General features: G+C 30.3%; 19 protein-coding genes and 1 long non-coding RNA gene across 23 annotated transcripts; 8 read left to right on the top strand and 12 right to left on the bottom strand.

Annotated features, from left to right (window-relative positions):
- Positions 1–3,128: 3,128 nt before the first annotated feature.
- On the bottom strand, positions 3,129–112,808 carry LOC111032558 (rho GTPase-activating protein 7). The gene is made up of 20 exons (XM_022312936.1): positions 112,467–112,808; positions 95,102–95,241; positions 82,647–82,737; positions 75,895–76,129; positions 74,837–75,093; positions 74,305–74,599; positions 72,633–73,009; positions 71,891–71,933; positions 14,821–14,892; positions 14,575–14,717; positions 12,750–13,184; positions 10,065–10,268; positions 9,874–9,961; positions 9,731–9,800; positions 9,255–9,481; positions 8,777–9,088; positions 7,916–8,334; positions 6,700–6,851; positions 5,655–6,113; positions 3,129–4,274 (listed from the first exon to the last, which is right to left on the bottom strand). Exons 3-20 carry the CDS (start codon positions 82,716–82,718, stop codon positions 4,160–4,162), a joined length of 3,975 nt encoding a protein of 1,324 aa, XP_022168628.1. The 5' UTR covers positions 82,719–82,737; positions 95,102–95,241; positions 112,467–112,808; the 3' UTR covers positions 3,129–4,159.
- Positions 112,809–132,801: 19,993 nt separating this feature from the next.
- LOC111032527 lies at positions 132,802–135,675 on the top strand. The gene is made up of 3 exons (XR_002604314.1): positions 132,802–133,094; positions 133,174–133,273; positions 135,489–135,675. It is a non-coding gene; the product is annotated as an uncharacterized LOC111032527 (long non-coding RNA).
- A 17,253-nt stretch (positions 135,676–152,928) lies between these two features.
- LOC111032556 (isocitrate dehydrogenase [NADP] cytoplasmic-like) lies at positions 152,929–158,153 on the bottom strand. 2 transcript variants are annotated; one of them, XM_022312933.1, is made up of 11 exons: positions 157,788–158,153; positions 156,067–156,185; positions 155,863–156,007; positions 155,595–155,794; positions 155,142–155,276; positions 154,950–155,053; positions 154,730–154,887; positions 154,558–154,651; positions 154,202–154,312; positions 153,965–154,135; positions 152,929–153,747 (listed from the first exon to the last, which is right to left on the bottom strand). In XM_022312933.1, the coding sequence occupies exons 1-11, from the start codon at positions 157,855–157,857 to the stop codon at positions 153,708–153,710; spliced, it is 1,347 nt and encodes a 448-aa protein (XP_022168625.1). In that variant the 5' UTR covers positions 157,858–158,153; the 3' UTR covers positions 152,929–153,707. The 2 variants fall into 2 exon arrangements, with proteins under 2 accessions (XP_022168625.1, XP_022168626.1); XM_022312934.1 differs by having other exon boundaries at positions 152,929–153,224; positions 157,788–158,152.
- Positions 158,154–162,395: 4,242 nt separating this feature from the next.
- LOC111032557 (protocadherin Fat 4) lies at positions 162,396–209,595 on the bottom strand. Its single transcript, XM_022312935.1, has 18 exons — positions 209,271–209,595; positions 200,754–200,870; positions 171,553–171,639; positions 171,342–171,472; positions 171,156–171,221; positions 170,590–170,682; positions 170,359–170,466; positions 169,415–169,516; positions 169,186–169,311; positions 168,701–168,791; positions 168,508–168,617; positions 167,969–168,283; positions 166,346–166,545; positions 166,090–166,204; positions 165,876–166,030; positions 165,624–165,805; positions 164,960–165,252; positions 162,396–162,892 (listed from the first exon to the last, which is right to left on the bottom strand). The coding sequence occupies exons 2-18, from the start codon at positions 200,830–200,832 to the stop codon at positions 162,815–162,817; spliced, it is 2,331 nt and encodes a 776-aa protein (XP_022168627.1). The 5' UTR covers positions 200,833–200,870; positions 209,271–209,595; the 3' UTR covers positions 162,396–162,814.
- Positions 209,596–217,066: 7,471 nt separating this feature from the next.
- LOC111032553 (histone H1-like) lies at positions 217,067–217,854 on the top strand. The gene has a single exon (XM_022312930.1). The coding sequence runs from the start codon at positions 217,138–217,140 to the stop codon at positions 217,759–217,761; it is 624 nt and encodes a 207-aa protein (XP_022168622.1). The 5' UTR covers positions 217,067–217,137; the 3' UTR covers positions 217,762–217,854.
- A 4,130-nt stretch (positions 217,855–221,984) lies between these two features.
- Positions 221,985–222,444, bottom strand: LOC111032547 (histone H4). The gene has a single exon (XM_022312924.1). It carries the CDS (start codon positions 222,360–222,362, stop codon positions 222,051–222,053), a length of 312 nt encoding a protein of 103 aa, XP_022168616.1. The 5' UTR covers positions 222,363–222,444; the 3' UTR covers positions 221,985–222,050.
- Positions 222,445–222,619: 175 nt separating this feature from the next.
- On the top strand, positions 222,620–223,138 carry LOC111032542 (histone H3-like). Its single transcript, XM_022312918.1, has one exon. The coding sequence runs from the start codon at positions 222,678–222,680 to the stop codon at positions 223,086–223,088; it is 411 nt and encodes a 136-aa protein (XP_022168610.1). The 5' UTR covers positions 222,620–222,677; the 3' UTR covers positions 223,089–223,138.
- Positions 223,139–225,222: 2,084 nt separating this feature from the next.
- On the bottom strand, positions 225,223–225,719 carry LOC111032545 (histone H2A-like). The gene has a single exon (XM_022312922.1). It carries the CDS (start codon positions 225,656–225,658, stop codon positions 225,281–225,283), a length of 378 nt encoding a protein of 125 aa, XP_022168614.1. The 5' UTR covers positions 225,659–225,719; the 3' UTR covers positions 225,223–225,280.
- Positions 225,720–226,004: 285 nt separating this feature from the next.
- LOC111032544 (histone H2B-like) lies at positions 226,005–226,536 on the top strand. Its single transcript, XM_022312921.1, has one exon. The coding sequence runs from the start codon at positions 226,071–226,073 to the stop codon at positions 226,449–226,451; it is 381 nt and encodes a 126-aa protein (XP_022168613.1). The 5' UTR covers positions 226,005–226,070; the 3' UTR covers positions 226,452–226,536.
- A 294-nt stretch (positions 226,537–226,830) lies between these two features.
- Positions 226,831–231,806, top strand: LOC111032534 (synembryn). 2 transcript variants are annotated; one of them, XM_022312909.1, is made up of 12 exons: positions 226,831–227,122; positions 227,234–227,398; positions 227,485–227,624; positions 228,352–228,470; positions 228,678–228,876; positions 228,940–229,051; positions 229,119–229,297; positions 229,375–229,507; positions 229,572–229,809; positions 229,869–230,013; positions 230,072–230,191; positions 230,258–231,806. In XM_022312909.1, exons 2-12 carry the CDS (start codon positions 227,318–227,320, stop codon positions 230,397–230,399), a joined length of 1,608 nt encoding a protein of 535 aa, XP_022168601.1. In that variant the 5' UTR covers positions 226,831–227,122; positions 227,234–227,317; the 3' UTR covers positions 230,400–231,806. The 2 variants fall into 2 exon arrangements, with proteins under 2 accessions (XP_022168601.1, XP_022168602.1); XM_022312910.1 differs by having other exon boundaries at positions 226,837–226,921.
- Positions 231,807–232,254: 448 nt separating this feature from the next.
- Positions 232,255–235,057, bottom strand: LOC111032535 (mitochondrial dimethyladenosine transferase 1). Its single transcript, XM_022312911.1, has 5 exons — positions 234,481–235,057; positions 234,195–234,391; positions 233,983–234,140; positions 232,681–232,834; positions 232,255–232,616 (listed from the first exon to the last, which is right to left on the bottom strand). The coding sequence occupies exons 1-5, from the start codon at positions 234,754–234,756 to the stop codon at positions 232,355–232,357; spliced, it is 1,047 nt and encodes a 348-aa protein (XP_022168603.1). The 5' UTR covers positions 234,757–235,057; the 3' UTR covers positions 232,255–232,354.
- A 1,611-nt stretch (positions 235,058–236,668) lies between these two features.
- LOC111032548 (heat shock protein 75 kDa, mitochondrial-like) lies at positions 236,669–238,168 on the bottom strand. Its single transcript, XM_022312925.1, has 3 exons — positions 238,023–238,168; positions 237,896–237,968; positions 236,669–236,843 (listed from the first exon to the last, which is right to left on the bottom strand). The coding sequence occupies exons 1-3, from the start codon at positions 238,118–238,120 to the stop codon at positions 236,742–236,744; spliced, it is 273 nt and encodes a 90-aa protein (XP_022168617.1). The 5' UTR covers positions 238,121–238,168; the 3' UTR covers positions 236,669–236,741.
- Positions 238,169–238,173: 5 nt separating this feature from the next.
- LOC111032533 (heat shock protein 75 kDa, mitochondrial-like) lies at positions 238,174–241,115 on the bottom strand. Its single transcript, XM_022312907.1, has 13 exons — positions 240,832–241,115; positions 240,683–240,754; positions 240,510–240,583; positions 240,215–240,433; positions 239,978–240,141; positions 239,731–239,914; positions 239,508–239,670; positions 239,331–239,444; positions 239,141–239,210; positions 238,936–239,083; positions 238,589–238,716; positions 238,327–238,517; positions 238,174–238,254 (listed from the first exon to the last, which is right to left on the bottom strand). The coding sequence occupies exons 1-13, from the start codon at positions 240,950–240,952 to the stop codon at positions 238,220–238,222; spliced, it is 1,683 nt and encodes a 560-aa protein (XP_022168599.1). The 5' UTR covers positions 240,953–241,115; the 3' UTR covers positions 238,174–238,219.
- A 5,143-nt stretch (positions 241,116–246,258) lies between these two features.
- On the bottom strand, positions 246,259–254,861 carry LOC111032538 (alpha-crystallin B chain). 2 transcript variants are annotated; one of them, XM_022312914.1, is made up of 4 exons: positions 254,459–254,861; positions 254,185–254,211; positions 249,383–249,584; positions 246,259–246,886 (listed from the first exon to the last, which is right to left on the bottom strand). In XM_022312914.1, exons 1-4 carry the CDS (start codon positions 254,644–254,646, stop codon positions 246,692–246,694), a joined length of 612 nt encoding a protein of 203 aa, XP_022168606.1. In that variant the 5' UTR covers positions 254,647–254,861; the 3' UTR covers positions 246,259–246,691. The 2 variants fall into 2 exon arrangements, with proteins under 2 accessions (XP_022168606.1, XP_022168607.1); XM_022312915.1 differs by lacking the exon at positions 254,185–254,211 and having other exon boundaries at positions 246,659–246,886; positions 254,459–254,646.
- Positions 254,862–267,618: 12,757 nt separating this feature from the next.
- Positions 267,619–270,615, bottom strand: LOC111032536 (alpha-tocopherol transfer protein-like). Its single transcript, XM_022312912.1, has 6 exons — positions 270,445–270,615; positions 269,044–269,200; positions 268,723–268,975; positions 268,539–268,649; positions 268,317–268,425; positions 267,619–268,216 (listed from the first exon to the last, which is right to left on the bottom strand). Exons 1-6 carry the CDS (start codon positions 270,557–270,559, stop codon positions 268,065–268,067), a joined length of 897 nt encoding a protein of 298 aa, XP_022168604.1. The 5' UTR covers positions 270,560–270,615; the 3' UTR covers positions 267,619–268,064.
- Positions 270,616–275,693: 5,078 nt separating this feature from the next.
- Positions 275,694–276,789, top strand: LOC111032537 (histone H1-like). Its single transcript, XM_022312913.1, has one exon. It carries the CDS (start codon positions 275,789–275,791, stop codon positions 276,668–276,670), a length of 882 nt encoding a protein of 293 aa, XP_022168605.1. The 5' UTR covers positions 275,694–275,788; the 3' UTR covers positions 276,671–276,789.
- Positions 276,790–281,198: 4,409 nt separating this feature from the next.
- On the top strand, positions 281,199–281,928 carry LOC111032539 (histone H1A, sperm-like). The gene has a single exon (XM_022312916.1). The coding sequence runs from the start codon at positions 281,265–281,267 to the stop codon at positions 281,874–281,876; it is 612 nt and encodes a 203-aa protein (XP_022168608.1). The 5' UTR covers positions 281,199–281,264; the 3' UTR covers positions 281,877–281,928.
- Positions 281,929–283,052: 1,124 nt separating this feature from the next.
- On the bottom strand, positions 283,053–284,562 carry LOC111032541 (histone H1B, sperm-like). Its single transcript, XM_022312917.1, has one exon. It carries the CDS (start codon positions 283,715–283,717, stop codon positions 283,118–283,120), a length of 600 nt encoding a protein of 199 aa, XP_022168609.1. The 5' UTR covers positions 283,718–284,562; the 3' UTR covers positions 283,053–283,117.
- A 416-nt stretch (positions 284,563–284,978) lies between these two features.
- Positions 284,979–285,544, bottom strand: LOC111032546 (histone H4). The gene is made up of 2 exons (XM_022312923.1): positions 285,113–285,544; positions 284,979–285,072 (listed from the first exon to the last, which is right to left on the bottom strand). The coding sequence occupies exon 1, from the start codon at positions 285,453–285,455 to the stop codon at positions 285,144–285,146; it is 312 nt and encodes a 103-aa protein (XP_022168615.1). The 5' UTR covers positions 285,456–285,544; the 3' UTR covers positions 284,979–285,072; positions 285,113–285,143.
- A 149-nt stretch (positions 285,545–285,693) lies between these two features.
- LOC111032543 (histone H3) lies at positions 285,694–286,211 on the top strand. Its single transcript, XM_022312919.1, has one exon. It carries the CDS (start codon positions 285,770–285,772, stop codon positions 286,178–286,180), a length of 411 nt encoding a protein of 136 aa, XP_022168611.1. The 5' UTR covers positions 285,694–285,769; the 3' UTR covers positions 286,181–286,211.
- The last annotated feature ends 2,147 nt before the right edge of the window (positions 286,212–288,358 follow it).

Raw genomic sequence — 288,358 nt, 5'->3', positions numbered from 1 at the left:
CCGTTTTCCATGCCTAAAATTATGTATACTGCAAATGCGTGACTGCAGACTATAGTGCATATTATAATATTATATTTATAGTTAAGTAACCACGTACACTGCAGTTGAATCAACACATTTGTCAAAATGTTTATTATACACAATATTATAGTATCTGAAATTGAAAAATTTAAGTCGTTAAATGATTGTTGTTGTTGATAATATTATATTATTATGTTATTTGTTGTTTAGTTAGGTCATCTATTTATATTGTAGGGCGTCCTGTACACAACTATGCACGAGTGTCTCACGAGGATCTCGGAACACCTCAATATGTCTCTCCGTTGATTTTGAAAATTTCAATAATGACCGTCTGTGAGAAACTAAACGAAATTCTGTTCAAATCGTAAATTGCTTATAATTAGGGCTCGGATTTTAAAGCATAATAAATAACAAAAAAAGCACAAAATTGTTTTAAAAAAGCAAAAAATGAAGTATATTTATTTTTTAAAAAAGCAAAAAAAAGCATGACTAAAAATTAACATGAATTAGTTATAATTTTATAAAACTGAATAAAAAAAATTGAAAAATCAATTTAAATTAAAAAAAAAGAATTTACTACCATGTATTTGGCAAGATTTTCAAAAGTGAAACTGACTCTATTGTCTGACATGATGTTTTTATGCATAGAAAACGATCGCTCTACATCCACTGAAGTGATCGGCGCATACTTCATGCAAGAGGTTTCGTTTAAATCAAACCCATGATAATTAATTTCGTCTGATGAAACGCCACACAGTATAAAGTGCTAATGTCCAGTAATTGTTTCCAGCCTTTGTTTTTCAAAGAACACGATTTAGCTTATCAGAAATAGCAGTTGCAATATCTCCATGAGCTTCCACAGTTAGAATAACTGAAAAAAGCAATAAAAGCCAAAATAAATTCGTTTATTTAGAATCAGATTGTCGTGAAACGAATTTATGTATAAAAATTAGATTTCTATCTTAAATATATAAAAAGAAGCATTTCCTTTAAAATCCGATCCCTAATTATAATAATTATGTTTTGAAGTTTCGTTGCTACGAGCGATGTCCAGTTTTGTGGTAGGAATCAAAAAGCGTACCTATACCTATAATATTATTATCATGAATAACATTACATTATTCTTTCGGTATTTCGTAGCGATGGATGCTGAATAATATCACATTTATGGGTAGGTTAGGTTAGGCTATTTAGATAGGCAGGTACTTGAGTACATTTATCGTTTTCAAGAGTTGTATACATAGCACCCTTGTCCCTCGCATGGTTGTCCAAATTTGTTTAGGTAGATATATTGAATAGGTAGTTAGTACTTAGTAAAAAAAAACTCACAACGCATAAAAAAAAGATTTAAATCGAGTAGGCATCAGGTCATAAAAATGTAAAATTAAAAATAATGACAATCCAAAAATTGTGGAATGAACTCGCTGCGGTGCTAACGATTATTGTATATACGAGTATACCTATGTACCATTGTACCAACAATAATACCTCTATTATTATGGTTGTCTAAGAATAACCATTGAACTAAACTATTTGAATTTAAGAATATTATTTTGTATAGTGTGAAGGGTTTATTTGTATAAATCAATTATGAATAGATAGAATATTAGAATGTGTGTTACGAATTAATGTAAAAAGTACAGTTTTTTTTTCTTTGAGAACTATTCCATTCCGTGTTTAGTTTACATTTTTAGATATTTGATTCATATAAGTACCCATAACTGAAAATCCGGTAGTTATATTTGTTTTTGTATGAAATTAGGGTTTTCACTAGAAAAAAAACATCGATTCCCAAACATTGCGTCGGTCTGGGTAGTATGTTCATTTTGTTTATACACCTACGTCTTATTTCATTTTTTTAAATATGCGTTTTATACTATTATATAGTATTATAAGATAAAAAGTATATTTTAGTAGTGGTATTTGATTCAAGATTCGGAAAAAACTTGTACTCGGATAGAGTCCATTTTCCACCTGCAGATCGGCGCAATTGCGTATTTAGGGTTTTGCTGCAGCATCCACATTTTTTTTAATGCCCTCTTTCACAAACCAGTTTTTTCAGTGCCAATTTTTTTCTCTTATAAAAACTTACAACACATGTGATATGGAATTATGGTTATAGCACAGATTATATTAAACTTAATATAATCTGTGGCAATAGTATCATGTAGTACAAAAATCTATAGAGTGCTCAGTACCATTAGTGATAACAAAATATAATCAAAACAAATTTCAAAACATACATTTTTTTCTTATCTCTTTTTGAAATTGTGAACGTATTAAAAGTTAATACCTCTTAAGAAAAACATCGACAAGAGCCGCATAAATGCATAATGTTACTTATATGTCCACATATAATGTATTAAATCATGGTTAAACTCAATGTAGGTAAATATTTTTTAGATAAAGTCCAAATCGTCCAATGATAATTATTTATAATTTAATAAAATGTAATGTATCTAGAATTTTTTTTTGTTTGAGTTACACCAAACAATCAAAATCGATTTTGTCTAAGACTGACTGGCCTTGTGTGAACATTTCTGGGTTTCCTTAATTTGTTGTTTTTCCTCTTCGCTTTTGAAAACTACTGAGAATTTGAAAATCCAAGCATTACTTCACCTATTTATCGTGTATACACACAACAAAAATAAGTGGATTGTAGATATAACACATGGGTATGACAGCATGTTTTATTTTATAATATCTCTAAATCATAATTTAACACAAGAAAAAAATATATATTATAAGGTAACTATATTCTAACACTGAACAATAATAATAATATATTATACACGATAGTACGTCTTACATGACGAAAAGTAAATATATATTATAATATAATTAGTTTAAAAACGCATAATAATAATTTATATTTCAAAACATAAAATGCGCGACTTTTCTTTCGCAAAAATAATGTAAGAGGCACTTACATAATACAGTATACTTATTATTATAGCTATTAACAAACACAATGCACAGTAATAATAATAATAATAATAATAATAATAATAATAATAATAATAATTATAAAAAAGAAATAAAATGGTAAAATGTACATTTAAACGCTTAAAAATTAAGTAAAATGTCTGTTATAATATAATGTGATGTGTTTCTTTTTCTCTCGGTATAAATCAACAATAATAATATATTATTATGGTCCCGTTATCGACATTTGAATTAAATTTTAACCATGAAGAATATAGATATCAGCTCTGTTCTTCATGATTTCAACATTTTTATAACGGTGTTTGTCGTCCGTGATATCGCTTTTGGATTATACCTATACGGCTATATTGCAGAGTGTAATAGATAGTAATAATAAGACAAATCGCTTAGAATATCGAATATGGTATGAATATCGATTATTGCATAATATAATAATATTGTCGTTGTACAATATAAATCATAACATCATAGGAACTTTTTTAATTGGTACGCGAATTAATTTTTAAAAATACAATCGAAAACTATACCCTGTTTTGATTGCACCGGTTTGCTGCAAATGTATAGCGAGACCGCAAACAGTTTCACGTGAACGATAAAATAATAATAATATGATATACAATATGTACGTATTATAACGATAATAACGTATCACTGCGTCAATGTTTTTATTCGTAAGCAAAAATAATTCGCAATAATCACCTTTACGAATTCATATAAAAAAAACCGATACGAGTTTTGTGTTTTCTAGGAGGTCGGAAGAGGGGAGGTGCACGTGGATACGTACCCTGATCAGTCTACTGTTTTGTAACAACGCGGTCTGGTTTGTATTATAATAATATTGTGTACAGTTAAGCTTAAGAACATTCAAAATTAAATAATGATAATAATAAAAAAAAAATTTTACAATAATGTACAATGATACAAATATATAATATTTGAAAGCGTGCGAAACGCGACTCGTCGTACGATCGTATAACACTTAATTATATACAATATTGAATAATTATATTACATAGGTACCTCTATTAATAATTAATATAATTATTATTAACGGTATTATTTATTATGTATTGTTTGGACTCAGACGCGGAAATCGTTTACTGAAGGACGAGCAATAACAACGACAGTAATAATAACAACAAGAACAACAACAATATTAAAAAAACAAAACCAATAATAAACGGCTCCAGAGTCATACTTTGCTCTCGGGGCCGTCAGCAGAGTGTTCGAAAGATTTTCGAATCGCAGACAAATATTTTGAAGTGATGTGTCCGTATATCTTGTTGTACCACTCGCACGTCCTGCCCCTGAAAAATGCGAACAGCCTCGTTATATCATCATAATACTATTTTATTTATGTATGTTTCACGTAAATATACATTGGATCAGTAAACCCAAATTATTATTTGATAAACTGTAATATTGTATTATAGAACGCGATATACTAGTATACATTTTTTTATCATTATCAAATCAGCAAGAATTAATAATTGTTGTGCGTATATAGAAATTATTTTTGGAGTGGGCCGGTTAAAAAGAAATAACCTCTGCCTAACACTAATAAAACAAAATTATTGATTTTAATTAAATAATATTTACGTTATTTTTGTGTAATCATTTTTTTTTTTTTAGGAAAAAACAACACAATATGGTGAGAACAACTAAAATAATTTAAAATTGAAATATTGTGTGATACATACTTTAAATCAGTATGAGAAATATTTTATCTATTTATTTAAAAATATTTATAGATAATATTATAATATTATGTTAAAAACATAAAAATATATAATACTGCGTTGTAGGACATTTGAATATTTTAATACTGACATCAATACTGTTTCATGTATAATGAATAAAATATGCAAATACTTTTGCTTGCTATATGGGTAGAACAATGTCTGATAAGGAAAAAATTTAAAACCGTTGGTTCTAGAGTCTATGAAACGTTTCGTAGTTCACTGATAAAAAATAATAGACATACACAACACAGTTTTTTTTACTTATCATACACTGACAATTCACCAGAATATATTCCGTAATTTCAATATTTGCCTGAATTTTTTTCCTTAAGACACACTATCGACTTAAAGTTTGAGTCTCAAAAAGTATTTTCTAAAATTGAATTATTACAAAAATATAACTTGGATTCGATGTAGACTATATTTTATATGGAGTGTCACTTTATTATTCTATCACGCATCTATATATTTCAAGGTTAGAGTTTGAAATTTTTTTTTTAACACAGTTAAGGAAAGCAGCTGTCGATCGTTGGAATTTAAATGTGTAGTCGAAAATAGATTTATTCGATAGGTTTGACGTGACAGAATCGGTCGCCGTCTGCACAGGTTATTCTTATTTGAGATAGAGTTAGACGAACTGCACTTATCGCAATTTTGAAATGTATACAAATCGACCGCAATGAATTAAAATGATGTTTCTATTTCTCTCTAGAACTCAAATTAGGTAGGTATTTAAAATGTAATACTGTAAGAACTGTTTGGTTACAATAAGCCTCATACCTAACAAATTTGAGTTTATTCTCAGATTCCTTAAATCGAATTTATCGACTTCGAAGGACAATCCTACAATCTGCCGGTATCTCTAGATTATAGCTTCTACTAGAACAAGTCACTTATAAGAATATCCAGAATCGTAAAAACGGTTAAATCAAAGAGTACACTCACTTGGTGTCGACCCGAGACAAATGCAGTACTCTGGACCGGCCCGAACCGCACGGTTCGATCAGGTACCTGGAGGCGAGCACGATGCCACGGACCACGCCGGACACCGGTTGCTTGGCGTCCGGGTGTTCGACGGACGTCTCGACGACCGCGCAACCGCCCCGGTTGAGATCGGTCCGCCACGACCTGGCCACGCAATAGTCCTTGGCCGGATGTGGGGCCATCGCCGCGACCGTGTACTGGTACAGGTCGGCTCGCGCGTCCATCTTGGCCACCACCCTGGCTGACACCAGGTCCGCGTCCCACACGTGCCGCTCCCACAGGATCCGGGCGAGCACCTCGGTGGGTGGCGCCTCCACTTCCGTGCACACCCGCCACAGCCGCAACGGGTGTCCGTCGCCGACCTTCTTGTACGATATGTCGACGTTCTCAAAACTGCCCACGGCCATCCATCCCTTGTTCCTGAAAACACACATATCGCGTATATTATATATGTGATTGAGCCGAAGTTGTTAATTTTCAGATTTACATAATATTATGTTATTATCTGTGAGAGTGATTATAATATCTAACATATATTTATTCATCTATATAGCGCATTAAAAAAATCCAGTGTATGTGACGTTTTTGTGTGTCCGCGTAATTGATCCACAGCAAATCTATCACACTCATGGTCCTAATGTTTAGGGTACAATATAGAGGTAATTCCTTATGCCCGAGGACGACATGCATGCATGGTGCATCTCGAGACCAATTTGTAAAATTTTGCATTTTAGAGGAAGTCTCACACGGGTCTCAATAGGTTGGCTCATTGGATTGCGCAGAAAACGTTATAAAAAAAGTCTGCGATGGAAAATGTGAAAAAGTCGTATAATATAAGTATGTACTTTATGACTATTTACTATGACTGAATTTACCTATCTATCTTTATAGTCTCTAGAAATGTTTTTTTTCTTTTATTAACTATAGTTTTTGGTGATTACAATGTACAATTGAATATTAAACATATAATATACATTTACAAATACAACTTAGACTTCTTGCTTACTTGTCTTTAGCTTCTTTAAGCAACGCTGACGTACACACGTTCAGGTATCCTCTCCAGTCGTGACCCATTTCCGCACCGAGTTCTTCCAGGCTTATTGGTATGCTCTCGTCCATATAGCTGAAGTGACACTGACTCATGACGTCCTCTGACATCTGATTGGGGAACGAAAACCACAGATTTAATAAACAGTTATTAACTGAGCTCTAAATGTATGTGTGTAAGTGCGTGTGTGGGACATCGCCAGAACGAAACGTGTCGGTTACAGATGGATTGATTTTGTATCTAACTATAATACGTATAATTTATAATAAGAACGCTATATTTATTCTTATAGGTTTATAGGTTCGTGTTTGTCAATCACCGTACGAAAATGTACCTACGATCAACAATAGGCCAATAATCAATTTAGCAAGCACCGAATAATTATTACTAGGTTTATGATAGAATAGATTTTGAAGATGCGATATAATATAACATATACACATAGGTGAGATGAGATTTTGTCTAAATTCGGTTACTATATGGTTAGTTTAGGTTTGGTATTTGTGACGAGTCCTCGATCTCCTATAATAAGCCTAAGAAAGAAATCTCGTCATGTCCGTTGCATGCGTATTACTCATAAGTATTGTTGGTCGGTAAAATTGTATAATATAAATGCAGTGGCCGTCGCTGGGTAAAAAACTAGAGGGAGCAAAATAATTTGTTTATCAAAACCGAAACCATAACCTCATTGTTTGTTTTTACTCATTTTATGGTTTATGGTAGGTAATCCAGGTACATAGTTAAATAATATCAATAAATTAATTATAGCATGTGCCTACATAAGAGTTCATTAAAAATAGGTGCCATAACTTATTGGGAAAAAATAATGAGATGATGATTCTATAATCGTAGTTCAAGAAATAATATTACTGTGCTATTTTCGTAACTCATATAGCATGTGCCATAACATTCATAATACATCGATATAGGTATTAGCGACAAGTGAAACGTGAAATGAATATAATTTGAGGAAAAAAAATATTTTTATCTTATAAATCTACGTTGAATGTATTTGTTGCTCACTCTTTTTTTATTTAAGAATTCTACAGTTGGGCAGTTGGCATAATATTATCTTTGGAGGGGACAAACATTTCAGGGGGGCAAGTGCCCCCCTCGTTGCACACGACAATAAATTACGCCTTTGGGTGCATGAAGTATAATATATTATACGTACTGCGAACAGTTGACGGTAATGCTTGATGAGGAACAGCAAGCAGTCGTGCGCCGCCTTGTTCTGTCCCAGCTGCTTGGAATCGGGTAGACCGACCGCGGAAGCTGCCGACGACTGATGGTGGTTCCGGCGGGGGGACACAGATGACGAACGGTTGTGGGACGTGACCGGGCTAGACGGCGTTGACCCGCCGACGGAGCCGCCGTGTGGGTGCGACGACGACCAGCCGCCGGCGTTCCCGAGATGGAACAGCGACGGGGCCAAACACACGGCCAGGTTGCTGGCGGACATCTGGTTTACGTTGCTCCTGGACGACACCCGGCACAGGAAGTCGAGCAGTGCGAACAGGGCTTCGCGATGTTCGTCGGGCAACAGCAGCACCGTGTAATGGACAGCTTCTTTTTGCAAGTACACAGGAACGTCTGTTTACGGCATATTAAGTGATTACATATTTTAGTACGTGTAGTAGTATACCATGATATAGGTAGGTGAACTTCCTCAAAATCAACTCTTTAGTATTAAAATCAAAATTGTATCCTCATGATTCGAAAACATAAGAAATATTATCCCAAGATCTTCTACAGCACCAACATATTCAGACCGATATAATTTTAACCAATACTTAAGACTTAACTAACAAATCACATCCTAACAGCTTCAAGCTTTCTGGAGGGAGTCGGCTTGAAACAGAATACGGAAAACAAAACGAAGCATTGAATTTCCCAGCACTGGTTACTTTAAGATAACAGTTTTGGTCAGGTCTTTATAATAGTATTTAAAGTTTAGATGAGCTGAGTCGCATAAATTAATCATCATGTACATTGTATTAAATAGGTACTTACTACTAATACTCAATATACTCACGTTGAAAAATGGCGATGAAACTCTCGGACAGTTTGTTGGTAAGCAGCGCCTCCGGTAACTCACGGAAGTATTGCTTCACCATGTCGGCCACGTCGTAGGCTTGATGGTTTTCGAACTTCAAGTCTTCCGGGTCGGCTTCGGCCAGCTGCTTTAAGCGCTGTATTCGAGATTTGACTCCCGGCTTTCGGAACAACCCCACGTGGTCGAGAGCGTTGTCTTCGAGCCACCGAAAAGCAGTCTGGACGAACGGCGGCAGTGCCGAACCGTATTTTTGCACGTTGGCGATCAATGGAACACCGAAAACGGTTTTGTCTAAAACGAATAATAATCATTGAGAAAAATGATAATAAAAATAAAAATATGTTTTCTAAATAGGTAATAATAATAATATATTCGATTCGTATAGGTAAGGAATTTTATATTAAATTTGTTTCGTTTCATTGTGTGTTACCCCATCGCCTGTGTACGGTGTACGTACCTTTTGGATCGGGCATTTTGGTTTTGCGCATAAACTTGGGCAATTCCCAGTTCCATCCGGTCCGGTGTGTCGGACAATACCGTTCCATGATTGCGGTCAGCTTAAGAAGAGCCAACTTCCGTAACACCAACAGCTGACCAACCGTGAGTGACCCGACCATTTGTCCGGCCAAGGCATTGGGCCGATGTTTAGTCTTTTGAAAACTATGCCACCGAACAACTGAACCTCTGTAAATTATAAAATGTTAAAAAATACATAAATTGTAATAATGTTGAGCTAAAAAAGTTATCAGTTTTATTACTAGGAAATAAAACATTTTTCAAAATACTATACAGTATAATATTGTATTGTCTGCATATCAAAATTAACAACATAACGTGCGGATATTTGACGGAAATGTTACCAAAATTTTAATTCAAACTTTGTGATATCGTATTAAAAATATTCAGACGTAATAATTGTATATTATTATTTACTTTGATTTGGTGGTTAGTTCTTGATCGCTGTCTTGCACTGCGCTCGAAACCGAATCCACGCTGTCGTTGTCTAGAATACAATAAACGTAAACATTATTGAAGCGAACACAAAGCTTTAAATCATATGTGTATTCGGATTTTACATTTATTTTTGTACGTGCGGCTGTCTTGACTGCCGTTGGGAGATGAAAAGTCGTTGCTCCCGTCAAAGGCCATGAAATCCAGCAGTGGCTATTTGTACAGACGACAAAAATCGACGTGAGAATGCAATGCGATCGACAATGCGAATATATATTATAATATTGCTGCAGAATTAATAAACCGTCATTATTACCTTGGTATTATTGCTGTTGGCGTCCGTGTACTCATTTCTCCAAGACAGTTCGGAATCGGAATATGCCAGCGAGTCCAGTGACTCGGGTTTGGCCAAGAACCGTTTGGACTTTATGTGGTCGTCGGTTACCGGCGAATCTGGCGGTGTCACGTCCACGCAGTTGAGTTCCTTCATCCGTTGTTGCATCGAAGCCATGTCTATGATCTGCGTAAAAAATCGATAGACATTAAAACACGTCCAGAGACAAGGAATTTCGTGTGAATCAAAAACGTATTTTTTAGTAAGAGTACGACAAATCAGAATATTCCTAAAAAATTAAATGTACCGATGATAATGTACCTACCTAAAGTTCTCTCACGGTTAAGTCTTGGTATATATCTAATGTGCATAAGTATGTAGGGTTATACTATATTTTATTATATGAGTAATAATAATCTATGTAATCGTAAGTTAATAAAAATATATCAACCTGATCGAAAGTATGAGATGCGTAACTATTACAAGAAAACGAATTACATAATACATCTAGACAAAGATATTATTCACAGATAGGCTGCACGTGTATTATTGACATTGATATAATACATTTATTATAATATAGATAGTATTCAAACATAGATTGTATTATTTTTTTTTAACAACTCCTATGAGATTATTTAGCATCATATTATCGATTATTTAAATAGGATTTTTAGATTTTTATCTTAATAGTTTTCAAAATGAGAATTTTCTCTATTTTTATTTTTAGAATCTACGTAAAATGTTTTACAATGTAAATTATTTTTATACAAATATACTCGAACCGCTATAGCACCTATTGGTTATTGTAGGTACATTGTTAATCAATTGGCAAAAATCTGTGACAAAATGACATAATATGTGAATTATAATATTATTTTTGAAGTTGATATATTTTTTGACTACTCTACAAATAAATATAGGTAGAAAACTACGAATTACAAATACACCGCCGCCATAGTATTTTATACATTATTATGTATTCGAATTTCAAAATTGTTTCATCGTTTTCCTAATAAAACCATGGTATAAGCATGAGCATTATCATCGTAACAAATCGTATTTAAGTAATTAAGAGTTTAAGGCATTTAATAATATTATTTTTATAGCCGCATTGCGTTCGTTATAATTTAACGCGTTAGAGATTTAACTAATACGTATAGAAATACATTAAAATTAGAAATCTTGTGCTCAAGGACATCTGGTTTTTGGAAATAATCGGGGGACGAGGATTTAAACAAATCCATCGATTAATGACTATTTAATGAGGATATTATATATATTTTATTGTAGTAAAGACTAAACGTTACAATAATTTATTTGAAACAACAGTAATATATGTGTTTTGGAAACTCCAGAGTACATTAGATATTTTGTAAGTTATTCACATTTATGGTAATTATTCTCATTGGAATATTATTTTTTTTAAATCGACCGACGGACACTCGTGTAACAGTAACCTTTTATTACGGCTCTTCCGTCATATTGTTTTTTATAGATCCTGCTGTGCGTACATAAGTAAGTACAATATTTGGGAGAAATTCGTATTATAATTTATGGTTAAACATTGTTTACGACCTCAATATTTAACCTTTTATTTTTTGATAACCTTATTATATTATTTACTTGTTCTGTTTGGTTATTTTACGATTCTATTTATAAGAACAGATCCTAAAGCAGTTGTAACTTGTATTATGTATTTATGTTATTCCCATCGAGTTTATAATATATAAATGGTACAATCAGAATATTAATGTTCAAATCACTAACCAAAAAAAAAATCATAAATGTATTTATCTTTTGGTGGATTTTCCTGTAAATTTCCATGAAAGATAAAATTGGATATTATTTTAATTTTTCCAGGGTCAGTATCTAATTGTGTACTCATCATATATTGCCATGTTATTTCGTCTATATAATATTATTTGAAATCAAAATATTTTTCTATTATAGTTTTTTCATCGGTCATTTTTGAAAGTGTAGGTAGACAAGTCACGTGGCTTACCTTGCCAGTATTCAGTCCTCTGGTCCGAAATTTAAAGTTATTCGTGATTATTACATCGTGAAATTCAAAATAGTAAATACCTATAGGCTGTCATTCTAACGGGTCGACGTTGCTGCATTTTTTTAAAAGACTTTTAATCAGGTGTGACGATTATGGATTTCTAAAAACATTTTAATAAACTTAATAAACTTGTTTTTGTATATTTATTAATTATGTTAGGATTGTTTTAAAAACGAATAGTCGCTAGACCGTACACATGTACAAAAATAAAAAAAACATGGTAAAAATACGAAAATATTATAAAAAATATATTATAAAATATTTGAGTTAGGAATTCAAAAATCGATAAGGAATCATCATTATACAAAAAAAAAAAATCGTAAAAATACAGTTTTTGATTAAAAAACAGACAAACGTAAATTCGTCTGGACGACTTGTGTTCGCCAGCTCCGATGATGTTATCTGTAGTACTTATTCCGTATCTCGTATTACTAGTTATGTAATATTCAGTGCTTTGTCAAGTCATATTTCGTTTAACCCCCAAAAACCCACTCGATGACTTGACTTCATATTGACCACTCACACTGAACAATATATTTTGTACTGCAGCAACGTCATCATTTGCTTACATATAATATTATACAGAAGCTATTTGAACAAACCTGCGGTGAACCGATGACTACGCCATCACGGTTGCGCTGTTTCCGACGTCTAGTCTTCAGGCTCTCCACCCTGCGCAAGATGGCTTTGGCACTGTCCCTGATCCTCTCGCTGCCCGACCGCCGGAATCGAGAGATCAGTGCCACGTCCGACGCATCGGCCGCCACCGCTGCTGCAGCCGCCGCCTGCAGCTGCTCGGCCGACTGCAGTGGTGGCAATGGCATCGTGTTAAACTTGCCTCCACAACCCTGCTGAGATGGCTGGAGATCATGGTTGCCGGGATGATGGTGGTCGGCGGGCGACGACGGTTGCAGCTGCTGCTGAAGCATCACCGCCGCGTTGACGATGTCGTCCACCCGGGACCACCTCCTCGACTCCCTCTGGAACGTCCAGTTCTCGCTCAGTGCGCATTCCCCTTCGGAGTCTGAGTCGTCACCCTGCGAACACGTCGTCACACGTTGTAGTTCGTTATTACAATAATGTTACGTAATATGTCTATAGTTGACTAGTTGAGTACAAGATTGACCAATACCACTGGTTGTTTTAATCGAAGCGACAAGGGCCCCGTGTTTTCTCGTCCGTAAGCATAATGGTTACCTAACCATGGGTACTTATATTATTGGGGTATCAAAGCTTTATCATTGCATTATATCCATATCATATTGTAATGTATATTATCTAAAATGCACATATCATGCATTTAAATAAGCATCGATTATTGCACATACAATTTGAGGCTAGGAAATAGAAATGTATATAGGGGCGGTGCGGAAACACAGTGACGTTCACACCAAATTTGGCGCAAAATGCTAAGCTAAAATGGTTTTTACTATTTATATTGGCACCAAGCCGACCATAATCGCCATAGTAATGTGATGGTGCCAAAATGTGTTGCACATAAATCGACGCTCAGATTTTGCTGTAAAATTTAACGGGACAACAGTATTTTTTTTTAAAGAAAACTACAATGGAAACAAAGAATGTCCCCTGAGAAATATTGCGGTTGTATTAGTTGAAGAAAATAAATCAGCTATCTCGTAGTCCTTTCCAATATGCTTGATACTTATGGTGACCCACTATATACATCCTTTTTCTGCCACGGAGGGGACCCACAAACAGGATTTTGCTATCCTGATAAGTTGGAAAACACGGCGCCAAATACCTAGTATACGCCATATTGTAGTTTGTCCTCATCCTACGCATTATAGCCATTATTAGGTACGAATCAAAATATTATGTGTTCTCATCGATTATAATAAATGGTATACTTAGTATATAAGTGGGAACTCCAGGTTGGGAGGGATGACGTATTGACGTATGAGATAGTTACGGATTTGTGTAAAATCTAGGATGTTGCTTTTGGTCTTGTTAGAATTTGGCTGGAATGGTATGGTATATCAGGTCGTGCATTTTCATTTTTTGCTAACCGAGGGCTAAATATAATAAAATCATATTTTTTTTTTTAGAGACTTTCGTAGCTAAAATAAACATAACAATATATTAAACTACCGTGTGCAGTTGTGTTAAAATATGATCGTACACAGCAGCTGCAGTCTTTTTGTTTGATTATTTATGCGTTTCGTTTTGTTGTAAATAAATAGTAACACGTATACGTTTCGCGTGTTTTATCTCCACAGTCGACATAATATACAATCATTGATTAACTATACAATCAATGATATAATATTATCGCGTCAGTTTTAATTGAAACGACTACGTTAGCGTTTCTAATCGATCAAAACCCGCACACAATTGATACGCATACATTGAACCGATCAATAAAACAAAACAACAAAAAAACAATATGTATATAGGTAGTATACTCACTGCGTGTTTTGGCACAAAATCCAATTTCATGTTTGCGCAACGGTTCAAGGCTTGCAGTCTCCTGAACAACGACTGTAACGAGTCTAGGTCTAGAAACGGATGGTCTTTTTGTACGCCGTTCACGTCTATGGGAAACTGCAAATCTACGGGGAAGAAAAGAAAACGTAATGGAAAAATTCGGAAAATCTGATTTCCTAACCCGAGACTGATGTACCAAAGTAATAAAATAAGTAACATAATATTCACCTTCATACATTTGCGCGTACTGTGGAAATCCAGCGGCTCTCAGCCATTTACACGCTTCTTTTGCTTCTATTTCTGTAACAAAAACGACAAAACACCTTTTTAATACTGTTCGAACAGACGATTCCGGTAAAACGACGATGATGATGATGATAATAATAATAATAATAATAGTATCAAACACTACTCATATCATATAAATGATGACCAAAAATAATCTAATAATCTCCGTTACGAAATCATAAACTAACCCGTGGTGGCGAACGATCATCGCACATGAATATATTATGATTTACTGCAGGCATTATATTTATCACGTATACCTACCTACCAGAAATAATTATCGAAAACCGGACGACGCACTAGCGAACACGGTTTTAAAGTATCCGACTACGTCGACTAAAATAATATTATAATAATAATCATTAATCATAAATCATAATAAAATATAGTATTATAATATCGTACATTATCGGGCGGGCGCAAAGCAATGCGTAAACAGCATATTGTGCAGTAGGTAGACATTTTTATCGACTGGGTTTGTCGCATAGTTCGGGAAAATATGTTTACATGGCTAATGGCCATGAAACGGTTTCGTGTACACATGAATAATAAATAATAATAATAATAATAATAACTAAACGGTATATTATTATAAAAGTATATTGTGTTCATTCGGTTTACGCTTGTGTACGGTAATAAAATGATAATATTAAATTATTGCGCTCCTAATAATATTGTAAAATAAATAATAAGCGTTGCAAACAGCACCGGATTGGCGCGACGAATTTGGGTCAGGTGCTTCCGATACCGAACGCTGGCGAACGATGGATACCACATCGCGCGGGTTCGTCATTGTCGCCGATCGTCAAGGCCGACAGTCGATTCACCGCTCGCTACAGGTACCAAGGTATAAGTAGGTACCACGTGCAGAACCGTGTTACGTCTAGGTCGCCGGATTTTCGACGTGGTGCGGCCTATATAATTTTATAACAATAAAATATAGGTATGATCCGATCCACTACGAGTCGAGATTTATTCCGCGAGATTCCCGGTCCACTGCGTATCATTAATGTCGTTTTGATCATTACCATCTGCACATCAATTAATTATTATCGAAACACGAACTTCGCATAGATCTTGGCAACACGAGACGACCGCGAGGAGAGATATCTCAATTTTAATGTAGGGGATTCGTAACGGAGGTTTTTCTTGCCAAAATCATCTGTTTTCGTTCCGACGCGCTCGGGCGATAAAGATTTTCAAATCGGGTTTACAGTCCACGCCTCGTCTTCTTTAAATCGTACTAAACATTTGTCCTTACACGTACCTATCGACGTTTGACTTTCAAAATGCAATGCGTTTATAAATTTAATATTATATGCTACAGTGAATAATTCAGCAGATTAAATAAAAGGAAGAAGATAGTATTCAAATTAAATACTTCGAGACGTTCAAATCCGTTTCAATATCGAAATCGCATCATCGGATTTGCAGATATAATAAGTATGACGGAATGAAAATTTATACATTTTATTTAGTATTAAATATTAATATGCCTAAATATTGCCTATACAAGACTCCTTACAAACAGTGCGTTTCGAATCTCGTCATAATATAGAAACCATGCGTCAAATATAGCAATATAGCAACGATAATTTTTTATTTTTTTTTTAAATTGCTGCCATATTATTTTGATTTTTACAACTGTACGATGTATAATTGTGTGTAATATAACAGCGGACGTCATAGGATGTATAATATAAATTATAATACTATTAAAATGTTAAAAAAAATTTCATTTTGATATACATTTTAAAATTAATTTATTACGTTTCTCGAGATCGAATAAGACTCGTGATGGAGGTAGTGCATAACAATGAAATATAAAATATTATTATTATGGATTCAGAAGGGTTTCGGCGTGTCAGTTCAACACCGCCGATCGGAAACGTATTTTATTCTCATGATTGTGAACGGCAAAATCGCCCGGCCCACTTGACATAATAATATAATACTATATATAATAGGTCACGAATTAATATAATATAGTATTATTATTTATTATTATGCTATTCGACATAATAATATTATATGATTGTACAAATAAGTATAACGGCGTTTCAATTGAGACGTGCAAAAATTGTATTGTTGTTGTTGGGGTTTCTTATTTCTTCTATAGTCAGACGTTCTATAAAGTTATTATAATTGTATAAGAAGGCTATAAAACGGCATATTTTAGAATGTAATAATGATTATACTCGATATTTTGTAATTTGTTTTATAACTACCGAGGGGACTTGGATATAAGCGTAACTTATACCTATAGATATTTAGTCTTCGGTTTTTTTTTATAAATTACGATTTTTATGGTTTCAAATTTTCCTGAATGAAAATCAAAAAATTAATGATTTGAACATCAAAGACAATTATAATTCATACAGACTCGCTGCATAATTATAAATATTATCAAATTATATACAAACACGATGAAAATGACAAAATTTAATATTCTGTTTAAGTGTTTATAACCGTATATATTGTTTTTGACATCATACTCAATGTAAATACTAAAAGCATTAAGTATTTGCACATTTGTAATTATTCACTTAAATTACATATTTTATTGAAACAGAAAACGAATAGCAGCAGCCACGTGTCAACAGAGTAGTGTAGATACTGTTGGAATATTGAAGTAGAAAATATTAGGTATATTAAACGAGGTGATACGGCGGTACCTGTAATATTATTTAAACATGCATAATAATGTAGGTTAAGTGATGTGTAAAATACTAGTGCCAAATGTTTCCCATTCGAGTTGGAGTAAAAAATAAAATAGTAAAAATTTGTTATTTCCTTCTCGACTTCCATGAATTAAAAAATAAAAAAAATAAGAAAGAATTTCCCTATGTTATTGGTTTTCAATGACGTTTCCCATTTTGTCGATTTTTATTCGACGTTTTCAATATACCTCCAGAATCGTTTTCTGAAAATTGCATAAGTCCATATCACCGGGTATACATATATTTCAGGTACCTATAGTAACTTCAAAGATATAAGTGTATAACATAACATAATACTTCGAGTTTGAAATGTTCGAATGTTTCCGACGTTTCCGCAACCGCAGAGAACAGAAAAACGTCAATAATCGACGACATTTTAATACAGTCCGAACCGTAGCGTTCTGCTCACTTGCACGAGTAGCGAGAACATTTGATAGATTATTATTTCATGGAATACGTTCGTATTGTTTTCTCATATCGTTTCTTCGGCGATCTCGTGGCATTTTTTCCCACTCGTCGCAAGTCGTGTACAACTGCTGCAGCAGTTGGGCGCACAACCAGCCCCGTAAACGCATAATAAATATTATAATATGATAACAACAACAACAATAATACCAATAATAGTGAGTACGATTAAATATTGTGTTATATCACGACAATAATATGAGACAATCATTTTAGATTTTTACGAGACAATGTAGACACGACGGCCGACGACGACGAAGACTAAGCGAAGACGGAGACGCGAGGCGGGTGAAACCAAATTCGCGGGCTGCGGTAGACCACCGGCCGGTTTCGTAATATTCTCTCGGTCTGTCGGATATCATAGGTGCGGAGACTTCTATACGTGTACCGCCACGGGGGCTATAAAAAAATATGACACCACATATAGTAATAGTCTTACTCTATGTATATCATATTATTATGTCGCATAGTATACTGACCTAAAGACAATGATACTTACTGAGTATATATAGGTAGTAGGTACCTACGCGTATTGTGTCCGGCGAGGGACAGTTTTTTTATAGATATTTTATTTCGTAAATCGCCTATTCATCGCGCTTCACGTCCTTGTGCACACGAGTATACACGACATATGTATATCATTAAAACACAATAAATGATATTAGCGCTCGCCAATAACCGAGGAGACAAAGACGATAGTATTATATTTTTGTATCGATGTTGCACGACATTATTATTATTATAATACTAAACAATATCAAGGGTTCTCAATCTGGGGGAACTTCCTCCCTCCCCAAGGCACAAAGAACGTGACACAATTTCAGGAGAGGCTTTGACATTTTTATAATAGCACATTGATACCTATACTTTACCTCGATAGGTACACGACTTCAAAAGTTTAAGAGCCAATTTTCTCGGGGAGAGGCGCATAGGTATTTTTAGGTTACCGTGGCGAGCAGCACGATTTCCAATGACTTCAGTATTCAATAACTATAACAGTTCATTAAAACCTAGTTGAAAACAAGAAATCATTTCGTTTTCAAATTGTTGTCATCGCTGTCTGTAAGCCGGTCTCGGCGCACGATGAGGAAGGACCAGCCTGTAAAAGATTTCGTTGGATCGTATTCTTACATAATAAGTATCTTTTATATCAACTATCACGGCTCGTTGTTTCACGCACCCGTCATTGATCATCACGCAAGATTAATAACTGTACATTGCTTAATATATATGTATACCATTATACGGTATACACATAACACTTACTGTAATGAATGACACTCGGCTCCCGGACGAACTCAGCTGGCCCGCAGACAGGATATTTATTTTTAAAATTTATTTTTATGGTGGTTCAAAAAATGGCTTCATTAATTTTAATTTAATTTTTTAATTTTTCCTCTATACTTTCTTTGATTAAACACGTACATTGCATTTTGCTAGAACCCAAAAACTTTGTTAATTCCTAAAATGGCCCTCCGAAATCATTATAATAACATTGTCTATCTTCACATTACATATGGTATTACACACATTCTACCGTATGACTGGGTCCACGCAGAGTCTAATGTTTGTTTTGTTTCTGTTTGTAAAAACAATTTAGATTGTCCTGTCTGTGTAGGGAAATTTTAAGTTTGAGTTTTGTTTTGTTTTCTTGTCCCGTGTGGACCCGGAAGTGCACTTCAACTTTGTCCATCATCCTTCTCTCGTGCTAAACGTGTGCGAATATAGAACTGTGATGGATTTGGCCGTCTTCCGTTTCGGAGACCCAAGCGCAGAGGACTCGTGCATAATATTCTTCTCGTGTTTTGCTCTCGAGGTGAAAGTCCTCGCGAAACACAACATCATTATATTACATTGTACAAATAGCTACCACTCACATATTGTAATAATTATTATATTTGATATCATTATAATACGGAACCGTCATCGACGGGCGTATCTATATATAATGTTATGGACTCGCGTAGGCGAATATATTCACTTCCGGCGACGTCGTTGTAATTATAATAAACGAATTTTCGCGACGTCTATACGGTCTGCACTATAGTGCCTATATAGGTACTATCTATATTATGAGTTATACGGTATGCTTGAATACATTTCGCGAATTTCATGGCGAGCAGGTCGGTCGCGGAGACGATGATGCAGCGCAAGGTCGATTTAATTATATTAATTCGTTCTGCAAAGCGGCAGGGGCAGACGATTTTTCCAGTTCGAAATCGTATAAACGTTCACGTCGTCTTTGTACCCGGTTGAAACGAAGATACGTGCATCATAACACGTACACAAAACGCAATATAGTCTTCTACTCTTGAGGAGTATACTTCCCGACATATCTTGCAGATTGCATAGTCGCATACGTGATTTGTGGCGAGGCGGACTGGAGAGTGGAATATAACCATCTATATTGGTTTAAACTTAAAAAGTACATTTTTTTCCTGTATAGAAATCAATTCCGAATATGTTGCGATTTCTTCGAAAATGAGTGGTCAATTTGAATATATTCAACCTTTACAGGTAATGAAATTTCTAAACCACCACAATATGCGTTTCGTATTCGATCTAAAATAAAGAGTGGATGCACTTAGCTTTTCGTTTTCGAGCTTATTTCCGGAAACGGGTTAGCAGAAACAACTATAATATGACGATTTAATGATGATTATAATAATTGAATTTTGTTAAAACTGTACTTCGTGAATCGTGATATAATAATATAGCTATTCTGTCCCTATATAAAGCTGTCACATCAAAAAATATTAAATTATAATATATTGTATTATGCGTCAAACTATTACAAATCGACTTTATGGTTTCGCTTACACACCGGCCGTTCGTGCATAAAATGTTAATTGACCGTGTGCGGTTATCGTCGAGACGAGAAGGTTATGTAAATATTATTATAGTAAACTCATATAATTCCATCACCAAAATGTTATGTAATTACACTTAAAATACATTTATCGATCGAATTTTTACCTCTTATATTTGTATTATTTATGTAACTATAAATAGGATTATGGACTGTAGCTCTAACAGATGGGTATATAGGTCTGTGTTAGAAAACCACAGTTATAGTGTTGCCGGATATTACGACGGTAATTTGCAAAATTGGTTTTTTCTTTTTTTTTAAATGAGAGTTTAAGAATATAGTTGAACATAATCGATTATTATTGCCATATATCATAATATACCTATCGGTACTGTTACATAGATAACTGCGCATACGATAAGACTATAGTTGATCAACTTCCGGTACACAAAACGGTAATTTATTTGAATATTGAGTACGAGAAAGACACGTGTGTTGAAAAAAACGAAAGTGCGATATAAAACCGTAATTTGTCTTTCCGATGTAGCTCATTATTATTACGCCTTACGGACGGACACGTTTTATCTCCTCAATAATCTATAATAATTCACACGACATCGGTTTATATTATATATTTACGTGTGTGCATAATATGTTATTACTAATTATTATAATATTATGTTGTACCCATCGCAATCAATCAATTAATAATATCTTAAATATACAGTACTTATATAATAATAATATTACCTATATAGGTTTCATATCATACTCGTTATATATACATATTATTATTAATATGTTAATGAACTCGGAATAGGTACATAATAATATTATATATTAATATTATTATCATGACGATAAGTGTTCTAATGAAACGACTCTGAACTACACCCGAAAGCAGCGGCGTGTTGTACCCATTTAATATATTTTATATTTTTATTACAATATTAAACAACGAACGGACAATGAAAGTTTAACTTTTATTTTCAGACATTCGATTATTATGCAAACCTAGCTATTGTCTATACGAATAATATTACTCAACACGATGCGATGATATCGTTGAACAGATCATTCAAAATAATGTCATCGCGGTATTGTCTCACACGTGCGTGGTATAAATATTTAAATACGGTTGAATTTGAATGGTTCCCTATTATTATATTATATTATATTATATATCGGTAAGTTTGGTTTTAATTCGAATTAAACGGTTTCAACGATATCGTCTGAGAGAAAAAAAAACAATTATATAAAAATATAAACGACACTTATATGACGTAGGTATACCATATTATTATTATTATAAACATGTCAATTAGGAAAAAAGTCTTCTCGCGAGCGTCCGTATAATTTAAAATAGTTAAGACTCGTTATTGCGTCTGCGTACAGCTAAAATATCGAAAAAAAATCATCGTTCGTTCATCGACGAGTGTTAATTAAGACAAATCAATAAATAACAAACCATAATTGTGTGCGTGTGTTTTTTTATTGTATTATTCTATTCCTTAATTGCCGTGAATTGGTGTCTGCGCAGTAACATATAATAATATTGTATGCGACGCAGAGCGCAGACGACATATTATATTATAGTATCATCGTGTGTGTTTATCTGTATTATACTATGTGCGCTGTAGGTCGGACACAATTTTTTTATCTCTGGGTTTTCGAAAAAAATAAAACGTGTTTAGTGTGTTTTCTCGTATTTATATACCTATTCTCCGGAGCAAACATTTTCCAAAACTAGATTGAGCGTGTAAACCGGTGACGAGCGTTTGTCGATTACATATCAATATTATAATATCGATTCGATTTTGAATCCCTTAGGGTCTTTCGGGGATCGACAAAAACCAAAAACCGTTTAAAAACACAAATAGGCATAGGAGATGTATGCGGCCGCTCGGTGCATGCTAGAATATTACTTTATGTAGGTATGCATCACACGGTTATAAAGGTTACGCGGTAACGGGTATACGCTTATTACGTTATTGGTTTAGCGGCTCGTATAAATATAAATTGCAATGTAATTGAAATTCGCGAAACGAATGCGATCAACTAGAACTGCTATTGAGGACAATGGGTCGGTGACGGCCCATCATTGCGGTGGTCTGTACTTCAATTGTAAATGAGACGGAAAAATATTCTTTGAGATCTCGTATATAATGTAGTATTAAGTATATATATATATATATATATTTAGCTAATAATTTGCAGTGCACGGTCGTACGACAATAATAGTAATAATATGATATTACAACTGCGCGGCGACGATAGTTCCGAGATCAAAAATCATCAGTCATCGGTTTATTATGGTATGTGTTTATTTATTCCGAATAAATCAATACGCTGCAGCATATTATTGTGTACGAAAAGACAGTATAATAATATTGTGATTGTTTATAATAGAACGTCATTTATAATATGTTCGATGACGATAGGATTAATAATATCATTGTTGTATTTTGAGAATGTATAGTGAGGTTCAGTTTTAATAGTTTAGCTTTTATACTATAAAACAACAATCCCTTAAAAATATGCACTATGGCACTATGACCATTATGTAAACGTTAAATTAAAATTTAGCTCAATTTTTAAATGATTGGAGCTCTATATAAGGCACAGGCCGTCCAACAAAGGCTTGCTCAAGTTTAAAAATTGGTAAAATTATAAAAAAATATATTATATGAATAGGATTTAAAAACCTCTTGTATGCAGCCTATGACAGGTTCTATAGATATTATTGATAGGCATATAAATCAAAGTATTTCTATCTATTTTGGTTAGCCTATACTATTACTGTCTAAAATCTATGTGCGTAAAAACAAAAAAAATACCTGATCGTATACAATTTAAATGCACATAATAATGCTCATAAAGTCATAACTCTGCTCATTAATCTGTATGTATTAATAATATCGTTGTAGTATATATAAATAAATATATATCGTATGATTGTATACATAAAGTCAGTTATCTTTGGTCAATAATTAATATACAAACGCATATTTCAATATATTATAGTATTATATTTAACGAATCGATTTAAGGTATTATTCTACTATAATATTAACTCGATTTATACCAGCAGGCTTAACAGTCGACAGCAAAATATTACGTGACGCAATAATAATAATATAATATGGTTCGTTCACCCAGGGTTCAAAATGCAAATGAGCTTACACCGCACTGCGAAATTTTGCGCTTTGCTCGCACGTCGACCGAAACGCGAGCTCTCGCATATAATACCGCTTGAACGTACTGTATAAAACTATAAAACGTGAAAAAATGTCATTATTATTTATTATTATCCCTGTCTGCTACGCGTACGAAGTATATATAATTTTTTTTTTAAAAATGCCTTAATAACTATCATTTGATTTTCAGCGCCTGTTAATGCTGGGTTTAAGGCGTCAACGTTAAGGTCCGATATTAATATACTATAATAGACACCCTCGATCTGCAGCAGCAGGCACAAAACCCGAGAACTCTCACCAAGTCGTATCAGCGGATATAGATTCATGGGTACGTTTTAAATTATAGTTTTTACGCAAAAGATCAGTGACGGGCCTAGCTAATGGTTCCAAAATGGTCAACGTTGAGTTTTGACGCATTACTTAATTTTTGGTGATGATGGTGAGTGTGGTCATCACAATTTGTTTAATTTCAATAAAATTGTCTCATCCCCGACAACCTTCTCCGTAAGTGGGTAGATACGTACAAAATTATATAATCCAGTCATTGAAAATGAGAGTATATATAGATACACGGCAACCACTGAGCGCGTTTACCTGTTGCTCGAGGCGGCGGCGGAGTGCGATGACGGGAAACAAGCGGATACACGTCCGGCACTCGAGAGCCTCCGTGTATCGCACCGTCGTCGCTGTTGGCGTTTCTTACACATAATAATATTATACGTCTTACATATTATTATTCTGCATAAACATATTACGTCATCATAAATCATTATGCAAATATGAAATAGGCTTACGCCGCCCTGCACTGCACAGCCAAAACGGATGACTGCACGCTGCGGGCCTTAGGTATATGAGCGGAAGGTCGCGATAACGGTTTTCTATCTAAAAGCGATTGATGCACAGCAACTACGGCAGAGCGATATTTGAAAATAAAATTCTGTTACCAGAAAAAGAAAACAAGTCAGAAATAATAAACTCACTCTGCTGCGAGCGTGCTAGTAATTCCCGGTTTCTAAATGTAATTTAATAAAACGCAATACAAACTTTGCAATTCCATGAACAATTTAAAAATAATTTTGGTAACTTTAATATTTTGGTACAACCGTAACTATGTACCCACTGCAGTTACTACGGAATATAAATAAAATAAATAATATTTTAATATCAACAATCGTAACTATGTACCTATACTATGACGGGCGGGCGGACACGACGGGGATACAAGCTGCTGCAGGTGTTCTAAAGTTCAGAATCTAAACTTATTTTGTTTAGAAACTTGCAAGACTACCGCGATAAAATATGTAAATCCTACACATCACGTCGTTACAGGAATGTCGAAAAAACGACATTGACGACATATAATTTTGATATTTATAACATATACCTATTACAATAATAATATAACCATTATATAGGTACTGGCGGGATTATGATGAATGATGACTAGGATGTAATACCACAGTTGTCGTTGACTCGTCTTGCGCAATATGCGCATTGCACTGCAAGCGACATAATAATATCATAAAATATGTATTATTATTGAGGGTTATTATACAATACCAAAATACAGTTTGATGAACTCGGAAATTTGACCGTTGCAAGCAGTACGATTTTGTGAGAATATAATATTTATTTTCATAATGTAAAATGTGTACGATTCGACACGACGCTGTGTATATTTATGATAATATTATGTACACTGCAGTACACGGGTAGGACATTTATTTTCAGAGAACACTGAATAAACGCGTTATTCGGGTTTAACAGGGAAAAAAAAATTGTCCACCCGAGTACAACGCGTGAGTAAGCAACTCGCTGTAGGTCGGCCTGAAAACAATATTAATTTATAATAAAAAAACCACTCGTAAACAATTTTTTTCATTTTAATTCATATTGTTTTTTAACGATCGGAGCGAAATACGATTTACCGAACGCACAAAATTCTATTCGAGGCGGTGCGATGTATGCTGGCCGAAAAAAGTCGATAGCCGGCAAAAAAAGGGGAGAAAAAAAACACGCAATACGAAAATCAATACCGTTTTACGACGTGTGAACGTAACATAATATTTTACGATATTCGGACCTCGGAATGGACGATGAGTTCAAATCAACTCGTTCGTCAGTTCAAAGTTCAATGTGCGAATGCGGACGAAAAAGACGAATTTGGTAGGTATGTTGGTGTTAACCGCATTCGTTTGGTCGAATCGACTTCTTTTGAATGTACCTGGCTATATGGTGCCCTCCATGTATAATATAATGTTCCTGACAAACATCACACGCTCGCACGTCATGACGTGGTGATGCATCGATTTTTGTGATTTGGGAAAAAAAGTGTTTTGTTATAAATATTGTGTTTAAAGGGGGAAACTACAAAATTAGTATTATTACTATGTTAAAAAAAATCTAATCATTTACAATAGGTACTTTTTAGCTATCGCAATTGTACGTAGTGTTATGAAGGATTTTCGTTCCGATGTTGTACATAATTCTTTTCGATGTTTGAATATTTGCATACGCACTTTTACGAAGTCCAGATAAAAATGAAAAACATCGTACTCGCTCTCGCATATATTTTTAATTTTACAGTGGTAAAAATATCGATATGGGATGACCTGCGAAATTGACGATACTCACGCGTTATACGGTACTCCGCTTGTTCAATAACTTTTAAACGGTCCTGAAATAATAATCTACACATTTGAAAAAGCATGTGGGTACCAGTGTAAAGAAAAAAACTTTTCGCGATAAATTTCAAATTTTAAAACATAATATTCGATTTTATTGCAAACACATGCACCTAAACCATCCATATGCATGACTGCCGCGGTTATAATAAGCACGAGCACTATATTACTTCAAACACCGTCAGTATATAAATCACGAAAATCGTCCCATAAAACGAGTTCCATAAAAATCGCATAAACGTGTTGATGGACGCGTATTAACTCTAGAAAAAACAGTGCTTGTGGTCTTAATATTTTCTCTGTGCCGCAGCAATCGAGAACTGGCCAGTGACCGAGGCCTCCATATATATATTATATACAATGAGTACATCAGTTCAAACCGTTCGAATTCCCGCCACGAGTGTGCAGGATCGTTTCGCTTTCGTTGACAATAATTATTATTCGTCTACTTCGTGGTTTTTCATAACGACCGACCTTTGGTCCTCCCTTTTATATTTTAATGCGTGTGTGGGGGGGGTAAAAGTCGAAACGCCGGTATATCAGCGAAAAACGTGTGTTATTTTATATTTACCATAACGGCAGTTACCTCTCGTGACACAAACGTTTGTATTGAATAACGAAGCCATATATAGCCGGTTATACTCCTCAATAATGGTATAACAATAAAATCAAAATATTTAAAAATATGGTCCTCAATATCAGTGCCGAGACCTTTTTAAAAACTCCAACAATGAAAATTTTAATAAACTCGCAAATCATTAAAATAAAATACGGCGTGGAGTGCGTGATTGAAAAATCACCCTGTATAATATATAATATTTGATCGAGGTATTCGCGGTGTATATTTATAACACATCAGCCTCGCGTATATGACGTATATTAGAAATACGCTCCACAGCCGCGTTCGTTGATAGTCGCCCCCTTGAATATCCATTATATCCGTCACCCGAGAACATAATAATAATAATAATAATAATAATACAATTTTATTCATCGGTTAAATGAAAAGGAAAATATTCTACACGCGCGTCACAGTATAAAATCGTGTAGGTGTTAAGCGCGCTGTTCGTTACACATATATTTACGGACGATGATGACCGGCGTGTGTATAGTATGGGTACAATCATTATGGTCAAACGATTTATTTCGACGACAAAGTAGATGTAGAATAGAGGTGCATACCTACGTATTATACTGCGGCACAGGTATTTATTATATCGCATTAAAGGTAGGTGCTTTTTTTAATTCGATAATCGTGACAGTTCCTACATGTCTATATGTATTTCACAACATTACTGTATTTATCATACGCAATTATTGCTTTTGTGTCGAAGTATTAAAAGGAAAACAAATATAAAATATAGGACAGCCAAAAGTGGTCGGCATAACATAACGCTATGAGTATTTTTGCACATTGTTAAACCCAATACACGATATTAAAAAACGAATATTACATAGGTGTGTAACTTGAATCTTGAGATTTAACGTAGCCCATTTAATTTTTATTATTAATAATACTATATTAGTATGGGCGAAGTAATGCGTACACATTTTTAATTTCGATATTCAGTGGCCGAAGCTATAAGAAGAAAATATTATTCAAAATATAACAATACGTCGTTATTTAATAATATCCATATGCGTGTGATAATACCGCTGCGGTCTGTGTAATGAATAAATAATTATAAACTAAGTGAATACAAAACACGTTAGAAATCTATACAAGCCAGCTATATATAGTACCTATATATTATTATACCTACATAGGTATCATAATATCGTTTTTTTATCAAGATTGATTTTTTTTTTTAATTTCAATAACATACTGATTAGATCAAAACGGGACCCATCTGAAATTGAGGCAGCACAATAGCTGTCGCAGAATATACGCCTGCACTTGTTGCTTCTACAGGACTTGTACATCAAGCACGATTATGTGACCAGTATTATAAAGATGGAGCCGAATTTCAAACACGAGCTGCAAACGGCCCTTGGAAAACAAAAAACAACTTTCACCCGCGATCCGTGGGTATATATACGCACTAGAGGGCACATATGTACACGGTATTCTCAAAATCTCAATCACCTGCTAAAATAGATATATCTTTTGACACTGATCTGGAACAGTGCTTGCTGGTCTTCGCATCACGACCCCGCGGGGTAAATACAGTCGTACCTATATCGGAACCGGGACAACCCAAAGCCATACGTCTGTTTCTGATTTCATATCCTACACCACAGGTGTTTCTTTTGTACGCATATTTATGTGTTTCGGAAATTGTATTTATGCCTACACGGCAACAAGTGCGAATCGACCGATGGCGTCGCATAGATATAGCTCGACCAGGTAAAAGTTTTCGAATTTCATGATCATTTGGAAACTGCATCCGGACTGCTCGTGTAGTAATAAATAAACGAAAATATCAATACAATCAAATGCTACAATCGTATACCTATTAATACTACTGTTCGGATAACAATTTTAAAATTCTTTTACTCTTACTAAAACCGGTGTCTTCGGCCACGAGGGGTTTTTTTTTATCGTCGTGCAGCTTAGCATATTATACTATATCCGAGACGACTGCAGAGTTATCTGCGTATTATGGGTATTGTAGGGCTTCGCACGTGTCGGTCTTATTATGATCGACGTGCTCGCGAATTTCGGAGTGAAAGTGAAAATAAGATGATGCGATCGACGTATACCTATATACTATAATATATACCTATACCGACGTACGTATAAACACATGACGTGTGCACAAAAATAAATAAACAACCATACGTATGCACATAGGTGTATCATGAGGATGTGAAAAATGGAAAGTCGAAAAACACGGTTAATTATACTCATCGAAATCTATCTTCAGAACGTCATATTATTTGCGAATACGGTAATTCATATATTATTCTACCGGCGTCTATGTACGTTTTTGCCGAAAAAGACCGAGAACACGTGCGAATATTGGCTAACGTATTATAATATTTATTATATATATATACCTATATGGTGTGGGGCGGATGCCAGATATTATATAGAACGTGGACGCTATTAGTCATTACCGTAGGTCATATATATATTATTGTATTATAAACAATTTCTAGATTTCAAATGCGTATAAACATCGACGGTCAAACGGACATACTGTAGTATTATAATAATAAATACTATAAGCAAACTGTATAATATAATAATCTGCGATATCGACGAGAATCGAGTACGATCTGAGGCCTATTTATATTTAACTTGTGCAGCGGTATTCTACACACTCGCCAAGCTCTACATTGTAATCACCATTGATATTTTAGATGTTAATAAGAATATAAGATGCCAAGTATAAAATTGAACCATAAAGTAAATATATAGTATAGTAAATATACTATATACTTATATGCGACCATCTGAAGTACATACATAAAAAATCATATCACAATATTGAGGGAGAGCATATTTTCAAGTACCAAAATATTGTCCGCCCTTCTCTGAAGTCTACGCAATTGGGTACGACGTTATCGATCGCTTTCGAATTTTGAGTTTCCGCCGCATAAGATGCCGGATATCCTATCGTCTGACTTCGAGGGGCGGTGTGTAGCTTTTCTTCTAAAATGATTACCGTTCGATAGAGTTGGAGAGATCGACTCACCTCTATATTGTACTTAATAAACTTTCACGTTCCTTCTCATCGTCACTCCAGATCCTCTGTTCCTTTCAAAGTCCCTTATTTCTCTACTTACTATTTTTTTATTTCTCATTAACTTTCCTGCGTACCCAGGCGGAGTCTATATTATGTGTATCGCTAATAACCACCCTGTCCTTTTTCTTTTTTAATATAATTTCGTCGTTGATGCGGTTGAGCGCTTGTGTCTTGTGGCTTGTAGCATCTCGAGTGCTATTATAATACATATTTTTATCTTGTTTGGTAATTATCATTTTAATTTTGAACTTCGGCATGTTGTGCTTTTCGAAACAAAATAATATAGTATAACACGAGCCGGGAAGTAGTACAACATATATATTCTATTATAGGCTATAGAATATTATAGGGGAAGTATATACAAGAGGTATATACATATAATTTGAGAATTAAAACCACGATCTCCGATACTATTATTATAATCACATACAAGCGACCAGGCGACGGTTCTATTCGTTGTTATGGGTACATTATTATTCGTCGGCCGGTAAAACGATAATTACTACCGACGACCGTGGACCCGAAAAACGCGTGTGTCCCAAACCACCCACAAATATTTTTTGGTTTTCCTTTAACGCGAGTGCTCCATTGTATTTTACACACCGACACGCCCCATGGCCCTGTACGGTGTAATTAAATAACATTATGCGACGCTCATTTATTACCAGCTATATATATATATATATAATATAGATACTTCTAGGGATGTATTATATTAAATTATACCTACGTGGACACTCGGGCGACAATAATAATAATAATAATCGTTGCGAGCCGTTGTTCTTGGGTATTTCGCCTCACACGTGTTTAAGAGATTTTCCAGCCAGATCTCTGGTCCAGGACGACGACACCACGTCTTCTGTCTGCGCAGCGATAATAATAATATTACTGTCGTCCGGTGCAACGGCCGACACACGACGAGGTTTTCGCCGTATTGTTATATCGTACTATTATAATGAAGAAACAAATCAATTCGCGTGATATATAATATAATATTATTAATGTATAATAATAGTATAATCGACGAGCGATTAAAGAGGCGAGTCACGTGCATTATACGCGGCTCGATAATATTATGTATTGCGAACCCGAGCCGCAGCAGGCATTATATGTGACATTGGCCAGTCGACCAGTCGGTCGGTTAACCCACTTGACTGATTAATAACGGCAATAAACAATGGGAACGCTTAAAACGATTTTTTTTTTTTTCGTTTTGTGTACAAGTCTGTCTGTAAATAATGATATATATTATTGTAAACACTGCTACTGCTGCTATGTACGTATACTGCTGCGATCTGTGCGATTGAATAATAATAAGTGCAGTTAGTATGCAGTTGTGGGTAGGTACGCTGCACAGTAAATACCTACACCTACGCGTATGGCGTATTATGTCTCGCGACTGTTGCGGATACAAACTTGACGGTAAGAAGGGGAGGGGGGAGTCTCGACGAAAAAAATACGCTATCGATTTATTATTGCGTAGTTATTAATTATTATTAATAAAGGGTTATTTTTACTGAGTATACATTTTATCAAAATTAAAGAATTATGATATGGTGCCTATAAATAGTGTATAGGTACTAAATAATATATTAATCATAAATAATACGTTTTAATACAGTTACCATAATACTGTAGTATAGATAAAATTATGAATATTGATGAATAAAGCATAATCCTATTGATTTTATTTTTTTAAATTCATAATTTGGATTGTTATCCCGCATTCGGAACTCCCTTCATTTTTGATCAGCTACTGTTGCGGTTTTATATAATTTATATATATTTTTTTTATTCTTAATAATCTAGCCTTTCATATTTGAGGTATTGGCTTTGTGTACATTATAATATAGATAAGTATATCAAATTACATGATATTAAAAATTAATTTTTTTTTTATATTACTAATATTGTTATGGCGGTGGTCTCTTCGGAACTTACCATACCTCTCGTCTTTTTTCCCCGTTTTAGGTCGTTCTGGAGTTTTATTTGACTGTTGATTTTAATTTTGAGTTAAAAGGTATATAGCGGTCTTAAATGATTAACAAGATCTTCCTGGGGGTAGAGGGATCTTCAATTTTTGTTAAACATGACTTGACTGGCTTTTTTGGCATCTTCTTTGATTGATAATATTTTTGTTGTTTTGAATATAGGATATTAAAAATGTCAATTGGCCGAGTCAACTATACAGGAATTCGGTGTATATGGGTTATTGCGGATATTTTATACGGTTTTTATACTATTATATTCTATAAACCGTCCACGACAAGTACACAATAACACCGTACGAACTATTTTGTATACGGAGAAGAAGTGTTATCAAAAAAAAAAAACACACTGTTGCTGCTCGTCAACCGGAGGTCGCACGATGGTAAAAATATTATTATATATACGACGACGCCGGGTCACGCCGTCACGGGTATAATAATATAGTATAATCGACTTTGTTGCCGCAATTCTTATATTTTGTAATTTCTGCTACGATCGCGATTATAATATACCCGAAACATAATACAATATTAAATGATATAAAATTACGCCCAGAAAACGATAATGCTCAGTTGCGGCGATGTTGCGAATGTGGACGGCGGTAATTGGTTTTGGTTGCGCGTACAACGCTATATTATCGTGATCAGTGCTGCTGCCTGAGATAATGCGAAGTATAGTGAGTTTTTCTGAACGATTTATTTGTTTGCCACGTGTCAATTTCTGGTCACGAGTAAAAAGGCAACGAGTTTTCAATAAAAAAAATAAGTCGTGAATTTATTGACCAAGTCTCTTTTCATCACTTGCGCTGCCGCGTAACGCGGTTGCACCGATACTAAGCATATTATCACTATCATACATAATACGATATCGTTGTATGATATAATATACGACCACAAATTACATAAAATCAAAAGAGTGATTTATCAACGACATCAGAGACACGGTAGATTCGGTTTTTGATCCCACACACCTGTGTAACGAGTAGACAAGTAGTTTTTTATAATTTGGACGCGATTGTTGTTACACAATAACGCGCAGACGGTTTTTACTTTTTTTCTTCGAAGCAGGTGTCATCTATTCAAATTCTCACATATATATCGTATGTATAAAATATAATACAGGTCGACAAAAATAAAAAATAAACCCTTTTATGTTACTATATGTGTTAGACGCTCGTTTTATGACGCACTCGGAATGGAACGAGATCGACACTATTCGGTCGCTTTTGTTGAGACCGACGACTGCAATGAAACTTTCGATTTGTAACTTATTGTACAATATAGTTAGGATCGGATAAAATTAGATTGTTCAAATAATGATTTTGTTTATATTGTGTTTTTATTATGTATATTTTAAATGGTTTATAGACTACAGAGACAGCGAATCAGAAAAATCAGTTGTATACATATTAAAAACTATATATAGAGTACAATATATATATTAAGGTTATATGATGCCATCGAAACTTCAAAAATTCTTATTTTATAATGATTATAGCTTATTTTTATTCTCTCGGAACAAGACTCTATATAATAAGAGGATTTGGAGATGCGCACTATTCCGATGAACTATATTATAATATGCGCATTGTAGCTTTTTTATAATGTATACAAGGTGATTCTTTAAAGAGTAAACACTCATTTTCTAAGAAAGCACTAACGCTTTTGGAAGAGAAAAAATTTTTTCCTGAGAATTTCAACACATAAGAATTGAATTTCGAACGAGTGGGTAGTTAATTAGATTTAGCATCTTATAGGTACCTACTTATTTAAACTTTAAAGTCTTGGTGAGAGGAGCAGTGGATTGCAATTTTTAAGGATTTCACTTAACCACATCTGAGTGGTGTGCTCTTATAAACTTAGAAATTTAAATACCTACTTATAATAGTTATAAGCTTATAAACTAAGTTATAAACTTGTTCGACGCAGTTCTAAATTCGATTTGTAAACGTATATCGAAAATCTCAGAAAAATATTATGCTATGGAATATTAAACCAAAAATCTATGCAGCCATTAAAAAATGTAAAACATTTAAAAAAGGGTAAATTAAAATATTCTTAAAAATATTGTTTATCTAATAAATTCTAAGCATTTGAAAGTAGGAATAAATTTTGTAGAAATGTTACTTTTAAAACTGTAGACATGATGATTGCGTGTTTAGGATACGATACTGCTTATGAATACGAATAGTTTTCTTACGATGAAAATTACAGTTAATAAAATATAATAACAATAGTATAAAAAGTTATAAGGCGTAGACAAGAGTAAAAAAAAAAAAATAACAGAAAAATTCAGAAAACCAAAAATAAATGTAATATTTCATTTGGTATAGGGGGGAAAAGTCACACTATTAGAACGTGTTAAAATGTGTAATAATAACAATAATAATATATAAAGTACTGGTATAAGGATGAGATTAAAAAGCGACGGCGGCGCACCCGTTTGGATTTATGCCAGGGTATGACGCGCACAATAGAACTAATTTCCTGGAGACGGGCATATACATATTATTATTATTATTATTATTATACTACTGTACGCTTTATATATTATACAGCCTCTCAGCTGTGTGTAAAAGATAGATGTTAAAATATATAATACACCGCGCACCAGGAAAACGAAATGCGGTTGCATTATACGCGCACGTTGTTATTATGTTATACATCGCGGACGGAGAAAGTATAAAATATTATAAAATTATCTGCAGAGTTACCCCGAAAGATAACGTCTAAGCACGAGGTGGAAATTTAACTGTTATAAGTCGATGGAAAAATTATTATTGAAGTCGTGTAGGCTGCGAACACTATATACATCTTTGTCATATTATATTATCGAATGAGTGTGAGGCGATGATTGGGACGGTGTTATATGATATTATCATAATATATTACAAGAACCGAAATGACGCCTCTCGAGCGAGCTAATTGTAATTAATGGTACCGGCTATACACACATCGCACCTGTCTACCTATATTTTAACTGCTGATTATAATATTTAGGCATTTAGATATATGGTGAATATTGTGTTATTGTACGAGCGGTGTTATTATATCGTCGTCGCGTCCATAGGAGCTAAATTTTCAATGTTTCCAACGAAATTAGAATAATATTGCATAGCATTATTTTGAGTATTTTGGTCCGAGCTTTAGCTCCTATCAGAATTAGATAGTGGCGATAGTTTCGGTCGTCATTTATTTTTAACTAAATCGGAATAATATATGACACGCGTCATAAAGAATAAAATACAAAAACTTAAGGTATATACACGCGCATAATATAGAGTCTTATTGATAGGCACTTGACACTATTCGGCACTTATTGTCCGGAGTTTTGGAAAAAAAAAGCGACGGGTGGTCGAGATGTACGTGTCATTTATTTGATTTATGTATTCAAGTTTATAGACTAATATATTGCGGTTGTATGACGTAGGTGCAATATGATGTTTAGTCTATAATAATAATAATATGTATATGTACTATTAATACGATAAAAGTATAAACCAAACAGTTTTTCTTCGCCCGTAGTGAAAAACTCACCATACGCTACTACATACAGCAATGCAGTGTTTCCTAAAAGTAACGTTAAAATTTGATTTTTTTTTTTCGTGCCCATAAAAATCATAAAAACTATTTTCAAAAAATATATAAAAATGATCGGTCGATTATTAAAACCAATAACCGTAGAAATATGTCTTTCAATATATTTAATTGTGAGTCATAATATTATGCTCGTTTCGTCTGCGGTGCTATCGAAGCGTTTGCTTTTCCCGAATCCGAAAGTATCCGATTGTGATTGAGAAGTGGATACAAAATGTTTATGCCAACAACTTTTGTTTTTTAAATTTAGCAGTAGCTAATAATAATAATGTGCCACGAGGAAAGTAGTTTTGGGAACCACTGCGCTACTGTATAATATAATAATTATCAGACATAGATGCCTACTAAGAGATGTGAGATAAAATCGAATACAACCTAATAACATGGCTTTATGAAATACATTTCGATTGATGACGACAACAACTGTAATTAGGCAGGTACTATTGTTTTAACGTCGACAAACTTTCAATCGATCTGCACGAAGTAGTATCATTACATAGTTGTATTAATAATGATCAATTCGGATGCAATGGAGGTGAGTATACGTCAAACAAAAAAATATTTTGATAATATTTCACGGTATCACGAGCCGCGCAAGGCCATCCCGTATATTATAAATGATATCATGCCGACTTTATAATGCATGTTACACAGTGACTGTGTAGTACACCCGCCGATGATAACAAAACAAAATATAATAATTGGTGTTTTTGTCTTTACCTCGGTCTCATTATCGGCCCCAGTTGACGGCTGAAAGACCGTGATCTTTCCTACGACTTGGTAATTAAGCCCAACGAAACTAAAAACGCTAAAAAACATCTGATTAAAAGACCTTGGAATGACGGAGAAAACACAATAAATTAACGATTTAAAAAAAAAACCGCCAATAATACTAATAATAATAATATAGTAATGATGATTATGATGATAATCAAATCTGAATTATATAGTTTTCGCCTCACTGTTGTTGCAGTAAATTGAAATACACATATACATATTATTGTTATTATTATTATTACACATCTCTCGTAAAATAAACAAATTCCTATATACCTATACATATAAACATAATATTATTATGTTGTTGAGTCGTCGTGTCGATCTGCCGATTTCTAAAGCGAAAATCGAGTTGATGGATGAAAACATACGTATATACCTCTATTTATACGAAATGGACGTTTTCACTTTGATTGTATAGGGCGCGCGCATTGACAAAGTTCGGTATAATCCGGAGAAATAGTAAAATATGATTATTATTTTATGATTTGAAAATTCGCATTCTAATAAAAACTTAAGCCATATAATAATACCTGCAGCTATATAATGTCGACTATAATATCACTATATACGCGTAATATAATCGTATAGGTAGTAATATAATATAATATAATATATTTTATAATAGCGTAATGGGTAGGTACCTATGTGGGCGCGCGATAGAATCGAAAATTGTCGTAAACGATTCGAGAACTACTTACAATAATGTGCGCGTAACATTATAATAATATACGGCAAAATATATATAATATATTATTTGCTCTCGGAACGCATTGTTCGACAATACGAACACAACACCCATATGGAAACGTAAATACTTAATACGATAACGATGCAAATTTCCATAAACACGCGAGCGAACCGCTATAACGCTAAAAAAAAAAAAAACCGTAAAAAGCAAGTCATCGGAGAATGCGCCAGTTACAAATACATATATATATATAATACAGGTACACTGCAATCCGTAGGCTTCGTCGCATTATAATATCGTAATATTATTATAATAACGGAGACCGGTAAACATATTCGAATGATGGCCGCGGGAAACTATATCGAAGAGTCAGAAGAAAAAAAAAATTACACCGATTACGATTTCGACGATTTTAAATCGCCTGAACGAAAAGCGTCGTGTATGGCGTGTGTATGACCGGTTATGCGTTATATAATAAGTATAATTATTAGGGCTCTAACTTTGTTGCACTAAAAAGTGACTAAAACAGCTATTGCATATCGTTGTACTCAAAACGCTTAAAAAATAAAAAGTAAAAATTGCATTCGAAATCAAAAGTTTATTTTACACGGTTCAAATGGTTAAAATAAATTTTTTCGCTCTTACGTCGCGCGGTGTTGGAATTGTTGAGAAATGAGCTTTTCCTCAAGTATTACAGATAAGATCAAAAATGTATACCAGGTTCGTTTGCTTGTTAAATAATGAGAAGGTCACAACACTTACAGTTTGGCACTTAGCATCCCTAGACGTTAGGTGATTAATTCGAAATGAAATGCACGAAAATAGGTTTCTATGGTGAATAATGAATGTTTTTTTGGTGATCTCGTCGAGAAATTAATGTATGTAGGTACTATATGGTTAAGCATGGTATGACAAAAATATTGTACTTCAACTACACAATAATATGTCATAGGTAGCATAATTATTTGATACAATGTAGGCGCATAAGACAATTGCGAGAAATTGCATCAACAATTATGTTTTATAAGTCTTTAAACTGTTTATTTTTTACGAAACACACATTTTATAACTTATATGGCAATAATTCACGGAGTTCAGAAAAAAAAAATTACCAATACAATAAAGGATCGAGACCTAGTTGTGAATTTTGTTTCAGACTAGAACACGCAACTCCATATATATATATATATGTATAACGACGAGTTTGACGACAGCGACGGACAGGAGAATTCGAATAAAATCCTTGGCCCGTCCAGCAGCAGACTGTACGAACGCACGTGACATAATAATAATATAGGTAATAACAACGTGTTATTATTATACCGGACAATAAACACTGGTATAATATTGTAGGTAACCAGGTTTCTCGCGATCGAATATAATATACACGCACAAGCGGCCTATCGAATAGTATCGATATAATATGTATATAGGTAGGTTGTGTTACCTATATATACATAAATATCATTATTATAATATTATGTATGTGCAACACGGTACGCGGCGGCTCGAAATGATTTTCGGTTCGAGTGTGACCTAGTTATTCCGAGTATACAATTGCTTTTTCTCTTTGTTTTTTGTCTGACAATAATTACTTTTTATTTTACCACCGTCACCCCGCCGCGGGGGGGGAATAAGTGCCCGATAGGTCCAAGGCCGAACGGCATGAAAAACCGTTCGCCACCGCCGCCTCAAAAGCTCGGGGTCCCGACCTTTCGATTTATTCGTTATCGTCACAGCGCTATCTGTATTATGTACTGCAAGCGTATAATATAATAATAATATACACCTCTATAAAGCAGGTACCTGTTGTTGGCGCCCGCCCGAGATAACCCGAATACGGGGTACGATATTCGCGAAAAAAAAAACAATATCATTATCGTTCGACTTTCTCCGCGACAAAACCCAAACCGCATCGCCCGCACGCACAATATAATTATATTACCTACACTGTTATAATGCACAATACCGACATTTATTGGATTTCTGCGCGTTCGCACACTATACGTGTCTATGTTAAATTCAATTCGATTAGGTATTTAGGTGTTTTTCGTCAGGGAACTTGGTAATGATAATATTATTGTTGTACAACTATAATACGTATAAACCTTTTCGAACCTGCAGCGCATATTACAATAGGTGACCGACCACTGACCATTATATACTATTATCATAACGGACATAGTTGGCATAAACGAACGCTAATGACGGCGAGTGAGAAAAAAATCAGAACGAATGCTATGAGAGCAAATTACATCTAGCCTTCGTTAAGGATATTATGGGTAACTACATTAAACATATTTTCGTATTTTTTTTTTTTTATACTTAAAATGAATCTTATTTGTGTGCCTTTATTCTCGCGGACAAAACGGTTACATAATAATATACATAATTTACAGACTCCTTTCGCTGGCAATTATGGCATAATATATGTAGATATGCGTGTTATCCTCGAGGTTTTTCGAATAATTTCTAAACTCAACTTCTTGCATCTCGCGAGTTGGGGCCGTATACTACAGTTAGATCCCAATCTACGAGTCGAGTGTCCCTAAATAGGCCCAGCTCATCGGCGTTACATTGGTGTGCATATGGAGACATGAGTGAATCTGATTTTTCGGAACAATAATAGTGTCATTCATATTTACCTCTCCAGCTTGAGAACACTGCAGTATGTGAGTAAACAAAACGAATGTACCGACTACATATTGAGGGACAAGCTGCAATATCTCAAAAAATACAAAACAATTTAATTGGAATGTAACGTCATGTTGTATGCAATAGGTATATGCGTCGCTTAAAAAATTATTTTTCTAGACATTATGACGTCTGTGCGGGGTGATCGATCAAACGGAATGTTTTTCACTAGAATGATATTACACAATAATAATAGTATAATAGCTGTTGCGGGTCGTATCTACATATAAACATTTAGACGAGACAGATGAACTTAATTTTTTTCTCCTAATTCGACGATCTCTCTACTCAAGTCTAATTGACGTCTATCATACCACCGCATCGGGTCTGCAGAAGCGAAAGTGTATAATAAAATATATTATTGTTCGATACATCGTGGTTGCTCAAAGAACTTCGATTGTGCCCTAGCTATAGCGAGGCTATCCGGTCCACGTCTCCGACATAAGAATGAAAAAATAATAATATGCGATGAACCGTTTTGTAAGATTGCATTACCAGTGTAGAAAATAATATAATATACATCAATTGTGCTCATAAACGACGAATAAACGTCCTTGCGTATTATATATGTATACAATATACATATATACATTTATATTATGTACCTACGTATTAAGTATACCAACTACATACCACGCTACCATAGTCCGAGTGAAGTGACATTGCAGGTTACGCCAATCGCAAATTGGATTAATTTTTGAGTTGTGACTGCGCACAAACCCGTTTGTAATTATTTTATGCCAATACAAACATTTTGAATTAGTTCGTCTTTCAGCTGACGACCCCCACGATTCAATTATTTACTATTTAGTCTTTATGTAACTCGTGCGTAAGACTCGATATTATATATTTTATACTTTTACGGCAAAATGTAATTCAATTTATTTGATTTCAACTTGTTCACGATTCAAATAGGTACTAATAGTTATATTTTCGACTTCGACGAAACCCCGACCTACATTAACTTTTAAGGATTTCATTTAAAACAGACAATTACCTATTACTTACTGAACGTGTTAGATAAAATAAGTGAGTAACAGAAGCTTATTTTATTATGTAACATCATTGTTAACATGTAGGTGCTATCGTAGAAACGTACTGCAGAATGTCACCTTTCTCGTATACACCGCTGTAGTATGTATCGCACTACCTTCCGATCGACTTGTTTTCCGGTTGTTTAGGGTAGGTGTATATATGTGTATTATATGTACGCGAAAACAGGGAAAATCTAATTTCCTCGAGTATTCAACGGTTAAATTTAATTTGGTCGCGTCGATTGCCAAAAACTTTGTGTTTCAAACTTAAAGTTCAAAGATCGCGTTGGCTATGCACTTGGTACCTTCTGCAATACTTTCTCATCCAATAATCTCTTTACGATCAAAACGTGACGCTAAATGTATAGGTACAATAAAAAATATATTTACTATGAAGGTGGTACTATTACAGGTGGTATTATTTATATTATAATTTTGTGATAAAGATTCCTAAATAATATTATATATATCAAAATAATGCGAATTAAAAAAATTACCTTTACTATTTCTGAATAAAATCAGAATAATATTAATGATTATAGTTTTTCAAACTTATCCTAAATTGTATTGCTTCCGGATAACTCAACGTCGTAGATGATACGATACGTTTCGACGTATAGCAAAGAAAAAAACTTTTGCAGATGGTCAATGGAAGGAAAAAAATCTCTAAAACTATAATAGATAGTTATATAATAGATACCTATACCAATCGTAATATAAAGTATTTCGGATTTTCATATCATATATTTTGTGCACGCTTGGTCTTAACGAGAATCAAGTGACTGATGTTCGCATGATATACTACTTATATAAGAGAAAAACAAACAAAAAGAGCGTGAAAGCGAAATGGGGCATTTTCGTCCGTTTTGCACGAGACTTGACTTCTGAAAACCGAATTTTGACGACTCTGCAGACACGTCTTGATCACATAAATGTTATAGGTACCTATATACTATATAACATATTATACGTAGGTATTATAATATCGTCCTAAAATTATAATAAAACTGAGCTTATATATACAGTAAAAACACTAAAAACATATAAATATTATTATTGTATGGTACAACAATATTGTCGACCTTTGTGTGCACCTATACATATAATATGATAATGATATGACATCTACGTAATAACGGTAAACTTAGAGGGTGTTGGCAATGATGTGTGTGTGGGGGGAGGGTCATCGGGCATTGTCGAGTGTTGTGCCCCGACATAATATTATTATAGACCATGCGTAGATTGCACTCACGGACCCACACACACACACACACACACACACACACACACGCACGCACGCACGTATAAATACACGCACGCTCGAGTATACGTCATAATATGCGCACAATGGGCATCGGATAAATCTCTTGAATTTATTACGGGAAGATGTGCCGTACGACATTTTAACACCCACGGTTCACCCTGCCCCATTGTTTGTGTAAGTATATAAAGTACGCGTGGCGTTGTTTGTCGTGAGCACAATAATTTCATTATTGTCTTATTGTTTCTCCCGGGGGTCGCGATCCGTAGGTAACCCGACAGGAGCACACGGGATTTGCTGTAATATGTATACACACACGCGCACACTATCGTATACAATAATATGACGTCGACGGTGCAGTATACGTATATAATATATTGTACGAATGCCATCCACCGAGGTTTGCCCGACACACACACACATACACACTACCGATTTATATATACATATGCACACTTGTATACGGTTATATGCATTTGTACGTACGTCTACAAGAGTACCTATGTAGCAGCAACAGGTCCGCAGTCGCTATATAATATTAGATATATATACTTGACGAACGTCGCATAATATTAAAAACGATCGGGACTCGAATACTATAATGTGGCATTTTCCAATAATTATCATGAAACCATGATAAAAATTGCAGGCTATATAAATTTGTTTTATACATTAAGAGGTTTCCAAATATACAAAATTTTATAGGTGTTGCATATTTCTTCACATTTTAAGCGTTTTAGATCTTTATAGTACCACTTATTTTAGTTACCAAGCATAATTTGAGTTTAAAATCTGATTTATGATATGCGTTTTACATAAATCGTAGATTAATTTGGGGTTTTAAGTAGAAAAAATAGTTAACTGATAACAAAATTTCTTATATTTGTTTTTCAGTTAATTTTTAATAGTGTTGCTTTGGAGATTAATTCAATCTAACATACGGCTAATAACAAATAATAATTAACTATATAAAAACATCTTTTATAGTGCTATCAAATCCTGAACTCCGATGACGACGGTAATGAAAATAAAAATAGTATGTTTATATATACCTAGCCCGTCTACGCATATAGCAGGTACTGGGTTCCATGTCGACGACTCTTTTCCCGATTTAATTGTACACACTGGAAACACGGTTTTTGAATACATTAATTATTATTATTGTCACGACTCACGATTAAATAGGTAATATTATTATAATATTATATTATACGCACATTCTGTTGTTCAGCCGACGAAGACTCGAAAATCCAACGCGGCCGAAACGTATTTTAAAAGTCGCATTCGAAAACAGCTTGAAACAGCTGCTCGGGCGCACCCGTACATCGTTTTTTGCGTCGCTCGCTTGATGTACAGGTGTCAAAAAACGTGACGACGACCGCGATCGTCATTTATCAACATCGCGGAGTGGAGTTTGTCCCGTAGACAATAATGGATATCGTCACATTATAATAATATTAAAATACGTCGTGTACGGTGCTTACACGCGGTGCGCACCCGCGAACTGCGCCCTTTTCAAAGTTCAGATAGGAATTGTTTTTCGAACAGTTTGCATAACTATATTATAATATTATACGCACTATACGACCGCCTGCAGCTGCACCAGCGTTGGTGGTGTCTGTATGCGAGCGTACAATAAAGGTTATTAATCGAATACGTTATAAAACAGTTTGTTTTAAATCGAAGGGAACGGCGAAATATCATAAGAAGGATTAGGCGTTATATTAATAATATATTCTAACACAACCGTTGATCTCACAAAAAGACGATCCAGACGACTGCGCTGTGGTGAAATTCGCGCGAGCAATAATATACGCAGTGCGTCGTGATGACGTATACATGATTATTATTATTATGAAGCTGTACCTAATAATGATAATAATGTAATATATTATGCACTGTGCCACGCAGTGGAAGATCTATACACAATAATTTTCGAATCTTTTTTGGCTCTACACTCGTCTAAATCGATTCTATACATATATACATAGGTAATAATAATTAATAGTATAATACCTACCTAATACATCACTCCGAATACTTTACATTATACTATTTTAGCGATTACGTCACTGCGCAGTAAGACCGTTGCGTAGGCATAAATAACAATAATAACAATAATAATATATTCCACAATACTGTATAGCACTGTTACTGAAGTAGTAGCAGCAGTAGCAGCAGCTTGGAGACGTGTTAAGTACAAGACTACTTATTAGAACTGTTATATTCGCATTAATCCTACGCACTGTCGCGGACGTCTTAAATCGTTAATGTTGCACGCTGCAGGATCGATCATTCGCAGGCTCGTTTAACTCATAACCTATATAATATAATATTGCATATTATTTATGTTGTGCAGTTGTTGGTCGTACGAGCGAGTTCGGCTGCGAAGTGTGCAATGCCTCCGGTAAAGCTTTATACGAATTAAATCCATCCACATTATAATATTATATTATGGTGAAAAGATATTGTACGACGCGTTACATTTTACAGGTCTAAGCACGTATCGTGTTGTGCGTGTATGGATACGGATACGCGTATATTATTGTTCCTTAATAATTAGAATGTTAACCTTTAACCATTCAAATGATAATAATAATAATAATAATACGTATGTATTATTATTATCCCGAGACGTTGTTCGGAAGTTCACGTGTTCATTATTCCCGGTACGAATGCCCGAGGATGTTTTAAAAACGATACAGAACGAAACGGAAAAAGAAAAACGTGTCGTATAGTGCTCGCTCTCTCTCTCTCTCTCTCTCTCTCTCTCAGAAGTCATATATTTTGTATCAATTTACATTATTTACCATTATAATGCGTATAATATTATGATTCGATGATATTATGATATTATATATATCTATTATACAGAATAATATAGTATATCCGGTTTTTTTTTTCTTAATGACCGGCAATATTCAGAATTCAAATTACGTCACTATATATATCTATAACGTAAATAACGTTAATATATTAAACCTCCAACACCTGTGAAACTTGTGCCAATATCGTATATTATTATGGTTTTTTTTTTAACCTAGGAATGAAAGTATAAGTAGGTAATAGATATATGCAGGACGACTCGCGCCGTTTCTAGAAATAATTTCTACAAATTATATACTTCGTTTGTGCGTATACCTCTAACATTATTTATTTTCTAATATGTATAGGTAAGTATGATATATAGAGCTGAACGGAGGCAGACGTACCTACCTATATAATAGAACTGCAGGAGGGAGATTGATATTAGTTACGCGGTTTAGTCATTCAAATATACCTACAAAACGTATGGGTGCAGCATATTATATTAATATGTTAACGACTGCAAACTTTGAATCGTACGAAAAAGATTGGAATTATTTTTGCCGCGTCAGTGGGTACCATATTTTACAAGCGAATTTTTAACCGAAGGGCCGCGATGCACGATTTGTGTGCGTATTTAATGTCGTGGCTGATTTACGATAATATGATATATTATACTAAAAAACTATTGAAAAAAATATAAAAATTGAAATGAATTGAATTTATTCTGCAGTGGTGCTGATATTACGATGACGACAAACGGGCGGTGGCGATGATTTGGATGGTTCGACGCAAGTTCAGCGGTTCCCGGTTTAGTGCAGTAATCTATTTTCGAACTCGGGCGCAACACACTAATCCAAAAATAATCGCATCCAAAAAAAGGCGACTGATTATTTCGGGACGAAGCTTACGGGCTGAATAGGGAGTGAAAAGTGTAAAACGCACGGGCGGGCTCGCCCACGTCCGTCGGGGCATATTATTATTTTGTAATCGCCGCCGACCGATGGCCGACTGCTAATCCGATAAAATAGACATATTATTATAATGACGGCGACGATGATAGAATGCGCAGACTGCACGCGACGAGAGACTGATGCAGTAATAATATACACAATATGATTTATACAGACAAACGCGGACGACGACGACGACGAGGACTGTACTCTGCCAATAATATTATAACGAATAATAAAAAATATAGTAACGTACTACGAACGAAATTATAAGGTTTTTCTCGGACACGATAAAAACGTCCAAGTGTTATAATAATATATAATAATTATGAGTGATGTCTCTGGCCCTCTGGGTATATAACTATAATACGTGTATGCGTATGCAGCCTGATGCAGTGTTGAGCAAGCTTATAAGGTGATATCAATAATTAAAAATACATTTTACAATTAATAATTAATATCTAAGTCGATCAAAATGAATCGTAGAGAACGATTGAATTTTTAATTACAGAGTAGGTGCCTATATAATTAACTCCAGGAACTCGTTTTTTAAGGTTTTTCGAAATTCGATTTTATTTATTTTTACATTAATAACACGTCATTGCCTTAATCCACGTAACTCTTAAGTAGTGTTTCCAAAATAATTCAAATACTCAACAATTATTGTACATTATTATGTATTTGTTAAAATATATACCTATATCAATAATTGTTCAAAAATGCAGATGTCTTTATAAACTATAATCATCGGTTGACTCAAGTATTTTTGCCCAACACTGCGGGCTATAGTGGAGAACGCGTTAATGGAACTATAACCATTTAGACGGTCGTTTAGAACGCAGTATCTATCGATATATAGGATCACATTATTATTATTATTATTATTATTATTATTATTATTGTCATTATTATTACTATTATTATTATATTACATCGTATTTTTATCGCTTCCCGCCAAACCGTGGGCGGCAAAAGACAAACAGCGCGTGTGTAACACATTTTTACGCGCAGTGCTGTTAAACGATCGGTTCAATGTGGATATTATCATCATGTATATATTATTTTTTTTTTTTTTTAGGTTGGGTCAAGTATATCGTAGGCATAAAGCATATTATAATACATAATAGTACAATATAAATTGTTATGTACATAGTCACACTTGATACTACTTCTCTATGCACAGATATAGGTATACTATTATGTTATATATTTAAGTAAAATATCGTACGGAGAAGTATCGCGACCAAGAAAATATTAAGTCTCGAGGGTCAATATTAGATTAGGATTTAGGATCTACACATAGAGTTCCGCTAACGTATTTTTATTATTTTTAGGGGTATAATATACCTACTACATCTATACGAAACAGTAATAATGCAGGACTGCACGAAGTCTACCCCAAACATAAAATATATTATTATTATTATATAACATTGCAATAACGCCTGTTCGATTTATATAACTTATCTGAACTATATAATATCCTAAATTCTATCGGATCAACGAATAAACTAAAAACGTTGCTTTTTTTGTCTCATGATGAAAACCGTTGTTACTTTACCGAGAAACGAAAACTTTTAATTAATTTTGAAATGTTTGCAAAAGTTCTCATTCAAATTCTTTGACATTAATTTCGAAACTCGACAGAGAAAAAACGAAAACGTTGTACAAGAATAAAGTTTAATTAAATAAAAAAAAAACACGTCATCATAAAATAATAACTATGTATACATACCCGTGTAATATTCTGGACAATACTTGCGAATTCAAACGGAATAACAATTGTTCAAACGCACAAAAAAAAAAAAACGAAATTATGATAATCACTATAATAATATTATTATACACGACGCGTGTTTCTTTATGGGTACACGTTTACAACAACAAAAAAATCAATCAAAGTGTCCGACGCGTAGAAGATATTATTATTATCTATATTATGCTACTAATACAACCATCGATCACGACCTGCCGATAAGTTGTACGAGACCGTTCTTAGCCTGAATATTAACGCGATTGACGAGTGACCTGAACACATATTTTTGCATATCACAGAAGAAAAACCGTATAAGTGCGTCGTCATATTATAATATTTTTTTTATATTTTCGTTCGTCCGCTATACGGTAATTGTCCGTTTTTCCGATCGGACTTTTGGAGTGCAAAATCGCTGTTTGCCGTTGGATGGCGGATCGACAATCACCGACAGTTGTAGACCTGACCTTTTGGATCTCCGGGTAATGATCATAATATTTTATATTATATAAATAATATTATGTAGAATCCGGTAATGAAAGGTACCTATTTACGCGTCAGCTATATGCACGTCGTCCGGCAGATCATTACGAAGTTATTGTGTACGCCGCCGCCCAGGACGGATCCTTGGCTATTAAATAAAACATTTAAAACACTAATTATAATGGCATTAGCAGTCGTCGTGTTGTCGACATTATATTATATTATTATTATTGTAGCTGGTGTATTGGTTCGAGACGACGTTCAATCGTCGACGTGGAATTGTATTTATAATATATAATATTGGTACACTATACGGTATGCGATAGGTATACGTATCAGGTACATTATATACCTATAGCGACCGTGTATTAATTACAAGACCTTTACCGCCTGCACACAAGCAATAAACGATATTATGTACTATTATAATAATATTGTACGTCGTGTGTGTATATAGTGGCGAATCGGGTGTCCCGATCCGAACTCCGAAGTACCTATATAGGTATACATGGTTATAACCGCGTCTGGTCCGAAGGCTAACGCGACGACATAATAGGAGACAATTAGCGAGGGTATCTTATACACTGCCGTCGTCGGGTCACGCGACGTTTTAATTGCGCCGATTTATCGTGTTCCACGCGCGACGGACGTACAAGTCGCGAGCGCATATTTTATAATAACAACCTACTGACAACGCCGTGGGATTCGCCGAATTATGTTCGTCCTACGTATTTAATAATCATAATATTGGGACAATATAGGTACGGCTATACACCGGCTTTGTTTTTTATTTTCGATACGATGTGACAGTAGTTCCGAACGGAGACGCAGTGGTGGAGAGAGCCGCGGAAAACGAGAGTGGCACGAGCCGGCGAGTCAAGAGTGTGCAGCACCGAGCCGAAATCGGCGAAATCTTCGTACCATATGTTTACTCGGTTGACACGTGTCTTTGTCGATGGTCGGATGTCGATATTATAATATTTATATCGTGATAATTACTATTTACGCACGGCGGAACAATGCACAAACGACCGCGGCCGATTTCGTTCCCACGTGATGATTACAATAATATTATTGTTATTTCGTTCCTTTTTCGTCGTAAGACAAGACCCGCCGAATTTAATGCAGCGGAAGACGTTTGCATATAAACGCGTTTCCGCTACGTTTTTAATGTACGCGTTCCGACGAATTTCTCTTTCCCCAGCCCGGCTCGTCCCCGACGCGAAGTCGTCGTCAAGCCTCCGTATTATTTGTACGTTTTAAATAAATTAAACATCGAAATAATGAACACTCGCCGCCGTCATAACACAGATATTATACGAGTATATTATAAAATTATATTATGCCGCCGTGGGTGTTGCAGGCTCGGCCCTCGAGGACGGGTATGCCGCAGAAAGCAATTCGGAGACATTCAGTTTTGTGTCTGCAGTAATTATTACAAGTGTTTGAAAACTACGAGAGAAATTGTCAGTTTTAAAAACCAAAACCGAAACGTTTTCTCGTTGAACAACTAGGTATATTATGCCCACACCATATTACAAAATGGTTCAAGGATACGAGATTTTCAATAATTAAACTCGTACCTATATTGGCGTTTTTAGATTTCCACTCCACTCCAAATATGCCTCATTACATCATTATTTCGTATCATGCTAGTTCGTTCTGCCCATCCGGTCTGAAAATATCAAGTCCATATGTACTTGCATTAAACGTTGTTCATTTAAATCTTTTACGGTTATGTTTCGCGCACCTTCGTAATGATATACCTATTTTTATTTAACAGAATAGTAGGTACCTAATTACCTATGTATACGTTTGCATCGCGTGTCGCGTTCGGATGTGTACAGTTTTGGTAATGTCAATTTGTAAGTTTCGGATTTGATTAGGAGCAAAATTAATTACAACTAAGTAGCTTATTCCATTTTAGACTCGTGAATTATGTAGGTCGCGTATATATATAAACGAGTACATAACTGCGGACAAATTATACGTTTGCCGCATGCTATTTTCTCCTTTTCCGTTTAATCGCATAAATAATAAATCTGTTAAAAAACAAAAAGTTTTCCAACTCTTCAAAAATCTTTGAGTAGTTGCGTATGACAAATATAATATATTATTTACTGAATTTGAGATTATAATATTTTATACGTTCCAGAAGTAACCTGAAGACCACATGTCTGAAACTGATCACAATGTTATCCAAATCGTAAATATGTACGAATAATAATATAGTAGTTAAAATCCGAAATCAATTTCGTTTGGGTAGGTATGGTATCTACTTACTTCTGAAGCGATACGAGTCAAATATGACAATTTTATTATTACCGACAGCCCCTCAATCTCTGCAGAGCTCGAGTACAAAATTGAAAAATGTCTATAAGTACTTAGTCATAAGTTTATTACAACTCTGAGAAATGTCTGCTTCGTCGACCAGAGTCTGCTAGTATAAATGTATAATATTGCGGCGTTCTTAAAAAAATATATCAAACGATCGGAAGCGTATATTGATGATATAATAATATATAATAGTAATAATAATATGTTAGTTTTCGTCTGTATATTACATCGATTATGATATCATATTATACACGCGTCTTGAATGGGCCGCGTGATTTAAAAACGAAATTAATAAACTCGTTCCAGATTTTAATGGCTTAAAAACATATCTATGTATTACGTTCTACGCCGAGACACGACCGGACAAGACGTTTGAAGTGAATAGGTAGGTAATGGGTTATATTATAAATTATAATATTATTATTTTACATAATGTCATAATAATATATATATAAGTGCGATGGTTTTGGCGGCGCAGACGTTGTCCGTAAAACTATTTCGTACCTACTAAAAGTTTATATCATGCCGAGTTAATTATACGTGTCTTATACAAAATGTATATGATATTGACGATTTTCTTTTCATTTTCGAACGTCTATCGGTCATGAATATCACTCGAGTACTTATGCTGAACGGAAAATCTGCATGTAATGATTCTTTTTGCCCCGATCTTCGTGAATTATGGTTCTTGGAGGATGGTTTTTAAATTCGCTCTCAGTCTTACATTTATCGGCGTCGGAATCGTGTGGGATGTATTGTGGTTCGTAAACATATATTATATTGTGTGACGATGGCCTCGCGTGGATTTCGAAACCGACCCTGCAGCAGCAGAAACAGTGGAGATAGACTGCAATAATAATATTATAATTCCTCGTTCCAACAACAAAATTACAAGTATACGTTTGTGATTTTTGAGACGAAGTGGCGGCGGGCGCTAACAATGTAGGCATTATAATACTCCGTATGAACCGTTTCCATATATTACTTTGTAATATAATATTACAACATTATGGTTAATATAATTATGCGGTGTTGTATGAATTGTGAGGCATACACTGTGCAGAATATTATTATTAAATATGTATTTATGTATATACGGTAATCGCACCTCGCTGCTACGATCCCGTTCAAAAATGATAATGATAATGAGGGTGATGATGGATGGACGATAGAGCAACGAAGAACACAAAAAACGCGATTGGGGAGGCGATATATGAATGTAATAAGATCAAGTTTCAAGGTTTCGAGTTGTAGTCGACAATATAATTCGTAGAATGCTTCAACAAAATATTATGGCGTGAAATATTTATGAGCAAACGTTTACCCGGCTCATTGTTGTAATGGTACGATTGATTGATATTGGACATTGGTCATACGATCATATATTGATTATAATTTGATCCTTATTTGGTCGTTAACCGTATAGTCGTATAGAAAATATCTTAAAACAAATACAATGGAGTTTTTAAAGCTTTTCACTAATTATTGCGTAACCCAAAAAGGAAAATTAAACAGGTAGATATACTTAATTCTATAGCATAAATAATATAAATTATTAACATCGAATGGGTATCAAAAATCGAAAACCGTTATGAAAGTACTTAATTATTTGTTTTTTAATTTCAACCCGCACTACCTACAGTAACTTTAATACGTTTTCATGAAAAATCAATTATAATTATTATGATTATTATAGATAATATATAAATGTAATGCTATTATTTAAAACTTAAAGAATTTACTGTTTGACATTTTATACGATTATCGGTGCTTTTATGTTTTAATTTTAAATTAAAAAACGTTATTCCTCAGGTTATATTATGGCCTGAAACACGATAATGGAATCTCCATATTGTGTAATATTAGCTATACTGCACAATACACAATATAGTCAATGTTTCTGTGTATATGAAAAACAAAATTGAAGTATTCGATTTAAATAATATCCGATTTTAACACACACGCCTGACATACTTATTCATATTTTATGTATATATCTAATCGCGCACATAAAGTGAACTATTATAGCTGTTTAGTTTAAACGATGAAGGGGGAGGGGATATGAAAACCAATATACCTATATCGCTCGGAAGAACGACATATACCACGAATAAACGAAATAAAATACCATTTGCGTACTCCCGCCTCGAGCTTAAACCGTTTTTTGGTCATTATTAATATGCTCTTTCCTCTCCACACACGCAATTACGTTCGTATAATGCACTAATGCGGTTTCATTAAAATCTTTTCTCGTTTCGTTTCGTTTTGTCTCGGCACAACAATCATTTCATGCACAGCTCGGCGCAACACGTGAGCCCAAGACAGTGGTTGTCCGGAAATCGATATATTATTACACTACCTATATTGTTTGCAAGGCGATTGTTTGAAAATGTGACTGCTGCGCTGTACTATACTATATATATCATTACAATATATATTATGTAATGTGTATATGCACGTAATATATATATATAGGTATATGACCGAGGCAATAACAATAATTAATTGATTTAGTGATGCATTTCGAAAACTAATTTTTGCCAAACAAAGTGGAAATTTTAATTAAACCAAACGTAGACGGAAATATTTCTTTGAACTACTTTCGTGTGTATCTACTACGTCTATTATTATTGCGAGTTTCGTGTTCTTCTGTTTCATAAGTTTAATATACTCTGCGAAGCGGAAATGAAACATCCGTATAAATTATGTCTATGAAAAAAAAATAAAAAAAAATAATAAAAAAAATCCATGAAAGTGTGAGCTGTGGTCCATGAAAACATTTCCGGTTATGTATATCTGTATCTACGCGTGCATATAATATCAGCTGTATGCGTTTATATTTTTTGTTTATGGTTTATTTTTTATTATTTATATTACTATACGCACTTGCACTTCGTGACAAATATTAAATAAAAATGTAATACCTACATTTTATTGTATGAATATAAAGTACAAACGAAAACTATAAAAAGAATGTTGGCTTAAATTTGATTTTTCGTAACGTAAACTGTATATAAGGATCAAACAAATCGTGAAGACAGCGCTATAACAATATACATAAACCAATTAATTATTTTTGTCTAATCCAGACAAATGTTTGATTGCTTCGAGAGATTAAATTCGATATCGGTGAGTAATCACTTAATAGGTAACTAAATATATTACACAGATCGCACGTCATGTATTTTGTTTACGTTCAACTAAGATAAATATAATATGAAGTGATAGTAATTCATTTTTAGTATATTGAAAAGAACGTAGGTATATACGTATATATGTGCATATTAATCATATTCATAGGATTTCCTAATAAATTGTTACAAAATGTAAACTTCGACTCGGAGGTAAACAAAATATCGGCGAAAATATATTTTCTAAACACGCATATTATTTTATTTGTTAGAGTATAATACGAGACGTTGCCCGACGGTCGACACTATTTTCTAAACTCCATTCTATATTTTTGTAACCATATGGCCACATAAATTGCCTAAATTTGAACGAGACGTGTGACTTTAAAATATACTGTAAACGAACCCGACGGCCCGCAATATAATAATATATGTAATTCAAATTATTATATTATTCTAAGAAAAAAAAAAAACTTAAATCGCCGACACACCGCCTACAACAACTAACACCCATCCAAACCCGGGATATCTGCGTCGAGACGGCGCACAGCTGACGATAACGTTATAATATTTTGTCGTCAGCTATACGTGATATTATAATTATATAAATGAAATATAACTGTTACAAAAATAACGACTTACCCTCAGTCCGGAACAGAGGCGATCGCGAAACATATCGTGTTATAATATTATTGTCCAGATGAAATAAGTCTGTACTCTCGAAACACGTTGCGTGTTCTCGACGCGAAAATATCAAAAATAAAATAAAAAATAAAATCGAACGGAAACGATGACGCGCGGCAATTCGGACACTGATCGGCGACGGACTGGCACAACCGCACAAGTTCGTCGAACGAATCGAGTCGGTGTTGCGAGTCCTCCGCTTCTGACTAACCGGTGGGAGGTCTGCACGGCGCACATGTATACAACACACACACGGTGTGCGGCGGATGGAAGGGAGAGAGACTTACCGTACAGTTTTGCTCGTCGGTCGTCTGCGTCTTGTCAACGCTCGCGTATATACGTATGGTGTATACAAAATAATATACAGCGCGTTAGTAGTCCACGTTATATATTTATATTATTATTATTATTATTATTATTATAGCTGTGATCTGTCTGTATAGTGCACCTCGCTATCCGCAAGTTTATCTCCGTTTTGTTTGTCTAATGCAATCTTTAATCGGTCCCATAACGAACCCAGCGCGAGACCGCCGCCACCGCAGCTCACCCACTATACGGAAGATAATATAAACGTAATGGTTTTTCGCCCCGGCGTTATCCGAGTCGCCGAGTCGATAGATATCGTACGCTCGAATGCGACCTCACCCATAGCGAGTCAATATTATCTTTTATATATATATGTTTTTTTTTTCGAACTGGACAGAGATTAAAAGAGATATCTGTTTGAAATAAAAATTCAGATAAATCGACCGGAATCTCTTAATGCGCTCAGATAGTATTACGCGATATTATAGATCCTAATAGTCTCCTGATTTTAGTGATACAGAATACAGATTGCAGAACGATAACAGCTGCTAACCTCCGATTCCGAAGACGTTCGCGCACTTTAAACGGTATAGAATTCTATTATATAGGTTATGTAAACACGAAAAAACGATTTTTTTAATTTGAACTCCTATACATATTTGATAATAAAATAATATACTCTCAAATTACATTATACACATTGCAGCATATTATCGCAATAAATTGCAAATTAAGGAGCGCCTTGATATATCGGGTTATGATAACATTATTTTATTTCTCGAAACGTCCCCCGATAGACAAAATAAATAAAATTGTGCAATTTGTAAACAATTATTAAACGACTGCCGTTTGTAATAAAAACAACAATAATAATAATAATAACTAGCTTACGGTATTTGTTTGTCGAGTGCAAGTACATATATAGGTACAGGTAGGTAGACCTAAATATACGAGTGCCTGATACTAAATCGAATATTTTGTTACTTTAAATAAATAATATTTTAATATATTTTGATAGAATATCGTCGAATTTTCCCCCTTCCACCACCCACATAACCATTTCGTTTGAGAATCGAGTACGGAGATCGACACGTATTTTTGTGCTGTTTTACATGCGTAAGATATTTACACGGGTGGATGTGATAACATATTATATTGCTGTACATAATATTATTATGCCGGGGATTGCGTTGGGTTGATATAGAAGGAGCATTTTCGGGAAGAGAACACCGGCCGATCAGATTGTCGGTCGTTGGCAGTGGAATGCGTCCCGAATGTTATTGTATTGTGTAACAACCCCCTTTTATAATACACTACATTATATTATACATTGTGATGTGTGCGCGGCGGAGGGTGCGGGTCCTTGGCAAGGTCACGAGGACGGGTTCCCTGCTCGCCTGTTGTAAATCACAATGCACATTGCGTATTATAGTAACATAGTAGGTACATGAGTGTAAAACGGTTATTTAAAAAGACACGAGAAAACCGCATTCGAAATCATTGTTCACACGACTGACGCACCCAAAAAGAATGGAATCGGAACCCTTTTCTCTTACGACTGACATCCACAGTGTTACTATAGAGGTGATATATTCATATCATCACTGTATTCTGTAACCACCGTAAAATATTTTTCCAAAGGCGTTATAATATTGTTACGCAATATAATATGTAAGAACATCGAATACAATATAATAATATATATATGATTATTTAACCCTATGGCCGGTCTTATTGTGGTAGGTATAGACGAATCAGTTTAAAACTTATAGTTAACCGGTCGGCGATAGTTCGGTTAGATTTTAAAATTTTACTATACATATATAAAAATATTCTGAGTTTAATAAATAGGTCCTAGAATAACTAATACAATATGTGTTTTTATGTAAAACTATTAATAATACATTTACTATCACATCAACGTACTTAGACAATAAAGTATAAGAACTTAGAAATTACAATCGTTCAAATCTTGATTGAGGTGCACACATTGTAGCAAAATTTTCCAGCTTTACAATTTACATGATTTTTCATTAATAAAAAATAAGTATTATATGGCACAACCATACGGGAAATTTCTTAAAAGGTATAACATTTCAAGTATCTGAAATATGGCCTCTCTGGCTCTCTATAATAACCTATTTACAAGAAATTAAAAAAATTAAAATTCGAATAATTGAATTATTATAGGAAACAGGTCGGTTACTCCATTTGACACTACATATATATTATGTATATACTATAATTCGGTGTATATCCAGGTAATTTATTTTATAGGTACGTTTTTTCTCAAATTCAAGTTTTTGTAAAATCAATTCAATAGCACGGTATAAATAATATAAATTATACTTCTGTTGTCCCATATAAGTTTTACAGTAGAGTAATTCAATACGATACTATATCGCAATCGATTAATTTTACTTTTAAACGTCAAAATATTATTAGAGTATTGATGCCGATCCTGCAGAAATACCAGATGGGGCCGCTACTATTATAGTGTTGCGAGTGTAACGTCTACGCCAACGTACGTCATTTACGAAACTGTTTTAGAATTTCGACGGGTGTAACATTATACAAGTAAACGACGGTGTATATGCGATACGGTTGCAGGTTTTTGTCAACTCCATATATTTTACGACCAAAAAAAAAAAAAAGAAAATTTCACGTCGTGTCGTCGGGATATTGGTAAATGTTTACAAGGAACTGCGAAAATAAAATCTTATAATATAATAGCGAAGAGTTATAATAAGATTGGCTTCACGGTTTAGAAAGAAAATGAGGCCCCCGTCGTGGCTCATACTCGCTTACCTCCTATAATTTATGAATAGTTAAACCGATATAACCCTAGATTTTGATCATCGTCGTCGTTCACGATAATCGACAGATCTGTGTGATCTATTTGATCGTCGATCAGATCGATGTATAATATATCGACCTGCTCACAGCAGTGCACGTGGTGACCCAATCCACAGCGAATAATAAAAATAAAAACAAAACATTAAGGGCGCCTGTCACCTATGTATAATAATTATAATGCTTCGAAGACGATAATGTATTGTGTATATACATATACAGTTTATGCCCATAAACATTATTATAATGGTTACACGAAGCCGTAATAAATATAATTTAATATAAATACTCTCCGGTTACCTGCAACATAGTGCGGCACGTGCGTGTATTGTAATTATTATTTTTTTCTCTCCCCCGACGACCAGTCGGTGCCCGTTTGTTGCACACTTCGCGCACTACAACCACGACAGCGGTCGCATGTTATAATTGTAGCAGTATTCGCTGTGCAGTGAACGTGACACACGGTATACAGAGTGATCCACTTGACGTGCTTTACTCAATTATTGAAGTCTGATCATTGGTCGTCGTTACTCGATTTACAAAAAAAATCTTATGGAAAACATATGAATCCCGCAGCTACCACACACACTGTGCAATATTATGTGGTCTGAGGGGTTTACAATATAGGTAATAGGTATATATATTATTGAGTATAAGCACGGGCTAACATGTTAGTCTGTGCGTATAAGCAATATGCAAAAAAAAATCAATGTAATTAGTAAAATAGTATAATTTTCTGTTGATCGAGTAATGAATTGCTAATTTTGCAGAATTTACTTTTTTGAATAAAAATTGAAAATATTAAATGATGAACGAATTTTTATTTGTATTTGTTTTGAGTTCAAAGTTTTCAGAAAAAATATTGATAGACCCTTGCGTCAGCCAAGTTATTCCACTCTTATCCAATCTTTGAATACTCAATAATGGAAAAGAAATGTATCTTTTCGACGTTGACATTTCAAGAACAATTTTTGTTGGTGTATTTAACGAATCGCCATTTAAAAATACATGAAAAATCAATTTGGATTGCAAACATTTAGCGTTGTCAATTGTCTATCATAAAATAAAGTGCTATGTAGAAAAACATAGCTTGGCCGAAATTAAATAACAAATGTGAAGCGAAAACTAGTGTGGTTCATTTCTGCAGTTGAATGGACCATTCTGTACACAAATATAAGTATAATAATATATATTATATATTACACAGGCGACGAGTTTTAAAAATAAACGAGCAACAGGCCGATTTTAATTTTTCTTTTTATATAAACGTGCGTGGCATCGTTGCGTTTCGAACGGTTAATATTGTATTGTTATATAATTATAATTATTTTATTGTTCACAATGAAGAAGTGTGAAACTAAAAGAAAATAGCCATAATCAGGGTAAACCGACCCATTTACCGTGCTACGAACCGCGGTGACTGGAACAGGCGAAAAAAATGGCAAGCACGGAAGCGTTTCGCGAAAGTAGAAAAAAATCTTGAACAAAAAACCAGATGAAGATTGACAATGTTGAAGCGCTTTATTTATTGCATTTTTAATCATTATGTAGGTATCTACAGCTGTTATCACTAATTAGTAATTATCATTATACCGCCGATGATGCTTGACGAGTAACAATAACAATATTAATAATATTACCCATAGCTCATCGATTCCCGGAATTCAGATATTTATATATTTATATACTAGTCTCTTATAGTGTCTTATGAACAGTGTAAAATATTAAATGATAACTTATTATAGGTACATAAGCACTTTAAAATGTTATTTTTCACACCCCTCCCTCCCGAACCCTTTTAAATCAAATATTGGGTTGTGATAATTGATAGATTTTTACTATTATTGTACTGCAGAATTTATTAGATTATTTTCGTAACAATCCGCGGATGTAAATATTTATTTGAATTTAGTTTTATTTTTAAAATAATTAATATAAGATCTGTATCATTTGACACAACAACAATATACTAGGCTAAAATTAAACAAAAATATAATCTGTGAATAAAAAGTATAAAATAATGTATAAAAGAAACCATTGATAACATTTTCTAAACCTAACCTAAAAGTACACAATTAATGTATTCATTCTAGTAAAAGGTCACGACACCACTTCCTTTCAAATGTCTTATATGAGAGGACTATATATACCTATACCCGGTATTGTAAATTTGTAAAAGAAGCCCAAAATGTATTTTGGTTAGAGCTTTAGATATGATTTGTATGAGAATCTGTAAGGCGGTTGCGGTATTTATTTACTTATTTTTATATTTATTTATTCTTCAAAAAAAATGGGCCCCACGGAAGAACATGTCCGGGTACCTATATCTTATAAAAACATTTGGCTTCTTTGTTTATTGTTATAAGTTTTAAATTCGTATGTATTACATTTATAAATTCGTTTGATTCTGTTATTTTTATTTATTTTTTTCTTGTATTTTGTTTCTCTTTAAATAACAGTTGTGATACAATAACTTCTGTTAAAATGTCATTAAAAAAAATTTAGTATAAATGTATAATAAAATACACAGGAATGAGGATCGTTCATTAATTTCGCGAGTGCAATTATACGTTTAAAACTCTGAATATTATAGTTTGAGTAAATTTTTGTACACTAGAAGTTTTGTACTAACAATTGCGTAGACGACTGTATTTCAGAGGAAGTTTCTTAGTACTAATAATATATGACTGGTGCGCAAAAGCAAAATATTTTTAAAAACAATTTTACGATGGGCTTAACGTAGTATAGGAATAATAGCTATTACGACGACGACCACATGTGTAGGGTACTAGGGTCGTCGTTTACAGAAGAAACACGTCAGAAATCGATTTACGACATGTATAATACATTATATTATATTATTTACGTTTTATTGCTCACGCAAAAGACGTAACCCGAACCTATGTTATAATGGACCGCGGCGAGGTACATAGATACAAACGCGGCGCGGCGTTACTGTCATGTCCTGCCGAAGACGAAAACATTGCGCGCACGTCTTTCGTGGCGTCATCGGACGGGATATCTCATATCATATGCCTGTAATAATAATAATAATAATAAAAATATATACACGCGTCTTTATACCTGCCGCTGTGGTGCATAATATTATTATTATTATTTCAGCCCTCAGATCGGTATCTGCTGCACCAGCGGGTCTCCCGATGACCGGACTTGGCGCCAGTAACGTATCCAGAATGTAGCGATAACCGATAATAATACAGTGGAGGGGACCGTCCGCAGTAATATACCAAACGTTAGAGGTTGACAAACGCGGTGCTCGCCCTTTATTTTACAACTCCCCGGTGCGGGTGGATATTATTTTTTCGGCATCTCCGACCCAATATCATATAATATTTTATAATAATGATGAGCAAACAATGGAAATACCTATATACACCGTCGGGGGGTCGCATGCTGCATTGTCCCGGGTGGGTGGCTTGCGATCGTTTTTACTGAGGGAACGGTCATCTGATTTATATCATTATACTATATCGGAGAAGACGTCCATCGCGCTCATTCTAATACGCTGCACATTCGAATCACTGACCCACATTGTTGGGAGACGATTTTTTTTTAGATAAACGGTAGTAAGGATAATGGAATAATATGAAAAATAATAAATAGGTAGGTACACTGTCGATTTCGCAGTATCCATCGTCTATGCATTTGTTATTGTTTCGAGTGATGCAAGAAATGTATACTTTCTATATAGGTATAATGTATGTGCTGTAAACACGTTGCAATGTTATTATAATATTATAGCTCCATTGTGGTTTCTCCTTTTTTTTACAATTATAATTGCTGTGATTGTAATAATAAATTAATAACGTAGGTAGGTGGATAGGTACAATTAAATATATTAAGCACTTATGTAATACGATAGTTATAATATGTAGATTTTATGGAAAATATGATGAGACATGCTGAAGAAAAAAACACGATGCAGTAGGTACTCGAATAAAACGAATTATTATTATGTCATAGGTTTATATATGTATACATAATACATATATTGTATATAAAACCTCAGTGGTCTTGTTACGCAGTATAATACGCGAGATAAACAGTATTTTTATTCAATTAGGAAATCACAGATCTCGAATGTCTTCAAAGAATTTTAGAATAAAGCGCCGTTTATATCGTTCGAACAATAACAACTCGAATTCATATATTTTACGTACCCGAGGCTGGCTTATTTCAAAGTCTTAAGCCCTCGATATCGGATGACGTTTAATGACACATAGCCTTACCACATAGTCTTTTAAGATTAGCTTTAGCTGATATTCTATACTGACCGTAAGTATTATACTTCCCGTGATAATAATATTATAAACCGTAATATCATACATTAACACATGAGGATGGAAAATTGAGTGTGGTACACGGGTGTGCATGCTTTTAGTTTTTTTGCATACGATGTAATTAATACTGTACCTACAGCACCGATAATTTTTTCAAACAAGTCTCACACTGCCCTAAGTTTTTTGCACAGTTAAATCGACGTAAGTACCTATGTACATAAATAATATTTAGCGACGTCCAAAGAAACTAACAATTATTTGAAAATCGAACAAAACTCTACATAATTATTATATTCAGTATTCGAAACACGTAAAAAGTACCTGAAAAAAAGTCGGTCGAATAATAATACTGCAGCAGCGATGATTAGTGTGTTTGTGACTGTTGTTATTATTTTTGCGCAAATCATCCGAAATGACTCACTTAGATGATCAGGTTTTTTCCGAAACCGGTCCCCGTTCACGAATAACATATATTATTATGTATACTATTATAATATTATTAAAGTGTATAAGATCTTTACTATACCTGACACACTCTACGCGACGATTAATGCAGTATTATTCAAATGACCGCCGCCGGTGATATATATATTATTCACACCTATTTTCGCCTGCAGCTTACGCGATACGTGGCGATATTGTGCATAACATTTCGAGTCGAGTATATCACTGCTGCAGTTCTGAGTTTGCTTAGAATATTCTAATGCAACTTATAAGATAATAATATCAGTGTCTGTTGGCCGACTGTTCAAGTTGAAGTATATTGATTATAGGTATACATGGGTGTATTTAAAAACGAGAGCTTAAAAAATAATTTACATACACGTGGGTTCATAAATTATAATAATAATCTTATTTATTTTTTATTTATTTGAAATGCACAATCTGTTCAAATCAGCGCAATCACCATTAACCGTAAGCGATGACGGATGATGTCGTGAGATTTTAGACACAGGTACAATGTGAGTAAGAATATACCATTAGTGACACTACCTATATATATATATAAGCTTGCGTAAAATAATAATCCGACTAAATATTTAACAGTTTTACCGTATATTAATATGAAACAAAAAATAAAGAATATATTGTTACCCATAGCAAACAGCGACTCCAACACATTACCTACACAATACAAAGTATCTATTTGTATTGACGAGTTTAAAGTACACATCCACTACCTATACATTATTTGCTTAATTAATTGACGTATAAACGGCATCTTCGTTTTATTGGTTCTATTGAATGCTCGAATAATAAACACAACGAGAGGCGAGAATCCTTTCAATCAGTTTGTTTATATTACTTTGCGTGTATTTTAACATTAGAACGTAACCTAAAGAAATCTCACTAAAAGTGAAAAAATCATACTCAACAATGTTATAATGGCTACTACTACAGTAGCTATTATATACCTAGTTACATAATTATTATTTTAAATATAATGGATTACGACAACTTATAGAAACATTTCCTCAAAACACAGTTATTATACAGTAGGTATGACTACGTGTCATTACTACTTCGTCATCACTTATTGGTTATCACGATATTGCATAAGGAGGTGTTATTATTATTTTAGGAAATGAAAATAACGTTGTGTACTATGCCAATAGGCAATAATACACTGTGGAGAATATAGAAATCGTAGTATAGTAATACTCAACCATAATATAACATTTTAGGGTATTTTTCCGGAAATGTCACTACATATTGTATTAATTTCTAAAAAAGGTTTGTTTTTAATTAAAATAAAAATGAACATTGATAAACTGTTTTAATGCATTATTATTATGGTTTGTCTGGAATTTTTTGTTAATGATCATAATATAACATGATAATTATTTAATTCAAAAACTTTATTAAACCACCACATCGTGTTTATCATTCGTATTTTATTAATTCCGTCTTAATGAATATTTTATGAGCTCTATAATAATACTATGAACAAACACAGCGCTCATATATACATAGATATCGTACGTCATGTAACATAAACATGCAGAGTGATGTCCAAAGCCCCAAAGGGAATGATGTAAAACTTTTAGTTTAATATTCAAAATTTCCTTCTCGTTGCTTTTAAAATATATTATATAATATTATATTGGGTACGTGGAATTGTATATTTAGGGGAATTAGCATCGATTGAAACCGTATGTTGCATACTCAGTAGCTATATAATACTATGCCAAATTTTAAAACCTTTTTTATAGCTGTAGTCTTATTAACACAAACTGTCTAAATAACTGACGCTACAAGATATTTATCAATAGTCATTGCTATAGTTATTACGAAGTAATATTATGATCATAATGTACAATAATTACTACCTATACCTATTAAACTCTATAGGTATACCTACTATAATCAACACAATTTTGAATTAACCGGCTTTATCAGCAGTCACTTAAAGATTAGTATAACTTTTTTTTGGTATAACTTATGTGAAATTAAATGTGTATAAAATAGTTGCCAAAAAACATTATCTTTTGCGTATGGATTATATAGGTTGGACCGATGTCTATCAATTATTTAACTGGTTTTTTTTAAGATTTATGAATGACGTAGACAGCAAATGTACAATTGATTTAAATTTGTCGATTTTCCGAAAAAGACGTACACACAAATAAATGCACTCTGTATTACATACTTAATAATAAATAATAATTATGTAGTAATATCTTTCTACAATATGTAAGTATAGTGGTAGTATAATTAGTATATGTATAAAATAGTAAGATAATATGCAACTTGAAAATCTAACATTTACAAGAGTGAAACATAATTATATTATATACCTGAACAACACGGTGGATATTATAAACTATTTAAGTAAAAAAAAATTAAATACTATATCAGGACTGTGAGAATTGTATCCCCAGAACTCAAGTATTAATACGTGTATAGGTAGATAGGTATATTGGCACTCAGATATTGCATAGTAACGCGATATTTCATTAATTTATTCAGCTTTGATACACGTTATGGACTAATTCGTTCGCGTAATTAATATTTTTCATTTTTTTCTCTTGTATGTAATGAAAAAAATTTTGCATTTAAATGTCGGAGTGGGAGATAAAAGTACCCAGCAATGACTATACGAACTCGTCAATAATATTAACAATTATTTGCGATATAGCATAGTGCATTTAAAGAAAAAAAATCATGAAAACAAAATAAAATAAAGTAACAAAAACAAGTTTAGAGCAGCGTTTCCCAAACCATGGTCGCAACCCAATAGTGAGTCGTGAATTTTTTTTTTGGATGGATCGCGACTCGTGGTTACGATTACTGTTATTTTAGCCGTGAATTGGTATCTCTATATTGTATAGTAATAATGTGAAATCCAACTAGTATTGTAGAATGTATGATAGAATTTTTTTTAGCAGGAGGTCGCTACTCAATAAAGATTAAATGTATGGGTCGCTATAGCAAAAAGTTTGAGAAACACTGGTTTAGAGTATTGCTTATAAGGTAATAATATTTATCAGTCAATATATAGGTATGGTGATTGATATCAGTTTGGTGGTAATCACTCTCCACAGATCAACGTTCATACTTTTTTGTTTTATTATATTATGTGTGATTATGATGTAAATTAATGTATATAAAATATAAATGCATTTTGCTTGAGAAAAAAAAACAAATTCATTACTTATATTATGTATACGATGTCATGCGAAACCCGCAAAAATCACTGCATCGATTTTACACCAAAATTATATTATTAATATGTATTACTATAATACTATATTTTTGTGCATAAAACATTAACTGCAGATTTTTATCCCAGGTGGCCAGGTAGTTATAATACCATCGTTTTTGGCCTGAAACGATAAGGCAATTTCTGGTATTATAATAATTATTAATAATACTCCTATCCGTTGCTTGTGACTTTTCAAATTCAAAAACGAAATTTAATTATTAATTTAGTTTGCTTAAAGCTTTACTGTTAGATGCAAAACGGCATGAAAATCGGTTTGCAAATCTATAGCTGTATATATTATAGCCACAGTACCGTTCGGAATTCGTTCAAAAAAGTATAAATGGTTTTAATTATAATTAACGGTCTAGACGGAAATAAAACTACGATTATTAAGATAAAGAATAAATATGTATAGGTATGCCAGATTCCTACCTACAACGTATAGTATTCGATATTTTATGAAATGTGAAATGGGTTTGTACACCTAAAACTCAACCAATGATTCACAATCACAATCGTAGAATGTTGCATTGATTATTGAAGTTATTATGATACGCGAGAAAGTCGAAGAGACAGATAGCGAAATCAAATCTAATAATGCGGACTCAAAAGGCAAAAAGAAATAAACATTAATTATTAAATGTATTTATCTTAAAAACTGTATATTTTTTAATGACAGATAAATGGTGGTCATTCACAGTTTCACAATGCTATGCTCATGCATGTTGAAAACGACCAATTTTAAATACGGTATAATAAAAAATTAACCTGATAGATTGTTGAACTAAAAATAAGAAAAAGAAAATTTATTTTCGTTTTACTGTTTTTATCATATAATTATACATTTTTTTTTATTGGTCTTGAAATTATAAATTTCTGCTTCCTCATCTAAGGCCATTAACGGTTTTCCATTTTATTTTATTCAATTTCAACATTTTTTAGATAATGATGATATTCTACATTGATACCCTAAATAATTACATATTATTATTTTATATTTAATGTTTAAAGTTATATCATAAAATAAGCTTTTTTTATGTTTTTTATACGAATTTATAAATTGTAATAAGCCACACGATTTTAATTTTTTCATCCTATATTATATTGAGTTGTATAAAACGTATATGGTATTTACCTCCAAAAAGAAAATGCTAGTTTATTTTTATTATTTTCTAATGGTAATAGTAGGTAATAATATAATCAAGAGTAATATTTCAACCTTCGTGACACACTTTTTTTATACACATAGACATTATATTGAAATAATAACATAATTATAAAATCACAAAATCTAGTACACAAATTATTACTTTAAGTCAAGTCTGTTTTTCTATAGTCTTACACATAAAGATTGAGACCTGATTGACTAAAACTTATGTATAATAGTAAGAAATGGAATCTAAAAAGGTCAAATGGGTTTTTTATTACTTGAAACTTGAAAGTATTTTTAGCATTATAAAATTATTTACAAAGAGTTTTTATTTGTTAGATATAATAATTGCTGGACAAAGTTTTAAACAAATGTGTTTATACGTTTATTATAACAATTGTTATTAAATGCATACCTTATAAAGGTAAATACACACATATATATATAATATAATATATATATATCATCTTACACGATTAAAATGATTCAAGTTTTGTTTGATTTTGAGTAAACTAAGAGAATTTTCTGTTTAATTTTTGGTTCGCATACCTATTATTACTTTTAAGAATTTCAATTATTTTTAAAGTTATTTTAAAACAACAATGATAACAATTTGTGGAGATACAAGTTACAACTTCCAAGCACAAAAATATTATACATTTTAACATTTAAAATTAATTATATTATAATAACTTTATGGTCATTAAAGTGACATTTCAAAGTACATGTATACACAAAATAATCGAGTATAACAGCGTATGTTATAATCCATGAAATTAATTTTGAGTCAGGAAGGTACCTACCTATATGTATCGGGAGATTATAAAGAAGTTCGATGTACAAACAAGTATTTTAAATTATTTTGTTGCCATTAATATACATACTATAATACACACATGTGTATATATATATTATATATATTTATGGTATTTATACTATATAGTATAATTCAAATGACTGAACTCGGCTGTCGACGTTTGAATCATTCCGCTATTTCGATATAGTATTATAATATTGTAACCAGCCAACTGAAAAGGCGAGAGAAAATCAACAGCCCGTGGGGCAGCCGGAGAGAAATACTACATATTTTTAACAAGTCTATTGAAGCCGAATTTCTCACTGGAAATTGGAATATTATATACGTCGAACATAATTTGGAATAAATGCAAAGGAAAAATAATAATAAGCGTTATCGAGTTTGATACTTTGATCATATTATTAAAATCGGAGACTTATAATTTTTATTGTTTACGGACGCCGTCTGAGAATGATCGGCATTCGTGGTTGTGACATTTTATCATCCGCGTGCGGATTAAACACGTATAGTATACTATTACGTAAAATGTGTTCAAGCAAATAAATCTTTAAGAACTCGCATTATAATAATAATAATAATACAAACGGATTATTCTAATAACCACACGTTTCTCAGAAAAACGAATTGATTATAATATTAATATATCTCATACCTATATGGAGGACAATCGGTGGTCGAGTGACACAAGGCTGAGTATACGGCCCAGTGCAGGATAATAATAAATTATGATAGGTACGTATATCATACTATTCAAATATCGACATTTTCACCCATGATGAATATTATACTGAAGTATCGATTTATTATGTTTTAAAACTTTACGAGCACGGAACGGAAAAATGTACAATCCACCTACTTTTGATATTTGTATACAAAATATCTAACTATAAGCTTAGAAAAGTAACCCCGGATTACGAAGACAGCGGCTTCCCCAATTCTGCAGTCTTTTAGCAAAAATAATATCAAGTGGTGGTTTTGTAGAAATTTGACCTTCGATTTGATTGTAATTTATTTCATATAATGTTTAGTATCTACCTATACTATAGTTTTAATATATATTTTTATGCGGTGGTATAGGTACATACCATAAAATATATTAGTAATTGAAAAATATTAGCAATGAATTATTCAATGACGGTATAGTATAGTTTACAAACGTTATAAGGTACCATTATAAATTGATGTGCGAGCCAAATATGCCAATGCGATAAAATATAAAATCGTAGATGTCATTAAAAGCAGAATGATATTGTATTCATTTCCACTGTGGGTTGGGAGGGGACGGGTATTTTATATAAACCTAGTAGGGGGGGGGGGCCCAGTAATTTTACAGTATTATTTATAGCCGTGATGATGACTGACCTGCGATTTTCTTCTCCCTCATTTTGTTCCAAACAGTTTCTGAACGGCCAACCTTCCATCGCTTCTCGAACTTGACGCTCACGCTACGGAAAAACTTGAAACCGAACTTATCGCCGACGCCGGCCATAACATTCGGTGCTCGATCGCGTCCGGCACGCCACGCCGTTGCAGGTGGTCCGCGGACGGTTGTCGCTCAAACGTTTCTACATTATTATCTCTCTCAAGCGCGCCGCGACTCCTATCGCTGCACGCGCAGTCGTAACGCCCACCGCCGCCGCCGCCGCCGCCGCCGCGAAGGTTCAAAATTCGTTCACGCCGAATCCGACGGTAAAAAAAAAATATTACCCTCCACACCACCGGTGGGCACCTAGTTAGCCACTAGTTTAAATGTTGTCGCCGAAATCTATATATACTGAGTATACTATTATTAGTATTATTTATGTAATATCACCAAAACCACTGCTATCACTATTATAATACTATACCTATAACGTAGTTAACGTGACAGTTAATATTATACATACGACTGTATAACTATAAAAAAAAAATTGTGACTGCACCGTAATAGCGACAATCGCTAAAAAAAATGTACAGCGCACAGATGATTACGCCAAACGCTACTGAATATCATTATTATCTGTGTGTATAGTAGGTACCTACCATAATATATTATTGTCGTTTGCGCATACTTTGTTGGTCTAATCATCAGTTGAGTAAATACAGACATTTGGAATCTCTTATTCAAACAAATTCGTAAACGTACAATGAAATATTAAATTGTATAGGTATATCATCGATTGTTTTTTAATTTACCAGCGACACTATATATATAATACGTGTGTACAATCTCTCGTTTGAAATTATTTTACTGTGGACGTTTGCTGGCGTAGGGCTATACAATACATAGCCGTTATCAAACATATTAAATTATTATACAACAAAATATACCTTGACAATATATTATATTATCATACCCATATTTCCAGAAGGGGATCGCATACAGCACAGAGAACAAAAATAATCGTTGTACACTAATTTAGTAAACTCAAAGTATATTATATTGTTTGGATTTACTTTAAACGTTCTCTACGTATTTAACAAGTGTATACCTATACACGTATAAACCTATATAATTTATATAAACCATGTGTATTCATCCCAGAACACTCCTTTTTTACTCGAATATAATTAAAACTTATTTCGTATGAATTAATAAGATGGGTATTGTTTTCTCTCTGAAGCATTTTTGTATTCTATCGTACACCTTGTTAGTATATACGCCTAAACATTTTCATATGAATATTCAGTTTTACTCACAGATAAAGTTAACTTAAAATAATTTTTACATAAATAAACAATGCATTGGACATTTTAAGTATGAAAATAATAGTATAATGACGTATTATAGTTGATATTATGATTGATTATTGCGAAATTTTTAAAACGAATTGTTTATAATAATACACATATAACATAAAATAATGTTATATAAAAACGAAATTTTGAAATGATAATTCCTGAAAAAGGTACTTATAACTTTTAAATATTATTCAGAACGTAGCATGATTGACAAGAACGGAATTCAGCTTTTTTTTTAATACCTAATGATTATTTGACTTGACACTTTTGGAAAACAAAGCTATTTGTCTAACCTTTTTTGAACTTGGAAATGTATTACGTACCTAAACTATCCATATCTACATATTTGATTATGTTTTGTTTTATTTTAATCAAATATTTGTTTTTGTTATCGGTTTATTTTTCTTTTAGAAAAGAGTTCTTATTTGATTGTTGTTGTTTAATTTTTAACAATAAGCATTTTATTATAGATGTAGTACGATCTAAATAATGTGTACTTATTATTTAATAATTTTAATTTTTGATAAGACTATCTCATTATTATTTATTATAACAAAATAAACGGTATACCACGTGCACGATATCGAGTTAGTAAATCGAGTAAGAGTCTTATTATAATTTAAAGTTAAGCCTATGAATTGATATATTTAACAGTTGCTTATTATATAAGTTTGTCGGATCTCTGGTCATCTCCATAAAATATACTATTCATTATTATATTTACATAATACGTAGGTATTCCAAATAACAAATAATCATCAAATATCAACAATTGTGGTAGGTACTTTGCAACTTTTGCAGAATTAGACGAATGACATCAAATAACGAATACAAATAATGTTTTTAAAAAAGGCTTGATTAATTAAGTAAGTACCTACCTAAAGATTAAAGACTATCAGACTACAGGCTATATACATAGAGATCCGCGCGCTTACTAATTTTTTTACAATGATATAAAATAAAATATTATAATCTGTAGTGTGTACGCGTTATGCCTATAATACAAGAGTATTGACATCAAATTCCACCGGCCTAAAAACGTATACCTGTGCAAGAAAACTGATAAAATAGTACACATACCTGGACGGCAATAATGCAATAACAATATTATTAATGTGTCGTCTCACATAATGGCTATCGCGGTGGTAAGCATAGTAGGCACAAGGCAGGTATATATATTTATACAAATTATGCTGCTAATCGGCCAGCGTCACGTTACAACATAAGCCGTAGCCGTCTACGGATCGCGATAACAAATGTATCGAGGTGTTTAACCGTAGAGAAATTTTGACTTAGCGTCGTTGAGGAGCAACCCATATACAGCCACACAGTTTGTTACGATATCGCAGTTTTAAACATTTAACACAAACAAATAATAACAATAATAATAATAAAGCTTACCTGCTAAGTATCGTTCCGAGTGACATTTGGGATGTTTCCATTCCTAAACAACAAGCAAACACAACGCATGTTACAAATTTTTTCAAATTTTCTTTGTTTTATTAAATGTCGTGGGCGTTCAGTTAAAAGTCATGGAATATTGGTGGTTTTAGAGCACTGCAGAGGCTGCTCGTACACAATTATTTCATTATTTCACCATAATATTATATAACTATTTACATTATAATTTATAACACTCATAATATGATTTTAATAACAAGTAAATATTTTTTACAGTCTAGATAAATATTAGATTTGAGTTAAGTCATGATCGACACCCATTATCCAAGTAAATACCCCACAACAGGTGGTCAAATTTGAAACATAGGCAAAAACAAACTTTAATTTTATTACTTGATACAGGTATTTGTTTTTTTGTATATAATTGTATGTACATTTATTATAAAGACTAACCAATAGTTTTCAATTTGAATAATAAAATTTAGGGAAAACCAGCTGAAAAAATTGGTTGATAGCTGAATCCAAGTCCCTTTAAAAATGTTTACCATTGCCCGTTCCAAAATTCAAGCCCTGAAACTGACTCTGAAACCAAATACTTTTTTTACATTTTACAGTATTTTACTAGGTATATTCAATTGATTAGTTTGGTAATTATTGTATCGTATTTGACATGTTAAAGTAGAAAAAAAACACAAGTCATTTAACCGAACGCCCTGCACTCGCGAACAACCTTGAAAAATACCTCCGATCCGCCGGTATATTTGGTCCTGCTTGGCAGCGTCTGAGTGGATTTGATAAGATGTGGAGCAGACGAGCTTTTGCAGGCACTTGCCAATTCTTGGCTGACTTCTCCACCACCGGCGGCGCCGTCCAGCGAAACAGCTGTCGGGCTGGGCAACTCGTAAGAGGCGACGTTTTTCACCGGAAATTCTGATTCACTGGTCAAAGGCAACCGATTCGGTCGGGTCGCCGGACGATGATATTGGTCGCTTATATTATTTTCCTCTGGGGGTGGCACCCACACCGGTTGTTCGGTGTATTTGATGGTCGCCCGACGATCGGCGTGTCGTCTTTGCAGTCTCTCCCACGTTTCTTTCCTTCGGCATTTCTGGTTTCCCGCTGTAGGGGACGAATAAAAAACACTCGTTAATATTACGCATTATATATGTATTTATATCATATTATTTACGTCCCACATTCCCAACACGACAATATATTATAATATTGTAGAAATCAATACATAATCGTAGAATAGGAGTGTATTGACATTTGAAGATTGTCTGAAACTCTATGTGGGTAACCTATAGGTATATTATCATCGTACGACATCGGATGGGATGTATATAATATTTTAAACGTAAAACTAAATGGCACGGGCGATCAATGGTTGCTATTCGGCAAGGTTATGTCTTGTTATTGTTATATGCCTAAACCTATACCTAAAGTATATAATTTATAAATCACATACCACGATGAATCTTAGGTATTTTATGAATGTAATCAGTATAGCGCGTTAGCCATCAGAACGTTTTTCACACTATTTTAAATCAAATATTTTGTTGAAATTTGTCAACAATATTTAAATATATATTATAATAATAATGTATATTATGCGAATAGATTTGCATAAAAATGTACAGCCTATTAAAATATAGAAACAGGTATCATATTAAAAATAAAACGTTTTATTGAAAGTTAAATACTACATTATAAGTACTAAATAATTTAGAAGTTGAGATTTTTAACTCTTATTAAACAAAATAAATATTTGCCTGAACTGATTTTTGAAACTTATAGTTTAAATTCCACATAGTATGTTCAATGTGTAGGTCTGCAGGTCTACAAAATAAAAATAAACTACACTTTGATATCGAAATAGTTTTTAAAAGTAGTTGTTTTCAATATTTAAATGTTATGTAGGCACACGAATTTTCTCTGGAATAACAAACTCAACGGCAGGAAAATAATAAATATAAACATTGCCAACCACAGAAAAACATAGCTGACCTACTAGGTTCGAGTTATTTATAGTGTTTATCCAAATATAAAAATCGTTTGAATGAAAAATATATACACGACATAAATGTTCAACAAACAGTAAAACAAATTAATGTGAAAAATAAGTTCGATAAAACAAATGCCATCACGATGTTGATTTTTTAAAGAATTTACTGCAAAAGATCACACGATATTATATCATACAATCTTTCGGATAGGGAATGCGATTTAAAAAATATTCAATTTTTTACACATTGGTTTTACCGAATGACATATGTTTTTTAATATGATATTTACACGGTTGATCAAGTTTAAAAAAAAATAGGATTATTGTTTAGCGAAAGGGGAATATGTAATCGTCGATGATGTTTAATAATACGATAATATTGTTGCAACTTTTTGAAACAAATACTTACATTTCGAATACCGGTGGTGTGGTGGCGATGCAGTTCCAATACCGGACTCGGGTTCGTCGGACCGTCCTGGAGGGGTGACAGACGACTCAGTCGAAGATCCACAACTGATGTGGTGGTCGGTCACCGAATCGTCGGTCGAACTGCACGGTGTCACGGCTTCTTCTTCAGCCGAAGAACAGTTCCCCGTGTCCGAACGATCAGAGAACCACGTGAAGCTCGAAGACCTACTGCAAGTCGGTGAAGTCTGCGTGGCCACTTCCAGATGGGGACCTCCGTCGCTGTCTTGTCGTTCAAACTGTTGAGACATCGTACAGTACGTTATAATATTATAATAATATATTACAATAAATTACAGTGTTGTAAAAATTATGTAAAACTGTGTATTCATATAGTCATACAACTGTAAGAATAAAAAAAAATTGTATTCATGAGCAGGAAAAAGCTAGAGTATGAGAAACTCTAATATAGTCATTACACACACATATTATATGTATATATAATAGTCCTATTATACTAAATGGGCGCACAGTACCTGTTTCTGTTGTTGTGCGATGATCGTTTGAAATCGGTTAAGAGACGACCGGCGAACGGGCGCAGGTGGAGTGGTGTTGAGTACCTTGACTTTGAGCAGCACAGCTGACTTGTCTTCATAACAGTCTGGCAATTGTAGGCTACTTTGTTCCAAAGATCGAGAACGACACCGTTTTCGCTTGGTTGGCGACAGGCGGTAACGCATGTTGTCTGAAAAAACACCACTGCCGCAGTTATCACCGAAGTACACTTTTTCGTCTGAAATATACATAACATATTAATTGTACACTTAGGTTTATGAATAAGTAAAAATATACCAAGCTGTTTGAATAAAACCATATAACTATAAAATCATTAATTAATAAAACCAATAAAGTTCGGAAATAATAAATTATGATATAAGATAAACGCGCATAATAAAATACAGCTATATCTACACCTGTCACCTACTAGATATCGCGTGTCTCCAAAAATGAGGCACAATTTATAACTTAGTATGTAATTAGTTTATATATTACTCAGTAGTTAGTACTCTATAAGTAATATTATTGAATTCTATTAGTGGTACAAGAAACTAGGCTGCTGGATCATAAATTCTTATATCACTTAAAATTTTATAACTCTAATAATTTGCGCATGTGTAACAACTTCACTTTTTTGTTAACCCTGTTTTCGCGGACACACGGTACATAGTAGATGTACATACTTATACCCAAAATTTATCGTCAGAATAATATTTTACAAAAGCGGTAAATTCTATAATGTACTTTTATTTATCTAACAATAATACACATGCGAAGGTTTTTTTAGGAAGTCAAGCTACATTGAGCAATAAAAGTTCACGAAAAAAATGACGTCGTACCGACTTTCAATCGGCGTAGCCATGTATGAAAATAAATACGAATCCACATTTGGAGTAATCGCTATATTATTACCATCTGGTCAGTGATTATTTCAAGTATGATCGCGAACTCGTAAATCAGATGGTTATATTTAAGTACTATATAACATGTATAGCAAAATAAAAATAAATGATTATTTATTCAAAAGCACACTGACCTATTCCTTCAGCACATGCTTGGCAAACAATCCGTTCTGGTAATTGCAATTCTAGTATAACGTCATCGAACCGACCACCAAAGTCGTCCGTCAAGTAGTCGCCATTTTCTGCGCTGCAACGATCGTCTTTATTGGCGTCATTGCTGTTGCGGTTCGGCGGCCAGTTCGTCGTAAGTTTGCCCGGAGGTTCCACGGATTTCTTGGATAACTGGTTGAAGACTTCATCAAGCTCTTCCTGTGGAACGGAACATGGAGTTTTAAATAATGTGTAACACGTAAGATTAATTAATATTGTATTTTTCCTTAAAATAACCGACGAACTCACAATACAGACACGCTAGTGTGCCGGTCAAATCACGAGTGTCGTCTAAAATATTATGGTCCCAAGTCGTACATGACATATTATTATTATTATTCTAATCAGATACAGCACGTTCAGGAGTTCTCAAAATAAGTCACGCCCGGTCTGTTTCAGTTCACCGAGCTCATTTCGGTCGGGACGACGATTGCGGATGATGTCGGACGGTCGAGGAAGTTTTTAAGTTTTAAGTATAGGTACACTTACATAGGGACCTTCTAATAAACGTAAAATCGTTAACAACAACGGACAAATATAATACACATAGATACGTAGGCTATATTGGTTAGGTTATGTATAGGTACCTACCTAGTACATATTGTGATATGATTGTCGTGCGCGTTTGGTAACTACTGCCACGGTCCTATACATATTATATTATTATCGTTTCGCAGTGGGAAGTCGTATGACCATATCGGTAAGAGTTGGCGTGCGTATAGGCAGGTATATATATGCCGGTTACACGCCGAGGCCTACGTGCGTCCAGCGTGGAGGTAGGCACCAGCCACATATATACACGCATTGTGGGCATAAGTCCGGCCTTGTCTGTGCCGAACGTCATACGGCGGCGGTCGCGCGATTGACATATTTACCGGTTGTTTGTTCTTTTTATATTTTTTAATTCGCCCATCGCCGTGGAGTGCCCACTATCGCCGGGTTTTGGCTACCGCGGTCCGGCCGCCACCGCTCCAAAATATAGACACAGGCACTAGAGAAAATTGTATTCTACCATATACCGCCATAACAATAATAATATTGTGCCGTCATCTTTGGTAGAACAGTGTTTGAATATGAAATGCAAATTTCGGTAGGTCGGTACGAAATAAAAGTACCTACCTATAGCTTATAGGCCATAGCCTATAAGATCTATATTAAATGAGCACTTATTACTGGGTATAAAATACGCTAGATAGGTAATAATAATGACCATCGCGATGCTGATACTGTCGAAAAATTGGTTTGATGGAAAATATAATCTCAAAACACAGTAAATTAAACCTTAAACGAAAATTAATTGTAAAAACTTTTTTTTTGTATATGTCAATACCTAACCTAAATTATATAGTTTTGAAGTCAAAATTATGAGTAAATAAAATATGATAATATATATTATAGTTTTATATTTTATTATTTCTACTAATATGTACAAAAATTCGAGATAATAATATTATGTGCAAACAAATTCAACTTTCGATACATCGTTTTATGCTCAAATTAATACATTTTATGAAAAAAAATTGATCTATCATGTTAAAAATTCCATACAATACGCAAGCACCCACAACCGAAACATAAAAAAAACAATAATTACAAGTCTTACAATTAAATTACAAATTTATATTTAACTAATTTAAGTTTAAATATATTGTTTATAAAATAAAAATTATATAGGTTTTAACGACCTACCGTCAACTATCTGTACCTTCCTATTTTATTATACAGATAGACATATTATTTCTATATGTAATTAGCAACAACATCAGTCCATTAAATACCTACATGTTTTCATTTTCTATTAAAATAAATTGCGAAACGAGTTTCATTTAATTTGTTTTAAATTATGAAACCATCTGTTTTCAATTTAAATCTAGAATATTAACAATCCATAATTACAGATTTCCATACAACGAATATGGAGTTTTTATTTTGAGAAAATTACCAATATTATAATTTTAGACTACAAAAAAATAACAAAAAGTATACAGAAAAGTATTACACAATACAATTTTCATAAACATTATAGAAATATCATTGATCATCAAAACTTATGTTAGTAGTAACTATAGTAACTATTATTTTTTATGCGTCTACCAACAGTTTTCATGAAAATTGTAAAATGTATTGCAATAGAAAACTCTATTATTGCGAAATTCGGAATTTAAAGAATCCCCTTTAAGTCAGTACTTTAAAGTTCCCATTCGATGTATCATTTATTTGGAAATGTATAGCATATTATCATGCCCTTATACTGTATGAAAGATTACAAAATTGTTATTTTATTGCGATAAAAAATGTACAAATGTATGTTTAGTCATATCAAAGGAAACTTAGGGGAATCGAAATAAATTATAACAGCAGTCAGCGCGGTATGATATGTTATTATTAAAGCCATACACCTATTATATTATTTCTATAATCTATTGAATAAAAATCTGATAATATCGTTGTTATTTATTTTTATTATTTCGTTTTATTATGTGTTTCTTAACTATTTGTTCAATTATATCATTGAAATACTTAAGTATTACAATGTATTTTCAAGGACTTCGAGTGCATGCATAATTTATTACCATCTAATAACGTACTCAAATCAATCATATCAATCGAACAGTATTCAATGGACATATAACTTGTTCGATTTTATGATTACATTATTGTGTTGGATACTTGGAAACGTGTGATATTTTAATATGCCGTATGGAATCTGTATATATATGTGACAACTGACAAGGGTGGATTTAGGTGGTATTTTTCAACACATTCAAACTTCGGTTTGTAATTTTAATTTTAAAACGAAAATCAATTGAGCAGAAGTAGATAATATATTTTCTTTATCATATACCAAAATCGACACCTTGGTTCGTAGGTAATAATATTAAAATTTATTTTACGCAAAAAACATGAAGGAGATTCGATACAAACCTTTTTTAGGAGTTAAATATAGGCAATTTTCTAAGTGCTTGCGTGTATTTCGTGCATTTTGGAATTTGTTATTATCAGATTGTGTGAAATACTGAAATGTAGTGCAATAGAGATCGCCTCCTCTCCTACTCACATACACGCACATGTCAAGAATATGTAATAGGAGGGTAATATTTTCACTAAAACCATAAGTTTTTTGTCAAACGTACCGACATAGATGGTAATGCGATAAGAAAATATATTATTTAAATTTGTTAATCATTAAGTTAACTTTAAAAATTCAAATGGGTCGTCCCATTATTTTGATTTTTTCCAATTCTGTATAGTCTCTGTTTAAAAATTCTTAAGTTTTGAGATATTTCAATCAAAATGAAGGGGTTTTCACCCAAAAGATTAAAAAGAAATTCGTATCGTGACCTATTCTTTTCAATTAGCTCTACAATTTCAATCTAGGAGTGTCGTCAGTAGGCGACATAGCAAGCCTTTTTAGCTTTCTGTTACCTAAACAATCTTTTTTCATCATTACTTGAGCTTATTGAATAATATTTGTGTAAATTATTTAATTAAAAAAAAAATTAAGATGTAGATTAGAGTCAACATTATAAAAACCGAAATGATCGATCTCAAATAAACTTCTTTACAAATTAAAATATATTTACAGATATCTTACCATCGTTTCTAGTGGATAATACATAAGAAAAGTATTTAATCCCATCATTTAATTACGAACAAATCTAAAATTTAGAAACGATATCATGATCCGAATAATCATGGGTTTAATTTATAGAAGCTGTAATGATAAAGATCAAAATATTAAACCTACCGACAGACCGATCATATCCATAAGTAGATACCTATAAGCCCTGTTATGACTAAAATATTAAACTTAATTTTATAATACATATAAAATAAAGGAATAAAACATTACTGGAAGTCCAAAAATCTATAAATATTATGTGCCTACTAGTTAATAATAAATTATTATATTATTGTTGTGAAAAAAAAACTAATTCATATTTTCGTTCTTATTAATTCCTGCAGTGATTGTAGAAACAGAAATGTGACGTTTTTATTAAGTGTTCATGGAAATACATTTGAAAACTATAATTTGTTGAGAGCCTTAAGCATTTAAAAATCTGCAACAAAGTGCCATCTAGCGATCCCAATTGTTTTTATACTAAACCCGGTTTGTAAATACTTAATAAGTACAAAGATTTTGAACACAGACTTAGGTACAAGTATACCTAAATGTATTTTGTATTTGTCTTACGATTTCACTTTGAACACATTAAATATTTTTTCCCAACAACATTTTTAGTCCAAAATCAAAACATATTAAATTATGTAAAACCTCTGACAAATAATTTGTTGTTCCAAAATAAATGTTTTCATATGTTCACAAAGCAAATGAAAAAACAAAAATTCTATGCACAAGCTAAAATTCATTAGTGCAAAGAAAATACATTGAAATTGTCTATACGACGATTTTTGTTATGTACTTAACGAAGTGACGGCTTAACTATACAGTTATTCAAATTTAAAATAGAACAATACGTCAATATGTATTTTGTGGTGTATTCAATTATGTTTCGAGTACTAATAATAACATAATAATATATTATTAACAAAATAAATGCATTTTAAAGATGGTTTATAAAACGATTCTCACTAACGTCATGCGGCTAAACCACATGTCAATATGTTTAAACTAATGGCTAATGGGATTGGATGTTTTTTTACAGCATATATTAAGTAATAACATTAATCTGCTCGAGACAGATAGGTACCTATATTATATACATATTTTTTTGTATACCTGTATATTTTTCACGAGACGATTTTAATAAAATATGCCCGAGTAAATAACGAAAAAAAGTTGTACTCGGAGTTTGTATGAACAAGATATCTCACGAATACATTGTTTTAGTCCGGAATACATTATTTTATTATTTTAAAATGGTTTTCATCGACACACGACGATGGTTTTACACGTTTTACACGTTTTATATATTATTAATATTAAAACACTACTCATATGAAAAAAATAATAAACACACTAATAAAACATACCAACATAGACCAAACGAAGATTTTTCAATGACCGAAATATTTAAATTATTCATTAGTATAATAAAGGAAGTATTGTGTCACTCGTACAATTTTACAGTAATCTATTATTTATGAGGACAATATATCAATTTACTTATATAATAAATGATTATATAGCAAAACATGTTTACATTTTAGAACATAAAGTCATTGGTGTTTGATTATTCTGAAACTAATTAATAATAATAATACAATACTTCAATACACAATACCATTTAAATGCTACGCCTTGAGCTTACACAGTTGGCCACCACACTAACATGCGTTTATATTTAATTGCAATATTTAATTTTTTTATTATTACAAGGGGATTCAAGTAAAATAATAATAAATACTACGAAATGTAAATTTCTTATTTAATTTTATTCTCAATCAATTATTGTTAACTTTTTCTATTTAGAAAAAAATGTTTAAGTTATATATTGGTTCAAAAGTATATGGAATTTTGGAAAAACTTTTTACAGAAATATTAATTTTAAAAATTTAAATTAAATTAAAATCGAGTTAATGTAAAAATGGCTGTACTTAAAATAAATAATAAATTCTTATATCCAAAATAAATACACAATTATATTACAATCCGTGAGTAATATATAGACGTCCTACATGTGACTTTTTGAGTTTTGTAAAATGAAAAAAACAAATATGTAAATAATCACGGATCTCAAATTGGTTCGTAAGACAAATACGAAATTCCTCCTTCCATCATTGCTCCATCCAAAATACAGTTTTTAAAAGGTTCAATATCAAACACTGGCAATCACTTACATAAATTATTTAAAATACACGCAATTCTACATTATTAAACGTTAGTCACAAGTATAAATATATTATAATATTACACCTATATTTATAAAATATACCCAGCTACGTGTAATTTGAATATAATTACCATTTTTACATATTCACGATTATTCTAATTGTCTGTATCTTATGTGTCATTATTCATTACATATATAACAACTGATATTAAAAATAATATGTATTTGTATTTCAAGGTTATCTTTGAAAAGGAAAGGTGTAGGTATCCCGAAAAACTGCACGTATAATAATATGATGGCACTCCATATTTGTTACTAGGTATATTTTAAAAGAGCTAACGTTTAACTTTAACGCGAAAAACAAAATTGTAAGTCTGAACATAACGACATATAAAATTATGACTACAATAAAGTAATCTTTCATTCTTGTGTTACAGTTCGTCGTTAAAAAAAGTACTAACGAGTAACACGCACACATATATAGTATATACGATATGTGTTCCCGCACAATGTTTGTAGTTTTGGTCGTAGTGGGAACTGCAGTGGAAGTCCCACTATACTTATGTACTGCAGTGATCACTCCACTACACAAAAAAAAACCAATACAAACATCGGGAAACACATGGTATAATGATAATAATATCACATAAGTGACACATTAGCATTTAGTGGTATGATGGGAATGACTTATGTAACACGTGGAACAATTATTGTCAAATTTAACAAATATTAATGGTTTTAACTCAAAGTAGGTAATTTACACATGTCATATATGTCATAAATTATGAATGTTGTATACTTAATAAAACAAAAATAATTTATGTAAAGATGTACCTACCAAAATTTGAAAAAATAAAAAGGTTTCATTAAATAAAACTTACAGCCACTTTTTCTAAATAGTTTTCCATTTCCTGGTACGGATCAAATCGTTTGGTTGACTCGTCGGAAGCCATCGAACCAAAGTCTGCCGTCCTGTAATAATACACACAATACAATTAGAAAAAAGTTATAATGATTTTTCAACACTTAATAAAAACAATTTAATTTAATTTAAAATTAAACATAATTTCAAGTCGAACACATCAAAGTTTTTTTGTATTTTACATTCAGTAAAAACTTTAACGACATCTGATGTTAAATAATAGCTAATTAAACACGATTGTATGTTTAGTCAATGCTATTAGCAAATACTGATAATGGTGATACAGCGAGTATAGATTTCGTAAGGCTTTGTACAGAATTAAAGGTTTCATAAATCAAATAAAAATTTGCAATAATAAATATGATGTTACTTGTGTACCTAAAAGTCTAATGATATTTTCAAAATTAAACTAAACAGCTATAGGTACATTTTTTATAAGAGTGTATAAGACAGTTATTGCATTATTAAAGAAAAAATGAAATTAGTTTATAAATAACAATGTTTTATTGTCTTATAGGTACGTACGTCATCTAATCTAATATTACTATTTTAGTGATGCAAATATTGGATTAAATTAGTTGAATAACTACATCGTATATCTTATTATGATTTCACACCGATTTAATCGTATTCGTGACTTTTCAATTTTTCCTAAAATCGTAAAAATGAAATCCAAAAAACAATTAACTTTCTACATAGCACTTATTCGTCGTCGTCATCTACAAACATAATACGAGTATTATACATGTCAACTGTTTCAAACATAATGGTTACTTGACAGTAAATCTGTATGCTGGTATGGTCTGTAGTTTTTTTTTAAAATTGTTTGATGAGAAAATATTAACATCAAAAATGGTATGAATAATAACTCTTCTACAACTAAATAATTATAATAACTGTGTTTTTTTAGTTGTATCCTATGAATAATTAATATAATGACGTAAGCCTAAAAAACATTAGAACTGTCTACCGCAGTGTATACGTATTACAATAGAATATAGTATTATAATAATACCAAGCATTGTGATGCATAGCAATATAATAGAATAATGCATACAGAGGTAAGAACCAAGAATATAGTTTCGATGAACGCCGTCGTTCTAATTTAGTTATTTGACGTTTATGCAGAATAATTAGTCACATATGAGTCAAATCGAAAAACTCGCAAAAACTATCAAATACCGCAATGATAAAGTTTTTTTTTAAACAGTTTTTCGTGATACTTTTATAAACCCGAAATAATTCTGACACATATTTCTGCATGGGTGTATCATGTACAGCCGTATTATAGGTACTATATCATAATAATAATATGGTTTATTATAAATACAACAGTGTTGTCATCAGACCATTTAATAAACACCACATAAGGACAAAACGTACTTCTATAGTTTTTATTTAGCTCATCGCATTTATTTGGGTTATGGGTGGATATTATAATAGACATTGATATTTTTTTTATTCTCATGCAATGCAATTGTATACTGCAGCTATTAAAGTTGTTACAAGCTCGTGACATTTGAATAATAAACGATATATTAATAATGTCTATGTTTTCTGATGGCACGCAATAACAAAGCATTGTCATTAAGCCAAAATATTTCATGAAGGTATTTTGATCATAAATAATATGTTTCGCAAACATATTTTAAATCGTGACGATCGAGTCGATCAGTTATAATTGAGTCTATGTTATAATACTATGTACCTTTATTGGCTACATTATTGCATGTGAAAAATCGAAAACTAAAATCGTCATCTCGAAGCAATTGTTAATTGGCGTAATTGAATATTATATCCTTAAATTGTTTGTAGACGACCGAGTACGCATTACAGCGAAAACAAAATCACTTTTAGATTGTATATTTTTTATCACCTCTTAAAAGTCACAACCGTCAGTTTCCTATGACTACTTACCTATATACTTTATTATCTATATTCAATAGAAGCCACAGCCAGGGAAGATCCAGATATATTTTAGGTGATTATTTAAGCAGTAAACACTAAACACTCATTATTTTGAAAATTATTATCGTTTTTGAAAATCTTTGTTTACATAGTTTTAAGTCATTAAGAAAAGCAATTTTGAAATAAAATTAAATCGTTTCCTATATGTACGGTTATAATTTTTACGGTTTTTGAATAATAGAAATATTTTTATTTTCGTATTTTGTAGAATATTTCCTCGATAAGTTTGATGGATAAAAATCAAATTTTTAACGAGTACCTAGTTAATTAGTTGTTACTTATAAGTATTTTAGTTTAGACGACTGAGTAGAAGGCCAACATTTTGTGAGGTAGGTACTTACCTACATCTATTCCACTCCATGTATCATTTAAACTTTAAATACTTATAGTTTAACGAGTAGATAATTAGATAATTAATTAATACTAGTTGGAAATTCGATTTGTAAAAATGAAACTTCTCAGGAAAATATTCTACCTTGGAATATGAAATTAAAAAATGTACTTTGTCATTCAAAAGAGTGAAAACTTGAAAAAATTATAACGATAAGAATAGTAAAAAATGAAATTTATTTTAATACACTTTGTTGTACAATTATGAGGGTTTAAAGACACCTGATAAAATCTAAAAATATTGTAAATTAACATAAAAGAGAAGAAAAGAATACATCATTAGTGAAATGAATGCAGTTCATAACAATTTAGATTTAACTTTGGATATTTGTTGATTAAAACGCAATTTATGTCGGAGAACGTTTTATAATATGAGTGATTTTTTATATTCATCATAATATTGCGGGTAAGACATTATACAGTTATTATGACGAAGTCAACGAATTTTTTTTATGTTTCAAAACTACACTTATCTAATAAAGACTAACCCAACCTTAATCTATATTAAAACGAGGAGATATTTCATAAGACGCGTAAAACTAAAAGTATGCTAAAAATTTTAACAAACGATTTGTATTCAAAACACAACACGTTAATATTTATGCATATTATTTATTACACATCTCTATGCAAATTTGAAATGTGGATATGAATGCAATCGTTGGGTGAATTAGACAGAAATACCTAACTGTTTTTTTATATTTGTTTCAATACTGTTAATACATATATAATGTCCATGATGAAAAAAAATAAAGAGATGAAATGCACAATAACAACAAAAAAATTAATACACTTCGATAATTGAATATAAAGTTTAATAAAATATGAAATTTCCATAAAATTATTTAAAATTGAAAAAAGGCAATTAATATGTTAAAAAAACTGCTAATGATGGTAATCGAGTAATAAATCCAATTATCTGTTCTAAAACAATACTTTCAATTGAATCATAATAAAATACAGCCATAGCACATATAAATAGATGACATTTTATAATAGTGTTGGACTTTAATCGAGTTTAGACGTTATAATATGTACGTCCGCATCACGAAAAAAATGTCTACACAATTATTATTCCTTTTAAAATATCATTAAAAACGATATTTTAACGTTTATTTCACTTTTATACATGTATAAGGCTTTGGTGTTCTATGTGCATATATTTTACATAATATATAATGGCTTGACAATATTCCAATTCATATAGAGCGTTTATAAAAAGGCGTGAAAACGAAACAGTTTTTTTTACTCCCGGTTCTCATATATTGTAATCTTTTGCCAGGTGTTCTATTAGAAGGTTACAATAATAGACGCACGCGTTCAGGACTGCTCTTTCAACGTATAATTAAACTGTTATTTTTCATCCTCATAGCATTGTCTAGATAATATGAGATTTGAACGCTGCCGAAAAATATGATAGTAAAAATATGAAACCATTTTTTCTTTATTATTATTTATCATTATTATTATTATTTACATTACAATGAAGACGAGAGAAAAACATTCATATTTTTTTGTTCCGAATGCCCCGTGGATAAATCTTCGCTGTGCAAGGCGCGGAAATACTTTTCATTGTCGTCCGTTTATTCGGTTGTCGAATTACCGGCATACATTAACCGGATTCATGAGAACCAGCTAAATTGAATAATAACACGACGTACCTACCGCTATATATATATATATATATACAATAATATTGAAAATCGAACAATAAAGAAACAATTTTCTTCACTGTTCATTCTATTACATAATATATTATCATCTATGATGATACTTTTTGCACCGTAACTATTATTTAATACTCAAAATATGATAATCAAAATCAACCAATTTTGTATTAATATTACGTATCAAATATTTTTTTAATTACTATTGTAGTTCTTGGTATTACATTTATTTTATATGTTATCGGAAAGTAATATTTTTGACTAAAACTATAAATACATTTTTTTTTTACTGGCATTTATAATAATATTATGTTTGAATAGATTTAACATTGTGCGCTAATGATTTTTTATACAATTATAACTTATAAGCTGTACCATTTCAGAGCCGATAATTTTATAATAACTGTTGTTGTTTTTGAGTTCAATAAATCTGTTAGTTTAGGTAGACAAAACGGTATTATATACAACAGTTGTAGACAGTAAAAAAAAAATCGTGCAAAAATATCATTCCTGAATACAAATACATATTAAATAGGTTTACTAATTCATTATAATTGTTTTTTATAGTAACATAATATTGCCAGGAAAAAATATTTCCTATTTAGTTATTGTTCAATAAGTCATAATTTTTACAAGGTAAATAGAGATCTTGTAGAATTTATTTTTGCCGATCTTATATACAATACTCATTGTTGCTAAATTTAGAAAAATGTCAAGCTTCTATACCGGAACTGGCAAAAAAAAAAAAAGAAATCAAGTAGACAGAAATGTGACAGAAACGGCTACATTGGAATACGCCTCTCTAGTTATCTCCAGTCTGTCACCAGTACCAGCAGTACCTATTATAACTAAAATGATTTAAAGACTAACAGATTTTATTTCATTATTCAAATATATACATAGTATAAACATGCATGCGAGTACCAGTACAGACGCTTTAAGTATATTAAAATAATATTGGTTAAAACGTAATGATAACAATTATGTGTTTTGTATAATAATAATAACAAACTGACAACGAGTCAAGCGATAATAATTTAAGTATAGAGTGTAAAACCGATTTCTACTCCAAATCCGACGAGATGATTTAATTTCTTTTAATGCGTTCGCTGGCTCTCGGTCATCACCATGATGTCGAGAGGCGTTTGAAAAAAAAATGATATAAAAAACAAACCCTCGACAGACAACGTAGGTGTATCTGTATATATATATAACCATAAAGGTATGTGAGTCTTCACATGGGACGGAGGCATGTTTTCAGCCGACGGTAATAATTATTCCATTACGTGTTTACAAGGGTAATTATACATAATATGGGCTACACGCCGGTAGTGCAACACTACAGCCAACGGTAGAAGCAGATGAGCTCCGTTGACCCAAAATCTTTTTCGTCTATCCGCTGCCACGGCCCGAGGCGATCTACACACACTGCAGGTACAAATGGTACAATACATTACACGTGGTTCCCCTTGTTTATTCAAACAGACACCCAATTTTTTAAGAAAACCGGCATCTATATAATATTATATTTTCGTAAGAAACGGCCCAAGTTCAAGGACTCGGAATCTCAAGTGCGCATCAATTTTGAACCGTGACATGGATATAGTTGTTCACAGATTTCGATTAAGTTATTTGTCTCTGAATAATATTTATGAAAATACTAGTTCAATATATACTTCAATGAATATTATTCATAACTCATAAGCTTGACACCTGTTTAATATAATATGTAAATATGTTTCGTATCGGTAGCAGAGCCGAACTTAAGGGTCTCAAGGCCTCAAGGCAGCTTTTAAGGAAAGGCCCTTTTAAATATATATTAATAAAAACTGTTTTTAATTTGTATATATTCAACATACTAATAGATAAAACAAATGTTATAACAATATTGCTCGCACCGAAATAAAAATTTTTAGTGTTTACGGTTATACATTTATTTACGGGTTTCGGCTATAAATATAATCGAATAGAAAGAAACAATCACTGATAAACACCACGAAATGTATTTATTTATGTTTATATACGGTTCCATAAAACTAAAACACAATATAATAATATTAATTTCTTAATTACTTCCTCTCAATAATATTCTATATTATACACGAACTATTTTCCGTGTTAATCAATTTATGTATGTGATACCTTTTTTTTGTGTGTGTTTCCCTGAGGGCCCCAGGAAGACAAGGGCCCCTAGGCGGCTGCTTAGTTGGCCTAGGCGGAAGTTCGGCCCTGATCGGTAGTGGTTGGTACTTAGGCAGGGCGGGGGTCTAAGTCTAACCAAATATAAAACTAGCCACCCCCCAAGGCCCAAACTCATACTCACACCTTTACAGTACTTATTATGGATATGGAAACATTGAAAATTGTTTATAAAATAATAAAATAGATTGATTAATGATCCAGTTAGAGTTGTTTTATGGAACGTTAATGATTTTAATTTAAACGTCCATGTTAAGACCTTGAATTATTTTTTATATATTTAAATTATTTTTTTTCAGACGAAAATGTAAGTAAACATTTTGAACTCTCAATTCAAATATAAATACAATATGGTTAGTGGTTTTACAATTTTATCTACATCGTGTGTCGTACTCGTACAGTTTACATGCTATTTAATACCATGAATCACGGCTGTAGTGTAAGTTGTACCTACACTATTTCTATTATTAAAATAATATATTCAAGTTATCATAAAAAGAAAGCTTGTAAAAAAATAGATCCAGGGTCCAGCCTCTACAAATAACTTTAACATGTTCCAATTACATAAGTACAGATCTAACCGTTGATAATTTTGTTTGTTTTAGTCGAAAATATACAGCTACAGAAAAATTACATGTCATGTATTTTGTATTAATATTGTACATTTTAATCAATACAAATCGTCACATCCAAAGTACGATTTGTAAGCTGTTCTGTTGCTCACAACATTTAGGCATATCGTAAATTATGTTTTTTTCCGAAACACTGAAATTTGAATTTAAAAAAATATAAATCAATGGTATAATTTAAATAATGATGGACCTACACCAACGATAAAAGCGTTAAAACTATTTCTCACAAATTTAAAAAGGGGTTTATTACCTTGTTCAATTGTATACCCACAAACACAAGCAAACGGAAATGTAAAATGTTCAAAATTCACATATTACATAAAAAATATTATATACTATACTTATTGTAGAATTTTTCTTCGGTATCATGGATGACATGTGGATGATCGGTATTACATCATACATTCCTACCTTTATAAATATACCTTTACATTTATGTGAGTACTTTATTTGCCTCTATATTATGTTAATAACAACTCAACATAACAATGGACGTCCAAAAGCATGCCCAATAAACGACCCCCCGATGCATCATTTCTTTAATCCTTCTATATTATTGTCGGATTTACAATTCATTTGTTACATGAAATGGAATCCATGACTATTAATAACAGAACGAAAGAATGCATAAGGTACATAATATGACGGCCACATATAATACATATATGAAAGACAAGAAAAATTTGAATAACTTTAGGGTTCCCTATTTATATACATTTATATATATATACATTTACTTCACACCAAGTGAATCTGTAGTTTAACAACAGAATAGGTGAATATAATATCGTTATGTGAAACATGGAATGGGTTACAATAATAATGGGACGACATGATCTTTGCTCCTTGAAACGCATATGTAAAACGCGCTTAAATTCAAAACGTTCCAGTGACTTCACTCGTTGGCTAGTAATCATCAACAAATTTTGCAATATTGCAATATTCCAAGTAGATAAAACAACCTTGTGAATTTTTGTAGTCTCTGGTAGTCATGAATGTATTACTTGTTAAAAACGTACAAATAACTATTCTTATACATACATTGTTTTATTATAAATATTATATTCAAGGAATAGCTAATCTATGTGTTGGTACTGCCTGTATACTATTATGGTTTCACGCACATCGTTGAATCTAATAACCTATGTTACTAAATTTTGTTTGGGAAAAAAATAATTTTTAAACTTAGTTAAATCAAATTAATTATTATTTCATAAATAATTTAAGACTACTTTTATAATTATTATAATCCCTACCTACTAAACGCATATACTTTCTTAAAGAACTGCTATTTACTCAAAACCAGTTCAATATGAGAGTATTCAACTGAAAAATCATATACCTGTAGCTCATTGCGTTTAACATTCGACTAATGTTTTTCGAAGAAAATGAATTTGAAAATAATCTGGCTTATTGGTGTGTACGAAACCAATCATAATTTATGTTCTCTGAATATCAATCGGAAGATTAATAAATCCGACTCAGTAATAATATTGTAAAAAAGACAAACGATTTATCAAATCAAAGATAACCAATAGGCATACAAATATACGATGTATACAATAAAGATAATATACGTGTAGTTTTCGAGTGTAGTATTTGTGAGAATATACCGTCCAAAACACGTGGGAAACAATATTTTTCATTATATCTAACCTAAGTTAACCTTTCGGAAAGGTCTTCTATGAATATAATATCGTCGTGGCTATCACATTATCGGAAAACATTTTAAATAATAATAAATTATAAAATGGAATATAATATTATTATTATGTATATTATACTGTATACTATTAAATAACCACTAATAACTTTAGGGACAACTATACATCGGCAATACGGATTTGATGTATACAAACAAATCTTGCGAACTTATTCATTGCAAACAATTCATGAAAACCCAAAGAGCCAAGAGTACGAAATATTTAAATGTATACGAACTACCAAGTAAAGATAGTATAATAATACGATTTGAAAACAAATGACGTTATAATAATAATAATAAAAACGTGTCACGTAGTGAGCATAATTTTTTATTATTTACCAGATGTGGGGGCGATTTTTTTAACGAAATACGTCATATTAATAGTTAATACACGGGAGAAAACCAAACCAACACATGCACTAAGTATAACATGGGATGGATTCAATCGGAACAGAGGTGCATAGATCGAATATCGTAGTAGGTACACACAAAGTTATTACGAATCCAAAAATTGAAGAAATTCTATTACATTTAAGATAAACACTGCACGCAGTAGTAGAAAGCGGTCTTGATTGCATATCGACAAACAACAAATTGTACAACAATAATAATTATTATACTAATGACTTACACGACTATATAATATTCTAAATCGCTTGCATGCACGTAGCCGCTCGCGCGTTTGATATAAATACCAGTTCGAAGTGCACAACAAAATATAATAATTGATAAAATGTTACGAACGAAATTCTAGTCATTTTTTGAATGTAACGCTTAATCATAAATACATATATAACTGCTTTCAAAAATATGTACATGTACACCATGTACTTACGTGATATAGAACATCATAAAAGCAACAAGTATATTATATGTATAGGTATAATCTTCTTGAATATGCCTATACATACACATTTTGAAAATTAAATGTTAAATATTGTATGAATCTCCACAGCATGATTCTATCGTGGAAGGTTTATAGTTTTTAATTTTTAATTTATGTAAAACGATAATGGAAATCAGACAGCTGTATGGCAGCAGGGAAATTGATGGATGGATGAATGCGGTGAAATAAAACAAAAGGGATTTTTTTTTATGTCAACTCGATGTATAGGTAAATACATACGCCTTGAAGCAAAATTACTGGCCGTACAAAAGTGCAGCTGCATGTACCTACATAGTATGTAATAATCATTAATGTAATTTAGACAGATCACGATATAAATATTAAATAATAATTGTATTATTTTAGCCTAACCTATATCTTCTTCGATGTTGTATAGACCTCACTCACTATTGAGCCTCCGAGGCAAATGTCGGTGGGTATATACACAGGTAGTCCACATACCTTATAAAATCTACCATTATTGTGTTGAACATACATTCAATGCCCAGGAAAGTTAGTAAAATTATTGTTTAGTACTTTGTATATAATATGTAATAACAATATAGAACACCAATCAAACATTCAGAACAAAATTACGTTTATTGACTATAATTTATTGTATATACGTGCTACATCAGGATTAAAGTGTGCGTTTTCAAATGTCGTAGCACATAAACATAGGTAGGTTATCTAATCTCAGTAGAATTTACGTTGTAGATTCAATAGTTTTTAAGTTTTTTTCATTACAAGATGGTGTACGAAAAACGTCCTGACACACTAGTGTAGAATAAGTTTATTTTAAAACAAATTAAAATACGGTAAATAAAAACCGCGTTTAGTGTAGTTACTGTGAAACTAAATGTTTATATCAAGGCAAGACACATTTTTGTTTGTTACAAAACACGTATGCTTAAATTCAAAATGTGATGTTTTGATGTTTATCATGATACGTTGTACATTAATAACTATTATATCCCTTAATACAGATTAACTATGAAAATAGTTAATGACTTCTTACTCCTGGTATTTTTTACTCACTAAACTTACTATAAATCAGAATTATACCATTGATGATTATAATTTATAATATGTTCAAAGAGTTTTTGAAGTTTTACATAAATTAAATAGTTTATAATAATATAATATGTAACTATATTATCAAACAAATACATTTTCATTATAACAGTTTAAATGTGTACCAATGGATTATCTTAAACATTTTATAATGGAGTATTTAGTATAGTTACAAAAATAGAACAAAATAAATAATTTGATACCCATTACAATTGTATAAAGAAGATCTTTAAACTAAATAGCGAGGATAATGATCATTTTTATGAGGTATTATGGTGGTATTTTAAAAATACATTACCTTTTAGTTATATAACATTTATCTAGGTTTTAAAAATCACTAACCCATTCCCTATAAATATAATCCAGCTAGGATTGGTAACATATTACTATAATATTATGCTATTCGACATTAGATTTTAATTACTGTTGAGTTTGCTATAGGTATAAGATAAGTAAGATTTTTTCAACGTTCAGTCAAAAATAAGACAAGGTTATAGAAGTTACCAGTTCTAATCTAACAAAATGAGTAAATAATATCTTAAGATAAAGCATTTAAAAAATATTTGATGTTAAATATTATAATTTATAATATATGAATATAATATACCTCTAATAATTAAATTGTCTATATGATTCAAAAAATAAATTAAACGGTGTTATTTTCTATGAAATATCGATACATTTTATAAGTAAGTGACATATATTTTATAATATAATATCTTAAAAGATTTACGCAAACAATTAAAAACTATACAACATTTTTATTTAATTGTAAAAAAGAATTGCTTAAAAAATTACTGATAGGTTTCAGCTGGCTTAAAGCTTGTTAAAGAAGTATCAATATCTATGCCTAATCTACTATTTAGTCTTCGTGTTATAATAGTTTAATGTTCAATTTATACTATCACTATGTAAGAAAAACTTTGGGCATAAAAAAACCACTTGGACTATAAATACGAAGTGTTCGGCTTAAATAAACATTGTACATTATAGTATAATGTTAATAAATTAAGTTTTAATAGACATTTTTTTATAATAAAGTAGTACTTTTAGTATAGAGATAATACACAATGTCTCTGTAAATGAGCTCATTTAGGTTTAAATTATAATAATAATAATTCTAAGCGTCGTGTTTTTATCTTTAATCAGCAAGAAATGAAATATGTCAGACAAAACATGGACATTTAAAATATGTTTTGAAGAAAAAAAGATTAAATGAATTACACCGAAAATGCATGTTGAAAATTGACATAATTTATTCAAATGTATGAATAATGTTTGAAAATATTAAACTATAAGCTATGGCATGTCAAAACTCTAAATTACTTCGTTTACAGATTATTTGTAATTCATTTTTAAGGTTTTCTACACTTTAAAACCGGATATAACCTCGTGATCTGAATCATTGATAAACTATGAAATTTTCTATTACAATATTATTATGAATAATGTAAATTATTTATTGTTTTGCCGAATGTTTATTACAAAACGAAGAAAAAAGAAAGGAAACAAGACGAATGAGCGAGAAAAAATGAAGTAGGTACCTACCAAAATATCCGAAAACAAAGCATTGCATGAAATAATAAATTATTAGATATTTTCTGTACCTATGTTTAATACTGTACTTATCATTGGGATAGGTATTGATTTATTAAAATAATGAATAGATTCATCATTGGTTTATTTCCCGCACACAATATAGTAAATTATTTAATAATACACTCCAATATGGATATAATATGTTTCATTAAATAGAATTCATCAAATATTTTATAGGTACCAACCAAATACCTTGTAATATAAGTGAAGTAATTAATTTTAATGAGCTACTTATACAAGGGTAAAATAGGAAGAAAATGAAATAAAATTTTAAAAAATGTATTCAACACTTACCAAAATATTCACGATAATAAATCACTGTATAATTATTTTATGCTTTTCGTTCTGAACTCTTCGATTTATCACTCGAATGCAATTGATTTTGCAAGGCTGTCGAACGTGACAACATTCCGATAACGTCAATGATATTCGTACTAAAAAAAATACATACATATACATTTGTATTAATTATTATGAAAAAGGTAGATACTATTGCTTACAACTTAATATTTACAAATGTAATTATGTCGATTTCAAGTATTTACATTCTTTTATATAGAATACTTATAATACTAATCAAATAATTATTTAGGCGACAATTATTTTAACACACACATTTTTGAGGTACTGTATGCTATGATTAGGTATATGAAAATATTAATTTATTTTCCCTTATGTTAATCAATAATAATTTATGTTTACACTATAAACAACAGTCAACAGCTATACTTATACAAATCTTAAGAAACATACAAAAAATGATTTGGTGTTATATTATAGTAATTAACCTACAGGTAGCCCATTCATTAAAATATTTAGTTCAAATTATTTTAACCTTCATTAAATCAAGTACTAAGTAGGTATCACCTACTAATTCATTGGTGGATTTTTGTCATCTTTTTAACGAGATTATTTGTTTATCATTCCCTATCGTTTTAACAACCTGCAATAATCCACTTGTTGTTTCAATATTAACACAGTAGTAACATAAATTATTTTAATATCTATAACCATTAACCAATTTCAGTTTTGGTGAGGATGAATCCATCTTTATGTAATTACAAAGTTTTAGTAAAGATTACAAAAATATAAAAATCGACAAAAAAATATATACATATATAGGTATTTTAAATGTTTTTGTACAAACGAAAAGTATTTTTATTAGGTAATTATTTGTTTCCTATTACAACATTTTAATTATTTAAACTATTTTTTTCATTTTTTGAGGAAACATTATTTTGTTATGCTTATTAATTATACGAATTTTATAATTACAAAATATATAACGTAACTGTACGTTTTGTAAATAATATACCCTTTTTTTGATTGATATTAATTTGACTACTGTAGTAGGTTATATAATATAATAAATGTCTATAGTAGTAATACTATTGCTATTACTTTTTTTTTAATTTCAAGCCAATTAAAAACAACCATAGCTAATATTAAAGTATAAAAGTCATACGTAATCCTACAAATATAAAAATACACCACTGTAGATATCCCTATTAGCTATTTCTTGTGAATTCTTAATTGCCATGTATTATATTATTAAGGACGTGGCTCAAAATAAAGCAAAATTTAATAATCTACTCATCATATTGAAAACTAGTATTATTATTTGTATAAAAATTAACGTATGTCTTCACACTTGAGTAGGTAAAGCGGTTACTTAAACTATATTACTTATATGTTTGAAAACATGGTCAGGTGACTCAATTATAATTATACTCAATTTAATATTAAATTACACGAAATTATTAAAAATTATTAATTTAGACTATGATAAGTGATAGAGAGCTGAACACAGCAAAACAATTTTCGATTAAATTCGATTCAATGTTGCTTATAAGTTGTGAGATAAAACTTTTTATTGATACCCCGTGGTTGAATAATGTAACAGTAACACTGCAGTATAATTGTTTCCGGCGGTACATTAACTGTTGGAGTACAAATTAATACTTAGATTAGAATACATACAATATCAGGTACGACCAGGCAATATAATCTATAATAAATCATATACGAATAGTTAAATTATCGCAGCATCCGTGCGGTGGTTTGTTCCTCGTCTGACAGAGATAATCTTTTTACACTCCGACCAAGGATGGTAGTTTATAAAAGTGAATAATTTTTTTATAATTGATTTTTTTTTCAATTAACACGCTTACCAATAGGTACATAGAACTATTAACAAAGTAAACATGATTTTGTACATATGTTTAATGCTTGGACGTATCACATTTTTAAAATGTAAACACGCATTTTAATTTAAACGTTCTTGTCTATATATGGCTAGTTTGGTAATAAGTCATAACTATTTAATATTCATATTAAACCTAATACACTCGTATAATATAGGTACTTACTACTTATATGTGAATGTATAAGTGTAAATGTACTGCGTCTATTTCAAGGAAACTGTTGTGCTAACCGAAGTTTATATTATATATTAAGATTCACAAAGGCCTCCCTTAAAAAAGATTTGCGTTATTTTTTAATTGGTTCAAAACTTTAGAAAATCCACAGACCACTTGTGTCTATGACAGAACTAAAAAGTAATAATAATAAAAAAAAAAACGTATAAACGGTCAACGAAACTACAAAAAATATTTTCTTAACATCTCATCTGCAGCAGTTGTCGCGTGGCATGCACTAAGATATTGTGCTCCAACACGATTGTCAAGTACATTATTGTATATACTATATATTATGTTATATACATCTACAACCTATACTATACATAAATTATCACGCGATGCTTCATCTTTATGTGTTATATACATACATGTAATATATAACATATATATATTCAGAAGTCGTAAAACAACAATAATAATGCATGAGATCGCGTTGTCATCACCGCCGCTATACAGTCGCATGAGTCCTATATATGATGAATATTGTCAATGGTCAATGAACTTTTGGTCCACTCCGCCGCAAGCATTCTTTGTTAATTATTTATAATTATACCATTTTGGTTCCCATGTACTTTTCATAATTCATCATATACTCATATATAATATTATTAAGATGCCCTCCTCTACACTAATCAATTTTTATTTGTCGCATATCTACATACATCGCGGTATTGTGTATAAATATTATTATTATTATTATTATTATTATTATTATTACAATAATATGCACTATGTTACAACTTATATCTGTACATTATTACATTATATAATATTCAGGGTGATTTTGTAAATGTCATTTCCTCAGTTGATTTGTCGTATTCTTGAAAAAACTGCACAACAATTGCAAGCACCTACTTACAATTGCCTACATTTTGAGAACACAGAGTTTTCACAATTGTAGGAATATTTCAGATTTTTTAAATTTTAAATGAAAATTGACCTAGTATAATGTATAGTGTCTTATGTCAACAAATTATCCAGTATTCTCTCCTTTGTTTATATTTTTTTTTGACTTGTGACTTTATTTTGCTTCGAACAACTATACAATTATTATCATTATAGTACAAGGTGTCAAGGTCTTCTACATTACGTGAAAAAGTAATCGACAATGGTAGAACACCATTTGTACATAATATTCTACTGTATTTTTAGTCACTCTCGCATTATTTCCGCCATTATCTCTCCCACAAAAACAATAAACGAAAAAACTCGAGACTATCACCGAGCAAAGATTCTGCACGGCTGTGTATTCTTATTTTATAGACTCAGAAAAACAGAAGTATGTTTGTCAGTGTCGACAGATGATCGTACAGATGATACATCATTCAAGGCCATTTAAAGAAATAAAACATGTTTATATCGTGTATATTATAATTCGCAATTACATATTAACCATCATAATAATATTGTCGTCATAACAATTCGTGACGTCATATTAATAGGACTACAGGAGCTTAATTAAATACATACCTAATATTATTTTAGAAAAGTCTCTGAAAACAATATTGCAGTATTGACAAAAATTTAAAACAAAAAAATGGTTTTAGTAAGAAATTAAATGTCAGTGTTTTGATTTATACATCATGTACATTTAAATTTATTTGAAATTCATAAATTCGTTATTTTTCCAAAACCTTTCAAATTTTTATTTTGAAAAAAAAACCTATTGGTATCATTATATCATTGTACAAAGTACACACAAATAATAAGAATAAAATAGTGATTTTACTTCAACTAATTATATTTAAACTCATTAAAATATATACAAGTGTTAGCTATTATGTAATATAATACTTATATATGTACAAGTATAGGTATTACACTTTTACGCTAACAAATAATTTCCTCACCAACTTTTTTTAGTTACTAGGTTTATATTAATATATCAATTATTGTGCATCTGCAAGAAGTACCTTACAATACATGTGTACTTATAAAGTTATAAAATACTTGCCTATATATATTGTCATAATAATATAATCATTCTTGTCAATACGTCATCAATATATTTATGTTAAAAAAGAATTCGTTTTACCCGTAACTTCTAATTACTTAAGTAATTATGGAATTTATAAATATTAATGTGAAAAATAATAAATTATTTTCGCTTATACTCACAATATAATTATATGACTACATATAATAAAACATGAATCATCATTAGTATAATGGTATTGGCGTATTTCAAAATATAAAACATTTTAAAAAATCGGTCAGAATTGAACGGGGTAATAAGTATTTAATCGTATATTATAGTCATGTAAATGTGCGTGTGAGCGTGTGTGTGTATGTTATAATACTGTAATATGTAGTCAAGCGAGATTAGATTTAACTCGAAAGTTTAAGACTAAACTATATTATAGTAATATATATATATCTAAAGATTACAAAATGTGTGTTTACGTTACGATTATAACATTTATAACACGGTTTTCAAACAATAAATTAAACAGTGACATTAAGAATTTACCCTTATGTACCTGCATAAGTATTATACACTGCAAGTATATGTGCTTAGTTTGAGAGCACTTCCGTTCTTAGGTACGCATGCTACAATACATAATAATATACATATTAATATTTTATTATAGCATTGATTAGAGTAATAATATATAAGGTATTGCCGACGCCGCATCTGGACAACAAATGCAGAGTTTTTCAAATTTTTTTTTGTGGGTGGGTTATAGTTAATCGGATTCGATGTGCACCTCATACTTATACAAATAAAATATACCTATCGTACGATATCCGTCGATAATGCGTTTCGGGAACGCTCGTCTGACGATACTATCAATAGCGGCGGTGGACCAAACATATACCAATACAGACTTATATACACAAACGACAGTCCCATCCAATATACATTTTATGCGCCATTGTATTCTTCCGTGCGAGTGCTTCTCTCGCGGTATATTATGTAATGCACGAGAGTAGGTATATGATATTCGTGACACGAATACATCGTGTTTGCCACATAAACATATTATTATTATTATTATTATTATTATTATTATGAGAGAGCGTAAGGAACCACCCAAAAATCACTGCCACTGGTTTACAATAATAATATCATCTATTATATGTATATGATAAATAATATTATTTTATAGGCGTGTGTAATATTAGACCCGCATGAACGGTGCAGAAAAATGCACAGCGGGGTCTGGGCACAACGATTTACATTGTAAACGCTTCCGAAACACTCATTAAATTCAGTACACGGCGCGCGATGTCGTCTTAAATAGCATACCTAACACCGACGCTATTCATATACACGCCGTGTAGGTAAACAATATTTTCTACAGGACAACAATCCGAACGTTGAGGACAAATGAAAATCAAACATTAAAAGTGGCATAATAATAATATGTACACTCAATATACTTTTAAGTTTTAACGTTATCACAAGTAATATATAGTATACACTATACAGGTATATCAAGGTATTACCAATTTTCATTAACCATTAATAATAATTTGTAATTAATCTAATTTACCTGTTTATTTTCAAAAACTCGAAGATTACTCTATTAAATTTTTATTCTTTCGTAAAACTATATAATATAATACGTATGTATATAAAATTATAAAACAAAACAAATTATTTGTGCATAATCGCATTTAACGATCGCTGCATTACTACCTACACCGTTTCTTCTGTTATACACATATAACTGGACCCAATTTGTTGGCTTTATATTATTATTATGTGTATAATATAGCATACGTATGCTTCGATCGGCGTAAACTTGTTTTATTTACAATTTTTATTTCAAAGGAAAATACGACATCCGACAACCGTTCAGACGATATTCACGACGTATTATATATATATGATACATATTATATATATATATATATATAATAAGTCGGTCTATAATGACATGGTGCCTATACAATAATTGCATAAGTGTTGCAAATCGCTTGGTCACGTTTTATCTAGCTGGATGCATACTTCTTTTTCACCTTTTCAATACAATAAAAGAACGCAGCCACACCTTCCGCCAAACGAAAACAATATAACCTCTATTCCGTGTGACAGTTACATATATATGCTCTTTTTTCAATCTTTATATCTCGGACTTGTGATTAATGGGCAGATAAATTGTAGCTTTTATTGTGAGCTACAAACCATCTCAGATTTCATACGTTGGAATTTTTGTTACCAAAAAAAAAAATACATATATAATATGGTTTTTGGTTAAGAGGTCATGACACCCTAAACCGACCGATACCGACACATGAAACCGCAATCACAGTTCATTTAGCACGAAAAATATAAGCGTACTTTAATGTCGTAAAATAATTGGGAATTTTTTTATGTAACACACTGCAGATAATCATATACACCTAACTGATACAGTGATATACCTACAACGCATGTGAGTACATGCGTATATTATTATGCATTTATGCGTACCTATAGGATATACCTGTAGTGCCTACATAATATTATATTATAATATGTGTACATGATTCATTAAAAAATTCACTTCAATAAAATAAATAAATAAATGAAATAAATATATTTTTATCAATTTGATGTATAACTCTATATTGTACACTTATGAAATTTAATTTACAATCTACATTAGCTGTGTAAATTATAGTGATTAAGTACAAATGTATTAAATCACCTTGAGCAAAGAGTGCAAACAGGCTACTGCAGCAGTGGTTAGGAACATGTTTTTAATATGTAGGTAATCAGTAGAATCACTAATTATTTTATCGAGACGACAGGACGAAGCTAATACAACTAACAACATCGCACACTTATAATATATTATTATAAACACAATTTGTAAGATATTGTATTTTATTCAAAATATAGGTTCCTTAAAACCGAACAAAATATTAAACATCTTACAAGTTATAATATCTTGCGGTGCAGTTTAATACTGTGTTACCTAATTTACATGATGTGTTATAATGGGTATTGGAGGTATTGGGCACCTACATTTAGTTTTATGTCTTTGAACCAAACCGTTTGTTAGAACTATCTATGACACCATACATAAGGCACATTATAATAATAATATCATATAAATATACTATCTAAACTTAAAATCGACTGGATAAATCTAGATTTTAATGCGTATAGCATTGCATAGTTAAAGATATATAATTTTCAAACTATACTTATAACATAAGCTATAAAAATAACTAACGACCTACCTATTTAAAAGTTATATTACTATAATCATAAAAAAAGTATGCAATTGTTTAATAGTACATAATAAATTCGATATCAATTTTAACAAATGAAGCGTTCGTAAAAAATATGATAATATACAAGTTCATTTAACTATAAAGGTAATACTAAATAGTAAATTTAATTGACAACAACCTCTCAATGTAGAGCAATATAAGTATTAGTAATGGATTTTTTAGAATGCAATAATTTTATATACTATACATAATCCACCAAATTCGTTACAAATGAATTGGTTTCTAAATTTTAAACGAAATAATATTGTTTTATTTGAGCTTCAGTGCTTCACCATCCCTGATACAAAAGGAATCAACTTTAACTTAAGAGTAAAAGAATTTTTACAACAGTTATAACACTTTTGGTATATCTTGAAGTAGTATAGTTCATCACACCCAGTATTATTATTCGAAACATTCCTCAAATTATACCGTCCAAATAGAAGTCCGACGAGATGTCCGAGTGATGGTTACTTAGGGTGGTATACAGATATCAAACAAATTCCAATAATATTTCATGGAAGTAAACATATTATAATATATTGTACCGAACTGGTTTTATTTAACATTCATCTGATTTCCATAATCTTAATCGGATTCTATAGACGGCTACAGACGATGGACCACCAGCCATTCAACGCATAACGCAAATAGTTTCAAGTTTTCAACCAAAAACAATATTATTCACCGTCATTGCTTATGCGTTTTAAAAAAATGTATACAGATTTAGGTGCTCTTGTTAGTTTATTCATCTTTACACAATTACTTCAACGTTCAACATGACGCCCACTGTTGCAGGGTAAAAATAATAAAATGTTCCTGCATGACGTGTTGTCTCGGTCTTATACAAAGGGAGGAAATTTGAGATCAGGAGTTTCAATTTTGTGTGGTCAACTTTAATAAAGTAATGAATTGACCTATTTTAAAATTAAGAATACAAATCCAGCTGTGTTCTCTAGTCGATTTGATACAATATTCATATTTTTAGTGAGTTATGACCATTATTAAATTTTGATATTTTGCGTACTTGTAACTCACATAAAAATTAAAATATCATACAAGACCATCAATTGAACACAGATAATATTCTTGACTTAAAGTTTGGTTATAGGTCAATTCACCCTAATATTAAAGCCAACAGCATACCGTTATTACAGCTGAACAAAAAAAAATATTATATTTATATACATATATACAGGTATATATTGTACGTTTGTTGGATAGTGACAATAAATATTTGCGGGTGTCCCCTTAAGGTTGACTGCATATTTTACACATAAATAAAGATATTATGTTTCATCAAATAAAACTAGTTGAATACTGGATAAATAAAAAATAAAATTTTCCCATAATCACATAATTAGCATCAATTAAAAACTTTTCAAATTGTTTGTTTATAACGAACAATTTTATGATACAATAATATTTGTGTGTTTGAGTCAATTTTTTTCGATTTGACCAAAACTTAGGACAAATGATAGTCGTTGAGCGTTATGCATGATAATACAAAATGTATATTATAGTGAATGTACAACAAACACAGAATATTGTAGCCCACGACATTGTTATCAGTCAGTGTTATTATTATGAATATGAGGTTACGGGCCCTCAGTGGACTATATCTGAATAATGTCGTTCATATTATTATTATTTCGAACGAATCAGTTATTAGTTATGGCAATGTACAGATGAGTGATGATATTATAGTGATTATGGAAATCACGTGATAACGTTTAACTATTTAATATCGTTTATCAGTATTTATATTTTATTCTCGTGAAATCACATTATTGTTCCATAATCTAACAATTTTACGATTTATTTTAAATAGTTTTTTATATATTTTAACGACTAAAGAAACTTACTCAATAACACTAACCACACGTCTGCACGACTATAATAGGCAAAGGCACGTTTAGACTACCCAGTCAGAAATAAATAAAAATCATATGCAGTTATTTTTACTGGAAAATTATGGTTTTCATAAAATTGTATATTTTAATAGGTACATTAAATAATAAATATATCTGTAAAGGATATTCTTAATATTTACCAGGATTTGAGTACACTAACACCAAAACTAATAAAATGTATAATAGTTAATAATAAAATCAAAATATATTTTTTTTTAAAACCCACGTACATAATTTGGAATATCTCGATTCATGGTATTCGCCATTCGGTGCTACTTTATCAAAGCATATTTCATTGGATGATAATACACATTGTTTATTATATTCATATCGTACATGCACCGTAAAAATGCTAAAATGTTATATGAAATTTATTTGCAGTGATTTCTTCTTGCATCCCACAGAGTTTATACAAAAATCTAATATTATACGACAAATATAGTCACAATAATTAATTAGCTTCATATAGATGCGTTCGGAGTTGTAGCTATTCCTAAAATCTGTGTAGAAAATAGCTAGGTTACTGGTGTTCTACCCATGACCTATACCTTTATAGTCCGGCGACTTTCGTCGGAGGACTCAAATTATAGATGCTAAGTGAGACTATTTTGAAATTAATTTTGCCAACATTTCATCACACTCGCACTGCACAAGTGCACAACGCTATAATATAGGTAGGTACTAGGTAATAATAATGGTTATATACTAGGTACCATATTATATCCACACTTGGGGACGCCGAGCAAAAAAGATTCGATCGAAAACTTCCAGTGAACAGGAATCTATAATAACGTGATCAATAATTAACCGTTTTCGAGAGTGAGTGATGTGTATTTTATATAGTGTTTTGCTTTGCGGCGCTCGTTTTCAGTGGATTACGTATCAAGTAGCCGTCAAAGTAGGATGTAAAAAGTCACGTATAATATTATAATAAAATATAAATTACTCATCAATTTCCTGTAAGAATATATGTATTTTACAGTAAGTTGTATACGTCTCTACAACCGTTATTTAGAAATTAGAATTTATTGTATTTACGTGTTATGAAACGCTGAAATGGGTAGAATTTAAAAATCCAAGAAAAACGCTGTTAAAATAATCTCATAACACTCGCGGTATATAAGTATACATTTTAATGTAAGTAAAAATGTGAAATGTAAATCATAGGTGTATTAATGCTGGGCATTTTGGTATAGGTACCTAATTGGCAAGTGGGTATCATTACGTCATATTATCGATACAATATCATTTGGTTCACGGCACAGCGGCGCACTGTCTAGTGCTAATAATCATCATTTGCATTACATAATATTATGCATTTATACATGCTTAATTGTGAAGCCGGTTTTAATTATACAGCTTATAGGAGAACGGAAATTGATGTAGCAAACGTAAAATATAAAGAATACAATTATCGTTTGTAATAGCTCTATATATGCATACTGCATAGCATGTATAATACTATAAAAGCTGATGTTTAAAAAAAATCGTTCAATGTAATAATAACATGCTATATGTAATAGTTAAATTGATTTGGTCGGTCAGTTGGCATTTTTAGAATATAGCTGGTGCAGTCTGTATTGTGTTACCTCCCAAACAACGCCTCTGATGTTGCAGGCCATTGTTTCTTGCATTAATCTACTTAAGTGAAACTACCGCTAAACGAGTCTAAAGTCGATTAATTAAAAATATAATACAATTTTAATTAACATCGTTCAAAAAATTACGAATAATAAAATATACTGTACGTTATTTTTATAAACCGAACGTAATAACTTCACTCACATTCGTAAAAAACAGGTTATTAAATTTAATTTTAAAGCAACGTGAACATTTATATATGAATAGAATACAGCATAAGATAATAGTAACAGAATACATAATATAGTATAATGTAATACATTTATTTTTTAATTGCACAATCTATACGATTTTTTAGTTCAATAAAAATATAAATTTAAATCCTTATTATACTAATCCTTAGTATACAGTTTAGCAATTATAAAATATAGCCGATAGAGCTATACTGATTAAGATTTCCTAATATTGGTAGGTATATAATAATATAATAAATACATATTATAACAACAACCATAATTAAAATTTAAAAAGGCAAAAGTGAAAAGTAATTATTACAATGGTTTTTAAAAAAAAAATTTAATCAACACAATTCACAGCCGTATTATAAAACACGTGATACGTATTATGTTACTATTCATATTTTATGATATAATATATAATATAGTACGTTGTTTTAGACATAATTTTTTTCAAATAGACGACTCGATTTCACGGCCGACCGGGTTCGAAAAATTAAATAATCATTAAAAACGTTTTATCTGACATACGTACTATTGCACTGCCACGACCGACCCACCACCACTAGTGTTACACAGACATTAACATTTTGGCGGGACTTTTTCATTTTTTTTTTCAACGTACCTAAATAATAATATTCTTTAGACACATCTGCCGGCCGGCTGACTCCCACTCGCCGACAATGTCGCCGCCGCCACTAATACCGCCGATCGGCACAACAGACGACGGGCACGTGTGTTTCCTTGTTCATTTCTCTTCCATCAACTCTCCTCTCTGTCACTCTTCATCTTTCTCTTCCTTCCATAATAATATAATAGTATTATTATGCCATACGCGCGCGAGCACGTGTCCGACTGCACCGGGCCAACGCGAAGTGTATTGTGCCCGTGTATATTTTATTTTCGGTGATTGTAATTTGAATTTTGTATTTATGTACAATATATACCAACATAATGTTACACGAGCATAACCCTATTTCTAAAAACGACAACAGGAAACGAAGCTAACCGAGTTCTTATTATAGGTATAGGTATATAGGTACGTGCGCACCGAGAAATACATCATGTATGGTTGGGATAGAAATGATTACATTATTACCCGGTGTTTGAGTGTTTCATAAAGTGCTTATAATAATTATAATATTATGTAGGTACCTACAAGAATTCACAACGCAGTTTCCAACGTTTTCCAACTTCCGTTTCTGAAACACTCGATGCAATGGCTTGTAACGTTATTAAAGACGTGGATTCGCGATAGAGGAAAAAAACCGAATTTCCTGTTGTATGCTATTAAAAGCAAAAATAAACTACTATAAATAATTCCATTGCCTAAGATGAACGGGTTAACACTTTATAGGAGACTTATAACTGTTCCATATATATATACAACATAATATGAACGTATTGCCAATATTATTCAGCATACCTATACCATAGCTGGTTCAGCCAGTTTAAAAGTTTATTCCACATTTTATCGCGTAGTCATTTTATTGACATCGATAGCTACCAGTCTATAGAAAAAAACATATTTATTACATCATATAGTCAATACTATTTGTAATGGTAAAAATGTAAAATACTAAAATATTGTCACTTTATGCCACACAAAAAAAGTAGTACCTTTAATAGACAACTAATATAACTGTGTAAGTATAATTTAATTACTAATCTTCAGCAGTAAATACGTAACAGTAAAATAATTTTTAAATCCTACAGGTGAACAGTCACAACCATATTCTTAGTTGTGATATATTTAAAATATAGTTAAATATTAAGAGAATTCCAATCAAGATTATCGCTATATGTTTTATAATATGCGTGATGGAGCAAAGCGAAATTCCTTACCGTAAAACTAAAATATTATATACCTATTATAAATCACCTGAAAAAAGAATATTATCTATACGATTATCAAATGAAAATTTCGATATTTGAATAGTACATATTAAATTGAAACAATAACATTCTAAATTATTACAGGAATGGTGAAAACACTCCCATTTAGAACTCAGGAGACCTCAAAACCTTAACAAGCTCCCAAAACCTCAAACAAAAGTACAAAACCAGAGCAATATACGATTGTAATACATCTCAAAGCACATTTAGATTATAGATCATATGAGTAGTTAGTACATTTCTCCTAACTTTCTCCAACGGCCAACAGATTTATTAATTTATACTTAGGTGTACACAAATATTAGGGGACTGAAATTCTCTTGAAAATCTTGCCCATCTGAGGTTATTAGGGAAATATATATATTTTTTAAATCTCAACTTCATTTTTTTCAATGTCGATAAGTAGTGTATTCTGTAGAATTCTACATACAACAGTCACACAATAAGCAAACAAACGCATGAATAATATGAATTATTGTCTATTGAGAATAATGAACATGAAAAAGACGGGAAAGGAAAGATCCTCCCAATGGTAACAAGTTTATACAAAAACGTGTTAGGTTACTGTTGTGCACTTGTACAATGTAAAATATGACATATTAGTCGAAATTTTATAATTTTATGACTGACTTTTTTCAGTTGATTTTTCACAAAACATTGGCGGCGTCCCTACAAATTCTTCAAAAAAGAGACTTGACTGACCTTGGTGCAAACCTGGAGTATTGTTATTATAGAAAATTCTCAGTGATGCTAATGCAAGGAATGCATTCGTTTTACAATGTACCTGGTTTTTTTCTATAAAGCCTGTTGCCGGTATAAATACTCAAAAACGTTCGTGTAGCGCTCAATATAGCACCACAATTGGTTATCAGATATCAAGACGTATATGAATTACGAGTAAAGTATACTTATTAATTATTGAACGAGTAATTTTAGGTTTTATTAACAGTTTCTAGAAACGAACGGAATAAGTACAAGTGATGTATTAGACAGAAAGTGCAGTTTTAACCAATTTGTCTTTTTTTTTTATAGGTATTTACCACGAATACACAACACTAATTTTTATTAGGTCAAAGTGGGTTACTTTCGAAACCACGAATAGGTCATAGGTATAATATGATCTATATTCTATAATATACTATATTTATATATACCTCCCGACTATAGGAATCTAGGATGTAGGAGTACCTACGCCGAGTCCCGATGAAATAAAAATTCGAGAGGCATATAGGTACATGATATTATGATGATTCAGATTGTCTGTGTTGGCATAATAGCATGTACAATGTACCTGAAACTTTTTTTTTTAATTTTCAATAAATATACAGTCTATAAGGGCACTATAAGTTTATTAGAGACATGCGGAGTTAAGATGCATTATACGTCTATTAAAAAAACATAAATACATGCATAAGTAGACAAACTTCAAGAAAAGAAGCGACCCATTATGACTAGCACAAATATTAAAATCAAAATATAAAACCAGATTTTGTAGTTGTGCAATGTGCTATGTGCACCTATGATGTTGGACAAAGACATTGCGTAAATGTACGTCCACTTTGTAAATTAATTTTTTTAAATTGTTATGGTATTTACTAGATACACACGATTTTTGAATAATATCGCATTTCAGTGTTTCAAAGGTTAAGTTAAATACATAAATATATACATATTAAATCAATACATTATACGATATAATATATTATGTATTTTAAAATATAGGTATTTTTAATTAATCCGTTTATAAATTATTAATGTAATTTATTAATTTATTACGGTTTTGTAGACAGTTATCACATTATTATCGACTAAATTATAATATAAATATCTTCTTTTTAATAATAAAAATCAATAATACTTAAGACAACTAAAATTTGGTGACCTAAAAAAATTTCTACGAAATAAAAAAAGATAGTCGTAAAAATATAAAATGTCGACTAGATTGTTATTTTTTTGTGTCGCACTTAAAAAAACATAATATTTTCTAAACAATTTTTTGTATACCATTATCACGTAGGTACATCAACAAACATAGTAGCTGATTATTAGAGTTATAAGCGATTAAACGAATAGTATCTGCATTTAATTAAATATTATATAGACATTTCAGTATACATATAAGATATATGTCATGTAATCTGCAAGTACTTATATTTGTTTCTTTTTTATACATATCTATTCTCATTTTATTTAATATTATGAAGAGTCATAATAATATAAAATAATGTATAATAGTGTTAGTCCAATGCCCATAGTCGCCTCGGATTTTTGTTCTAATAAAAAAAATATATTACGAAGAATAAACACGAAAGGTTCCAATATTTTAAATTTTCTTAGTGGTCGAAATATAACCACAACCCAGCTTGAAACTCTCCGCAATAAAACGACAACAGCAGTTCAAGATTTATTTTGTTCGGGGGGACTGAAGATAATCTTTGACGCTGGGAAAATTGGGGTGGGACATGGCGGGCATTGGACAAGAGAAGACATTATACATAATATGGGCCATGTGTTTGGCATATTTGAATGAGAACAAAGAGAGACGCCAAAATATTACCACCAAAGGAGAGAATAAAAGAAACAGTCACACGTCGGTTAGGTCACTGTTGTGATTGGACCACTACAGGGGTGAAACGGCAATTGTATAATATACTATATAGGTATTATTAGGCTTAGTGGAGTATCACAGGTAAATAATACTATAATCCCACATTTTTCGTGTATTTGCCGGGTATACCTATAGACGACTAAAAACACTGTTTTATTATTTTTAACCCTTCAAAAATGTGGGTAAATATTTAATTTTTGGCCATCGTAAATAACCTTTGTCCTGATCACGGATTTATATCGTCTCTGTTGTGTTTATCTACGCTTTGGATTTAAAATGTTTTAAATAGGTATATATTTTTAAAACAAAAACCAAACAATAAAAGCCAAAGATTGAAATAGACAAAGTATAAGCTAAAATTTTGAATTCTAATACGTCTCCTCATTTCCATCAATTTTGTATTTTGAAAGACAACGGATGATTGCGAATATATCGTATTCTAAATGTACAACATTAAGCAAATGTTTTCTATTTTAATACAAAAAAGGCAGGTCCAATAAAACTTTTTTACGCGGAAATTAAAATTAAAATCTTTAAATTTATTACTAAGCGACAATCTAACTTTTAAAACATGTTGTGTTTCAATAAATGAATATAGAAATATTCCTTGTTGGACTATTTAGTTAAGATATATTATGTAATATTATAACAACTTGGTTTATAATTAAACTCCATAAAATAAATAAAATATACTTATTTTATACTTTCTCGAAGAATGCGTTTCTGAAAAATAAGATGAAACCAAACAACAAAATGATTTATTATGCAAATGACTTAGGCATGTTCAGGACAAAATCTCATTCATTAATTATAAACCTTATAATCCAGTTTGTTAACATCCTCAAAAAACCACGACGTAAAATAAAATTATAATATGTATACACGCGGTGCTATTAGTTTGTAAACACTAAACACTGCACGCAGTGAATAATATCTTGAAAGTGTATTAATATAATATTATTATGGACGGATTTCGTTTCATGTTTTTGACGACTAAGCCTAAAAATTTTTTTTCTTATAACAATTTTTTTTAAAGATAATAAAAATGTAATATCAATAAAAAACAGTTTGTAATACCTAAGTACCTACCTATCTCTGTACTGTACTTGGATGAAACATATAGGTACAACGTGTGGTGGAAGAAAATTATCTACCCATTGGTGGGAGGGGGGAAGAAGGAACATGATGTGTGGCATGCACACTCAGGCCATGTCAAATAATCCATTCGACTATATTCGAGGACATTGCAATGGGTATAATATATAATCGCAATAAAAAAAAAATAGTGCATATTATACCTATATGTGCGGGCATCGGCAGATTAAAAGTTATATTTTTTTAAATAACAATTTATATATGTTATATTATATACTGTTCATGCACTAAACTAGTATGTTACACCGATATTTACATATTCCACACGATTTAACGATGGTGATTATTATACGTACCTAGATATTTTATATATAGTTGAACCGTGACTTACAATTTTAAATTATCTTAACCCCAAACACGCATCATAACTGACTATTAAAATTCATAGGTAGGTACTTAATGTTATTGGTACGCTTAATATTGTTCACAAGATATAACACAATGATTTTTATTATGAATTATTCTGAATTGAATTCGAAAGATGCTGCGGGTAATCTTTATAAAAGTGCCCAACAGAATTTTTTGTTTTCTCGAAGAGTAAACCATAATATGCGGGCCGATGAGTACAACGAATGAAAGGGTTGATAATGATATTCTTTCCGAATAGCTTATAATTTTATACATTATATACTGTTGACTTACCGTTATCGTATCGTCCGAAGTGCTGTTCGTAGATATATCATGACGTTAAATGTATATGGGCAGACGAGTCGGGCGGAAATCTGCTACATACGCAAGTTTCGCACGTCACACTCGAGGAAAAACATTTTAAAGAACGTTAAAAAAAATCGTATACAACGACAACGAAAGTGTCAAACACGACGAACGGTATGTATAAAGTATGATAATATTATATAGTCGTAAACCCAAATAGTATGTAAAATAAATTATTACTTTACGCGAACCGTATAACACTCCGTGCCGCACGCACAACGGACAACTGACGAGCGTTTGGTATACCAACAGCCGGGCGAGTGGGAAACCAGTCTCGTGGTCGTGGTCGGCGGTACCTAATGTGTGTGTGTACACGCGCGCACAACGCTCACCGGTGATATCCCCACCTCTTACCACAACAGCGGTATATGCGGTGGCGTAGAGGCCAAGAAAAATTGGCGCGATCTCTGACTTCATCGCTGTGTAGAAGGTGCCACGATTTATATCTATCGCGTTATACCTGTATTAACAATAATAATTATTGATGTCGATGATAATACATATTATTATTATTATCGTGATAAATTTATTACATCCATCTGAATATTTTTTATTTTTTATTTACGAATATTTCGTACAAACGTATAATGAAGTATGTATATTTTTTTAATTCGACATCCTTAAATCAATGTGTGATACCTTAAAATGCTGTTGTTCATTTTTTTCTTCTCCCTCCCACCAGTTATGAAACGGCTTTAAAACGAGTAGTAAAAGTCAAAATTGTCGAAAAGTTCTAAGTACAGTATACATACATCCACTATATACTATTCACCAAATGTACTCACCCCTTTTTCGTCTTAGATAATACAGTTATTCAAAATATGATTTTTAGGATATAAATACCCCAGGACACTTGCGTACCTAGAACTAAAAATCTCAAAAATTTGAAAATTTGATCTTTCAGTATATTTTGAAATTTCAAAAATCATATTTTGGAATAACCGCATTATTGAAGACAAACAGGAAGAGAACTTGCAGGGGGAAATGGTTCGTATCCCTATATATAAATATGTATGTAAATATTATATTAAATATTTGATTACATGTCGTTTTCAAATATATCAACTTAGTAGGAGGGTGTAGGGATAAATAGTTCCGCCTATACGGGCAGGTCCGTTATTATATTATTTAATGTATTATTAACACATAGTAATATCATATTATGTCTAAAGACGATGTTATTTAAATCGATCGACGTATTAATTTTGTTGTCAAATTTGTAGATTTGAACAAATGGTTTTGAAATACATAGTCATTTGTAGTGTTCTTCTTTGAAATCGGAACATATTGTTTGGGAATGTTATAGGAATTTTAAAGGGTTATGTTGTAGCTCTGTGAAAATTCCGTAAAATGAATGCATTTATTATATTTACTTAAGTATAAAGTACTGTAGTTACTATACAACAAAATATAGTCAACAAAGCAATAAACGTTATGTGAATAAACAAATGTATTTGAGCATGCACAAGTACACATATAGGTACTTAAATGTATAAAAAGTACTTAAAATCATTTCTAAATAATATCCCGTATTCAAATATTTTTAAAATATACTTTCAAATACCAATAAAAGTTTGCATTGTAAATTCATAATATTGTTGTATATAGTGTCTATTTTAAGGTAAATAATATTTTAACTATATTTAGGGAGAAAACTGTGTTAACTCGGTTTGTTAATTGCTGCTAACACAGTATATCAGTTAACCTCAACAATATTTTTAAAATAACAATTTACGCTTAAAGCATAATTATATAGCAGCATCTTCTATACCACAGGTTAGGTTAGGAATAGAAGTCTGTCTAGTCACTCACTTAGCGACGACCATCGACCGTGTACCGTGTACCTAGATCAGACAGAAAATGATAAACTGTGTAATGAACACTGACTTTTTTTTTACCACGCACATATTAAGAAATGTCAATAACAAACATAACTGTTAATAGATAAATAAAATCCAGAACTACATAGCCTCCTGATTAACAAAATAATAAATAATTTTTAGTAAACTATTTATTATGTTTTTTTGAACAAAAAAAAAAACATGGTGATTGGTGACTTATATTATATAATATAAAAACTTAAAGTTAAATCAACAAAAAAAAATTATAGGTATTCGATAACACAATTATTTAATGCCGAAATTTGTACTCAACCTTTTTTATTGATTGTATGGGTTATCGCTCAATAATAATAAAATTATTCAAATTTCGACACTTCAATACTTTATTAGAATTTAACATAAGAATATAATGTTTAGGTAATTTTCAGTTAATGTTTCATGCTCTTATCCTAACAGCAATAGTAAATATTATTAATTTAAGCACAATTTTCATCTTACACATTTAGCCATACAGATATATTATCAAGCTTGACATATCATTTTTACTAAAAAATTTTACAATATTGTATGTGTTTACATTTTATTTTGTGTTTTAAATATAACCCACCATCCAGAGTTTTATGAAACACTGAAAAGAGAAAATAGACAAATTAATGTGATGATATGATTCACACTCAATAAATTGATTACATAGGCTAAAGATCAGCGTTTCATTCATATAATTAGATAATAACAAAATAACAGATGGTTTCTAGACTTAACGAAGCCATCGCAGCTTCACGTATATCAGATAAATATTAATAGTTCAAAAACATAATAATATATTACATTAATTAAATTTATCATATACTAAATCAATATTTACGTGTATATTTTCTTAAATATTTGTATATATGGTTATCAGGTAATCATAAATATTTATTCCTATATATTTTTAATCGAAGATAGCTGCAAAGATGCTGTTAAACTTAAACCTACATTGAAAATTAGTTAAAAATACTAATTATAATTGCTATTATTATTATTATTATTATTATTATTATTATTACTTTTTTTTGTAACCAACTATTCGTAGGTTCTATGCGTATATCCATCATGTACATATAATGATATAACATATTATTATAATGTAATAAGATATTTCTAACTTAACTTGCGGCTGTCTAGTGGAGAAGAGAGAAAATTAATCTTAATCAAATCTGTTAATCCTACAGCACGCAACTTTAAAAAATAAATAAATACAAACATACACCGATACATAACATGCTTTATCCTAAGCTTGATATATCGCATGACTTGGTCAGTTGAAAACAAAATATTAAATAACGAGTTGAAGATTGATATGTCAAAACGAAACGAGAATACAATAATATACAATTGTAATTAAATTTGGTTAACAATCGTACCTATGCCAACACCAAAGTCGATTATTATTCAATCAATCATTTTTCGAGTATAAAATCTGTGTAACTAAACTTCACTCGGACAAATTATTATTTTTTATTCTAGGGAAATTTTATTGGCTACAATAAACTTTAATAATATGCACTTACCATTACCTTTTTTTAAAACTCTTTCTAACCAACAACGACCATTTTAAGTACTATAATAGTTGAATCCCAATTATAAATACCAAAACAGGTATAATATTGCATCCTTGATTTTTTCTTAGTTTTTTCAAATTGCGTCCCATGTAGGAGCTTTCAGCGAACGGAAGGTTTTATGTCTAAACAATATTAGAGGAGCACTTGAATTTCCAAATCACTGAAGTGATCACACAGAAAAAGTGATTTTTTTCAACATCTACTTGTAGTGGATTTATCACGTTCAACATACTTTCTACTCAAAACAAACTAACCGATTTGGATTTATACAAAAGTTATAATATTATAGAAACATTTTTAATTTTCTTCTTTAATATATTTTAATGATTTTAATTTTCTGAACATTCAAACATATTTTTAGCTACAAATTTCTCAATATGAAACTTGAATTTGTTTATAGCCGCATTTTTGCATAGTCAATAATCAATATGGATGATGAATGAAATGAGCCTAGGCGTGTACTGAATACTGATACGCTGCACTCTGTTTTTAGTATCTAATATCAGGTATGCTATATTATAACTATATTTAACATGAAAATATTATTGGTGTGACATTATGAAAGAAATGCTTGTCATACAAAAAACACTCGTAAAACACAAATAGATTATTGCTATCATTCTTGGTAATAATTCCAGGTTTTACCATAGTAAATATTTTTAAAAGAAATTTTAAAGTAAATATTACATAGTCAATGATTTATTCAATGGAAAAATATATCGATTTATGAAGACGTGTACGTTTTCATTCAATCCACAATACAAATCTCTATGTGTTGTTGTTCTTCAGAACTATAATTTTTTAATAGTAATAATAAGTACCTATTACTTAATTAAAATGAAAATAAATTATCTTTAAAAACTTTTTAACTTTTAACATTATATTTTCAATAATAATATTATTAATATATTTTGTATAATTGGGATTTATTTTAATGTAACGATCAATTTCATAATTCTTATTAATGTGATTTGCAACTTTATTCTTATCTTCGTCTTTAATTTATTTAAACTAAATTGTCAGTACATACTTAATTATAACAATTAATGATATAATATTGTATGATAATACCTAATTAATAAGACATGATTACATGAATGTTTTCAAAATATAATTTGATATTATTTCATAATTTTATTGATTGTATTACCGCTGTATTGCATTGCAGTTTATCCTAATAGAAAATAGAAAATAGTAAATATTAGATTCATTAAAATAATTTATGATTAATAAAACTGAACTTTTATTTTGATAATACTAAACTATTAAAATATTAAATTATTTTGCCCTTGGTAGTATTATGTACAGGTACCTATACAAAAAAAAATTATTAAGTTGAAGTAGGAACTCAACAAAACACCGTTGAAATGTATATGACTCATGTATGTACCTATTCATAGAATAGGTACGGCAATATATAAGTGCAAACTACAGAGTATGTATATTTTTTCATGAATCAACTAAAGCATAATGTACCAGCTATCTTATATACTATTGTGATCACGCTGTTCTATTTCAGTGAAAACATTAGCGTGTTATCATAGACCTACATTTTAAAAATACAGTATAAAGAACTGTTTATGAATGAAAACCAGAAATCTATATATTATATTATGTATAGGTACACTATAAGCAAGTTTGTATGAGTACTACAATAATACCTATCTACAACTTACGACAAGACGTACCGGTACCACTGTTCCAGATACTTACCATATTACCATGGTACCTATAGTTTAACTTTTAACCAAATAATTAATAAATAGTACAAATAAGTGTTATCTTTATTATACTTTTTATGAAACAATAAGAACCTTGATGTTTGTAAAATAAAATAAAACAATTTTTAAAAGTATAAATTTGGTTTTGTTCATAAAATATAAAAATACTCTTGTAAGTATTATAATTTTAAACTAAAATTAACATAAATGTAAGTGCACATAAACAGATAAACTGATAATTAAAATAATATTTAAAAGGTGGTGTTGAAACTACTTCGATTGACAATCATAATATTATAATAGCCAACAATCGTTTACAAAAATTGTGCACAATATACATTGACATAATCATCAGTCATTGATCTATTTTACTATTTACACATTTTATGCACATTAATCATATTTTAACTGAATAGATCTATATTGTGTATATTATTATATATATAGAGTATTACTCATTAATTTATCGTCTTATCTCCTAGTGAACCGTGGGATCACCAAACGCCGATTTCTGCTGAATATACCGATCTGAGAATTCACATGACACAATTTGTATTTCATATTATTATTATGAAGTTGTGGAATATAAAGTGAAACATCCATCTTTGATAAATGAATGTTTTTTTTTATGCGGGATTGTTGTTAGACAAAATACCAACATCTAACGCGCGGGACCGGTATCTGGTATCTGGAATACGCGCAGAATGCGGGAGGCGTATATTGACTACGACAGTTTGAAATGAAACCACATTTGCATTCGAGAATACATTCATGGTATACGTGGTCGCCTACTTACGGTTTACACACAAATCCAATCACATATTCACACACGATTTGTATTAAGTATAATAAATAACAATCTGCAGACAATATGCGATATTATGATACTTGTTGTATAAAAGTTTAAAGTTGAAGGGGTCGGCTGCTGGTCATGCTATAAGCAAACAGATATGTGCAAATTTATACGAAATTATTTCGGTGACTTTAATGTGTGACAAATGGGTACCTAAGTCCTAAATGAACAAGTGTGTGACAAATAGCCAATATAAGCACCTAAATCAACATAAGTGTGTGTGAGTGTGTGTGTGATCTGAAAATTTTATCGCTCGTATGAATGGATTTTAATCGGTGCACTTCCGTACGCGCAGGCGTAGGCACATGTCAATGAGTTGTATTATGGTCACTATTTTCAAGCCACTTACAACGATATTATAAAATATAATTGTATCGCCGCCTGTCACAACTGCAGAGACATACACTATAGATTGAATAGATTTTAATTTTGAAAAAAAGATTTTGATTCGTTAACTATAATTTATAACGTTTTAAAAAAGTCGATTTTCCGTGTTCCAAAAACGGTTTGTATAAAAATATTAAATAATATAATATTCAAGTATAAATAATACAATTTTTTCGTTCATTAAAGTTTCAGATGGAAAAAAATATTTTAAAAATCGCTTTGACTAAAACATAGTAAACTTGTTATCGAATCAAAATTAAAATCTTTCCAAACAATGTCCGACAGTTTATGGTCAGTCGATATTAACTTAAAGTACCATCATTTTTTTTTAGTGACTGCAGTTCCTTATGTTTTTAGTTTACTATTATAGCATGCCTAACCAAGGCATACTTAAGTTCGATTATTGAAGAAATAAATATTAATAATTCGGTGATTAGTTAAATAATGTAATAACTAAATTTTGGAAGGGCCTCGATCAGAAACACAAGTGTTCGAATTACAACAAAACTTAGTATTCATTCTATGTTTATTGTTTACAAAGAAATCTGAAAGGAACAAAGGAATTTAAAATAGTTTTATAACTTATTACACTTTACGTTTAAACTTTGAATCGTTGAATTCAGTTTTAAATATACTAATGTATTAAACATTTTTTGTACTGTTATACCTACGTGCACTTTATATACTTCAACTGATAATGACGGTAAACAATGTTTAATTTTTACAATGCATATTTATTTTTGTTGCAACATTACTTTAATACCCTTTTATTAACCATCAGTGCAGTTAAAGCGTATACATAATATTTTAATGAAACCCTGAGTAAAGAGTGGGCGTTGGTTGAATACCAAGGACTTACGGACCGATAACGCGGGTTTTTTTTTTATAGCTCTGTTATTGCCAATTCCAATGCAGATAATCCAGTTATCATGGTTTACATGGCGCACTAAAAAAAGTATGCATCTGTCGTAAATATACACTGTTAAACACTAACATTTTGGAACGATGTAATAACAATAATTTTAATTATTTCTCGCAGTTAGATAGGAAACATGATGAAAATGTCTATCGAATACGTCTCATATGCGTACGAGATAATCTTAAACTACATAGTGTGCGTCGTGACACAATAATATTATTAAAATATGCAATTCGTTTTTGCACTCGATCGATGTATAGTTTGCTGAGAGATTTCGATATATTATTGTTATTATTGTCGGTACTTAGAAAATATCGTATGCAAAAATATGTTCTCCTGAACAAGAGTGGATTTTATTGTAAAAAAATACTGCGTTTAGGTATCGTATGAATGTAGGAAACATCGGATTTCAAACGGGTAAGCTGAGAAATGTAAAAATAGTATATATAGGTAGTACGGTCAACTTTTATTACGAAATATATTACGGTATTATGATTTATGAATAATACCGAAGGTTTTCATTACAGAACGGATGACGGCGATCTAGAAACTTATAATATAGACATTAGACAGTAGCTATAATATAAAGATAGGTATTATATTATTACGACATTACCTATATAGATGGGGCTCACTGGTTCTCCGTTAATTCATTGTATTTCATATAGGTACATACCTATAATATAATAACAAAAAAAAAAAACGTTCATGCATTTATCGTCGCCTAGTATTATAGCAGGTTCTTGAAGAATATACCTACCTAGCTAATATATTAAGAAAACAATTATGTTACCAGCTATTGTAAATACCTGCATGGGCTAACCTGATATGACAGTATTATAACCTATAGCCAGAATATTATATATAGTTATACGATTTGTACAACATATTATTTTAATGTGTAATTATTTTAGACGGAGGAGGATCATGACGTCACAGTTATGGTGCCAGTTATACGCCACCCATAATATTATCTGACTACAGAGATAAAAATGTTGATAATTTAAGGTGGAGAATATATGATGTGGTTGGCTCAAGTACAGATAAATCAATAATAATTATATTGTATTTGAATCGAGAAACTCAATTCGACAACCCATATAATATAATATAATATCTGTTGACTTGATTGAAACATTACGAGCCTATATTGTTTTTAATACAATATTTTACATTCCTAACAACTTAATATCATGCACTAAAATATAAAACATGTCTTTATTGGAAATTTGTGTTTTTCACATTAAAATAAACCTACCCCGCAGAAACATAAATTACACAGCCAACCAATTATAAGTATAACTGATATTCAATTGCAGTAGGTACTTATATTGAAAGAGTTTAAGACAATGATGTCACCTAGTATACTATTCAGCCATTCAGTATAAATAAAATTGACTATAAACAATGACCTCACAGTTTTGCATACATCCATATAATACAGTCCATAGATATAGAGTAACTTGACATTCGCATCCGCTTTTGTCATTGTAATTTGTATTCTGCCGCATCGGTTAAAGTCAATTATAACGTATAAGGCACAACATAGAATTTGATACATTTAGATTATGCTGCAGCTTTTATAAAAATACACCTGTACAACTATACAAGCTTAAAACCGGTTTCAATGATCTATAGATTTTCAATGGGTACATATTATAATGTCATTACATTAAAATAGAAGTATCTATATACCCATTATTGGTATGGAAATCGAGTGTACCTTACAACTATACTCCTATTTATTCAAAATTAACCGAATGATTAATCATTGATAAATAATTGGCACACCGGGTCCTATATTACCATGCGTGATTAAAATAATAGTATTATAAAATGTATTTTATTGGTCTTCATATAATTTATGGTAAACATTGGTAATTACTAATTGGGTAGGTACTTTGAATATTATACAATTATTTACTTGCGTTTAATGGTTTTATTTTTGTCAATTGAATATCTATATGGGGTGACTTGTGACTAGAAGACTTCTTCTTTTTTTTATAATATGGATGGTTACTAGCCATAATTTTCATACCTTTAAATTATGTAAACAGTTGTAATTTATCTACTGTCTGCCATTAGATAATAGTTTGTGAATATTTCTTCTTTTTATTTGACACTACCCTAATCAAGCATATCATACTATACTATAATATATATATTAAACTACATATCAATTGAAATGTTTCTAATCGATGTAATTTAAATATTAAATTGGTATAAAATTATAAAATTACCTAACCTGACTTTTGACTTGGGCGTCAGAAAATTACTATAAATATTTTTATAATAAAATCGAATAAGCTACCTTTTTTAAGAAAATCCAATTATACGATCGATCTTATTCACTTTGCTATAATAACAAAAATAATTATATTAAACACTTAAAACTACCTATACATGTATAAATAGTATTTGCACAAGCGCTGTATTTTTTAATTTAAAAAAGATACAATATTTTTTGTAATATTTATAATATCGAGTTTAAATTATTCATATAATAAATCAGTTTATGCTCGTATATAATAATTATTATCATTGAATATGAACTACCCACCGTCTACTAAAGGTTACACGCTTAAACTTTCATGTGGTGCATACATACAAGAATTGCACCCATTATTATAATATATTGCTGAGTAACAACAATGTGTATGTTGTGAATTTTGAAATTTATAAATTCTATAGGCTATAACACCTTGTCCGAGTCTGTTATACGAATATGTTAACCATCTAAAAAATAACTTTACCTACTTAAAAAAGAAACAATATTTCATTTAATAATACCTGTACTTAAGTACACGTAATAAAATATATACCTACCTTAGATATTTTGATTTTCGTTCTTTTATTATTTTAACCTTCCAAAACTATAACATATTTTAATATTGTTATATAATATGCACTGTTATAATTGTTGACGAATTCGAAGCGTCAATTTAATCTATATATTATTCTGCTTAATTTTGTATCTATATACAACCATATATACTACTCATACATTGTAATAATGACTTAATACTTATATGACTAAATTAAAGATTTAAAAAAAAAATACTAACGATAGTAAGTTTTTATAAGTGTTTTTGACACACTTGCGTCCATTGTTGTGGCATTTCTATCGTAGTTCTCTCCGAGATCAGTATCTAAATCGAAATTAATATTAGTCTAAACTTAACAATGTAATCAGTGTGCGTGTGTCTGGAATTTACGACAAAATAATTACAAACGTAATTCACGTGACCTTTGTGTGCATTATAGGTAGAAATTATTGTAGAAAGTAAAAATTACATTAAAATGATCACCACTAGGTATATTATATAGTATTAAAAACTGTAATTAACTCGAGTGCAAAATTAATGAGCGAATTAAAACACCGGACACATTGAATTTATTTTCAACGTAACCCTTTCCGCGTTTCGTTGCATTAAATGCGAATCGCATTATAATATTTTATAGTTATTTTGCTGCGAGCATTTTAGACTGGATAGGAAACTATATAATAAATGTACTCTACGAGTTACCTATTATATAGGTACCTATATTTCATTCCTGTACGTATTTTGTATATATAGATCGTTTATCCTTGACTATATATGACTGGTATTGTGGTTAATATATTAAATGATGGTTTTATTTTTTAATTTTACTTTCATTTCGGTTCGTTATTGCTATTACTATTATTTGTTTTACCAGGAAACTCGAGGAAGGTTATCCCGCGCGATGATGTTACACTATTAAATTCCCATTGATAATAATTTCTTATCTGATTTCTAGTGCGATAATAAAAATAAGTATATTCATGTATACTGTATACGTATTAAGAATGCAAATGTATCCCTCAGTCCGTCCACAGACACTTCGTGTAATACTACACCAAGCAGGCAACGGTATAAAATCACTCCTGAGAAATGAGGACTAAACACATCAGTGTTATTGCAGGCGTGTTAAGAAAGATGAAATTAATTTTGTAATTAACGATTGGTTTATTTATTCAGATACTATATATTTATTTAGTGAATTAATTATGCACAACGTATCGTTGTAAAGCAGCTTTCGGATTTAAATGTCAACATACACACATACATAAATGATACATAACTTAAGTTTATGGGATTTCGAAGAGACATCCAATCTTATATTAACGGAAGTGAGTGTCGAGTACTCGGGAGATGATGTCTAACGTTATTTGTTTACCAGTACCAATAGACTGTATTAAATAACTAATATAATATATAGTTTTACAATCAAATAATATTAGATTTCTTTCAATGCTCAAAAACTTTTAAGATTTCCCAACATATCTTCTGTTGCAGGTATACTAGTGATTGTGTTAGAGTAGAGTGTTATGAATATTGTTTTTTGAAAAACAAACAAACCCAAATCAAAATTACACATTTTATTTGAACATGAACTGAACAGAAATACAGCATTCAAATTTTATGTTTAAACCGAATCAAATAGGACTAATTTTAATGAACTATTTTGTCAAGGATAATTAGTTTAAAATACTAAAAAATTTAATATCCATCAAAATTTCTTAATAATTTTGATTCTATTGGTACATAAATCGAACCAAATCATTAAACTGTAAATGTAGAGATTTCAGGCTATGCTTGTCCTTAAAGTTGCTCTATTATATATTTGTATGTCCTATTGTTGACTGTTGAGTATGAGGCTGTTATTTGGAATCCCCACACCATCAGTGTCTCATTAAAGCTTGAAGAAGTTCAACGAAAATTCTTGAGGTTTGCAAGCTTTAAATTTAATATCCATTGTGAGCCCCGTAATTATTATGACCCAGTTGCGTCGCATAGACGTATTTCGGGGAATACATTTTTGGATGGTTTGTTACGTGGTAATATTGACTCTCCTGAATTACTTATAATCTCATTTAGAGTACCTCTACGCTCCTCCCGATCTGTAACTTCTTTTTGTGTTTCTTTTGCTCAACCCAACTTTCTTAAAAATTAACCTATCAGACGTATGATTACCAATGCCAATGTATATGCCTCATTTTTTTGAATTTTTTGTATAAAAAGTTACTAACCTTCCAGCAATTAGAACAATTTTGTCATTGAATATATAATTAATGTATGCATATATTTATATAATGTAAAATGTAATGCATATAATGTGTTCATAAGGGTTTATTCCGTTTACTTAATGAAAATAAAAATAAACATAAACATGTTTTACGATTTAATCGAATTTTAACTATTTTCAGTTTAGAACATCATTAATAGATGTTTCTAATCAATTTTACTAACAGCAGTATATCCAAAGTGTACTGAGCCGTCTCGTAGGTTGCAGTGCTGCTCCTAGCAGGTGATCTTCGGGGTATGGAAAGACTATAGGTGTATACAATATATGCACATAATATTATTATTTTAGTTGTTTAGTGTTAACTTAGGCTGACCAAAACCAGCCACTGCCGTGCCGAGCTGTAGCGCAGATTGGATTAATCCGATGGAGCTTATGGACAAAAAGGTTGATTCCAAGCATCAAAAGGTGATCTGACAGACCTTCTCTCCATACCAGCTTTCACCCCACAGTTGTTAACTGATCAAGTACCTACTTCCAGCACTATATTTCCATCGACAGCGAAAGCTTAAGAGTCCATACTGCATGCAGTGTACTAACCCTCAAAACACCACTGAGCAGTCTTTCCATGTTTGGAGTTTAAGCCCAGAATTATGGCTTTCATCAACATAATAAAATCGAGGACATTCCGATATAAAAATAAGAGGACATGAGGAAATGACAACGCATTCACTAGGGAGGGAGAACCAAACGAGAGTAGTCTAGGTGTCAGGTTTCAAACGTTGCTGTCTGAAAAGAGTGCCATAGATGGAGATAACGAAGTGTAGTCACCCATCAATAAAAAAATAGGTATCACATTATTGAGACAAGGTGAAGTGCGAACCGTCTTGTAAGTTGTAGTTTTAATCCCGTATCTTCTTTCGGGGAAGTAATACATACATATACGTATAATATAGTCAGTTAAGACTCCAAATGTGTACATTTAGTATTGATTCATTTCATGTAATTGTTTTATATTTTAAATCATAGTGCTTAATCAACAACGATGGTCCAGAATAGAGATAACCTTAGCTTTCCGCTTCGCGAGTCATTGGTTAGATATACTCTGCAAAAAGGTATGTTATGATTATTAAAGAATGAAATTCGATTTTTCAAGATTATACGTTGTATTTAGAAATGTTAAATATTAAAAACATAATATTATAGAAGTAGAAATTGTTATTAAAATAATTGAAGCTTACCAAATCGGGAGATAGGTAAGCCAATAAAGAATTTATAACTCGCGTATTGTTTCTACATATCTAACCGCGGATCTTTTTAAATCAGGAAATAGTTTACTATAACGAACTCTTTTCGGATATATATCGGCCGTTTCGCGTTGTATTATTAAACATAATTTACATGGTTTGTCGTCAGTATAAAATATTGTATTGTTTATGGTATTTTTACGATTATTATCGTCAATAATATTATTATAGTAATATGTTGTTGTTTTTTTCGTCCACTCACGACCCACGTGCGCATTCCACGTTACAAATATTGAGTATGCAGTGTTATATATTAAATTTAATTATATTATTCATAATATTCATCATTCACGCTAATGTGACAATATATGATAGACCCGCTGCTGACCGTTGTTTTTTCTTTTTACACAATAATATACGATATTATATAGCTGACGTACATAGTTGGACGGAACTCACAGACAGACTATACAGAGATCGTACTGTTCCACAGGGTAACTATATTAATATAATAAATGAAAGGAGTTCAAGTTCAGCACACGGAGGTATTATACAGCTCTTTGTCGGCATGCGTACAAGTCGACGTCGTGTATGCGGCGACGAAACCGAAATGTATTCCTTACATTATAATAATCATAATAATAATAATAATAATAAGGATAATAATAATAATAATAATAATAATACGACAACAAATAGTACAACAATAATAGAAATAATATTAATAGGAATAATGAATGGGAAGCTGCACTAATAAGTCGGCTTAAAATAGAAGGGAAAAAAAATCGAAATCACATTCGTAATATTATTATTTTATATTATTATTGTAACGCGTTGCTAGTCGGCTATTGTTTCACGGCCTAGACGTATATACGACCAACAATAGTAATTGGCCGTCGGTCCTCTGTGCGTCCTGCGTCGTATACCGCCAATGATGCAGTACTATGCGTATTATAGTTGTATTACTTATTATAAAATTATGTGTAGGCACATATTATACCTAGCTGCAAGTCCGGTAAACGATAATAATATTATGGGTAGGCACCTAACTACGCGATATGTATTATAGGAAAAATGATGCAGGTTTTCGCGTGGGGGGGGGGATATAACATTTATATACATACATTGCTCGTAGGTACTTACCTATAATGTAGTCATGGGTTATTGTTCGTGTATGGTATTGGTATTTAAATCTACATCTCGTTGCAATAATACATACTTATTAAAACTAATATGATAAAGTCCGGGTGATATCTGTTTCCATAAATAACAAAATAAAAATATTCGATTCGTTATTCGCCAAAAGAAAAGTTTGAAAACTAATGATATGTCATTGCGTTTGCAATGTTATCAATAATGAAGTGACAAATAAGTGCTTTGAATCTTCCAAAGATTTGCGAAGACCAATAATTTACCAAAAAAATATGTTTTACATTGCATATGTTCCCGCTGTATTATTATATGGGTACTCATTATGACATACTCACAAGTTTCGGGTTGACCCATTCTTTTTGGAGTTGGGAGGTGTTTAATATAATGCTGTCAAGGATAATATTACGATAAATGTAGAAATATTTGTACCAAAAGATTTCATCGTCGTTTATACGACAATAATATTATACTAATAATTGTTGAAACGGGCAAGCATGCTTTGAACATTTTCTTGTATAGTCGTGTCCAATCTTTTCTCCGTTCCGGGTTCACATTGTATGTTGACGATCGTTTGGATATGTTAAATCGCATCTGCATGTAACTTGTAAGTATAAAAACATTAAAAAGGTAAAGACGTTGCGGCCGATTCGGGCGACAATACTGCAATGTTCACTGTTCAGACCCGGACCCGGAAGTAGTAGTCGACGAGTGTCGTTGACGTTTTCACAGCAGTCGGCTGGAATTCGGAAGTCTCATTGCGGAAGTCTACACACATATATAAATATAATGCTTTTCCGCGGCGGAACTCTGAACATGACACCCTTACCGAAGTATATATAAATGATATAGTTACGCAGGGAAAACAATAAANGGAAGTCTCATTGCGGAAGTCTACACACATATATAAATATAATGCTTTTCCGCGGCGGAACTCTGAACATGACACCCTTACCGAAGTATATATAAATGATATAGTTACGCAGGGAAAACAATAAATTATAATAATATTAGATTTAGCTCATGTCAAGATAGATTTAAGATTTTAAATTCGTAGCAAACGGAACAATGCCGATTGAGCATTAAAAAGATGTTATAATCTCCCTAATAAATGTTTTAATTAATTTTATTGTGTATTAATTATAATTTTAAACTCTAATGCAAAATATACCATGTAATACAAATTATATTATGTAAATTGTAGGTAAAACAATATTTGTATCTTAAATATAAAGTTGGATTAGTTTAAAATGTTGTCTAATAATATGTCGTGTTACTGAAAATAGATTTAAATCCATGTGAGTTGAAAAAACTTATTTTTGCTTTAAATAATATTTAAATACAATACATCATAATAGAGTTTCATAAACTTATTGTGAAATTTTACATTTTGAACATAATATGATTATTAGAGTTGGAAGATTATGATATATTTTAGGAATATTTCTAAATGTACGAGATAAAAATAATATAAGCGCATACATATTATTATTATATAATAATATACACGTAGAAAATGATACAATTTATACAAGGATTTTCAACACTGATTATACCATCCACGTAGATATAATAACTGCAGCACTCTGCAACCAGGAAATTAAGTTTAAACTTAGCCCATTTAAAGTTAAATTAAACTGACATTGGTTTGCAGAAATTATTGTAAGTTAAATTGCAAAGTATATTTTAAATAACGCTAGTGTTTATGCTTAAAATATATGTTATAAATTATATAATCAAAATAAAAGTAGGAACTTATTCTGTATAATATTATAATCTTCAGTCTTCTTAAAGTTTAGCCAACGAAGATTGTTAACTAATAGTTTATAAATGGCTTAGTATTTAATAATATTATTTTATGTCAAGTGCCATAATATAGTAATACGCCTGGAGCTATTTTTTTATCACAAATTCATTAAATCAGAATAAAATAAAGACGTTACAAAATTATTACGTTTATCGATTTTTAACTGTACTTACTGCGTGTCCACGTGCATTTGTTTTAAAAATATTACAATAAGCACATGTGTATTTTTTTATTGCTTTATTTTTTTGTGCGTAGTCAGTATTATGTGTATTAACACTTTGTTTTTCTGATGAAAGAAAATACAAAAAAGTTGTATATTGTATAGTCTCTCGTCCGTCAGTCCCACACAAGTACACAACAGAAATTGAGCTAAGTTACTACTTTGCAGAAAAAATTATTTTTGGATCTTTACAAGAAAACATCATTGATTTAATGCAAATTACGACACACTTATTCTTGCTGTTATAGATGCAGCGTATAATTTATCAACCAATACATTAATTATAATTATTTAATTAGAGGAATATTTCATTTTTCAAATTATTATAATTTATAAATAACAAAAAAGTTAAGACTTACTTATATATTATATTATTATCACATCACATCAATTAATTTAATATACAAGTATGAATAAACGTATCTATACAACTCTTGTTACTAGCCAAGATGTTTAATTACAGGCGTATAGTACTATTATAGCAGTGACGCAGTGTTGTCCTAAAATCATTGAAACATTCATCGTTTTATAATAAATAATACTTCTGAAAACATCTGAAAACAATAAAAGAAAAAAAAATGTGTTTGAGTATTGAAATAAACGAATATATTATATTTATATATGTTAGCAATAGTACCTACATTTTTTAAACACCAACAAGACAGTGTAATAATAGTGCAGTTGGTCTATGACTTAGACACTAATTATAATATTTTAAAAATTGTGTTTTAAATGTATTAAGACCGATATTTTGTTACAATCACATTATAATACGCATAATATCTGTTTTTAATATCACCAGTTATTACTACTGGTAATTTTTACAAGTATTTTTTTCTATAACATATGATAATATGAATAATGAATATACGATGTAGATAAAAATTACCTCGCCTAATAACCTTTGAACATTTATTTTCTTTTGATTCCATTTAATATTGATTGATATGAATGGAAAGGAACGATTTAAAAATAAATTTGTTTTACATAATAATGTTATCGTGTTATAAAAATGTAACACCCATAATAGATTAAAATATGATAATACTATACTTTACTAACAATAGGAATGTCTCTATAGGCAGGTAAATCATAATTCACCACATTATTATATATTATAACCTGGTAGTCTGTTCCGTAGGGCATTGACTTCCAATTAGTGTTTCTACAAACTTTTTAATGAGTTCCAGTGTTAATGGGATTAATATATCTATAAACTTATATTTTATTTTTCAGTAGGACCTACCTGTATAATAAATTTTAATTTGCCACAATAATGAATAAAATATTTGTATATAATAATCAACATTTTAATAAAATCCTTTGTAACTATACTATCTAGGTCATTGTGTATATTTTAGCCTCCTCCAAAAAATGTTTAACAATTTTGAACTATTTAAAGTATTTTAAACCATTGCATTGACTTTATTAACCATGAATTATTAATTTCGAAAACTGGATAAATAAGCAGTACCTACTTGCCTGTACAGGAAGTTTTCACGCATGTATGCTTGCATCAGTTCCGTCCATACGCTGATATTGAAGTTAGGACGAGTGTGTGTTTTCGTTTTAATTCAAAAATTAAACAGGTTCACTTAAACACTAAGACACTGATTGTGTTTAGATTGTTTAGAATGAAATTAATTTGCTGAAAAATCAAAGTTACTAAATGTCTTAGTATGATTGTCAAGTTACTTAAAAAATTATAACTTTTAAAGACTGTTCAAATACCTTCAGTTAATATAATCAATTGTTGAAATATAAGGTCTTTGCAGAAGTTAGATACATAGAAAAATGTTCTATGATAAATTGAATTATTATATTTTAATGAATCAAAAATATATTTCCAAATAAATTGGTTGATTATAGATTGGGAGTTTACTTACTACTTTTAAAAGTGGTTATTATAATAAATATACACATAGATATATACTAGATACACTAGTCGCTAATAGTTTTCTTCACATCTTGCTTGGTTATTTAATATTTGAAAAATGATCTAATTATAGTTTTTATAAAATAATGTACAATAGGTATATAATTATGGTTTTAACTGGATCAATTGCATGGTTCGTTTTAATATACTATATTATAATATTAAATTACACTTTATTGTTTTAATAGGTAGAGTTTAATATACAACAATATAAATATAGGTAAATCTACATATTAATAAAATATAAATTTTTTTTTTAAACCAATTAAAGAAACCAATTATACATTTAAAAGTTTCAAGTTTTTGATTCCATAAAAAAATAGATAATATTTTTAAATATAAAAATGATTTTGTTATTATAACATATTATTTATATTATTAAACAATTTAAAACTTATGTACCTAGTACTTTCTTATTACTCTTAGTATAATTTAATAAATTATGATAATAAATCGTATTATATTATGGTTTTGTTTTTAATTTTTTAGATTTTGATCTGAACGAAAGAATGTTTTATAAAATGTATGATGATAAAATGTACTAAAAAAACTATTAAGGTACCTACGTATGGATAAATTGTATTTTATTACGCATTTTGATTAACAATCAACAAAATAATGTATATAATGTGATGTGATTATATATTATATTTTTATTTGCAAATCCATAGTGATGATTTTGTTTGGATCCATATATGGTAAACTCAGAAAGTTTGCAACAATAACAGTAGTAGGATCTATCAATGAGCACCAATTAATCGACTTTCTATAGGTTTTATAAAATCCTACTATGAATTTCTTGGAAACTAGCAGATTAGAAAACGATACCGATCACAATTTTATGAAACAAATTTATTTTTTACCACTATTCGTTTATGGGTAAGACGACTTATATAAGTTGTACCTACCGAACAAACGTATATAATAATCATTTAGGCGTATTAAGGTATAGGACTATAGGAGGTACGTACCCATATACCCGTACTATAAATTCTTATATTTTTGCTAATTTCATAAACTGTTATTATTTCCTGTTGGCTGTATATGAAATTCAGTTTTGATTTTTTAGATCGTAATCGCCACATTACTATCAGCATAGAATTACAATTTAAAATAATTTACATTCATTTTTGTTTAAACTTTTTTTTTTCAATATGCTCTTTATTATGTTCAGAGAAAATGAATCGATTGAGAGTTTATATTGTATAAAAATATAAAACAAATCGGTAATGAAAATCAAACCCGCCGATCATGTTTACTTCCTGGTTCGTATGAGATAAGTGACTACCTATAATACGTATAATACGTGTATAAATTATAGTTTATAAAATGTAATTCGTAACCAATAATTAATTATGTTATATACTATTAACGATTGACCAATCAAATAATGTATGTGTCCGAAATGACCTTACTGAAACGGTTATCGCATTCCCACATATGTACGCAAAAACAACTCGTATAGGTACCAATTAATATATCAAATTAGTTAGACACCGCTCGTTTGGTCCGCGAAATGTTCTATATTGTAACGTCTAATATTATAAAACTATATTGATATAGTCTGCAGGTAGGTGGTAGGTGTTATGACGGACGACGACGTCCAAAATAATGTAGTTGTTTTAGTTAATTTCGTGTCGATGAACCAATGAAAGTCAACGATATCCGCGGTCCAAGAAAGTGCGTTGAACGTGTAAACGAATAAATATATCGTTAAACAATTTTTTTTTATACGCGACCAACTGTTGCTGCGGTGATAATCGTGGCGGCGATAGTCACGACGGACACAATGGGCAATGGCCATAATAATAATAATATAATAATAGGTATTCCGTACACAGCCTACAAAGTAGAATATAATATGGACACAATAAAAATCTATAACTATAAACTCCGCTTTTTCAGAAATTATAATCGCCGGCGGTTCGCCTTCGCTTTGTAATGCGTACGTGAATCACACTGTGTAGTCTGTTTTTATTACATAACACGCTTAAATACCTGGACAGTAGGTACCTATATAATAAACGCTAACACTATTCTGTGCATATACCTATGTAATATGTATAATATATTATTATGTATATTATAATATGTATACTAGTTTACGACATTCAACGGCGAGTTGAGACTTCCAGCACGCAGCAGAACGTTTGGAACCGGTGTTAATTAATTTAATATGTCGAATGCTATTGAACTCGATTTATTTTCCGCCCAGTCGATAGGCGTAGACAATATGCAACACAACTTACATTATTTTTTGACAATTTTAAAATATATTGTGTTAAAAAAAATTATTTCGATATTTTATTTCACATTACAATTTGTCATTATCATGATAGTATTATAATTGATTCACGTCTAGTCAGCACTGCGCGGTGCGCAGGTTGCTTGTTGTTTGTTTGAAAATAATAATAATAATATAATAATCATCTTATTACAGTATCATAATATTATAATCGCGTTTATAAAGAGAGGATGTCGGCGTACTATTTGTTTTCTCTCTCTGTCCAATGTGCAACATGACAGATTTGCATTCAGCAATCAGCAGAATCCATTTTGTGTTGTATCTATGAACTGATGTGTCATCAAAATTAAAATTCTAAACATTATATTTGTGTTTGTTTGTTAACTTTTAACGATATTATAGTTTTAGAATGATCGTATATAAAATTGAAATAGGTACCCCAAAAACATCAATGAAAGAACATGAAAAATGATTTTACCTAACTTAAGTCTTAAAGTCTGATAATTCACTCTAGTATTACAGCTAAGCAACTAACAATTCAAGATCGGTTGTATTGAAGGAGTATATTATTCCATTTGGCGTGTGTGTGTGGTTCAGAGAGAGAGAAAAAAATATGGTGCGCCGACATAATTTTAGAATTATTATTTTAGTAAAGGCTTAAAGTGTTTATAGGTATAGGTTTTTACTATAACCATACTCATATAGGTACCACAAACCTAATACAATCGGATACCTATTTAAAAAGTTAAAACAAATATAAATAAAATAAAATAGAAACGAATAAAAAAGTAAATAAACGTCTTACCTAATAAATATTATTATTCGGGTATTAATATTAGCTAAAATAATAATATAATATAGGTACCGGTACCACTGCACGCTTATAATACCCACCAATTTCTATTGTGAAAATCTAGTTATAAAGTAATATAATATTCATACACATTTAAACCAAATAGAATAAAACTATATTGTTAGTATTTGGTTAAACCTAATTGATATTCGATTAAAATCTGACTGTTATTGACTATTGTATAAAATAGATTAGTTCGTAAAACGATTGTTTAAACATAACAGTCACACATAGACCCGATACTGTGTTAATTGTTCGAAATGTTTTCTTATGGTTAATAGATTTTAATTTGTTAGTCAACTTCAATAAATAAACAGCCGTCGCCGTCGGTCTGATGTAAACATGCCAAAAAAAAAAACAGAGGGCATAAAGAATACCCATTGTAAACTAATATGTTATAGCATTATAAAACAACAGAACCGTTCATAAAATGTTTTCACAGTATAAAATACATAATTAATATTATATTAAAGTCAATATGGTATAAAAAGTGAGACCTATTTGATTACAAATTTTGATTTTTGTCGCATGAAAATCGTAAAATAATCCTAAACAGGTATGTGTATGATGATGATAGGAACATGGATAGAGGTAATCATAAGATATTATCGTTTAAGTTCATACTATATACAATTATAATCTATACAGTGTATACATTACAGCCGTGAACCGATTACTAGAAACTACGAGTTAATAATAATATGAAATAGTACATTAATAGTTGATACATACAAATATAATGTTATATTATAATTAAACATACTAATACATTTACTTCAACCCGACAGGTAGTTACCTCATTAATGTATAATTGGAAAAGAAATTTAATTTTAATTTTAAGCATTTTGTTGAATGTTATGAATTATTTTAATCGCATGAATCAAAATATGACATGACGTACATAGAATTTAAATCATTGATGCTATTATTTTGGGTATTGTAATTGCAATTTGTATTTTATTATTATTTTATTCAACTAAAAAAAAAATACTTAATATACAACAGACATATAAAGTAAAAAGAACAAGTGCATTAAATTTAAGATTTATTTGATATTTCCATGCACTGATTGTCATTTTCCTTTCATTACAGTCATAACTCATAAGTATATTATATTTACAGCTCATGAATTATGCCCAGGTTTCGCTAATGTTCAAGCTTGTCCCGGTCAATCAACACAGTCGTCGAACTATAAAATCAAAACCTATTCATGAATCATGATCAATTGAGCCGAATAAATTATTATTTGATTGTAAGGGTTTTTCCTATCATTTGCTCCTAATAATTACATCGATTGTATACAAACGTTGACTTTTTACGTAACAAGTGATATTAATATATATTATTCAGGATCAAGGTGATTCTGTTGAAGGTAAACATTAATTTTATAAAAAGTATCAACGTTTTTGCAAATACATTTTTTTTATTGTTTTCAAATACATTACAACTTCTACCAAATCCAAAATTGTACAATACAATTAATGTATTTATTACAATGTACTTACCTGTTAATCTGGCTGTTATGTCTTTTAATTTGGCACAGCTAAAAATTATTAGTATTTGCTTATTTTTCGTCCCTCTCCCGCCAATTAGCCCTACTACTCTTAGAACGAGTAAAAGTCAAAACTATCGAAAAGTTTTAAATATACCAACTGTATTAATACATGGTGATACTGGTGACCTTTTTTCCTTCAAAATTATTCAAATTTGATCTTTAGAATTTTTTTAAAACTGTAATTAAAGACCAAATCTTCAAATTCTTACGATTTTTTGTTCTACTAAAAAAAATGTTTTATGGAGATATATACTTTTGTTTTTCAAATCAGAATTCACTTTTTATACTATATATTATTTAGAGGTTATTTTTTCCGACAATTTTAAAGTATCAGAATCAAATTTCGATCGATTAGTTTTTAAGTTATTTAACTTATGTACCTGCTACAGTTTACTAAGAAAACTGTATCCATAATAATGTGATTGTGAAGACATCGGGGTTATAATAATTTGAACATTTTAGTGATTAATATTAATCCACCAACATTCATACTTTGTAAAAATAATGAACCAAGTAAAATATGTATACAAGATCCAATAGTAAGTACCTACATCTCATTCTACTTTATATTTTCGTAAAACCATGACTGAGAAACAATGAAATCGCGTATATTTTGAAATAGGTGGGAACATCGACAATATTACAAACATTTTATTATTATCCACTAAATAAAGTTTACAGTAAAAAAAGAAGATTCTCATATTTTTCAAAACACTTGTTTGTAACTTCACAGGACATTCTTAAAGTAATACAAAAAATCTCAATAATTAGAAAATAAAATGCGGTCTTTAAGTATATACTATTGTAGAATTCCAAAAATCTATACGTTTGAATGACGCTGCATTGTCGAAGAAACTGCAGAGGATTGCTTACGCTCGGTGAATCGCCCTGTATATTCCGTAATAATGTCATGTAAATGGAGACTCGAGTGACGAGCTGTCTGTGAACCGTGATGCGCTATCTCTGCTCGCATCCATATGGTGTACAGTTTTTGTAATAGTAATATAAACACAAATCACAATGCACGTATAAACCGCAGATAGTTTGGACAGTTCACACGGGCGTCGAGGTTTTTTTTCTTACCCGGTCGAATCTGCGGATATAATATTATAATATTATAGCCGTATACCAAGTCCGTGTGAACAAAAACACTAATTCTACTCTCGCTGTACATTCGTTCGTCGGCGGTTGTCGACCACATGCGTCATCTTCGAGGTGTACGCGATTTGTTTTATGGTTTTCTTTTGTGTCAATATTTATTCAGCGTTTGGTTTAGTATATTAGATACCATACTTTTTATGTAATTATATAGGTAACGGCCGTTGATTGTACTAGAGCGAGACAATATTACATGATGGGCACTTTAGTGTGAACAACATAGTATTGTTTATTATATTAGGTTCATTTGCACTTGGCTGTACACTACAAATAACAATATAAAAATATCCTTCCACCCTGAGATATTATAATATTTATTATTTATCTTAAGATTGTGATTTTTTGTCGAAAGAAAAATATAATATAAAATATAACGATTTAACTGCAACCAGGAGCAGTGATAGTCTTCGTGCGCCTAAATAGCAAGCCTGGGCATGAACGAATTAATAAGTTAAACTAAAGTTAATTTTTAACTCAGCTGATTTTTGTTGATGTAAACTTAATAAATAACTAGTTACTTTAAATTAAATCCAAATTCGTTAGTTTATAAATGATTAAATAATAAATAAAATGGAATAATTATTGATGATTCGTCATATTGCACAAACATTTACTTTTTATTATTTTAAACCATATAATTGACTAAATTCATGTAATAATAAAAAAAATTAATTAATTAACTCAAGTTACTTGGTTAATTGTAAGTTTCAATATAACTTTTAACTTAACTAAGTTGAAAAAAATTAGACCCCTAATTAACTTTAAACTTTTTAAAATGTTTTCTATCAACTATTAACTTAACTCAATTAAAAATTATCATCAATACTTTCCCAGGCTTGCTAAATAGTATAATATACAAATCAGTAATCACCATCATTATGTACCCATAAAAGTCGTCGTAATTTGTTACGATTTCCATAAGTTTTTATATTGATATTCATGAAACAGGATCCATGGCTTTATAATTATTTGTATTCAATATTTTTCCTTTACCATTATTTAAGTATTTTATATCGTTGTTATCGTACCAATATATAATACTAATAAGAGTATAATAAACCACTTTACATTTTCACTAATAAAATTAAAGTTAAATAACTTTATTAGTTCAAGAACGTGATGGATATAATAATATGACATGACAAAATCGAATATAATAATAGCGGTATTATGTGACAAGAAATAAAAATCACTGTATTTTTCAATATAAATATAGATATTTAAGTTTTATCAATTAATGTATTTTAAATCACAACAAAATAACCAAAATATATTTTAAAGGTAAATCGATATTTTTCGTTTAAAAAAATTTCGTCAACACTTCATCAAAGCTCCTATACCTATATATAAATTGTGCCCTTGTATTTTCAATATATTTTATAAATTGTTATACTAAAAGGTTTGTCATGAGCTTTTATTTTCAACCTATTTCATATTTGATCCACCAAAAATGTCTATTAACATCTGAAAAAAATAAAAATGTGGAACATTTTGAATGTCTACGTCAGCTCAACCACACGTAGGTACTTGGCGTTTCTATACCATAGCATTGTATTACTACCTAATTTGCCAACAATTTATTGACAATTATTGTAAACTAGCATTTACCCGGAAAATGTCTGGCCGACGAAACCGAGACCGTCACCAGCACAGGCCAACTATTTGGGTATTTCATCAGCTAAAATCGACCACACTTCCTCAACTTTTGTGTATTATTGTAAATATAACTCAAGAACTTAAATACTGAACTTTATAATACAGTTTAATGTAGGCATTACATTACCACGAAGTTGAATCTATTTACGATACAGCACGTCGCACAAGCCACTTGCCTTTTAAAATCATATTTAAAATTAAATTCTTTGTTAAACAGTTTAACAAAAAATAAATAATAATAGTTTTACAAAGTATTAAATAAAATAATTTAATTTTGTAACTTGTAAGTAATATTAAAATGAGAAAAAATAAACTTTAGTTTAGAGGGCATTTGAACTCATAAAAATACAAAATCTTCTCATTTCAATCCATAAGACACTCAGTAATATTATGTTAAAGTTTATTGAAATTTATTAACCCCAATGAAATGATACAATAATTATTTCAAAATTTTCTAAATAAAACGAACATAATGTGTACATCATACAGAATATTACAAACTACAATATTTTCTACATCTACCTATATTATATTTATACATTTTTACTTTTCTAATTAGTTCAACTACTAAAAAAATTATTGTAAAAATTTTATAAAATTTGAGATTAATTAATAAATAAATATGTAATATTATTATACAATTTATATTTAATAATTTAATATTATATTTGTATACTAATTAGTTATAAGAAGTTATAAAAACTAATACTAACACTATTAAAATATAGTACACACTTATAATAACACAGTAATTCTGAAACATTTTAATTTGAATTAATGAAAAAAAAAAATTACAATTGAAGTCAAATATTCTATAGGTACCAAAATAAAAACCATTAACAAAATGTATGATTTCAAATGTTGGTGTAATTCAATAATTATTTATATTATTAATTAATTATAGTGAGCTACCACTATTATCAACTAGGTACCAACTGCATATTTCAACTAAATTACATTTTTCTCAATAATTAATCCTCATCGTTTTTAAGTCTTTTTCTCTCTATGCACATTATATGAGACGCAATTGTGTATACACAATATACATAGACTATGTCTTGGTATATTATTAATTTATTAAATATAAAATAGGTCTTATAATTAATGTATAATGTCTACAGGTTTAATAATTAATCACATCATATGGGTAAGTACAATGAGTAATTATTAATTAATAAAGATAATTATACATACCAATATAATAGGTACCTATTTCTAAAGATAGATCGATAAATTACTTAAGTAGGTACCTATACATCATACCAATTGACTATAACTTAAAGGAAAATTAATAGTTATAAAATTAAAACTGTTTCGAAACAACACATCTTTTGTAAATTTAATTATGGCTACTATACAATTATCTTTATAATTAATTAGTAATTTGAGACTTTACCTCTATTTGTTGTTAATAAGCTGTATTATAGCCGCGTATAGCCGTATACGTATCATTACGTCATGATATATTCATGTATTATACACGTAGTATTTAAATTACAATAATATTTATTTGAAAAATTATCGACATGAAATATTATTAAATATTACTACAATACAATATAAGTAGGTAACTGAGATTGTATTTGCCAATATTATTATCAATAATTCAACAGTGATACATTCTTAATTAAATTTAATCATTTTTTCAACATTAAACAAAAATTGTTCACGTTTTAAGTATAACGATTTATTTTATACGCGGTATATTTTTATTCGTTCAAAAGACCGAGGTAGAATGATAGTAATATGATACCTTCGTCTTATTAAAGTATTATTTGTTTTTAAAACACCTAATGTGTAGGTCATACCTATTGCGGTTATAATAATATAATAGTGAATCATTTTTTTTTTAAATTTTATTTTAGGTATAGTGTGATCTCGTGTTCCTATCGATAAATGCTAATTACTGGTTTTTTAAAATTATTAACGATCAATATTCCATGAAACTTACCTAACCTAACTTGTAAGAAAAAAAAACGGTCAACCAACACAGGAAGAATATTATAATCACTCAATCCTGAAAATATACTTTTGCTCGGGCAGAACTATGTCAGAACGATTTCGTTTGACATCCTCCCGAACCGGTCGTCACGCGAATCACTATCAACAATATTATTATTATTATCGATCGATTTTCCGGTTGCCCGCGCGGTTTTGTGACGGGTCCATCGACGACGCAGTACTTACGTGGAATTCAGCCTCACAATAATACGTTATAATAATATTATAGCGATTCAAATTTTTACCGTTAACACATAATTTTATGTGTCAAATAAAATATTATAGCCTATCTATAGGTAGGTATATCGCATAGGTATAACATCCGTGACGTCCGGTTGACGGCATGACAAATTGACGTATATTCGCGAGGCGGCCCACCCACATTGCATTCTCTCGCTGCGTATTGTTTTCGTGTTGTTAATATATTTTATTTTAGTGGCTATATGTATTATAATACGGGTAGGTATGTTCAGCATATTTTGCATTTGCATACGACGGAAATCACATTAATAATGATTTGTACGAATTTAGGTTCGTTAGAATTCGCCAACTCGTATATAGTTGCCGGGGAGACGCTGCGCAGGAAACTCGTATTACTACTGGAGATCATAATTGTATTAATTATAACATGTAGGTAGGTCTAGGTGTGCAATTTTATCTGTACGAATAAAATAGTTTTGATAACGACGAGTCACAACACCACTTCCAATAATTTGGCGTTTCTTCAATTGTTTGAGACATTTTATTTCTCTGTGTGAATCTGTTCCTTTTTAAAAATCATAATGTAATATCATCTAAAAGGTGCAACAAAATATCGGTGTGCACGAAGACAGCTAGCGAAACGAATATACCTAAATATGCAACAATATATTATTCAAATGATTAACATAATTGTTTGTTACACAACCACTACTCGAATCATTATAAATCAAATAATATAATATTAGGTATTATAATATACAGGGTAATTGACCGAGCATACGTCCCCCACTTTATTCAATAATGCAGATATTCAAAATATGTTTTTTTGGAATTTTCAAATTTAGACCGAACCATATTTTCAAGTTCTTGAGATTTTATTGTACTAAGCATTTAAGGAATATTTTGTTCCTGTAGAGATACAAACTTCTGTTTTTTAAACGAGATCCTCCTTTGTAAATTATTTAGCAGATAATTTTTCTGCGCATTTTGGTGTACATATTATTATCAAAATCAAAATTTGAACGAGTAGTTGTCGAGTTATTCACTTTTGTGTACTAGGATAATAGGTCAATGCTAAGATAGGAAAATATGGGGACTATAGAAATTTTTTAGAAATTAATATTACTCTATCGACATTTATAATTTTTAAACATTTTCAAGTATGTTAAACACTAGATCACTAGATCCAGTATTAATACATATATTTTATATTTTTGTAATCATCATAAGTATATAAACATTTTAATAACTGAGATACTGCTAGTTTGAATTTTGAATTATAAGTAGGTACATAAACATTTTCAAAAATATTACACACTTAATAATTTACAGTAAAAATAGTGGGTTTCATTTGAAAAATAAAAATTTATATCCCCACGGGACACTCCTTAAATAGAACAAAACATCTTAAGAATTTTAAGATATGGTGTTCACTTGAAAAATATGTAAAAATTGCGAAATTCAGAATTTGAATACATTTATTATTTAATAAAAAAAAATAGGGGTGAACATGATTGATGAATCACTCCGTATACGTATAATATATTACTTACCTAATTGGTTTCATTGACAATAAATAACTGATAAAGTGATGACGGTGACATTTCTTTAAAAAATGTTACTTTAATTCGTTTCTGCACGAGATAAACCAACAACACTAGGATAACAAGACATCGCATAAATATTCTACTCCCGGATATTACTTTCTTATTATACTGGTTTGATAAAAAAAATACACGTCAGTGATGAGTGTCTTTCAAATTGACTTTAAATGCCTATTTTTGGATTCTTTTATTGATTTCGACCACCGACTGATAAAGACATAATAATATAGTTTAAAGTTATGAAACGTTTTGGCATTTTGAACAGCGCGTGGTGCATAATAATTAATAATTAAAGCTGAATACGGATTTTCCGCAATGGACATGGGCCAATATTAATATTACCCCACGTGGTGACCATCAGACCGAATTGTTTGCCAAATCTAAAGGTAAATGTTAGTTTAATTGTTAATAGTTTTACGTTTCTATATGGCTTTGTATAAGTAGGTACTGGTTTAGCTTTGGGTGAGTACCTAGGTTGACTAGTCTGTAGTCATATCATATCTACCCCCGCACGTTTACAAATTGGAATTCGCACAAAATAAATTCCAATCTTTTGTTATAAGTATTTAATATTAATTTAAAGTCACTGATTTATAAGTTATTGCGATCCTGAATAAATGAAAATCAACCTAACATTACAGTAACATATACTGTTTTATTTCACCAATAACATCATGATCCTTTCAAAAATATTCATAATTATAATATCAAACACTTCTCAAAAAAGGTCGATATCAAAAGCTCCTCCGATTTAATAATATCCAACACTCTTTGTCAATTTAATTATACCCTATAGCAGCGGTTCCCAAACTTTTACGACCACGGCACCCTTAAAAAATTGTTTGTGTTTCTCGGAACCCTAATGTCTAATCCAACTCAACTACAATTTTTGTTAATTAAAAAAGGAAAATCAATTCCTTAAACTCTCAAGTCTAAATAATATTTTAATGATACTGTTAATGACTTTTCATTATTCAACTTAGTTTCAAAAAAAATTTTCAATCAAAAATTATTTAAACAACAAACATTAAATAAACATAATTTTCTCAATAATCTCATACATCTAACGGATCCCTTGACATTGTCCCACGGAACCCTAAGGTTCCGCGGAACACACTTTGGGAAACGCTGCCCTATAGATTACAAGCCGTGTTGTTTTCTTTGTTCAGTTCTTATATGATGCGTCGAAAAGCAATAAAACATGTATGTTTTAAAAAATCACCTTGCTCATTTCAACGTTTTCAATGCATGTTATTATAATTCCATTTTTGAGTGCATTTTTACATTTTACACTGTTTTTTTTTTACAAGTACCTGACTCAATAGCAATAAATCGCAATACCTACATGCTTAACATGGGCATATACACAGGTGGGGGATGGGGTTGATATGGAGGATGGATTTCCCCCCACGACCTTTTTTTTATATTATATTAGTGCAGAGAACACTGCCCTGCGATTTATTTTAGAAATAATGAATGTATATATTCCCCCCCCCCACAATGAAAATTCTTGCCACTGAACCTTCAAGAGTAATGAATTCTGATTATTATCGTAACGCCATCCCGTTATTTGCGTTGTTGTATGAAACGTTTTTGATAAGTATTCTATAATATATTATTTACTTTCGAATACTCATCAAACTATTAAGTACTCAGACATTATTATACTCCCACAATTAAGATAGTCTTAGAAATTTACCATTTAGCCATTTAGATACCTAGCTATACCTATACCTATATTATACTGTACTATAAGGCGTTAACCATACAAACCTAATGTTAATGACAGTTATAAGTGTACGTATAGGTACCGTTGCGGGTGTAGAAGCACCTCATAATAGCTTTATACAATAATACGTTGATACGTACCTGGTACCTACCTATTAATGAATATTACCATGCTCGTTAGACCCGATGACGAGAGTACCTCTGTGTAAGTGTAATATTATATAGACATCATGGCGGCGTGCGCCGTCATCGCTCGTCACGTGCGTCGTGCACTCGTGCGGCGTGTTGATATAATGTGCATTGTACTTATAACAGTTATAACTTGTGTGTATATTGCACAATAAATGGCGATAGGCCGATATTATAATAATATAGAGCTTTGATCTTTTCCCATTATTGACGGCAATGGCCCGGAGGGTTCGTTCAACCGCGATCATAACAATATTATCGCCATAATAATAATAATAATAATAAATTATTAATATTGTCGTTTTAATATGAATGCATTCCGTCTTCCGCATACAATTATTACCTAACTACATCATGGTTTTATTTTCCATTCATAAATCCGTCGATTCGTACCAATCGTGCACATTATACTTAATGCAGATTTATTAAAAACGAATCGTTGGATGCTTTATTGCACCTGGGTCCCTGGGCCACCTGGTCTTCCACCATGTAACTATATAGGTACTTTTTTTAGGACATATGACGTATTAAAGACACTGTGTAACTAAATTTATTTTAACGTCAACCACAGAGGAGCTAAACAGTTTTCGGGATCAATGGATTGAATTTGAGTCCGATTAGATGTCGTTATTGTGAGACCAATGGAAGCCACATGGAACATATTTTGTAATAAAGTTATCAATGAATACATTTTTTATATTTTTCTTATTTTACAATGCATCATAATATTATATAACTCAAAATTAAAAATATAATACATAAGCATTTGATATCGGATGAGTCATTTTGAATAATTCTGTAACCATAGCATAATGTATACTTTAATATTATGCAAAAAACTTGTACCTATTATGATTGTAATATAAAATCATCAAATAATAAATATTATAATATTAGTTATGCGACTGTAGGTAGGTAGGTACATATTTTAAATCTGCTCTGTATACTTGTATGCTGTAAAATCGTAAAATATTTTAGTATTATACGATGCTATTTGAAATGCTCATGCGTTACATAAATAATGCTAGGATGATCTAAGAATCGCATCTACCGACGATCATAGATTATGATAAAATACTAATACTAATTAATATTTCAAATCTATATCACTATAATAACTTATTCTATCCTAACACGCAGTTGTTATTTTAAATAAAAAAATATTGTTGTATAATAAATAATAATGTATTGTACTATGTTCATATTTTGTTTAAACATAATATTATACATTCAATGATGGTAAGTAATAACTACTTAACTGGTAACTGGGCAACTGGCAACTGGTAAGTACCTATTTATGGTGTAAATTCGTATTACTATGAACTAACTACTAATTATACTTAGGTATATAAATATAATAATTATTATACTATATACCTATACAACTTTGAAACTTTTATGTGCTTATGGGTATGTACATTTAAACGAACGATTTATTATATTTACTTTTTGAATAACGCGCCTTCATACTTTTGATTTCCAATATTAAGGTGAAGAGTGGGTATTTTCAATTTTGATGTTTGCAGAGTCTGTTAGGTATATTATATTGCTAATGTTATAATGCGAAAAATTACTTAAAATAATAAATAGACAAAAAACATTATCAGTGCAATTAATTAATGTTGCGTGATTTTGTTACTTCGGGCGTAAAAAAATGTTTCAATACCTATTTTAATTACTTTTATCATCAAAATATAATATTATTATTGCAGAGTATAAAATATTATTTTATAGACCAACTATTGTACATTAATAAATAAACCAACCTTGGTCAACTCGCCCCAGCCTTTCAAAGCTAATTGCTTTTGCAAAGCTTCGGCTTATGTAGTACATGCATTTATTCAGACCTCATAATACGTTCAACACGCCCGGGGGCATAATTTCAATGGAAATCTGGGGGTGCTGAAGACACCCTACTATTTGCTGGCGAAAATGTAAATTCCAACACGAATAACCTTTTTACCTTTAAATAAATAAAGATGATGTAATATCCCTCAGTGACCTTTCTACCTGACAAAATAAAAAAATGGTATAATCTCCTTCACTGGCCCTTTTACTTGACGAGTTTAGATTTGGAATGTCTCAAAAAGACTCATTTTTCCTTTAGTGGAAAAAATATAACTCTTATTACAAAAATGTTTACTTTTGAAGAGATTTTAAAAACGCATTTATTTGACAATTTTTTTATAACATTACATTTAGTAAGTACAATAATAATTCGAGTTATCGTTTACGCACATTTATTGGTCGTTTTAATGTTTTAATTCTTCTCTTAGTTCTTCTTTTTTAAACATGTGGAATTGTGGACATCACATAGGTAGTAGGTACGCCAATTCTCATCAATCACATAATAGGTATATAATCGGATTGATGTTACTATACGTATTTATTAATTTATATTATTAGTTGGCCAAAATCATTTAAAAAAATGTATGATACCTTTAATTGATATAATAATATAATAGACACAATATTTGATGTTTTTGACTACAATTTGGTCAATCTATAAGTAATTGCCTATAGTGCCAAATACGGTTAACCCATAAGTAACCCTGCTCTCCCACCATCCAAAGTGGCTGGGTATTTACAACCCACCACCAACAGTTATCGAGTTCCTATTTATATATTGCATTCCACACATTTGATACGCAAATATCAACTAATTGTTATTATAATATTACACTACAAACACTTTTGCACTTTCGCACTTGTTGTCTATAAAAAATAGCTGTAGATACATTTAAGACTTATCTACCTACATCATATTCGGCACGCCACTGCTCACCGTGCATCAGGTATATGGTATATCCATAATAATAATAATAATAATAATAATAATAATAATAGTAATGTACTAGAAGCTAATAACAACGAGTACCTACCTTGGTGATATATCATAATGGACAGATTGTCATGGAACATCACCGGTGTTAGAATATTATGAACAGGACACGATGTATATCGCGTGAAAATGCAAATTGAGTACATTATATCCAATATGTGTGCTCGTACAGACCTGCTGCAGCAGTCGCATAGTAAACCTATACGCGTTTCTATAAGTACCTACGCATTACAATATATATTATATTATTATATACGCTCACAACACGTCTTGTCGTGGCATTACAGTTGTGTATTATTAAATACAACATTATACGGTCACTCATATTGTATGTAATGTGTAGGTATAGGTAATAACTGCTGTAGGTACGTCGTCCAAATGTACCTACCTATGTAAGTATACCAACGGCGGTCGTACACACGCTTTGTAGAAGGAATATAATACAATGCCTAATGTAATATTATAATAGTATATAGGTACCCGTCCGAGTGATTGATACCTACGATATGTAGACTATACGGATACGTATAATGTCTATTATAATATACAGGGTGATATTATTTTAACTCGCTACAAGCTCCATATCGTCGTCTCAAAAGAGCTGAACTACATAAATATTATATTGAAAGTTTCAAAAATAACAATATTTTATTTACAAAATCTGAGTTAATATTACAATAAACTGCAACGCAGTTTATATTTTTTACCATTTTTTTTATACTGTTGTTATAACTGTTTTTGGGTTTTTTGCTTTTCGAGTGATTACCTGCAACATGCGTTTTTAATTTCATACGATTAGACAATATATTTTTTCAGACAATTGTTTAGAAATCAAATATTGGAAGAGTTTATAGTGAGCTGGATAAACGGTGTTTATAAGTAAAGACGAGAGTAGTAAAAAAAAGTGGCAAAGTAGATGTAACCGCTCTGTATTACAGTTGTAGTCTTGTATAGGTGTCGGTGAACCTGTCCTCATTGGGTAGGTCACTGTAATGGCAAGTGTAAAATTTGAATTCAATGATTAATCGTTATTCGGTGCATACGAAAAACGATTCTGAGCGAAGATTGTCTCAGCCTATATTAATAAGTACCTATGTTGTAGGTATATTGTAATAATTATTTTATATATTTATATATAGTTAACTATTATTGTACTTTATTTTAATATCAGTAATATGGTAAGGGTTTCTAAGTTCAATTGATTTTTGGCGGAAACATTTTTATATTATTTTTATTAACTTTTGAATCAATACCGACTACCGTAGAACGGTGTGCATAAGTTTGTGATATAAATAAGCTTGAAATGAATTTAAATATTTTGAAAACGTCATTGTGGATAGTACGCAACATTAACATATCAATATACCTATTACTTATGAAATACAACAAAATAACTGAAATTGTATAATTCGTCGTTTAAATATCCAATTTCACCATAATTTTAACTCCAAATGTTCGTAAGAAAAAATGTAATACCTAAGACATTTTTTAGATTATGTGGAACCTTGCATTAAATTTTCGAGCTTTTCGCCCAAGCCCAAACATTTGCGTTAACACTTAAACAACACATTTAGTCTAAATATTTTAAAAATGCATTGAGCATAGAAAAAAAATTTTAAGACACACATCATTGTTAAATCAATACATTTGTACCTCCATTTAAAATCTGAAATAGATGAAACGATAAAAAAATATTTTTTTTTCAAAAATGTTGTTTCGTTATGACTTTTTATGCGAAACAATGAATACTTTTTGAAATAATGAGTGTTTACTGTTAGAAGAATCACCCTGTATAAATGTATAATATACTGCATTTAAGAATAACATCTTTTCATAATGTTATATAAACGACCGATGCGGAATGACCTCGTTTCGGCTTTCTCTTTCATTATGAAGACCTCACGGCTCACACCCTATACATTTACTACCCTACCCTTCAATCTTCTCCGCTGCACCTCCCACACAAAACTATAATCTTTAAGAAGTTAAGGTATTAAGGTAATACGATGGTATTTAAAAATATCATTGATACCCCGATATTAGAAATATCGACCAAGAATATGGATCATCTGCGTGTTTTTTAAAAAAAAAATGTTTTGTACAAAAAAGTAAAAATGATTAAAGCATTCCTGTATTACAATAATATACGGAGTTTGCAAAAATGTGAATTGGCCGAATTGAATGTTTTTTAGCTTAACTGTAAAAAAAGGCCAAATATAGATTTGGGTTCATTTTCGTTTCAGTGTCTTATTTGATATATCGCTATTTATTAGTAAAATTGGTTAAACAGTATAGTAATGAGTAGATAATGACTTTAAAATACGCATTACTGTATAATATTTTTTCAAGCCATAGTTTTATGTTCACTGTTGACTGTTTGCAGTTTAAAATAATATATTGTTTTGACCAGAACAATATACCTAACCGCAGTAGATCCGCGGGGAAAGACGCCTTTCGTCGTGTTTTTACAAATTACAAATTTTACTATTTACTAGGTTAGGTGCATGTATGTCTCAGAATAGATATAAGTATATAAGTATATATAACCACACTCGTACTTCTCGAACGACGATTGAGCATATTAAATATTTTTTACTATGAGTTATGACTAAATAAAATATTTTTCAGTCATGATTTTTACTAATACGTATAGATATTTTAGAACTCGTTTTTTAGTTCTAACTTCTTATCATTTGCCATGCAATGGTCATAGTCCTCGTTTAACATAGACCTCATAGACATTCGTTTCTATAATAATTATAGTGAGTATAACAACCAAGGCCGCTTGTAGAAATATTTCACGGGGGGGCCAACAAAAAATATTTCGTAAATCGCATAAATCTTAAGTCCGTGATTTAAATAATTTAATATTCGTACAACGTATATCATTTAAATAGCGGGGGGTTAGGTTTTTTTTTTTACCATTGACCCCTTCCCCCAACTAGCCGCCTTGATAACGACAATACGACACACTAAGTTACCTACTAACCATTATACCTAAAATGTACACATAATAATACTAATAATAGGTGTATACCTAAGCCTAATAAATTATTATATTCATTTAATTTTCAAAATCGGTAAACTTTTAAATTATGACGTAATGTAGTATAATATTATGATACATTTTAGTATTAAACTAACATCCATAGTTATATAACCATGCGCCCGATATAATATTATAATAATATAGTGGACGCCGCTTATAATACTCACATTGGGACCAGCACAAAGTGAGTCTTATAACCGAATGAATCTTATAGGCGAAGTGGGAAAAAAAATTGATTACATATTTATGAATTTTATTTTACTTCACATTTTTCTTTAATTTTAATTCTCTAATACATATTACATATGACATACGTATTATTGAATAAATTAAAAAAATTCTGATAAAAAAATTAAAATTATAATACACGTAAAAAATGATTATATTATGCATTAATAAAAAATTATAAAAGGTGTATGAATAATGTACCTATTTATTATTTATGAAAAAAATTGTGATTTTGTTTTTTTTTTTTTAGTTATAATAAGCTAATATTCCGGAAATATATTGGAAAATGTGAAAGACGATACAATTTGTTGTACATACACTCATAATTAAGCAAAAAACATTAATTAATTTCTAAATTTTGAATAAAAATGTTTATTTTTTACAAAATTTGAGTCTTATAAACGAATTGTTGAGTCTTGTTACCGATTTTTTTATAACGTATTTGGATAAGTCCCGACCGTTTCAGACAATTTTGAGTCTAATAAGCGACTGAACCTTATATCCGTGAGTCTTATAAGCGGCGTCCACTGTATATCAGTTCGTTCTCAATCGATTTAAATTCCATTTAGTAATTGGTAAAATGTGTTGTAAATATTATTATACTTCGTAAAAGCATTACCTACTTAATACTTATGACTTATGAGCTATTGTATTGAAAACAAGACAAGGGGCGAAATACAGACTGAGTTCTTATAGACATATCGATGACATATTTCTTTTAGGAAAATCGATTTTAGTCACTAATTTTTTCGTGTTTCATAAATAATAGTAAATAGTATTGCTGCACATAAAGGCTAACTTGTTGTCTATAAATTTAATATAAAAAATAACATTTTTGAAATCTATTAAATCACAAATATGATTCTCATTAAAAGGTTTTTAAGTGTATATAATATTATATATGCCGTAAGCCCGTATGAACTATCTAATTACCCATTTAATATTAATTGATAATTACAACTTCATCTATTCGTTATAAATAAAATTTAGTTGTAAATATCTAAAATTCTAAGATTTTGGCAAATGTACTTTATACCTATTATAATAAATTATCAACTTTTGTTTGTATTGAACATCAAAATTCAATAAAAATTATTAAATTTATAAGTGATGGTAAATCAAATTTTGTTTTGTATTGTTGGACTTGAAATGAATGAAATTACTTTTAAAATTATGTTACACAGGTGAATTATGTCATAAAAAAATAGTAATATTAGGGTGCTTTATTAAAATTACATTTTTTCGATATGTTTAAAAAGTCGAACAACCAATAAACAGAGATTTGATATATTATTCATTATCATTTTTAAATCACTTGTGAATGTTAATATCATAAATTGTTTAATCTTTCATTTGATTTAAACTATTTTAATTTATAGTGCTGCCATATGTATCTTGAGCAATAATATTAATATCTGTACCTTAAGGTATTTTTCAATTTGTAAATATTTATATAATGTTAATCGACTGTGTCAATTTAGGAAATGTAATTGATCATTAAGTGTGTGTTAACCCATTAATGTCATAATGATGTGTCACTCGTCATTATTCATTATCTAACAAGTGTCCAGGAAATAAACTTCCTATGTCCTACCGCTTGACTGACTTAACAATTATTTTGTTTTCAAAAATGTCATATAAACATCCTTTATCATTTACTATATTATATATTTGTACGTATTTAAAATGTATTGTTCTGATTTAGATTATTTTAAGAAATACTTTTAAAAACCGCTTTTATTGGACCCATATTCCTATTATATTGTGATCAATGATCATGTAATTTAAAAATATTAAATTACATTTTTAGTGTGAATAATTTCTTAAAGATGTATGAATCAAATAATTTAATTTGTAACACATTAAGTAAGAATTGTTATTAGTTTTTTAATTAATTTGTTGAAGATACCTACTCATTATTGTTATGAGTTTATAATAAATTGCACATCCTATTTTTGAATAAGTTCCACATTGTCAATACATTAAAGTTACTAGGTGTGTACTGTGTATGTATCGGTATGTGTTTAAAATTTTTCACAGTATATGCAATAAAATATAAATATAAATTATCAATAAATAAATTTATATTTTTCATAAAATAACAATCTAAACAATAATAATTGTATAATGACTTAAATCCATATAAATTAAAAAGTAAATTTTAACAATATAAAAATAACAATCTGTATGAACTGAATTATTGAATAACATGCTGTTTGTGACAGCAAACTAAACAATCTTCACAAAAAAATAAAATGTTCATATAACTTATTCCATACAAAGGTTTGTAGATATAAAAATACATATTGTATTATTCAAGCAAGGCATCATTTATAAATACTGACAATATGTTTTTTTTACAGTAGAATTAATTTTGAGCATTACAATTAATTATCAACACTATCATAGTAACAAATAGAACTTCAATAGAATATTGTAACTAACACAACAATGAGTCATTTAGCAGCATACAAATTTGAAATGTTAACATAACAATGGTTAATATTAGAAGTACATGCCAAAAATATAAAGCATTTATTTCATTGATCATATCTGAAAAATGTAAGTGTGCAATAAAGTATAGATGATGAAGTGCTATTCAACCTATCTGCAAATAACGTGCTTTTTGTCCCATCATGTGAATTATCTAGTTTAATTAAAAAGTAGATTAGAAGGAATATTTAATTAAAAAAGCAAGATACTTTTACAATAACATATTTGACAAATTTTAGTAGTTAAATGTAAACAAAACTTCAATAATAAAACATTTAAATATAAATTTGAAATAAATAATTTTTGTAATATATTTTTATTCCACAAATATAGTTTGTAAATAATATCTGTTATATAAGTGAAGACATGTAGATCAAGTTATAAGAAAGCACAATATATTTTATAAAAATAAAAATGAGATGTTTATGTAAGTATAATAAATTACGATATTAAATGAAAGCAGAAAATAAGATATGAATTTTCAATTTTTATTTATTATGTGCAAATTTGATCATAAAAGTGCAATTATTAAAATATAAATATCATCTTATTCAAATATATATTATATTAAGTATAAAAAGTATGCATATTGTATAATAGAATAATAAATTGTAATTGCAGCAAAAGGTCAAACTTGTCAAACTGCACCAATTGATGCAAACAGTTTTTTTGTATCCCTGTACACAGGAACAAATCATGGGGTTAAAAAGAGAATTTTAGAAGATTTAAATAATATATTACTAAAATTAAAAATATTCAATTTCAAACAAATGCAATTATTTTAGGTTTATGTATATCAATATCAACAATTTGAGTTAAATTCTGAATGAATGCTCTAAATGTAATAATTTGATATACACTAAATTGTATTGTCTCTCAATTATTTATCCTTACGGTTTTAATTTAATGTCCAAATGTTCTTTCACACTATCCAAATACTCATTAGTGTTCAAGTACATTCCTTCTTTTACATTTTTTAAACCGTGTATACAAGCTGCAAGATCTTTAGTCATATGGCCAGCATCAACACTTCCTACACAAGCTTCTTCTAATGTATCACAAAATCTATAATATTATGATCAGATTAGTATTAGTTAATACATTTAAACAACCAATGTTCATGAAATTTACTTGGTAAGTTCAGGAGTGTTATCAAGGTTTGCTCTGTGCTTAAGACCACGAGTCCAAGCATAAATTGAAGCAATGGGATTTGTTGAGGTTAGTTTTCCTTCTTGGTGTTGTCTGAAAATAATATATTTGTTAATTTACATTTATTGAATCATATTTAGCACAGTGACGTGTAACATAGAGTTTAAGTGTTGCTCAGGCAACACCTTAAATATGGGTGGGTGCGGGAATTTATAGAAGAAAAATAGAACACTTCATAAGTCGGTATAACAGTATTACAGGGGTAGGTTACCAAAAATGATTTGAGCAACACCAGTTTTTTTTTATATACACCATTGATTCAGCATGAATATTATTACCTGTAATGTCTGGTGACTGTTCCATGAGCAGCTTCTGATTCTATTGTCTTACCATCAGGGCAAACGAGAACTGATGTCATAAGGCCCAATGAACCTACAAATAGATTAATAAATAAACTACGATGGTAAACTAATTAAAAATCAAACTGTCAAGAAAGCTATTTCCACAAACCATATCCCTGAGCAATAATATCGGACATGACGTCTCCATCATAATTTTTACATGCCCATACAAAACCACCATCTCCTTTTAATGCTTGTGCTACCATGTCATCGATCAAACGATGTTCATACCAAATTTTAGCTGCTTCAAATTGAGACTTGTAGTTCCTATAAATAAAATAGTTAAATTACAATTCAATCTATAAAATTAAATTCACTTAATCACTTACCCTTCAAAAATATCTTGAAAAATGTCTTTGAATCTTCCATCATATTTTTTAAGAATGGTATTTTTTGTAGATAAATAAAGCGGCCATTTTTTTGACAAAGCCACCTTTTTATAAACATTTTATAATACTAATAAATAATAATAATTACAACTAATTAATAAAATGTAGGTATAATTATTTGTTTAAACAAACTTGAAAACTGGAGTGAGCAAATGAAGCTATTGAATCGTCCAAATTATACATGGCCATCGCAACACCAGGGGATTTGAAATCAAACACCTTAAGCTTTTCTACTTGCCCTTTGTGATCAGTAAAAACTAATTCCAACTAGATAATCAAAAATAATTATGCTCATTATTATTGTGTTCTTACTACAAATAGTTGGGATAGTCTCCAGAATCAACAGTTATTTAATAAATACCTGAATATACTTATTTTTTAAATCTATTATGTCATACCCAATATTATTTTAATTTTATTAATTAGCTATCTATTTCAGTTAAAATCACTTAATTTAAGAAATGTGTTTGTAGACCATGTAGGTACAATACTTATATTATTAATACAGTAATAATGCATTGGAAATTGGTGTGAGTTTATCACATATTGAAAGATAGCCATTAGTTCAAATTAGTTATTACTTACTTGGCCAGGCCTGGTTACTAAGTAATCAGTAGCTTTGTATTGATCACCATGGGCATGTCTGCCAATAACAATAGGTTTGGTCCAACCAGGGACCAGTCTAGGAATAGTTTTACATATAATTGGTTCTCTAAAAACTGTTCCACCAAGAATATTACGTATTGTACCATTAGGACTGAGCCACATTTTTTTCAATTTAAATTCTATAAAATACAAGTATTAAATTAATTGAGTGTTGTGAAATTAATTACAGTATTAAGCAAGTTTGTACCTTCAACACGAGCTTCGTCTGGTGTTATCGTTGCACATTTAATGCCCACATTATATTTTAATGTAGCTTCTGCAGCATCTATAGTTACTTGATCATCAGTCACATCTCTATTGGGTAGACCAAGATCGTAGTACAAGCAATCTAACTAAGAGTTGAAATGAATTACAAAAAATTGATACAGACAAAAAATATTGTAAAACAAACTTTGATATAAGGAAAAATGAGTGTTTCTTTTATTTTTTCCCACATAATTCTTGTCATTTCATCACCATCCATTTCAACTATGGGATTTTTAACCAAGATTCTCGATGAAGCTGTAGCATCTAAAATATAATATAAAAACCAAATTACAAAGATACATACTACATTACTACCTAGTTGCAATTGTAAGCTTTGAAAAAAACTAGTTTCATTCAATTTATAAACAATAACAATTTATAACATAATATTATTGAACAACTTAGAACTTTTGTGATTTCAGATTTGTTTAGGTAATATGTCAGTATCTATAAGACAGTTTGGATTTTTTTTAAATTATGATTATTTTGCTTTTTTTGTCATAATTTTTGCAGAATCAATTGTTATTCTTGAGGTATGTCTTCTTTTTTTTTAAAGAAGAAACTTTTTTTCATTGATATTTTTCAAATTTGTTTATATTATTTTAGGAGACGCTACACTTGTTCGCATTGCCTACTTCTACTTGTCTCAGTCTTACACATGCATAACATAAAAAATTGTACATTCTGAATAATCCATTTAAATTTGTAAAATTGAGACAATACATTTGGGTGTAGCACCCTCTTAACTGATGTTAAAAATAATAGTGCTCGTTCTTAGTTTTAAATTATTGTAATATTAATAGATATTAGTTAATAAACAATATACAATTGAGTATTAAGTACTTATTAGTTATAACCTAATGATTATAGTGATATATAATGTATCTAAGTCAGATAATTACAAGTGTACCTTAATACTGACTATCTATATCAAACCACAATACCTATGTGACCTATTTTTTTTTTTTGTACTGTGAAGCTATAATATACACTTTGTAACTCTTGATAATCATCTACCTACAACATTTAATTTCCGGGAGTTATGATTAGTAAAACAATAATTTTCTACCTCAAACTATATTATAATAGTTACATAGTTTAAAAAGTCTATTTGAACCGCTCACAACATAATAATCTAAATGTGGCAGTAAGTAACAATTTATAATAATTTTTTTTTACATGAAAAACATTTAAAAATATTCCAATCAAATTAAGATTCGAAAGTCTATAAATCTAAAAAAAAAGAAAGGGAGGTAAGCTTAAATGAAATTCTGATAATAATTTATGGAATTATTTAAAAATATTTGTCTTATATTAATTATCAATGTAAACGGCAAATAATATTATTATAAGTATAATGTCATAGATTTCATGTTAGTAAATTAACAATTAAATAAGTACCTAACTAGGTGGGTAACAATGGATAGGTAATAAAAATGTTTGATTTCACTTCAATTCAAACATCTTAGTGAATAATGCAATAATTTACTAAATCATGAATTTAAAATAAATACCCAGATCATATTATAATCTACCAATATAATATTTTAATTTTAAAACTCGTATTTAACAATAAACTATAATGCTCTCAAGTGAAGTTAATTAATTATTGATTCAAAAATTTTCGAAAACCTGCATTTTGTTTATCTTAACACCACAACTATTAAAAATTAGGTGCATCGCAATATCATACAACTGTCGGACAAATACATTTTGCAAACACATACGGCCATACCATCAGTCAATGGTTGATTTGTATCATCGATTAAAATTCAATTAATTTCATAGATAGGTACCCTACCCACAGGGTAAATGCGTGAGATGAAATCTAACAGTTATAGATACGACACAATGTTATAAACTTACAATTGCGGTTACGAACCAAAGCTGAGGACTTGGCGAGTCCAGCGGTCAATCCCAATAACTTCTTCGCCATGGTCCTGCCAATTGGTTTAACACAACGTTGGTACAAATAATTATAGTCCGGGATGACTAGAACCAGAAACGCGTCTACGTCGATCAGAAGACAAACGAAGCGGACGACTGCGGAACGTAAAGTGTCGGCAATCGGCACTCGGCGCCTCGGTAGTCGTGGTGGTAGTTTAAAACAACTCGATAGGTACCTACAACTCCAATAGTCCAATATTCCGAAGTCTGTTGTGTAATATTTGTATTATTTACTATTATTATTATTATCATCGGCGAGTCTACAGAGTGGCTGACAGTGTCTTCGGTTTGCTCAACAGTTGTAAGTTCATGGTGTTAACAATATTATGATAATACTGTTATTGTTTTGATCCGACGTCCGAGTTGATAACGCGTTGTAGACAAGACCAGTGTGACCGGCGCGGCTGCGAGGCATTAGTGTGCAACTCGTCGAAGGCGATAAATTACGGTCTCCGCTCTAAGCCACTAACCAATCATTTTGTGCAACATAATATTAATTGCATTATGAAAATATAAAGGACAAAAATAGACTGACGTCAAAGGTAATAAATTATAACCATTGATTTTAAAATCAATGCTATAAGTTATAACTTTTAAGTTATTAACATAGAGATGGTACAGGAGTACAGTATATAATATAAAACCCAACTAATGAACTGAATGAAATTGAAATATTACCTATGTCTTCAACGAAATTGATAAAAATCTAGTACCTAGGTATAGATAGATACCTAATTACCTACCTATCTTATACCTAGTCTACCTAAACGGTTGCCGGTTACGGAGGTTGGGTTCCTTTCGACGGCGGTATAGTATGAAAAAGTACCTATTCAGGGTTAAATATTGGAGACAGTCGACTGACTTAAGGCGAATTTTGAAATTTGTAATGTGACTTACTCGTCTTAAACGATCCTGACTGGGATGATACATCGGTTTGACAACATTACAACATTAATAAGTTGCGTTTTTTCTAACGCTGTTTGTGTTGTGCTTACTAAAAGATGTCATGTTCGGGAATTTACAGCTTCTATTATCATTGACATCGATCGGAAATCTTTCAAATAGCAATGAATAACAACAAAGTAGGTACGTAATATACAAATGTATATATATTAATATTATGTATGCATAAGAATATACTAAGAAAGTATATTTTATATAATTTTTTAACTGCAAAACAAAACGAAACTGTAGGAATTTCATGTTCAGCTAGGCATTTAGGATTTACAAAAATGTAAATGTGAAATATTAAAAATATTAGCTCCTTGATAAAATAACATTTTAGCGTAATATACTGGTATCCGATATAAACTACTGAATAAAATGTATTATTCCAAGACTAAATTATAAGGTGAAGTATAGCGAGGTTACTATTGTATATAATTCTGTAATAAAGTATCAACTATATTTATGTCGTAACGACCTAATTATTATACTTTATTTGCATAGTTATAAATTTGCTTATAAATTTCTTTTGTTCCTGTGCTATTCGTGTTGAAAAATTGATTTTTTTGTATGACGTGTTGTATTGCATAATAGTTTTTACCTAAAAGTTTGATACATCTACATATCAGTTTATCGTACATACCTATGTATAAAAACAGTATATAATATGTAAGATGTAAGTTGGTCCCGAGTTTGAAGTCGGAAATATGTATTATATGTATATATATATCATAATATTATACTTAGGTAGGTATATAAGATATATACTATATTATGTATTTATGAATACATAGTTATAGTTTAATATATTATCTGTATACAGTACACTTAAAAGCTATTATAAAGTTTCACACATTTGTTCATTATATTTTTTTTCAACAATGAATAGATACTATTTTTAGTTGATTTATGTTTTATTTTTTTATATTCTTCATTAAATTAAGTTTTACTAACGTACGTCATCTTAACTTATTGTTGAAAATACATTTTTATGTTTTAAAATAATTGCCTACAAATTACCTACACATTATTGAGAAAATAAATGTATCTTAATTTATAGTATCAATACTATAATAAAGTTTACACATTTAAATACATGAATTTAATTAATTATTAAACAATAAATATACACCAAATTCTTGAATAAAAATAGCTATGCATTCATAACAAGACCAATGCGTAGATAGTCATTGAGTCGTAGTTTGTTATAGAGCTTGTAATGAATAATTATATTTATAGAAAGTATATTGATAACAAATATCGTCTATGGAAGGATTCAGAAATCTGAATAACACACAACAGTATTCAATAAACTAAGAAAGAATACTCGGAAACTATAATATTTTCCTTTTTTTAAGAAAATTTTAATATAATTTGTGAATCTATATCTCCACTAATCCAACTTCAATATTTATAAAAAGACCAAAGTTTTCTATAGGTATTAAGGTTTTTAGAATTATTATTTTCAAGTGTTATGGATTTTTAAGAATTTATGAGTTACTTAAAACACAAAACACTGAAAACATTGTATTTAATATTATAGTCACGCGATTAAATGTAGAACATTGACGTCATGAGTATATACTTACCTTTTCCGTATTCGAGCATTTAAAAAAAAAGTATTTAAGTATCTGATAGCAACAATTAATATTTAGTTTAAATATATAGCAATAGTCTTACGATTTATAACTAAAAAAAAATTGAATAATTCCATACATTTTTATTATGTATTTAATACGCAATCATTAAAACCTAAAATAATGAGTTTTACACACCATAAGTCCAAAACAAACTATATTACAGGTTATACAGCCAACATTATATTAAGTTGAAATTATTTATAGTACCTATTGCCTCTACGATGTTTTTAACACATTGATTTTTAAGCTATGACGATTCATGAATTATGTTTTAGCACACGTAAAGAAACAACATGAATCAAATATTAAAAGTTAGTTGTAAAACACAATATTGTGCAACAGTAAATTGCTTGGAGGATAAAAATTAAAAAGCAGAAGAATCAAAACATCAGCAAACATTTCAAGTTGTAACTTCAATGAAATTTAATTTTAAAAAGCACTCATGAGTTGTTGGCAATAACGGTATGCATTACTATTAAAGTGAAACTGTATAATACTGAGTTCGTAAAAAAAAAATCCAAGTATTATGAAGAACCACTCTGCCAAACAATGGCTAAAATATCAAAGATATACCTATGTCATTGAAAATTAGTAAAATCATTTGTCTGTTGTCTATTTCACAGACAAACTATGAGACAATAAATCATACACAATTACATAAATCATAGGCATGCGCAGAGTTTTAAGTCAGGTGGAACAAACATTTTTACCGGCCAATTTTTAAATTTTTTCTTACAAATTGCTTATATATTATAATACGCGAACTGGGGGACGGTGACAATGATACTAATATTAGTGTATTTATTGCATCGTTATGACACGACTGTAACCCTAGTTATTTTTGGTTTTCGATCAATTTTAATATAAGATATACATCAATATTGGGTGTAGCCCATAAGCGCAAAATATGACCCAAACGCAAACCAAAAGTGCAAAAATAAATAACCCATGAGCGCAAAAAAAATTACCTTTTTAATAACCCATAAGCGCAAATCAATTTTATAAAAAAAGTGTATTTAATTAAAATCTTAGTTATTATTAATATTAAATTAAGCATTTAAAGTGTCACAGTGATATTAAAATTGGTAATAAAAAATAAAATAAAAATAGTAAAAATAAAAAATATAATGTTGAGTATTATTTTGAATATATTATTTTAAAATTTAATTTTAAATTTGAAGCCCACTGTCTTCAAATATTCCAATCTGGAAATTTTTTTTTCATTACACATGGTCCAAGTTTTTGTATTGGAGATGGCTTTAGATTTGCGATTCGTAGTTTTTCGACCATTTGACTGTATAATAGACATAGACTGTAAGACAAATGCACAAATGCAACAACCGTCGCGACGAGTTGCTGCAATATGTCGTGAAACGGATTATATACCTACAATATGCAAAGCGTAGAGAGTCAAGCGTTAGGTCAGTAAAATATTGTGTCAGGTTATACAATTTATTTTTGCGCTTTTATCCCACTACCAAGGTACAAAAGCACAAATTCATTTTACGCTTTTGAGTTATCGAAAAAAAAGGTCGATTTGCGCTTTCGGGCTTCACCGTCAATATGTCATATTATACATTTTTAATGAATGTTAATAATAATTAATAATAATAATATACTATAGTAAAGGCCTGTGTTAAGGATAGACCTATTAAACACAGAAAATATTAGCTTGATAATTTAATACATTTTTGGATAACTATCTTATTTTGTGTTGATCATTATACGGTGGCCCAGCTAGGATAATTGAACCGGTTCGGCCCTTTTAAATCTATTCAAACCGTTCAGGGGGCCGGAAAGTACGTCCTGCTGGCTTCTGCCCTTGTGGGGCACGCTTATGACATAAATACAATAAAATACATAATGAGGAATGTATACATAATATTATAACCTCCAGTGAATTGTGAATATATTTCGTCAAATGCAGCAATTAAAAATACCATTTTATGTATTATTATTTATTGAACAGCAATTGTAAATGTTTAATAAACATATATAATATAGGTAGTAGATATTTTACACAATTCAGTCCGTATATGAGACACAAATTTTAAAGAAATAAAATTAAGTTAATTACAAAAAAAGGTTAAAAATCTACATGATTATTTCTATACAATTGTATGTTTATATATTTAAGAGCTATACTTAACATATTACGAGTATATACCAATATATGAGTATATGACTACATGTAACACGATAAAAAGGAATAATGTATTTATTTATATACACATTTTATGACGTATGTACCTACCTATATATAAATGTAATAATATATGAATACCTTATGTTATAATTTTGATCTTATCACATAGTTTTTATACTTAAGATTTTACTTTAATTTCGAATTGCCGAAATATTCTAAAAATAAACTGTTAAATTGTCTTCTCTTCTCGTTTCTTCGACTGGAGTCACACTGACGCTCGGGTCGATCTCACGCTAAACAAAATAAAACAATACAATAAATTAGATATTATAATTTTAAAAAAAAATAATATTATTATTGATTAGTTAATACATCTCGCGCAGTACCTATAGTATAATGTATACTATAAACTATTCAACAACTAACAAGCAAGTTTAATAGATCGGTCGTTATTATACATATAGGTTATAAGTACAATAGCAAGCTAACCTGCGTCGATGATATGCGTAACAATGCAGTAGAATATAATATATCATATTATTTAGGTAAATTATGATAAATAAAATGAAATTTTGTTTATTTAAACAGAAAGTGTGTAAAAATATCAAATATCCCATAAATAATCAAAAAGAAATCGTGTGTTAATACTACGAATAATAACTATCGTTTACCATTTTTACTAATTGGGCCACACAGTTAACATACATTACACTTACAGTGATTATACAGTAAATAATAATATGTAATAAGTATCTATCTATTATTTATAATATTGGTAAATTTAAAATAAATAAAAGTTAAAAATTACATTATAATATATTATACTCATACCCAATAAAAAAAACGCTTAGGCACTACACATTTTCTAAAAAAAAAATACGTATCATTTAAATTTTTAAACAATTTTAAATTAGGTACCTATCTAAAAACCTTATGCACATAATTGTACATTGCGTGTCGTAAATCACAAAACATTTAAGTATAGTTTCACCTTTATACCATTATATTATAATATATAAGTAATAAGTAGATTGAATTCACAACACCAAACTTATAATTATCCGATACTTATACTATGTATAATCAATGGTTAAACAAACTTAATTGTTAAATTTATTTTACTTTATAATTTCACTAAAACATCTCGTTTCTTTCATTGACTATAATAGTATAGCCAGTATAGATAAATACCTACCTACATATAATCAACCTATTGCGTATAACATGTCGTCTCGAACTTAACTTTCTATATTGCTTTTAGATTAGCAGTTTGAATGTTTTTACTGTTTTCAAACTTAATAATTTAGAACAAAGAATTGCAGTGGTTTGAGTAGTCCAATTAAATAAATGTATCTATCTAGTTAAGGAATGTTATGCTTTGATAACTTCGCTAATTTATTTTACGTTACATTAACCTTAATACATATTCAATTTTTTTTGGTAAAAGAAATTATCCTGAGATATAATTTGATTTATAAAAAAGTAAACATAATGATTGTAATAGACGTTAAGGGCGGTTTCATGTTTGACCTCAATTTTTAAGTCAACACCAAAGTGTATGATAGCCTGCAGTTTAATTATCAGTGATCTTTAATTTATTTTTTTCACGTTATTCAGAATTTGATGCTACTCCAGAGTCTAGAGAACCGCATATATATATATATATATATCACATACTTGCATGTACCTACCTATTCATAAGTATTCTATAAATTTTAAATAGACAAATTACTTTTACATCTATTAATTTGAATTTACGGAATCGGAAAATGTTGGGTCAAGATTAATAGGTAATTCAATTAAACAAGATTAAACAATTAATTTTAAATACTTACCTAATTGTTGTTGTTATACTAATATCTACATAATATAAATTATACTAATATAATATATTAATATTGTATAGTCAAATAAATTATAGTTATGTTATGATTTGAATATATGAGTGGAAAATGTTTTTAGTAAGCCAAGAGAAAAATTGTTATAATTCAAAGAAATTGTAAGTTTAATAATGAAATGTCAAGGCTAAAAAAAATTATATGTTATTGATCATAAATATTTGTTTCAGTCATACATTTCATAGATATATTTTACTTACAAGTTTAGAATACATTTTTTTTCAATTATATTCACAGAATAGCATTAATTTATAGTTCAACTTGTATGTTTGATTAATCACCAACCTTTCAATCTTTAATTTTTAAATATTTAATCTGACACTTCTTTAAGTGTCCTGTGTCCACCTTCCTACGAGTTTCTCAGACATAAGTTATCTATTACCTTATTATTTATGGTTGAAATTGATTTCTAAATTGTTATTTTAGTGTCATACACATCTAATTGTGATTTTTTTTACATACCGTCATGTGGGCACACGAATTACGATCATCCCAGCTGAGCTTCTTAACACGTTTAGGGATAGCCTCGGTGGGCCAATGGGGCATTCTGGAAAATCTGCTCACTGGACTTGGCGTGGCTGTGGTGGTAGTGGTCGAAGAACCAGCAGGTGATCGGCCACCGCCTCCACCACCCCTAGGCACTTGAGGTGGAGCTGGAGCAGGGAACTTGTGCCTAGATCGAGGAAGTGTTTGCTGTACTGCACCCATTTTAGCTCGACCATTTCCATTAGTTGTTCCGGGAAACATTCTGGTTGCTAAGATAAAATTGTCAAAAATTATGGAAATAGTAAGTCATTATTATATTATATAATTTCACATGATAAATATAAATGTGTTTGTTCCTACAATAGTATGGTATTTTAGAGAGTAGTGCATAATAGTAGTATATTTTTATTTAAATAATCATCCAACTACAATTTATATTAATCGAATAAAAAAAATATTTAAATAATTTTAAAGTATAATAAAACATTAATTGTTTATCCAAATAATTAAAATAAACAACTGTTTTAAAAAACCCGTTTTGAAAATCACTCAATCAAATAATCAGAAGAAATTTTGCAACTCTGGTATTTTATAATTTAAATTTCAGGTCATACGACTATATGGTTAAAAATATACAAACTTTTAACTGTCGCAGTATATAAAGGATCGGCAGAGTCTTCTTTTGGATTAAATAGTGGATTTTGCATTTTGGTGCCGACTCCAACTAAACGTTTTTCATCATATATAGGATTGGTACGTTTAAATCCTTCAAACTTAGTGCGCACGTCGAAATTTGTCGCTGTGCCAAGTTTTGGTCGTTTACTAAAAAGTAAAAACAAATGGTTAAGTGAGTTTTTTGAAAATGTTTTTCCTCATGAATTAAATCGAATACTTTTTTTGAATATGAACGATCAATGCTATTATAACTAAGCTGAGAACGCCCAAAATAACTCCAAATATCACGAATACTGTATAGCTGTTAGCAGATGTCCGACCAGCAGACCTGACAACCGTGTCTGGTAAATGTACAATGACTGGCACCGAAGCCTATAAAAAATATAAAATATTATAAAACACGAATTAGAAAATATAAATCGGACACCTACTTGTCTCGGAGGAATTCCGGTGTCTGTAGCTACAGCAACTAGATGTGCAGTGGAAGTATTAAGATCTGATAAATCACCCAATACGATATCTCCTGAATCTTCTATGGCAAACATTCTAAAATATAAGTAAACATTAATCAACTGCAATTTCAAAAAAAATAATTGTATTTGATATGAACTAGTTGGTCATATCGTATTAGGTTATTATTTTATTAGGTAGTATGATAAAATAAATAATGTTACGTATTGCTTTTACCTAGATTCCGGCCCTCGCAGTGCTAAAGTAACACGATCGCCACGATCACCATCTGCAGCTTCCACCTTACCAATCACCGTGCCCGGTAGTAATTGAGATAATGATATATCTGGCACATAAAACTCGTATTGTGGGTATCGGAATCTAGGATCCCAATCGTTAACGTTCAGTACTGTGATGTTGACGAATGCAGAAGTGTTCTGAAAATCACGGTTGCATGATTTATATGAAAATAAAATATAGACATTGTTTTTCTATACTTCGTCGAAAGTCCAAAAAAATATTAATAATATTAAGTAATACTATATAACTAAATAAATATTTATCCATTGGAGGATGAGGATCTCTCTGGCACTTTTTACTGTCCATTTGGAGCCGACAGATCACTGGAACGAAATTTCTCAACCAGAATCCTTATTGCAAACTAATATTTAAGTGGACGAAGAACCTCACAACCCTAGGGTCATGAAGTCGATCTCAAAATTCTGAAGAGTGTGGTCATACTATTCACTAAAGTCATACTATTATTGTAGATATTATAGCCCTCGATGTGTCCGATGCGGTGATACGCCAATAAACAAAAATATGTGACCTCCGCGCTTCAGAACCACTCTGTGAACTGCAGGCATGGAATTCGCTTTCGCATTAAGGTCTCCTTTTTAAACATTGTAAATGTTTTATCCCCACACTATTCCTATTAATTAAAATCATATCTGACAGACCAGCATTTCCAAATATGTCATGGTTCTTCCACTTCAAATATAGACTATAGCTATAATTAATGCTGAAGTTCATCAAGTCGGTATTCTTACATATTATACTTGCTTCTGATCAACCCTCTATTCAAGATACTTTTGTTACCGACTAGGCATAAGTTATGTTAACAATACACAATGATCCATTAATTTTATGTCCCAGCACATTTACCATCACATTTAAATCTACCAATTGATTTACGTTATTGTATAAACAATAGAAAAATGAAGAAAAATGTGGTGTTGCATGTTATAATATATAAGTACAGAATAAAAATACAGTTAAATAATAAGTCATATACATGAAAAAATGTCTAATAAATGGTTTTAGACCAGGAAGTGTCTTCGAAAATAATAATATTAACGAAGAAAAATACTTAAGGCATACGAGATTAGTCGTTGCACCCGACGGAGAAAATGCAGTTGCCAGTATGATACGTCAACCGGAAAACTCGAGGTATTATATGATCCGAAACAAATCGTTCTATCGGTGTCTCCCAGACAAAAACGACTTCATTAACTATTTCGGTCCCAGAGACCAGAACCATACATAATATCATATTATAATAATACAGTGAGGTAAAAGTTGTATACGAAGTTCTTAGAGGGAAGAGTTCGGTTCACCAAAACCAGTAAAAGTATGAACGAAACTGGAGAAGATGACCAAACGGAACTCTTGATAAAATTAACACATGCATTAATCGTATTATATATGATATTATACTCTATAGTTGTAATCTACCTACTAGATATAAATGTATAGTCGTATAGACACGGGTTTTTTTTCATGAAAATTTGTCTTAACAATATCAATTTTATATTATTATAATATTTAATAATATCTGGTGAATGGTAGTATGGTACCTACCATAAAACTGTCGGTTGCAAAAGCATAAAACACATAATTGTCAATCGTTTCGTAATCAAGCGGTTTTTTCAAAACTATGTCACCGTTGATAGAAATTGAAAATATGTCCGTATAGTTGCTCAGCCAATACTTCAACCGCTTATCCTTTGGCTTGTTAGTGATCACAGTCAGCAGGACGCTATCTAACGGCACGTTTTCCAACACTCCTGCCTGATAGTGGTCTTGTAAAAACTGTAGTTCACGAAGTGACGTACCCGGTCGGCTTATAGTCAACGTAGCCAGTGCATAACGATCGGCATTATCGAATTGTGTGGCCTGAAATACATATTAATTGTTCAGTCCAGTGATGTCCTGCGATAACTCGTAGACGAAAATAGTGGGGGGTTTGGGTGAGGGTTAAGGCGCTAAGGCCTCCTGAAGATTGTCAAAAATTCCGATATAGACCTGAGCTTCAGCCCCCTCCCCAAATCTCAAACACTATTTTCACCTATAATGCGGCAACTGGGCTATGCGTACAATACGGAGTTGACTATACATACTCGAATGACCATCGTGACCGGTTGCAACAAATCGTCTTCTGGAATGGCACGTTTGACGGTAACACTACCCGAAACTCTGTCCAGTTCAAAGTATCGAGAGTCTTGAGTATCTGATTTATGACACGACCGAAAAAAATTGATCTTTTAATGTATAACAATATTTATATTAAATTGATTTTCAATAGGTACCAACCAGAGTTCAGAGTGTAAAAAATATTAGCGTTTATTCCGAGGTCTTGATCGTATGCAGCAATTTCTCTTGGAAAAACCCTCAGTTTTGTGCCCTGGTTATGGGAAACAAAAAATATGGTAATATATTGCAAAATATATAACTATGATATTTATTTTGATCATGTCAGTAGTAAGTTTAATGCATTCACATGTGTTTATTTTGTTATTGAATAGAAGAAATTGAGTTCGGTAAAAATTGTCCTACACATTACCGAATAATACCTACTGCATTTAAGAAGAAACGTATTTCTAACCTACTAAAAATTGGCCAAAAATTATCTGAAATATTTGTATATTTTTTAAAATAACAATAATAATTTATTGCATATTTAAAAGAACTTTTTGCTAATTTTTAATACTCGGGTTTTAATGTTCTTAGAGTGCATTAAATCCACAGCCTCAGTTCTGATCACTCTATATAAAGTTTTGGTATTTAATGTTCGTTACTTTGACAGCATTATCAGGTAAAGTGGCAGTATATCTTTCGTCATAAAACTTTGGATTTTGATCATCTGCGTCAATGATGTTAACAAATATGATTGTATCTGTGTATTGCGGTGGATTGCCTTGATCCTAAAACAAAAAAGTCCAGTCAAAAAAAATCATATGAAATTATTGTATGCCATATATTATTATCCACAGTATTATCTGTCATTATATTTAAGTACAAAATTACCTGTGCTCGAATACCGATGGTAAAATTTGAAAGGGTTTCGTAGTCCAACGCTTTTCTTAATACCAGAGTTCCTTCTAGGCCGTTGACGAAAACGAAAAAATCCTGCAATAATCGTCATAACATAAACTTGTAAATATAATGACTATTGACTATAATACTGTTCGATCTACCGTGAGTCTAAAATTTTAACTACCATTACTCAGGCACGGGTCCAGACTTTAGAGTGGATATCTATAAGAGGCCAATCATTTAAAACGTATATTCTATTATGTTTTACTTGAATATTTTTTATTTTATTAGTGTCACATGTTATTATTTACATTTTTTTATATTAAATTTATCTATCAACAATTTGAACATCGATGTACTGTTGTATACCTACTTCGACAGTTGAATTAGGTTAAATACAATTTCTACTGTGACCGATAATGAAATTGGGAACAATTATATGTTTATGGTGTATATTTGAGAGCGTTGCATGGTCCCTTACCCTATATCACTGGATCCGTCCCTATATACTTGTGATATATATATATACTTTATTATTACGCTGATATCATACAAATCGTATAATATATATATATTATATAATATTATATAGGTGTCCGGTCGGTTTACATATACATAATATGTATAACATAGTCATACCTCTAAGATCGTTTTACTCCCGCCTATGAAAATTGGCTGCACAAAATACACAATCGTCGTATACATTATAATAAAATATAATATTGCTAGAAAAGAGTTTACGAAGCAGAGAAAAAAATGTAATATAATATTATCGGAGGGTATATATAGCAAGCCACGACACAATATAGGTAATAGCAGGTACATTATTGTAAGGTATACATGTTTAATAATTTATATGGACGCGTTATTCAGTAACAATATTCTAATAACGTTGAGTGTCGGTTCGATAAACAATAAATAATTGTTCAACTTACTGAATGCGGTCCCGGAAGCACGGTATAGTGTACAGTGGAAAACGGACCTAGTTGATCGGCGTCGACGGCTTTGATGCCCTGTAGCACTCTGGTCCCGACCACGGTCACCTGTAAATGTGCGGAAAATTGGTTGAAATAGAAATACTTATATGAACTTAATACCTATATTAGGCGTGTAACTATGGTATACAGAACCGCAAAAAAATGTTTTAAATATTAATTAATTAATACCTCAGATATATTGAGTACGTAAGGCGCATTGACAAATATGGGAGCGTTGTCGTTGGCGTCGGTGACTCGAATGCTTACTGGAATAGCAAAGTTCTGAAACAAACAAGGAGATATTAGGTACACAGTATATATTTTTATTATTAAGTTTATTAAAAGGAAGTCCAAAAACGGAATGATGTTTTGTCGCAATCTTGTAATAATAATATGATAATTAGGAATAGGTACCTACCTATAGAATACCTATATTAGAATAATTATGATTTTGTTACTTGATTTCTAAATCTTTGGATTTGATTAGAAGTAACTCGTTATTTATAAGGTTTATATCAATAAAAATCAGTTAAGTTAAAAATTAAGTTAATGAACATCAAATTTTAAAAAGTTAAAATTAACTTAACTTTAACTTTTTAACTTATTTATGCCCAGGCTTGTCTATACCATTATAGTGGCAAGTTTTACGAATTTAGGTGTGTACGGTGTACCTTTATGCTGTGATTACACAAAAAAAGATATATAAACAAAAATAGAGAAAAAAAATGTTTAATATTATAACAACGTGGACTTACGGGATCGGCTGTATGTTTTCGCTCGCAGATCACATTTACGTAAACCGATGATGGTCCGGAAATACCCTGTAATGACGCGCCCATACGCTTAATATTAGTATCATAATATTATAATATTGTTATATTTTATTAGTTGAACATTAATTGATATTTGATATTTTGATAATTTATAATGGTTTAATATACTTCTTTATCCAATAGTTTGGTCAGACTGAGCTCTTTTGTACCGGGTAGGATGGCGACCGGGCTGTCCACCTCTTTCAGTGATAAATTTATGTTTCCAGTTTCGGAAGTGTCTCCGTTTATCTTCAAAACGCCTATAAAAATCGGAGTAGTTAGCGATGTTACTGCAATCTTCAAAGATAGATTTTACAAAATCAACATAAAGTGGTTATACCAATAATAGATCCGACTGGTACATCTTCGGACACGAAGAAGCTTTCGGCCGAACCGCCATTTTCTAAATAGCATCGATTGTCCACAGCTATAAAAGTAAAATTTTTATTAAATATTGAATATTTGCGAAAGCACTAAAATATAAATCATTTATTAAAATATATTTATAATAAATGTTGTGTTTCCCTGTGAAAAAATGTACTTATTATTTGAATTATTTTTTAAACCACAAATAGATACTATTATATAATAGTTATGATTTGATAAATTGCATTATAATAACTGGAAATAATTTTTATTGATGACCACTTCGTTGTAGCTTTAAAATAGAATTTCTATAGCAGCTTTATAAAACTTTAAGTTGTAGACAACTGAGTTTTGTATACAATAAAGCGATGCGTGGATCGTGGAATACCTTAAAAGTAAAAATGGATTGGTTAGTAATAAAATCCAATGAATTCAAATTATTTTATTATTTTTTTTTTTTTTTTTTGAAACCCGAGTAAAACAATGAGATGGAAAATGCTGCTTTCGCCAACCGTAACGGAAGCATGTTCCTATGTACAGATGGTGAATAAGTATACAGGCAACAGGTGCCAGGTGGCTGTTGAGGAGCTCAAGTGTATCAGCACACTACCTATATATTATAGGTTATGTTTGGAGTAACAGGAAATCCGTTTCGGATTTAACCGAACAAATCGCTACCGATGCACGCAAGATTCTCCTCACGGTGTATAACTCATAAAAGTACGGCGTTTCACGTTAGTTATACGCACTTATACCATATAATATATATATTATGTTTGTGTGTGTGATTGTGCTTGTTATTTAGGGGGAACGATATTTTTATATACCAAGAATAACTTACTACACCGTGACGTGTGTCACTCTGGATACCTATATTAGAAGTTTTTGTTAACTTGTGATACTAGCAAATCGGTTTTTCTCTATTGCAGATAGATTCCACCATCGATTAAATACTAGGTAAATAGATTAATTTTGTTTGATCACGGATCAGGCAATATGTTATAGATAATAATATATTAGAAAATACGAAGAAATATTTATTACCTAATTTAATAATTATAAATTATAAATTATTTAATAATTTTAAACGTCCAAAACTGCAGTAGATGGTTAGAGATTGTTTAAGATACCTACCTATAAACGTTTTCGAAATTGACCATTTAGTGCTTATGTATGTAACGATGTAATGTACTACAGGAGGGGAACCTCAGCTTATGAGAAATTTCAAATTTCCCAATAAAATATTTCAGTTGTATTAAAATCCAAATTATTTCAAATACAAGCATATTTGGGTTATTGGTCAACGAAATTTATCAAATTACTTGCCACCGCTGTAAAATACATTTGTCGTTGCACTCTATTTCACATTTAACTATACGTATGTACTTTGTACATTGTACCTAAAATATAACAAAAATATGTGTCTGCAATAATTTCTACGAACCCACAAAAATGATGTGCAATGTGAATGACTATAATTTAATAGCATCATAATATAATCTAACTCATAAGTAACAATAAACGTTCTCATTATAATATTCAATGATATATTATCTAAATTGAGTGTATGATTTTGTATTATATTTTGCTGTATTTTAGTTTTAATCATTAAAATGCAATCAAAAATATTCATAATAATAATATGTTCTTCAAATATATATTATTACTATACTTTCAGCAATATACCGATTAGGTATACCGAGTGATGTTGGCCCTTATATTATTTATTATATTATTTATTATATTATTTTTAAACTATAGTAGGTATAGACCAGCTGTTCTCAAACTGTGGTACGCGAAAGACTACATGTTGGTACACGGAAGGCCTTAAGTAACACTGAACCAGATATTTCATCGCTAATATTAAATTTACGAATCCATGGTTTTCATTGAAAATTTATTATTTAATTCATACCTTAATTTTTAAACACTAATAAATTTGTATGAATAAATAAATAATAATTATATTGTATTTAATTAAGTTTAAGTATTGTATAGACGATTAATGAAGTCATTTTTAAATACTTGCTACTCGTCCAGCGATTTGTTCGTTTATTGCTATTTCTTATATAATGTAATATAGTCAATGGTTAAATACATTTGATTGAAATTTATAGAGGCTGAATATCTTCACTGAAAATTTAAAGATAATCTACTCATGCAAATAACACAGGATAAGTCAATAATTCTTGTATGTACATTTTTAATCGAATAACCGGAATAACATTCAAACATTTTAAACGCATTTCGAATTTATCTAATATAAATATATAGCTATTAATCATTCTTTGTGAACTCTATAGTCTATAGGATGTCGATCAGCTTTTGCTATTCGCTTAACGGTTTTAATGCCATTTTTAAATACTAATAATAATTATTGCGTTTCAGATACTAAACACCTGATTACTATATTAATGTTCATTCATCAAGTTGTTTTTTCTTTCTTAACAGGTTCATACAAATATCGCCAAAGGAAAATGTTGCTGCAAGATAAGACCATTTCAAATCGTTGAGTTTCACCAATGTCGATTCAAAAATATTTACGATTTATAATAATATATATTATGCTAATTTGCTAATTCAGCGACACGTACCTATATATATACTTACAACAACAGCCATACATCAAAATACAACAATAACACTACATTATAGCATAATACATGTATGTAGGAGAACCGTTCAGCGATTTCGAGCCACTTGTTAAACGGTCGTGACGACTACCGTACCGTCAGTCTTATCGCATACGCACAAATGACAACAATAATATTATGTACGTATATACTCAATATTATAATGGGTACCTACGGCTGAGCATTATAACTTACTTTTCTAAAATAATTTTCACATGGACGTCGCGTCGTATCGGACAATGTGAACGTTTCACGTTTCGTCGAAATCAAAGGATTATTTCGTGATCATCTCTGAACGTGTAATTGTTTAATGCATAATTCATTTCGTATAAATGAGTTGTAGTAGGTACGTGTACCCGAATTAATTTAATCGTATAATAATATTATATGACGTTATTGTGTTGTATTGAAGATCTGATTTTCCGGATACGTACGGTGAACATACACGGACGCGTAACATATACAAACAGCGAACACACGCATTATTATTGTATATATTTTATATTTTTAGTAAGTGTCAAAATATTATGATTGTATGATATTTTTATAGTTTTTAGTGAAACATGCAATGATGTTCTTCTATCCTCTCCCAATAATAATAATAACTCAAATGGTTGGTATTTTATGATATTTGTTAAAGGTATTTTATAGTTGCAAGACCAGTCAACTATCTTTTAATTATTTATTAATTTATTTTGTCACTATTGTGAGATATTAAAATGTTGACATTGTGTTTTAACACTCTAATGGTTCTACTATAAATGTATTGTTTTTACTTGACCAATCCATTATTGTATGGTTGTAATCATGTACCTATGATCACAAAACAAATAAAACTGTATAATTGGTATTAAGGGAAATTGATGCTCAAAAATATTAGTTACAAGATTATGTAACTATAGAAGATGATTTTTTCAAAAACACGATTTTACTCAATTAAATCATTTTAGTATAATATATAATGTACCTATAGATAAAATGAGATATGATGGCAATGAATTCTACAAACGCCTAAAACCGAATAGGGGCCTGAAAGCCCGGATTTAGATCTCTAAATGGACAGGGGTTAATATACTTGCAGATCGCGATAAAGAAATAACACTTAAAAAAATAAACTTATTAGTTATTTTTGTATATTACCTAATGGTTATATTATTATTATAATATTCAGTAATGTTTTCTTTATTCAACCTATTTATTTTTAATATAATATTATTTAAATGAGGATCCAAATTCCAAGATATGCGTGTATAATGTATAGACATATCGTATATTATTTATGAACAATAATGTTGTTGATGTTTTCATTTACATATTATCACTAAACACACTAATTTGAAAATCAGCTGAGACATCTATCTTAATTGTTTGTTCGATTCATTTGTTGTATAATTTACATTAATTATATAATAAAATTGTGGTATACATAAACGATGTGTGCACATTTTGAAGATGGTTTAATCCGTGTTTAGAAAAAATATGTATATAATATCTGTAGAAAATAATATTTTAACCTTAGTAATCCCTGTTTAAAGGCGAAGAAAAAAAGTTAAATAATTTTGATGTGATAAAATTACTCTCCTCTCATTTTTTTTTATTACTACAAGAAACCAATTTTGGTATATTATAAAATATTATATTAAATATATCATAAATATGTCATAAGATCTTCACAGTGAACGTGTTTTTTCTATTAAAACCTATACGTATTATAAGAACTGTAATAGTATTAAATTATATTCCAATTTGAAGCATATCTATCTATATATTTTTGGTTGGAAACGTTTACCTGAAGTATCTTCAAACAAAATGTACCGCTAAACAGAGCTACTATAATATTTGGTGAGGTAAAGTGCGATTTCACGGTAAAATTGATCGAGAAAAAATTATGAGATTAACAGTTTTCCTTAGTACCTATAGACATATAATATTGATCTAAATCGCCATACCAACACGTATACTATCTAACTCAAGAATAAAGAATTATACGGTTGTACGAAAATCTATGTTTAGCCCGTAAAATATAATAATCGATGTAGTGTTCGATGCATTTTATTGACTAACTATATTATTATTATAGACCCGATGAGTTATCAAATACGACATAAGTTACCAACATTATAATATTATACATTACACGCCAATATTATTTAAACAGTATACCTACTAATAAACTGAATAATTGACGCTTTAGCTAAGGTAGGCGAATTAATCAAGTTCCGCTAATAAAGAAAAAATAAATCGATAAATTAGTTAAATTTAGAGCTTGACGCCGACGAATTAAGAAAACAAAATATTCACTTAGACACTAATAAATGACAATTGCAGTATAACATATAACATTAAAAATTTAACACCCGTATTAAATCATTTGGTAACATATTTATTAAATTATAATACTATGTAAAATACAACAAATCTAATGTCATACTTATAATAGTAAAATATAATATATTGCATAGTTATATAGTTGTTATTGTCTACTGTGGATTAGGTTAACCACTGACACCATATAATATTAGAATAATATCTAGTTAACTACACCAATATCATTATTTATTATACCATAGTCTGAGGTTGATTTCGAATAAAAATATCAACAATAATATTATAAGAAGACGATAGACGATATGGCAAGTAAGTCTTCACTTTTAATTTATAGTTTTCTCTCTATGTGATCGTACCTACATAAAATGAAAAAATGTTTAACGCTTAGCCAGTCGTCAGGAACGATATCCGATGATCACAATAAATTGACGTAATCAAAAATTCTAATGCATCTAAGTATTTGTATAGACGATTTCGCAGTGATTTCTATTTAAGATCTTTGTGATGAATAATAATATTATTAGAAAACTGCAGAAAATTCCAATATAGAATATTTACCCGAGCCACAATATATTACTTGCAAACTAAACTAATGAACGTTACTAGACAGTTTTCAACATTTGGATCACCAATAAGATTTTTCAGTTCATTTTTTATATTTTAATTTTTTGTTTAGGGCATGACCTGCACGATTAGTAGCTATCCGTTTATGGATTTAATTAATTTTATAAATCAGCTGCCAATATTTTAATATGATCTAGTTATTATAGTAATTACTAATTTTACTTCGGTTGGGGTTAGATTAATATAATATTTTTTAATTTGGTAAGGATATAATGGATAAATATTTTTTAAGACATGCATTATAATAATTCAAATCAAAATCATATAAAATAGGATGGCTAACTATATATATATATATATATATATATATATATATAGTACAGACTATAGAGTATTAGAGTATATTATATTACATAGGTACCTACGCACTTTGCAGCATTACAGCTAATATCTCCTTAAACATATGAACCCTTAAACATTATCCTAACTATTTCAATATATATATTATACAGTTTTAAAAACAAATTTTTACTAAAAATTGATGTACCAAAAGTATTAGCTGATGAATTATAGGTGGGTATATCATTATTATGTACAATTATATTGAAATACAATGTTAATTTTGAAATTAAGTTAAAATAAACATATTTTATTATAACAATAGGTATAACGTTATTAATTACAAAAATTATAATCATAACACTCATTCGACTTATACTGCACATAATAGATCCGTTGTCGATTTTAACGTTTAACACGATTTATATAAAAAAAAAATCGGAGATAAAATCCTAACCTCAGCATGAAGTCATGACTGGTTCAACTATAAATAAATAATAATTGCTAAAAACCCGCCGAGCAATTTCAACGAATTGTAGTGAATTATTGGCAACCGCCTAAAACAAGTCCATATACCTATAATAGTAAGGCGCTCAAAACCGTAGTTCTTTAGCAGTTCAATATAAATGCATACAGGTACGATTATATTATTTCAAGATCGTTATTGCAAGTATAATCAGCCTACGGTGCATATTATATTATATTACCTGCGATGTAAAAACGTTGTCACGATCCGACGACTATGTAATATTATGTATGCATGTATACATCTATACCTTATATCAATGACTTCGATCGACCGAATCGCGATGTGTCAATTCGTTCGACTCCGCGGTGCAGAAATGAATAATCCAGTGAAATAAGTATATTATGTTATGCTGCAATTTGTGGCACGCGGTCTGCGAATGCAGATTGGAGATTATAGTTTAATCTCTTGCAATATTACGTCGTATTGCAGTTGTCGCGGGAAAGTGGGCGGTTGAATTTTAGACTTTGTCCGCAACTTTTTTATTATACTTCAATATTATTATCTATGTGAGGTACAGTACAATTAATAGGTTCGGCGATGTGGAGATTTCGGCTCTGTCGATCTATCGAGAGATGAAACCCGCGTGCCTTAATTGAAGGTATTGCCTAACGATGGATGAGGTTTTATGCAAATATTATATGACGCTGCAGGACGATTCCTTTGACACAAAATGCTCGCCAATTTGTGTCGTGAACGCATAATATGAGCATCAAACATTTCACAAAACCCGTAATCCAAACATTTTTATCACCTTACTCGATTCTTAAAATATAAATTTCAAGAGCTTAAAAAAAATAAAGCTAATATTTCAATACTTGAGATGTTGTTATTTTCGAAAAAATATTTAGTTTCAGATTATAATATAAGTACCTACTATAGGTATCTACTTAGAACAAAATACACTGTTTTTCAAAAACGTTGAGATGCAACTGAGAAATACTTCAAACTGTATTCGTTGTAACTGAGATTGTGTCATGTAATATGAGTACATGACTAAAAATACTTTCATTACAAATGTTACTAAATATTTTTTTTAATAGCCCTGTTACACACATGTAAAAAAAAAGTATCTTTCTTTTTAAAAATAAAAATATGAAAATTGATCTCAATACCTAAGTGAGCGTTCACATACTAAAATGAATATTACTCTGTATAGTGTTATACGGCATTATACTTATATGTGCGACACTTTTCTTAAATACTGACAGCGGCTGTTATTAATTTGTCTTAAGAAGATGCTACCGACGCGTTTCTTGTCTCCGTCTTACCAACTTACGACAAACAAATTTTCGTTCACTAGTTTGTATAGTGTGCCGTTTTTTTGATATTAGAGTGAATTTAAATATTATCAAACTTTTATAGGTTAAAACATTATCTATGCTTAAGCGTCGGCGGATTTTCGATATTTTCATTTTCAAGCAAGATACGAGTATTTGAAATAACACAAATCAAAAATGCTCATTTCTCGCTTAAAAATTAAAATACCCAAAAATCCGCCGACGCTCAAGTATAGATAATGTTCTTACCTAAAACTTTGATAATAGGTCAATTCATTCTAATATCAAAACTAACAGCACACCATTGAAACTAGTGAACAAAAATGTTCTATGTCGTACGTGTGTAAGACGGAGACAACAAATGCATGGGTAACGTCCTCTTAAGCATAATGCAATAATTGAGTGTTTGAGCCCACACTGTGTACAAAACGTTGAAATAGCCGAACAACAACAGATCGTGATTTTCATTTTCAACTTTTTCGTCTGTTTCATCAGCGGCTATATGATATACGATTATATTATATAATGCACCACACATGCATAATAACATTAACAAGCTCAAGACGTGATATTTTGAGTACACACAAACTCATATTTCCTCTTGGATAGGTTTGTATGATATCTTTTTTTCGGCAAACATCTAAGGTGAGATTGATTTTTAGACAAATCGTTTACAAATGCGAATAATATGTTATAATATATTGTAATTAGTACCTATGTATATTATAAATTACACAATGATAATAAATTATAAATACAAAGCTTACCTATCTCTTGATCATTTTTATTTTTATTGATTGATTGATTTTCTAGGTACCTAAATTTATTATGGATAATGGTATACAAGTCAATATGATTACATGTCATTAAAATATTAAACTATGGCAGAAGATCTATCAACCCATATATAGGTACATTAAATCGGTATCAAAGGTTTAAATCATAAATGGATAATAAAAAGTGTATAATAGTGTATTATTACGGTGTATACACTTGTATAATTTATAGAAAACATTAATAATTTTCTGTACGCATCTGTTTGTTGGCTGCAAGAACCGCAAAAAATGTTTGTTGATCTCCAAGTTATTATATATAACATTTGGGAGGAGGCAACTGAGTAAGTGATCTTTAGAAGTGTATAAACTATAGCTATAAGTTATAACTTATAAGCTATAGCTTTTAAAACATTTAATAACAATACCTATCAATAATCGGTATTATATTTTAATATATAGGTAATAGGTCATGGGGATGAACTTTAATCCTTTCAAAATTGATCCTATTGTAGGGTGCATATTAAAGTAACTAATTTATTTAAAATATTACATTTAAATAGCCTGTGTGGCTCTCTATTTTTCAACAATATTGAAACAAATTAACCTGTAGTAGACTTTTAAAAATGACACGAGGCTTACTGAATTCCACTAATTTTTGTAAACATTTTAAAAGATGAGTTATATTTGTTTATATAGGCACATGGTAAAATAAAAATAATTGCTATAATATTAATACCCATGTTGTCAGGTTAGTCCAATGCAGGTTGTATCAGGTTATTAGTTTGTCGTAATAATAGGTTAGGTAAGTATATACTGTCTTCTTTTTATTATTTTGACTAAAGTTTAATAAAAAAAATATTTTATTCAAAAATAAAACGTTTCTATACAATAGGTTGATTACTGATTATGTAATCGACACAATCTGAGTAGTGCCTTCAAGATACAGAAAAAGATAATAGAATAATAAAATAAATATACAATTGTGTAAACAAGAAAGTGACATAGTGTAATTTGTGTTGCGGTGTTAAGATGCAAAATTTAAGAGCAACAATGGTAAAATCGTCACAAAATTAAGTTGACGAAAATGGTAGATGATCTTCGGTTTATTTGCTTAAACTTATTTACTCATGAAACTTAATAGAAAAAACGACTTTTAAAAGTACAATTTAGAAATGCTTCGTGGGCATCGTTGAATGCTCTTTTACCTGAAAAAATATTTACTAAAAGAGATGAAAAATAAATGTTTTAATTTACGAGTCTTGAGGTTACAAGGCAAAATAAAGGACCAGTTGCTCCCAAAATAAAATTTGCACAATAAGATCAGACTATCAGTGCACCAATATTTTTTTCCTTATATTTTAAGGTCAGCACACCAAAATTGCTTTCCTTATTATTACTGTCTGATATATATATATTACGGTACTTATATCAATTATGCCTGACTTAAGTATTACATACTTTTCGGTATGAAAATGTCTTTGTACAATCGAATCCCATAAACATTGAATTATCATCCATTGATGTAACTTTATATTAAAATAATTTAAAATTAAAACTGATGTATTATAATTCATAACTTCGATAAATAATTGATTATTGAGTGACTGGTTAAATATTCTTTGTTTTCGAAAAAAAATCAATTTTCTTGTATTTAAAATGTTAATAGCTGATCAGAGTCAATATATATATATATATATATTTAACCTTTAACAGTATTATGACATGAAAAGTAAAAATTATCAACGTACTGCACAAGGCACAACTATGAGTTACAGTGATAAACAAAAACAAAATGTATTCTTGCCATAACATTTATAATAACCAAAAAGTGTTCTTTACTGTATGTTTTTATTTGATTTAGAAGTAAAATAACTGAATTTGTACCCACTGAGAAAAATTATTATTATTTTTACAAAATATTTGAAATCAAAATGACCATAGAGGGTTACTCCTGTTTTTTTTTGCAAACATAATTTAAGCACAATCGATAAACTTCCGTTAATAATATTACACTGCTGCAGGGGTATTCATTTTCAATAAACATTTTGAAAACCTTTTCTCTGTTTTTTCAATGCACAAGCCGGATGAGAAAACAATATCTTCGATTTGAAGAAATTTTGTGAAATCTACAGTTATATTATTAATAACATTTTTCCAATTATTAAAAATGATTTAATTTCGTTAACTAGGTACAATAATGCACGTTGTGAGAAAAGGGTTGGAAATAAAACGAAAAAAAAATACAAAACAGAAATAGGAAGAAATAGGACCGGAAGTGACGTTACGCTTGCCCTTGCGGAACATCCGGCTGCTCCTCGACCAACCGTGTACTAGAATATTTAGCTTCCACCGGGATTAGTCAGTAAGTTTTACCAAGGACTCCAGGCTGATAATTTTTTTCTTCAGAAACAATAGAAAAAGGTCGGACCCTCGTATCATTTAGTATGGATGGACGGCGACTCTGGTCGTTGTGTAGTATTATACCGCCCATGTGATGATATAATAACAATTTATTATTAACCGACTAAAGATTAATTATAAGAACGAACCGCGCAATGGTCGAATATAACCTTCGAGATTCATTGCATCGGCGATAATCACCGGTAAACCTGCTATATGACAACGAAATCGATAATGATAATAATAAAAATATTTCTGTGTGTTTCAAAAATGATTAAGAGAGCCATTTGAGTTGAATCAATCAATCGATGGCGTTTATATCAAGAAAATAATCCACACAAGTCGGTACACACTTAAACTCATTCGATAAAATATGATCAATATTTTATAGATACATTTTCCTTTAAAAAAAACATTAATAATGATGGTATCGACTATTGACAGCATCGGCAGCCCCGGAATCGTTTGTAGACAGCTTCAAATATTTTAAAACCATCGTATTTCTTATAAGAACTAGTTTAAATCAAAATTCAAATAGCTCTAAAATCTGCTGAATCTATATTATTATACAACAGTGTCTTGGAACATATTTTAACGAAAACTCCATGTGACTATTGAACTCATAATACTTACCTCACTTATTTAGTTTGGTAAAAATGGAATGATTATAACTTATGATCAAAAAGCGATTTAAACTGCCAAGATTCCATTTGAAATGCATGCGACAACGATTTCCTGACACTTAGTACTTTGGGTTTATAGTAAGCATGTTTAGTGCGCATCTTCAGTTTCTAGTACACCCACTTGGGATAGGTTCTCTGACCTCCTGTTTCAACGTATTGCGTTCCATTTAAAAATAACGTCTATTAACGGTCATAATGAATTTTTTGAAATGTTCATAGGTCATCGATATTCGTCCACTTATAAAACAATATTCGAGACTTATAGTATAGAAAAATATTATTATGTTTGGCATGTAATCATGTATTAATATTATATGTGCGATTTCTTTGTAACAATAACCGTTTTTTTTCACGTAAATATGTATATACATACTTTTTCCTTCCTATAATATTATGTTCTCGAATCGATTCCGCGGGTATACCGTTAATTATAATTCAGTTGGTCCGATCGTATTCGTTTCTTCTTCTTCTTCTTCATAATATTATATTATTATTATTATTAGGTACCCACTTCAATTTCTATTCTACTAGTACAATACAAAAACACGCGTATATTTACAAACAGACGCAATATCGTAATGTACAGTAAAATCCTATGGTTATAAATATGTATATACATTTCATGTTTACCTACCCCGCCCAATTATACAGTTCGCAATTAGATTTGTGTTTGTTCTAAATAGGTATATACCTAATATACTTTCTTCAGATCACGATCGGAGGAATACCTAACCTGCAGCACCGGCAGACGCGTGTAATATACAACGGCAACACAACAACGGACAGATAATATTGGAATTTTCCGGTCAGCGCTCGTTTAATGCGTATTTTTGTAGTGTGTGATGAGTGAAGAAATACGTCAACGGAACGACCCAATTTCGTGTATGACGTGTGTGGTGTGTGTGCGTGTGAGTGTGTGTTTTACGAGAAAACTCGAAGAAAAATCGTTTTCGTATGTGTCGTTTCGCTCTGCACCGTTTTATATATTATTATTATTATTATTATTATTATTATTATTATATGTTAGCACCGGGGCTTATAATAATAATAATAAGACAGTGGAAAACGTGCCCATCTATAATGGACCGTAATACGTCACGTAATATCCTCCGGACACGTAAATCAAATAATTGGCCCTACGCGCCGTGGGTGTGCATAGCCTAGTTCCAGAAGATAAAATAACAATAGATAGCTGATAACACTTGAGTTTAAGATGATAGGATACACGGTGGATCTGTATTATAGGTGTACACGTGCACACGTAGGTACATCGGATCACAATAGTAGGTATAATCGAAATGTCGGATGCGATTTCCTTCGAAACGGTGGAAAAAAAAATTACACACATAACTCTTTATATATTATTTGATTTGATTTCGGTGTCGTAGTTGGTGTTAATAGGAAGAGACAGTTGTGACGCGTAAAATTTAATTTGTTTTAATTTGTGCGATTAGGAAAACAAAGCCAATAACAATATTGTTAAAATATTAAAAATGATTAAAATGTTGTCTTCATATAGTAAGATACCTGCAGTACTGACGAAAAGTTATTATTAAGTTATAAGCACTTGTTGAATGTGATTAAGGGCTATAGCCACGTCTATAGATTGCGCTTGTCCTTCCTTTTTTTTTATCAATATTGTGAGGAAATCAATCCTTCCAAATAAAATATCACTTATTACTTATTAGGTGTATAAAATATGTTCGATATTCCTACTATAATTTAACTCTCGTTGTACACGTGTGTACCTATATTATTACTGCAGCAATATTATATCAAATGATTTACGTAAATGATATAATATGTATAGGTGTCTGCATAGACTTTTATAAAAAAAAAAAGTTAAGTAGTTAATAATTTCAATGGTAAACAGCCGAATAGCCGTTATCGGTATTATATCTATTAAAATATGAGCTGCACTACAGTCTACAGTGATAAAATAATTAATTAATTAATCTATTGTGAAATGTTGTTATAATTTTACTTAATAATCGCATGATCATCAACCATTATATTATATATTATGTTAATACTTATATAGGAAGTACAATTATAGACCATTAGGAGTATTAAATTTAAATACATATTATTATACAGAGTGATTCGTCGAGCTTTTTCGCCTACTCTATCCATTAATGATGTAGTCATAAACATTTGATTAGGGCATTTTTTTAAATATTTGAAAAATACCATATTTTTGAATACTTGAGATTAGTTTTTACCATTTAAAGAGTTTAAAATTAAAATTTTTTTTTGTGGTGACAGAAACTTCTGTTTTTTTCAGAAAATTATTCTGTTTTTGCTTAAAATTATTCTCCAGATATTTATCTTTTTAAATATTGATGTAGTTCAGTAAAAATTTGAACGAACGGACTAAGAATTAAAATTCAAGCTGCACTACGATATTAGTCTGTATGCCTGGCTTGACTATACAATTAAAATAGATATAAATTTAATATTTTTTAGTTATATTCTTATTATTAATTCTCCAGAAAATATTATATCTTATTATTATTGTAAAATACTAAAATAATAATTTATACCTTATCAATTACCGACAATTGTTTTAATCAATTACTACATTTTCTTTCATATAATTATCCAACTTTTCAATAAACATAAACAAATGTCAAATAATATTACACAAACATCATATTATATTTGATGGTATGTGTATAGGAAATAAGCACACCTATCTATTGTCGTTATTTCTTAGTAGGTACATAATATTTAATAACTTTGATGGGTACAACTCTTTCAAATTTTGATTTAGTTATTTTAACATATCCAAAAAACAAATCTTTTTAGTTGAATAATTTAAAGTAAATGGTGGCTTTTATTTGAAATGCAGAAGTTCTTCGCCACAAAACAGGACGATCCTTAAATGGTTTGAAAACCCCGAGTATTAGAAAATTTGGTATTTAAGTAATATTTAAAATTACAAAATCAGTTTTTGAATAAGTGCACTATTAAAATAATTAAGTCGGCGAGCAATCTCAGTGAATCGCCCTGTATATGTGCACAAGTAGGTAGTACATGTCAGTCTAAAAATCTAATTTAATATGATTTTATATTATAGGAAGACGTTACCTATTTACCAGTTATATAAATAATAAACAGTAAATAGGTACCGACAAAAATGAATAATACATTTTTTTTAAAATTATTTTATCGTTCCATATACTATGATTAACACCTAAACACCATATTCTAGTGTATGATTATTTTTTGAAATTTATTAAAGTAAATCCATATTTTATTCTACAACTATATGCGAGAGTATGAAATTACGGAGTAATAAACTAGTTGAAATTCATTAGTATTTTTTATGACGTGTGATTGAAAATGTATTTTTTTATAAAACGTTATAATATATTGTGCCTACATATGGCTTTTGTTGTAATATGGATGACACATAAATATAATAACAAAAATCTCCGCCAAAAATATTGTTCTCCGAAAACGATATTATTGTGATTGTTTCGCCGTCTACAACCGTAATCAGAACACCGCAATATTATATTCAACAACACTCGTTCCAGTGGTCCGTCCTCTAATAACATAAAAGTATATGTTCGAGTTTTATTTAATTTTTCTTAGGTAGTTACACGGTAAATGCGCAAGTTATTAGTTATGGCTAACTGTATAAAATGGTAATTAAAAAATATAGAAGATGGCATTTATACTATAAATATGTATGTACCACGTCGTATATAGTTACCCATTATTAGGCTGTATAGGTATCGCACGCGCAGTCGTATGATGTAGGTCATAACGTATTATAGTACCGTAAAAGTACACTCTCGTGTTGATATTTAAACGATTGTTTATTCAATTAATTGTTGACCCGAAAGATTGTTTCGGGATATCTAGAAATTAAACGTCAAACGAGCCCCCCCAATCACCATACATAGGTCAGCATTCAAAGGTCTTTCTGTGTAGTTTGATAGGTATTATAATAACACGCACATTTTTATAATTATTACGACAGTGACCGTTATTTTACGTTGCTAACCGTTACTTAGATCCGATCGACAGTTGATTTGTTTTTAAATATCTTTGTACCTAGTGCAAACCGAGCCTGGTCGACACGCGGTACATATACTCTTTTATTACAATAATATTCTATAATGTAAAATGATACACCTACCTATATACGTCACATATTATATTATCATAAAGTTTGTCACTCTTATTACAACAATATCCAACACAATCGGTTTCCGTCGAAAGCAAATTTAAGATTGATAAAAAATAATAGACAAATAATATACGTAGATATTTAAATAATGTAATAATATTACGTTTGTATATACAGCAGGATTTTATTATATTGTAGACTCACTCAGACGACATGAATCTACAATAATAATACATCATAATTATATTAAACATGTAAACAAAGTAAGCTTAGCAAAAATAAATAAATATACACGTCTTACTACCCAATTCAACAATATAGAATAGACTTAATAAAATATATTGTTGATTCAAATATTTCTACATTATGCAAAAATACCTGTCATATTATATTATTACATTTTATTATATTACGTCGTGTACGATAAATTATAATGTATAGACAATATAATAGGTATGTTGAGTAAAATGGTTATATAGTCGAGGTTATGGTGATCTAGAATAGAATATATTATGCGTCTGTACCGTAGATTTAGTAAACATCGTCGCTGATTAGTGCGATTACTGTACCTATTATACAATTACATAACTATATTATTATCATTGGTGTTTATGCTAATATTATGAATTTCTACCACAGAATTACGGTTGTCTCGTCTATGGTCCACCATCACGTTTCACCACGAAACAAATGCAGAATATGATGATGAACACAAACATTGTTATTCAGTAAACCGCGGTATTGCTAAACAGTTTATGTATAATTTATTGTATTGTTTACATAATTTTCAAAAATAATTCAAGCATATTAAGTGTCCAACTCTTAAACGAAACTATGAATCATTATATTTTAATATTATGAGAGCGTAGACCTGTGCATAAATCATAAGTGCACAAATTATATTGTTTGCGTGACAAAAAAACCACAATTTCCAAATAATTTATTATAATATTAAATTGAGTAGGTACTTTTCTTTGCCCATGCTGTGATAATATTTAATATAATAATAATACTATGATATTATATTATAATCTGCTTATCGATTTATGAGACCACAATATGATAAAAGTATGTGCACATCTTATTCTTACTTTCATCGTACATTTTATATATTGTATACAAATTTAATAGGTTTTGTCGTAATTTATTTTCCGTAATATTATACTGGAGAAGTAGTGAAGTAAACTTTTCCATTTATATTATTAAGTGGAATGCAGTGTTCGTGAAATTTAATTTTTCTAGATTTTATGTGTAAATACATAAAATTATTACTGTTCAAGTACTCAGCAATTCAGCATACATTTTAGGTGTATTAAAAAAAAGGCTTTTAACCGTTAATACCAGTTTTAATCAGAACCCTGTTTATCAAAAAACAGAACCAGAACTTTTTAATGAAATAACTTAGTACTGGAACTATAATAACTAAAATCGAAAAGCCTCATCATAGTTTTTAGAAGGTATCTTCCCACAGACCGGTTGACAATCAAGCAACATGGCTGCGGGCTCAAATTATTCCGAACTAGAAGTTAATATAAATATTATAAATATATTTGTTTGTCAAAGTTTAACATGCCTTAATAATAATACAATATTGAATCTGCAGTTTATTATTAGGACATCAAGTGCTCGAAATTTGATAAGTTTATATACCTATCATTGATGCAAATAGATGGGAAATTCCAAAAGATCTCGATTAAGTTCTCTCAAATAATACATGAACCGTACAGTTACTATACACATGCTTAAGATTTTACATTAAACCTCATGACTTTCTCCAACAACCTACAACGCAGGGTTATACACTTAACATATTATAATATAGAAACAAAATATTGGGGCTGAACCCTCTCTTACACCACTAAGAATTTCTCCTATTCGTAGTCCACCGATACCTATAATCTATATATTATTATCTTCTCGACAACCCGTCTGGACGTAGCCGTACACGTTAGGTAAAATATTTATATGAGTATAAGCGCTCTCAGTACAATAGCGGAACAAAACAATGTATAATATATAAATCCAATTTTATTTCAACGCTAATATTCAATTAAATCTTCACGCGTGCAGGTGTAACCTATGTACACCGCGATGGTCACCTCCGTGCACACAATATACAACACCGCTTCGGGGTCATTCCTAATTTATGTATGTATTTCGGGTAGAAAATAAACGCATATAAAACGTGATACACATTGCACACTTTCAAAAATAAGAAAGTATACGTCTTACTGTCAAAATTTTTAAAAATATAATATAGGTTCAACATACTAGGGATATTACCCACTGCACGAGGACGTTTTTTCACGAATAAAACAGACGACGGTCTTGTAGAAAGTACAATATGCATATATACATTAACAATAACAACAATAACAATAACAATAACGACAAACAACAACAACAACAACAATAATAATAATAATAATATAACTTCGCTACTCGAATGATTCCGGCGGTATTATAGGTATGTAACACTACATTGCTCTCCTACGCCACCGCCACCACCGCCGCAATTACGTCACACCGATCGCGGCTTAACACTGTTATTATGATAATATTATTATTATTATAACATGTATATATATATAGGTACGACTGTGGCCCGTGCCCGGCGCAAATGACCAAGTAGCGCACAAAACACACACGACTGTCAGTATGACTTGTGGATGAACCCGGAGGGCACGTGATAGTGTGATTATTAGGGCTTGAACGCCGCCAACCGATGCACGAAATGATATATTACATGGGTATATATATATATATGTATAGTATACCTGGTATACTGAAATTCGTGTTGCGACGAGAAAAAAAACTATGTACCTATGTTTATAAACAAATCGATTTCTCTTTCTAGGAAAATCGAACTATATTGCGGAGGAAACGCGTCGTAGGTAGGTAGGTAAATAGGTATAGGTAGTTATCGACGGGTGCCAGCTGCTGTTTTTTAAAAAGTACATAATATTATTATTATATATTATGCGTTTATAGGTACATCAAACATTGTCGTTAGAAAATACTAAATAGCGATTTTAACGCTTTATTGAATTACTACGCATACCACACGAAGTAAGCTTTCGATAATATAATTAATACGATAAGTATAGATAAGCGTTAACCAGTCCGCGGATTTCAATTATGTATTAAAATACGGGGTGATTTTTTTACTGTAAATTATTGCATTATCTCGAAAATTATTGAATTGTTTAGAAAAATATTTTTTAAATAGAATTGTACACAACAACATTCAAAATATGTATATATTTTATGGATTTTTGTTTTTACTATAATTATTTTTGATGGGCCTTGCTTACTATTGTGCTATTTTGAGTAAGTTTCAAATTTTTCGAATGGTAACATTGAATACACTTTTAATTTGTAAGTACATTTTTTTTTCAAAATCAATTGATTTCAAACTGTATGTGAAACTAAAATATTTTAAAAAACGTTAATAATACTTATTTGATTGCATTTAAATATTATTGGTAATTAGTAGGTTATATTAACTTACATAAATATTGTCAATTTCAAATCAACCAATAATACAAATGTCAACGTCTTATATATATTTTGCATTTCTAGAAAGTGGCTTTCGAAAAAAATTCATGATTGCAGAATAAAAATATTATTCCTTTCTACGAATGTATAACTGTATTGTCGGGGCTAACGCATCATTGCATCAATATATATATTTTTTAGTATCAACAATAATATGTACTTATATAAAAATTCCACCATAGTAAATATGGGACGTACACATCACTTACCTAGTTACCTATACTATTATAATTATTGTTTTATAAAAGATACAATTCTGTATATATATAAAATCAAATTGACAAGTAATTGTTCAACTTGACAGTCATTGTGTGCTCCGTTAACACAGACTTGACATTGTTTTGACGAGAACCTATTTGAAATTAAAATCTTTACGAGTGTTTTGCTTTCACGGAATTTAATTTAAAAAGTACATTATATAGAGATATCTAAGTACACAAACATATAAGGTATTCAAGGTTATTAACAGTGACCACGGCATGTATATACACGCCATTATATCTATTGTTTTTTTTATTCTACATTAACTGAAATTTTTTTTATTTTATTAAACACTTAAGTTTATTTTTGCTTTTAAATATGTATAATTTCAATAATATTAGTTTCATATCATTAAATTGTAACAAATTTTGCATTCTCTAAAACGTATACACTATACATTTCTTTGATGTTGTTCTCGTGTTTTTACTAAGTCCTAAAAATTAAAGTCTTGTAATTATAACAATTGTACAGCTAAGTAATCGAAAATGATGTACTCAAGTTATCAAACAATACATTGTTTTAAATATTTTTGCAATTATATTCATACTAGAATGGTGAGAATTTTGGATTACTGCCACCTCCGCATAAATCGTTTTCATCTAAATTTGTTAAAAACTATAATAGAACAAACAACTGTTTTCAACAACTGCACTTTTACTGCCTCGGAGGGTGTTTCAAAACAAAAACAAAGCCACAATGAAACCTATATAATTTTCTTGCTCCCCCGCAAAATATAAATTGAACCAATCCCTTCGATTGCGATAAAATATGTGACTACAAAAACTGTTTTTAATTGATTCCACAATATTCAAATAAATAATCGAAAACTTTTTGGAAATTTGGCTATTTAATATTATTTATACTTTATAATTCAAATTTTAAAATACATAGAAATATAACAATTATTATAACTATATAAACATTGCACTCTAAATTAACGACAGTCTTAGAGAATTCGTACAACAAAAATTCTCTAAACTGAAAGTTGGTAGAGTAATATTAATCGATCGATTACAGTTTTTAAATATAAATAATGGCAGACCTTAAAATAATATGTATGTGTGTAAATAATTGTAATTAATTACAAATTCATAAACGACTTTTTTATACATTAATAAATAAATAAACAATAACAAAGTTTACTTTTAATATGTGAAATATTATTCCATCAATAAAATATAAAAGTGTGTGCAACTGTATCAACATCAAGTCAGTCCCATAATATTATTCTCTAATAGTCTAATATATAACTTATTAAATACGTCCTATTAGCTCACTGTCTTATCGTATTAATTTATATATTATTATCCGATAAACATATTTTATAGTTGTATAAATCATAGTTCGATCGATTTAAAATTGTAACATTTTTGAAATAATAATATCTAATTACAGCGAGAAAGTCCTTGTATACCGTATACGGTATACCTATATACAACTAAAAGTATTATAAACATTATTGTCTTTAAAGCAGTTTACAATCCATTAACAACAATGCATATTCCGATTAGAATCGTCTCGCGGGTTTACTCCATCAAACTTTGCAATCCATTGTTTTTTTTTTTTATCCACCCGAGGACCTACCACTCGCGATCACAATATGATTCATTACCTATATAGGTATATATTGTTATTATATATCGATACGATTTATAGTCCATATATATATTATTATTATCGGTATGTTTGAAACCGCAGGACTCGTGTCGCGTTACAACACCGGCCAGAACTGCTTTCGTATTTCAATATTATTTTATATATTATATATTATATTTTATACGTACCTACCTATTTATATATACATTTTATTTTTATTATTATAATACACTCTGTTTTGCGCTGCCGTCCGTCCACTAACGGTTTTACACGGTTGCTCGTGACCGGTCGAGACCACGCGCGAGCAAAGCCCTCCAAGCGATATGACGTGTATCTTTGTATTATTTTTTTGCAATTTAATGTGTATCGTCCCCGCTGGCTGTCCGTGTGTTGTAACACTCCGCACCCCGTCTGCACAATGTGTGCGGTATAGTGTAGAACTGCTGCTATAATTTTCCCGACGTCCTTAAACTATAGGCACACATAGTTGCATATACCCAGGCATTATAGACATCAGCTATTATGGACTGTGGTCAACTTAGTTTTCTTTTTTTAGGTCAGTTACTTACTCTACAATAATTAATTCTTCACAATAATCGATTATCGAAATCGATTTATCACGATATATTATAACATCTCGAAGATTTTATGAATATTGCGGTTTAAAAAAACGAAACAAAGCTACCCGTAACCTACCTAGATATTATATAAGAATAGTTTGATAAGTCCTCTTTCGTGGATGAGCCGTACCCACCTATTATTTGGACGTACGTAAGATGGATGTACTATACCTAGATTTATCATTTATGACGCAGATGATACGCTGTGTTATTGACAGTTATTTTACCATAAATATTATATTAAACTCAAAAGCTGTTCTAATTATTCCATTTTTCAATAATGTTATTTCATTTTTCTAAGACGAGTTTTTTTCCTTTTTTCCTTTTTTATAGTAATTTCAAATTAGGTATAACCCTATAAAATATAGTATACACTTTTCTATTTCAGAACCCAAAGTTCTATTCTTAGACTAATAATATAATCCCAATTTAATGAACAATAAACTCATCAAGTATCATAATCAGAGAGCAACATTTTGGACGATTTGTCAATCACTATAGAGTAACATTAATAAAATTATTTTGCATAATATAGAATATAATTTACTGATTAGACAATATTTAGCCTAATTTTTATTTTTAAGATTGGTATTGCATATTATATCAATAATAATATTTATTATCTATAAAAAAAATCTAATTTTTTTATTTTTTCGTCTCTGAAAAAACGATAATATAAATCGTTTAATAAATTATTTGATTTTATTAAATATGTATTCAATTTGGGATTTTTTTTTGAGAATATGATTTTGTTATCCTAATATTGTCAGGTTTTAAGTAAAATTTTTTGAAATTGAAAGTGTTGATATTTTTTGATAGATATTTAGTACGAGGTGGATATGTTATTGGAGTAAATACATGTATACACATATTTTATAAGTTATAAGTACAAAACATAATTCATATAAGACTTTTTATTATTTACAGTATAATGTATTATAATATTACATTACTATGTAATATATGTATACTATATAGTATATTATATATTATAATTAGAATAGTATGGATATGTTTTAGGTATATCTTAAGCCTCGAATTATACGGATTATTTACAGGTTTGATCATATTTTGAACATATTTTATTTTACCAGGTTTTAATGTTTTCAATCTACTAATTATTAATACAAAGATACTACTATAATATTAGTACAGTTGTCAGTTGGATTGTTATTATTTTAAGTTTTAACAGTTTTTTTAAAAACGTTTTTTTAACAGTTGGAAATAATCGGTTATGTACTTATACGGGAATACCTTTCAAATACCATGTATGCGACTATGCGCATTCTATTCAGTCCTAAATGAGATACGTTTGAGCACTATGGTTAAGGTATAATGGCCGTTTTCCGAAATGAACACACGTTTATTGTATAATAATATTATTCAACACTACGAAAACGATAAATTTGTAGTAAAGAATATTTGTCATTCATACTACAGTCAACTACAGAGGAGTACCTATCATTTTAAAGTCTTAAACTATAATATAATAAAATAAAATTATTAGTTGACATTATGAACAATTTCTTTATGATACAAAGCAACACATTTTTTAATGAAATCCAACAATCTAAGTCGATTGTCGTCGTCGCGTTTTTATAGACTTAATTAATGACGGTTATATACTCTAATTATTAATTAATAATATAAATATAAATGCAATTGAGTTAAAGACTTTTAAAGTAATTACTAAATAATTACATTTGCTACACCGTCGTAGGATTTCTTTATTATAGGTACTAATGTTCTATATAGTTTATAACATACCTAAAGCAATGTTCTATTGCCGTTTTTTAGTGTGTGTTTCGTATTCTTTTGTGTATTCGTGATATAACTATTGTATTAATAACAATATATACTTCAATCAGAATACACTCATAACACCTTCACTACATACAGAACAGTACAGTAATAAATATTTAGGGTGTGTGGTTGAATAAGCGATGACAATTAATATTGAATATAATTATTTTCTAAACGTTAGTCGTAAAGACGTTCAAGATTCGGCATCGGTCACATATAGGTAGATGCCTATAATGGTTTTATTTGTCGGACCTAGAAGCTGTTGGTACAAGTCCGAAATACTTCGAAATCACGTATAGTCACGAAGTAATAATAATCACTGTTAAATGTCTAATTAACATATATTTTTATCACTCGTTTATCGGCAAAAATATTAAAAATGTCGTGCACTAGACTTAAAAATCAGATCAATATACAACATTGCCTAATTTATTAGTGCCTGTAATTACATTTTATTCTAATTACTACGTATACACCTATCTTTGTATTTTCAGTCTTATTTTTAACGTCTATTATTATTTATTGCTAAACAGACTATTTCACCAAACACGTATGCTCACTTCCATTTCCAATTAAAAGTTATGCAATTATGCAATTTCTGATTTTTAGAACTGTTAAGTATACTTAAAACATATCATTATTTTCAATTGATTAGTTTTGTTATTATAAGTAAAGAGTGCCCTTAAGGGATACAAAGAACAAACATCTATTTTAAAATGAGGTATCCTTTTTTTACTATACATTGTGTGTTTATTATAGTCTATGTTATAATAGGGTTTGGAAAATATGGAGGTTATGATAGTTTTAAAACTACATGTAATAATATATTATTATTCAATAATTAGTTATAAAATCTAAATATAATACGATTATTAATAGTAAAAATGGTCGCTCTTTAAAAAAAAAACATGTTATAATTGACTGTATATTATAATTCAGTGTTTTTAAAAATACAATTCATAAAAGTGTGCTTGAAAATTTCAAAAATCAGAAATAAGTAGAATACATACATTACTATAGGTTATAGGTAATTATTGAGGTATGATCGGTGATTAAATTCCCCCTATATAATCATTTTCCGTTGTGTTTGAGATTTAAAAATGGTTGAAAGTTCAAACGAATATTATTTCCTCGTTAATGTAGAATATGTATCTACCTATACATACGTAAACGTATTATGGGATTGCCAGCTTTTTATGATGTTATTACAATGTCCATTTGTGCGGAACTTAGCCACGGTCTAGTGAAATTATTCTTTGCCCAATAGTGTTTAACAGACAAAACAATGGTCTTCTAAATACGATCTGGTTCAAGCAGCAATGACTCTCGATTAGATATAATCTCGCGATTGAGTAATCCTTGTGGACTTGTGGTTTGTTAAGCATCCGACGAATGTCTAAAGAACAGAAAACATGAACCCGAACAAAGTATTTATGGAGAATCACAATGATTCAAATAGGTAGGTAATAAATTTATTACCACCGTATTGATATGAATCTATATAATCCGCAACTACGTAACTATTATAGCTCGGCGCAATATCTAATTTGTGATTAACTACCCATATAGAGTCGAGAAAATAAATACGTGTAATTAAACATTATAATTTATAATGCCGTTAGGTAACAATGACACCCGTACCTAATTAAAATTATTTTGCAGTAACTAAATTATAAAAAAAGAATAATTTGATGATTTTTAACTGAGAAGAGAACGATATAAAATTTGATAAAACTGAAAAACAAAGTAAAATTGTACAATGAACATTTTGTAAATTTGTCGCAATATGTTTAATACAATCATTTTTATGTAAACAATTCGCACCTTTGAAATTTAGATTTAATTTAATGTGCTGATTATAAAAAAGTACTTAATTTTTAATCCATATAAGAACGTAACTACTCACTAGTTCATTTTTACCTGATAATAAAATCGTATTCTTATAATTACACACGGGTAACAAAACATGTGTAGTAATTTGTACAGTAGGTATATGTATTTAACTTTTGTTACACCTAATAATATTAGCAGGCTAATTTAAATTTTGGTCATTATTTTATCATCAATCTTTAAATATTATGTTACGATAAAACTTAAAAAAAAAATTGGGATTGAAATAAGACATTTAAAGTTTTACAGTAAAACAATGTAACTGAGGTTATATTTATTTTATTAACAGAGTATAATTAAAATCTTCAGAAGTAATTAAAATATTAAGCAATTGATTATAAAGGTATACGAAAGATAGTATGAATTGCAATATTTGTAAGTTACAAAAGGAGGTATTCCACAATATTCATTATTAATAATGCTATGCCAAAAATCAGGTTATAAATAGTTTTTGGTTTGGAATCGTATTTTTATCTTAGTTTATCTAGGTATACTCGAATAATAGTTTTCATTTTTATTTTGCAAAATATCGATTACTAATTTTAAATAAATTGAGTATACAACATATGCTGATACTGGCTTAATACTTTGATACTATATATCAACAATATGTTCAATACACATATGGCGTATCGGTACAGAAACTGTTTGAATTTATGCATTTGATATCCGTGGAATAGTTTTAATAGTCGAGACTTCGAGAGCATCTGAACCTCTTTCACTAAACAGCGAACACCGTCTGTTAGTAACTACTTGGTGCAATAATAATCTATACTCTACTATGATGTTTATTAATCAAGTGGATTTCATCATCGAATTATTACAAAATATCTAATAAGTACTCTCCGGATGTCAAGTCGTACTAATTAAACATTGAAAATAAATCACATCGTCGATGCGATCGAATCATGAAATGAAATATTATATTATATTACGCTATACATAACAATATATTTATTATTATATTATATTATGTATTTTAATAGGTAAAAATAATATTCTACATATACTTTAATAAGTAACAATAATATGATATATAATATATAGGTACCTGTACACTGCTAACCTCGATGGTCAACATCTATAGGTACCTACCCACTCGAATTTCAATATTATACTTTCTTCGCGATCTCGCACAATATGCAATTTACTGATCCCTAAATAATTTATACGCGCTGGACACGAATTATATACATGACCCGTTTTTTTTTCGTGTGTACAATACGATCACATCATGTATGTATGTGCGGGTGTATATATATAAAAAAAAACATAATATATAATTATAAAAAAATTAGTAATGCGTGCTGCCGCAGAGCCGCCTCGGACTACTGACAAAAGAACAGATCGTGACTATATAGATGCTTCATTACCATCTAGATTGTGTACAGTTATGTTCATAAGGCACACAGGTGCAATATAGCGGCGTAGTGCTGGGAATTGGTTATTTATCTCGGGAACCTCCTACCGACCGCATTGACTTGTTATAATGTCTATTACGTGTTACATTATTATTATTATTATTATTATTATTATTACAATCCTACGAGAGGGTGTCAGTCGTCAGGAAATACTGGAGGTTTTCTCCTAAAAAAAATACCGTGTCTGCGCTTAATTAAATAGGTACGAGCCTTATGATTTGGCCAGGAAAAATTACAAAAGGCGTATGTATATACCCAGTCAAAACCGAAGCAAATTCTTCGAGAATGGTCAAGCAGACCGGAAAACGGATATGGTCTGTCAAATATTTGGAACTTCTCGTCATGAGAACAAAACAATTATAACACACAATATTATACACTATTTTGTTCTAATTCAATTAAACTGAAATTAAAACGATACGTTTCGAACAAGTCGTTTTAACGTTAAACACATCGAAGTAAAGCCTAACCAAGGTGTATTTATAAAAAAATTTTTTTTTTCGTGAGCAAAATACTTAATTTATGTGTGAACTATCCTTTAAAAGGGTTAAAAAATTAGTTACAAACACTCTCTTATAGTCTCAAGGAATTTATACATATTATGACTTTTATTGAAAACGGTCCAGTGATTTTTGAGTCTGTAACTACATACAGGTAGACGGTAGACAGGTAGACAGATACATACCTATTTCTATATATTATAATAGATTTATATTAATTTTGAATCCGCCGTGGACGTATGGCATTTATTGATCAAAAAGCACATTAGCTAGTGTATCACTTGTCAGCCTTTCGGTATCGACAAATTACATATTATTATACGACTTTAATGCGTGTACCTAATAATTACTATCCATGGTTAATTCTCTACAAGATAAAAATAAAAGAGGATCTTATAGAATTTATCCACATCAAAGCTGATTAACCTTTTTACTGTGCCGGAAGGCTTTGACAAAGAAACGAGCACTCCGAATCGTTCAAATCCAATCCGAATCTCGAATTGAAAAAATAAATTATTTCTTTTCAATTTATGAACAATTATCTTTAATTGACTTTCAGGTTATCGGTGATAACATAATAATAAACACTTCTCCAGTTCTCCCGCTTGAGTTACCTGTCTTTAAACAATTATTTACCATATTTTATTAATTTATTACGTAAAAAATAATATATTACACCCAAAATGGATTATACTTTATTTTATATAAACGAGAAAAAAATAAATCACAGATCACAGCTCAATTAAAACCTAAGTAAAAAATGTTTACTTTTGAGTACTAAATGCAACATTTTAAAACTTTTGTGAACAATTAATTTTGATTGATCTTAGAATTATTTCAGATCATCAAAATGATAATGTACTTGTATTTCTACCTTCCTATTGTAAAATAATTATTTGTTCTAAAGAAAATCAAACAACGAAGTTATAAGTATACTGACAATGTTTATTCCGGATAGAAAGTTACTAATCAAATTGTAAAAAAATAAGTATTACATTCGAGAAAATAATTTTTTGGTTTTAATTTAGTTTTTTTTATAATCTAAATCTATATTAAATGAGTGAAATGACCGTTGGGTCCTACGGTACTTAATTGTAACGTTTTTTTGCTATACATTCTTATTCTTCCGTGACTGATTCGAGTCGGTGATTTATTGTATAGAAGTGTTCAGTCATAGGGAAAGCCAATAATAAATTAATAATTATTGCATTTATTCTATATGAGTAGGTATGATGGTATAGTTAACATTGATGAGCCAACACATCTATTATTTAAGCAATATTTATAAGCGATTATCATAATTTGGTTCCACTTAATTTTTTCACAGCTTCGACACCGTTTTTATGTTTGCATTTAAGTATAGGTACGCATAGTTATACATACCAACACTTTGGATACTTTGATAAATCTTTATTTTGAATAGGTGTAATTTTGCATTTTTTTTCACACACCATGTCCATATTACATTATGAACATTTAATTAAGTAATTTGTAATTACACCTACAACACTACATAACCTATATATCTTATAACAATAACAATTAGACACAGTCTTTTTTTTTAGCTTTTTTGACCGTATAATTCTGTTACGAATAGGTATAAGTACCTAGTCGGTATACCAGCTACACCAATCATTTAATATAATATATATCATTAACTATATACCTAGGTCATCAGCTTATAAACATTAAAATTATAACTTAACGAATTTTGTACACTGCGAAAGTGTGCGAATGGACCTACATTAATAATATTATAATATATTATTATTTTAAAAGCATATAATTCAAAAACGCTTATAATTATTAGCACACTCGAAAAAAAAGTTTAATTTTTAGTATATATACACGCTTACCTTGGCTTCCAACATGCCCCAGCCATATCGAAATTAATACTCCAACTAGTTGTAGGCATCCTTTGGTCTTTGTAAGCATTCTATACGGTGTTGCAGTAGTAACATTCCTGTATTTTCCTGGAAAAAATAATATATATTTTGTAAAAAAAATGCTGAAACCATATAATATGTTAAGGTAATTGAGAGCTATCGTCTATAATCCGAGTCGACAAAAATCAGTTTTCATTTGTTTTTTAATGTTTTTAAAAAAAAATAACTCGTATCGATATATGTTTAAAACAAATGTTTTAAAAAATGATATCATGATCTTCCACAGTATTTTCAGTTAATATACTGAAAATAATATTTATGATAATATAATTGATTGTTATTAATTTATTAATAATATTTAATTAATATACTTAATATGGTTTATTTTAATCTTTTAAAAATTTTGTGAAAACAGTGTTGTGTTCGGGAGATCATTAATTGACCTTTTATTTTATTTAATGTAATTGTAATAATTTAAAAATAAAACATTATCCATGGTTATATGATAACTAATACATTCCTAATCATCATTTAGATTTATTTATTTTATTTTTTTATGGAATGAACTAATGACCCATAAGTCAAATCAATATAACTTTGAAATCGCCTCGTGCACTCGTCAACGTCAGATTGTTAACGGTTAAATGTTCACGCAATATATTTTGCACGTGTTTATATTTTATAATATTTAACTAACCCTACAAATTAGGTCAACATTTATTTAAATGCATAAAAGTGTGTAATAATCACCCATAAATTAAATTAAATAATATTATTACTGCACAATTATCGTCGAAAAAAAATTGTAACACGTTTTTGTCGTCAACCACAATAACGGACATCATAATTATTCAAGACTACCTATAACTGTACTCGTGCACATCTATTATAACGTGGTATCTTATGATAATAATTATTTCTGTCACATTACCATTTACCACAGTACCACATATTATCGTGATTCTTATTTTGCGGTACCTACAGCTGAGTTCATAAAATAAAATCAACATAATAATATATAGGATGAGTACTGCACTATTTTACAAGTAGCATAATTCAACTACAATTAAGTTGTGGTGTCTTCAAAGAGAACTGAGGAAATTGAATGATGGCCAGCAGTGGTGACAGTATAATAACTTTTACATACTTTGAATTAAATTATTTTATTTTATATATTACTATAGTTTTATTTTTATATTCGAATTTTTAGGATTACGTTATATCTATAATTTGGATCAGCGGTTCTCAAACTTTTTTTCTCGCGTACCACTCGTGTATATTATTAATCTGTCGCGTACCACTTATGTATATTTCCACGTGATCATGTTTAAACGCAATTTAAAATATTTATTTATTTACTCTCGGTTCTATCACTTTGTGGCCCTTTGCGTACCGGCATGTAGTCTTCCGCGTACCACTAGTGGTAGGTACGCGTAGGCAGGGACGGATTGGGCCATAGGGAAATCGGGAAATCCCCGATGGGCCGCGTACTAAGTAAATAGCAGAAAAGTAGACTTAAATATAACCTAATAAATATTACCGTTGATTTTAAATTATTCATTCTATAATCAATGATATTAGTGATATTACGTAATAACAGTCTATAATATTATAACGTAACGCGTTGTAAATTGTAATAATATAATGTCTACAACCGAACTGAATAATAATATTAATTATCAATAAGAAATAACAATAACTATACAAAAAATCAACCTCCGTGGACAGTAAAATAATTGGTTATTCGAGTTGTCGTCGATCAGATGGGCCGGCGGGTTGCGGGTAATGACGGCTTTGAATGATGCAAGTCGTTAAATAGGAATATTTTTATTTTTTATTTATAAATTATATTATTTATATAAAATATCAATCGTCATTCAAAACCTCAGCACTTATCAGCACTCGGCAGTCAGCAGTTCACAATTTGGTTAATTTTACAATTTAATTTCTAAGTGCTTAACTAGGAATATTTGATAAAATATTTTATATTACAATAGTACCTAAAAGTTGTGAATTATAAAATAAAATGGAAATGGATGGATCAGACTGCAATAAAAAAGGAGGAGTTGAAAAAATTCGATAAAAAAAACTACTTTTAGAAGCAAGGGCTTCTAAGAGCCTTACATCATTTTTTTTTATTTCATTTTTAGCACACAAATATGTACTTACTCTACCATCAACCCAAATATCATAATATGAAAGATCTTTTTATTTCTTAAAAAACATTAAATCAAGACTTCGTAGTCAACTTTCGGATCCAAAACTAGAAGCATTCATGTTAATGGCCATGGAAAACAGAAATTAACACTATTATTCAGATAAAATTATAGAAGAATTGCAAAAAGAGAGTTCTCTTTAAAAAAAAAGGAAAAGTGATTTTCATTTATAAATTACATCTGATAACAACTAGGTATCTTATATCTGCCTATACAAACCTCACTAAATCTGTTTTTATTATACAGTATTTCTGATAGATGGTATAGATATAAAATATATGAACTGTTGCGATTTCCGTAGAAAATGTGGTGAGAGACATGGGCGTAGGTAAGGGGGGGGGGGGTGTTCAAACACCAACCGAAATTAAATAAAACAATCTTGAGCTTTTTGTGAATTTGTTCGAGAATATTATTAACTCGCATATTATTTAGGATTTAGACAAAACCTCCCTCCAAAAATATTTCCTACCTACGCCCATGGTGAGAGAATAATATAACAAGAAAATGTAATATCTAATTTCTACCAACACGGTAACACAAGATTTGTGTGTTTGTCAGCAGCTTAGTATTTTCCTCCATTTATTTAATATATAGATATAAAATAGAAGTATATGGATGTAAACTATGTAAATAATAATTCATATTTGTACGTCGGTAACTGTAGTTGAGGGTTTGAGGGGCTACGCCCCACGTAATTTGTAATCATTACTATTGGGAACTTGAGCCACCTCTAGAATTCTATTCGAGTCTGTATCTATAGGTATGCACATAATATTATATATTACTAATAGACATGAAAAACGTACATTTTTTTTTTAATGTTTAACAATATTTGAAATTAGGCCAATTTATATTACTCTTTACAAAGAATCGAGAACAATTAAATGCATCGATTGTCATGACGATGACTCGTGGAACAAATCATTTCCTGTACCTATACTATAAACATTAGGAATTAGACCATGCTTGCTTATTTAAATACATAATATATTTAATACAAATAACATTAATAGACAATAAGAGCTAAAATAAATTATTGAGAATTAATTGAGAGGATATTGGGATTTACTGGTTTCACTTAGATAATGGACAATTACGAAAACATATTACCATAGGTTTTGATATATTTTTTGTTTTTAGGTACTATTTTTGACTTGATTGAATGTATCTACTAAACGGCTTACAATAAACTACTTTTATGTATCTAATCAAATATAGGACGAACCCAATAACATAATAATAATAATATACTTAGCCCAATCGCAATATCACAAACAATGTTTTTGAATAAATCATCAAACCTATATTGGATATAATATAGAAACATCCTAAAAATAAATTGTATTTTTATTTTAAACGTTCGCTGAATATTCAAATGCAAATTATACGGGGTGGTAATAATATTATAAATAGAAATATCTATGACAAACAAACATCCAGCCAACTCCTACTCCAAGAAATGAGTCTTACTTACAACTTGTGACAGTGGGAAATTTTTCTCAATTCATACAAAGTAATGCAAAAATATAGTATATTATTGTACCTCGATCTTCAAACAAAAAATTGTATTAAAATTAAATACAAACAACAACTATTAAACTTATATTTTAATATAGTATGTTCATATTCGGTTACTTTTTTGGTAAGCGGACATTTAAAATGCCAATACATAAGTTCATGCAGTATAGCTATAGTAAGACAATAAGACGGGTTTAGCTTTCTAACCCTATAATACTTTTGTTCTACCCTAAGATAAATAATACATTTTTATTTAAAAAAAAAACCAATAACAAGTTGAATAAAACAGATTTGAATTGAATACCTTACAAATCATGTAATTGGGCATGTTCTGCATAATAGTAAACAAATTAATAAAGTCATGTAATGTAAATAAAATCAGTTATTACTGTGAAGATTTTTTCGCAAAAAAAGGTATCTATATTCAAAGTCAAGCCTCGGATATTCGAATATAAATTCCCGACCTTTAGTAAAACAAAAATTGATTTGATAAACAATATTGTATAAGATTTTCCTAATATAACATTTAATGATTTAACTCTAGTTGTTTAATTGTAAAATACGAAGTAGGGTTTAAGTACATTTTCCCTAAAGTGTATTTTAAAGCATTTTATTCCCCAAAAATAATTTCTCTATAGTGACGCCTGTGGGTCAACGTGCATAATAAAAATTGAACACAGATTGTATACTATTTTTACTTGAGAAACGGTAATTTATCAAATTGGCAGTTTTTGAATTACACACCTAAGACAACAGCAACACTACCTTATAATATAGTCACTGACATTTGTTGGTTAAACCGAGCAAAATCTGTAGAAACTTCTTCCGAATTCAATAATAAAAATATAATATAATACTATTATGCTTTCAAATTTTAAACGCTTGCCTCAAAGCGTAGGCCCACCCAACTCGAGTTATCTATTATTTAGTTGTAAATGTAAAATGATATAGGTATTATATTATTATGATGGACCGACATCATACAATTCTACATTCAAAAATCACTTGAAATTCAAAAAAACTCCTGATGTGTAGGGATATAAACTATAATTAGTTATGTTTATTTTGTTGTTTTGTATTTATGATTATACACACACTTCAAATTATTTGTCATCGCTTAACGTATTATTAATTTAATCCAACACTACTTTGTGGAATATTCGTAAGTGCAGTACATATACCTGGTCGAGTGACCCGTATGACTCAAATCAAAATGTAATGTGTATAATATAATTAACTGATATCCTGAGTCAGATTAATGAAATTAGTGGCCATGGGCTAATTTATTTTCGGGGGCCCTAATTTTACAAAAAAAGTATTTTTATAATTATGTCAATTGATATTTATTAGTTAAATAAGAAAAATATTTTCCCTCAGTTAGCTAATATACATTATATAGTTAATTTATCAAAAAATACGTAAAATGTAATTAAGCATTAAAATATATAACTATTAGGTATTATGATAATAATACACAAATATAAGCAAATGATTATTTACAATATTTTTTTTTAGATTTACTTGATTCAAAAGTATCTAAATCGTCATCAAATGAGAATTTTTTACATGTCATTTTTAATTGACATGATTGTTAATGCTTTCAAATTTTCAACCTATATTCCTATATTGGCGATATCTATATGACTATATGATTCACCGAGAATGTCTCTTTTATTATTTAATAGTCCAAAATCTGATTTTTGCATTTTGAATTACACTTAAAGACCAAATTTTCAAATAGTTTCATTATTTAAAATACTAGATTTGTTACATCATTTATGGAGAATCTTGTGGCAATACAAACTTTTTTTAAAGAGGGCAGCCCTTTTTACTTTTTATAGTATCTATATCGACTATATCTATTCTATCCAATAGTATTTGTGGCTACAACTATTTATTATCCTTATAACATAATTCATAAGTTAGGGTTAACTCAATAACTAACCGGTTAAACCTACATTTTGACTTATTCACATAATACCTGTTGTTAAAACAATCTTATGCCCGACAAGTCACTGCAGTAAAAGAACAGGAGTTCTGATTTGAAAATAATATTTTGTTTGTATCACTACAGGACACTCCACTGTAAATCGAAGTTCTTAAAAATATGACATTCAAGTACCTACATTAAAAAAATCAGAATTTGAATAAGTAAATATTTTTAAAGTGAAAAATGGGGGTAAACATGGTTGATGAATCATTCTGTATAATACATTATATTCAAAACTTAGCCAGAGGTATACCGTATATGCCATATCACATTGCAGCAATGTAAATGTATATTAACCCACATAATAATATTATTATTATCATTAAATGCGTGGTACATAAGACTCAGGATCAAGAGTAGAAATCAAGTTATCACTATACCTATGTGACGGGTATGTGTGTGTGTGTGTGTGCCTACGCCGTGCGGCAAAAATGATACGCTTACAATGGGTCCGCCCATCGACAATAGTAATCAAGAGTCTGTAATTTAATAATAATACCTGCACTATATTATATAGGTGAAAAATATTCCCTTTCACCAGTTTCGCCTTTTGTATTGTGTATATTCTACTAGATATAGACACTATTAGATATACAATTGAAAAAAATAGTTTAATGAGCATTACTAATATTTAATAATCAACAGGCTAAGTGTAAACATTTGTAAATCGTGTCCTGGATATTTTCGAAAATACGTAGTATATGAACGCTAATAATAATAATAACTACTCACGAGTCAAGACTTAATATTGACGGCCATGGATTGTAAAGTATAATCTACAATGACAATTTTTTTTTATCACAATTTCAATTTCAGTAACAATACGAACACGATTAAAAACTTAATAAATTAAGGTACCTATTAAGGCATGAGGTACCTTGTGGAGTTTGTAAAAGGAAAAAAGCAACCAGGACGTTATTCGCTCCTAAATTGAGAGGATGGGCCCTAGAAAATAGTATGTTAACGAACACAGGATACTGTGGCAGTGAGACTGAAACGGTAGTGCCGTGGTGGTATAATAATTCGTCTCGGTTCAATCACTTCAGCACTTATATTAGTAGATTTATTGAGTATTGTATTAGCGTTATTCATATTATTAAAGAAAAAATCACATTAGAAAAACTATATTGATCGGAGTTAATTTTTTAATATTATTATTATTATGTGTTTAAATCATTTTACAAGACTAAAGTACTAAACATAAATATTGTGATTTGACTATTTAAGGTTGTTTAAATAAGCTATAGAACAGCAAAATAATTAATTAATTAACTATTGAATTAATGCTATATAAAATATGATTGACTTTGAATATTTGATTAAAATTTCAAATCTTTAAGATACAATTAGATTAAAAATTTAGTTTAAAAAATTTTTAAATTTTATTCACTGAAAATCTGAAATTCACTATGCGATTCACATGACAGTAATTCAATTTAACAATAAAAAACATAATCAAATATTATATTTAAAAATAAATAAATGTTGAACCGTATAGTACTTTGAAATGTTGTCGAAAACCTTATACATTACTAGTTACTACCTACCTATATGGCTATACCTGCCAATAGCATTTATGTAACATTACTACCTATAAGCTTACATTAATCGGGACAAACTTAATGACCGGCCAGGACACTGGGATAATATGCTGTTAAATACGGGACGAATAGCAACTCTGCCTATAACTATTTCTAAAATTCCAACATTTTTACATTTTTATAGTGACGAACTTTGGATGGTTATCATTAGCTTATTAAATTGTCATTAACTTAAAATCATAATAAGGTAGTTATATAGAACAGTATCTATTTAGTAACAAAAACATTTTTAAACTGTTTTCATGAATATTTTATAGTTTCAAACACTGTAATTTTTGGAGAGGTTACGCCCGATAAAGCACATCTCATTAATATATTTTGAGTTTTAATGAAAACGCCGAGCCGCTTCGTCATGTATCACAAATAACCATAGAGTAATTCCATAGAAAATTGTTCAATTTAAATAAATTTATACATTTAACTCGTTTAAGTATAATAGTTCAAATCATGGCTGTTAATTTGATAAAAATGGGTGCAGTTTGGCATAATTAATAAAACGATGCGTGATGGGATATTATTTATTTTCTGAATACTCAATATCTACGACCTACCTATCGCGGTGATCGTGAAATACGTATTGCAAATTTGCAGGGAGCTTTTGATAATTTCTTAGAAATGCAAATTAGCTAGCATGGTTTCGGGCTATCAGCTATGTATGGGTAGATTAGGTGGGTATTATGTTCGAAAAGTCACTACAGATTTGGTTTTTGGCCGAGAAGGAGTAAACAAATTAAGCCAATTGCTTTATAAGGGATTTTTTTTATTTTTGAAAAGGAATGCCTATGTAACAGAAAGACAGAATTATGACTTTATATCATTTTATGTATTCACATTAGGACTAATTGCGATTATTGCCTTTTAAAATAGGTAATTTTTAAATTGTATATAATAGGTAATTATTGTTTAGTAATTGTATTAATTATGATTACTTAATAGAAACTTAAATATTATACCTGCACCAATATTGAAATAATTTATTGTGCGATTATTTTTGCTCAAATCATCATCATTGTATAGTTGAGTGATGACTATTATAATAGGCATTGATTAAATACAATGCATAATAGGTAATTTTGATATAATGTGAGAGAGAATATAATTATTAACCAAAGCAAACTAAACTGTGTACTTAAACGTATTATTGAATTAAATGTTTACTCACAAGGTTAAAATCGTTTGGTTTGTTGTACGCGTATCCCAAAAATCAAACACAATAAATTCACATTATACACTAGTATATCGAAGGAAACCGTTTTTGAAAAAAATCGTTTTTATGTCTTGTCGAGTAAAACTATGATAATAGTAATTTAAAAAAAAATATGACGAACAACTCAATAATATGATAAACGCACCTCGATCCACCTCGTAGGAAACACGGTATCGTAACAACACGAATAGAAAACCAATGAGTTCACTATACCGCTGAGCCACACAACTGCACGTTGGTTACTAGGCCCGTATGGAGAGCGAAATGCATTGTGCGTGACTGTCTATTCCTCCTCTTGTGCTGGTTTTATACACCTGTCGGAGGGGCACTGAGCCGAAGAACTGCCGTGTTCGAATGGAGAATTTCCACAGCGAAATCGTTAGTCACTCGACTGCACTATCCACACTAAGTTTTCAAATTATTATATTTTTGATATTATATTAAAAATAATCAACGTATTATTCTTATATTCAGTATTCATTCCATTAAATAATAATAAATAATTGCTCGTTCTCCAATTGTTCGTATACTATATAATCATATTATATAAATAACTAATAAGTATTTTATCCCGTGATGTTTTAGTACAAATCGCTTTATGAAATAAATATTTACTAATATTATATATATTATCAATAGGTTAGGTTAGGTAGGTGGTAAACGAACGATTCACCAAACATGCTGACCTCACATAATATAGGCATTATCATTTAATAACGCAATAATTAATACATATTCTGATTTTTGGAATTTTTGGTATGTATTCAACACCATATTAGTTTTAAATGCTTAGATTTTTTGTTATTTAGAGATGTCGATATAAACTTTATTTTTCAAATAAACGTACCTCCCTCTTTTACTGTAGATTGTTAATCAGATATTTTTATTGAAAATGTATTTATAAATCGAAATCTTAACGAGTACCAATAATGGTATTTTAGTTATTACACGCCTAGCGTAGGTACAAAGAAACAGTCCACAAAAGGTTTGTAAATAAATAATATGAAAGTTACTACGATTTGAAAATTATTGTAATTAAAATTAAAAAAATACTTATTAGAATTTTATATTTGTAAATAAAGTAAGTAACAGACTAAATATTACATATTTTATATTTGATGTAAAACTATTACTAATGAGTATTATTATAGTAATTTTAGTAATTACCATACAGTTTAATTACTTAGAAACTATTAGTTCAAATTTTAATTTAAACACATCAACTTCGGTCGAATTAATACAAAATTATTTTTGTATTGACGCATTTACGATAATCGAAACCTCTGCCTACCAGTTACGAACTATACGGCTATAGGTAAAAATGAATATATGCAATAAAAGGGAAACAACACCTAAGCTGCAGTAAACTACCTATGTACACGTCGTATATGTATATAACCACCGACGCGCGACGACTATAACAATATTAGTCACTCTGTTGGGTTGCATATATTATAGTAGCAGTGTAACACCCTCCAAGAACTCGACCCCATCGTGCACCTGTCCCATTAAAAAAATAAATCCTACGTCCTGTTATTTGTTATTATGATTATTATTATTATTTTAGACGATCAACTTTCGTCATTGATTAGAGGTGCGTAACCGACAACAATAATTAAATCACCTCATGAAAATATTATGTAAAAACGCGATGGAATTCGATTATGGTAATTATATTTTTTTTAACAGTTAGTACTATTTATAACTTAAGCGAGTTGCAGTCGATAAAAAAAGTGGATATTACACCCAAAAGTCAAACAAAACTGAAAGAATTTGGTTCGACGGATATCAATTTGTAAAACTGTATGTAATCGATTAAAAAAGTTTTCTAAGATATTATAGAGGCTATTTTGAATATCCGGTTTTAGATTCTAATAAATCGAAGCGATGAATGTATTGATTTTACAATGGTGTGTGTTTTATTTTGATGTGTCTGTTATCACTTATTGTGGCAGTTAAAATGTGTATTAAATTATTTTGGCAAAATTCATTAAAATGACAAACATATTTTGTAAATTATTTTGAATTTGAAATTCATAAAAATTGTTTATGTTTATCTAAGATTTGAAAATGTAATACAAGGTTCTTCATAAGATTTTCTACATTAAATTTAACAAAAAATATGTACGGCAACAATTAATTTAGACTACTGTAATACTATTGTACTAATATCTAATAATACCTAAATTAAATTATTTTAGTAATACAATGATATAATAAAATATACTTTGTAATACTATAGGCTGACTGTCTTCGCTCATGGTCGTTTTTTTTATAAAATTCTTTTATAATATCATTGAATTCAGTTTTAACTCATCCATTACAGTGACTCACTAGACACCTAATAAGTACAGCAGAGCTTTAGCGCGTTACCCACTTATACAGGGTGATCCAACAAATATCCTCACCCCCTTTTTTTCTTTAATAATGAAGTTTTTCAAAATCTAATTTTTGGAATCTTTAAATATTCTCAAAGACCATATTTTCATATTCTTGAGATTTTTACGTCACTTAAAGAGTGTCCTGTGGCGATATGAACCTTTGTTTTTTAAATGAGAACCCCACTTTTTTTCTTTAAATTATTTAGCGGATAATTTTTTTGAGAATTTTGTTGTATCGAAATCAAAATTCGAACGAGTAGTTTTCTAGTTATTACACATTTTGTGCTAATGATAATATAGTTTATAATAGGGAAGAAGGATATTATGCTTATACAGTATACTTTGTTATCTATAGCCTATACACATGATATACAATAATACATCATTTTATATTTATTTAGGCAAACACTTAGGTAAATAATAAGTAAAATCCTTCTTGATTGATTTAGTTATTTTTCTTATTCTATGTGTAGAACTGTATAAGCATATCCCTATTATGGACTATTATCTTTAGTAAAAATTGTCCAATAACTAGGAAACCACTCGTTCGAATTTTGATTTTGATACATCAAAATTCTCAAAAAAATTATCCAATAATTTAAAGAAAAAAGTGGGGTTCTCATTTGAAAAACAAAGGTTCTTATCGCCACAGGGCACTCCTTAAGTGCCACAAAAAATCTCAAGAATATGAAAATATGGTCTTTGAGTATATTTGAAGATTCTAAAAATCAGATTTTGAAAAACTACATTATTGAAGAAAAAAAGGGGATGAGCATACTCGTTGGATCACCCTGTATAAGTGGGTAACGCTCTAAAGCTCTGCTTTACGCCTGTACTTATTAGGTGTCTAGTGAGTCACTGTAATGGATGTCCACTTTTTTTCAGCTGGGATATCAATGAATAAAAATATAATATTTTTCATTTGAATTATTACTCATCATGATACTAATAGTATACGGAATATTAAACATCACCTCTATTTAAAAATAGTAAACTTGTTAACCCTTTATTATTTTTATTCCCATAATCCATTTTCGATGTATTTCAATAATGTAGATGTTATTGAACTATGATTGAATGTCAAATGACATTGACGATAATAATATCATAATATAATATTATAATATGCATATTATGCAATCTACGTCAGGTTTATTTTATTATAATATTTTCAATAATACAAATTATGATTACACGGCGTTATGGATAGGCTATTTAGATACATCACTGCCATGGTCCACATTACATTATCCTGTATCTTTTAATTCATAACTTATAAGTCATTACTTAGTGTCATGAATATCTTTTTATTCAGTGCCATTAAAAGTGTGTATGGTAGACCTAACTTATCCTAACATGTAAAAAATACATTATCGCTTTTATAGTAAATAAGCAAGCGTTAACTAAATATGAGGAACGTGAAATTAGTATACATGATAAAGCATACGAGGTACTCTTATACAGTTAATAAATCGAAATTTGGTTTACTTGAAATTCGATATTTGCAGATATTTTAAACTCTTAAAGTGTAATGTGCTCGAGGATTATGAAAATTAAAGAACCCATCCTTTAATGTAATACTAGATTTACGGCTAATTACATTATGTCTTCTTGTGTTGATTTAAAATGTGTCATAATTTTAACTGTACTCTATGACTGAAATATTAATTATCTATTGTTCTTTATGAATCCTATAAGTTAATGTTATAGAGAATACTTTGCATGATAAGGTTTAATGAAATTGTAACATGCCCATCGTTCTATCTGTGCTTATCCATCGTATAGATACTGTACTTATAAGTTGTAAGTTTTTTTTTATCATAAATTTGTTGTGGCTAAAAAAATAATATTCACTTGTTTTTGTTTTTTTTTTCATTGAATATTAAATAAATAATTTGATAAATAATAATTTGTTATTAATTGTATTTATTTTGTAGCTGTGATTTAAATTATGTATTGTGTATACCTAGCTCATCATTTATTCTATTATATTTTATTTGATTGACAATATTATTTCCATTTAGTACTTAGACTTGAATAGTTATTTTGTGATATTGCGCAAGATTAAAATTTAAATAGCCGTATATATTTTTTTAATTAAGCTGATAAAAGTTATAACAAAATTGAAAATTCATCTAGCTATAATATTACCCGAATTCAACTGGGAAAAAGTTTTCTAACCTTTTTTTTCTATTAATTTTAGTCACTTATATGTGTGTGGTTTTGTTTTTTTGTATCTATGTTTAAACGATACTAGAAATAACGCAACGATACTCTACTTTAGGGATGACTTCTGGTCAGTGATGAATTAGATCTAGTTGGTATTCTACCAGGTAAAAATTGAAAATTCTCAGTATTTTTCAAAATAGTTGGGAAAACAAAAAAAAAATCGATCATTCCACTTACCTATTTGAACTTTTTTTGTAAAAACACTGTTTAATTTATTATTACTACTTATTCAAAATCAAATTTTAAAAGTAGAATGATCGATCTTCAGTAAAATTATTATTAATATTAAATATTTTCTCTGTAGATTTGTATTTAATACACTATTTGCACTACTCGTTTTATTGATATGATAAATAAAAGATTGTTATGTTTTCATCAAAACAGTCGGAGTCAATTCCTCTACAGAAGTTTTTCACTACAATAATAATTATGAAATTAAAAATGCTGCAGTGTTTTAAAAATTACAAATTGAAAATTCATTTTAACTGCTGCGTATGCGGCTGTACGAGAGAACGTGAGAATATTTTATAGTAATTAGTAAACTTCTACTTTTCAGATGCGCCATCTTTTATTGTGAATGTCATTTATTTTCAATGCATTTCCATGACAATATTACGATTGCGCGGCGTTGCAGATAGGCAAGTAAACGTACATCTCTGTTTGAAATCGTCCATGTTTATTTTTAAGAAGAGAAAATGTATAACAGCTCTTATGCAAAGTGTCGTATTAATATTGTACATACCAATTAGGAAGCTCAAAGATGCCGGAAGTGCCAAACGTGAACACTGTAATAAGTTGATGTTGTCTGTCCGTAGTCCCCGATCGCAATGCAGATGTTGGGGAGCAGCAATTACAAAAATTTCAAAAATGAGGTTTTGATGAAATATTTTTAATTAAATTATTCTGCGTACAATTGAACTAAGGTAAAATACGGTACCTTAAAATGTAATTATAAAATGTTGAAACTACAGAACATTTACAAAACACGTACTTTTCTTGGAGTAAAAAGTAGTAAATAAAAATGCCAACAATTACTGTATATTATTCTCACAGTTACTGCGTTTACGGTTAAGACCAAAAATGCTTAATGTGTTTAGTGCATTTTCTTCTGGTAATATTTCAAGAACCATTGTAAAGTTAATCTACAAACTGATATGGATGATAGTTTCACTGTCATGGAGCATGACGTTTTGGACATGAATATTTAAGATGTCAATGATTTTGGAGGGAAATTATTTAACTGTTATCAATTATTATTCATTATGATTTGTCATCAGTGTTGCCATAATATTATATTGTATAGGAAATACATATTAGCAATGCTAAAATACGAGTAAAATATTATATTGCACTTCATAATATTGTATACTGGTATTTTAATATGGAAATAATGTTACAATGGAAAGCATTAACTTTTTTACGAGAATAATCTCAAAAATAACTTATTTATCCCGAAGTTAAAATGAATGGGAAATGACGGGGGACAGTGTCCTGGATTAAGGGATATGAATATATGATAATATATTGGTGTCATTTATTATTGTAAATATTTTATTGAAATCCACGTGATTGATAAAGGATGCCTTTACTTTTTATAAAATGTATGACTGTTCTCATAAGAATATAATATGTTTTTTGTAATCAACTAAACTTTTTTTTAATTATTAAAACAATTTTTTCTGTATATTTTATGTTTAAATTGAATATAATGTTCTTTAATCAATACATGTAGTAAGTGCATACAAATTATTTTTTTGTTTTGATTTTTCATACATAATATTGGCGACAATGGCCATAAGTTACAATTTACATTTTCTTTTTTTTTATTTGGTTATATTTGGTTGCATTGTTGGTTAAAAAAAAAAAATTAAGATACATGTTGTAGTCGTGCAAGTTGGATCTGTGTGCTGAGTCTAAGGTGTTTGGAATGTTGAGGCATCTGATTTCGTCGATATATTAGAGGCATTCGATGATTATGTAGTGGACTGAGAGGTCAATCCCTCAATAATTGAATTTTGATTTCTCATCTCTTTCCACGGGATATCCATGAGTAAGACGGGTGTGGCCGATGTGAAGTCTATTCACGATTACCTTTTCCCTTATGTTTAGAGGGAGATTAGGCCAACCGAATAGTGTTTTTTTACAACTTTTTTTTAAAAATCATTAAATGTTTTATTTAATCATATAATGCTCACGTGAGTGATAATTGATGCAGTTTTAAAATTGTTGACTTTTTTCATAAGAATTTATTATTTATGCTTTTGTGTTTAATATAATAAATAATATAAATAAATGTAAATTAAATGTTAACATTGCCTGCAGCTTTATAAATGGCGGCAGACTTCGACATCGGTCACGACTTTATATAGATGGCTATCTAGTTGTTGTATATATCTATAGTCTTCACTCATACTCGTTTTTAGATGCCATCATTTATAATTGAATTCAAATTTAACGAGTACAGTACAGTGATTTACCTACTTAACAATGACCAGTTACATACGACGCCAACAACTATACAGTGGATAGGTTATCTACTTGCCCCCTTTTTTTTTGTACAATAATTTTGTTTTTCACTTCTCAAACGCTACCAGATTGACTGCACTTAATTTCCTATTATTTAATTTAATTTAAAGTAAAAATATGATATTTATTCTGAGCACGACGAGCACCTAAAGGAAATAACTGCTGTGCCATGTAATGATTAGAGACTACAAACATGCCGATTTCGGAAGGCCCCAGTTCGACTCGGTTAAGACCCAACACCATATAAATTTCATCAAATGGTCGGAAAACACTTAATCATTAATAGACATTACAGATTATATGTTTATAAGATCGATTTTAACTTAAAATCGTAGTCTCCTCGAGTGTACCATAAATCATGCGGATGTGCTGAAACAACCACTTATATTTTGCAAACAACGAGTTTTCGGTAAAAATGAAGTAGATAATTAAATTCATTATTATATGTAGTTTTCAAAAAGTTGAGTTTCGATGAGAAAACGTCATTTAATGATCGGAAATTAACAAAACACCGAAGACAGTCACAACCACGAAAACGAGTTTGGCTGGAATACGTTTACTAGTCGGTACGGCGCTAGGGATATATAATACCGTTTTTGCAATGCATTATCACAAACGTTACACACGAAACACGATATCGTTTTTGCACCAGTCTACAATTCAAAGAACAAGAGTTTTCATCAGTCATGGCTACAACGGCAACAGCTCAATCTGTATCGGTAGCTCCGAATGCTCCGATGGCGTCATCAACACCGAAGAAGAAAAAGTCGCCGACCACCAAATCGACTGTCGTGCCTGCACATCCCACCACCGCCGTCATGGTGATCGCAGCGATTAAAAAGTTGACGGAGAAGAAGGGTTCGTCGCTGCCGGCCATCAAGAAGTACATATCGACCCACTACAACGTGGACACCGCCAGATTCGCTCCTTTCATCCGCAAGTTCTTGAAAGCCGCCGTGTCCAAAGGCACTTTGGTGCAGACCAACGGTTCCGGCGCCATGGGTTACTTCAAGCTTCCCGAAGTAAAGAAGAAGAAAACCACGATCGCCAAAAAACCAACTGCTGCTGCCAAGAAGATAACTGCTAAAAAACCCGCAAAGGCTGTAGCTGCCGGTACTCCGAAAAAGAGAAAGTTAACAGCCAAGAAAACGCCCACTGCCGCCGAGCCTGCTGCTAAAAAGCCAAAAGCAATTGCCGCTAAACCCAATAAATCGCTGGTCAAGGCGAAAAAGACTGTTGTGACCCCAAAACCGCCAAAAGCCAAAAAAGCCACGGCTGTGAAGAAGACAAAGACGCCCAAGAAGAAATAGTAGACTCTGAGTGTAATGACGCAAATCGTGAACTACTTATAAAATAATTAATAACTAACTACTTGTACCTTAAAATGGTCCTTTTTAGGACCTCCAAATATATATCACTCGATTCTCTCTTAATATGTCGTTCGACATCCTTTTTAATACCATAATAATTATTGTAAACAATATGAATATACACTTGTGCACTGGTATTTCGAAAAGGAGCAAATATTATGTTGCATTCCTTGCTGTATCTACTAACTACTAATAAAGTAGCCCTTTTGGCTGTGCTTCCATCTTCATTTTGAGATTATTTCAACTTCAAATCAATGACAATCGTATAACAATAATAACATTGATTTGTTTTGAATAAATATTATACAAAAACTAGACGTCATAGTTGAGATTTGATTTAATTAAAAAGAGTAACTATATTGAGAATTTATATCTTGAAATAATTTTATTCTTCTCAATATTTATAACCTTTAAAATTCACCATCGAGTAAACACGTTGGTTCTTGTCATTTTGTTGTCAGTTGTGACCCGCTTTTGGAATGTTTTGCTTCGAGTAAAATATGTATTACTTGAGCCTATTAAGCGATAATGTGCTGTACACATTTACCTTCTATTACAATAGCATTGCTGCAAGTTGAAAAAATCTTTTCTCAAGTTTTGGATAGTGATCATTCCTTGTAGTGTGCCCGTCGTTTTCAGCTAAACTAAACAGCTTAGAGCTGCTTTTTGTTATAAATAAAAATTATAAAAGTTATATTTATAAAATGTATATGTTAAGTAATATTATAATACTATTATTGTTGTCATTAATTTATTGATTGATCAATATTATATTTTACAGTTATTTTAAGCATGCTCATATTTTGTCCACATATTAGGTACCTCTACATTTTATATATAATATACCAAATTATTAAAAATGTAATATACAATTTTGCTTTATTTATGTATCTAATTATAATGAATCAAATAATCAATGACAACTATAAAATGGGTTTTAATACATTTGTACTAAATGAATAAAATGAAGTTAATATTAACCCTTTCAGACCTGACTATTTTGTGTAGTATTATAAAAAATATTTTTATAAATTATTTATGGTCCATGTTTATCCATGAATAATTTAAATCCAGATCTGAAAAAAATCGGACAAATATTGAAGACTTATGGATGGTTACACCATAGTGTACCTTGGGATTTAGTGGAAAGAAAAAATATTTTTAATTTTCACATAACAAAAAAATTAACCCCGTTTATTAAAAAAACTTTTCAAATAAAAAAACAATATTAAATTTTCCTTTAAGTAAAAAAAAACTCATAAATATTAAAAAATAAAAAACGAATCGCGTTTACCAAAATATTTAATTATAAAAAACAAACATGTTTATTAAATGTTTAAAAATAACAAAAACAATTCATAGTGGGTAACATCACAAAAGTCATGTTTTAAAAAGATAGAGATTATAATTATACTAGATATTACCCTGCATGATATTTCTCAAAACAGTTACTTATTTTATCTAAGCATAGATGACGGTCACACTTAGGTATAATAATGTGTTCTTCTTATCCACTTTTCGTTTTTACACTTAGTAGCATTTTTGAGATTATCAAACCGGGTATGTGGTGTAGTCCGTCAAAACGACTTTCTTTAGTTGGTTGAACAGAGTCAATTTTGTTTTTCTTAAACGGTGGCACTGGAATTGGTAGATGCTCTCCTGATGGACGTCCTCTTATTTTGGGAGTGATGGGTTTTCCGACTAAAATTAAAGTTTCAGCTAATTCCATTCGAAAATCCATTAATCCATTTTTTTTTTCTTTGGTACTTTTCAAATTTTAGCCACTCTTTTATATTGAATCCAACAGTTAGAAATCGCCATATCGAATGCATGCATAATCATTCTCGGGGTCTATTTTCTAGATCGTATAAATATACGATAATAACTTATAAGTTGATCTTATTTATCAACACCATCCATATTCCATTGATTTATTATATAACCTCACTATTTTGGGCCTTTCAATATCAATAAACCGTTTTTATTTTTTGTCCCAACGAGTTACACGGTCTACTTCTCCAGATGCTAAGAATGTTGATCATAAATTGACGGCTATGATGTCGAACCATTTTACAATGCCAATATTACAACCAAGTACCTACATCTGTTGTTATCTCGAATGTGGTTCCTCTGCCCAGTTTACGTATTTCTTTGTCACTCAACAATGATGGGTTAGCAAACCAATTTGTTCAAATTGTCCCAGAAACATAAATTTGAAGTTGATGTAATATTTCAAACAAGCCAAATGAAGTTAAAAAAAATTATCAAAAAATAAAAAACGTCGATATGGCTTCACGTTTTGCGTAGGATACAACACAACACTAGCTCCAGAACCAATGGTTTTTATTAAGTCTTGGTTCAGTTCATAATACCCTTGGAACTGTAAAATATTATAAATCGTTCCACTTTCGCCACATAATAGAAAAACTTTTAGACCCCATTTAATAGGGTTACCCTACATATATTGTTTTAGATAGTTGCCTTTTGAAGGGAACCATCAACTCGTCGACACACAAGTTTTTTTCCATTGGTAGACTATTAAATTTTTTTGGTAGAGCAGTATACAACGGCCTGACTTTTATAAATTTGTCTTTGTTTCCATTAGGAATTTCATTATTGTTGACGATATGTAAGCAAAATATTACGCAAAGAAAAAAACCTGACTCGGGTCATATTTTGAGCAATTAAATTTACTTCAAAATGTTTTTGCCAGTACAAACGTACACGTGGATATTTTACACTTTTTGGTTTGGTTGAAAAGGTTCTTAGCCCCTAAGTGGTTAAGCATCGCCTTAAGTATGAGTTGCTGGTCGAAAATGTATTCAAGCAATCAATGCTGCTGTGTTAAAAAACTTAAAATACACAAATGTCATGTACAAAATAAACTGCATTACCGTATGGTCGTATGGAGACGGCTAAACTACTCAAGTCGCGTTCCAAAATGAGTATGCCCCAGTCAAGCCTTAGTCAGGTTTGATGTAAGTACAGCTTATGCAAATAAATCATTAATTGTTTGACGTGGTAATAGGTGGTGGCTGAGGAAGTTGACCAAGGGCACAATGCCGCCTTGCTTTGTTTTTTTTTTTTTCGTATGGCTGAGACGTCATGCTTGTGAAATGTCAGCTATTGAGTTATACAAAACCACACAAAAAAATTGTTCAAGTTTGGAATAATGCATTTTTAAACAATAAGAACTTCTCTTGTATTTGTGATATCGAAATAATAAAAACGATATTTTGTAGTAAATGTTCTCCTCTTAATAGTATACAAAATTGGTTCCCTTGTTTGAACTACAGCTTGAGTGGTTCTATTTCGAGTAAAACAGTTTTTGCTATGTTGTACGTTTGTACGACGGAAACAGTGCATGCGAGTGTGATGTTCTCATAATATTATTATTTTATAATCATCCTAAATCGTACAAAGTAAGACCTGTTTCAGAACATAATAGACGACGTCCACCACGTTGACATTTTATACGTACATTTTATACTATACGATGATTATTTCCAACACAAAATAATCATTTTAGATGGGATTGTCAATAATTAAGACATATCAAGTTATTAAATCGATGATATTTTTGTTCCAATAGTGAGAATAGCCAAATTTTCAGTCATACTTTTGTTTGTCTCGTGGAGAAACATTTTAGTGACAGTAAGTATAAATAATTTTAATTTTGTGGTGCTTTCGATAATATTTGGAAACGTTGTTGTACCAAGTAGGAAGACTATGGGACACATCGGCCACATTCCTAATGAAATACTTAATAATAGATTTGTAGCAACGACTAAATATTCGGTATTCATCCAGACGGTCAATTTATTTTATCATTTGTTTAAATTCATACTAAATTATTAATAGTTATAAAAGATTTGGTAAAGTGGACGTCACGCCCGTGTGTTGTACTCGGTCTTACTACGAGCCGTTCACCAATCACCAATTTCAATATAGTAGTACTGATTTTTAATGTGATATTAATTATGATCATTGTAAAAAGTATAATAGCAAAAACGCCATAACGTAAACAAAAATATAAGTTAAAAATTAATAAGACCAATGCAGGTGTGTCTTGTATTATAATGTAATTTATGCATTGATGTATATTATACGCAATGGTGAATTTCTCCCTGTCTCCTGGATAATCAATCATTTTATATGGTGGCCTTGAGAAGGGCCTTTTGATAATTGTTATTAAGGTTCACAAAGTTGAAGTAATTTTGGTAGGCTTTTTAACCTCCGAAACCATACAGAGTACGGCCTTGTCGTTTGAGAGCGTATACGACGTCCATGGCGGTGACGGTCTTCCTTTTGGCGTGCTCTGTGTATGTAACGGCGTCCCGGATTACGTTTTCCAGAAACACTTTCAACACTCCACGGGTTTCTTCGTAGATCAGACCGGAGATACGTTTCACTCCTCCACGGCGGGCTAAACGACGAATGGCAGGCTTGGTGATTCCCTGGATGTTATCACGCAACACTTTGCGATGACGTTTGGCGCCTCCTTTTCCCAGTCCTTTTCCTCCTTTACCGCGTCCAGTCATTTTTGATTTTCTGTAGTAGCGGCAGCTGCTTAATAAATGAACTGCTACTGTTGCTGCTTTGGACGCTGAAATTTGACCCCTTATGACATAGTATCGTCTTATTTATACGTTTCACGGTGCGCGTACGGCCAATCGGAACGCTCAATCGGATTTCTCCCACTCTTGAACTAACCGTGGCGGTTACAACCAATGAGGACGACGTATACGGTACCGATTTTCGTATATATACCGGTCGGCCGTGTGTTCGAAGCGCATCAGTCGTTCGTTAATTACGTTTTGAAGCACATCTCAGCATAATCAAAATACAGCAGCGCAATGGCACGTACCAAGCAAACAGCCCGTAAGTCTACCGGCGGAAAAGCGCCCAGGAAACAGTTGGCCACCAAAGCCGCACGTAAGAGCGCACCTGCCACCGGAGGAGTGAAGAAGCCACATCGTTACCGTCCGGGAACCGTCGCTCTCCGTGAAATCCGTCGTTACCAGAATAGCACTGAACTGTTGATCCGCAAATTGCCGTTCCAACGTCTGGTTCGTGAAATCGCTCAGGACTTCAAAACGGACCTGCGTTTCCAAAGCTCCGCCGTCATGGCTTTACAGGAAGCCAGCGAAGCCTACTTGGTCGGTCTGTTTGAAGATACCAACTTGTGCGCCATTCACGCCAAGCGTGTCACGATCATGCCGAAAGACATCCAATTGGCTCGTCGTATCCGTGGAGAACGTGCTTAATATTATTATTATTATTACCTTAAAAAGGCCCTTTTCAGGGCCACCAAAAATTACGTACCATTTGGTAATTGAAGTTTGTAAGGTCACCAACGGTCATTTGTCGAAAGTGAAGCATTTTTATAATATCTAATATTTACATTTTACAATATAGTTTAATAACATTTATTTATACAATTTTTAGGCGTACATAAATTATAATTATAATTTCCTTTGCGTACAATATTCTAATTATTATAATTTTACCAAAATACAATACTAATTATAAGTTTTTAAGAGTGGTAATAAAAATTATATCTGACCTTTTAATTAAGGTCCTTTGGATATAACTTTGGCAAGAAATAGTTTATAAATATAAATTAATTTGTCCAGAAGTTAAATAAAAGTAATCGACTAATGAATAAATCATTAATCAATAGGTCGCATTCTATGACCTGCCAACCTAGTCACAATTTTTTGTAGCAAAACTCCTTTTGGCGATGTAATGGAAGTTGGATTCATGTGCTCGATTGTTGCGATCAAGCAGCGTTATGTGCAAGCCTTCCTCTGAACTAAAGTTTCTTTGGTTATAGAAAGGGCAAGGCCGTAGCCAGGGGGGGTTAGGGTTCAGACCCCCCTCCCCAAAATTGTTTTTGAAATAATATTGAATAGTTTTAAATGCCTATTATATTTGATACGCGTCACTGTGATTACAACACAAAAAAATAAAACGGCTTAACGGTATATCTTATATTTATATTGTGTTAGATAGTGATAACTAATCTTAATGTACTTTTGTAAAACCTAATAATAGCTCACATAATACCTACAGTATCTAATCTTAATTAAGATTCACCCCCCCCCCCACCAGAAATATTTTAAAGCCATAAAAATAGTAAGAAAAATCCTAAAAAATACGACTTGCTACATTAAAAAAGCACTAAAAACTTTGAAAATGTGTTTAAATTCAATATACCACAATTTCAAACTTATAAAAAACACATCATTATGAAAAATGTATCTGATAAAAAATTTTTAAATACAGTAAAAACTTCTCTTGTCTTCTCAATCATCTTCTTTTACCCTGATAATTATTACAGAAAAATAAATAGGTATACAATCATTATATAGTCATATTCATTATACTTTTACCTTGTGTTTCATAATAGCACTGTGTACTAAGGTGCTGCTTAAACGTAAATGAACGCAAACGACAAACATCTGAATTTTTGGCCTTAGTCATTTTAAACTAGATGAATTTACAAATATCACTCGAGACTATACCACAGATTATATTAAAAATTATATATATATATATATATATAATATACAAATAGTTAATTTTAAATTAAATTGTTTTTGTTTTTCCAACACGAACTCAAAAATTTGACTGATGGACGATAGCCTTTTTTTCATCATACTCCAGTGGACCTGCTTTAAAAACGAAATTCAGAGTGTTATGAGAATAACGTGCAAAAAATTTTGAATTCCAGGAGTACTAAGGTTTTCTTTGGTTCCTATAAAATTGAAATTGAATGACTTAATTTATAGTTTTTAAAATAGCCAATTCAATTATTTAAAAGTAGAAAACTTAAAAATTAATAAATGTTTAATAAATACACATGATGCCGATAGTTGTCTACGGATTGTTAAAAATATGACAATATGTTAAATAATAGTATTATGGAATTTGGCCGGTAAACAGCGACAATATGAGCTATGATAACCGGGGATAGTTACAGCCAAATAATCTAAGACCATGGTCTTGGCTGTTAGGGATTATTAATAAAAAATATATTGAATAGTTGAAATACTTTTAACAAATGTTATTTTTCTAGAACCATCAAATTTTACATTTTTAAAAATAAAGAAAAACCTTTTATTTATTCAATAATAGTTAACATTTTCTGTAGTGGTAAAATTATTGTCAATTCAACACGAATAACGTAATCATGTTTAGTATTCCTTTGTAACAAAGTGTTGATATGACTTAGCCTTTGTAATCCATTTGGTACATTTTTGTATGTCGGTTAGGGTTTGCTGCACTGTATAAGTCCCACCTCGAAAGTCCCAATAAGGCAATAACTGATTTCTAAAGCATTAAATTCTATGGACAGTTATAATTTTGGGCATGTCAACATTTTCAAATTTGGTGGCCCTGAAAAGGGCCCTTTTAGGTCAGTAAGTATTGTAAACGATTTGAGTAAGCAAATTATTTAGGCTTTCTTCTCGGTCTTCTTGGGCAAGAGCACAGCTTGGATGTTGGGCAACACACCACCTTGGGCGATGGTTACTCCGGACAACAATTTGTTCAATTCCTCGTCATTTCTGATCGCCAATTGCAAATGTCTGGGGATGATACGAGATTTCTTGTTGTCACGGGCGGCGTTACCTGCCAACTCCAAAACTTCAGCTGCCAAATACTCCATGACGGCGGCCAAGTACACTGGTGCTCCGGCTCCGACACGTTCGGCGTAGTTTCCTTTTCTCAACAATCGATGGATACGACCGACCGGGAACTGGAGTCCGGCACGGGACGATCTGGTCTTGGATTTTCCTCCCTTCGATTTTCCTGCTTTACCACGTCCAGTCATGATTGTTATTGTTGTGCCTTGTAGTTTCAATGTAATACTGAATAGAACTGTTTGTCGAGATTGCCTAGATATCAGCTTATATAGCTAAAATGAAAGTACCAATTCTGTGATTGGTGGAAAAAAAATCATTACGACGAGTAAAAATAACACCGTTTTGTATAAAGTTGCTGATTAAATATGTTGTTTTCATTCAGCATTCATGTAAAATATACTTGTTGAGAAACTGTTGTTTTCAGGTTCTGTTAACGAATCAACCGTACTTTTTATACTATCAAAAGTGTACCGTTTTGACCAATCAACAAATGATATATCCCTTGAATTTGTGAATATATACCGACCGTTATGAAATCAAATCATCATTCTGTTCACATCAGTTCAGTCGTTGACATTAGAAAATTTTCAACTATTCAAAATGGCTCCAGGAGGAAAATCGGCAGGTAAAGCGATGAAGAAATCGTCCGGCAAGGCACAAAAGAATATCGCCAAGTCCGACAAGAAGCGCAAGCCCAAGAGAAAAGAATCGTACGCCATCTACATCTACAAAGTGTTGAAGCAAGTACATCCCGACACGGGTGTGTCATCCAAAGCGATGAGCATCATGAACAGTTTCGTCAACGATCTTTTCGAGCGCATCGCCACCGAATCTAGTCGTCTGGCACACTACAACAAGCGGTCGACCATTACTAGCCGGGAAATCCAAACAGCCGTCCGACTTTTGTTGCCCGGTGAATTGGCAAAGCACGCCGTCAGTGAAGGCACCAAGGCCGTGACCAAGTACACCAGCTCCAAATAAGTCTCTAGTTTTTGAAATAATATTACTCTACCAAAACGGCCCTTTTCAGGGCCACCAATCTCAATACATTTTTTTTGTTGCATTATATGATATTTATTTTTACATTAATTTTTCCAAGTATATGTAATATATGACGTTGATGGTGTTTTTCTCTAGCTAATAATTATTGTTCAATAGGAAGATATATAAAAATTTTATTATTAGCCTAAACATTCGTAAATAAATGAATAACCGATTATTATATTTAAACCTAGGTAGATTTGATAATTAGTGTAAAAATTTTTATAAATAATCAGTATATACTATATGTATACGTAATCAAATACTAAATAAATACTATATCTCAACAAGTAACGATTTGATTTCAACCGCTATCCATAACGATTAACGTTGTGATAACAGACGATAACAGTATCGAGTGATGATAAACATTTATAATGATAACAATAATGCACATTGCACACGATAAAGTAAGTTGCAGTCTTTAGTCAATAAATAAAGTTAACAATTCGGCATTCAGCTGAACAAAAATATAGTTAAATTATTTAAGTAACCAAGCCGAAGTTGGTTTTGCTGTACCTGTTAATGAAATAATAATATAAACGAAAGGCGTTGATTTAATATAATTATGATTAGTTTGTTTCAATTTTAAATTATTAGGACTTACCTAGGTGCGTTAAAATCAAATTTACATTCAATAATTATTTGCTCACACATTTTTCCAATAAATATTGCATGAAGTATTGATTATTGTCTCTTTAAACAGAATTATCTGATTTCAGGACAATTTACGGTGCACCCTCAGTGTTAAATGTTTTTCACATACCTAATTAATTTGATGACATAAAGTATATCGAAAAACAACTATGATATCAGAAATTAATGCAGCTATTGAACAAAACAATTTCCAACGAGTTAAAGTCTTAGTTGAAGCTATCATCGAACAAGTGAGTTACATTCATTGTTTTAGTGCTCCCTGATTGTATTACTTATCATATTCAATGCATAATAATGTTAATATTTTTGATTACAGCACTCAAATACATTTAATTTTGACACCTATCATGCTGACAATACTTTCAAACAGTTATGGGAATCTATGTTCCTATGTTTGGGTGTGGACAGTTACAAATGTATTCACAAACAATGTTTAACATGCATTCGGCTTCTGAGGTAAACTTGTCTTGAAATAACAAAGTAATTCATTCCTGCCCAGTGTCAAACCATAATGAACATATTAATAAATGTGTTATTATGTTATTATTTTTAATATCATTATGTTATGTTATACCCTTACCATTTTGCTGGTTACTGAATTGGCTTTCTGTCATCGCTATGGCTAATGTGTATTGTGATAAAACAATTATTTAGTTATTTTATTTATATTTTTATCAATTGTTAACTATGATAGTCCCTACTAAATTTTATAGTACAATTCTAGTTTAGCTCCCAAGCTATTTTTTTTTTTTTTAATTGAAATCACATATATTTACCGCGGACAATTAAAATCCAAAACACCCCTCGTCTTGGTATGTAAAACTACCTTGGGTAGGTCTCAAGAATTAAAACAATATTGGTTAAAGCAACATACACACTCAGTGAAGATAGCCAAGAATTGTCTGTAACCTGTGTAATCCATTGTGTAACTTTATTTCTATACTTCAATTTGTTATAACTTAGAAACTATGAGCCCGAATAACAGAAAAAATTTGAAAAATAGCATGGGAGCTAAACTAGAATTATGCCATGCAATTTAATTGTATACTAAATAATAATAATCAATTAGCCATTACTCTTGGCAGTATATAACTAGATTATGCAACTAAATGGTGACATTACTTTTTAAATATTATTTATCTATATTAAAAATAATACGTTTTTTCTTTATTGTGATTCAAAGCCGAGACAAAACACATTTAAAAGAAATTGTAATTGAACAACAAGTAAACATTCTACTTCAGTGTGCTAATCTTGTTGAAGACACATTATGCATAGTAATCACAGCTGAAAATACAGATGGTAAGTAATCAAACATTTCTATTTTTTAAACAATGAGTTATAATTACTGCTCGAAAATGTATTTTATGAATTTTAAATTTAAATAAGTATACAATTATTCAAAAATAAATGCTAACTAAATTAAAAACTATTTTCTAAATAATGTATGCTAAAGATGTTACAGTACTACTAAATTGTAAATAATTGTATTATGATTTTGTCCTGCAGTTATCGTAGAAGGCCTGAAATGTCTGTGTAATATAGTTTATAATTGTGATACTGCACAAGAAGTATGCTGTTCAAATAAAACTGTTGATTGCATTGTGCTCAGATTAAGAACATATTTTGAACAGAATATTCCATATGTCATAAAATATTTTGACATCAAACTTTTATTTCTTTTAACGGCATTTAACAAGGATATAAGGTTAGACTTATAATGCTTATTTCATTTTTATATTTTAGTGTATTTAACAACTGTTTATTTTAGATTAAAAATCACAGAAGAGTTACATGGTCTCACCTACCTAACAGAAGTCTTGGACAATATATTACGTGACACTATTGAAGATGCATCCAAAAACAATTCTTCTAGCTTACAGGTAACTTACTTATTTACCTACTAAAAAATATATGTTTTAAATAACAACACATGAAAAATATTTACAGGAAGAAAATGTGTTACTCAGCTGTGAAATACTAAAAACTTTATTTAACTTGACTGTAATTCCAATCAGTGATTCGTCTGAGGAAGATGATTATTCAATTTGGATTAGATTGATTTCTATATTACGTGATTTACTTGTTACCTCAACTTTTGTTCCATTATTTCAAGATAACATTATTTGGTATTTATCTTAAACTATATTTTTCAAAAAAAATGTTATTCTTCTTATGTTTTGAACATTGTTTATTATTACTTTAGCAACGTTGTAAACTTGTTGACAAATGTACCACCAACCTGTTTGGATCAATTGCTGGTTAAAAGTCATTGGTGTGATGTTGATGCTTTAAAAGTGATAGTGAATTTTCTAGACAACCGATTGTCTAGTACAGAGGTACTGTATTATAATATACTATAATGATAATTTACATTAATTTTATCTGGTACAATGATTTTAGAATCCATTATATGAGCATATATCACCAGCATTGATGGTATTATTAAAAGGATCAAGATCTATTGCAAAGTTCCGTTGTGAAGTACGACAGCAAATTTTACCTCCTTTGAAAGATGTTATCAATCGACCTGAACAGGGAAACACATTGCGTAATAAATTGTGCCGTTTGCTCACTACACCCAATGTGAGTCTACGTGACTTGGTTGCTGAACTGTTATTTGTCTTATGTAAAGAAAATGGTATGAAACTTATATTATTTGTATTATATTTTTATTAATGTAATTTGAATCATTTTTAGTGGGTCGTATGATCAAGTATACAGGATTTGGTAATGCAGCTGGCTTATTTGCAAATCGTGGATTACTTTGCAAAACATCAAATCCAGATTACTCATCAGATAGTGAAGATAGTGATACAGAAGAATACCTAACATACAAAGACCAGTTAAGTTTCTGTTTTAACTTGTATATGTACCAATAATATGTACATTATCTGCTGTAGGATAAATCCAGTTCTTGGTTGTTATGAACCGCCAAAACCTAATCCATTCGAGTGCATGTCTGTCGAACAACAAGAGCATGAAGTTATGCAGTTGGTTTCTAAAATGGATAAACTCACTAGGTACTTTTTATAAATTATATGTTATTAACTTGTAAGATTTTTATTATTATAAACTATTTAATGTAGAGAGGGAGTGATACAGCCGTGTAAAATTGGTGATGATGGGCGACCAAAACCTATTGAACATGTTCTTCAACTTCAAGAAGAATTAATGAATCATTTTACTAACATTAAAAATAAAGATGGACCAGATGATGAGAGTGATTAAGTCGTTCATTTATTTATTTATTTATTTAATCGTTAATTTATTTTTATTTATTATTAACAAATTTGTAGTCAAACATTTTACTCATAGTATTCATTAGCTTTTAGGTACCTGTATAAAATAGTAACTCTAGGGTATAACTCATATGTGTTCAGGTCTGATGTTTTCAGATTTAAAATTAGTCATTTTAATCTGCCACCTAGTAAATTTGATTATGCACATACTATTCATGAATTTAATTTACAATTGCAATTATTGTTACACATTATTTTAATATATTTTATTTTCAGAAAGTGATTTTTAATGTAAGACACTCATTGTTTCAGCCAATTAAAAAAAAAAAAATTACCTAATTTAGATTTTTTTTCTTAGTCTGAAATTAATAAATTTTGATGTATAAATATTATAATATTCAACCATTAATATATTAATAACAGTAAAAGTTTAAAAAAGCCTATACTCTAGCCCAAGAGAAGTAAACCGTTTTACGCATAACGCATGAAGCTGGAGTCAGTGATTATCATGTGGTATCATTCCCCTCTACCACTCTATACATAGAGTTCAGTATTCCTGTACTTGGGTGTTTAGTGCAGTTAAATATATTAAATATATTTATACCACAGAAGAATAATGTTTATATATAGCTGATTGTGACCATATAGGATTAAGGAACGTGCATTGGTCACGAAATTGGGTAGTGAAAGAAAGATGAGGAACCACAAACTCACGCCATTGTTTGGTTGTGGCACGGTTTTTCTTTTCTTATGATTAACCGGAATATAGTTGTTGAATAAATATTCTTAGGATGTCTCTTCAACTATTAAAAAGTTAAATATTTTAAAATTTCTAACAATAGACTATTGATTCAAAGTTCAATATTTTTACAAAGATATTTTCTATTTCGTGTTATGAAAACAAAAAATAACGTTGACAAATTTACAACAAATTATTATGTTGGTAAATCTCAGAATTATACTGCAAACATGAGTGTCTTTAGTTCAAAAAAAAAATAATATATACATATATTTTAATTGTATAACTCAGTTTTTTTCCTCTTTATTACATTAATCATGGTACCAAGAACTCACGTCTCACTTCATATTTCAAATCCCAAACAATTTGAAAAAGAAATTATATTATATAATTATTATTTTAAGTCATATTTAATTGTACAATACATTTTTAAATATCTAAGATGTTATTTTCGTCTGGCCATTAGAATTTAAGATGCTCAGTAAATGAAAGTATTTTTGCTGCATTATATATTATAATTCTCACAGATTGTACACTTTTAAGTTAAAATGCAAGAACTTCTTTTAATTCATTTCATAAAATACATTATTTTAAGTTTATAAATAATGAATAATTCTTGTTTCTAGTCAAATGAAGGTTTAAAATTGCTTTGTATAATTCTTGTTGTTTGTATTGGAATATTTGATTGAAATTCCCTCAATAACTAAACATTTTACAGGGTTCAATAGAATGCATAAAAAGTAATTTAATAATAATATTTACAACACACTAACTACGAACATTTAATTTTGTTGATTAAAATATAATAATGACCATGCTACATGTGTGTATTGCTCGGATGCCGAGATGTACCCAACATAATCCCCATCACCCATTTCATTTCAAGAAACAACACATAATATATTATGCATGCCAAAAACAATCACTTTAAAATAGCTAATAAGTGGAGGGTTATTTTGAACACAGCAAACAATTAAAGTAGCTCTGTCCATTATATATTATGGATTATCTCTGCAATATTTTAACATTAAAATTATCAAGTTATTTTAAGTGTTGAATGACCTCTCTGTATTTTTAAATAAAAACATAATTTATACTCAGCAAATGTAATTAAATTTAAATATATTTTACGAAACACAATTAATATTTAAACAATATTACTAACTACATAAACTACTGTATGCCATGAAATAACAATATTTTTATTAATATTCATTTATCGATATTATATTTTCACTGCTATCCAAATTATTAATTTCAATGAGAGGCCAATTATCATCAGATTTCTGTCCACGGTAATTATATTTCATGTAGTCTGGCTTCTCCTTGCATATAGACATGTACGCCTCACTGATACGACCGAATTCACTGACAGTTAATTGGAATGGTCTTGTGCTTGGTTCTATTGCTGCGGCAGTTAATAATTCACTAGAAAGTTGTTCTCTGACTGGTTTAGGAAATAGTGTCCTTTAAAGTATAAATCAAACAAATAATTACATCCATTCTAATAAAAATAATGTAATTTACTCACTCAACACCCCGAATGCAATGTTTTTGTCTGAAACTAAACACAGACCTGACAACTTTTTCAATTATGTCAAACGGCAAATCAATAATTGGTTTTTTCAGAGGTGTCAGACGCACAACGCCCACATCAACATTTGGTTTTGGAATAAAAGCACGACCTTTAAATAAAATGAAACAATTTTTTCAAAATATAATTTTATTATCATATTTGTTGTTCTAGTCAACTTAGGATATAAATGGCAATTTATAATCTAAAGTAGAATACTTTTCAAAATATGTTAACATTTTGCTGGACAAAACACAAGTTTCTTGCCACAAATTTAAATAATACTATAGATTGTAATTTAGAAAATTAAGATTTTAAACGAGGATAATCTATAAACAACAAAGATGAATGATGAAGAGGATAATTGAACAACCTTAAGGATTAAATGTCAAATGTAATACGTCATGTATTCATTGTGCTTTTTAAATTATAAAGGAACTATCATGCCAATTAAATTTTTTTTTGATTTTGAACTATTGTTGTCTCATCAACACAAACCACTTATAAATAAGTTTACTCTTAGCTTATATGCATTAAAAATTGAAAATAAAAATGTGTTCAACATTACGATAATTTCATCTAAAATTTTGGTTAACCATTAATGTTTGTAGAAATTATGTGGTAATCGAGAGTCAAAAATTGATCAAACAAATTGCAAATTCATGAAATTTAAAAAAATTCTCATAATAATTAAAGGAATTCTCAAAAGATTCATTTAACTCCAAAACATTAACGTTAAGTATTTTTTTTTATATAATTTTAAGTTGATTAGGAATTTTTTGTAAATTATAATGATCATTTTAAAATTTTTACTTTATTAATAACAAATATTTTTAAATCCTCATTCCAAAACAGAATATAATTTTTAAATTGTACAAAAAGTTAAAGATTTATAAGTATTTAAAGTTTACATTTTTAATGGAATGGTGTAGAATAGGGGTACTACACAAAATATTGTTCCAATAATTAGCTCATCTTAACTTAATACTTATAACTAATAAGCTACTTGTCTAAAATTTGATTAAATATGATATAGAAATATTCCATAATATTCTGCTTTGAAATATGAAATTAATAAAGTATATTTTCAATCTAAAAAGTACAAAACAAAATGTCAGCCATAAAAAATATAATTTTTTTCTAAAAATGTAGTTTTGAAATGAATTCAAATTATGTAAAAGAAATATTTTCAAAAACGTTACTTTTATATGAAATAATGGTATTCTTATATTAAATGGAACAATGTTCTGATATTTTTACCTGGAATATTAAATTTATGTTCAACCTGACACCAATTTTGACACATAATCGAGAGCCTACATCTTTCTCTGGTCATTATTGGAGCTGCCATTCTTTCAGCAACTTCTTTTTGAAATGTCAATGTCATGCGTACTCGACCATACCTCCATGCACTTTTCCTGTTAATATAAAAAAATCAGTGAAAATCATAAATAGAACATAAAATATACTACCTTTCCGATATAGCTTTTAACCATCTTATAATAAGAGGCGTTGACACATTAAATGGCAAATTTCCAATAAGATGAATTTGAGGACATTTGTCTTCCCATTCCATTTTATTGTCTTCGTTAAACATTTGTTCTAAATTAAAACTCATTACATCCCCAAATATTAACTCTAATGGCACTGGTGATGATTCAGCCAACAGCTATCACAAATAACGATATAATTTATTGTATTTTTTTCTAACATATCCTCAGTAAGATATAATATAAACAGTATAGATGAAACACCAACCTCTAGAGACGGTGTAAATCGTTTGTCTTTTTCAATCACTAGTACCCTAGAGGGCATGTTTTGAATGATTGATCTTGTTATGTTGCCAGGACCAGGGCCAACTTCACATACTTCACAGTCCTTAACGGATCCTGCTGATCTGACAATGCGGCTAATTAATCTTGGTTCCATTAAAAAATTTTGAGAAAGTTCTTTCATTGCACGTAGTTTATATAGTTTAATTAAATCCCTGATGCTAGGCAGGGGTGGCAGCCGGATAATCCGACTTGCAGACATAATGAATATGTATAATTTATTATTGTTTAACAGTCACTGCAGGTTCCTCAAAATCATCCAAGAATGTTTCCTGTTTTATTGAATAAATAGAATACCCGTAGATGCTCAATGTAATACCACCAAGTAATAAGCCTGTGTAACGAGCGTTTTTACGCATACGATTCAATCTAGTGGCACGGACTAGATTTTGGCGTTCAACAAATTTTATCTGTTGCAATAATCTTTTATCGATTTCACCGTCTTTCATGAAATCAACTTTGGGCATCTGATCACTGTTAGCCATAGCAAATTGAATGTATCAGCTCACTGCTTTCTGTGAAAACATTAAAAAAATTATAATAATTGTATAAACAGATGATAAATTAAATAACTACTGTTCTTAAGTTCAACCGTTCTTCAAAAACATCAGAAAGGTTAACAAACATTTAACATAAGCATTAAGATCTTATGTTCTGTAGCTCGATTCAAGACACCTAAATCATTGATCATTTACATAACTAAGTAGGCCATGATATCTGATGCTACGAAAAATTGAAATATATTATAAAATCATTGAAACAATAAGTTATGCGCTCTAATACTGTTAATCAAGTTTTATAAAATTAAGTACAGAAATCGTTGCGGATAAATTTTGCTATTTTGTAACAATGTGCAGAACGATGAAAATGTAGGCAACCAGGTACCTCCTAATCGACCATTCCAGGAACATGCTGGAGTGGATGATGGAAAAGTAATTTTTTTTAATAATTATAACGTCTTTACCTGTGTTATACTTTTGATATTGGTTGACACTAATTGCTTTTAAATATTGTAATCCGTGCAAGTGCGTCCAATAAAAACGTAAATTAGTTTATTATTTTATTTAATAAATAAGACTTGAGACCGATAATTTATTATTATAGTACAATTTATATGCCTATGGCGATCTATGATCTAGAACGTGCGTGTTTTAGAACTTTAACTTACACAGTACAGTTGCACAACGAGGGTAATCCGGCAATCGGTCAATGCAGCACCATCTGCTTTTACGTAATCTGTAAAATACTTAAAATGTGTAATAAAAGCATAGAAGTATAGAAAATATTTAAAACAGCCTTTTTCTGATAATGATACTATTTCAGCCACGGTTAAAGATATACATATATATATCTTTAATCGTGATTTCAGCGGGTTCAGCGTTGAAGTTGTGAACGAGTTTTTCAACGATAAATCCATATGATTATATGATGTTATCCTAATCTTTAACCTAATAATAATAATCATAGACATATAATAGAATATTATTATATGTCTATTATATGTCTATGATAATAATCCTAATCATTGTTTGATAAAATCTTACCCATTATCTCAATAATTATAATTTATCTATTTATTAAACCTTTTGAAATTACCAAATACGTACTTTTTGAACCTTTTATGAAGGAAACTTTTTAGACAATCATTATATATAATATATTTGCACTGTTAAATAACCACAATAATATTACATCTTGTCATTTTTTCTATGTATAATGAAGATATTGTCGTTCAAGATCTATAATAAAAATCACAATTATAATAGCCATAAATTTGTTATTTTTATACACCAATTTGTTGTAGTTTTGATAAAGTAGTGAATAAACAGCAAATAAAAAAATATTCGTAACTTTAAAAGTTCCGATTTTCAGAATCCAATATTAATTCTAGAAAATAGTTCAATGTGTAATGTTTTTTTTCTGTTAAGCACATTATTCTAGAAACTTAAATTTTACATGTTAAAAATAATCTTCAATTTAAAACTATAAATTGTTTATATGAGGTTTTTTCTTTGGCTCCTTATTCTAGAAACATGTTTATTTAAATAAAGTGTATTTAAATATAGCTAATATTAAAATGTATGTTGTAAAAAAGTTTCAAATATTTACTAAAAAAAAAACCACATATTATTTATTTATGATAATATTTACAAAATTAAAGTGTTTAGAACTACAAAAACAACAATTTTAATATTTTTCAACAACTAATTCTAGAACACGATTCATGTTGGACACCAATTTTCTGGAATCATTGATAAGGCCCGCTGTCACCATTGAATTACTGTACAGCTGGATAAACAATAAACATAAACAATGCTTATAAGATTAAAATATAATATATAATATTTACCAGACTAAGATATAATTAAATATTTGATATAAATAAACCTCTTTTAGCGTCTAGAATATTCATAAGCCTTTTGCATATAAAAAGTTTTGAATACATTTAGTGCTTAAAGAATACTTCTATAGTTTTTAGATACATGTTTTTTATTCAATCATTATGATATTGGAAACATTAAGTGTATAATATGAAAAATTATGTAAACACAATCACTAAAAAAAATAATAAGAAGAACAACTAAATTATTAAGTTAAGTTAAAACTGACAAATTAGTACAATAATATGTGTTCAGGGAAAACAAATTAATTTAAATAATATAATGTATACTTATTGTTTTAAGTAAGACTTGTAGATGGAAATAAAATGGCTGACAATATTATATCAACATTCAAGTGTAATAGCAATTCAAAGAGGAATACAATATCATTCAAGTCATCTATGTTTAAAGATTATAAAGATAAATTTAAATTGTTTTGTTTTAATAACTATTATAAATGTATAACAACAACACATAATATACTACGAACATAGCTTGAAGATGTTAGATTACAAACAATATATAAGGATATGACTGTGCATACAAAAATCACCAAGCATTTATTGAATCAATAGTAAGCTATCGCCTATCGGCCCATTAAACATGATTTAGTAGCTCAATATTTAAGTGGACCACTAAAAATTCAATTTTTAATGCAATCTCAAAATAATATACAAAAGTATATATTGCAAAGAGCAAAGGTGTGACATATTATGTTAGTTTTATCTAAGCAAAAGATATTTTAAGCTCTTCATAAAATGTCTTGTACACTTATTAAAATAATTATTGAAATAATTAATGATTTTTTTAATTGAAAAATATTATTGTACTTCATCCATAACTAAATAGATTATTTTAATTTAATTGTTCACACTTACAAATGTATTCAATTATTTATATTTTATAGAAAAATTGTGATTACTCATTTCAGATTTAAATACATAGGGAAATATATTTTACCTGTTCAACAATTAATTTAGCTAATTCTGGATTTGATTCTTTAAGTGTGTGCAATTTCTTTATGACTGAATGTCTAAAAACAGATAGTTGTTAGATACACTTATAAATATTTGTTGAGATCAATTACTTAGGATTGAGTTCAAGTTGAGGCTGAAGGACTGAAAATAACATCTCCTCGTCCATTTGTTTCAGTTGAGTTTTAATAAAATGTCTGGCAGCTGTCATATCATCAACAGTAATTACACATGGATGGCTGTCTAATTGTCCAGTAATTTTTACTTTTTTTACTTTATTACCCAATACGGATTCAATCCATGGTAATAATTAATCTAATTGTAACTGACTCAAACTATCATTACCTATTATACAGACATTTAATGCAATTAAAATGTATTTAGTTTTACTCTAATAACTAATTATGTATAACACACCTAATTCAACTGTTTGAGAACTTTGATTATTAGCCGCATTAATTTCTTTTTCTACTAAAGTGAGTTTGACATTCTTGAATGTTTTAACTTGATATAAAATGATTTCATCATGTTGTTCATAACAATATATAACTTCAACGTTTTTCTTCTTTAATGCTTCGATGTATGGAGAACTTTCAGCTAAAGCACGGCTATAACAAATGATTAAAAAATAAAGTTTAAAAATAATTATTATTTTATATTAAAAATTTATTTATATTACTTAGGAGCAGATAAATAGTAAATATCATTTTGACCTTCTTGTCTTCTCTTGATGTAATCTTCAAATGATGTTGTTTCACCAGGTTTAGTGTACGATGATTCATATCTTAAAAGGCCAGCAAGCTCTTCCTGTAAAATTATAAAATTGAAAAAGCTTCCTATGGCCATTGTTTTGTTTGGTTTATCTAATTTAGTATACATTTCTAATCGCTAATAATTTAATTTTTGTTGATAATTATTGTTAAGACATCTTTAATTCAAGAGAGAAATATTTGGCAAAATAAGAATGCGATATAGCATCACTATGAGTAGCAACAAAAAAGTAGATTAAAATAATAAAGTACAAACGCGTTCTTTGGGGTCATCATTTGTTACAACTCCTTCTTTGATAAACACACCATAGTCCTGATAAAACTTCATGTATTCATCAAGATCTTTTACAGATTTATCGTGCAAGAATTTAACTATTTTACTAGTCAATAATTGATTCAATTTTCTGGAAATAAAATAAAATAGTTATGCTGAAATTAAATATTTTATCAACAATTCATACCTTAGTAATGAAGAATTTTGTAACATTTCTCTACTTAAATTTAATGGAATATCTTCGGAATCAATAACACCTACAAATAATATTCACAATTAGATTATGTTATATTTAAACATAGGAGTATTAAAAAATAAAAATTATAAATTATTTTATAACATGATATAAAAGTCAACAGCTAATCATTTGAAATTACCTTTTACGAAACGAAGCCATTTGGGTAATACATTTTCAGCTTCTTTTTTAACCAAAATGCGTCTAGTATAAAGTGATACACCTTTAGTTGAACTATCATAAAAATCAGTCTGACCTATAAGAAACAAAATAAATTACCATCTGAATTTTACTTTTGGTTTTGCTTGTAGTTAAATACCTGGCGCTAATTCTGGGAAGTATAGCAGTGCTCGCACTTGAATAGGAGCTTCGGCAGAGTAATGCAACACAAATCTTGGCCTATCATAAGAGTTAGCTACAAATTTGTAGAATTCGTCATGTTGTTCTTTGGAAACAGATTTTGGGTTAAGTAACCATAATGGCTAAAATAATTTAAAAGTTACATAAATAATTTAATAACCACTGAAAAATGTTATACTTACTTGGATGGTATTAATTTCAGAACCATTTAATTTAATAGGAGAATTTACAAAATTGCTGTATTTGTTAATGACACTTCGAACGGTATCTTCTGAAGCATATTCGCGACAATCTTGTTTAAGATACATGACAATTTTAGTACCCCTCTCAATATTATCAGACTCTATTATTTCATATTCATTTGTTCTAAGACAGTATCATCAAGTATAAGTAAATGTAATAATTTAAAACAAAGATTTTAAAAATTACCCATCTGATTTCCACAGGTATCCTGTAGCATGAGGGTTCATTGATTTAGTGAAAACTTCTACTCTATCAGCCACCATAAAACAGCTGTAAAAGCCAACACCAAATTGACCTATGATTGACGATAAATTTGTTGCTTCACTTTGCTGAATATTTTGCAAGAATGCCTAAACAAATTAAATGTATATAGCTATCTAAAGCCATTTTTGTATTTGATATTAAATGTACAAAAATGTTTACTTTAGAACCAGATTTAGCAATAGTACCCAAATTTGAAATTAACTCTTCCCTAGTCATTCCAATTCCTGTATCTTGAATTATCAATTTTCGATTTGTCTTGTCGGTGGTTATGTTTATGTCTAAACTTCCAAGGTCATGAGATTCGCCTGCTTTTAAACTAACATAACGTAATTTTTCCAAAGCATCGCTAGCATTTGAAATTAATTCTCTGATAAAAACCTAAATGCATGGAATATATTATTAGATAAGTTCTACTGCAAAATTATTATCTGCAACAATATAAAATATCTCTTACTTCTTTTTCAGAATATAAAGATTTGGCTACAATATCCAACAACATACGAGTCTCAGCTTGAAATTCCAGTTTTTCTGTAATACCAATAATTATAATATAGTTAATTTACGCAATAAGACTTAAATTATCTATTATATCCATAGTCTTATTATAAGATCATAACTATATCCTACCTGCACTTGGGTTTTTTTCGTTCACGATGTCGTCCACTTTTGGATTAGCTGCAAAGTTTCTAATGGGCACACCTATAAAAAATAATTGAATAATATTATATTATATTATGTATGTTACATTGATGTTAGAAAACTGATAGTTTGCTTACTCAATGACAATGGTACATTACTCTGTCTGAGGTTGTACAGTGATTGTCCGGTGCTCCTAAAACGCCAAACATTTCTGACGAGTTGATTTCTGAACAATTTAAGAGCCGTCATTGAAGACATTTTGTGTTCAGTTAAAGATAACTTAATTGGATACTACTTTTCAGGTAGGTACTTTTCAACACTTAATTTTTTGATTTTTGAACTCAACGTGACTTAATAGTCACCTTAATGTTGCACGTCTTGGTCTTTAGTCTAATGTGGTCTATTAAATGTGAATCGTGATAACCATGAGCATAGTTATTATCAGATAAAAATTCACCGGCGCCTGGCTACTAGAGTACCATTGATGTGGTAACATGGTCAGTAGTCGGCGGTTCATTATCAATAAATTAATTACATGGATAATTCTTTGGGAAACAACTAGGTATACAAGTTTAAATTATCGACCTCCCGAATTTTTAAATATTTTTTTTTGAAACTTAGTATAAAGAAGCGGGTGCCGTGTAGAATTTACCGAAGGTCGCTGTAATGGTTGGTATTAAATTTGAATTCAATTATATCATTTCATTCTATACGAAAAACTATTCTGTACGGAGACAATGTCAATATAGGATATTTTATACTGTTATTACTTATTAATATCGTAACCAGTAAGTTAAATCTTGTTTTAAATTTCCAATCCTTAGCTATAATAATCGAAAATTGTATATATTTTTAAGTACAAAATCATTTTTCAATTTTCAATATTATAAATGTTGTCAAAATTTAAACTTAAAATACTTTTAAAAAATACGTGCCTACCTATGTATTTTTGTATTATTCAACTGCTATTGTAACAATTTATCAAGAGCCTTGTATTAAATTATTATGCTTTTTGACCCAACTAATAAAATTGTATTGACATTTATAGGAAAAAAAATGAAAATTGAAAGTGTTAATCAACAGCTTAAAACGAGTCATAGTATTATGAAAATTGAATAAAGTATAAGAATTGATAAAATAAACATATGTTGTAAACTTGTAAATTTTAAGTGTCTACAGTTATTCGTTTTTGAATTACAATAAAATACTTAAACCTCTACATGAAAAATCGAGTGAATATTCAATGTTGTAAGAATTTCAACTTCAAACGCTCAAAAAAATTTAATTTGACTTTCCGGTAAAAAGTTTCTGTATAGTTTTTATTATGCATTTCTAACTTGAAATAATTTGATAATTATCGTGATTTTTACGAATTTTATCAAAATTCTAAATTCAAACAATCATAAAAAATCATTGAAGATTTACTCTCAATTTTTTTTTTAATTTTCACTAACATGAACTTTCGAGGAACCTTGTGTTACATTTTCAAGATTATTGAATGAGCGAAAAATGTCTTATCGACAGTAGTTAAAAAAAACAAATAATAATCGAAAATTTCATATGCCTATAAATAGTTCAACAAGAGTCAAAATATTTTGAAAATGTTATGGTGTATAGAAAATTCCAACACAAACATTCAGTGAAAATTTCCTTTATTTGAAGTAATTTTTTTAGAGTTACGTCAAAAACCATAATCGAATTTTTCGAAAACTGGTTTTTAGTAACAATTTCCGTTTTCCCTGTCACTTTTGAAAACTATTGGGAATTTTAGATTTTGACCTCCCGAATGTACCAACTAGAGTCAGCACTCAGCAGATAGAATCATAACTAGATTCACTTTCCTACCACTAAGGTGGTAAAAAATATACTATTTTAAAATAAAATCCATGTGTGATACAACGTGGACATGAGTTAACCTAACAATTGCTCAACTTAAAGCTTACGAAAAAATAAATTAAATGTATTAATTTTATTTTATTGGACAATGATTTGGGGTCATTTTTATATTTTTTATACCCAAATTTTATCATTATTATTAATTATATAAATATAGTTATTTATAAAATTAAAATTATTTAACTATACTTGTTTTGTATTATAATAATATGGAACTTATTATGACTAATAATAAATTATTAATATCACTTAAAAGTAGTAAAATAACAGTTTATACAAAAAGTATTCAAATTGGGTATTGAAACATATATATATTCATCTAACTAATTTATAAGGTAAATATTGACAAATTTAATTTGAATAAATTATTATTAATATTTAAAACCACAATAAATGATTTTTATTAAAATAAATTATAAAATCATAATTCAATTGAATTACATTTATTCATTCTTAATATTTGTTGTAAATGAAACTTAAATTGATAGTTTTTAACTACATAGAATCAATGAATAAATACTTAAATGCATGGTAAATTTATCAAACTATTTGAGTAAGAATTCTTCGCAATTGTATAAAATTAATTTATTATATTGATTGGTATTAGGATAACCTTTTTTAATTCAATAATTGTATTTATTGACTGCCAGCTTAATATAATACCATTTACAATAATTGTAGGTATAATTAATTTAACTCAATGTATTGTTGATTTAACCTAGGTTTTTTAGTTCAGTGCAGCTTGTATTCGAGATCGATGCTTCCGATTCTGGATGAGCGTAGGTCATTATAATAATAGTTCTGACTTCTATAATGTATATTTTGTATGACATGTTCATTGTTCAGTTTAGCTCGTAGTGGGAGAGTGCTGCGATGGCTGATTACAAAATATTATATACGATGGTTCTGCATATGCATCTTTCTTTCTGAGCTGTTTTAATGATAGTGTGGTCTATTGTCTAAATACACTCCAAAAGGTACTGTATTGATGGTGCCTATTGGATTGTTTGGCCGCGAATAATTTTCAAAAGCGCTTCAGTATTTTTGAGAATTCTTCAATTTTTGATTGCTTTCGTCTTCGGTCCACCCTTCCGTGTTTAGACTGTTTAGAGTCAGTTTTCAGTTTCTTAACCACGGTGCCATGGGAGAGTGATGTTGAGTTGAACTTTATTATTTATTATCTCACCACGTTCACATGTATGCATGCTGATTTTTATTATCATAGGTAATAACTAATATTGGTATCGTAAGAAAATAGGTTTGTCATAAACTCATAACTCATAGGTACAGTCGAGTTTGCAAGAGGGAGAAAATAAAATGATATAGTGAGCTGATATTCATTTAATATAATATTAATTCATGGTATCATTCATTAATGGTTATTTTCTTTTTGATTTTATTATTTCTATTCAATATTTGGTATGGTATTTTAGTTTTTTGTTGATGTTCAATGGGCATGTTGGATCACAACCACTAGGCAATATAAATCCCCTCAAGGGACAGAGCAAGAAATTACCATAGGTAGGTTTAAAATCACCTAAAAGAATTCAGACACCTGACCACCTGAGGTTAGTATTAAATAATATCATATTGGTATAGAATACATAGATATTTATTTATTTATTCAAATATTAAATATTTAAACGTGTTTGGACACAATTATAAACATGAGTATAGCTATATTATAATACATATCATTCTTTAAATATTTATTTATAATAATTAACGGGCAATTGTGAATACAATATAGGTAAGTATATTTAAGTATATTAAGTACATTTAAATTCTAAGTAAAGATTATGAAATATACATACCTAATACGAATAATAATAATACAAATAATGATTAAAAGTAGAACAAAAAATTTGAAGGTGCTAACAATAAGGGTAGTTAGATTAAAAAAGAGGGATCCTCATTGCCCATTGGCGAAGGACATTAAGCGTCTAACGGTTCATTTTTCATATCATTACTTTTGTATTAGGGAATATAGAAGGACACAGGTGCTAGGGTTGAAAATTAAGGAACTTGAAAGGTTATAAGAGATAACAGAGTAGGAGAGTCAGCAACATTAAATAAGAAACATCTTAGGAAAGTCTTACTTAACATTTGCCTACGGTCAGCTAGAGATTGAAGATCCAGAATCTTAGAGATTAAAGAGTAATCGTGCAGAGGACATTGAATGCCTAATATGAAACGTCGATACTTTAAAAATGTAGTTTGGACTCGTTCAACCTGCAAAGATCTATTTGCAGTTTACTGGTTCCAAATTAGTGAAAAAGTTTCCAAAATGGGTCTCACTAAGGTGCACTGCTGTAGTGCAGTATAAAGCCTTTGCAGTGTCACTTAGGGGAAACTATTTAGTTGGTCGCATTACGAATCCAACAGTTTTTAACGCCTTGCAACACATCATATCGATATGAAAACTTGAGTCAAGAGAATTGCTAAATTTAAATCCAAGATCAATAACTTAATTATTTTCACGTTGTAATATGCAACCCATCAGATTATTTAATTATTTAAACAGAACAAAAGTCAGTAAACGTTTGCTATATTTATAATTCTAAACCAGTGGTTATTGGCATAATTTGTAGTTAGAGGTTTTAAATAAAATAGGTTCGTTGATTAAAATATGCAAGTGGGGGATGATTGAAAAGTTAGGCAACTTAAGAAGTTATTCCTGTCAATATCGCCATTAACCATTTGTATACACGTATATAATTATATTGTTGAACACCTTAGTTAATATAGTTGAATGAACTTATTTTATTATTGATGTTCTTTTTTTATTACTATAATTTTGTCTATATAAAAAATAGTAATGTTATTGTATAATTTAAAAAATAAGCATTGTGATTTTTTTTTTTTAAAGATCTTATAATATATGCAAGTATGCAACAGCCGTCCTTATTTATATTACATTCCGAGCACACATTTTGTTTTATCATGTTGTATTTAACACATACCAAGTATGGTATACAAAATATAAAATATTTTTCGGTTGAATCATGCAGAACTTTTACAGTGTAAAAAAATAGTTAATGTTGACACCGTCAATTTCATATCACAATAGGTTATACGTTCAAATATAATAATTAATATGTATATTTTTATTGAGGGATTATTTCAGGGACTCAAGGAAATTAAGTAAAACAAAAGAGAATATATAGGTACATGCTAGTGTTTTAGAGCACATAAAAATATTCTATTTTAGTTCTTTGTGCACTCGTAAAATAGTTATGTTACTACTATCTGGATTGGGCGTTGAACTCGGTCCAAAAAACCGATCACGACCCGAGACGGCGACAGCAATTCTAAATGTGTTCCAGCGGCATTTGATGATAATTTTAGACTATTTGGTGTGCTTCCTGTCACTAAAACATTTTTGCATTTATATTTGAATAAGGAATGGAAAAAAAATCAAACGCGTCATGAAAAAAGGCAAATAATTTATATTAGTATAGATAAATATAACAATAAAAATGTAATAATAATAATAATTAAAATACAATTTTTCTTCGTTTTATCAATGGAACGGAATAAATATATGTATATATATATAATATGTTAATGAACATTAGCCAATTAATTGCACCTATTTTTTCTTTTTTTCATTATAATCATGAAAATATAATACAATATAATATAACATAAATTTGTGTAGCTAAATACATTATATTATGTGTATAAAAATATATTCATTCTTCACTGAGTGATTACAGAAACAATATTGTAGGAACTAGCATCAATTATGTTTCAGCATTTTATTATAGGTATTATTGTGGTGTGCAACGTGATCGCGTTGTTTAAAGCTTTATAATATCATATGCATGGGTATAATAATAATTCTATGCTGTAATTTTAACGCTGCTTACATAGATAACATATATATATATATATTATGTATATATATAAATATATTTATTAGATTATATTGTATGATTTTTTTTTTAACAATGGAGAAAAAGATATTATAATGACTTACTGAACTGAATTAAAAACAACATATTTTTTTCAAAAATTAATTAATTAAAAATTAAGATATTAAAATTAAAATTAAAATGATTATGCATTCTAAAAGTGGTTCTCTAGGTGGAAAAATATTTAATGATGCGAGATTGGAATCAACTTATCAGGCCCTCCTAAGGCAGGCAACGGTGCTTCGACAGTCAACACGCCGTCTTTGCTGAGAGACGATTTGATAGCTTCCGGATTGGTGCCTTTCGGAAGTAAGAATTCCCGGTTGTACTCCCTGTACACGGATTTAGAATCTGATTTTTCTTCATGTTTGGCGTGCACCTTAACAGATAGAAAACAAATCATCAGACAAATAATCAAAAAGAGTTTAATATAATTATGTTTATTATGTTATATCATGACCATCATATAATATAGAACCGCATTTGTATAATCTTGGTGCAGTATAGTATATTATAATATTATAGACTATAATAGCATAATATATATTAATATTACAGGTAGATGTAATGTAATTTGTTTCAAAAATGAGAAAATTGTATAGTCTAGTTTTTTTTTTGCTGTTCGGCCATATTTGGTTAAGTTCAGTTATGCATGTTACCTTGACGTTATTACCTTTGATGTTTGAAATAGTATTATACAAAATAAAATATCCTATATATATTGTATATTAAAAACAATTTAAATTTAAATAGTCCAAAATCCAGCATACTAAAAGACATCACATAATATTTCTAATCGAAATAATATGTTAAAACTGTTAAAAGTGTTCATTTTTCGAAATCAGACCATTAAATATATTCTGAAGTTCGAGTTAAATTGGTTGAGTGACTTTTCGTTCAAATCATTAGAGCGTAATATGTTAACAATGTCTTGTTCACAATAGTAAATTATTTTATGAATTAAATAATAAAAACTTAACATAAGATTATATTATACCTACACTCCTGCTCAATTCGTGTATTTTACAATTCAATTACCGTAATGAAACAATAATTGTTCTTTAGGTTTAAAAACTATAGGCTTGGAAACACATTTTAATTAATTCAATTAGATATCTAATATTATAATTTATTTTGTCGGGTACGGTAAAACTTACTACCTATATTTTATTATTACTTTATGTTACGGCTGAATAGGCGAAATTTCAAATTACATTAATAAATTATACAAAAATACAATATGAAATATTATAGTAATTCAGTACAGCTAATAATATTATACTATAGTAAAACCTATAATTGTACCTAATTTATAGATATCGAAGATATTTATTGTTATCTTATAATATATTCACCTCCAATAAAGGTATATTCAATGTGATAGATTTAACACAGATTCTTCTTATATAATAAGTAGTTTAACTATATATTAAGTAGGTACATAACGAACGAAGTAGGCATATTATATAATATTTCAATTAGAAAATCATAAAAATAGAATCATTCATTATCTAATAACTTACGTAGGTACATACAGTATTATCAATAATTGTAATCCCTTATAATAATCAGGGAGTATTTTAGGTGTATAGGTATTACTGTTTTTGCCTACATTGAATATACATTTGACATAATATATTCGTGTCGGAATGTAACGGAGTATAATATAGTATAATATTAGTATTAAATTATAATATTATATGTAGGTAATATTGCATCTTGCACACGAGATCATTATTGGTTCGAAGGCTTCTAACCATTTATGGAGTTTATCGGGTGTAGACAAGGTCGATTAAGGCGTGGGTCGTTTTCAAGTATGTTTATGCCATGTGTGCGTGAGTGTGTGGTTGTTTATTTTTTTTCGTCTAAATAAACGGGCACTCCCTCCTCTGTGGGAGAAAAAACAGGTGGACTTTATAATATTATGTGAATATAGTAAAATATTTACTCAAATATACCTAGGTATAAAAGAAACTTAAAAAAATGATAAATTCACAAAATCCAATACCCCCGCGGATTGGTGTAACAAATCTGTTATTGATTCACAAGGTTTTCCAAATACTTTTATAATATCACGCGAGGCATATATTTTATAAAAATAGTTTTTAATAGCATTACATAGGTAAAAGTATATAATGTTATGTATATCAATTTTTTTTTCGAAGCTTTATGAAATCAAATTTTTTTTAAACCGTCGAGGACGCCGACGTCCACATGACATTCAATGTGTGAAGGTTGTGACAAATCATCCGTGGCTGATCTAAACATTATACCTGCCTACGTATTTATATCGTCACTGCGTTTATATTAGTGTACTATTATATACCGCTAAAACGCTTTACGCCATTATTACTACAGGTGTATAATGTATAAAGTGTAAATTAAAGTCGTGAGCCATTTTATTACAAATTCGTTTCCCACTTAAAAAGTTTCGGTCTATCATCCGCACATACACATTGGATACGATCCTCTTTAATATTTAGTTTAGTTGCTGCAGAGGACATCGCCTGGTACTTATACTAAAGTACGGTGCAGCAGAGGAACGCTAATAGTTAATACCTACGGAGTATATAATTTTAATACAACCGGTTTCGAAATCATCTCGTTACGCGTCGTGCTGCAAGTGCATATATGGAACACCCGCGATGTGTATTATAATATACTACGTACGTCGCATCCGGTGCAATTGTCTTACATTTTCTGTCGTACCTATCTCGAAATCTCGGTTGTTATACAGTATAGTAATGAAAATAATAATATTATTACTCTTGTAACAGAACAATTATTATTTTACTGTGTGCGGTAGAACGCACTAACGCAGGTAAGTATAGGTAGGTACGTCACTTGATACGTGAACGATATTCTTGACACATACCAATAGTTTGTTGTCCACCGTCTTGACGACGATTTCCTCGGGTTCATATTGACTGACATCGAATCTGAGTTTCAACATTTTATTGTCGCCATCTTCTTGAATCAGCGGAGAGTTGATGCTTTCGACCCAACCACTAGGCGTAGCCCCGGTTAGTCGGCTAGCTGGCAAATCGCTGTGGTTCGACGAGATTGTGTTCTGAGAGCTGTAAACAATAGACAAAATTCAAATTAAAAAAAAATCTAAACAATATCGTGTTATTTAAACCACATGCGTAAAGAAAAATAATAATTATGATAAACAAAATGCTGAAGTGTCATAAATTTACAACGTGCGTAAGATACTTTTTAAGAAACTTGTTAAGTGCGATAATAATAATTATTCTTAAAAAGATATTAACCATGTAGACATTCCTGACCAAAATATTCGAGTTTTTGAACTATATTTATTATTAGATATGGAATCAGAAAAAATACATGTACCAACAAATACATATATAAACAAATTATGGCTCGACTATAATCCTTGTAAAATAATACTGCTAGTACACAACCATTAATCATGATTCATGAATCATGACAAACATTTTATACTCAACATAATTTTGTATTTATGCGTTCCTATGACTCGTTTATATATTTTTTATCCTCTCGTGTTATTAATCGACTAAGTGCTGTAACATTCATTCATCGTTGTACCTATAAAAGGGTTATTAACACATTTTTTCTAAACTATTTAGGTTAACGATGTGGAATTTTCATTATCACTAATGTTGTTTTGCTTTAAAAGTTAAGTCATGTCCAATAATGCCAACTACCCTTACCAGTTACTATTACACATTCTATACATAAGATTCCAGATCTACGAATATTTTCGTTGCTTTAAAACTAGAATTCCTATATAATTACCGAAATGTCGAGTTTATACAAATCATTAAAAATAGTATAAGAAGTTACAGTTCTGATTACAGAACAATTAGATACTGACTCATAAATTAAGATATTTAATTTCCTACGGATATATAAATACATATTAATATATTATAATATGTAATTCTAGTTTGAACACGTGGTATATATAAAAGATATATTATGAAAAAAATTTAGTTTAAAACTCATTGACACTATTTGTCTATATACTATACTATTATTATAGCCCATATAGTTTTAGATCAACTGTGGGTTGGAAGGAACTAGCTCTTCTCGATCAGCTGCCATTCAACTGTTAATTTAAATGTGCCCACTCAAAAATATTTTTATTTTTCAATTTGGTGTTACGGATGAACTACGAGGTCAAATAGTTGTATATTTATACGGCTTCTATTATACTCATTATAATACTAACAAATATGACATGCTAGAAACAATAAATAAACTCGATGAAATAAAAAATAATGTTAAAGTGACCTTTTAGAAGGTGGTAAAAACCTTTGCTTTTAAAAAATAGGGTAATAACTAGAGTATAATTTTGATTGAATTGCATGAATAATAATAGAATGTTTTAAATTAAATAACGTTGAGCAATTAACTAAAAAATGCATTTAAAATATAATTAAATTATTTAAAAGCAAGCAAAAGATTACAGTGTAATAACATTTAATTATTATGCAAAAATAAATTAAAATGTATAAAATATAATATTTATAGCAAAATAGGTCCCTACAGTAATTTTAATCCGATAGTTACCTACAACAATATAATTATTAATTGTACTGGAGTGATAAAACTGCAGTAGCGTATAATTTGAATAGTTGGGTCGTAATCCGTAGGTTATATAGTGCAACACATATGTTTGAGCTCATATATGAGCTGTGAGGTGGAGTGATGTACGTTAAAGTTAATATTATGTTATATAGTTAAAAAAAAATATTACCCTGAAAAAACAACAGCTAATATGAGCCTGAACAGTGCAAAAAAAACACAATGCGGTTTAAATGTAAACAATAAACATATATAATTAATTTGATTAATGAAGTATCGCAATCTCGTTTTCATATGTACATTGTAGGTACTCGAATAATATCCATCGTCCTTTTATTTATTTTTGACATTTATATATTTTAAAATCGTAGCAGAATACCATAACATGTACTTAGTGTACAATATTACGATTTTCTAATTGGGTCGTGGTTGAGGAACTTAAATATCACGAAAAGGTGTTATAAAATATAAATAACCAAACCCAAAAGAATTTTCAGACATTATTTTTGTGAGACGCACAATAGACAACCGGCTAACAATAAAAAAAATAACACTTGACATTTCGAAAATATACACCGTCCCTCAATGATCACATAGTTCTATTTTTAGGTAAACGTGTAAGCTCGAGAACATTTTCGTTTTTATTATATTACACATACGTATGTTATGTTAAAATCCCGTTGTTTCAAATACGTTTCGAATAGTTATTATCGAACAGGTTTTTAATTGTTAAAAACCGTGTTGAAATAAAGAAAACATTAAATTCAATTTCCCCTGGGGCTCTTACAATACACGCCATAACTGTGTAATTATTATATCGTGTTATTTCTGCAACAATCCTCAGCACGAACGTCGGATACGGAAATTAATTTAAAAGAAATATTCCGATACGATTCGGACGACGAACGTTTGCAACTTAACACGCCATACTATATATATCAATATCATAATATACATGCACATATGATATGCTGCTATCGTGTAGGCGCGGTTCGGTGACCACAATGCAATAAGCTATAATATTAACATCGAGACCTACATAATATTTTGCTGCAATGTGGTCGTAAGTTAATATTATAGTAAAGGAGTATTTCTGTGACGCCGCCATCGTCGCCATCGTCTAAGTGTTATAATTTCTACTTCTTCCAATAATAGCCTGCACCGCCTCAGCGCGTATATTTTTATACTTCAAATACAAATATATATATTATGTGATTGTGCACACGTCGTACGAAATGTATCTAATCTGGGTAGACTAAACCAAAAACCCATAATATGCGCGTCATATACTCGTATGAACCTAGATATCATAGGTACATCAACTACATCATAATATAATGTGAAATAAGAAACTAAATCACTGGAAACGAGTGGATAATCGATTATATTTAACATATTATACTTAAAGGCAAAAAAATGTTTCCAACTACATTCAAGGCCTCAGGTGTTTCTCTATCGTTTCTAAAAAAGTAATTTTGAATATTGATTTTTTTTTATTATTAATTAAGTGTTACTGACAAATCAAGGTCATCTAACTTATTAATATAAGAATTTTAATTTTAATTTTTTGAATATTGATAAAAAAAATTAGGTTGTCATTATGCTCAGGATTAGGCAAAAATATTTTTAAATTGAAATACTTAAGAACCCACCAAAGGGATAGGCATCTACAAACTTTTTTTTTTAAATTTGTTTTAGACGAAACCCAAATCAAAGACTGAATCTCTTAAGAATTTCACCAGGTGTGAGTGGTGAATAATATAATACTTGGTGAACATGAGTCAGGAAATAGCAAACTTAAGCTATCTCTATAGGTTTATTGTGCCATTTGATCTGTGACCGCGGTGTGCGTTACCGCATGCGGGGAATAAAATAATAACAATAATAGTACACACGTCAGACGTAAAACGCAGTCTGACTGCAATTATTGCCAATTGTGTTGTGGTGCAATAATATAACGTGATTCCCATCACGACCTCCCATTGTTGGGCGCAAAACCGTGCAGAACAAACGCAATCAATGTCAACCCGCAAATGATTCACGAATCGTTTTGTATAAACGCACACTCTTCTCCAAGCCGTAATTTTATAATAACGATATTATAAGATTATTATCCACTAGGTTTTGGTCGAGGAATCGTATAATATACTCATGTAAGTTAGTGCCTTTATAAAAGGTTTGCCCGCCATCGAGGTACGCAGGTGGTTATACGTTCCCATACGAATACGGCAGTCGTATTTTAAATTTCAATCCGATATTTGAGATAGGTAAACATCACACGATAGTTTTAATGTGCACACGAGTCTACACAGTCATCGTTGTTCGTGCAGGTATTGAGGTTTCTGAATGTTCTATACCTACCTACATATTATTATTATTATTATTATTATTATTATTTTATGCCCCAACACGACCATAAAAATTAATCATAAGCTATAATAATACAATATACGTATTATAGGTGTACCGCACAGTGTAATATATAGATACTGCCTTACCAGTGAATCGTTAACTATTTGAGGACAATTATTCAAATGACTTGAAAATTTAGGAGGTCATATTCTAAACACGACGCTGAAGTATTTATTTATATACCTACCTATTATGTAAATTTGTTTTAAATGAGTACCTACTCGAATTAATGTTTTTTTTTTAACATTCAAAAATCAAATTATTAAAAATTTCTTTTATGTAATGAAACATTGATATTTATTATTTACTAATTCCGCTTTCATAGCAAAGTAATTCAATACCACCTAGCTTTATTATATTTTGACCAATAATTAATATTTATACAGGTATTTCACAGAGTACCTCTACAAAACTATTTGAGTAATAATGAAAATAATTCAATTAATTTAGATAGGTAGGTACACTTTATTATTATGTGTAATCTTATTATATTGATTACCTGTGCTTTTAATAATTAGCTATATGTAAATTAATATAGAAAATATATTAAACAAAAATGTAGAATACAGTTATAATGAATTATGATCTAAACATTCTAAACCCTTTGAGGTGCTAAACTGCTAATGTGCTATGAGAAACAAAAATGCAAAATTGGCATGCCAATTTCAAAAATTATTATATTATTGTACTTACAAGGACTTTTCTTCCACGTGTGATGTCCTTTTTAAAATATTGAATGATAAAAAAAATACAACAAACATTTATTAGATAATAATACATAGTTAATTTTGAAAATAATAAATTCATGACGTGTAAGACAAGTATCAAAAATTAAAAATACCTACGTCGAATTTGATGAAAAATCGCATACCTATTATACTACAAGAACGTGTCCGAATATTCGAATAAAATAAAATAACAGTAAGATTGATAATAATATTACGTTATGTTATTTGAGTATACTAACTTGGACGTGGTCTTGAAAAAGTTGGACTCTTTGTTCATGAGTTCGGAACGGAATTTGGTCATCTCGTCTTCCATCTTTCGCATTTCAGCGTCGAAACGCTCGCGGATGTTGCTGAATTCTGAGTCGATCACGCTGAAGTCGCCCAACTTTATAGGGATGTCTCGCTTGACGCCAGTGTTGTGTGCCATTTATATTTTAGCGTGTCCAAAGAAAAAAATCGATAACGAAACGGACGAGAATATTATTTTAAGGGGTAAAAACGCGACAGTATTAATAGTGTACGATATAATATTACTACAATGTACAGTATTATGCGATATAGGTAGAAGTGGTTTATGGATTGTATTCCGCTGAAAAGTTGAAATCGGCTGTTGTACCTAGACACGCAACGAACACACTCGGGGTATGACTGACGCCAGCGGGTCCGCACTCGGTCTATATGAGTGGAAAATCGAACACCCACCATTTTCACGCGGATGCTGGTCGAGCGCGCACGCGCACACAGTGTAGGCGACACGAGAATAGCTAAATGTTTATACACATATATATTATAGTATATACGACTAACCAAACGTTTATACATATTATTATACGAAACGTTCCCTTTCCGTTTTTTCTCGTTTCGTTTCAATACCGCTATTATTATTATTATTATTTTGTGTGTGTGTGTATTTTGTACTTACGAAACCACCGGTAAAAACGCGTGCGCGTTTTGGCTCTGCTGCGAGTGGGTGCAGGCCAGGCCGAGAAATAAGTTCTAGAAATTTCCGAAACTATTATTATTATACATTACTATGGACTTTAATAGTGTATTAATATTATATTTGAATTTTATTCAACCGTTCGATAACGATACGATATTATACTGATACCGTGGTGCAGAACACCATACCTGGCGTTACCATGGTGCTATGCATTACTGTGTAACCATAACACATATTATTAAGATTCCGATTATAATTAAATATTTTTATGGCCTTTCGAATTATATCTCTTTAAAAACCCGATCGCTACAATGGTACAGGTTACGAAGTACAAATTATCAAGTTCCACCATATAAACTGCAAATAGGTACTTAAGCTATAGGACCAAATAATAGACATAAAAAGGCCCTTATTTTTCTGGAAAAAATAAATTTATTTATTTATCAAGATGAACATATTTTTGTAATTCAAAATAAGTTTATATTGTAAATTGTTTTTAATACATTACAAATTGATACAAAATATGTACCTAATATGTACTTTTAATTGATGGTACAGAAAAATCATTCGTAAACACATCCAAATTTTTAGAAGTTATTTTAATTAGAAAAACCCTGCAACTCCTTTCTCTAAAGTGTATAAGTTTGCAATACCTACCTACATATTTGTTTATCTAAAATTATTGTATGACGTCACGTGTGTTTAATCTATTTTTACCTAATATTCATCGCACTGCAATATTGTGAATAATTTTAATAAAATACTATTTTTCATCATTATTTTAGAAGAAAAAAAACGATTATAAATAAGTAATACTTACCTATAATTTTATAGTTTTATTTATTCATTTATACATTATGCCCATTATGGATTGATTTATCAAAACAGTTTAATAATTAGTATTGTATTCTAAATTAATCGGTTCTAAGCTGATAAATTATAGAAGTACCTATATTTATTAAATATAAATCACATTTTTTATTGTTATAACTAAATAGATTATAAGACTTCGTATTATAGAAGTTTTACTGTGTAGGTAGATATATAATAGCCAGGAATAGGTACACATTATAATATCATACCTATTCTTTAAAATATGGTCTTAGGAACATAAATTAAACCATTTTTGTTCAAAATGTTGATTTTAAAATTGAAATAAAATCGTAATGATTATAGAACTTAGAAGTTATAATAATATTGGCCAAGAAAATGAAACAATTTATATTGAAACTGAACTAAATTAACAAAAAAACTTAAAATAGGTACTTATTTTCACTGCCAACCGAGAAAATGTTAATAGGTAGTTTATTTAGTAATAATGGGTTATTCTTATTTTTTTTATTCAATCGAAAACATTTGGATCTGAATTTTGGCACAGTTTAAAATTAAATTTATTGTTAAGTGCACACCGCACATGATAATATATTAGTCCAAGGATATTATGGGTTAACGATAGTCACTAATTTAAGGTTAAGTATTACGATTTTAAAGTAAAAAGTTTATTTTGTTTCTATTATTAATTGTACAGTTATTTGATGACTAATTTAATTTAAATTGAATTGATTAATAGTTAACTTTTGCTAATTATTCATGTTGGCATACTACCCAAATCTGTTATCCGGAAGTCATAATGCTGTTTGCAGTTTGCGAACTGTCCATTAAATGCAAAAGTACAGTAGTACATAATACTAGTACAGTAGTACATAAAGAATGCAACTTAAATCTAAACACAAGTTAATTGAGATGTATTAGTTCATTGTTGAACTCTGACACTGACATTTCTGATATACGTCCAATTTTTATTCATAAAAATAATGAAACGTGTGAATATAACTTTTCAGAGTACAGCCGGAATTACGTCATGGTTTTCAAAATAATCAACCATTTTGTGGGGACAAACTTCTCCGTATCATTGTACTAATAAACTATAAATACTCAAAACATAATATTATGTTTACCTACACCGGCTACACCTATAATAGGTATAATATCTATTACCTATAGTGATACGATCGTTAATTTTCCGAAACATCAATCATTTTATATCCATAACGGACAATACATGCAGAATATATATACAGGGTGGGTCTTTTATAAGTAAACATACTCATTATATATCAAAGAGTAGGTAGATTAGCTAATATTGAATTATATTAATGTTTTTATATACGTATTTTGTTTATTTTTCCAAAACTGAAAATTTTCTTGGCATTTCAATGTATTACAATTGAGAAAGTATTGAAATTTCACAGTGACGTTAGTAATGAACTTACATTTTCAACTCAAAAGTAATGTAACTTTACTAAATAAAAAAAAGTAACATAATATGATATTATATTATATTTTGTAATGTACCTTATATATTTACCCAAAAAATAAAACTTCCCTAACACTGGACTAAATACCTTACAAAATCTAGGTCCACTAGTCCGCTCATATATATTTAAAATACTTATGAGTTATGACTAATCAACTAATTAGTTTGTAATTCAATTTCTGTATAATATTTATATTTTAAGTAAAATATTCTGTTTCGAGTATATAATTTAGAACGCACTCTATCATTCAAAAAGTAAAAAAATTAATTTGTTTCAAAAATGTAGTTTTGAAATGATTTAAAATTATCGAAAAACAATATTTTCAGGGAAAATGAGTGTTTGTAACTTTATAGTGATTAATGATTTTTTAAAAAACGGCCTATGTATTACATTTAGGTGACTAGGTGAGGTATACTGCTAAGCATTAAGATATATTTTCAATTCAGAGTAGGTACACAATGTATAATACGTACAATGTGCTGCATTATAATAAAGTTCTGTAATGGATAGGGGATGATTTTACAAACAGCTTCGCCCACTGCAGCCTTCCTCGGCCGCCGGCAGGTGACGACCACGCTTCTACTGCCACATTGCGGTGGCGTGATGCGTCAGCTGCATCAGTGACGAGGCGATTGTCGCGCGACTGCGCGAGGGTGTCGATTGAAAGAGTCAGACATTTGATATCCGCAGTGCAGCTATAAACGCTCAGTTGTGATATTACTAACACAATATTAAATTTGGGGAATGGATCCACTGTACAGCTCAATATTTATGGTGACTTCTAAATGCAAGGATTTACGAATTTACAGATTTCAAATTTTGGTATTCTAGACTTTTACTGACCATATTTTGACATTTCAGATTTTAACGCAATCTCATATTTTGTTATAGCTGTTACCTCAGATTTTGATTAAAAATTTACCGTATACTTGAGTAATTTTATGTTAACTTTTGCAGCATACAATGACTAGATTACTCCTAGCTTTATTTTTTTTATACATTTAAGAATCAAATGATATACCTACTATATTATATTATATTTAAATAATAACTATAAGATAAGTATGATTTTCTGTTTTAATAGAAATAGGCAATAGCTATTTGACAAAAAAGTTATAATTTTTATAAGTTTAAATTAAGCTGTGATTTTAAATTAGTTATTTGGAAAATACATTGTTATCTGAAATACATTTACAAAATAAAGAATAAAATGTGTTAAACAATAATTATTGTCTTAAATTTGGATCTTAAATAAACATTTCATAATATTTCATATTGTTTTCTGTTATAACTTAGTTGCTGTATTGACAACATAATTCTGAAGCTCCATTGATATTTTTTTTAAATAAAATATAAAAAGCAAATTAACTAGTAATGAAGTTATTTTTTAACTCGAAACTCGAAAGTAATGTAATTGACTAACTAAAAAAAAAATAACTTAAGAGCAACTGTATTACAATGAATTTGAAAGGTAATTCGCAATGTAATGTAATTGCCAAAAAAAATATAACTTGCCCAACATTGGACTAATACAGTAATACCTAGTAAATGCCTAAATGTTTCGATAAATCTCTAGCGGCGGGCGCGAACACATGCCTGCCTGCCTGTAGCTATCACTTGATTTTGTTTTCTTTGCGAATCGATCGTGTTCCGGTCACCGTCTTCCGTTTATAGAAATGTATGTACGATCGTGAGTCGTGACGACGGCGGCGGCATAACATAATAATATAATAATGTATAGAATAGAACGGAGCGACGACCACGCAGGACGCAAAATACGGGTCTCCGACGGGCGGGCGTCATTGGTGACTCATACCATATATTATTATGCCCGGCCAACACTTCCGTGACGTCACTGCGTGTTTAACAACCACGTACATAATATAGACCACCGTATCTCTAAATTGTTATTATCATATAAATGTACACAAACTTTACGTAAGACCCTGCTGTGGCGCCGCGTTGCGAGGTTATTTTCGTTTTTCTATCAGCGTTGTAGAGTGAAATAAAACTATACTCGCCACTTCGACGCCACAAGATTATAATCATAATGTCGAAGAAGAAAAGCATCGCCCTAGAAAGATCGCAACTTCCGATCATCAAGGTGTACACTTAATATTATATTATTATCACAACCACCACTAGCATAATTCATTGAATTGTGTTGGTGGGAGGGGGGAGTTATCCGTGGAGGTCTCTATTTCGACGCGTTTCCGGTCACGACTAAGACGTATTTATGTAAGACAAACGCTTATTGAAATATGATGTTAAATATCTATCAGATACATACCAGTATACCACTGTATCAACGCCTGTAATATTGTGGCTCTTTTTATCGTAAGCGACAAGTATAGGTGGGTAGTCATTGGATCAGGTCGCGTTGGCGGACTATCAAAAATAGGCATGCCGAGTCACCTTCTTCTAAATTGTTCTGTAGAGAAAAAAAAAAACTTTAAATTTACGCTTTTTCTTATATTTTAATATTTTATAAAAAGGACGGTTTGTTTGATTAATGTGTTTACACGATTCCGAAACAGTAATCCACATTCATCTATCAAGATGTTATATTTTGGACAAGCTAGCAATTATTATATACGGACAATTGGCATGGGTATTAGGTATAAAACCCAAATTTAAAAAAAAACAGTATTTACTAAGTGCCTTTATGGCTTTATAATAATAGAAAGTCCACGTGACACGATCGGTGACTGTAGAGGAGAACGTATAGATTTTTCATCGTTTTGGTACAATTTATAGTGATATAATATTATATTATGATTCAAACATTCCAAACTAATGTTTATGGTCGACTTTTTTACTCGTGTATGATTTCCAACCACGACTGGACACATTGTTACATGCGACAGATCAGTCCTTTTTAGTCTACTTCTATACTTTTGTCTGACGTGAGTCGTGCTGGATTTCATAAAACGGCGGATGAGTTCGATTTAATAAACATTCCGCGATTGACCCTGCTCGACCCCTTATATAGGAATTATTATAGGTGCTACCAGATATTATGTAGCACGAGGCAATGGCATACAAAATGTCCTAGACTCATCTATAATCATATACATTACAGTTATTTGCAATTGTTATTACTGACGACTTTTTCCGGTTTTTATTTATATTTAATTTTAAAACCTTAAATAGTATTGACTGCGTGTTTGCGTCGGTTCACTCATCACCACGTAGATACTGCTGGAACAGAAATCTGTTTTATTGAGTTCCATTTATGCGATTTAAATATACCTACATATTATAGATAGTGGTAAACCGGTAACACATTTTCCTTTTCCATTTTATAAAATATATTAAAACAGACATATTGATTTGCTTCGTTGGAGCGACCTTATTGGCCCATCTTTGATAACAGGCTTTTAAATTTTAGTAGTAAGACTTTTTGTAAGAAATTAATAAATTATACTTGTATTTTACTACTTATTTATATAAGTTAGTTAAGTCAGCCATGATCTCACCCGTGATTTAATTTGAACTTGATTTTATTGAGGCCTATTGATTGCATGGATTTATTGCTTTTTGACTTTGTTTATGTTTGTCTGCCTATAAGTAAAATCTCATTTTCTTAAAACCTTCAGCATGGCTGTCGTTGTTTAGATTGTTATTATGATTTGGACGAGTTGGACATTATTACATGAAGTTGGACAATATAGGTTGACATAAATGCATCATATTATTACAGTAGGTATTCATTATATTATATTCCAGCACGGGTACACTGTATGTAAATAAAAAACGTGTTTTTTATACATCCAAAAAAAAATTACAAACTGTGTAATAGAATTACGTAGTGAGTGAGGTTATCTATTGATAGTAGTGTAGAATCCTTCAGACACCATTAATTATTTAATTAATTTAAGTGATTATTATTTTGAGATTTTTGACACTTTATTAATATTATACGCCTTTTGATACGACGTAGAGAATAAAAGCTAAAATAATAAACAACTAGTTAGGCGATTCAATTACCTAGGTACTTTATTTATAGTAATTTTTTTTTGTAAGATTCCTATTGGAAATTAATTAATTGGGAATTTGAAAGTATTTTTGTCCGTTGCTCATCGCTAAAAACAAATATTATGATTTTAAGGGTATTAATTCTATTTTTAATACAATTTATAAATATAATGTTATTATTAATTACTTATTACCTACAACAAAATAAAGTACAATCATGTAATTGAATCTGATAATAAATTATATAAAATAAATATATAATTGATATAAACATTAATTATATTATCAAATATGTTTAAATATATAATTGATATAAACATTAATTAAAATTTTAGTTTATTATTTCTATTATTATTATTAGTTATTACTTAAAAATAATTATCTTTTGCCAAGTTAGTGCTCTACCTAGTACCTACCGATAAGATTAAAATGGAAACAAACAAAATATATGGACAATATTATTATATTTTTATCAATAAAACTAATGGAAAAATGGTGTACTTTCCAAATATTTATTATGCTTTAACAATAGATGACAATTGAATTTTAAAATGATTAGACAATGACTTCTGTATTGCTATGTAGGTATTTTAATAAACCCAAAATACAGTCCATAGGTACCTTTTATACTTGTTTATTGCAGTACCTACAATTTTAAATATCATATTGTAGCAACATTATATGTTGCTATTATCTATAATAGAATTTATAGTAGACCTAATTATACCTAGTAATCGGTATCTCTAGATAGGTAACTATAACTAATTTATACATAATATCAAAGGTGGGCAAGTTAATGAAAATAATTAACTCAAGTTAAGTTAAGAGGACACAAGATCGATAAGTTAAAAGTTAAAATTAACAAATTATAAATTTAACTCGATAAGTTTAAAGTTAATATAGAAAAAAAAATTAACTTAACTCAGTTTAAAAAAATTTATCTATTTTTTTTTTAAGTAAATCACATAAAGAGTGAATGTGTCTTTCTAGTTTCTAATTTATATGTACAATTATGAACAACGTAAGGGACTGGCCGATGCAAGCGCACTATAATTCATAATATTGTATTGTATTATAGTCTTCAAGTATAGACCAGCATAATATTATCAATTATCATGTATATATTATACACAACTATAATTTCTATACTCTATACCTATTTACTTTAAACGATAATTTAGTTTTCAAGTTATTTTTAGAATTTTCTTTCCAATTTTCAGAATCTGGTGGTCAGCAGTATTTCTCTTATCGATAATAAATTATTGTTATTACTTATTTGTACTGCAAACATCTTCTTCTATCTAATACTATAAAATGATAAAAGCTTATTGCCTTTCTAATAAATAAAAAATATTAATATACACAAAATTATGTTACCTAGAAAAAGTACAGAAATGTTTGTGTTATTATAGTATTGGATTATTTTTATTTTATACTAATATTTACGTATAAACAAAAAATTTCAAAATGTTTTTAACTTATTGATTTTTTTTTTAAATCAACTGAGAATAGCTAAGTTATTTCAACTGTAAATTAAACTAGTTAGGTTCATAAGTTAATTAGAAAACAAACTAACTAGTTAATGCCCACCTTTGCATAATATTATTATATCTAATTGAAATATTTAAAAATAAAGCAGCTTCATTGGCCAGTGATACTAAAATTAATAGAAATTAATTTACCTAGGCTTATAAAGATTTACAAATTTAAATCATGCAGTTTTAAAGAATCTCCATTAAATTATAGTCACTAGGTAGGTACCTACTACATATTACCATTACACGTAGGTACCAAAAAGTACTAACAGCATTATATTATTATATTTGAAACTAAATTTTCGAGCTTTAAAATATTAAGGTAGTAATAATTGTACACCTGTAAAGTCAACAAGGTTACTCAATATTTTATTTGCTATTATTTAGAAAATAAAAGTTATCATGACATTCTAAACAACGAAAACCCATAACTTTCTGAAATAGGTAGTTAAAATTCAGAATAAATCATTATTGATTTGGCGTAAATTTTACCTACCATCTAAAATACCAAGTATTTTTTCGTTTTTTGAAATATTCTCAAAACTATAAATAACAGAGTTCTGCAATAGTAATGTATTCTATAAAGTTCAAATTACAAAATAATCTAATAAGCAATTAAAACATTTAAAACAATTAAAATAGTAATTGTAGGAAACGTGGTTTTGTTGCCGGAAATCAAATCCTGGTCTCCCACGTGTTATTTATAGGTGGTACCTAAGTGGTTTTTCACGATATTCAGGAAGATTACTGAGAACTTCCAAAAATAAACCGTCTAATTTATCACTACGATTGAATTTCTAACCCAAATAACATACTTTTGGAACAAACCAGAAAAGTGTTTACGAACAAAACAAAATACGTCATTGTGTATTGTATAAACATGAACCAAAATTAAAAATGCAAATACGTTTTAAATAAATAATGTGTGTACCGAATAATAATGTTAATAGATACGTATGAATTGTACATTTAACACTATTATTAATGATTATAATAGATAATATATGCATATTGCAACTAGGTATGTTTTGACTCATATTTCATCTTTTTCATTGTTTTCTCCTTTTGTATTTTGGATTCAGTGTAGCGGACTTAACGGTATCATGTCTGTGGTTTATTTGCTCCAATTTATCGATCATACTATGTACATATTAAAATAATAAGAATAATGATGATGTTTCAATGTCTATCACTACAACTAGTCACTAGTCACATTAGTGTGATTTGGTGTTTGATTTACTGTTCAGTTAAACATTTTTTCGAAAAGAAAAATATAATTGCCCATCACAGCCCAAAATAATAAAAATTGAATACTTTGTAATAGTCAATAGTCGTCATAATATATTGCTCATAAGCGCGAAATATTATCTAAACATTTCCTATTAGTCTAGACAAAAATATCCATATGTGCATAACAAATAACAATAATTAACAATAAAGTCGTAAGACTTGCAAATAAATTTAGAATATTAATACTATAATATTTTAAATATTATTTTATTCAAATCAGGGTTATTATTAATTGAGCTCTTATTCAACAAGGTATTATAATTAATTCAAAATTTGAAGCTCACAGCTTTTAAAGGGTTTATTTTAGACATTTGTTTTTCGAAGTAAGTACATAGGTATTCCATGTTAATATACTATACGTGTTTACAATATTACATTATCTAAACAATATACTATAAAATGTATAATATTCTACTGCATAATTTGATTATTTTTATTTTTTAGATATAAATACACAATACTTTTGAAAATTGAATATAACGAGCTTAGAATTTTAAGCTGTACGCTAGTTATCAATTTAAGTTCTATGAGTTTTAAATAACATTTAAGTTTTGATCAAACCAGAAATTAAAATTCTATTTTCCGCCTATATATATTATTGTCGAGCCGTACAAAAGAGCAAATTAACTTTTATCTAATAATTATTCAATTTCCCTAACCTAACCTAGATATCACGATAATGATGAACTATCACCGACCTTAAGGTATAACCAATTAGGCTGTATAGTTTTATTAGTTTACTTTACACGTATAAGTGAATAACTTTGTTTCAATGAGTAAGTAAGTTGATAAGTAACTAATAACCTTTATTCTGACAATTATTGATATGTGAACATTTTTATTACACTTATAAGTTATAGCATATTATATATTATTTTCGTTATAAGTGAATTTGATCCATGTAGGTGATATTACATATTTTCTGCACGTGTTGAAAGCGTGTTACCACTAAATCGCTTGAACCTGATTAATTCACAAAATATGTTTTTATAATGATACAAACACAGCTATACATCATTTATCATTTTACGAATCTTATTAATCTTATTTATATATTATATGTTGTTTATGGTACCATTTGGCTTTTATGACACGTTTGTAAAGATTAATAATTAGATACAGAAGCTATTTTTTCGTATCACAAAAAATAGTTATATTTTGTGATGTTGTGAAAATCTCCATAGACCAGTATACAACAAGTTAAAATTTTCAATAAATTACAAATTTATTATCTTCATAGTATATTCTACATATTAATTTATTACATACATAACTACATATTGTAGTTGGGTTTAAGTGTCAAAATATAAATTTGTAAATCGTATTTTGTGTAACTATCTATATCAACATTATTTTAAACACAATGTCAATACATTATATGAAGAAGCTTATACAATTCAATAAGAATATTTATATTATTTAATTCATAAGTTATACAAGTACCTATGTGAACTATGCAGTACATATTATAATAATAAGTTCAAGTTCAAACACAAAAATAGTTTAGCATAAACGGTATACTAATTGAATCGTCTTAGAATGCTAAACTGTTCGTTATTCTTACAATTTCTTCGTTTAAATGATCCATAAAGTAATTATAGTTGACAGCGAATATTTTTAAGGTTTGAGTTTAAGTAAGTTTGAACAACTTTTGGTTTTTAAATACTTTAGCTTATCCCTCGACATTGAACAGTTATTTTTGTAGTTGATACCATTCCAAAAGTCACCGTCTGATTTGCCAAATCTGCTATTAGGAAAATGAGATATCGACAGTGGTGTCGAATCAACCAAGTGCGTTCTTTGAAATTTTGCAAAAAAACCACTCGAAGACCCAATTTATTATGTAATTCAGTTATTAATGTACCTGTTACGTAAATTTATAAATTAAGTACCTATACACGTTCGACAAACGATCGGCAGTTGAGAATATTAAATACATTATGTTATTATAATAATATGAGTCAAGGGATTTATTTAAGAACGACCGGTCAGAAGCCAAAGCGGTCTTGGAGAGTGAAAAATCTACCTACATAGACCATATATGGTGCGGATGGATTTGTCCGGTAACCAAACGACGACTATTTTAGGATTAGTGTACCAGCCACCAGGCGCAACCAGTTAATATGACATTATTATTGCATTTAATTTGATTTTTAACCTTCGCCCGTTTATAATAAGTAATAACTATACTATTCACTATATTCAATTTATATACAATATGTATTAATATTTAAAGATATTAATATAAATATTTAATATATTGAAGAATAATTTGAACATAAAAAAACAAATAAATGTTTGTAGATTATTATTATTTTATTTGAGTCAAAAATATAGAGAACTACTTGCGATATATTATTTACAATTTTCATATTAGGTACTTACATTTTTTATGGTAGGTATACATATATATTATATTTTACATTTTATTGTTTTATATTAAATTATTGCACAACTATCTTAGTATTAAAATACTATCATGTTATACATAGTTATACCTTACAATATATGGGTACATATAGGTATATGAGGTTATAGCACATATGGCAAAATATTATGGAAGCCGGAAGGTGTGAAACATTTTAATACAGAACTTGTTGTTAGTTGACTATGCATATCTCTAAAGTTAAGATTAAAATCTAAATTATTTTCAAAACTATTTAAAACGCAACACATAGGTATGTTATACTTGCAAGGTCAGTCAAGAAAAACATTTCCTCTTATCATTCAAAAATACTTGATAGAGAATGAATATAAATGTATATATAATATTATATTATATAAGATTAATTAATATACGTTGGAATTTATAGTATCTGGTTATTCTTGTTAATGGTTCATACATATTTAATAATAAAATAACGTTACATTTACCAGAATACCTATATCTGGCTATACCACAGGTACTAAAGGTATAGGTAGGTAGATGCTTATAGGTAGGTAGGTATTACATATTATAATAATATGGTGTAGGTAGAGTTATTAATTGTTGCGAACTCGCATAACTATTGGGTACATAAGTATATTATTGTAACTATACAATGTTATTTAATTTTACCAATGAAAAAAAAATAATTTAATACAATTTAATAATATTATTGTATTTATTAACGTGATTATGATAGCATAGTAACTACTCTGATTTTGATATTAAACTTCGTAAACCAAAAATCAGTCTCACAATACTATAGTCTATACATATACGAATTATTTTGTATAGAAAAATACGGATTTAAGTTGTAATACATTTATTAACTTCCGGGAAAAATTAGGATTAAAACAATTTTTGGATTGGATCTAAAAATAATTATACTATTATACTCGTAATTATAAAATTGGTGTCTCGTGATGTCTTTATTGATAATATATAATTTTTATTAAATTTAATTCTTTAATGGATTGTTAAATTTTTATAGCTCAATAATAAAAAGAAATAAAAATAGATGACCCTATACTGCATGGATATAAAAAATGAATAAATAAATAACAAACAAACAAACAAAAAATAAATACAAATTACTTATAGATACCAATAATAGATACAAGTGTTTGAAATATATTATTTACTATAGTTTAGTCATAAAAGAGATAATCTGGAATCTGGATAACATTATTATGCTTACTCGAAGTCAATAGATATACTTATATATTATATTATGTAACTATAATACATTATTTCGTGAACAACCTATAAACACAAATACTTTTACAATATAACTAATAAGTATTCTATTGTTCCTATATAAATATAATTTGTATCCCAAAACAAAAACAATTTATTTTAATCCAAATTTAAAGTCTTAAACGAACCTTCGACGCCAAAATAGTCACTTTCCGTTTTTGGTTTACCCGGACGTTTTTGTTCATCTACTCTGTAATTTTCTTCTTCTAAGAACCATTCTCTCATTTCTTTGACTTTGTCAAATGTATCATCTAATTTCATACAAAAGACAATTTAGTATAGGTTTAGAGCTGTTGGTATTATTGTTTAAAACGTTTTGAATTTTTATGTATCAATACATTATTGACCCACCGTGTAAATTTTGTAGGGTTTGTCCACTTCCTCCGATCTCAATTGGCATTATTTCTTTAGGTATATAATCAAATATAGTTTCGGAATCTGCAGCCGAGTGATAGTACAACTATAAAGTAAAACATAATATTATATTAATGCATTGGAAAATATATTTTTAATATTATAATATTAAATAATGTAAGCAATGAAATATTATGTAATAAAAAAAATTTTAATTACTTTCTCTGATAATTCTTTTTTCATAAAAGGTTTTGTCATACTAGTTATCATGTCAATAAACGGAACTGTGTTTATTGTATGAATAGCTTTAAGACGAGCCGGTAACCCATCCTAAAATTATTATTAATTATAAGTAGCGAATTTAAATTCCAAAACAATTCTTCTAATATAAATATAGTCATACTTGCAAGAAATACACGTATTTTTTCATCATATTGATACCAAGACGACCGATGTGACTAAGACTAATACCTTTCATGTCATAAATAATTATAAGTCCGTTGAAAGTTCCTGAAGTCATTAGCAACATATCGATCACCATGCTGAGTGCTTTAATGAAATCAGATAAGACAAACAATTCTGCCTCTTCGCGTTTTGCGTATATAAATATAACTTTGCAACCATCTGGAGTTGATCCCGGCAATGCACAAAATGATCTAAGGAGTAATGTACTTCTGAGTAAACAATCATTTTAAGTTATATTATAAATATGTTTTTGTTTTACATAGTTTTAAATGCTTCCAACACAGATTTTACATCGGTATCACGTTTTGTGAATAATTCGGGCGAATGAGTGCGAAGAGTGAAATATGACTCTATGGTTACTTTCGTCGGTTCCAATCGATAAAAACAACTATGTAAGAATAGCACGAGGAGTTCGTCTGCAAATATTTTAATTATCTTACTGTTACGTCAACATGAATAAAAATTAAAATTAAAACAATAAATTATACGAAGCTGGAAAAATATCATTTAATACGTGTAGATCATAATATAATATTATCATAGGATATAATACATGCAATATTGCAATTACTTTGCTAAGTCTTTTAAAATGTAGGTAAATAAAAGTGGGTCGGATACAGACTACAACAATGTACCTAAAGTGTTAGCACCACATTTGCCTCGCAGCGCTCATCTCAGCACCACAAGATAATTGTTGTGATATAATTATTGTAAATTTAAAAGCTACAATAAGTGCTCATAAAACCGTTTTTAGATGTTTCAAATTTTAAGTAGGAAATGAGTTTCACTCTTTAAAGCAATTTTCTTTTTACCTATACTTATAATATAGAGGACAAAATCACCTTTCATCAAATTAAATGAAGAATTATACAGATGTGTGTAATTTTTGAAGCACTAAAACTTTTATACAATAATATGTGATATTAAAGTAATAATAGTGACATAGTGACACACTGACATATTATAGTGGCATACTATCAAAACATAAATAAATTAAAGCACACGTCAGAGAAGATGTAAAACACGGGTAACAAAGAAATTCTTAAATTCATATGGGTAGGTACATACGGAATATGTAACCATTTAAATTTAATGAAAGTCTCATATAAATATCTTCAAATTTTCTAAATTGCTTAGGCTTTGTTCAAATTTCAAAGTTAAATCATGCCAGCCATCGATTGAATTTGAGTTAATCATAATTCAATATATTATTGTAGAGATGAATGATGATAGATGAGTGATGAGTGATGACTATTGAACATTTTTATCATCAATGAATACTTTTGTCACTTAGGTTAATCAATTTCGAAAGCAATGCGAAAACAAACCCCACCCAGTCCCACATTTGAAACAGGAAAAAAAATTAAAACATATAGACATATCACAAAATATCATTAATCATTTTGACATATAATTGTTGAGTCCAAGAAAAATATCAAATACCTAACTATTAGTTATTATTTGTATTATAGTATTAAAAATTATACTTCATGACCTAAATTGGAAACATTTTTCATGACACCTATATAAATACATACCTATCATATTATTATATTATATAGGTATTACGCAATACAAGACAAATAAATATATTAAGATGTATCATATTATAATTTATAGTGTCATAGGTATTTCTATGATACTATAAATAGATGCTTACCCGTTACTATTGGTAAGTGTGGTTGTTTGGATATCCATTCTCTGAGATGATTTAAATCTTCTTCATTTAGTTCTGGATTTTTTTTAAATTCATCTGGAATGTTAAAAAAGTTCATGTTTAACAGGATTGCACTATCAAAAGTTGTAAATAAGTACACAACACTACAATAGAACTAAATTATTTTTCAATTACTTTTTTGTTATATACTAATACGGTGGACAGTAATTACAGACAACAAAATATATTATTTACAATTGAATAGACGGGAAAAGCCTTGAAAGTTCCGTTGCTTGTGACATATACTATTATTATACATACAGGGAAATCATCACTAGTCACACTTTTATAAAAAAAATAGCTACATAATATTTATATATACCGTGATTCAACATGCATATTTTTGTCATCAATGATAGTTATTCAAAATAAGATTTTTGAAATTTGTAAATAAACTTTGGACAATATTTTCAAATACTTGAGTTTTTTTTTTTACTCGGGTTGTCATGTAGAGATACAAAAGTCTGTTTTTCAAATAATAATCCCCTTTACTATATATTATTTGGTGGATAGTTTTTTTGAAAATGTTGTTGAAAACAACTGTTAAGTTGTTTGACTTTGTGTTCTAAGAATAATATAGTCACATGAATACGTGATAAGTTGTACTGATAACAGATTTAGAAGATACAATGGAGGCTATTGCACAATAGGAATTGAACATTTTTAGTAATTAATATTATTCTGCTCAAGTATAATAAATACCAGATCCAATATTACATATATTTTAAATTTTCGTAATACCATTTACATACCTTAATATAATTATTTAAATCTTTAGAAGTCATAAGCATTTCAATAACTAAGAAACTACTTATTGTAATACAATTTTGAATTAGCTATATAGGTACCTCAAAACATTTTCAAAAAAATATCCACTCAATAATTTACAGTAAAAGGGAAGGGGGTTCTTATTTGAAAAGCAGAAGATTGTATCGCCACAGGACTCTTTTAGTAGTACAATTTTTTTTCTAACTAAATCTTGTATAAACTATCTCACCTTAAAAAATCCAATTATTTTACCACAAAATATGAAAGGATAGAATTAGAAATTAGAAATTTTAATAGGTATCAGTATGCGTTGTTATATATAATACACTTAACAATTCGCTACTACCCTATAGAGTTTTGAGTGATGACTGATGATTTATCAGAACAACCTTTAAATAATTATATGTCATTATTGATGATTTTACTCTTCTATAACTGTACAAGGACACGAAGCACAAACTATATGTTTAAATAATATAATAATTATAAAGGTAATTATTGTTTGTCACAAATTTTAATTTTTAAAAACTTAAGTTTATGTTATGTTTAAAAACTGTTCACTCTAGATAATATTTATTATATAAAAAAAATTAAAAAATTCATTGATGATATTCTCACTGTGTATATCTATATCAATACAAACTAGATAAGTTCTGTTTATTGAGTCTCTAAGTTGATGCTCTGATCTGAGAGCTCGCCTTGGTCTAATAATTTAATTTGCCAATCAATCATCATATTAATAAAAATATAGGAATTTGAAAATAAAAAATAAAAAAGAATATTATTAAATTAAATATATAAATGTATTATTTTTTATTTTAATTAATTTTATATAAAATATTACATAGGTATAATATAATTAAATACTAATTATACTATGGGTACATTTTATAATTGGATGAGCTCACGAAGAAAAATTTGATTTTTCATCTGTAATCATTTACATTAGTCCAACCCTGTATTCATTGATGTAAGATAGCCACATAGGTATAATATAACATCTGAAATAGATAATAATATATACGTTATTTAATTTGTATAATAACAAACACGACCTTGCATGTGAGGAAATTATGATTACTATTCACCACTAATTTTACACTGCACATTAATACATATTTTGTAATGTTTATATGTATCATGTAGATAGTATTGTAGTAGGTGCATACTAAAAATTACAATAAATAGTTGAACAATAGTGCAGGACATTTAGGTACCTACTTGGTATTCACTTTTTACTATGTCACAGTAATGATTACTGACTAGACTTCGTAGTAATAATTATTAATATTACAAATATTTAACTTAAGCAAAATATCATTCTGGTAATATTTTTATTTAAATTGATAATAGTTTTTACAACAATCTACACAAAAATTGTAAATAATAATAAAATAATTAAACAATCAGTTAATAAATTCTTGTTATGAGAAATGTTATCGTCAAATGGTATAATTACGCAATCTTTAAGGTTTTTGCTAACTGAACAAAGTGTTATGTGTACAACTTTAAAAAAATATCAAATTTCGAAATTTCAATTTTTGTACTTAAATTATTATTTTTTTTTTATCTTAACATAATATAATAAAGAACTATCATTTAAATTGTACACACAAATTCTATTTATTTGATATAATTGTCGAACTATAATAGTATATGCCGATGGTTCAAAAATAAAAAAATAAAAAAAAATAATAATAATATAATAATTTTTGAATAGAAGTAACTTTGTATTAACACATTTCCATTTAAAATAATACTTAATTGTAAGCTAAAATATGTATCCAATATATTTTTATATAAATCAAATGAAATGTTTAAATGGATAATAAATGGATACAAAAGAAAATAGTTTAAATAACATAATATTTAATCTATGAAACCACTAAAATTATATACTAACTGATTATAGAGGTATAATATTAAATATAAGCTTATACAAGTATATTACAATTTATAATACATCTCGTTGATAAAGTAGTACTTCAAACAAGGATACCGGGAGTCAGGAGAAGTTTAGTGTTAATTATAATTAACATAAAAACAATAATATAATACCTAGGTTATTTAACCAAGTTAATTCTACAATAATAAATTAAACGTTTAATTACATAATATATCATAAGTCCTTCATTCTTTTTAGTTTTTACCATATTTATATGACACTACCAAGCTTGTTCCAAGTTCCCAAGTTAACTCATAATATGATGTCAAGTTTTACATTTCAAATACATAGACACGAATTCAAATTTATTGAAACACAATAAATAAATAAATACTAATGTATATTGGATACCAACCGTTTATAAGGGGTTCAGTTAGGCAATACTTTTAACTTTTTTTGTGGTGTGAATGAGTGCGCATAGTAAGTTATCATAGGGAGCAGATTTTTACAAAAACAAGTTAAACGAAAAAAATGTTTTACTTACATTAGTTCTATAAAAAAATAAAGGTTGGTAATGAATAATTGTATACAAGAACCAAAATAACGAGAACAACAGTAGGCTGTAACCGCTTATATTATTATAATATTATTAACGAGTCTGTATTTCGGTGTAAAAAATAGTAAATTATCTTATTTTATTTTCTACTACTTGATTGAATACATTTTACATTTTTCACATAATAATGGTTATTGCATTTAAAATGTGTTTTAAAATATTGAATATTATATAACAATAAGAAATAATCGTAATTTGTACACTAATTATTGAAAGTCTTATGATTATGATACCGACCGTTTTTAAGGAGTTCAGTATAGGCAATTACCTATGCTTGTTCGTGTGGTTCTTGTAAATGTGTTGGTAGTAAATGCTAATTAGTGTGAGTAAAATTATAGTATAATATTATATAATATATTATTATTATTATATCATATTATTTATATGTTATGTATAATATATAATATTAGTATGTAAAAGAAAATATTATAGCAGAGCTTTTCCGTACGTGCACGTAGATACATGTCAAAAACGCACTATCTACCTTATCATTTATTATTACTTTTTTTGATCAAAAGTATTAATATAATGCCAATTGCATTAGCTACCCTTAAATCCTTTATCCCCCTTAAAATTTGAAAATGGACAGAAATCGCTTCAGTCCACCATGGGGACCTATGGGGATGGGACTCCATAAGGAGGGCTGTATGTTCTCTATAGTGCGCATACCCTTCTACTACCATATCGATGGACACCGGTACTCAAACAGCAGACCCAAGTTCCTCAACCATTGTTCGCTATTGTCGTGTATTGTTGCTCGTTATGTGATCGTCGGGTTTTTTTAAAGGAGCCGTACGGTGCAGTGGTCGTTGACAAGTGGCTATAATGGCTACAATGCTATTATCGATGAATAAACATAAAACGTGATGATTACATCTCGCAGCTATTATACGTTCTATAATTATATTACTAATATGTATTTTTAAGTTGTACGTCGGTCATCGTTATATTAAAGAGAACAAATTCGTGATAATTTATAACTGATTTTAATATTTATAAATATCTATAGAAATTATTAGCAAATAAATTATAAATCATTGCAGAAGTTGCAATATAAATAAAAGATATTAAAATTAATTAAATTAATTAATAAAATCACAATATAATGAATGCTCAGAATAAAAAAAAACACAGTGTCTGCTTATAGAAATACTTCTGAATTACTGATCCCTAATATTGCATCAAAATAAACCATAACAGGCAATAATATTGACCTATATGTCTACATGTCATGCATCAAATCAAAATTAAAAATAATATATTTGAATTCAGTGAAAAATTATTTATTTTTATTTTATTAGCTAATAGATTGGCCATAACAGCAACGTTGCCATAACCGATTGCCTCTGAGATCTTTTTTATGGTATAGTCATAGTGGAATTTGCTTAATCCAGTAGTGTTTAGAGCACTGAGTTTTGAGCACGACGGTTGTCCCAGAATGAATACACTAAGAAAAAAAAAACTAAAAGGTATGTCATTTGACAAATCGGTCACTGCTATTGCTGACGATCGCAACCTTTCGGAAGTGATCAATACCTACCTCGTTTCAGAAAGTCGCTATTCGGTTAGACTTTGACTGATCAACGCCACAGGTGGTTAACTATGACATCCGTAAACAAGTGCAGATAGTGTTTGTATTTTGATATTCAGTTTTCTGTGAAACGCATTGGTCGTATCAGCTTAAAACAGAGGAGTACCGAAAGGCAAGAAGATGTCATGAAACAATATTTTGGCTACCGGACACTGAGTATCGTCGTTATCGAAATTATCACCTATCTGAGAACATCGGTTTTGACCTTATACCGCGGTTGGTCGTCGACTTAGAGAAACGAAAACGGGCCTACTCGCGGCCGGTCGCCTGTGTCGACTGGCATACGTTTACGAGTCGGTACGGCAAATGCTTTATTAAAGCTCTAATAGGAAATCTAGAAGAAAATCATTCCAGTCAAAGTTTATGTGATTTTTTTATCATTGCTATTATTTATATACTTAATTATTGTTGTATTATTAACCATTATATGATGGAATCTGAAGACTCGTCGGCATCCACGGTCTCCTCTACCGCATGTTCGCCGGGTTCCTCACCTGCTTGTTCACCGGGCTCCTCAACTGCTGGTTCGCCGATCGCCTCACCACAATGTTCACCGGTCTCTTCAATAGCTTCTTCACCCACATCGTCACCGACCGTATTGACCAAATCGCCGATTAAGAAGGCTCTAGCTGTCAAGAGGCAAACACTGGTCCATCCGTCGACTGCCGTCATGGTGACTACGGCCATTAAGTCGTTAAAGGACAAGAAGGGGACCACGCTGCCCGCGATCAAGAAATATATGGCAATTCATTATCAAGTGGATTTATCGAAATTTGCTCCATACATACGCAGGTATCTGAAGTCAGCAGTCGCCAAGGGCGGATTGATTCAGACGAACGGTACCGGTGCCAATGGCAACTTCAAACTCCCGGCAGCTGAGAAAAAACCCGTTAAGAAAACAGGTGTTCCCGCGGCAAACAAGAAGAAACCGGGAACAAAAAACCCTACCTCTAAAGCACCCACTACGACGTCCACCAAGCGGAAGTCTATCGAAGCCGGGACGACGGCCACCACCAAGGTATCCAAAGCTAAGAAACCCAAGAAGGCTCTAACGGCTGTTGTTAAACCGAAAATTAAGAAGATTGTTGAAGTAGTAACCATGGCTACACCGGCCAAGACAAAGAAGGCAGCTGGGGACGGGGACAGTAAAACCAAAAAAGCAGCTGCAGCCAGTAAAACAACAAAAGTTACTGCTGCCAGCAAAACAACAAAAGCTGCTACAGTCGGCAAAACAACAAAAGCAACTGCAGTCAGCCAAACAAAGAATTCAAAAGTTGTCGCCAAAAAAGCAGCGCCCAAGAAAAAATAAAATAAATTATTGTGTGTAATATTGTTGTAATTAATTATGTAAGATTTATTGTGTTATTTTAAAAAGGTTCTTATCAGAACCAACAAGTTCAATAGATATGGATAGGTACAAACTTTTTTATTTTTCTAAAAAGTACCCACTGCACAACATTGGTATGGTAAAAAATAATAAATGGATAGGTAAGGGCGGTGTTATAATTTTAAACCATGAGTATATAACTTTTTATTATTTTATATAGTTTTCAGCGTGTTACTTATTAGCATAAAGATTTTCAATTTGTAACACATGAAGAGAAACTGCTAACATTTACTTACTTATTTCTCAAATAATTGTATTCCAAACCAATCATGCTGTCCTAATTGAGTAAGGGACGTCCTAACTCCTGCATTACAATACAACTACATTAATGCGATATTAATGTACTAATTAAATATGTTTGTTTTTAACAAATAATAACTCAGGTACCTATATTATATTATGGTATTATAATTCTATAAAGTATGAAGTAATAGTATAGTATATGAAAATGAAAAGTGAATAAAATTAAAACTGTGGATTTGTATAACTTAAGAAATCGTGAAACCCTAATACCAGCCAAAATAAGTGGTAGAAGAGACGTTTAAAACATACAATTTCAACTATCGGCCGTTCACAAATTGCCTCCAGTAAATTCGTATTTGAAAAAGGTACTTGAACTGCTTCCAGACTCAAAAATATTATTCACTAGAGTTCCCTTATATTTTAAGTAGTGAGTTGTACATGACTTGTATATAAATCTCTTAATGTTGATGTCGAGTGTAGTTCAGGATAGTATGAGAATGTTTGACACCATTAGTTTTGTTGATTGTAGGACCGGAGTGTTTTCGCGGCTGTAATGCGAAAGCAGTTCCCGCGGCGGCGCCGTCGGTTCAAACAGAAAAAAAAAGGTTCGTAGTGTTTAGAGAAGTTTAGTTGATTGCTCAAAATAATGCAACGATGACAGTAGAAACAGTGTTGTTGATTGATTCATAAGTAATGAAAATAAAAGTTTTTTTACAAGTATATTTCATGTGACTGCCGAACAAAAATCATATATTTCAGTAGTGGTTGTTTGACAAACTGTGTCATGTTAATTCGTCATATTGTTTTTTTTCTGACAAATCATAATTCATAGAATTGGTACCCAGAACCTAACCCGGTAGAACTATCACCCAAGGCGGTGTGTTGTCCATATTCAAGTTGTTCTTTTACCCAAGAAATTCGAGAAGAAAGCCAATTTTCTTGCTAACCTTTGCTTTAGTTTGGGTCACTGTCACGAAAAGTTACATTATACTGTGCCAGTCGTTAGCTGTCAGTGGTCTCAGTTATTTTTTTTATATTATATCTTTTGTTGTTTGGTTGTCTGGATTGGGCTTTTCTTATTGAATAGAGGGTATTACATTCCCTGACCATGGTCGTGTTGATATGTTGTGTTACGCCAAGGCGTCTGTTTAGTGTTACACCGAGATACTTCACGTTATCCGACCATTCTATTGGGAAACCATTTATTTTAATTGTAGTAATATTTTTGGTATTTTTGTTTCCGAAGAGTAGTGCGATGGTTTACTGTTCGTTTATTTTTAGACAACATCGCTTGAACCACTCAGCGACCAGTCTACTTGTTTTTGAAAAGTGAATGCTGCGCATCTGGCGTTGTGGTTTTGGGCAGAAAACATTGTATCATCAGTAAATAATGCAAGTACGGCCTTAGGCATTACCGGTATGTCATTCTTGTATATGAAAAATAGGATGGGTGATATTCTTACTGGTCTATTTTCCAAATACAATATACTATTTTAAAACAGCCCCCTTCGGGGCCACCAAAATTTAAAAGACCACAATTCCACTGTTACGATAAAAAATTGAAAATTTGGGTAGATAGGGTAATCAATTTACTACCAGTAACTTAAAATGTATGATTATCGTGTATTTCTATTCGTAATTGTTTGTGATAGCAGCATCTACCATCTTATATCAATACAAAGTAATATTCGTCAAAACCTTTTTTTAAACGTTTACCTATGTAGTACGATTTAAACGACGAGTAGGAACTACAAAGCCATACTTATTGAAATATGGCACTACCCCAGCTATTATGTCACATTAGTTGATTTTACTCTGTATTAGAGTTTTAAACATGTAAATTATGACTATAAGCACTGTAAACATTAAGTTGTAATTAATTCGATTGATCCATTAGGCTTGTAAAACATTTTGGCTTTAATACTTTTATAACTTTCAAGAAGGTTTGGTGGAAAAAAACACTACTTCTCGGGAACCAAAGCTCAAAAAATATTCTACAAATATAAACGGTGTCCCAGTTAAGTGGTAGGACATGTGAAATACCTTGGCGTATGCAGGTCCGCCGGTCTTAAAACAATTCAAGAAACAGTTGTCAACCAGGCGTCCGTGGTGTTTCATAAGAAGTAAATCGCAATGTACTCGCACACAAGATCCTTCAGCCACAATTCCAGAGATATACGACGTACAATCCTAAAGTAACGTCTGCTACAATTGACATCAATAATTAACAAGTAACATACCAATCAGCGATCATGCGTCACCTCCAAAGCAAATCTCCCAGCATTACTATGTTATGACCGTTAATTAGTGATATCAATATTAATTTTTATATTATGCAATACAGTATGATTACGAACTGTTGTTTTTGACTTCCTTGTCACCTCACATAATGCCCTGTCTATGAAAAATGAAATATTTTAACATACCTATTTCAACATGTATCAGAATAGAAATCTTCGAACTCACTTGATTAACAATTTTAAAAGAAAATTGCGTACATGGACAATTTTGGAGGGATTGTTTATAAAGGCACTTACTGTTTTAAATTAAGAACTTATTTCTTACTATAAGATATAATTTGGAAGATGCAAATAAATTCAATTTTGTTATACTTTTAGAAATTTGTTTGAGGACTAAAATTGAATGATGATTTCATGTAAATTATTTATAATTACATAGGTACGAATAATTATTATTTAAGACACATTTTAAAACAAGTCACGTAAATAGTTAATTTAAAAAGAATTACTCGAATAATTGGTACCTTTGTTGTTACATTTGAATATTATTTATCAAACCTACTATAGCCGATAACTGGTTGTATAGTATTCTTTCTTGTCTCGTACTAACGAATAATAAATATTTCGTTTCCCTCTTTACCATAATATAAAATAAACACTATCTAAAATGTATAATACTACTTCGCCTATATTATGATTAAAATTATTTATGATTGATAATAATTTTTGACTAAATGTTTTTGTATGTAACTAACATTATAAATATGGTATATGGTATATGGTATTAACTTTATTAATACTATAATATGGACAATATTTATATATTTATTTAAATGTATCTTTAAATAAATAAAATTCATCAAAATCTTAAATTTTTGCAAATTATATACAATTTATAAAATGTTTAACTTTATAGCTAAGCATTCAAAATTCAAAACAAGGTTTTTCCTTAGTAGTTCCATCAAATTTTGAAGAAATTAAATACGTAACTACATAAAATAACAATATAAGTTTTTATGTTGTAATTTAAAAATATTATTCTTGGTACCTACTTGAAACCTTCAAAATATATTATTACCTCGTGGATTATTATATTTGATACATACAATGATATTTTTATATGAAATATCACCGGACAAAATTAATTTAACTTTACTACTTATCTACAACTTTAATATATACTTAGTAGTATAGGCTCTGACAAATTGTTAAGAATCAAATGTCATAGTACTCATTATTGTTTTGATTAACAACTAACTACTGATAGGTATACAATTTTGTCCATGACATAAAAAAATTGTATGTATTTTAATATTATTTTAAGCTATTTAGATGAGGTAGAATATCGTAATGTATCAAATACGAAACGGTTGATGATATAAGAAGGTACATTTATTCATAAAAAATTAACATTTGACCAAAACTCTTTAATAATGTGTTATAATAATTATTATTTATTCAAAATAATTAGGTTAAGTACGATTAAGATAATATTTATTGAAAAAGTCGGGCTGGTTAAAATAACAGAGGTAGTAACGTTGATGACGCCGCACCGTAGCAGTCCTAAAACCGTCATTTTTGAAAAGCCACTTTTCAACGGAAAATCGATCGATGGAAAATCTACAAATTATATGGTCTTTGGAAACTCGTGGAGAATACACCCAAAATATTTTTTTCAATGTTCGACTTGTTTCAGTCATATGACAGACCCTTGAACATGGTCTACGAAAATCCTGTTGGAAGGGCAGAACAAATGACCTGTGGTGGTTCTGTGGCACTGACTAGCGATACAATTATCATTGGAGATAGTTTAGAATTTAGTTGGCTTTCTAAAAAGTTTAAAATCAAGTTTTTACAATCATTCCCCGTTGAGATATTGTAAAAAATCATCGTACAACCACAGCCCGGAGAACGACACGAATGACATTAGTTTACTAGTCGGTACGGTGGAATGAATATAATACCACAGTTTTCTGCAATGGACATTCTGCAGTAAAAGTATTGCGTTAATTGTTTGGTAATTCATTCTCATCATGACAGACACAGTCTCAAATATCCCGGCTCCAGTCGTCGCATCACCGACCGCCAAGAAGGCCCCAGCCAAAAAGAAGTTGTCAGCGTCTAAAGCCAAGAAGACCGTTGCACTGCATCCGACTACAGCCGTTATGGTCACTGCGGCTATCCATGAGCTCAAAGAGAAGAAAGGTTCGTCGTTGCCAGCCATCAAAAAATACTTGGCTGCCAATTACAAAGTTGATCCCGCCAAGTTAGCGCCGTTCATTAGGAAATTTTTGAAGGCTGCTGTCGCCAGCGGTGCCGTCGTCCAGACAAAGGGTACCGGCGCTTCAGGGCACTTTAAATTACCAGTCACCGAGGCCAAACCTAAAAAACCCGTTGCAGCCAAAAAGAAGAAGTCAATCGTGAAAAAAGTGAAAGTTGCCGGTTCACCTAAGAAAAAGAAGCTCGCAGCTGGCAAAAAACCAGCGACTGGCGAACCAGCCGCCAAGAAAGTGAAAAAGGTCGCTGCATCCAAACCCAAGACGGCGCCGACAAAGGCTCCAGCCAAAGCAAAAAAGCCGGCGGTTACTAAACCCAAGACGAAAAAGACCCCAACCAAGAAAACCGCTGCTCCCAAAAAGAAGTAAACAAAAAAATCTCACTACTTTCCTCTTTAAAACGGTCCTTTTCAGGACCACCACTTTTATTAAAGCCTGCTTATTATTAAGATACCAACAGTTATCGTTTTACCCGCGGTAATATTTCGACATGGGTCTATATACACATATCCGCACCGTCCATTTGGGTTATGAAAAATCCAGGATCGTCATAATCTACCCTATAGTGCAACGCACCTCGGGTACAAAGTTGAACCTATATATTTTTCAAATTGTGTATACTGTATAGAATATAATAAGATTTGTTATTATAGTTGAATTTTAATAAATGATTTCATATTTTATACGATCAGAGTGATTAGGATTTCAAATATTTCACTGATTTGGAGTTTTTTCTCCGTTATGAATTTCGGATTTTGATTCGATACATCAAAATTCTCTGCTAAACAATTTAAAGTAAAAAGTGGAGTTCCCTTTTGAAAAATAAAAGTTTGTGTCCCACTGGACACTCTTAAGTTGAAAGTAATATTATTTTTATTTTTTGTTTTGTTCATTAGGTACCTATGATTTATTATTTTTTATTAGAATTTCTATTATTTTCAAGAAGAAAATAATTATTATAACTATTTTTATTATTATACAATATGAACTAGTCAAAAGTTCATTCTAATTTTTATTAATATTATCATAATGTAAATTAATTTTGTGTTTTATAATAAGTATAGTATAAAATATTTAATTTTATTATAATTTTGACTGCGTTAGAACCCCATGTCCTTCACAGAGGACAATTTTGGAAATAACTTAGACATTTTTTTATTTATATTTTATATCATATTTACTATATGTATGGTAAAAAAATTAATTCTGGGTCTGAAAGGGTTAAGTGGTACAAAAAAATGAAAATGGTCTTTGAGTATTCCAAAATTCAGATTTTGAAAAACTACATTATTAAAGAAAAGGGGGGTGAATATATTTGTTGAATCACCCATCACCCTGTCATTTATAACGGTGAATATTTAAAGGGTTATTGTAATGCAGGAACAGTAATCAAGTTACTTTAAGTTTAGTTAATCAAAAACAATTTTCAGTTTAAATTATTTCTGTATTCAGCCTCTTTTTTCAAACAACAGTGTGTAATAAAATTTTGATATATTTCTAACGAACGTGTCATTGATAAATTAATTTTGGTGGTCCTAAAAAGGACCTTTTTAGGGTTGCATTTACCGGGCATTTTCGATTCCTCTTACTCACTATTGCGCTGTAGTATTTTACTTATTTTTAGAAGGTTTCTTTTGTATAACAGTCGTCGTCTTCTTAACTTTTGGTGGCTTAGATGAGTTCACCTTTTTCGCCTTGATCAGCGATTTCTTCGGCTTGGCAGCAGCCGTTTTCGGTTTTTTGGCTGAAGGTACAGCCGCAGAGGTGGCTTTCACAGCTAACTTCCTCTTTTTTGGAACTCCGGCAGCCGACACTTTTGCGGGTTTCTTAGTTACGGTGGTGACTTTTGAAACAGGTTTCTTAGCAACGACAAGCTTTTTCTTCAATTCGATCGGGAGTTTGAAGTGACCCATGGCGCCGTTTCCGTTGGTTTGTACCAACGAACCCTTTAAGACGGCAGCCTTTAGGAACTTGCGAATGAACGGTGCGTGCTTGGCCGAGTCCACCTTGTAGTTGGTGGACATGTACTTCTTAACGGCCGACAGCGAAGACCCTTTTTTCTCTTTAAGCTCAGTGATGGCCGCGATCACCATCACAGCGGTAGACGGGTGTGCAGGTACGGTGGCCTTAGTGGAAGGAGCCTTTTTCTTCATTGCCGACTCGACGATTGGTGCAACTGCCGCGGCTTGAACTGTTGTCGTTAAAGCCATGATTGTTGTAGGTAGGTGAAAATGTTCGATGTCGAAAATGATTGGTAAATTGGATTGAATGAGAACACGATGGTATACATTATATAACAAAAACAGTATTATATATACACGGCGCCGTACCGACTATTAAACGTATTACAACTGAATTTGTTCACTTGGTTGTGACTGCCCTCAGTTTTATTGGTATTTTCCTATTGCGATATTGAATTTTTACGTTGAAACTTAACTTTTAGTACTCTTCACACTATTCTAAACGTTACAGTTTATTCGGTTTGGCTCCAGAACGTATTGTTGGCAAAATATAGGTGGTTCTTTCAACACACCTACTTGATTTATGGTACAAGAGAGTCGCTGGCTATTTTAAGGGGAAATCAGTTTTATAAACATAAAATCTATTGAGTTCATTAATCAATAAGAGTTTTTCGACCATCTGGTGAAATCCGTATCGAATTCGGTCCAAACCTAGTCAAACTGGGCTTATCCAAAATCGGGGTGTTTGTAGTCTTTTAACATTAATTATTATTCCTTTAATTTATCGACTGCAAAATATCAATAATCTGAAATTTACATTGTAGGTTCAACAAACAAAATTATAATTTATTGCTAGGTATGATATTATTATTATTAATATTTTAATTTTACAATCAATATATTTACAACGTTTTAATTGTCTTCCGGTTATATCATTAGATATTTTTATTGAAGGAAAATTTTGTTTTCACTGGTTGTGAAATTATCTTAACATTATATAATTATATACATTTAAAATGATTATAGCTCTTAATCTGAAATTCCCGAATTCGTTTCCTTATAAATAAAGTATTTTTAACAGTTTATTTAATATATTAACATTTTATGAGTTGGTTTTTTTTCATCAAATGTAAACGTTTTTAAATAATTATTTAAAGAACTATTAGTTGACGTATATTTGGATTAAAATTGGTTAAGCAAAACATATTAACAATTAATATGAGCACTATCATCTTAACAAAATATAATAATTAATGTTGGACTGTGATTTTAATAAATTAGATATAGTATAATTGATTACGTATTAATCTTGTTATGACTGAAATTAAATATTACCCATCTCAATTAAACGTATAATATGAATAAGTTTTGAACACAATATGACCTTTGATATTTTTGTTATCACAGAGCGATTGTCGTATTTCCTTATTATTTTTTTTTATTGACCGTACTCATTTAATTACAGACAAATTGTTTACCATTGATGCACTTTGTAAAGTAACATATTGTCGTCGCATGTCTGCATGTTCCATTTATTAACCGATACCCATTTTTTGAGCGTCAATCAGTCCATAATGTACAGAAGGTTTTTTTGATTTGTTGGTGGCCCTGAAAAGGGCCTTTTTAAAGATGATTTTTGTTGGTTCACATAATTGAGGTTCAATTGGTTGGGTTTTTAACCACCAAAACCGTACAAAGTACGACCTTGACGTTTCAGTGCGTAGACGACATCCATGGCGGTGACGGTCTTCCTTTTGGCGTGCTCCGTGTATGTAACGGCGTCCCGGATTACGTTTTCCAGAAACACTTTCAACACGCCGCGAGTTTCTTCATAAATCAGACCGGAGATACGTTTCACTCCACCACGGCGGGCTAAACGACGAATGGCAGGTTTGGTGATACCTTGGATGTTATCACGTAACACTTTGCGATGACGTTTGGCGCCTCCTTTTCCCAGCCCTTTTCCTCCTTTACCGCGTCCAGTCATTTTTGATTTTCGGTGGTATTGGCTGCTGCGTAATAATTTAACTGCTACTGTTGCTGCTTCGGCCGCTGAACGTTGACTGATACTTCGTCGCTCAGTATCGTCTTATTTATACGTTTCACGGAGCGCGTACGGCCAATCGGAACGCTCGACCGGATTTCTCCCACTCTTGAACTAACTGCCACATACCGACCAATGGGAACGACTGATATGGTTCTAATTTTTGTATAAATACCGGTGAGATATTTCTTCGAAATTATCACAGTGCAACGCAACAAATCAGTGAATTAATCCCTTTAGAAATTCAAGCAGTCGAAATGGCGCGTACCAAGCAGACAGCCCGTAAGTCTACCGGCGGAAAAGCGCCCAGGAAACAGTTGGCCACCAAAGCCGCACGTAAGAGCGCACCCGCCACCGGAGGAGTGAAGAAGCCACATCGTTACCGTCCGGGAACCGTCGCACTCCGTGAAATCCGTCGTTACCAGAAGAGTACTGAACTGTTGATCCGCAAATTGCCATTCCAACGTTTGGTGCGTGAAATCGCTCAGGACTTCAAGACCGACCTGCGTTTCCAGAGCTCCGCCGTCATGGCCCTACAGGAAGCCAGCGAGGCCTACTTGGTCGGTCTGTTTGAAGATACCAACTTGTGCGCCATTCACGCCAAGCGTGTCACGATCATGCCGAAAGACATCCAGTTGGCCCGTCGTATCCGTGGAGAACGTGCTTAATATATTTCCAATTAAATAATCAACTTTTAAAAAGGCCCTTTTCAGGGCCATCAAAAATTATTAATTAAATTAAATATATAATATAAGCACTCAGTGGCTGATCATTTTGGAGGATTATTAAGTACCATAATATTTATTCACATTGATTGGGTTAAGATAGTAACCAGTAACCACTGTGTATCATAATCTACAATCTGTTTTACTGACCAAAATCTATCCAGTATACTAGTATCCACGGTATCTCATCTTCGTAGTTCTAAAAAAGTACTAATTAGATAATATAGGCCATCGGCACTTAATAAAGCTAATTTAACGTTGTGATAAAAGTAGAATGTATCCTCCTAACCTATTGTGGCCTGTGGGCATAATTATTCTTTATAATATTAGTCATTACTAAAGACCGGGTATACATGTTCTATAGACGGTCAAAAAAAAAAAAATGCAAAATAAATTTTATATTCATAACAAATGATTAAATTAAATTAATTATTTTTTTAATTTTCATAAACAAAAAGTAAGCCGTATAAATATAGCAAAAATTTAATTTAATCTTTGATCCATTGCAAAAAATATTTTATTAAAATTAAATATTCCATACATTGGTAATATAAATAGGAAAAATATACAAAAAATGAAATATAGCACCTATGTTAATTCAAAAAACAAACGTACTTATAATCTATTTGTTTTTCCTCAACACCTTTTCGGATTGTCAGGTGTATATTTGTACTGTTTTTTGTTAAAATTATGTAGAACATCCACTAATGTCAAAATATGTAGTATACGATTTCAATATTTAATCAATCAAGTAATGATTTGTGGACACTCGCTGACTGCATGATGTTGAAAATAGCATTATGCAGTTTTTGCAAAATTCGGTCTTCAGTCATTACTCACTGATTATTATTTTTATCCCCTAGTTATATAAAATATTTTATATATTCACATACTCAGTTTATTTTATTGGTTGTGTAATACATTCTTATGCATTAATATAAATTAGACTATAAGACATCCAAAATATTTTAACTACATCTAAATATGGCAAAAAGTAAATATTTTATTTTATGATACAGTAAATACTTAAAACCGTGCAACTTATTACGTACGTAGGATTACTTATAACTCCTTACGATTATTAGTTTTTTTTTTGATTTTATTATGTACCTATCTAAAATGAAATACAAATATAATATACAGTTTAATAGCTATCATTATGATCTACAATAATTTTAAGTTACTTAATTATTAATAGAAAACCAAAAATATATGTAAAAGGTTTTAATTACATAGTTAGGTAGGTACTCTGTATTATGTATAAAATGATTGTTAATTAATTATAAATTTATTATTTGAAAATGTCTAGATGTTAATAATGATCTATCAAAACCAATCGACTACTACTAATACCATGGTTAAGTAACTAATACTACAACGACACAATTTAATGATTTAATTTTAAAATTAAATTAAACATTCAGATAGTATTGAGGTTGAGAATGATACTGATGTCAATAAAATTATTGTTGCTTCTAAAGTGAACTTTCAAGTTAGTAAATATTTATAAATGTATAATATTGCATTTCGAGATTTCATAACTATAACACCGGAGGTTTTATTACAATCAAACTTCAAATTTAAATATTAAATGTAACGCGGACGTTGGGGCAGTCGAGTAGCGAAATAATAATAAGAGTACGTACGAGACTTTACGAGTGGCACGATGAACCATTTTATAGATTAGGTTGCATTAGATATTTGATTATTAAGGGGCTTATGGCCATGCATTTACTTACTGAGTGTAAATACCACCTGTAACGATAAAATAAATACATCAAAAGTACGCGTAATTAGACAAAAAAGTGAATTACGGTGAAAGTGCGATACTAATATGGTTCGGTTATGTAAGAAATATACTAAAATAATACGGTTTCTATGACGGTAAGGTGTACTACAAATACGATCGATAACGAAAAATTGGGAAAAACATTCTAAAAATAACTAATTAATAAAAAACCTCCAATCGTCTTGAAAAGGGTGCAGCACGTTTGGGTACATTAACACAAAACACGTTTGGATGCATGTAAGTTCCTACACGAGAGTAGCAGGTACATACGTTAGTTCCTACACGGACATATGTAAGTTCCTACACGGTAAAAACCAGGTACGTATGTTAGT

This window comes from Myzus persicae, unplaced genomic scaffold (assembly GCF_001856785.1).
Source record: "Myzus persicae strain clone G006 unplaced genomic scaffold, MPER_G0061.0, whole genome shotgun sequence".
In the NCBI taxonomy this organism is placed as follows: Eukaryota; Metazoa; Arthropoda; class Insecta; order Hemiptera; family Aphididae; genus Myzus; species Myzus persicae.
This window is presented reverse-complemented; position numbering and strand designations above follow the sequence as displayed.

What these genes read in the sequence shown, in the direction of transcription:
- LOC111032537 (XM_022312913.1), top strand. Translation starts at nt 275,789, where the DNA reads ATGATGGAATCTGAAGACTCGTCGGCATCCACGGTCTCCTCTACCGCA.
- LOC111032548 (XM_022312925.1), bottom strand. Translation starts at nt 238,120, where the DNA reads ATGACAGCTGCCAGACATTTTATTAAAACTCAACTGAAACAAATGGAC. An exon ending in CAACTTGAACTCAATCCTAA is followed by an intron (nt 237,969 to 238,022) that starts GTAATTGATCTC and finishes ATCTGTTTTTAG; the next exon opens with ACATTCAGTCATAAAGAAAT. An exon ending in CTAAATTAATTGTTGAACAG is followed by an intron (nt 236,844 to 237,895) that starts GTAAAATATATT and finishes TTGTTTATCCAG; the next exon opens with CTGTACAGTAATTCAATGGT.
- LOC111032557 (XM_022312935.1), bottom strand. Translation starts at nt 200,832, where the DNA reads ATGCTTACAAAGACCAAAGGATGCCTACAACTAGTTGGAGTATTAATT. An exon ending in CCAAACTATTGGATAAAGAA is followed by an intron (nt 171,222 to 171,341) that starts GTATATTAAACC and finishes GCGTCATTACAG; the next exon opens with GGTATTTCCGGACCATCATC. An exon ending in CCATCGGTATTCGAGCACAG is followed by an intron (nt 169,312 to 169,414) that starts GTAATTTTGTAC and finishes TTTTTGTTTTAG; the next exon opens with GATCAAGGCAATCCACCGCA.
- LOC111032542 (XM_022312918.1), top strand. Translation starts at nt 222,678, where the DNA reads ATGGCACGTACCAAGCAAACAGCCCGTAAGTCTACCGGCGGAAAAGCG.
- LOC111032535 (XM_022312911.1), bottom strand. Translation starts at nt 234,756, where the DNA reads ATGTCTGCAAGTCGGATTATCCGGCTGCCACCCCTGCCTAGCATCAGG. An exon ending in GATTTACACCGTCTCTAGAG is followed by an intron (nt 234,392 to 234,480) that starts GTTGGTGTTTCA and finishes TATTTGTGATAG; the next exon opens with CTGTTGGCTGAATCATCACC. An exon ending in TTAAAAGCTATATCGGAAAG is followed by an intron (nt 234,141 to 234,194) that starts GTAGTATATTTT and finishes TTATATTAACAG; the next exon opens with GAAAAGTGCATGGAGGTATG.
- LOC111032539 (XM_022312916.1), top strand. Translation starts at nt 281,265, where the DNA reads ATGACAGACACAGTCTCAAATATCCCGGCTCCAGTCGTCGCATCACCG.
- LOC111032534 (XM_022312909.1), top strand. Translation starts at nt 227,318, where the DNA reads ATGATATCAGAAATTAATGCAGCTATTGAACAAAACAATTTCCAACGA. An exon ending in ACAATTCTTCTAGCTTACAG is followed by an intron (nt 229,052 to 229,118) that starts GTAACTTACTTA and finishes AAATATTTACAG; the next exon opens with GAAGAAAATGTGTTACTCAG. An exon ending in AAAATGGATAAACTCACTAG is followed by an intron (nt 230,192 to 230,257) that starts GTACTTTTTATA and finishes TATTTAATGTAG; the next exon opens with AGAGGGAGTGATACAGCCGT.
- LOC111032545 (XM_022312922.1), bottom strand. Translation starts at nt 225,658, where the DNA reads ATGACTGGACGTGGTAAAGCAGGAAAATCGAAGGGAGGAAAATCCAAG.
- LOC111032553 (XM_022312930.1), top strand. Translation starts at nt 217,138, where the DNA reads ATGGCTACAACGGCAACAGCTCAATCTGTATCGGTAGCTCCGAATGCT.
- LOC111032536 (XM_022312912.1), bottom strand. Translation starts at nt 270,559, where the DNA reads ATGAACTTTTTTAACATTCCAGATGAATTTAAAAAAAATCCAGAACTA. An exon ending in ACACTTACCAATAGTAACGG is followed by an intron (nt 269,201 to 270,444) that starts GTAAGCATCTAT and finishes AAATATTTGCAG; the next exon opens with ACGAACTCCTCGTGCTATTC. An exon ending in AAAAAGAATTATCAGAGAAA is followed by an intron (nt 268,426 to 268,538) that starts GTAATTAAAATT and finishes TTTACTTTATAG; the next exon opens with TTGTACTATCACTCGGCTGC.
- LOC111032547 (XM_022312924.1), bottom strand. Translation starts at nt 222,362, where the DNA reads ATGACTGGACGCGGTAAAGGAGGAAAAGGACTGGGAAAAGGAGGCGCC.
- LOC111032558 (XM_022312936.1), bottom strand. Translation starts at nt 82,718, where the DNA reads ATGGCTTCCGACGAGTCAACCAAACGATTTGATCCGTACCAGGAAATG. An exon ending in CTCGGAACGATACTTAGCAG is followed by an intron (nt 14,893 to 71,890) that starts GTAAGCTTTATT and finishes TTTTTGTTACAG; the next exon opens with AAATAGAAGCAAAAGAAGCG. An exon ending in GTACGCGCAAATGTATGAAG is followed by an intron (nt 14,718 to 14,820) that starts GTGAATATTATG and finishes TCTTCCCCGTAG; the next exon opens with ATTTGCAGTTTCCCATAGAC.
- LOC111032538 (XM_022312914.1), bottom strand. Translation starts at nt 254,646, where the DNA reads ATGGCACACAACACTGGCGTCAAGCGAGACATCCCTATAAAGTTGGGC. An exon ending in CACGTGGAAGAAAAGTCCTT is followed by an intron (nt 249,585 to 254,184) that starts GTAAGTACAATA and finishes TATTGTTTACAG; the next exon opens with CTCTCAGAACACAATCTCGT. An exon ending in CGGTGGACAACAAACTATTG is followed by an intron (nt 246,887 to 249,382) that starts GTATGTGTCAAG and finishes CTATCTGTTAAG; the next exon opens with GTGCACGCCAAACATGAAGA.
- LOC111032556 (XM_022312933.1), bottom strand. Translation starts at nt 157,857, where the DNA reads ATGGCGAAGAAGTTATTGGGATTGACCGCTGGACTCGCCAAGTCCTCA. An exon ending in TTTCAAGATATTTTTGAAGG is followed by an intron (nt 154,888 to 154,949) that starts GTAAGTGATTAA and finishes TTTTATTTATAG; the next exon opens with GAACTACAAGTCTCAATTTG. An exon ending in AACACTCCTGAACTTACCAA is followed by an intron (nt 154,136 to 154,201) that starts GTAAATTTCATG and finishes ATAATATTATAG; the next exon opens with ATTTTGTGATACATTAGAAG.
- LOC111032543 (XM_022312919.1), top strand. Translation starts at nt 285,770, where the DNA reads ATGGCGCGTACCAAGCAGACAGCCCGTAAGTCTACCGGCGGAAAAGCG.
- LOC111032541 (XM_022312917.1), bottom strand. Translation starts at nt 283,717, where the DNA reads ATGGCTTTAACGACAACAGTTCAAGCCGCGGCAGTTGCACCAATCGTC.
- LOC111032546 (XM_022312923.1), bottom strand. Translation starts at nt 285,455, where the DNA reads ATGACTGGACGCGGTAAAGGAGGAAAAGGGCTGGGAAAAGGAGGCGCC.
- LOC111032544 (XM_022312921.1), top strand. Translation starts at nt 226,071, where the DNA reads ATGGCTCCAGGAGGAAAATCGGCAGGTAAAGCGATGAAGAAATCGTCC.
- LOC111032533 (XM_022312907.1), bottom strand. Translation starts at nt 240,952, where the DNA reads ATGTCTTCAATGACGGCTCTTAAATTGTTCAGAAATCAACTCGTCAGA. An exon ending in ATGGCTTCGTTTCGTAAAAG is followed by an intron (nt 239,211 to 239,330) that starts GTAATTTCAAAT and finishes TATTATTTGTAG; the next exon opens with GTGTTATTGATTCCGAAGAT. An exon ending in TTCTCAAACAGTTGAATTAG is followed by an intron (nt 238,255 to 238,326) that starts GTGTGTTATACA and finishes TCTGTATAATAG; the next exon opens with GTAATGATAGTTTGAGTCAG.